This window comes from Pelodiscus sinensis, chromosome 2 (genome assembly GCF_049634645.1).
Source record: "Pelodiscus sinensis isolate JC-2024 chromosome 2, ASM4963464v1, whole genome shotgun sequence".
In the NCBI taxonomy this organism is placed as follows: Eukaryota; Metazoa; Chordata; order Testudines; family Trionychidae; genus Pelodiscus; species Pelodiscus sinensis.
In genome coordinates this window covers 52405275-52693632 of record NC_134712.1, presented here as the reverse complement: position 1 = coordinate 52693632, position 288358 = coordinate 52405275, and the positions used below count along the sequence as shown (strand labels likewise).

Genomic DNA, 288358 nt, shown 5'->3' with positions numbered 1-288358 from the left:
AAACATTATTTCTGATCCCATTAAGATTTTTCCCAACACTAGCCCCAGACCAGTCACTTGAAACAAACTAAAAATAAGTCTGCCCTTTCCCATTCAGTTTTAAAATGATCTTTAATGCCACCCATGAAAGTGCACATTCTTTGCAGTCTATAATAACTTTGTACTGTAGTCAGTATTAAAAAAAAAATGTTTCAGGTTCATTGTGTTATTTCATTGAAAGCAATTCCAAAGTCTGGGAGGGTCCTAATTATAAATTTCTCCCCCATGCTTTGGCCTGAAAGCATTCTCAGAGTTCATAATGACTCCAGATTTGCTATATGTGGCTTGCAATGTACCAGCATAGCACCAAGGAATCTGAAACAGTGAGGTGGTAGAACAATCCAATATAATAGTCCAATAACAAGCATTATTCTTAAAAAATATTATTTCAAAAGTAAACATAAGTATTTAAGAAAATAATAAGAATATTTGTAATAAATTAATTCACACTGTTGTGTTCCATCTCATTAGCAGTATGGAGGCTGGTATATCAGAACCAGTCACATCAGCTTCATACTCCTCTCACTGATACCTCTCAAGGGTACTTGCATGCCTTCAGCTTTATTAAACATTTTCATCATTTTCATTTGACATTGTCATCAATGATCTGGAAATAAAGATAAGATCACTGCTGATAAACATTAACAGATGAAACAAAGATTGGTGGACTGGTATATAATGATGAGGACAGGGCATTCATACCCTGGCTCTCTCTATACCTGTGTCATTTGGCTAAGCTGGGCCCATTCAAACTAAATATGTTTTAATGCAAAGTTATACCTTTAGGACAGTGGTCCACAAAACCACTTGAGAAACCTGCTAACTGGCCGCATTGGTGTGTTTACTTACTGATGACCACAAAGTCTCGTGGTGCCTATTGGATCCATTTCACCGTTTGCAGTCAGGGGAAGTCATGGGAAACAGCAGCCTGGACCACACCACTTCCTATGGCTCCCCTTGGCTGCAAACGGCAAAACGGAGCCAGTGGGAGCTGCGAGGCTCTGTGGCACACTGATGCGGACAGTTAACACGTTTCTCAAAGTGGCTTTGTGGACCATTTTCAGAAACACCGTTTTAGAAGCAGGGAATATATGACATGCCTAAAAAAGAGGGGACTGTCCTCCAGTGACTCTGAAAAGATTTTAGGGAAGGTAACAGACAAGCAACTTAACATCAGCTCCCATTATGATGCTGTGGCAAAAAGGGCTAATGTGATCCAGGGATGTATAAACAGGGGAACTAGTAGTTTTAGGAAGTTTATTTTTTCCCTGTCTGCAGAATTGATGGTGGGACATTTGCTGGAATATTGTATATGGTTCTGATACCCTCGTTTTAGAAAGGACATTGAAAAGATGAAGAGGGTGCATTAAAGAGCCACAATTATTTGAGGTCTGGAGAAAATACCTTATTGTGAGTGATTAAAAGAGCTCAATCTTCTTAGCAAATGAAAAAGAAAACTGAGAGAGAGGTGACTTTACTTAATGTGTAAGTACCTCCACAATGAGGAAATGCCAAGTACCACAAGGCTCTTTAATATTGTGGAGAATGGAATAATGAACATCAAAAGTCGGGGGGCTGAACTTGAACAAATTCAGATGAGAAATGAGGCCTGATTTGTAACAATGAGGGTGAGGAACCACTGGAACAAATTACCAAATAAGATAGGGGAGTCCCCATCTCTGATGTCTTCAAATCAAAACTGAATGCCTTTCTGGGAGATGTTCTTTAGTCAGACCGCTATGCTAATCCCAGAACCTTCAATAAGTGGGAGAAATGTAATGGATTGTGATTTACAGATGAGACTAGATGCTCTAATGATCACTTCTGGCCCTAAACTGTGAATGTATTAACTTGTAGGGGTTGGAATACTCACCAAAAATCCCCTTTGTCTGAAGATAGGTTGTGTATTAAGAGGCAATACTATCTGAAACATTACTGGTGGGTCTGAGGTCTCATTAGCCCCTATTGAAGAAGAGATCAATCCTGAAAGGTATTGAATGTATCAATGGGAAATGAGCATGCTCAGCACATTTCTTAAAAAGCTCAGTACTTTGCAGACAGAGCCCTCCTTATCCATATGCAGAATATGCAGTTGCATAGGGCACCAGAAGGTTTGTGGTACCACTGGGTCTTAATATCCACCCACATGTCTCTTCCTGTCCCTATTCTGTGGCTCTGCTTCCTCCAGAGAGGATCTAGTTAACCTAAAAGTGAAAAAGCCTGACAAACCTATTAGCTGAATTCTAAACCCGTGAAAAAGCCATTCAAGTGTTAATGAAGCCATTTAACAGGCATTTGCCAACCCCTCTCAGTTTCTGAATGTACTGAGTTACTTGGTTTAAAAATTGTTTTACAAATATTTAATTAGTGTATTACTGAAAATTATGAAATCACACCTCTAAAAATCATCGTCCTCCATCAGGCATAGGGACACCAGTTTATAAAGAATTGTGTAAGGCAGGGATGGGCAATAATTTTTAAAAAGGGGCCACTTCAAAATTTTCTGAATTGACCCTGGGCTGCCCCAGAAGGGGTGAGGCCTCAGGTAGATGAGGAAGGGTCAGAAGACTTTTCGTGCTTCTCCCCCCACAGACCCTAAGTCCCTCCACTCCCACCACCTAGAGGGAATTGCCAGCTGTTTTAAAACAGCTGGTGGTTCCCTCTAGGCACCTCATTGGGAGAAGACCTCGTGTGCTGTTCCCATCCCTAGGCCAATCAGGGTCTTTCCACCCCTAGGCCGATCAGAGCGTGAGGTCTATCGCTCCCTGCTCCCTCCCTACCAGAGGCCCATGGCAGCTAGAGAGGAACACCAGTTATTTTAAAATATCTGGCAGTTCCCTCTGATGCCACATGTCCCTGAATGGGAGAGGAGACTTCGCACACTCAATCTGCCCCCAGTTTCAATTGGCTTGGGAGTTGGGGAGTGGCAGAGTGGCTGCAGGTCAGATCCACTGGCTTGGTGGGCCGGCTCCAGCCTGTGGAGTCCCCTTTGGCCACCCCTGGTGTAAGGCCCCATAAATCCTTAGGACATTCTTATCTGCAGGTAAAGAACTCATATTTGTATTCGCTTTTATTATAGGCCCACACATAAACGTAGAGGGAAAGCTTTGTATGTAACAAATATACAGGAACTCTCATTACATGTGCAAACTGAATTTTGTGCACAGGACTTACTTTCCTAAATAGCTGACCGATATGTTTGCATATTTTTACAAGTGATCCTCAGCTTCTTGCTAAATATTTGGCCAATTACATGCAATATATATTATAATCTCGTGCAGTTATCCCCATAGCCAATTTTATGCTTTCTTTGCTGAAAATTAGGTCTGGCATGGATATATTCTAGACAAAGAGTTGGAACGGGGGGAAGGAAGGAAATTATAGAGTAACTAATACTTTAAAAATCTGCACAAGTCTTGAATTTTTTAGAACCACACAGAAAATGCGTCTGGTATGTTCCTTCTGTACACCACTGGAGAAGTGCTTCAGACAACAACCACACAAATGTCAGAAAATAAATAGCAAGTCAAAACTAATTAATAAGCTTTGGACAGAAATGGTGGGTGGATGGGTGGGGTACTTTCTAGTGTTAAAATTTTTTTTACGACAATATGTATATTCTCTCTGTATTGGTACACAATAAAAATTTCATATTCACCCCACTTGTAAAAACTGTTATTTCCCTTATACTGTGAAAGTCGTGCTACCTGAGGCTTTCCCAAGAGGTGTACATTCCAGCTGCGAAGAATATTATTTTGACCTATAGAAGCAACATACACAGTTCTGTGTGGAGAGAATAATCTCTTGCCATTACCATGTTTTATCTTAAATGAGCACTATAAAATTGATGTCCATTTCTGAGCTTTGCAGGACTGATGTTGTACTTTGTCTTTTAACAAACGATCAAATGATTCATTTTTAATCAGGCATAATCATTTATAATATCAAGGCCTCCAGGCCTTACTCTAACTTTACTGAGGTAAAACTCTTGATATCAGTGAGTGTTTTGCCTAAGCAGGGACTAAAAGATTTAGCGCCTTATTGTTAAAAAAATTACTTACAGGGTGATGTAAATGTACTTGTGACTTTACAACAGGGGTGAGGAACCTTTTTTGGGTTGAGGGCCACACACTAGTGAGAAACAAAAAAAAAAGCCATCACTGATATGGCCCCTTATTGAGAAGGAGAAAGACACTCTCTTCATTCCCCTCACACTCAGCTCAAAGTGAAGACTCTCACTGAGGAGGAGATGGTAAGGAGAATGACTAGAAGAATTGTTGGGCGTGTAAGGAAGGACCTGAAGGAAGAGAGAGTGGTGGTTTGGATAAGGAGCAGCAGATTTTTTCTTGTGTATGGTTTATTGTGTGAGAAGTTAGCTCCCCTATGATGCTTTAATAGTAGAGAGCAAGGGAAGGCTGCAAGTGGGAGAAAGACAAGGCACTGTAAAATGAGAGGATTGGAAAGAACACAAGAAATGAGAGTCGGTAGGAGTAAATGAATGCATGAATAGGTAGGCACATGATTTCTAGTAGCTTGTGGACATGAGAACTTCTCAGTGGCAAATCATAATGATAATGAAAGGCACTAGGCAACTTTCTCGCTGGTGGTTTGTGGTCACCTAGTTCAAGACAGTGCTCCTATTGCACTTAATTCTACAAAGTGGAACAGCATCAATGGAAGTGATTGGGACCCATTCCAAATACCCCAAAGCACTCTTCTACAGGTTACAAGATGGAGGCCGCCTCTTCCTCTACCTCTATCTAGAAAAATCCATTTTCAGTCAAACGAAGCATGTTTTATTTGATATGCAAGTGCAACTGACTTTTAGGATTTGCCAATTTTTTTCACAATTTTTGTATTTGGTTTGCCATGGACTGATTTTTTTTTAAATTGCATTTGTGAGTACCCCAAAACCATCAGTTATTCACACAGCTCTGAGGAAAGGGGCCTAGCAATTAGCAGAGAACTATCTTCACCTACCAACCCAGAGCCATTAACTTTTCACAGTCACTCAGGACATTCAGCTTTAGGTTAATTTTTCATTTCTCTAATAGACATGCACAGTGTCTTCTGCACCCATGTGTTTGCACCTTTCAATTACTGCTGCACATTCTGCATATCTGCAAAGCCACTCCCTAACTTTTGGGGGGCTCAGGCCAGATGACGATTATTTTAGTTCCTCTGGTCTTCATTCCATTCATCCTCTGTCCTTCCTCTTGGTTGTAGGATAAAGCTAGGTTGTGGAGAAGGCACCATATCAAGAGTATCTTGACTTTCTTTTCAGGAGCCTATGAGTTACCAGTATGGTGTGGGAACTTGAATCTCATCCTGGTGAATCTGAGGTCACTGTTGCATTTGCGCTTTACCTATCTTCACCACTCTACAATGACAGCAGTATAGGAGGATAAAGAGGGTATCAGGGTGATGAATGAGGCTTCTAATGTTGTTTATTCTATTTTCCTATATACCTACATTAATTGTTGGTGTAAAAAGTACAAACTCCTTTTGGGGACTTTCTTTTCTGCCTGCTTTTAATAACTTTAATAATCTCTGTGTCTGTGTATTATTTGATCTAAAGCAAGGACTGTAATACGCTATGATATGATTACTGTATTAGGAAGTTATGAATGGGATATTTATCATCAATGTGGAAGACTATACATTCCTACATTCTTAATTTACTGGAAAACATTAGGTACAAGCAAAAAATTCTGCTTGTTCATGTAGCTGGAACATACGTAGTATATTTGAAATATAAGTCTAGACATCTTTGCAAACTGCTAAAGAAATGTACAAGTGGAAATATTGTCTTTGGAAACTGTAGAGCCTTTGATTTAAGCTAATCTGAAAACTATCTTGGGGAACAAAGCTGCAATCTGAAATAACAGATGCTAATTTAATTTTTAACCCATTCTAGAAGTTGTGTTTGCTTTAGTACAAATTTAAAAAATGTAATGAGGAAGGAAATGGTTTTAACAGAAGTTTAGAAAACTTTCCCTATTTCAATTGGCACTTAGAACTCCTTTTTTAGGACTAGCCAGATTCTGTTTCCACAACTATGTTCCAATTCTTTTTATAAGGCTCAAAACCTTGATTCTGAAAATAAGAAAAGCCAGATCAAAATATGAAATCTTCTATCACTGGATCTGAGCATTTCAGTTCTTTTATATCACAATCCAGACACATCCTTAGTAAATTCCAATACTAATGTGGAGATCAGCAACATCCCCGCTGACTAGCATTGGCATATATATATTTGCGGCTGACTTGTTCAGCTACAAGGCAGCATTTCTATTTCTCGGAAGCCAGACTGGAAAATACAGGTTGCTAATTTTATGGCAGCTAATAATAAGGTAATACAAATTTTCCAAGTCTAGGATCTAAGGTGTTTTGGCCCTTGGCCTTTTCTATGTTTGAAAATTAGCTTTGCCCAGCAAAATTTTATATGCATATAAAAAGTCCATTTTAAACTGAATGTATCTTTTTCATTAATAAGTAAATACTATTAAAAGAATTAATGCTTATATAGCTACTTCCAAAATGGAAACAAATAGTCCTTTTTAGTGGAAGGTACTCTTTTGAAAGTGACTTATGCAAAACTGTCTAGCACACTATTGACAGTAGCTATCTCTGACTAAAGCAAGGAAAATACACAGGGCATGGTTTTTATTCAAAGAATAGGACTTTGGATTAAGTTGCCCATTTTTTTGTCTACTGTGCCTATCTGATCTGAGCTTGCTGTTTGGATGTATAACCTTTGGCATGCATATGCTAAAGCAAAGAAACCAAATACAGTACCCCAAAGAGAAGGTTTGGCTCTTGCATGATTTATAGACTCTTTACAACTAAACATTCTGGGTCAAAATCCTACTTTAAATTCCACCCGGGGTATGGAGCTACAGTAGAGTTCCTTATAAATTGCATGATTGCATTGCCATACTTCTTGCAGGGCAAGTTCTACATACAGTAGGGCTGGACTTTTGGTGCTGCTGGAAAACCCCCAGGACTCCTGTAGAGTACTAGATACTGAAGACTTCAGTGCTGTATTCCTCTTTGGAAGTGTGATCCTGGCCACACCACTCTTGTTCTAAAGCAGACACTAGGCACAATTGTTCATGTGTGTGCTGTCATTTCTGAGCTATAAATGCTGAATTGGTCATAAGGGTAGCCAAACTCCTGGATTTAACCTCTACAGGACCCTTTGTTTCTAGAAATCAAATTAATATCAGCCACGGACTGGCCAAATTCAAGACATTTCTTCTATTTCTGTATTACTGCAATTGGAAAGTAAAAACCTGGAGAGGAACTGGCCCTTTTACCCCTGTTTACACTAGGGGATAAGTTTGAATTAAGATACGCAACTTTGGCTACGTTAATTGCATACCTTAAGTCGAAGTATCTTAACTCGACTTTTGGCTCTGTTCACGCTGCAGGAAATTTAAAGGGAACACACTCTCCTTTTGACTTCCTTTACTCCTCATAAAAGCAGGACTACTGGCATCAATGGCAGCATCCTCTCAGTTCGAATTTCCATGTCTTCACTAGACCACTAATTCGAACCCTGAAAGATCGACTGTGGCTGCTTCAATCTTACCTGTAGTGTAGACATGGCCTTAATGTGTTTGGTTCAGAAGTGGAAACACATTTTTTTAGATAGTGGAAGAGACTTGGGGAAGAGGCTGACTCTGATAAGGATAAATTAACAGTCCAACATAAGGGAAGGTAGCATTTGAAAAGTATACCTTTTAGAGAGGCAATTCACTGAGAGGAAAAGTCCTTAGACCCCTTTGAGACAAAATTGAAAAGTTAAAAATGTGATTATGGGACACTTAGAGAAGATATAATTGCAAATAAGATAATGGGCAATAGTAGCTCATTCCAATAAAACCATGTTTACTAGCAGAAACACTTCACTTTTTCCAGATTGCAAGGGTGAGAGTTTTATGAGCAACTAGCCTCACAAACTGAAAAAGGTGATCTCAGTGAATGCCTTAAAAAAAGAATTTGGGTCAGGATTCAAGAGCTCAAGGGTAAGGTTCAGCATCGTCTGTCCATACTGAGATGACAGTATTGTAACAAATGTGGCCCAAAAGCACACAAGGCAAAACTGCACAAAGATAATTTTGTAATGCCTGTGAAAAGGCAGAGTAGCTTGCAATGGTTTGCAGAAAAACTGGTGAAAGGCAAAAGAAAATGCAGAGCCAGAGAACTGGGAAAGGAAGAGGAAAATTAAATCCATATGATGTGATAGTGGAGTCAAATGATAAAAACCTATTCATATTGGGGGGATATCCTGAGATGAAACATTTCTAGAACATTATGTCCTATAGATCAGTAGTTCCCAAAGTGTGGTTCATAGACCACTAATGGTCCACAACTATCTTGCAAGTGGGTTGCAGGCTTGGGGCTCCCTCCCAAAGCAGGGAGCTTATGCTGGTGCTCCAGCCCCATGGCCTTCCCCCATGACATTGGAGCACCAGTGGAGGAGGGAGTGAGCTTCACAGGCTGGATCCAGCATGGAGAGGAAAAAAGAGGATCTGTGCCCTGCCGCTCCCCTTCCCCATGAGTGGGGGAATGGCAGTGTAGGAACTACTCACCTGGAGGCTTTTCCTGATGCCCCCATTGGCTGGAATCATGACCAATAGAAGCAGCGGGGGCAGTGCCTTGGAGCGACAGGAGGCACGGAGTCACGTAAGCACCCTCCATCTCACTGATACCCAGCTCTTGCATTCTCATCCCCTCTCGTTTTCCTCTTTCTTTCCCAGTTCTCTGGCTCTGCATTTTCTTTTGCATTTCACCAGTCTTTCTGCAAACCATTGCAAACTACTCTGCCCTTTCACACCGCTCCTGCACCCTCATTTCTGACCAAACCTTGCACCCCTGCCTACACCCCTCCTCCTTTCCAGACACCCCACTCTCAGCCCATTCCTGCACCCAACCTTCCAGCCAGACTCCACATCCCTACCCTGCTCTTGCACTCTAACTCCTGGCCCCACACTTTCATCCCCTCCTGCACCCATTTTGTCATCATGAGTGGTCCACAGAAAGGTCTTCATTGAAAGGATGGGCCACAGTCCAAAAAGTTTAAGAACTACTGCTGTAGATCAAGGAAGCTGTAATATAGATAAGCAATCACAGGACACCATAAGGTGCCAAAATATTGCAGCTGAGATCTAGGAGAAAAGAAACGTATACATGTGTAAGCCTTATAACCCAAAGCTGCAAGGCATTAGGAGCTCTTGGTTTCTATCTGGTGGTGAATATGGGGGGAAGAATGACCAAAGAGCTGTTTCATCTACTTCAGCTGTTTACCCACAATTCCTAAGGGACAGCAATAGAGAGGTAGCCGTGTTAGTCTGATCTTGGTAAAACAAAAGGAAAAAAATATGTAGCACTTTAAAGACTAACAAGATAGTTTATTAGGTGATGAGTTTTCAAAGGCTTCATTTGCATAAGTTTCTATCCAGAATTTCTACCATGACATTTTACAGATTCAGAACTGGTTTGGTTGTGCAACCAAATTGAAAAGTCAAGGGAGAGGAGCACTTTGTGGTAAAGTCTTTGCTCGAAGGTTCTGTGTGCTAGGGTTTCCCCTCCACTGAGGAGCCTGTGGCATTTGGAGGACTCTTTGATGGTATGCAAAACAGAGAAAACTTTTCCTAAAGATGCAGCGTATGGTCTGATAAGTCCCCTGATAGCCAGCATTCTGAATAAAACTGAAATCAGTGTAGCTGGATTAGGTGGTGGAGCATCAGGACAGAAACAGTGATCACCTCCCAACAAATGGACACTCGCCTGCCTGGCTGCATCTCAGGACATGGAGATTGTTTAACCCACTGACACCAAAGTGATCCCTGTTTAGCGAATGGGGAAAGGGAAATGATGTGTTAAAGGGACATTTCCCTACTGGAGATCCCAGAAATTCTGGAATAGAGCTCAATATAGTGGTGCTTCTTCATTTTCAGAAGGGCCCCTCTCTGTTTGAACCCGCCCCTTGTCACTGCTGGCAACACCTAGCAGTTAAATATGTGTCTCTAAAAAGCCTGTCCTAGGGGAATTTCAAACAAATAGCAGCTTTGGGAACAAAGATATTCCATGTGAGTCACATTTCCTTGCACTGCAAAGGAATAGAATGGCTTTTTAAGGACAGGTTATAGCAGTGCAAAAGAGAGTTCTCAAAGCAGGGAAAGTTGAAAATTAAAGTAGGAGACTCAAGTGCTCAAGAAGGATTTAAATGTCACTTGAGCAATTAGCAACACTACAAGACTTTCCTTTTGAAAGCCATGTGGGTTCCAGTATAAAACTAGTACCAAAGACCATGTGCAAGATTCCTTGAAGGATAAAGAAACTGCTGCAGACAAATTGACTGACTTGGAGAGAGTTTCTCTGGTACTAATAAAGAGATTAAAATACTTACTAGTCCTAGAAGGATCAGAGATAAGCATTTGTACATTAGGCTAATGAGGCATTAATGAAGCACTAATCCTGATTTCTAAATTTGAAGACTTCCTTCCAAATGTGAATGCATTAATTGTTTTAACAGATTTAATTTAAAATGGCATTTTTACCAGATTGATCCATCAGTGCCATCTAAAGGGATCCCTACATTTTTGTCCCCTAAAGGTTTGTACAAATGCAAATGCCTGATGTCTGAAGAATCGTCTACAGTAGAAGTGTTCCACCAGGTCATACAGAAGGTTTAATACAGCCAGGACTTAAATTATATCTGTTGATATCAGAGCGAAGTTGAGATTGAAAAAGAACAAGATACAGAAGGAGCTATTGATCTCATTACAGACTCTCTGGGGTCATCACTATTTACCTCTCTCCATTCTAAAAACACAGTTTATTTCTACCCCTTGTTTTGTATCTTGTAACTAGTTAACAATCCAGGAGAAAACCTTCCCTCTGATCCCATGACAGCTTATTTTGCTTAAGAGACTTTGGTGAGGGACCTTGTCAAAGGATTTCTAGAAATCTTAGTACACTATATCCATTGGAACTGTCTTGTTCACGTGCTTATTGAGCCCCTCAAAGAATTTTAGTAGATTGGTGGGGCATGATTTCTCTTTATAAAAACCATGTTAACTCTTCCCCAACAAATTATGTTCATCTTTGTGTCTGACAATTCTGTTCTTTAATATAATTTCAACCACTTTGCCCAACATCACATTATCAATTTTCCAGTCAGTAGGTACAAAAGCTAATTTAAAGGATAGGTTACAAACCAGTTAGTAATTCTGTATTTTTACATTTGAGTTCCTTCAGAACTCTTGGGTGAATGCCATCTGATCCTAGTGACTTATTATTGTTTAGTTTGTCCACTAATGACATTTCAATTTGGGACAATTCCTCAGATTTATCACCTAAAAAGAATGGCTTAGGTTTCAGGATTCCTCTCATGTCTTCAGACGTGAAGACTAATGTGAAGAATTTGTTTGATTTCTCCATAATGGCCTTATTATCCTTGAGTGCTCTTTTAGCATATCAATCATCTAGTGGCCTCACTGGTTTTTTTTATCAGGCTTCCTGCTTTTAATGTACAAAAGACATTTTTCCTTTTACTTTTTGTGGTTTTGGTAGGGATGTTAAATTTAGTTAATCAGCTAATCAACGGATTTTCCATCGACTAGTCAATTAGTCAATAAGTGGAGGAGCCACAGCATGAGCTGGGACAGCTGATTCCCAAGACCAGTCTGTCTTGGCTGAACAACAGATTGCTAGCTGAAGTTTCATGGAAACTGTTTTAGACTCAATTCATTTGTTTATAGAAAAGGCAGGAGTAATAGACAGATATTTGTTAAATAATGTCTTTAAAGACTTGGGGTAAATTCATCCTTGGTAATAAGCCTACTGTGTTAAAAAAGATACATTTATTCTGGATGTAAATCTGTAGATTTCAGCAGATTTACATGCTGGATAAATGTTGTCTTTTTTGTTTCATAAGCAAAATTAACAAAATCCTTTTACTTATGAATACTGAAAGCTTTCATGTTTCTAATTGTAAAAGTTCTCATCTGTGGAAGAAAGCTTAAAGATAGTTTGGTCAATGGAAAACCTCAATCTTTTTTCTACTTGAAGTCATCTGACAATGCATATTCACTGATCATTAAGATTTATATTCCAGAATATCAATATTCCTTACACTTTGGCAACAGAATTTCTGCAGAAAATTGTAGTAAGATATTTGCATGCTTTTTCATTTTAGGATGATTAATATGTTAGCTAGTGTGAACACAGAGTCAGATGTTCATCACATCTACTTTCTGCAGAACAGCTTCTGCCAGAAGCCATCTTTTCTAAGTACCTGCTCCAGATAGATGTGGATGCCCTCAGTTCCCTGCAAGTCCAGTAAAAGGTGCTTGAAACTACCTAGTCTGAAATGTTCATTGCTGTGAAGCGATGCTCAGGAGAAGTCAGCAGGCAATACTTGTCAAAGAGAAAACTTGATGACACAGAGAAGGCAGAACATATCCCAGAAGAAGTTATATTGAGAGGATTCCAGCCCTGTCCTGCACTGCACCCAGGTTCCTCCAGCCATCTGTGAACTGATGGATAGCAATCAGACATAGTTCTGGTCTGTGTAGTAGGAGGTGAGCATCACTTATATGGCTTCCTGGAATCCTGCCTTTCCCAGTGCAGTGGAACCATACTAGTTTTTACACCCAAGAGAGCATCAGCAATTGAAAAGGAAAGGCGATATTTGCACCTATGTTAATTTGGTTGTTTGTGAACCTTAATTTGTATAAATTCAGTTACCGCTATCAAGGAAACTACAATAATACTAGGATTATTTTCCTAGAACATCAATTTATTATTCATTGAGAGAGTGGGTATTACAGTAGCAGTTACACACAACATTGCGTTTCTCATGATAAATGCTCTGGTAGATAATATTGCTTCTGAAGATAAATTTAATAGCATTATGTGAAATGTACCATGTAATTTATATATGTGGTAGAAGCATTGTGACTGGAACATAGAAAACTTTATGATTTACAATAGGAAACTTACGCCAGGCAATGGGCAAGAATTTTATATACATCCCAACTCCACCCTGAAAAGAGTGTGCCACTGAATTGTCTTTCTACTTAGAGTTTTTATGTATAGAACACTTAAAGCAAGGAAAAGAGTTTCCATCAATCTGCTCAGTGGATAAATTTTAATCTTTTCATCAAAACCATGAATTTAGGAGATGTGTAATTACCATTTTAAATTAGAAACCGTGGCAAGCCAGTGTTGACATATGCATGCCATATGAAAAAGTGATTTGTTTAGTTGAAATACTGTAAAATACCAAATGTACAAACATTAACATAGTCATCATACTAAATAAGTAATAGAAGTAGTGATGTCTTAATGGTTTGAATTACAATAGCACTGTACAAACCATTGAAATCAAATAGAAGGCTTTCGATTGACTTAAATGAATGTGAATCAAACCCATAATACATAGAATTGGCAAATCACATTTGTCTAGTTTTGTCTCCTGGAGTGAATGGATCATGATTGTTTAAGATGTATTTTAGTTATGAAAGTGCAATAAAATATGAAACAAAAGCTAAGCAAAAAGAAATCAGTAAACTAGATTGCTTGTTTGTTTTCTCAACCCAAAAATGTAATTTAAAAATAAAACAAAATTAAATATGCCATGCAGCTGAAGAGCACTTATTAACTTTCCAAATAAGGCCTACAGCTTGGGAAGGGGGACACACTGACTATATTACGTGCTAGAAATACATTGTGACATTTTAATTAAGGAAGCAACGTTTAAATTAATGTTGTAATTAAAGAATAACATTACAGAATGAATTAAGTACTGGAGGAGAAAAAGAGAGCATTATACGGGACATGTATCATGTCAAATAAGTCACTGGACCTTTCTAGTAACACTATTATGTACAGTAACGTTTAACATATAATATCTATATAGTTTCTTTATAGTAGAAGGCAACTTCTTCTATAGTCAACACATTTCAGTATTTATTTTATTTCCTTTTATTTGTGCCTGCCCCATTCTCTCCATTTGCTTTCATGACCACTTTTACATCAAATCATTCTTTTTTTAGGTTTCAGTTACTGGCAAGTGCAAGTCACCTTGACATTTTAAAAATGTGCTCCTCAAAGTCTGGAGCAAACTATGCCACCTTATAGTTTTTGCTTTGTACTAATGTCCTTATGTAACCAGCTGTTTGAGGGTAACTGTAAGCAAAGGAAGACTGTGGCCATCTTTTCAGTACTGGGGTTTGTATATACAGAGGTTTGGAATATTCATATCCTAGAAGGAAAATAAAAGTGGTGATATAGTTCCAGACTACAGCATTGAGAGAACCTGTCCTTTCTGGTTGCTATCTGGCCAATCAGCAGCATTATACTAGGACACAAGATAGTAAGTGAGGATGAGAAATCTGCTGGGGAGGGGGCAGGATCAAATGAGACAAAGGGGCTAGTATAGTATTGGAAAGATGGCAGGCTTTTCTCTTTTATTGAATAAGATATTGTGCAGTTGCTCTTTGAAGTATGCAAATCATACTTTTGTTTGGTTTGGAAGTGTCAAGAAAGGAGAGTCAACCAGAACCAGTGATGTTAAGGATTAACTGGGAGATATTACTGTAAGTGACTTAGTCTTGCTACCATACAATTATGTTCAGCTTTGTATGTGAGGGTACGTCTACACAGCAGCATTATTTCAGAGTAACTAACGTTATTCCAAAATAACATAGTGTGCGTCTACACTACAAGCCTTTATTTTGAAATAATGTCGAGCTAGAGAACTTCTTACTCTGACTCATGGTAACCCTCATTTCATGAGGAGTAAGGGAAGTCAAAGAAAGAGTGTTTTCCCTTCGACTTCCTGCTGCGTAGATGGCACCAAAAGCCGAATTAAGCTATTTTGACTTCCGCTATGTACGCAATTGGCATAGCTGAAGTTGCGGAGCTTAATTCAACTTTAGTCCTGCTGTGTAGATGTACCCTGAGAGTTTCTGTCTGAATATTCCCTCTGATTAGAGGGCAACAAAAATCAAGATCACTAAAGTTGTCAAGCATTTGAATTGTATGGTAAAACCTATCCAGGATTTTTTGCTGCAGTGCAGAAGCTAGTTCTTTTGATTTCTCCATAAGAATTTTGTGACAGAAGCCGCAGCAGCCTGTGTCCAAGAGCCACAGTTTTGAGAAGAGATATATGCCTGTCTATGGACATTTTTCTCAAAGATCCAGTTCCGAACATTGAGTCAGATTCTGCTGTCATTTAGATTAGTTCAATTCCTCCTTCATAGCCTTCTGAAAGACTAAATTATCGTAGTTTTGCTGTTCTTTTTTCCTTTTATTTTTGCTGCCCTACATAGAAATGTCTTCAAATTTATATGAAAAAGAGATACTCCAAATTGGACACACTACTCCACACATGATACACTGTATGCCTTTGGCAAAAGCTTTTCCTCTCCTCCCCCCCAACTCTTTATGGGTACTTTGAGGCCTCATATTTTGGAGAATTGGCAACCACTTGGGCGTAAAGCAAATACCACAGCACCTCACGCAGAAAGTAACATTGACTGTCATGCCTCAGATGCTTGCATACACTTTCTCCCCATATATCCTAATTTCTAAGATCCTTGCCTGGTGTCAACTGGTATAGCTCTGTTGATACTAATAGCCTAAGCCAGCTACGGATCTAACCTTATGTTTTGATTTTTATTTTGGGCAGATGTCATGTGAGATATTGATGCAATCCTGAATGCCAGTAGCCATACTGCCTGTACAGTACAGTGTTGTATCCGAGATGTTACGGAGGCATTGTCGAGGATTATCCGGCCCTCTGACTACTACCCCATGCTACTCATCCACGTGGGCACAAATGATACTGCCAGGTGTGACACTGAGCGGATCAAGTGTGACTACAGGGCTTTGGGAGTACGGGTGAAGGAGTTTGGAGCGCAGGTGGTATTCTCTTCTATCCTTCCTGTCAAAGGTAGGGGCCCGGGCAGAGAGAGGTGCATCCTGGAGGTGAATGCCTGGCTGCGACGATGGTGTCACCAGGAGGGATTCGGCTTCCTTGATCACGGGGTGCTCTTCCAGGAAGGACTGCTTGGCGGAGATGGAGTTCACCTTTCCAGGAGCGGGAAGGCCTTGTTTGGACACAGACTGGCTAACCTTGTGAGGAGGGTTTTAAACTAGGTTTGTCGGGGGCAGGTGAGCAAAGCCCACAGGTAAGTGCTGAATGTGCGGGACTGGGAGATGGGTTGGAAATGGGGGGGACTACGGCCTATAATGGCAAGGAGAAAGGAGGGTCAGGGCACAACAGGGAGGCAAGATCAAATCAGTATCTTAGATGCCTATATACAAATGCGAGAAGTATGGGTAATAAGCAGGAAGAACTGGAATTGCTAACCAATAAATACAACTATGATATCATTGGTATTACAGAAACCTGGTGGGATGGGACGCATGATTGGAATATTGGTATGGAAGGGTACGGCTTGCTCAGGAAGGACAGACAGGGAAAAAAGGGAGGAGGGGTTGCCTTGTATATTAAAAATGTACACACTTGGACTGAAGTGGAGATGAACGTAGGAGATAGCTGTGTAGAGAGTCTCTGGGTTAAGCTAAAAGGGGTAAAAAACGAGGGTGATATCATGCTAGGAGTCTACTACAGGCCACCTAGCCAGGTGGAAGAGGTGGATGAGGCCTTTTTTAAACAATTAACAAAACTATCCAAAGCCCAAGATTTGGTGGTGATGGGGGACTTCAACTATCCAGACATATGTTGGGAAACTAACACAGCGAGGCACAGGCTATCCAATAAGTTTCTGCACTGCTTTGGAGACAACTTTCTGTTTCAGAAGGTTGAAAAAGCTACCAGAGGAGAAGCTGTTCTGGATTTGGTTTTAACAAATAGGGAGGAACTAGTTGAGAACTTGAAAGTGGAAGACAGTATAGGGGACAGTGATCACGAAATAATAGAGTTCATGATCTTAAGGAAAGGTAGAAGGGAGACCAGCACAATTGAGGTTATGGATTTCAGGAAGGCATATTTTGATAAGCTCAGAGAACTTGTAGGTAAGGTCCCATGGGAAGCAAGACTGAAGGGAAAAACAACTGAGGAGAGTTGGAAGTATTTCAAAGGGACGTTGTTAAGGGCCCAAAAGCAAACAATTCCGCTGTGTAGGAAAGATAGAAAATATGGCAAAAGACCAGCTTGGCTTAACAAGGAGATCTTGCATGATCTCAAAATAAAAAAGGAGTCATATAAAAAATGGAAACTAGGACAACTAACAAAGGATGAATATAGGCAAGCAACACGGGAATGCAGGGGCAAGATTAGAAAGGCAAAGGCACAAAATGAGATCAAACTAGCTACAGGCATAAAGGGAAACAAGAAGACCTTTTATAAATACATTAAAAGCAAGAGGAAGACCAAGGACAGGGTAGGCCCACTGCTTAGCGAGGAGGGAGAAGCAGTAACAGGGAACTTGGAAATGGCGGAGATGCTCAATGACTTCTTTGTTTCGGTCTTCACCGAGAAGTCTGGAGGTGTGCCTAACGTAGTGAATACAAGCAGAGAGAGGGTAAGTTTAGAAGATAGGATACACAAAGAACAAGTTAAAAATCACTTAGGAAAGTTAGATGTCAGCAAGTCACCAGGTCCTGATGAAATGCATCCCAGGATACTCAAGGAGCTGATAGAGGAGGTATCTGAGCCTTTAGCTATGATCTTTGAAAAATCATGGCAGACAGGGGAGATTCCAGAAGACTGGAAAAGGGCAAATATTGTGCCCATCTATAAAAAGGGGAATAAGAACAACCCAGGAAACTATAGACCGGTCAGTTTAACGTCTGTCCCAGGGAAGATAATGGAGCAGGTAATTAAGGAAATCATATGCAAACACTTGGAAGGTAATAAAGTGATAGGGAATAGCCAGCATGGGTTTGTGAAGAACAAGTCATGCCAAACTAATCTGATAGCTTTCTTTGATAAGATAACGAGCCTTGTGGATAAGGGAGAAGTGGTGGATGTCATATACCTAGACTTTAGTAAGGCATTTGATACGGTCTCGCATGATATTCTTATTGATAAACTAGGCAAATATAACTTAGATAGGGCCACGATAAGATGGGTGCATAATTGGCTGGATAACCGTAGTCAGAGAGTTGTTGTTAATGGTTCTAAATCCTGCTGGAAAGGGATAACAAGTGGAGTTCCTCAAGGGTCTGTTTTGGGACCCGTACTGTTCAATATCTTTATCAATGATGTAGATATTGGGATAGAGAGTACGCTTATTAAGTTTGCAGATGATACCAAACTGGGTGGGGTTGCGACTTCTTTGGAGGATAGGGACATAATTCAAAATGACCTTAGCAAGTTAGAGAAATGGTCAGAGGTAAACAGGATGAGGTTTAATAAAGAGAAATGCAAAGTGCTCCACTTAGGAAGGAACAATCAGTTCCATACATACAAGATGGGAAGCGACTGTCTAGGAAGGAGCATGGCGGAAAGGGATCTAGGGGTCATAGTGGACCACAAGTTGAATATGAGTCAACAGTGTGATGCTGTTGCAAAAAAAGCAAATATGATTCTAGGTTGTATCAACAGGTGTGTTGTAAGCAAAACTCGTGAAGTCATTCTGCCGCTCTATTCTGCACTAGTTAGGCCTCAGCTGGAGTACTGTGTCCAGTTCTGGGCGCCACATTTCAAGAAAGATGTGGAGAAATTGGAAAGGGTACAGAGAAGAGCGACAAGAATGATTAAAGGTCTAGAGAACATGACCTATGAAGCCAGGCTTCATGAACTGGGCTTGTTTAGTTTGGAAAAAAGAAGATTAAGGGGGGACATGATAGCGGTTTTCAAATATCTAAAAGGGTGTCACAAGGAGGAAGGCGAAAATTTGTTCCTCTTGGTTTCTGCGGACAGGACAAGGAGTAATGGGCTTAAAGTGCAGCAGGGGAGGTTTAGATTGGACATTAGGAAAAAATTCCTAACTGTCAGGGTGGTCAAATATTGGAATAAATTGCCAAGGGAGGTGGTGGAATCTCCCTCTCTGGAGATATTTAAGAACAGGTTAGATAGACATCTGTCAGGGATGGTGTAGACGGAGCTTGATCCTGCCTTGAGGGCGGGGGGCTGGACTCGATGACCTCTCGAGGTCCCTTCCAGTCCTATTATTCTATGATTCTATGATTCTATGATATTCCTTTGGTCTTAGGTTTTCCATTTGAAGAGGTAATTTTAGAATTAGTCACCCTACAAAGGAATTACAATTTTTGCTGAGACCCCCACAAACTCGGTTTCCATCACTGTTTTGCGTAGCAGTGGGATTATCATCAGGAATAGCACAGTCTTTCCAGCACTAATTGTCTCAATAGCAGGACTGCAGAATGGCTTAGTCCTATTTTCTGAAGCCATCTTTTGTGATTAAGAAAATGTTATTCTTCTCTGTTATCTGGAATATGATTGATGTGTACATTTATAATTGCATTGATTCTGTACCACTTCTTTAATCGATTTTTTTTGCTTCACTTTATTGTTTGGATAACATCATGGAGTTTTTATTTATTTGGTGCCATAGTTGTACAACAAACTTGTATTGCACAAGCAGTTAGCATTAATAGAGATCAATGGATATGCCAAATAGCATATTGTGCAACAGCAAATGTACAATTCATTATGTTATCCCACAATGGATAAAAATTAACACTAAAATACAGCAAACTATTGGTGTTCTCTGTCAAATGTGAATTTATTCTTATAAAATCATAAGCCAATATTAATTAATTACTCTGTATTCTCCCAAATCTAAATCTGTGCTTTCCTGTGCTACTCCTAGGCAAACAGTCAGCTGTCTGGCTTGGGGTTCTTATTGGATCCACAGGACTAAGTTTGGGAGGGTAGTCAGCATTTATCTAGAGTAATTTACATTAGACATAAAGCTAAGTTATACATACCAGATAAACTCACATATAATGCAAGAAATTTGTGTGTTGTGGAGGAAACATGAGGAGATTTGGTCCAAAGAAAATTCTACCTGCAGAGGGCCTCTCCTGAAAATAGCATTCAGATCTCAGAAAGCTTCAAAAACCCACACAGCTCTGATGCATAGTACAGTTAGACCGTGTCTAGACTTTTTGGTAAAGAGATGTAAATTAGGCACATTGATATCGCAAATGAAGTCAGGATTTAAATATCCCACGTTTCATTTGCATTCTGCCGCTTTTTTTTTTAAACAGGGCTTTTTCAAAAAAAACTCGGCAGTTTAGACAAGGATCTTTTGAAAATAAAACCCTTTTTCGAAAGATCCTGTAAACCTCATTTTTTGAGGAATACAGGATCTTTCGAAAAAGGGTTTTATTTTCAAAAGATCTCTGTCTAAACTGCCGGGTTTTTTTTGAAAAAGCCGTGTTTCAAAAAAAAGTGGCAGCCGCCATTATGCAAATAAAGCACGAGATATTTAAATTCCGGCTTCATTTGCAATATTGACGTGCCTAATTTACATCTCTTTACCGAAAAAGGGATATAGTCTAGACACGGCCTCATATTCTCGGAGGGTCTGTCTAGACTACATGCCTCTGCCGACAGAAGCATGTAAATTAGACATACGGACACAATCAATGAAGCGGGAATTTAAATATCCCCTGCTTCATTAAAATAAAAATGGCCACCACATTGTGCCGGCGCAGCTGTTTGTCGGCACAAAGCGACAGTTAAGACGGGGATCGGTAGGCAAGGAAAACCTTTGCTGACCGATTCCTTATGCCTCGTGCAATGAAGTTTACAGGATCGGTGGGCAAAGGCTTTCCTTGCCGACTGATCCCCATCTTGTCTGTCGCTTTGTGCCAACAAACAGCTGGGCCAGCACAACGCAGCGGCCATTTTTATTCTAATGAAGTGGGGGATATTTAAATCTCCACTTCATTGACTATATTGGTATGTCTAATTTACATGCCTCTGTTGGCAGAGGCATGTAGTCTAGACATAAGCTATATGTGGACTTCCTCCTGGTACATTCTGGTGCATAATCACTGTGAAAAAGCCTGCTCTCTGTGCTCTCTCTCTCTCTCTCTCTCTGCAGATGTATTACATACATGCTCCTGTGTTTGTAGTAATAAAGAAAGGAAGGAAGGAAGAAGTGGAAGGGGAAGGGAGGTGTTAAGATCGCCATCTGTGCTGAACTTGCAAAATGTTTTCAGGAAGTTGAGGGATTTCACTAGGGCCAACAAAACCCATTTGACTAACCAACTCAAGCTTCATTGAATCCAGAGTGCTGGAGGAGTTGCTTTAATGTGTGGAACAACTTACTTACTATGTAAAATGCTTCAGTCTTCTATATTTAGGGTATGGCTGAAGTTGTGCATTAATTTTTTTAATTGATTTATGATGTTGAGTAGTGTTAGGAATGCTGGTGCCAATGTAGGACCCAGGATTGTATTTTACTTGAACCAGTATTTTAAGTTTTATTTGCTTATTTGATAGTATTTGATATATACTTTCTTTTTTAACTAAGAACAAAGACAGAGGTTGTGCACTGCTTTTGCATAAGCCAGATGGGGCTTTAGTATAATAGGAACCCATAAGAGCAGTAAAAGTGTTACTGGACATTGTGGAGTATATGAGTGCGCACTTGAAGATCGCCTCAAACTCCTAGCTCAAGGCAAGGCCAAGCAACCAGTCAAGAGAGGCAAAGGGAAGGGGAAGGGAGAAGGTTAAAAAAAAAGGGTGCATCTACATCTACATCTACATCTACATCTACATCTACATCTATGTTATTTTGAAATAATTTTGAAATAACGGGCGGCTTATTTCAAAATCTGTAATGCTCTTTGCATGCGGAATAACACCCATTTAGAAGGATAGCCATTCCCAAGTTGCCCTGGTGGCCACTCCAGGCCAAATCAGGGAAACTTTTCTGCCCCCCTCCTGGCCCCAGAGCCCTTAAAGGGGCACGGTCTGGCTATAGTTCTCATGCCAGTTGCAAGCCTGCCAGCACCCAGCCAGCAGACCCTGTACCTGGCACGGCATGAGCCAGCCACCCGCTGCCACCCAGCCCTCCGCCTCTTCCCCGGACCAGGCTGCCGGCTCCCAGGACCTCATCGAGGTTTGAGGGGAGGCCTCCAACGTCCACAACCTCCGCACTAGGCACAGGAATGCAGCCATCTAGGGCAGGATAGCTGCCAGCCTGGCCACCAAAGGCCACATGTGAACCCAGGAGCAGGTTTGCATGAAAATCAAGTTGGTCCAGTGAGATCCCCGACCCTGAAGCCTGAGCTTAGAACACAAGAACATAAGAATGGCCGTACTGGGTCAGACCAAAGGTCCATCTAGCCCAGTAGCCTGTCTGCTGACAGCGGCCAACATCAGGTACCCCAGAGGGGATGGACCGAAGACAATGACCAAGCCATTTGTCTCATGCCATCCATCTCCAGCCTTCCACAAACAGAGGCCAGGGACACCGTTCCTACCCCCTGGCTAATAGCACTCCATGGACCCAACCTCCATGAATTTATCTAGCTTCTCTTTAAACTCTGTTATATTTCTAGCCTTCACAGCCTCCTGTGGCAAGGAGTTCCACAGACTGACTATGTGTTGTGTGAAGAAGAACTTTCGCTTATTAGTTTTAAACCTGCTGTCCATTCATTTCATTTGGTGTCCTCTAGTCCTTCTAGTATGGGAACTAATGAAGAACTTTTCTTTATTCACCCTCTCCACACCACTCATGCTTTTATAGACCTCTATCATATTCCCCCTCAGTCTCCTCTTTTCTAAGCTGAAAAGTCCCAGTCTCTTTAGCCTCTCTTCATATGGGACCTGTTCCAAACCCCTAATCATTGTAGTTACCCTTTTTTGAACCCTTTCCAAGGCCAAAATATCTTTTTTGAGGTGAGGAGACCACATCTGTACACAGTACTGAAGATATGGCGTACCATAGTTTTATACTTCCCCTCCACCTTCTTCCCCTTGCTTCCCCCTTCCAGCTCCCTCCTCCCAGGTTTCCCCCTCCCCTCTTCCACCCTCTCTCTTCCCTTCTCCAACTTCCTTTTCCCAGTCTCCCCAGAGGTTAATTCTCTCCCCCCCCCACCGGTTTTGTTAAATAAAGAGAGTTTCTATTTTTGAACACACATGTCCTTCATTTTTTACATCAGGAAGGGGGGCTAGGGAGGGGTAAGTGGAAGGACGTGAGGGAGGAATGGGGCACAAGCCCCCAATGGGGAGGACTGGGGTGGCTCTGCGGGCTCCTCGGGGTGGAAGCTCTCCTGCAGGGCCTCCTGGATCCTGACAGCCTCGCAATTGACCCCCCCCGGATGACAGCCTGCGGCAAGTGCAGCTGGGCTGATGGCCAAGTGCTGTGATGTGCCGAGTGTGGGCACTCAGGGCACTTCAAGTCAGGACTGCTTTGCTGTCCCTCATCGAGGTAGACAAGCAAGCAGGGAACCCTGACGACTGTCTGTCCAGGGTGGGGGCCGGATCCCTTTAAGCACAGCCCTCGGCTAGCTTGAGGCAACAGCCCCACACTCTAAGTCCTAACCTGATGCCCTGCCGGCACTGGTTCCGGCCAGCCTTAACTTCGGTTCAGGGTCCACTCAATGTGGACATGCTATTTCGAATTAGCAAAATGCTAATTCGAATTAGTTTTTAGGTTTAGATGCACTAATTCGAATTAGCGTAGTTCGAATTAACTAATTCGAATTAAGTTAATTCAAATTAGTGCTGTAGGGCTAACTTAGAGCTAAATAACAGCACAGAACACTGAGGGCCAGGACTAATGGCTATAAATAAAGTTTATGGGACTGCAAGAAACTTGGCCACATGCATGATAAGTGGACATCCAGCTAACTAATATCACCCTGGACTAGGGGTGTTGCTGGCCCAGAGTGCTGGACTAGAGAGGTTCAGCCTGTACCATGTCCTACATGTGCTTTATAGTGCATTCTTTGGGATCTATTCTCAGTTGTGTAGATTTGCTAACACTATTAAAAACTGTACACTCCACCCCAGTGATGACTACTTTGTTGTGGGGAGAAGTGCTTCCTGTGTGTCCCTCAATGTCAGACTGTTAGACTCTGTTAGCTATTGGGTTTAAAGTGCTTTGAGATCCTCCAATGTAAGGTGCTTCTGAAGCTTGAGCTGTTTTTCTTCCCTATTTAAACCACCACCACCATGTCCAAAGCCTGCTTACAGCTGATGTCTCCTTGGTAACCTTCCTTCCCAGTTATCTCAGCCTTGTGGGCTTGATGAGTCACCGCCCACCATACCTTTAAGGAAGGCTGATGGCTGCTTTCCTATACTTCTTAGACTGGCACTAGATAATGGCAGACTGAATGTGGCCCTCCCTCTCACTAAGGCAGCAGGAAAATAACCCTTCCCTCTCCTTCTGCAGCAGGTATGGAGAGATCATGGGAATGCAGGAAGCAGAGACAATCGATTCTGTATTTTAACCTTCTTCATGGGCAAAGGGTGATTCCTGGGCTCAGGGAGGCTCATCTCCAACCCAGCATGACCTTTTCTTCCTGTGGCCCTCTGTGTTTCGGTGCTAGAGCCCAGATACACCTTCCCCCATCCCTGGGCCACCCAAGTGCCCTCGGTCCCAGAGCACCAGGTGGGCAATGTAACCCCTTCAAGTCCTGGACCGCCAAGCAGGTGAAATGGCACGGCCGCCTGCACTCAAATGACAAGTGAATGATGGGATCCCCCACCCCTGGAGCCGTCTAGCCCCTGAACACTAGGCAGGCATCACAAGCAGCAGCTCTAGTTGCCTGAAGACCGAGGCTGCCCTCAGCCACAGCTCAGGGTTACAGCCATGGATGAAGGACCACAAAGCACCAGTGGGAAGCAGGAGGGGGGCTGGGTGGATCAGGGGTGGGATAACACAGGGTTGTTTGGCGAGGTAGACCCTCCCCAGGCTTTGATGATCTCCGCCCATGCCCTCTTTCTGTGTACTGCATTCAGTTAGTCTTGAGGTAACATGATCTAGACAAGGTTGAATTAAGTAGTTTGAATTAACTAATTTGAATTAAGTTAGTTCGAATTAGTGCTGTAGTGTAGACATACCCTCAAAGAGGTAAGGCAAGCAGGAGAAGAACCTGAGAAATGGCTGTACATGGGGGTCTCTTTAAACACAGCTCCAGGAAGTAACTCCCTGCCTGAAGTGGTTCCAGAGAGTCTTAAATGCGATTCAGTGTCCAATCAGTGTGGATGCTCTATTTTGAAATTGGTAAGTGCTATTTCAATGTGCTTTTTGTGTATGAACATATTGCAAAATATGATATTCTGGAAAAAAATTCCAAAATAGCTTATTTCGAAATAAGCATTCAGTGTAGGCATACCCTAAAAGACCGGTGAAATATCTGTCTCTGACTTAGCACAACCTCACTCTTTACCCCTCCTACACAGCACAAAAGGCATGGGAATGAAGACTCCAGACCCACCATGGCCATAATTCATAAGGGGCAGGCCTGAGAGTATGGAGTTCAAGTATGATTATGCTTCCTGATGAGAGAGGGAAGGGAAAACACTGGGAAACAGGCTCTGTGGTGTCAGAGTTACGGAACACAGGGTTGGCTGGAAACTAATCTCAAATAAACAGCATATTGTCTGAACTCCAGACTTCTGGTCTGCTCCCTGCCTGCTTGACCAGAACCAGGGGAGAGAGTGAAGGAAAGCCTCTAACAAATAGCACATGAATGTGGAAAATAATGTTCTTTGATGCTTCAGGTGTTTCTTAAGAACCTATTGCTGTGGCTCTATATAGCCGGAGGACTTGGTAAAACAAGGCAAAACTACATTCCAGGTGTATGCAATCTATAACTGATATGTCTATGAAGTCATTAACACAGTAGGGTCTCCAGTTGTGAATGATTCACTCATTTACCATTTGGAAAGTGATAATCCCAGGAAGCAGTGGAGGAGAGGTTTAATGTTATTAGAAGACTCTGTGTAGGAGCACGGTCAGAATATACTACCAGGTGCAGAAAGGTAAGACATGCAGTCATATATCACTTAAGGCCTATGGTCTAGCCCCACTTTTTGGCAGTCTAGTCAAAATTACAGTTAAAGTGGGGAAGTTACTATGTATTTCATTTCATAGTACTTTTGTTGACAATCCTGAAAAGCTAAATACAAAAGGTTAGATTTTGAATCAGGATGAATATCTTGACAAGGGAGTAAGGATGTGTAAGAACCTCTCTTCTCATCCATCAGTCTCACTTGCCACCTTAACCATACATGGGTTAGCAAGACCTGAGGTTTAGGGTTAGGAATTAGTAAAGTGCCACTTCAGTTTACTTCTTCATGGAACAGTTCAGTGGGGAATACATGGAGCTCCTACTACATGCTGACTAGATTTGCTGAGCTAATGTAGTGGAAGAGTAGGGAAGAGACAAGAAAGGGAGGTTAGTAATTTTACTGCTGTGCAAAACGCCCCACCCAAATTACTACCTCTTCTGAGCAAGGCGAAAACTGGAGATGAATGTTACTCAAAGGAGTTTATCTGAGTAACAAGGTCTCCAATGTGAAGCAATTTATGCAGCACCCATTCCTCAAAGTTGTGCTTAAAGTCAAAAGGAGGCCTACAATCTAAAATCTCTGCAATTAATATTGATTGTTTATCTGGAGAAGAAATGCTGGAGATATTCACTCTGTGGATTCTAGCTCAGGTCCCCAAATCCACAAAGTGAAGATAATTTATACAGAAAACAGGTCACTCATGCATACCATAGTAGGGTTTTTATTCAGCACTTACATTTCACTGGTGGCCACTTGTGAGCCTCTATCCTGAAGGAAAGTAAGTATGTTTAAATAGACTAATTATTTTACTGATGTATTTTATATTTGGGTATAAACTGGAAGAAAAACAATTGAGCCAGTCATAGAGTATTATATAAGAATCATGACTGAAAGCATAACAAAGGCACCTCTAAGCCAAAAATAATAATAAAATCCCAGACTGAATTATAAACAGCATCTCATTTCCCTAGTGATGAATGAGGTGCAATAAAACAAATATAGCTCCCTAACAAAACAAGAGGAAGAGCCACTAAACAAACTTTTTGTTTATAAATCTGCCCATTTGTATTGGTTTTGGGAAACAGTTATTTTAAATATACATTGAAATTCAGACATCCCTGAATTGCTAAATCCCTGGATTTGAATTTAAAAGTTTGCTCCATTTTGAAGCTACAAAAAACATGAAGGTTCAGAATGAAGAGTATTCTGTTATGAACTTTTGCCACAAAACCTTTACTTTTTCATTTCTTTTTAAAATCAGTTTATTTTTAAATCATACTTGCATAAACCAAACTCTAACTGAAGATAGCTTTTATTATTGAAGCAAGAGTCTCACCGGTTCATCTGCATTTGGACTTTCTGTTATATGAATTATGAAAGGAGCATTAACAAAAAAGGAAAACATGCTGTCCTCAGTGAGTTCAAATTCTGGAAATCTACCAGGGTTTATAGTTAGAAACTACCTATTACATTCTAAGAAAATAAGAAGCTGAACAGGAAGAGTACTAAGACTAAGATATTAATGTCAGCCTCCTGACAGTAACAGCCCACTGAGAGAGACAGTGAGGTCTAGTGGACTAAGTATGGTACTAGGAGCCAGGAATTCTTAAATTCTAATCCCAGTCTATCACCTACTTGTTGTGTGTCCCTTGGGTAAATTATTTAATTTCTTTCTTTCCAAGTTGCTACATGTATAAAATGGAGGTAATAATTAGAGTCCTGGGATATGCTATGATCTCACTTCTGCACTTGGATCCAAGCACACTGTGGTGCTGAATCCTGAACATTTTTCTTGAAGTATATAATAAAATGACATAAAATCTGATCCTTGGTCAACAAAACTCTTTAAACGCGTGCGCCCATACACACAAATATATATCTAAAATAAATAACATTTCGGTGTTTTGGTTTTCCATTGAGAAACTGAAAAATCTAAGCAAAATGAAAAAAAACTGCAAAAATTTTGTTTAAAAATAGGCCTTTTCACAGAAAAGAAATTAATTGATAGAGAATTTCAGAGTAGCATTAAATGTCAATATGGCAGGGAAAGAAGTAGAGCTCTGATCAGTCCTGCATATTCTGTTCATCCATAGAAATGGTGAGTTTCACTCTTCTGCTGTTAGATTCTGGTTTCTCCCTTTCATTCTATTTCTGTCTAGCCTTCTGCCATCACTAGCAATGGAGAATCCTTCCCAATACTTTTTATTAATAATCATCTACCTCAGTATTTCTTAAACTGTGTTCCGTGGCACACCAGTGTGCCGCGAGGCAGTCGGAGGTGTGTCACGGAGATCAACAGAATTCAAAATGGCTGCCCTTTTATTGAGGGAAAAAAAAACAACTTTCACACGACCTTTTTTTCCTCAATAACTTCCCTCCCACATCCATTTTGTCTCCCTTCCCCTCCCCCCCCCCCCCGCCTTTTTTTTTCTCTCAACAAAAAATCTTTGGTGTCCCTCTTCAAAAAAATTACTGTTTGGTGTTCCTCACTGATCTACCTAAGAGCAATTTTATTACAGACATAGTCTACAGTCTTCTAGGTTGGCTTTACAACAGATAGAAAAGGGGACCTGGTCAATTTTAATCTGATCTGAAAAAAAGAAAAAGCATACTCTCACTGGAAGAAGGACATTTTAGTGATATGCTATTGATCTGCAACATACACTGAAACACCCAAATTAGTCATTTAGGCCAACATTTTCAAAATGGGGTGAACAACAATTTTGAAGAAAAAAAACAGACTGTTTCTCCAGAGGCCTACCTATGTATCTGTGGGTGTGTCTACACTGCACCTTATCTTGGAATAAGATACACAATCTGAGCTACGCAAATTGCATATCTTACTTTGATCTAATCTCGAAATAAACCACTTCTCAGACACATCCCTTAATTTTTGTGGAATGAGGGTTACAGGGATGTTGTTATAGCAAGCCCATTATTTCAAAATCTATTTTGAAATAATGGGCTGGTTCAAAAGATGCAGAATAGCTATTTCAGGAATAGCCTAAATGTTTAACGGTCGGCTCCAACATTGGAGAATACACTGTACTGATCTTATTTTTCTGAGAACTTGCTTTCTAGATTCTTCAGTGAGATTTTGGAACAAGCGAAGAAGAGGCCTGTAACCAAAGAATCCATCCCAGGTGTAGATAAGAACTACTGCAGGCTATGACAGGATCTGGGTATTTTAAACAGGCATTAGCAGGGCTCAAAAATTAGGGCAATCTACTCGCCCATGGCGAGTCGATTTTAGCCCGGCACGACACTAAAATTTTATTTTTACTCAACAAAATTTTTCCCTGTCCTTGGGGTCGCAAATAAAAAAAAGGTTGAACACCACTGCTATAGATGGTCACTAATGTATTCAGTAAAACTGATGTGTTAAGTCTTAATGCAGTAATTGAAGAAAGTCTCTGCAACCTGAGAAATTTCAAAGCCATTTCAAAATGCTCCTGCATGCAGCACTTCATAGGTCTGATCCATCAAGCATCTTTTCCTCCCATTGAATTCAGTGTTTTTCTACAAACAAATGAAAGGGGTGGTCTACCGCAGCAGTACTGTTTATCATTTATGCAACTTCATCAGAAGGTTACAGATTGGATAATTCTGTTTTATTGTCCTTTCTTCGCACAGAATCAGAAGCATTTAGTAACCCCAAGAGCTCTTTGAAAATTGTTTAACCCCCTCCCCCAGGATGTACATCAGTATCGAGAAATACAATATTTTTTGGTGCTTCTTCAAAGTACATTTGCCCCCTTGAGTACTGACCTGTCAGTCATGCATCAGACATACTTCCTACCATTTCAGTGCCAAAATCCATTGCTTTGATACTATTTGCTTGTGGTCATTTCTCATAAACAGAATTCCTACATTAAATACATGGTCAATATTTATGTTGTAAGGTTTCCTACATTCATCCCATAAAGGTAGGAGCAACACAGGGGGTTAACTATCCAGGCCCTTAATTAAATATCAAATCTTTCCAAATCCTTTGCAGCCATCTCCTGCACACCTCTAAATATAACTCTTGATTTGGCATCACAGTCACCAAAATGTTCCAGTTTCAATACTTCTAAACTTCTCTGTCCACTCAAATATCCAAGAAGTGCTGATCTACGGCATATCCATCATCAACACCTTTTGAATGAGAATTAAATGTATTGGCAACAAAATGCATCTGCAGCCTGGTATATCTTGCTGAACAGTAACTCCAATTGCTTTTGTTCTGTAAATCTTCTTTTAAAAATTTTCCTCACAAAGCCAAAGTATGCAAACAAACTTGCTTTTAAAGAACCTGAGTGGTTGATTTGGGTCTACTTTCCCTTACTTGACTTTTTCTGAAAAGTGTCAAAAGAGCATGAAAATGAATGAATGTGTTGTCCAATTTTGGCATCCAGAAACAAGTTTTAGTTCATGTAAAATGGCCCCAGCTATGCTACAGCTTGTAGAATGTAAGGTATATTAACACAAGACTTGTCTCAAAGGTGAAATCTCAAATACAGGTTCAGTAAATCAAGGAGATTCTGTTTTGTATTGTTTTGTTTTAAATGTAGCTGGTGAGTTTCTACTCTTTTGACTAATAAATTTGTATATGGCCCAAACCTCACCTTCAGGACTTGGCTAACATCAACATACCAATGCACAATGTAAATATATTTACAACAAATAGTGTAAATAAATCCGATTATATTTTTATTTGAAAAATATAAATCCCGTTTGTTCAGCTAGGTATTGACTCTTTAGTAGTATATTTTATCAATTGCTTTACAGCAGGGCTGGGCAAAAGGGCCTCTGGGGGCCAGATCCGGCCTGCCAAGCAGGTTGATTTGGCCTGCAGAGGCCCTGCCACTCCTCAACCCTCAGGCCAATCCAGGCCTGGGGGTAGAGGAAACACATGAAGTTTTCTCCGTCCTGCCCCCACCCTGCAAGGAGTGCACAGCACTTAGATGTGCCACGTGCTCCTGGCAGGGCAGGAGGAGACTTCATGGGCTGCCCCGCCCTGTCCCCAAACCCTGATTGGCCTAGGGGCCAAAGGGGAAGCACAGGGAGTCTTCTACCACCAGGGACATGGGCATCTAGGGGAACCACTGCGGGGAGGGGGGCAAAGACTTCACAAGCTCCCCCACTGCCAGACCAATCATGGTCTGTGTGTGGGGAAGCAGAGAAGTATCCTGGCCCCGCCTCATCTGCCTGAAGCCTCGCCCCTCCTGGTGCGGCCTGGGGCCATTCAAAAATTTCTGAAGTGGCCCCTGGTAAAAAATTATTGCCCACCCCTGCTTTACAGTCTACCATGACATTTTTAAATAGGCTGATTTCATGTACCTTTCCAAAATTTCTTAGACTAGCTTGGCATTTGAAGATTTTGTCTCAAAATTTCAAATCTTGTCACAAAGTTAAGTTCTCAAATCCATATTTAGGCACCTAAAGAGATGTAGCCTGTTTTTTCAGAGGAACTGGACAATCAAAGCTCCCACAATAGAATTTGGAAAAATGCTGGAATTATAGGTACTTGTGACATCCATGATACCCAGACCAGTTAACTACTGTGTTACCCTATGGCTTAACAAGAGCGAGAACTTTGCTACTACTAAGCAGTGTCTTAGCTTCCTAACACACCAAACTGTCTGCCTTCCTAGCAAACTCTTCAAGATTCTGCTAGGGTAAACGTTTCCTTGCACTCGAGTCCCCCAGAGACATCTCCCTGAAGTGGCTAGTCCCTCTTGCTGCACACTCACAGAAATGATCCATTTTCCTGCCTCTAAAGAAAAAGATCACACAACAGCCTGTTAGCTAATTTTGATGTAATGGGTCAGACACTAACTGGTATAAATCAGAGGAGAGCTGATGAAGTCAGTTTGCTACACTGACTTATAGAAGCTGAAGATGTGGCTCAGTAAGTGTGCTCATAAGTTATTAAAAGGGTAGCACTGTCTATTATAAAGAGTGGCTGACACTTCCCATTTGTAAGACCCTAGTTTCAATTGCATATAACTCTGCCAGCCTTTAACTATTTGGGCTGAGACTTTCTACGCTGGGTGGTCTGACACAGGCTGAATTTTTGCATGCTTGCAAAATTTCAAATGAAAGTGTTCAGCCCCTTTTGAGAAAAAGGACAGAGAAACTTACATTGTTTTGTCAATGTTAAAGAATTCCAGCAATCTTTCCTTTGAATTACCTTAGCAGTCCTATGTTTTGATGTAGAAACTTGAAATTTGGTAGGCAGGAATATCTGGGATGTGCCACTTGCTGTACCCATGGAAGTTTGCCCAAATTTGGCCAGTTATGAGCCTTTGAAAGTCACAGTTTGCACATGTTCAATAGACTTCATATAGTTTAGCTTTTAAATTCCCTGAAGATTCCATGTATATGTGGAATACTCCAGATCTAGGCCAAGCAGTAATGTGACTGCTCAGGAATGCTGTGGGCTGTGCCAGTTGTGGACCTGAGCAGCTGAACCAAGAGTTGTCTCTCAACAACCTCTCTGCTGGGCCCAGGTAGCATGGAGGAGGATGCTGATTGATTTTAATGCAAAGGACATAACAGGGGAGTAGACTGGGACACAGATTCAGATGGGGAAAAGTAGGACTGGAAGTTGAGGAAAATGAGGGAGATTGGGAGCCAATAGGTGAAGTGGGGAGACTGAGATTGGAGGAAAAGCTGTAAAGGGAGAGTCTAGGCTAGCTGGGCTAGGAGATTAGGATTGAGGACAGCTGAGGAAGGGCATGTGTAGAAAGAAGCGGGGATAATTTTATGAGAAGTTGGGGGTGCAGATAAAAAGTTGAGGCTAGGACAAAGATCTTGAAGAGACACTGAGATTGGGACTAGGAGCCAGTGGGGATGGGGAATATAGGTGGGAGAGGAAGAGGCTGGAAGACAGGTTGGGAGAGAGAGGAGAGAGAGAGAGAGAAATAAGATCATAAGCTGGGAAGAGGGGAACTTGCTGGGCAAAGAGACGGCAGCTGGGAGGAAACTGGGATAGGGAGTCAAGAGGGGTGAGCTTAGAAGTTCTGATATCAATGGTTCCTTTCACAAAACATTACCCTCCTTTGGACTCAAATGTAATAGAACCAGTAAACTAAAGTTCGGGTCCCTACTGATCCTTATCTTGAAATTTTTGTTTCTTAATTTTCCTCCAAAATGCTGTTATATTAGGGCTTTCCCACCATAGTTGTTAGTCTCTTGTTTCCACTTTGCACGGGTGTGAACTTCTATACCAGGTGGAAGGCAACAGAGAATCAGGCCCTGTGCTGAGGTGTTTTTGAGCCCCCAGGCCATGTGATAAGGCTAGGGACTGAGTGACAGCTTTAACATAAAGGATCTTATATTTGTGGGTGATGATAAGAGATTGGGATACACTGCAATTTTGACAACAGTGTCTCCAGAGAAACAATAAAAAGGAAGAAAAAAAAAGTCTCTGTGGATGGCTGACAGTGTTCAAGCACAGATGCTTTTGCCGAGCTTCTGACTAGAGAGCAATGCCTTTGAACTGTAAAACCATAATCAATTCTGCATGTGAAAATCAAGTGAGCAATCTACAGAGTTCCATACTATCAAATTGGCTTCCTATTGACAAAAAATATAGGCTTATTGAAAATAATGTATTAATTATAATTTAGGGTCTCTCTGAATAACTTCCACAACATATAGGCAACTCAGCCCTCAGGAATGTAATGGGAAACAAAGGGAATTGACCATATGCAGAAAAATAATTATGGAATGCAACTGTACCAAAGTAGCCAAACAGCATTGTATTTTACATTCAATTTCTGTAAGATAAGGTCACTTTTTTTCCATTAATCAGGTGCAGACAACTCACTCATTATTGGTAGGAGAACTTCCCATCTCCTTAATAAGGAGCTTATAGGTTTTGAAGTGTTACGGTGGTAATTATAAGATGTAGACAGAAGTGAAAGGGAACGTACATTGTGGAGAAACATACAAAGCTAACTTTGAACTTCAGAGTCCCACAGACAGCAATAAGTGCATTGCCAGCTGGCTTCAGTGCATGTCATATGTAAGGGAAAATATAACTATAAGAAATACATTAATGGCTTGAATACAGACTAACTTCATTGCAAGGTGCATTATCTTTTTGTTACTCATGAGGAAAAATATTATTTTTTATGAACTTAGGCATTTAAAGAAGTTAAAATGTTATCATGCGCATTGCACCCAATTAGTTCAATAATATACTAGCTATATGCATATATTATATTATATTTATATTATAGATATAAAACACCAGTGTAAACATGCAATAGTAGGTACAAGCCATCATAGCTTTCGTAATCTATTAGAATCCTTTTAAGAGTTGAGCAGAAGTGTTGATAATGGTGAACTAGCTGATGTAATTTACTTGGCCTTTGGAGGGTGGAGGGAAGTGTTATAAACTCCTCATACAAGTCTGATAATGATACCAGGGTCATGGGGTGAAAGGCAGAATGATGTCTAAGATTAGAAACAAAGGGGCTACGTCTACACTGGCATGATTTTCCGGAAATGCTTTTAACGGAAAAGTTTTCCATTAAAAGCATTTTCGGAAAAGCGTGTCTAGATTGGCACGGACGCTTTTCCACAAAAGCACTTTTTGCAGAAAAGCGTCCGTGCCGATCTAGGCGCGGATTTGCGCAAAAAAGCCCCGATCGCCATTTTAGCCATCGGGGCTTTTTTGCACAAAACAGTACTGTGCTGTCTACACTGGCCCTCTTGCGCAAATGATTTGCACAAGAGGGCTTTTGCCCGAACGGGAGCAGCACAGTATTTCCACAAGAACACTGATGATCTTACATGAGATCGTCAGTGTTCTTGCGGAAATTCAAGTGGCCAGTGTAGACAGCTGGCAAGTATTTCCGCAAAAGCAGATGATTTTGCAGAAAAACTTGCCAGTCTAGATACAGCCAGGGAGAGAAGACAAAGGGGAGGAATAAATAATCAAATTACAATATGGTGAAATGTTAACGCTGCTGTGCCACAAGATTCTGTACTCAGACTGAGGTTGTTTAATAGATATATTTATTATCTGCAAAATAAGGAGAGCAGCCAGCTAGCAACACCTGTCAATGACCCAAAAGTATTTACATTAGACAAGTCAACATTAATTTAAAGGAACTGTGGAGGGATAAATTTAGGGGAACATATAGCACAAAGGCAGATGGAATTCAGTGTCATTGCTGAGAAATGCATGATTATGCACATTAAAAATAATAATTTGAATTATCATCCATACACCTGGATCCTAATTATCCATAACATTCAGGGGAAAGAACAAGGTTATATTGTGGACAGCTGTATGTACATATGAAAAATCAGGGAGAAAATGCTGAAAATATTCTTATGCCATTCTATAATCAATGGCATGCTTTCACTGTGTTTAATTCTGTCTCTAAAAGAATATAAGAGAAATTGGAGCCCAGAGATGGATGATAAAAACAATGGAAAAACTCAAAAGGCTGGAACTGTTTAGTTTACACAGAAAATAAATGACGCTGGACATAATAGTTAAACACAATAATAAATTGTGTAAGAAAGGTAACAATGGCTCTCTTATAATGCAAGAAGGAAGACATAGTCAGTGAAATATGTAGGAAAAATTTGGAAATAGCTGTTTTATGAAACACATATTTAACTCATGGACCTCATTGTCATATGATTTAATATTGAGGCTAAGAGCTTTGTAAGATTCATAAAAGGAAGAGATAGTTATATAGATAATGAAAGCATTTGAAGTTATATTAGAGAAAATGAAAGTATGAACCTTTAGGCTTCAGAGCATAAGCCAATTGTTAAAGGACAAGGTCAGGAGGAAAGTACTCTTATGAGCTACTCATTCCTGTGCTATAGAGTAAGTCCTTCAGGAAGTGTAGAGAAGCAACATGTCCTGAACTCTTTTTATGTAGTCATTTGTTTCCTGGGAGGTGGTGCATGGTGGGACAACAGTAAGAAGTGCTGATGCCTTAGTTCTGTATATAGCTTCCATTCTTAATAAAGGTTTACAATGAAACCAGACTGCTCATCCATAAGATACTACAATTCCATGATGGTCCATTTTGGGTTATCCTTCACTTTCATCTGAAAGCAACTGATACTAAATTAGATCAGCTTGACTATTTTTCCAGTATGTCAATTCCTGTGTTCTAGCTCATATTTCACACACATACTCACACATGCACTGTCCTATATAAATATGCAGTGTAAATATACATGAATATGGCCTAATTCTTCAAGTGGGGCAGGAACTAATGGGGTGGTGGGCAGACAAGGTGGTATTAAGCCATCACTACGTTTCTCCATATTCTGAGGCAGCCAGAAGTCTGCCTACTTCCTACTGTAAATTTTAGTAGTTTTATGTCTGCTTTAACTTATGCTCTGCTTCTCAAGGTTTCTTATAGGCCTTGGGAAAAAGAGAATTGCCCAAGTACAGGTCACTAGGACTATTCTCTCTTTTCCTCTGGCCAGCCCAAGTAGAGTGAAGGGGATTTTATCTATCTTATCTATCTATCTATCTTTCAATCGGAGTTTAGTAAGTATTAGAGTTAGAGTTGGGAAGCAAGTACAATTGAAACGCAATTGAAGGGGACTAGACTTTTTCATCAACCAAGTAGGCCAGCTATTGATGAGGAGGATTACACTGGCAATGAACAATCTGCAAGCCAAGCAAGAAGTATTTAAAAAAAACCAATCCTATCATATATAACCTCACAGTACCCTAAGGAACAATACTGGACAATGCACAGCCTGGGCCTAATTTACTTAGAATATTGTTTTTGATTAGGATATTGGTCAGGGAAAACTGGTGCATCTGGCCCCCCATAATAAATATTGTTCTTATAGATCAGTGATAATATCAGGCATTGTATATTATCATGGTTTCAAAAAATGCAATAAAAAGTATATTTGAAAGAGTTAATGAGGGAATTCAGAAGTAATATAAGATCACAAGAGTAGCAGGTTAGCCTAGCCAAAGAAAACGGTGGTAAATTGTAACCAGGTGTTTTTATTTCCTGATTCTTGAAGTACTGCAAACTCAGATTTTTGTGCTAGAAAAGACAGTATGTAGCTCCATATGCACAGAGCATTTGTCAGCTTCACCTAGACCTTTCAAGACCAAAGATTTACTACTTTAATCTCACCAAGTATTTTAGTCACATGGGTCAAGTTATATGGAAATAATGTAGCTAGAGAATGAAAGCTGTGGAGACTCAAATGGTCAGATAAATATAACAGGTATTTTGCCTGTTGGTTTGAATGCTATGTAGAGTTGGATCTATATCAAACAGTTTCTGTCACACCAGATAACAAAGTTTTGCTTCAACAATTTGGTCAGAATATGTCAGTATAGCCAGACCTTAGAACCAAGCTATAAGCCCCCCCTCAGATTTCAATTTCAAATCCCCATTTCATTTTTTAAACATAACTTCTGTCTCAAGAGATGCAAGCACAGAAAGATTCCAGAACATAGTTAAGTGTTTCTTTCTTTAGATACATCTAGATGGTCAGGTTATAATAGATTCTATAGAAGTTGAACTTAAGGATGCTTTAGTTTTAATAGTTTTAGTTTAGTGCTGCCCCCCACCCTTGATAACTACAATGAATTCTGATTTTACTGAGAGCATAGTGAGTATTTTTTTTCCTTTGCAATTAGATATAGGCTTCAGTTAAGAACTGGCCTCATGGAAAATTACTTCCCTCCTCAACCATTTTCAGGGCCTGGTTGCTTAAGAAGTTTGTTTCCTGTGATATGGTGTGTCCCCTGTGTCTGACTGGGCCAGGAAAGATTTAAATCTTCTTTCTGAGGCTGATAGGAAAAAATCCATCAAGCTTGATATATTGAATTTGGAAAGGGGAGGCGACAGCTGTGCCTTCTAGGCTATTAGATCGTGAAGACAATGTGTGAGCCTCAGGAACAGGGAATCCATAATGCAGCTGAGGTTTCTAGTGGTGCAAAGATGTGCTTCTGGGAAGGAAGAGAAGAAAATTGTAAAGTCAGAAGGAAGAGAGGGGGAAAGACTTATATTTAGGCATTGTAGGGTAATTAATTCAATGAACATCTTATTCAGCCCTTGGGGTTTTGTACTAAACTGTCAGTTCTTGCCAGCTATGGTGATATGGACACTAGTCCAACTGGAAATGAGCTGGTGCCAACTTTATGCCATCCATTTGATATCTATTAAATGGTAACAATTCTTGGTTGCTAAGAATTTTAGCTTTTCACCCAATAGGAAAAAGCTCTGTATCCATTAATAGCCCTCAGAGCCATTCTGTACCCCATTTTTTGCTATATTCTAAATAATGTATTTTGGCTCACACAAAGACATAAGATAATGTTTAGACAGGCTGTGCTTTAAAAAAAGTTTTGGTTAGAAAAGGAAGGAAAAAAATGAATCCACATACACACCAAAAACCACATGAAAAGAACGTTAAGGTTCTGACAAAGAACAATACAAGCAAAGAATTTCACAATCATGGGTGAAGCTAACCATCTGTTTCCAAGACAGTATCTGTTTTCTCATGTTCAAGAAGCTTCAGTCAGAAATCCTGAACCCTTCATGTAGCAGACACTTTAAATTAAAAAAGATCACGTTAGGGTTAAGAAAGATCATGTTTGGGTTTATGTTCCTGGAACAGTATGTTTAAAAGGTATGTTTGCAAGAAAGGAGGAAACGGAACTATAAATAACTGAAGAGATTCTTCTCTTCTATATCTTTCTTAAGATCATTTCAGAGAGCAGAAAGTTTTGTTCAAATTTAAGGTCAGTTTTTTGTGGAAAATATATGACATCCTTTCTTTTTTTTCAGTTCAGATTTACAGACACCATGAGAAATGTTTTCTACTTAAAGAAGTACAAATGTGATACAACTATGAAAGACATAACATTAAAGCAGCTCCTTCCCCAGGAGTATGTAACCTTATAATTCCGGTAACCTACTAATTCTTCCCAGTGCAAGTTTTCTCCCTTAAAAGAACTTTTTGTACCGCATGCCTTTCTGGAGGTTTCCCTTTAAATTTAGAATAGCCAAGCAGCTGTGATACTAAGGCTATGTCTACACTAGAGAGTTTTTTTTGGAAAAGCAGTCGTTTTTCCAAAAAAACCCTCACGGAGCATCCACACCTCAAGTGCGTTTTTGCGCAAAAAAATCAAAAGAACAGAGGGGGTTTTCCAGTGTAGGTATTCCTCATTCTACAAGGAAGAACGCCTTTTTGCGAAAGAGCTCTTTCTCAAAAAAGGTGTGTGTGGATGAGGAAGAGGGGTTTTTTGTGTAAAAAGAGGAAAGAGGAAAAAGCACAGGTGCCCTGGTGGCCATTCTGAGCATAGCAATCAGAGCTTACTTTCAAGAGAGCATCCATGCAGTCTGAACACTCTCTTTCGCAAAAGCGCATTGCTTTTTCAATGCGCTTTTGCAGTGTGGATGCGCTCTTGTGCAAAAAGTTTTTGCGGAAGATCTCTTCTGACAAAAGCTTCTTGAGCAAGAAGCCTGCAGTCTAGATGTACCCTAAAATGACGATTCTAAAGCCTTCATTGGATGGCCGAGTCTTTGTCTCTTCCATTTAGTATCTATTACTATTTTTCTTTTCTTACTACTGAGGAGATGGTATTTTCTTGATGTGGTGTATTCTAACTGTGATATTCCCTAAACATTGCTGGATACACATTTTAAAAAAAGAGATTTTATGGGATGAATATACACCAGCTAACAGGATTTACTCAATCTATATGAGAAGGCATGTGTGTGATAGCATTACATGCTCAGATAACAGCATCTGAACTTTTCTCAAGGGGATAATTCTCCAAATAAAGCACCAAGTTATCAGCCACGGTGAATTTTAGGTTATTTTCTCCAACTTCTTAACTGTAGAATCCACCTTGATGTAACTGGTGTTCTTTGTAACACAATTAAGATTTTTTTAATTGGTTTCTTAATATCAGAAAGGATATAAGCTCTAGTGCTCCTGTGTATAAGCCAATGCCTAGTAGAATGAGTTTGAAAAAGAATTTCCTGTACTAGCAGTTTATTCCATAGTTGCTCATTGTAGGCTTCCTTGTATCTTTGTGTGAAGCAACTAGCTGTGGCCACTGGTACTGAAATAAAAAAGGACCATAGCATGTTCTTATCTTGTTCCTCATCTGTTGGTTTTTTAAATAAATAAAAAGAAGAAAACTGTATTAAACCTAGTTCTACCAAAATGATACATCTAACTTTGCCCACGTCAACTAATTAATCCTGTGAGAGTTGCTGTATTGCAAATTGCTACCCTGAGGAAGAGAATATAATTGACATTTGCTGACATTCAGAGGGGAAAGTTAATTAACTGTCAAACTTCAGCAGGACTTAAGATATGCCTGCAGCTTGAGCTAGGCTTGGGAGATGTGAATTCTAGCTAGGCTACCTGTATTAAGTCTGACTGAGTTTCTGTGCTAAAAAAACAGGGTAGCTACAGCCCTATGAGACAAAGGAAGGAGCTAGCTGCCGAAGAAGTTGCCTATTATTAGCTGTGTCTACACTACAGAGTTTTTCCAGGATACCGGAAAAACTCTGCCGTGTCCAGGGAATGTGTCTGCTTTTTCGGATCAGTTTCCGAAAAAGCGGGCACGCTCTTTCGGAAGCCCCGTATTCCTCATTTTATGAGGAATAAGGGCTCTTTTGAAAGAGGAGGTTTTTCCCACATTTGGCCCTGTGTAGATGGGCCAAATGTCAGAAAAGCCTCTTCTGAAAAAAGAACTGGAAAAAGGTACACAAATTGTGGTTCGCAATTTGCGTACCTTTTTCCAAAAATAACCTGCAGTGTAGACATAGCCCTTATGGCAGTAGGTACTCTGGGCAGCTAAGTTTCCACGCTCCAACCCCTTGCTCATGCTGCTAAAGCTGCCCTCTCAATTTATAATGTGCTAGCTTGATCAGTTGTATGATCAGTATGTCTCCACCATCTGGGAATCAACTCCTAGCTTCAAGTATAGACATAACTTTATGCTGTTGTGAAAATTTTTGAGGCAAACAAACATCTAGACTGTGTCTACATTGGCATCCCTTTCCGGAAAAGGGATGCTAATGAGACACATTGCAATTGCAAATCTGTGGAGGATTTAAATATCTCCCGCGGCATTTGCATTTACATGGCTGCCGCTTTTTTCCGGCTTGGAGATAAGCAGGGGAAAAGCGCCAAACTAGACGTGATTCTCCGGAAAATAAAGCCTTTTCCGGAGGATCTTTTATTTCTACTTTCAAGTAGGAATAAAAGATCCTCCAGAAAAGGGTTTATTTTCCGGAGAATCACGTCTAGACTGGTGCTTTTCTCCGGCTTATCCCCAAGCCGGAAAAAAGCGGCAGCCATGTAAATGCAAATGCCGCGGGGGATATTTAAATCCCCCGCAGATTTGCAATTGTGATGTGTCTCATTAGCATCCCTTTTCCGGAAAGGGATGCCAATGTAGACGTAGCCCTAGTGTTCTTGATTTCATGACAAATATTTTCATTAGGAAAATATGGCTCACATTTCCTTGTTCATGTCTCTTATCCATACTAGCTCTGGAAGAGGTAGAGAGGTTTTTACCTTTGAGTATACAGAAATCTCCAGTTATTGTCTAAAGCTTGATTTCTTTCCTTAAGGAATGGGAAACAGAACGGCAAAAAGGAATAAGCAACATGAATGGAAGAAGAACAAACATGCTAAGATTCTGAAGTTTCTTAGCCACTATATATTTGAGTGCTTTGATTCTTAGGTTTAGTGGCAGTTGCATGGTTTTAAATCAGGCTTCTTGTTGTGTAACAAGCTCAAACCATGAATAGCATGCCACTGCTACATCAACCACTTTCTCCATTTAGTGAAAGCCAGGGTAAGCAAACTTCACAAAACACACCAAAGCTCTCTTTTTAAAAAGTTTACTTTGGAATACTCCAGCTACTGTGCTAATAGGGATCTTATTTTCAATGCTTAATGGAACAATGGAATGCATTGTAATAAGTAAATGCGATAGCTGCTGATGGAAATTTTAAAGTGGTACACCCCTATTTTAAAATATGGTATGTGCATTCATTCATATAGTACAGTAAGGACAACTCTCGTGAGTTTCTGCATGGGATGAGACAGGAACCAAATTCAGAGATGATATACTGTGTAAGGCAAAGGAAACTTATGGTGTATTAAGCAAGGACAAACCTCCGATGCAAAGTCAAAGTTCAGTTCTTGGCTCCTCATTGCTCTATGGGGGAGTAAGCTGTGTCACCCCTTTTCCTAGTTCAGCTTATTTTCCCCTTCACCATCAAGGACACTTAGCTGTGCTGTCCAGTGTATTTAGGGTGCAAAGCTCCACCTATTCACCACCACTGTCCACTCATTTCCTGCCCATCTATTCAGAGTATTGACCCTGATCATGCCCAATCACCTGTGCTGTGCTGCTATATGGAAGTAACAAGCACAGAAGAGTAAGGGAGCTTCTGATTACTCTCCTGCACAGCCAGGATCGTGATCTGACTCTAAATTGGTGTGAGATGCACCATGAAAAAGAATGTAAGGAGTAATAAAGTAAGAGGTGAATCTACTTTCACATTCTTACAGCCTCTCCTTAGTTCCTTTTCTTTCAACACTCCTCTGTTCTGTCCCCTGGATATGTGAATGATCACATCTTTGGCTCCATTAGCCTCAATGGCATTGGTATGTAAATGGTTTGTGGGTAAGTGGGTTTGAGTCTAAGGGAAGAAGGCAAAGTTATAATATGAGGCACATGTAAGGGCCAAGAAAGCTGTTAATAACTTCAGCTTTAGTCTTCCTTAGACTTGCATCTGAAACTAGCTCTGAGTATTTATTCCGTCTATATTGTGCCACCCACATCATGTTGCTAGATGAAAATCCCTGTATAAAATATTAAGCAATGTGCTAGACTAATGTGGCAGTGAAGGGGTACCTGGTAAATTGGCTCATTCATCTGATTGCTGAACCAAAGGGACCAAATACAGCTTCTGTTCCAAGCCTACAAAAGAAATGAGGCTCTCCTGTATGGAAAATAACCACAGAAATACTGCATTTAATTAGTATGTGGGAGTCTTTTATAGCAAATATTTTGAGAAGGAATAGAAGTTCTCCCTGTCCTCATACAAGCATTTTTTTTCAGTTTCAACTTGTATAACGAATTGTGACTGAAATTATGTGTTTTATGAGGCCAGGCTTTGTTTTACAGATTGTTACTACTGCCATCTGTGGGTGGATATCTTTGAGAAGGCAGGATGTGTTTTTTGGTTGGCTATAGTTTAACTTTAGTTTTGAGGTTTCTTTGCCGTGTTGCATTATTTATTCAGGAGAAAAAGATTAAGATTTTCCACTAGAGTTTTAAATACCTTTTGTTTTTAGAAACAGAGTTATTTTCTGTCATTCTTGTTTTCTGGCATCATGTCGGCCCTCTTCCGTGCTTTGTGCTATGGAGGGTTCTCAATGTTAAATTGCACTCTAATTTTGCTATATACTCTACCACTCAACCGTCATTTTTGCCTTTTCACATTTATATAATTTAAAACTGTGTCCTAGGCTCAATTCTTGGCCTTTTCATTTCTCTTGAGTCCACCTATCTCTGAGGAAACCTTATCTGTTAGCAGTCAGGCTTTTCTTAAAGTATCCAATCAGCTAGGTGGAAGTGGGCAAGTATAACTGTGCTGCGCTATACATAGATCAGTAGAATGGGGGAGAGGGGTTAAGGTAGGAGATGTAAAGGGGTAGAAATGAGTGATAGGAGAATCAGAGGAGAGGTCTGACTGAGAGAGAAGGAGAAGGATGATAATGTGGGTTTCTATCTTGCAAGTTTTTCCGTATGGAAACAAGCTGTGGACACAAGCATGCACCCACTGTAGTGAGGCAGTTTGGCCTCCTTCTGAGCCAGAGGGCTGGGAACTGCTCTCTTTACCCAGCTGGGCAGAGCAAGAACTGCTTCATCCCTCCCACTGGAAGTAGAAAACAGGAACTAGAAGTACAAAAGGCAGAAGGTCCACTCAGCTAGAGCCAGGAGGCCAAGGGAGACAAACATTCCCTGCTCACTCCAGATGACTGACCCTGCAACTGAACCCTGGCCACTGGGGAACTTGTATCTATGGACTTACTGGGACTGCTACTGACCACGGGAAAGGGAGGATGCCCTGTGATTCCAAATATATCCTGAAGGGAGAGGAGGAAGTGGCCCAGGGACAGCTGACTTCAGTCTGGCTGCAACACTGCCCAAAGTACAGTTGGTGTGTTCTAGCTGGATCTCTGCTGACCCAGTGGCAGACTACTCTATTGTAAGAGCAGGGTCCAGTGGAGTAAGTTGGGTCCACTCTCTCTTGTCTCCCCAAATCTGGACTGGTGGCCTCCCCTCACCAGGTCGGGGAGCTTGTATTTGCCATAATGAGGATGCCAGTTCCTGGTACTTGCTCTGTCTCTTTATCAAGAGACCATAGCTAATTGACTCCTAGGTTTGTGCTGTCTCTGCATAAAGAGACCAGAGCCAATTAACTATGGATTTGCTCCACCCCTGACTGAAGTACTTGGATCTAATTGACTCATGTGTTTGCTTTGCCCCTGCTTAAAGGGCCCTGAGATTACTGATGTCTGTGTCCCCTCGGGCCCTAGTCTATGGGCCCAGAGATCATAGACTGTATGGTGTTTGTACAGCCTCTGCTTAAAGGGTGCCGGGGCATAGACAATTGGCTACTCAACCTGTTAAACCAGTCAGCATGCCAACACTTAATGCCAATTCTCCTGGTAGTAGGAGGCATCCCCAATAGTGTAGTGAAGCAGTGTGGACTCCCTCCAACCATCCAACCCAGTAGAGGAGGGATGACTGACACATCACTACACCTATCCAGAGCTGTTTGTTGGATATGGACCACCGAAGGGTATGTTTACACTACTTAGTTCGAACTAACTTTCATAGGCGCTACACTAGTGCTCCGTTAGTTCAAATTTAATTCGAACTAACGGAGCGCTTAGTTCGAACTAGGTAATCCTCATTCCACGAGGATTAAGCCTAGTTCAAACTTACTAGTTCGAATTAAGGGCTCTGTAGACCCTTAATTCGAACTAGTGGGAGGCTAGCCCTTCCCAGCTTGCCCTGGTGGCCACTCTGGCCAACACCAGGGAAACTCGTCTGCCCCCCTCCTGGCCCCAGACCCCTTAAAGGGGCACGGGCTGGCTACGGTGCCCATGCCAGGTGCAAGCCTGCCAGCACCCAGCCAGCAGACCCTGCACCTGGCACGGATCGAGCCACCAACCCGATGCCCCCCAGCTCTCCCCCTCTTCCCGGGACCAGGCTGGCGGCTCCCAGGAGCTTGCCCGGGACCACAAGAGGTGGGCACCCGCCTGGGCTAGTGCGGACATCGTGGACCTCGGCCACGATCTCCGCACTAGGCACAGGAACGTGGCTGGCTAGGGCAGGAGAGCTGCCAGCCTGGCCACCCAGGAGCAGGATTGCATGAAAATCAAGGTGGTCCACTGAGACCCCCAACCCTGAGCCCTGAGCTTACAATGGCCGTCCTGGGTCAGACCAAAGGTCCATCTAGCCCAGTAGCCTGTCTGCCAACAGCGGCCAACACTAGGGACCCGGAGGGGATGGACCGGAGACAGTGACAAAGCCATTTGTCTCGTGCCATCCCTCTCCAGCCTTCCACAAACCTTGGGCAGGGACACCACTCCTACCCCCTGGCTAATACCACTCCATGGACCCAACCTCCATGACTTGATCTCACTTCCCTTTAAACTCTGTTCTAGTTCTAGCCTTCACAGCCTCCTGCAGCAAGGAGTTCCACAGGTTGACTCTGTGCTTTGTGAAGAACAACTTTCTGTTACTAGTTTGAAGCCTGCTACCCCATTCCTTTCCTTTGGTGTCCTCTAGTCCTTCTTTATGGGAACTAATGAAGAACTTTTCTGTATGCACCCTCTCCACCCAACTCCTGCTTTTAGAGACCTCTATCCTGTCCTCCCTCCGTCTCCTCTTTTCTAAGCTGAGAAGTCCCAGTCTCTTTAGCCTCTCTTCATATGGGACCTGTTCCCAACCCCTGATCATTTTAGTTGCCCTCCCCTCACCCAGCCTCTCTCTTCCCCTCTCCCACCTCCTTTTCCCAGTCTCCCCCAGTTTCGTTCAATAAAGACAGATTCCATTTTTGAACACAATTGTCCTTTATTTTGTACATCAAGAAAAGGGGCTAGGGAAGGGTAAGTGGAAGGAGGTGAGGGAGGAATGGGGTACACGCCCCCGATGGGGAGGACTGGGCTGGCTCTGCGGGCTTTTGGGGTGGAAGCTCTCCTGCAGCCCCCCGATTGCCCCCTCTCCACAGATGGCAGCCTGCGGCAAGTGCAGCCGGTCTGATGGCCGAGTGCTGTGATGTGCCCAGAGTGGGTACTCCGGGCACTCCAAGACAGGACTGCTTTGCAAGTGGGGCACCCCTGAGAACTGTCTGTCTGGGGTGGGGGTCGGGACCCTTTAAGCACAGCCCTCGGCTAGCCTGAGACAGCATCTCCACGCTCTAAGTCCTCCTCTGATGCCCTGCTGGCACTGCTTCCGGCCATCCTTAAGCCCGCTTCAGGGTCCACTTAATGTGGACATGCTAGTTCGAATTAGCAAAACACTAATTCGAACTAGTTTTTTAGTCTAGATCCGTTAGTTCGAATTAGCTTAGTTCGAATTAACTAATTCGAACTAAGTTAGTTTGAATTAACGTTGTAGTGTAGACGTACCCGAAGAGAAGGAATAAGTAACTTGTGGAACTCCCTGAATGTAGATCAATCAATCACTGAGTTAACCTTTCTAGAATTAGGACACAAAAATATTTTTGTTATGTTTTCCTATGTACACAGAGCAAAAGATTCTTTCAGTTACAAGTACTTACATTAGAAATAAATAATACTTGAATGGGTATTATTGTGAAAAACAAGCTTTTATATAGTGTTTTTCATCCCTAGATTTTAAATATTTGACAAAGGAAATCAGTATCACTACCACATTTCACAGGCGGAGAAACTGAGGTAAGGAGCTGTGTAGGGATTTGTAAAAAGGTCACCCAGCAGGCTACTGGTAGAGCCAGGAGTAGAACCAAGGTCTGTAGGCTGTTTAGTGCTCTCTTCACTAAGCAACACTGCCTATGTTTAAATGACAGTTCTCACCAAAATCAACGCATAAACATTATATCACAGTGAGCTTAACTTTGTCTTATCAAAATCATCCAAAGCACAGAATTTGGTGGTGATGGGGGACTTCAACTATCCAGACATATGTTGGAAAACTAACACAGCAGGGCACAGCTTTTTTTTATTTCAGAAGGTTGAGAAAGCTACTGGGGGGGAAGCTCTTCTTGATTTGATTTTAACAAATAGGGAGGAACTGGTTGAAAATTTGAAAGTGGAAGGCAGCTTGGGTGAAAATGACCATGAAATCATAGAGTTCATGATTCTAAGGAATGGTAGAAGGGAGAACAGCAAAATAGAGACAATGGATTTCAGGAAGGTAGATTTAATATATTAGAGGCAAGAGGAAAACCAAGGATAGGGTAGGCCCACTGCTCAGTCTAAAATCCCATAACCCTCCCTGGCAGCAAGCAAAGGAAGTCACAGCCAATGTCAAGGAACTATGGTGAGCTGAATGGCAGCAAGTAGACATCCCAAACAAACATCTTGTGTTGGATCCCACCACTGAGCAGAAAGGCTTCGATCTTCCCCAGAGACTGTGGTGTATCCTAAACTGGCTAAGAACAGGTCAGGGCAGGTGTGGTTATCTATTTCATAAGTGGAATTTATTGCCATCTCCACTTCGTGATTGTGACAGTCCACAAACTATGCATCACATTGTTACAGAATGCCCAACATGAAAATTCACTGGATCATTGGAGGATATCCACAATCTAACCAGCGATGCTGTTCACTGGCTGGAGAGCTTGGACGTCCAACTTTGACGAAGAAATATAGCATTGAACGTGACATTCGAAAGAAGAAGACTGCTCATTGAGAAGGGAGAAACAGTAACAGGAAACTTGGAAATGGCAGAGGTGCTTAATGACTTATTTATTTTGGTCTTTATTAAGAAGTCTGATGATGAAGGAATGCCTAACATAGTGAATGCAAGTGGGAAGAGAATAGGTTTAGAAAATAAAATAAAAAAGAACAAGTTTAGAAAAGTTAGATGTCTGCAAGCCACCAGAGCCTGATAATATACATCCTAGAATACTCAAGACACTGATAGAGGAGGTATCTGAGTCTTTAGCTATCATCTTTGAAAAATCGAATTTGAGAGAGATTCCAGAAGACAGAAAAAGGACAAATATAGAAAGGGAAATAAGAACAACTCAGGAAACTAATGGAGCAAGTAATTAAGGAATCCATCTGCAAAGATCTGGAAGATAATAAGGTGATAGATAACAGCCAGCATGGATTTGTAAAGAACAAATCATGTCAAAACAATTTGAAAGCTTTTTTTGATAGGATATCAAGCCTTGTGGATACCACTGGAAGCGGTATTCCTAGACTTTAGTAAAGCATTTGACATGGTCTCACATGACCTTTTCATCAATAAACTAGGGAATGTAACCTAGATGAGGCTACTATAATGTGGATTCATAACTGGCTGGAAAATTGTTCTCAGAGTGTAGTTAACTGTTTACAATCCTGCTGGAAGGGCATAACAAGCGTGGTTCTTCAGGGCTCTGTTTTGGAACTATTTCTGTTCAATATATTCACCACGGCTATGTCTACACTGGCATGATTTTCCGGAAATGCTTTTAATGGAAAAGTTTTCCGTTAAAAGCATTTTCGGAAAAGAGCGTCTAGATTGGCACGGACGCTTTTCCGCAGAAGCACTTTTTGCGTAAAAGCGTCCATGCCAATCTAGACGTGCTTTTGCGCAAAAAAGCCCCAATCGCCATTTTAGCCATCGGGGCTTTTTTGCGCAAAACAGTACTGTGCTGTCTACACTGGCCCTCTCGCACAAATGATTTGCGCAAGAGGGCTTTTGCCCAAACAGGAGCAGCATAGTATTTCCGCAAGAACACTGACGATCTTACATGAGATCGTCAGTGTTCTTGCGGAAATTCAAGTGGCTAGTGTAGATAGCTGGCAAGTTTTTCCGCAAAAGCAGATGATTTTGCGGAAAAACTTGCCAGTCTAGACCCAGCCCACTGGTTTAGATGATGTCATAGGGAGTATGATTATTAAGTATGCAGATGATACCAAGTAGGGAGGCATTGCAAGTGCTTTGGATGATAGAGAAAAAATTCAAAATGATCAGGACAACCTAGAGAAATGGTCTGAGGTAAACCAGATGAAGTCTAATAAAGACAAATCCAAAGTACTCCACTTAGGAAGAAACAATCAGTCTCACACATACAGAATGGGAAGTGATTGTCTAGGAAGGAGTACAGCTGAAAGGGATTTAGTGGTCATAATGGACAACAAGTTAAACATAAAGTCAACAGTGTGACACTGTTGCAAAAAAAGCAAACATGATTCTGAGATGCATTAGCAGGAGCGTTGTGAGCAAGACATGAGAAGTCATTCTTCTGCTTTACTCTGCACTGATTAGAGCTTGGCTGGAGTATTGTGTCCAGTTCTGGGCAACACATTTCAAGAAAGATGTGGAAAAATTGGAGAAGGTCCAGAGAAGAGCAACAAATATGATTATAGCTATGAGAGAAGACTGCAAGAACTAGGCTTGTTTAGTTTAGAAAAGAGAAAACTGAGAGGGGACATGATAGCTGTTTTCAAGTATCTAAAAGGGTATTACAGTAAAACTCCGATAGTCCGGCATCTAACTGTTCGGCACTCCCGATAATCCGGCATCAAAATGCCAAGCGCTCCTGACCAGCTGATTAAAAAGCCTGCTGCTCAGCACACATTCTGGCTGCAACCAGACGGAGCATAAAGTTGGGGGTGGGGGGAGAGTGGGATTGTGTTACAGTATGGAGAAGAGAGTTTTGCTTCAGGGAAGGGGAAAGGGGAGGAGGATCGGGTTACAGCATGGAGGAGAGAGAAGCGAAGAGGAAGGGAGAGGGGAGAAGGAGGGAGATTGTGACCTGGCCAGTTGTTAAGCCGTGCAGCTGTACTGGACCTCCTGATTCTCCAACAAATCTGATAATCCGGCACCACCTAGATCCAAAAGGTGCCGGATTATCGGAAGTCTACTGTACAATGGGGTGGGAGAAAAATGGTTCTCCTTGGCCTCTGAGGATAGTACAAGAAGCAATGGGCTTAATTTGCAGCAAGAGAGGTTTAGGTTGGATGTTAGGAAAAACTTCCTAAGTGTCAGGATGGTTAAATACCGGAATAAATTGCGTAGGGGAGATGTGGAATCTCCTTCACTGAAGATATCTAAGAGCAGATTAGACAAACACCTGCCAGGGATGATCTAGACAGTGGTTGGTGCTTCCAGAAAGGCAGGAGCCTAAACTCAATGATCTCTCTAGGTCCCTTCCAGATCTATTATTCTATGATTATCAAAACTGTAGGTTCATTATATTAGCCTGCATTTTGGTACACTAATACAAACAAAAAAGATCTATGTGCCTCTCTGAATTGAAGGCTGCACAACATTTTTCTTTTTCTTCTCTGCTAAGGAAAGAAAATCCAAAAGCTATGTTGAAGACAAACAATATTATACCGGAGGTTTTATACTAAAAAAAGTCAGGAAATTCACTGCTATTCATTTTCACAGTAGCTATAACTTGGCCAACACTATATATACACTTTATAATGAGAAATAAAAGCTAACATAACATGTAGTAATAAAATATCCTGTACATATGAACAGGAGAAGAGTGGAATTTATGTTCTCGCAGCAATTCTGTTTCCCAACTGTTATGCATTGAAAGTTTCAGCCATCATGTTCATTAATACAGATTTTTACATACAATTGTGTTATATTTCTCCTGTCTGAAAAAAAGATCATCACAACTCAGGGCAGGAATAAAATTATTAGACTACAAACATTTGCCTTTCATTGCCTTATGAATCTCTAAATAGTGCAGTTGAACACTGCATTGGGAATGGTAGAGAGATGCACAGACTAACACAATAAGGCTTTGTGTACACAGCAGTGTTATTTTGGAATATCTGACGTTATTCCAAAATAACATAGTCCACGTCTACACTGCAAGCAGTTATTTTGACATAAAGTCAAAATAATGGCAAGCTGGAGGACTTCTTCCTGTAACCCTCATTTTATGAGGAGTAAGGGAAGTCGGAGAAAGAGTGCTCTAACTCGGACTTCCTGCTGTGTAGACAGCACTAAAAGCCAAAATAAGCTATTTTGACTCAAGCTACGCAATTGACGTAGCTCAAATTGTGCAGATTATTTCAGCTTTAGCCCTGCTGTGTAGACGTGCCTTTACAAACCACCCCCAGAAAGATTCAGATTTGAGGGAATGTCTGTGGCTTGTGTTATATATGTGGTCAGATGAGAAAACAATGGTCCCGTGTAATCTATGAATGTGCTTTTTTTATCTACCTAGCTTGTTACCTTAAGACCTTCACCACAATAGTTTCTGAACATCTCCAAATCATAATGGATTTTAACTTCATAAAATCCTTATGCTGTGTTATCCTTATTTTACAAATGTGGAGTTGAGGCACTGTGTAGCTTGTGATTTGTGTACTTTGATTAAGATCACACAGTATCTGTAGTTGAAGTAAGAAGTGAAAACAGCTCTGTTAAATCCCATCTCAGGTTTCTATCCACTAACTACCCCTTCTGCCATTGACAGTGTAGTGCAGGGTGGGCAAACTTTTTGGCCCAAGGGACACATCTGGTATACCATGAATGTAAGGCTGGGGCATGGGATGAGGAGGGGATCTCAGGGTAGGGGGTGGAGTACAAGATGGGTGCAGAGTGCAAAAAGGCTGTTGGAACTGAAAGTTTTATTCCTTTTATATTTCTTATCTTAGATTTAGTAATGTAGAAATATGAGGTAATATATAATCATATTTAAGATTGCAGTAAGTCAAATTCTTTAGTTAAGTATATATCTCCTATATTTCCTTGTTCTAAAGTTTAGCAAGTAAAGAGACATGATCTCATATTGTGTCTATGTTAATGAGATTAGAAATATCGAAGGCCCGGGCCTTCGATGTGAATTGCTTTGATTTTGCTTTTTCTTAATATAAAACAGTATTGTTTACCTTTGAAGGATTCTGTGTGAGAGACTGTTTGTATGAATGAGATACATGTATGAATGTATGTTTGTATGAATGTGAAGGTCATCGTTAGAACCAGATGGCCAGAGAAAGGGGGTGAGCGAGCGTGGGTGAAGGCCAGAACACGAGGCAACTGTGGCTGCAAAGAAGCCATCTATAACCGTTGATGTGTACCCCCTACTCACAAGAGGATTGGCAGATTGACGAACCTTGAAGCGGAGGGAGCACCCCCCAAAAGATGGTTGGTTACAGGATGAGCCTTGGAAGATGTCTGGGAATAATTGACTTCAACAAGATAATATTCTGGTCACAAGCTGACAGAGAGGACTCCATGGATTTCAACAAGAGAAAAGGATTATCAAAGCAGGGTGCTTTGCTATGGAACTTTGGGTTCGTCTGCCATCACCATCCCTAGAGGAGCATCGGATTGAGACTGACCAAGGCTCCACTCCCCCCTGTGTTTGATGTAGATGGCCACTAGATTGACACAGACTCTGGACTGGTAACTATGACGTCATCTGCCTAGACTATGTATGCTTGATGTTTTGTGTGTGAGTGATTGAAGAGCATATGCAACTGTTGTATTCTCAATAAATGTGACATACTATCTTTTTCCCTATAAAAGATCTTGTGTGCTTCGTTTAAGCAGATAATAAGGGCTCAGAGCTGGGAGTTGGGGTGCAGTAGGGGTTTGGCATGGGGACTTTGGCCAGGAGCCATTTACCTCAGGTAGCTCTTGGTCAGCAGTGCAGTAAGGCTATGCTAGGTTCCCCCTCTACTCTTCGCCCTGGTTCTGTGCTGCTCCTGGAAGCAGCTGGTACATCCAGCAACAGCTCCTGGGGTGAGGAACAGGCAGCTTTGCACACTGCCCTTGCCTGTAGACACTGCCCCCACAGCTTCCATTGGCTACAGCTCCCTATCCCCAGCCAATGGGATCTGTGGGGATGGCGCCTGCTGGTGAGGGCCTGCTGGTCAGGCCTTGGCTCTCTGCCATCTCCCCCCCCCCCAGGGGCTGCAGGAATGTGCAAGCAGCTTCCCTGAGTTGCCTGGGGCCAGAGATGGGGGAGGTTCTGCCTTTGCCTCACTGTGCTGCTGGACTGGTAATCCCAAAGGCTGGAGTAAAAGCCTTGAGAGGCTGGATGTGGCTTGCAGGCTGTAGTTTGCCCATTCCTGATATATTGTGTGTGTGTGGAGGGCAAGACCATAGTTCACCTAACTAGTACTGCTGGTTATGGCCATCCTTACAACCAGGAGATCAAAGAGACACAGCTGGGACAACCTCACGCACAGGAGGCAAAAGCAGATGTGTGAATGTTTGTTGTATCCTTTACTTCCCTTTGCGGAGTTGAACTGGATCCAGCCATGATGTAGCGTCAGTCCAGATTAAAACAAGGACTTGATTCTACACTATCCTGTTAATATTTTCAGATTCTCCTTAGTTTTTCTTATACACAAATTCAAAGCTTAACTAACCTAGGTTATGAATGGTCAGAGAGCTTTCCATTAGCCTAGACCAATTAAGCATACAAATATTCTGACAATTAGTGAGACCATCAGCATAATTTATTAGTTTGTAAAAAACATGAATCCTAACGTTTTGAGAGCAGGGAATTTTACAGTTGAAGTTATAGAGGAATAGGGATGGAAAAGAAAAAATGTAAATTAATAATCACTCATGTATTCATGGCTAAAAAGGAAAAAAATTACAAACCAACAATCTGGAAGATAACAACTGATTTTTAGACAAAGGAAATGCAGTAAATCTAATCTACCTGGATTCAGTAATAGATCTGATACAGTTCCATGTGGGAAATTATTAGTTGAATGGGAGTATATGGGGATTAATGTGAGAATTGGAAGATGGATAAGGAAATGTTTATAGGGAGACTATAGGGGGTCAGACTGAAAGATCAGCTGTCAGGCTGGATGGAGATTATTAGTGGAGTTCCTCAGGGATCAGTCTTGGAACCAATCATAGACCAAATCTACAAGCCAAATACACAGAGAAGGGTTGGAATTACAATTCATCCACAAATTTAATTCTCTAACCTGTGGCCTCAATTGAGATAGGGATGTCTGGGATATTATCAACCAAACAAACAACGAAGGTGCCAACAGTTCTTTGTCTATGTAGATTCTTGTGTTAGTACTCTTCCTCTCTAATTGCTATCCTATGATCCTTATCTGCTTCTTTTAACTATCGAATTTTTAGGTACTTATAGATTACCAGTTTTGTCTGCTTGGTATTCCCTCTGCTTCTTGTTTCCCACCCCTTTAATTTTTTCCCCTTCCTTCTTCTCCTTTCTCCCCTATTTATTTTGGGTCTAGACATCCTAAACTCAAAACTCCGGTCATCTGAAGAAGTGGGCTGTGCCCACGAAAGCTCATGATACCATCTACGTGTTTTGTTAGTCTATAAAGTGCTACCAGACTAATTTTTTTAAGTTTATCCTGTACAGACTAAGTTGGCAACTCCCTGAAGCTTATTTTTTATGACTAACCTTAGATCAGAAAATGGGGGTGTGCCAATAAAATTTATGGACACAAAATTGAGAGGCATAGGCAATATGGAGGAGGACCAGAATATCAGACAAGATTATCTGGATGACCATATAAATTGGACTAATAGCAACTGAATGGGCTCCTACCCCATTTTTCTTGTCAGAAGGGGGTTGCAATCTAATGAAATTTGAAAACCTCTGGATTAAACAAATGCTAGTGAGAAATAGTTCAAGATTATTTGGTCCTGTCTCAGCTCCAGGGGCTGGACATTTCTGATGCATTTCCTTCTCCTCCCAGTAGTTCTCTGAACCTAGTCAAAGACTGGACCTTGCTCCGGTGAAACAATATTTTCTACTGGAAGATGGAGGAGCTGTCTCTTCATTGCCTTTACTTCAGCTAACAACAGGCACTGCCTTTGGAGAAGGTCATACAAATACCCTGCAGTTTGCATCAGCTAATGATGTTAAGGTAAATTACTGAGATGACTAAAAAGAGTGCCCCCAAGAACTGTAGGCCTCAGAGATATTTCTTTAAAGACAGTGGAAAGACTCCCAGTGCTCCATCCCTGCCATCCCCCCATCACCATCCATGGTGTCCCTCTTAGCTGCACCCTTCCCAGCTCCTGGGACACCCTCTTGGGCCTCATCCCCCCTCAGCACCTGCACTGTCCCTGGTCAATGCCCAGGAAGCACCTGTGGTGCTCCCTGGCCACACTCTCTCCACAAGCACCTGCAGTGCTGCTTGGGCCATCCTCCCAGCACCTGAAGTGAACACAGGGCCACTCCTATGAGCCCCCCTACCAAGTTTTAGTCAGGCATGAATAGTAACAGTCATGGACAGGTCACAGGCCATGAATTTTTTTTTTTTTACTGCCTGTGACCAGTCCATGACTTTTACTAAAAATACCTGTGACTAAATCTTAGTCTCAGTGATGCATTGATCAACTGAGCTTTGCCCTATGCAAGCTGCCATGACATACACCCATGTTCTATTGGTAGAAACCCACCTTTATCTACAGATAGTGGAAGCACTGTATCTGGGATCAAAAGCGTCTAATGAAGAATGCTAGCCATTAATACCAAATTCAAAATTTTACAGCAGTCAAATGGATGCCAAATTTATATTATTGTGAAACAATGTTTTAATTTTTTAACATACCTACTACAACCTGTTGTGGAAGGACTTGCCACATTATAATAGTGTGAAGATCATATTGATACTCCGTATTTCCTATGACCAGAGTTATCTGAATCTCCCACAGATAGTCTGACATTTCCAGATGCAAAGTCATCTCTATAGAAAGGCTTTTTTGTTAGAGGAGATGGTCTTTCACTGACTTCTTTTGAGTTTTGCATTTATAGCTATTGAACAAGACAACATCAAATATCTTTTTTGATCTTAGTTCAGTACTACAGGGAGATGTATGTGGGTCATTTCAGCTTTGATATCTTGTATAAAGTACCACCATGTGTTCATTAGCCTTCATGACCTTCTACTCAATCATTCCTGTGGGACAAGAAATATAAAATGGAGAGACAAAATTTCATGCTGTTTTTCAGCAGTTTTAAATTTAGTTTCAGAAGTTTGTACTAGAGCCAGACATTTCACTTTTTTTTTTAAATGGCAAGGACTGAAACTGGCCTGTAGGAGTTGGCTTCATGTGCAATTAGGTGTCTTGTACTCTGGATGCTGTTGAATTCAAGAGACTATTTCTTATTTATGCAAACAAATGGCTTTCTGCACATATTTTGGTTCACCTTGTTGATGAGGATTTGGTATATAAATAAACATCTAATCAAAATTGTTTTGTTTTGGTACAGCGCATGGAACAATAAAGCTGCAAAGGTTGCAACATTTTGGTCAATGAGAAATTGAGCATAATAAAACTGCTCTTTTTTATCATTTTTATATTATTATAGCCAAGCCTGTTGACATGTGGCTGGCAAAGGGGGCAGTTAACTCGGGGCCTAATGATTCAAAAGTGACTGGGGCTTCCAGCTGTTGCCTCCTTTACCACACGAGTGCTGATAAAACCATGGTACACCCACATCTTGAATACTGCATGCAGATGTGGCGGCCTCATCTCAAAAAAGATATATTGTCATTGGGAAAGGTTCAGAAAAGAGGAATAAAAATGACGAGGGTCTTGGAACAGGTCCCTTATGAAGCCTAGTCTGAGAAGCAGGAGATTAAAAAGACTTGGACTTTTCAGCTTAGAAAATAGGAGACTAAGGGGGGATATGGCAGAGGTCATGCCTATACAATCATGGCTGGTATGGAAAAAGTGAATAAGGAAAAGTTATTCAGAAGAATAACAGAAGAATTAGGGGTCACCAAATGAAATTAATAGGCAGCAGGTTTAAAACAAACAAAAGGAAGTTTTTCTTCACTCAGTGCACAGTCAACCTCTAAATTCCTTGTCAGAGGATGCCATGAAGACTAGGACTTTAACAGGGTTCAAAAAAGTGCTAGATAGATTCATGGAGGTTAAGTCCATCAATGGCTATTAGCCAGGATAGGTAGGAATGGAATCCTTAGCCTCTATTTGTCTGGAAATGAGTGACAGGGGAGGGATTACGTGAAGATTACTTGTTGTGTTCCTTCCCTCTGAGGCATCTGGTACTGGCCACTGTTGGCAGACAGATTACTGGGCTAGATGGACTGTTGGTCTGACCCAATATGGCTGTTCTTATGTTCTTATGTGATGTCTGGGGTTCCAGCTCCTTTAAATTGTCATTGGAGCACCATGCAATGCAGTGCAGGCAGCTCTCAGGTCTGGGCTGGGAGTGGGGACCAGCAGTAGCACTGAGGTCTTGTTGCTCCAGCCCTACTCCTTCTACCTGAGGCCCCACCACTTCTGGGAGAGTGGGGCTTGCCCCATCACCACTATGCACATGGGCCCAGCAAATTTGTTGCCCCCACTGATTATAGCCACTGGGCCAGGATTCCTTCTTGCTTACTTTCTGGGAATTCCTCTGGCCAGTTGTGCACTTCTCAGATCAGAGTTACTGTCCCCCAGAGAACTTTGCTCTCAATGAGTATATTGTAGCATATTGTCTTCTCCCTGATTCCTCCTATTCTCTTCTTAGAACACTATGATGCTGCTTTCTTGATATGCCAGCTTTTGTTTTTTATTTTGGACCATTAGTTGTTGAATTATTGGCTATTGATTGGGCACAATTGGTTTGATTGTGTGCTTTTCACACTCTCCACTTTGGGTCCAGCATAATTAGTGCTTTGGCTCAAAGGCAATACATGCTGAATCTTGAAGTACTTGGTCAGGGTGAAATCCTGACCCCCTGAAATCAGGTGGGAGTGCTGCCTTGCCCACAAAGAAGTTTTCTCTAGGAAGAGTGGTGGAAACAGTTTGCCTGGCAGGCACAGCTGGATGAAGGAAGGAGTGTCCAAGGTTGCTGAACTGGAGAATTAGGCAGGACTGAATTTGTTTGAAAGTGTTTGCTTTGGGCAATTGGTAGGTGAGAATGGTTCCTAGAGCAGGGAAATTAGCAGTGGTTTGGGTAAAGCACAAACATAGTCCAGGACAAATCATATCCCACACCATTTCAAAACCAATAGTCTATTCACTGTAACAATGCAGGTTTTTGGAGCTAAAATGAAAAAAGCAGCCATTACTTTAGTAAAAGTCTGAGAGAAAAAAAACCCACTTTCTCAAACAGTACTTGAACACATTTGGCTTTGCCTGGATTTCCAATTAGGCAGTACTCAGCATTGGTTTAACTGCATTTATTGCTCCTACCTCAAATTTTCTACAAAGATAAGGTGGGTGAGCTAATATTTTTATGGGATCAACTTCTGTTGCTGAGAGAGACAAGCTTTTGAGCTACACAGAGTTTGCTATGTTTGTTAAACCAAAGAAAAGCTCCTTGCCATGTTTCTCCAACTTCAGAGCTGAAAGTGAAGTGATCATCTTTACTGAGTATAAAAGAAACTAACAAGAAATGTGTCAGCCATTTTTGTAGGTAATAGTGTATATACTCAAGGTATTGGACACAGTTAAAGGGGAATAGGTCATAATGTCTTCTAAAATAAAGGTACATAAAAAAGGGTACATAGAAAAAGTATCTATAACTTAGTTTAAAAAGTGAAAGAAAACAATGTACACAAACAGCTAGTAAAAATACAATAATTTAAAAAGACAAAATAAAAAAAGAGCACATACATGTAAGTGCAAATGGTATTTACACAACGGCTACGTCTACACTGGCCCCTAAAAACGGAAAAGCGATGCAAATCAGGTAAGTCAGCATAGGGAAATCCGCGGGGGATTTAAATATCCCCCGCGGATTTAAATAAACATGTCCGCTGCTTTTTTTCCGGCTTGGGGGAAAAGCCGGAAAAAAAGCGTCTAGACTGGCGCGATCCTCCGGAAAAGGGCTTTAGTCCGGAGGATCGCGCCAGTCTAGACGCTTTTTTTCCGGCTTTTCCCCAAGCTGGAAAAAAAGCAGCGGACATGTTTATTTAAATCCGCGGGGGATATTTAAATCCCCCACGGATTTCCCTATGCTGACTTACCTGATTTGCATCGCTTTTCCGTTTTTAGGGGCCAGTGTAGACGTAGCCAACATGTATAACCAGTGAAGGGTTATCCATGAGGATAGATAGGGTAATTAATAGAGACAAAAATGGTAAAGGAGAGTCAAATATCTTTTGGCTATATCTGAAATTGGAAGTTCAAATGACAACTTGCTATTCAACTACACTATGGCCATGTCTACACGAGGAAACTATTTCAAAATTACTATTTCAGAATTAGCATTGCTCCTTGTGAAAAGCAGGAGTACAGAGTTCAAATTCTATGGCCTGTTATTTTGAAATAACGGGCTTGGTAGTGTGGATGTATCACTTATAAATTTGAACTTGGGGTGTGTGTTTCATAATAAGGTCATAGTGTAGACCCAGGCTATGTGATTGAGGAAGAAAATTATGCTTATAATTCTTCACTGCCATCCCCAATCAGCAGCAACAAAACAAACAAACAAAAACCTACTGATAGAAAGGTGGACCCATCTGAAAAATCCCTTTTTGTACTGAATGTTTTATTTTGTTTTTAGAAAAATGTGATAAATGAAATGTTTGTGTTCGGGAAACGGATGCAGGAGCCAGGTGAAACACTGACGATCTGTAATGCTAGATTATCCCAGCTGGCACTCAGATCTGAGTTGGATTACTTGGATCATAAAATCTACCTGCAAATTGCACAATATTGTACAAAATGTGATGCTGTGAAGAGGTAGCCAACAGCCAAAGTGAAGAAGCTGGAACAGATGCTGCAAAAACAGAATGAGACTGGAAAGTAAGAGATTGAAAGAGATTTTTAAAAGTCACAGGAACAAACTGATGGATTTACAGAAGGAAGAAGTAAAAATTGTGAAAATCAAATACTAAGTGGAATTTTGGTGGCAAACACAGGCAAAAAAGAAATCAACTTGTCAAAGGAATCCAGATGCACACTGACAATATAACAAAGGAGAGAAGACAAATAGATATTGTCTTCTAGATCTTTTCAGCTAAAAACATCAAAATTCCAGGGAGAAAGCTGATATTAAAAATGTTGTCAAGTCATAGCCATCTGTTAGGAACTTTAAAAAACAGGCTTCCTTTACTTTATTTACAATAGAAGATGCTATGTACATTTCAGCAAGAAGATGACCACGAGGAAGACTGTGAAACCTGACAATGATTTCTTTTTTTGATGACAAAACTTCAGTGGTTTGTTTGTTAGCCTTTGGTGGAGGAATGTATTGATATATCCATATAAGGCTATCTGAACATTGTAACCTGAGAACCACAGAAGTATGGAAAACAGCTGTTGGAATGTGGAGCAAATTGCTGGAATTCTGCCAATAAAAAAGCATCAATATGTTACCACTGTGTGAATGTGCATACTTGGATTTATTTACATAAGACATTACAGAAAGCAAATCTACCCAGATGTTTTTTAAATTATATGCAGTGAAAATGTAACATATTACTGACTTCTGGAAAAAGTGCTAAGTTTTGGGGGGGTTACTATACCTGAAAGACAGGTTGGTTTCCTTAGTTAAGTCTCCTCAAGTGCATAGAATCTTTCCTTAAAAATAAAAGTGTATGTAGGCTTGTTTTAAACAGAACCCATAATATTATTTTTTCATTATTAAGTGTTAATAATATGCTTATGCCTTCACAAGGAATGAAATGAGAAGATTCCCTGTCTCAAAGAGCTCAGTCTGCTGATTGCTCTAAAAATTAGGTTATTGAAGAGATTTTTTGTAATTTCACCTATTCAATATGAGCAGCTCCACTGGGGAAGATTTCATTAAAAACAAATGAGTTGGATATGTCAATATGTGGGTGTCCAAAGGTAGCCCTCAAGATACAGGGTTTTATAGCAAGAGCTATGCTCTGTAATATCACGCTGGTGTATTGATTCTGTACTGGCTTTAAAGGAAGGTGCTACCTACTGAATCACCCTCAGTACCAGTATTTTCCTTGGAGAGCTTCATTCCAAATGTAAGAACCCTATCCAGCTATGGAGAATGGATGCAACCTGAACTCAAAGTAATATGGCTGAAGGCCAAGTTCAAACAAACATATTATGCAACCTACAAAGTTATGGGGCTGGACAGGACCTTGGGAGGTCTCTAGTCCAGCCCCCTTTACTTGTTGGACTAAGTAAACGTAGACTATCCCTGATTAAAATTTTCCAGTGATGATGGATTCTAGAACCTCCCTTGCAAACCTAACACCAGAGCTAAATTATCCTTAGAGTTAAAAAGATTTTCTTGATATCAAACCTAGATCCCTCTTCATCTGGATTAAGCCAACTTCTTCTTCTCCTGTTTTCAACAGACATGGAGAACAATTGACTTCATTTTTCTTTATAACAACCACTAACATATCTGAAAAGATTTCCCCTTAATCTTATTCAAATATTTAATATTTTAACCCTTTCCTGGGAAGTCAGGTATTCTAAATCATTTATCATTTTTCTTGCTCTCTTCTGTACCCCCCAATTTGTGCACATCTTTCTTCAAGTGTGGCGTCCACCAATGGACACAGTGCTGCAGCTGAGGCCTCATCAGTGACAAGTAGAGCATGAGTAGATCATCTTACATAGAATGTTCCAGTTAAAACATCTGAGATTACCAGCCTTTTCAGCAACCGTGTCACATTGTTGACTCATGTTCAATTTGTGACCCACTCTAATTCCCAGATATTTTTCAGCATTGCTACTACCTAGCCAGTTATTCCCCATTTTGTAGCTCTGCATTTGACTTGTCCTTTCTAAATGTAGTATTTTGCACTTATCCTTATTGAATTTCATCTTGCTGATTTCAGACCAATTCTCCAATTTGTCAAGGTTATTTTGAATTCTATTTATGTCCTCTAAAGTGCTTGACATTCTGATGTCATCTGCAAATTTTCTAAGCAAATGGTACACTTCCTTCTCCAAATCATGAATGAAAATATTGAATAGTACATTAATACTACCATTTTCTTTTTTCAGACAGGAGTAGCTCCACAGTGATCACAGCTGTTGTGATTCAATTTCCTGGGAAGTAAGAATGGGTATTCTTGTTGAACTTTTTGTTAAGAGTGAACTCATTGCCTTCATTACTAATAATACCACCATCAGTCTAGACCAGGGGTGGACAAATGCTGGCCTGTGGGCCGGTTCTGATTTGCCAGGGTTAGCTCCTGGTGGTTCTCCGTCACCCCCTCCCCCCACCCCGCTCCACCTCCCCACTGCTATATATACCTGCATGGCCACTGGTTCCAGTGACTGCAGTTGCCATTGGCCACAGATTGCCATTGCCGGCCAATGGGAGTTGTAGGAAGCAGTGTCCCAATCCATGCCACTTCCCGTCATTCTCATTAGCTGGGAATGGCAATCCATGGCCAACAGGAATTGCAATCACTTGTACCTATGGCCGGCAGGTAAATATAGCAGTGGCAGCCCACCAGGAGGTAACCATGGCAAACTGCAGCCATGTTATTTCCCACCTCTGGTCTAGACACTGTGGGCAACTCTCTGAAGCACTGATTTGGGTCAGAGGACTGGGACTATGACATCAGCCTGCATCTCATTTTCCCTATCTGCATATTAAGGATAATGATCCTATCCTCCTCTGGAAAAGCACTTTGAGATCCTCTATTGGTTCCATCACTGTAACATCTGAGTGCCTTCCACATTAAATCAACAGCATCTGAACACTTCTCTCTTTGTAGTATTAATTGACACTGCTACACTTACCAGTGGAGCCCATGTTAAATAAGTACATGAAGTACATTGGTTATTCATGTTATTTTCTCTGTGCTGCTTTGGGCAGCATTAAGCCTTTTTAGTTTTTCCATCATTTTCTCCATGTGCCAGTGTCAGCAGGAACATTGAACCTCTCTTGGCTGATCAACCTGTTTATTTTACTTGCTTCCAAATAGATTTTTTTAAAATATAAAATTAACAAGAAGTGAAGGAAAATAGGGTACAGGTTACTTTCCCCCCCCAAAAAATAACCTACAGTAGGTGCAGTAACTGTGGCATAAATGACCATTTTTCCTTTACTGGAAACTGTTCCAGTCTGTCAATGTGTATTTTTTGGTCTACTCTACATAAGTTACAACCATTATTTTTTACTTCAACAGTAGCATAAGAAACTGTAACTGCTGTGCTATAACTGAATGTACACAGGAATCTACAGAACCAGAAAATATGCAAAACTCCTTCCCTTTTTCTTTTTTTGCTTGTTTGTTTTCCACAGTTTTCAATCTTAAATATATTACATCTAGAACTTCAAAAGCAATTGACCTGCATGGATAATGGCTTCTGAGAATGCCATAATGCTATCTTTTGTTCTTAGCCCCAGTCCTTTTATAAGATTGGTGTTTAACTTTAAGTACTTGAATAGTCCTAGGGTATGTCTAAACTACAGGCTTTTGTCAACAGAGGCTTTGTCGACAGATACTGTCGACAAAGCCTCTGTCGACAAAGAGCGTCTAGACTACAGCCAGATCTGTCGACAAAGCAAGACACTTTTTCGACAGAGTCTAGACGCTCTCTTTTGAAAAAGCAGTGTGGATGCAATAGCACCTTTTGTCGACAGAACTCTGTAAACAAAAGGTGTTATTCCTCATAGAATGAGGTTTACCGCCGTCGACAAAACTGCCGTGTTCTGTCAACTTACTGTTGTCAGAACTCGGCGGTAGTGTAGACGCAGGTATAGTTTTGTCGACAAAAGTTCACTTTTGTCGACAAAACCCTGTAGTCTAGACACACCTCTACTGACTTCAATCCTTAAAATCAAGTTCATGCCTCAGAGCTACAGAACTGAGAGAATAGGTTGAGACCACTGAAATCTATAAAGTAGAGTACGGACAAATGAACATCATAATCCTGTTACATCCCTTGTTCCACAATAACCAAAACACTGTGGCTGTAAAATGCACAGAGTGTATTAGGGGGAAGGAAGGAAGGAAGGAAGGAAGGAAGGAAGGAAGGAAGGAAGGAAGGAAGGAAGGAAACAGTAGTTGCCATAAAAAGGAAGATGAAAGGAAGCATTTTCCTGTTGTGGGAGGTGAGCTAAAATACTGGGGGCGAAAAAGGACTCATTAAGAGAGTCTCTCACATTCTCTAAAGAATATGACAGCAGAACTTGAAAACTGCAGGCTGACCAGGTTGAGATACGAAGTGGGAGCCAATAGTGAAGTGAAAGTGTTCCTTAATTTTTCCCTGGATCATGAGGATTTAAAGAGAGAATCTAATCAAAGCACCTCAGTTTAAATTGCACAAATTTAGGAAAATGTCACATATTGATTTGCCTCCTATTTCTAATTAGGTCAAGTCAACATCCATAAATGTGACAACCAGCCCTTCTTCCACCGCAGAACTCTGGGATGAAATAGTTTGAACCTAACCGTAATCAAGGCAATTTCATTTGCCATGTTCTTATAACAGGGCATTTTCTCTTTGTATAAAGAAACTTAACCAAGAATATGGTCATCCAAGAGAGAGAAAAAAGGCCAGTAATACTGATGGCTCAGTCTTAAACCACTCAGTTGTTCTTTCCAAAAAACAATTGTTCTTTGAAATCAGTTGTTCTTTCCAAAGATTCTCATTAACTTCCATGACAAGAAGGTCCTCAATCCAGAAAATTCTTACAGGAGTCAACTTTTCCAAATGTTTGGGGATGTTTGTCTTTAGGATTTGTAGTAAAAGAGCTAAACATTGAATTTAGGAATTGAATTCCCTGCCAAATCCCCACTGTATAATGATAATGTGCAATGCTATGATAGCCTTACAACACTTTGTTTTTAAGAACCTTTCCACTCACAACTGCAGTATGGTGTTAAGAACTTGTAACACAGACGTGTAAAACCACCAGCCAATGCAAATACTAACTATGACAAGGCACAAGACTGCACTGTATACTGTATCAACCTAATATGTACCCAAAAGTTGATTTCATTATTGAGGAAGAAAATTGCCAATACAGAAAATATATCCATTCTCATGGCAACCTTTGCAGCTTTCTCTCTTACTTCTTTTCCTCCTCCTGCTTCTCAAACTAGGTTTTAAAAAATATATATATGTGAGAGTTGGACATGCATTTTTGTTGTTCCTGCCAGCCTTGTGATTCTCTCCTGACTACCAGGAGAATCAGAACTAATTCAAGAGAATTTCTCACCTCAGTACTACTGACATGGGGGCTTTCTTAATGATTAGGGGCTGGAGCATATGACCTATGAGGAGAGGCTGAGGGATTTGGGTCTGTTTAGTCTGCAGAAGCGAAGAGTGAGGGGGGATTTGATAGCAGCCTTCAACTTCCTGAAGGGAGGTTCCAAAGAGGATGGAGAGAAGCTGTTCTCAGTAGTGACAGATGGCAGAACAAGGAGCAATTGTCTCAAGTTGTGGTAGGAGAGATCCAGGTTGGATATTAGGAAAAACTATTTCACTAGGAGGGTAGTGAAGCACTGGAATGGGTTACCAAGGGAAGTAGTGGAGTCTCCAACCCTAGGGGTGTTTAAGTCTTAGCTTGACAAAGCCCTGGCCGGGTTGATTTAGTTGGGATTGGTCCTGCCTAGAGCAGGGGGCTGGACTTGATGACCTTTTAAGGTCTCTTCCAGCTCGATGATTCTATGATTCTAGAAACTCGTTTATCTCAGAAATGATACCTTATTTGCATAGCTTCCAGAGTTCTTTAACTGCAGAAAAAAAGACTGGACATTTTTTGACTTGTTGTTTGAGCTCCGCAGTAGAAACCCTGAAACAAACCTCCTCCACTTCTCTCAGAAGATTTAAAAAAAAGACTCGGGTTTGAGGATTCTTAGGATACTCCATCTGGCCATAAAGTAGATAAAAGAAACTGACTTCTTTAAAAACATATTTTATTGATGATAATGTAGTACATCAGAAGGTGGCAAATGTGCTATATTTTGACCTTGAGTCTCCTCTTAAGAACATCAGTTCTACACTGGTACCTCCATTGATTCAGCCTGGTGTAAGTCAGAACATCAGGCCCTTAGGTTTGAAAAAAAAAGTCTGAGCATATCATCTTTTTCATATATGATCCTGTTTATTTTACATATTTTAAATTTATTTACAGATTTTTTTTCAAAGAAACTTTCGTTATCTCATTTGCACAATGTTAAAATATTTCTCCACAGCTTGCATTTCAGTTTCAAAGTTGTTTTTCTTTTCTTTTTTTTTTTTTTTTTTTTTAAAAAAAAGCCAATTCAGAAATATTTTCACATGTAACAAATTCTACAAAACTGGAAGTTGCCTTTCAGCTTTGCTATCATGTTTACAAGAAACTCTCTAAAGGGAATGCCTTTTCCTAGAATGTTTGGGGATATTTGTTTTGTTATGAATATATATTACAATATCTTAACTGTTAGGCTATGTCTACAGTGCAGAGCTATTTTAGGATACCAGAAGTATCCGAAATAGCTATTCCACATCTTTTCGTTATTTCAAAATACATCGGGCTCGCTATTTCGATGTGCCTGTAAATGCCATTCCACAAGGATTAAGGGATGTTTCGGAATAGCGCTCTATTTCAAAATTTGGTGCTGTGTAGACAGCACCAAATTTAAAATAAATGCTTCCAAAACTACCTTGAAATAAGCTACGCAATTTGCATAGCTTAAATTGCATAGCTTATTTTGAGATCAGGGTGCTATGTAGATACACCCTTAGGATTTAAATTCATCTTTGAGCAGAGGGCCAGCATTTAAATCCCATGTATACCCTATTTTAAAGATGTGAGATTTAAGAGGTACATGTCAGTAGGCCTTGAATTGGCATCCTAGAAGCAATGGCCCGTTTGAACACTGATTTAAATTAATTATGCCTGAAAGCAAGAGGAAAGAAGTGGAGTAATCTATCTATTTATTAATCACTATTAACTTAATCTATTTTATAAGAAGGAACATTTTTAAAGAGGCCACATGCTACTAAAACAAAGTTTATTGGCTTAGCAATTGATTCAAAGCCCACTGAAGTCAACAGAGAGACTTCAACTAACTCTAATGGACTTTGGATCAGCCCCTAGAGTCCATTTTGGAAAATCTTAGATACAGCTAATGAATGAGGAAAAGTAAATCAAGAAATACAAACATTTTTTATAGCACTGGTGAAACTAATATGATTTATGATTTTAGAGAGATGAGACCCATTCATTTAAAATGTTACTGGATACATATTTGTCCAATTAATTTGCCTGCGCATCTCTCAGAAGTCAGCAAATCACTACACCTGGGCAATATGGTATCATGTAGTTGTCCCCTACCCCTGTCAGAAACATGATGTCAGTTTCTAGTATAGACGAGGCCTTAACTGAGGAGTTAGAGTCATAGAAGTGTGGCCAGAAGGGACCACCAGAACTTCTAGACTGACCTCCTGCATATCATAGGCCACTAAAATCATCCAACTACCTCTACAGCAGCCCAAGAGCCAGAATTAGTCCAAAATATTACAGGAGATTAGACTGCTGTGTGCCACAGGCCAAGAACAGAGAGTTAGACTGGACCACAGAGCTCAGCCAGCTCCATGCCACAGAGCCCAGTCAGGGGTTAGAATTTACCCCATAGCTAGTTCATCTTTGTAAACATCTCATCACTGACAGCTAATTTTTCATTATATCTGAATGAGAGCATTGACTGCACAATACTCGACAAAACAGAATATTTCCAATAAGTGTCTAGCTAGGGGAATTTGGGGCTGTGTCTAGACTACATGCCTCTGTCGGCAGAGGCATGTAGATTAGACACATAGGCAAAGGCAAATGAAGCCGCGATTTAAATGATCGCAGCTTCATTTACATTTATATGGCTGCAGCGCTGAGCCGACAAACAGCTGATTAGCTGTTTGTCGGCTCGCGCGCTAGTCTGGACGTTCCCCCGTCAACATCAAAGCCCTTTGTCGGCAGCCCCGTTATTCCTCGTGGAATGAGGTTTACCGGGGCTGTCGACAAAGGGCTTTGATGTCAACAGGGGGAACGTCCAGACTAGCGCGCGAGCCGACAAACAGCTGATCAGCTGTTTGTCGGCTCAGCGTGGCAGCCATGTAAATGTAAATGAAGCCGCGATCATTTAAATCGCGGCTTCATTTGCCTTTGCTGAACAAACAAATCTACATGCCTCTGCCGACAGAGGCATGTAGTTTGGACGTACCCTGGGTGGACTTAAGTGAATTATATATCTAAATGAGTAATTTCTACCCTGGCAGAAGGATTCCTCATCTTTTGATATTTTAAGGGAACTTCATGAGTTTTAACCTAGAATGAACTTTAAATAGTTGCTGATGACTAATTTAAAACCTTAGGAAGAAAGAATTTTATTTGTGTGTGACATTCTTCTTCCTTTCCCTCATATTTTATTGCTAAGGATAATTGACCTTCCTTATAATTAGACAGAATGTTGCAATATGCAAATATATGAGAGGTCCTTTTCAGATGGAGACATCAAACATTAAGCCCGTCTAACCATGAAGTACAGGTTGACATACACAGGTAAACTACCAACACAGCCTGTCTGTGCAGACTTTTGCTTTGATTCTAATACATGTAGACTCATGGGATAACAGTATGATTTAAAACAGCTGCATATTAGCCAGAATTGGATGACTCATTGCACTTTCACGGAATATCATGTGACGTTTTAAACGAACTTGCTTCAGCCATGTTCATGGACTTACTGATTCTGCCAATTTCAAAGCTCCATACACAAGTATTCATGAATTTTAAATGTGTATATGAAGGTATTTGTACAGGAAGTGCTTTCACGTTCATCCAATCATGAAACAGAAAATAAAAAATATCAGTACAGGTTGTTTTTTAATCCTCTCTATTCAATCCTGAATATTGAGATTTAGAAACAAGGTGAATGAATTGTCTCTGGGATCATACAAGAACCTTGTCATAGCACTGAATGTTTGGAGCAGAGTAGTGCAGACCCAGAAAAGAGTAGTGCAGACCCAGCCACTACATTGTCCTTTTGCTTAATCCAAGAGTCCTGTAATTACAACACTGATAAAGATAAAAATGTTGAGGGGGCGGGTACCCTGAATAGCAGAGGCAACACTCTCAAAGAACCACAGTTATTATGGAAAGTAACCATTTTCCCTCTTTGAAATGGCTTCTGCATAATCATAATTGTGGGAGCCTGGTGAGTACTACTACAAAGCACAGAAAAGTGGATTGAGGAGTTCTAATTAAAAAAGGATCAAAAAATTTCCTTCCCAACATAGGGCTCAGATCTCAATGCCAAACTGAGGGTAGTTACTAAATAAATTGTAACGGAAAATTCAAGGTAGCAGCCCTGCAGATTTCTAGGATGGAAACATCATAATTGCCTTGGTGCTGCTATAGCCTTTCTTTGTAGAACACTTTCTAAGGCCTTGAAATATCAACATATTGCTCACGCATAAACATATATCGATGCACAACCTAGTCCACTAAGATTGTTGAAGTGGCATTCCAGCATGAGCTGTGGATGTTCAGGTCTTTGGAAATTAGGCACTTTCATGTAGGTACCTTAACATGGATTTAGGTATCCAACTTTGAAAAATTTGACCTAAGTCAGTAAAGATATATCAGGTATTATGACAATGAAATTTGTGTAAACATAAAACAATGAGAAAAATGTCATGACACTATATATGTTTATCTAAGGATATAGAACAATGTAATACTGTATTCCTTGAAAAATAGTGTGTGATCATGAAATTAAAGACAAACATCATGTATAGATGTACTGGTTTATGTATGGAACCTTAACTGTTGACTTTTTAACTCTGTGAACCTGACATTCCTTCATATGGACTATAAACAAATACAGATGGCCTTAATCCTGTAGATTGGTATTGGATGTTGGAATGAGTGATTTAGCAAATTTAGACAGCATATTCTTTCAATTAAATGAAAAATGAAAAAAAGTTCCTATGTATTTGCTTTCTATTTAATTATATGATTGATACCCTTGTTAAAATATATTTCAAAATGTTGGGCCCAGTCCACCAGAAAATATCCATGGCCTTCTGTGTCATTTAAACCTTGAAAGACCATGGATGCTGGCTGCAGTGTGTGCCAAAGAGAATGAGCAGGGGAGAAAGAAAGAATTCTTATGGTTGGGATTTGCAGAGGTGTTCTTGGAAAGGAGAAATCTTGTCTCTACCTTGTGCCATGACCCTCAGTCCCCTATTCTGGGTCAGTTAATATCGGTCTATAAGAACTCTGTAGCCTGTCAGTTTGTACAGATGAAATTTCCATGACAAGTCTTAAAAAGGTAAAAGAGAGACATTTTAAGCCTGAACTATTGGCAGATTAATGTAAAGGTCTTTGGATTTTTTAAAGATTTAATTAGCAGAGGATAGTTAAAAAGTGAGTTTCTTGCCATGACCAGTAGAGCCCTGATTCTGTGAGGGTATGTCTACACTACAAAGTTAATTCGAAATAACCTAGGCACACCCACAACCAGGAGGAGTTCCAGAGGCAGCAACTGTGGTTACAGGGATGGCAGGTCCACAGCCAGTTTCACAAGGCATACCGGAGCGGTCGACAAAGGCTTCCTTTGTTGACCGTGCCGCGTCTAGACTGACACGCTGTGCCAGATCAGCTGATCGTTGGCAAAGCGCGGCGGCCATTTTTATTTTAATGAAGCGGGGATTATTTAAATCCCTGCTTCTTTGACTATGCCGAATAAACTAATTTACATGGCTCCATCAACGGAGCCATGTAGTCTAGACATAGCCAGTGTCTCTTCCGTCAGTTTTGTCACTCAGCACTCCTGAAAGTTTATAGATTCATAGATTTTAAGAAGATAAGGCCAGATGTTACAAAGTCATTATGAATTTCCAGTCTGATCCCATGCATAATACAACTCATAGAATTCCACCCAGTAATTCTTGCATCAAGCCCATAACTTCTGGACTGATTTAAGTTTATTAGGGCATGCTTTCCAAATGATTGTTTCAAGGTGCTGTGTTCTTTGGTTATTCTTGAGGTAAATCACTAGCTCTGAAAAAACCCCACCTATCATTCAAGCTTAAGAATTCACATAAAATTTAAAGCAAATACTCTCCTTTATGAAAATATTAAATAATGTTTTTTTGCTGAATGCTCTGCAATAGGTGAGTAATGCAGGTGGCATTTTATGTCCAAATTTTATAATGAGTTAAGTAAGTGTAACAATTTTGGGGGCTATTTAATTTCTTAGGAACTAGGGGTATGTCTAAACTACATGGCTCCGTCAACAGAGCCATGTAGATTTGTTGTTTTGGCAAAGGCAAATGAAGCCGCGATTTAAATGATTGCGGCTTCATTTACATTTACATGGCTGCCGCGCTGAGCTGACAAACAGCTGATCAGCTGTTTGTCCGCTCAGGGCGCTAGTCTGGATGCTCCCCTGCCGACATCAAAGCCCTTTGTCGGCAGCCCCAGTAAACCTCATCCCACGAGGAATAACGGGGCTGCCGACAAAGGGCTTTGATGTCGCCAGGGGAGCATCCAGACTAGTGCGCTGAGCGGACAAACAGCTGATGAGCTGTTTGTCGGCTCAGCGTGGCAGCCATGTAAATTTAAGTGAAGCCACGATCATTTAAATCGCGGCTTCATTTGCCTTTGCCTATGTGTCTAATCTACATGCCTCTGACGACAGAGGCATGTAGTCTAGACACAGCCTAGGTGTTTTTTTGGGGGGAAATCTAATATCTGCACTAAAGAGATTGCAAAAACAATTTTTCAATTGACTTGAACTTTTTTTGTGGGTAAACTAAAACATTAAAACATACAATTTATTTTAATGCATATGTTAGTGGTAAAGGAATTCATCTTAAGAAAAAGGACTTAATTCAGTGTATCTTACAGGTTGAATAATTATTCTGCTGCTGAAATTATTTAGATCTATGGACTAAGAAAAAACTAACTTATAGGATCTTTGATAGGGGGTCATCATCATGTCTCAAGCAGCATCACAACCATGAGATGTGGAATGGATAGATTACTCTTCTACAATATTTGTAAACATGATCCCAGAACGCTTTTGTTCACAGAGATGCTGAGAGAGGCTGCCCAAATGTAATCAGGAACAGAGCCTGTTTTTGTGAAATGTTCAGCCAGTTTGCAAATTTAAGAAATTTGAATAATTGTCTAATATGAACCTTGGAGTTATTTCAGATTTGCCCAGTGCTTGTCCTAAGTTTCCCTGTAAGCTGTGCACTTGGGCAGATGCCCAGGAGAGATTCAAATGCGGTCCAGCTGTTTAGCAGAGTACCCAGTGTCACCCACAGCTGGCAGCATGAGTTTCTATTAGGGGTGCACATCTTCACATGCCTCGGTGCACATACCAAAATTTATTCTGTTCATAGATGGAAAAAAGTTGGAGAGAACATTGCTTATATCTATTATAATCCAAACTAGAATTTCTTTCATTCTTTTTATATACATTAAGTCATAGTATAGGACGGCTCCTTATTTAACTGAGCACCATAAATAGTATATAGTTTAGGTGAAATAAATGGGCCAGACATATTAACATTATTTGGTAACTGTTCAAAATTAGACAAGATTTGGGGTTTGGTACATAGAGATTTCAGCCTGATTTGAAATGTAAAATATTAAATAAGGCTTTTGTAACAAGGAAGTTTTGTTCCCTTTTTTACTTTCTCTTTAGCTGAACAGAATTTTTAAAAGGAAAAACTCCCTCTTTTGGCCATCCTTTTAAATTGCATTGAAGATGGTAATAATGACCTTTGGGGGGGAAGGAGTAGTTAGTTGGTGTTGTTTGGACTCTCGGAGCCTGGTCTGGTCAGAATGACAAAGGCCCAAACATTCCAGGAGATGATGGGGGTGCAGCCATGATACTGAAACTAGCTCCAGTAACCAATTTTTCTCTCTGAAGCATCTTTCTTCCAAGACTCACAAAGGCTGTGTCCAGACTCAAGGGTTTTTTTGAAAATTTGGAAGGTAAACTATCTCAAGTGTAATTCATGAGAGGCTAGTTATAGATCACGTACATAAGAACATAAGAACGGCCGTACTGGGTCAGACCAAAGGTCCATCTAGCCCAGTAGGCTGTCTGCCGACAGTGGCCAGCACCAGGTGCCCCAGAGAGGGTGGACTGAAGACAACAATCAAGCGATTTGTCTCCTGCCATCCCTCTCCAGCCTCTGACAAACAGAGGCCAGGGACACCAATTCTATCCCCCGGCTAATAGCCTTTTATGGACCTAACCTTCATGAATTTATCTAGCTGCTCTTTAAACTCTGCTATAGTCCTACCCTTCACAGCCTCCTCTGGCAAGGAGTTCCACAGCCTGACTACATGCTGTGTGAAGAAGAACTTTCTTTTATTAGTTTTAAACCTGCTACTCATTAACTTCATTTGGTGTCCTCTAGTTCTTCTATTATGGGAACTAATAAATAACTTTTCTTTATTCTCCCTCTCCACACCACTCATGATTTTATATACCTCTATCATATCTTATATATATCATACAATATATCATAGAATATAGCTGGGAGTGATTTACATGCTGGAGGCTGTGTGTTAGCAGATCAGGAGTGGTGGGTCTCACAATGAAGCCATGAAAAAGGCATTCCAGGTTGGAGAATTGAGGGAAGACAGCTGTCCTTCAATCCAGATTAAACCCTGGGTAATGTCACAAATATTCATCCACTTCAGAAACAGGCAAAAGACACAGAATTGCAAAGATATAAAAAATTAATCTTGATGTCTACATGAGGATACATAGCCTCTAAATACTGCCAGTCATTATAGTCCTATCAATACTGAACTAGGAAACCATATTAGCCTCTTCCAGCTAGAATTCTGCTTAGGAATGGTTTACTTGAAATGATATCCTTGGCCAGTGTAGAGCTAAAGAGGTGGTTCCATAAAACAAAATATTCTACTCTCCATTTTGAACTTTGATTTTGTACTTCCATTAGTATCCTGTAATGCATCTGTTCATGCATCTAAAATCCATTAGGATTTGTTCTGAATGTGGGACTTGCATTCCAGTCAATCTATGGAACAGGAGTGAGGAACCTAAGGTTTGTCGTGGTTCCCCCTCAGCATTGTGGAGCCTGCACTGGCGCACTAGCCCTCTCCTCCCTGTTCCACCCTGTGAGACTGGAGCATACAAAATCTACTAGTCTGGGACTGACTGATTTTTCTGTGGGTCAGCAGCCCTGACGCAAAAAAAATTCCCCAAGCCTGCTATAGAAGGACCACAATCTCAAGGCAAAACAGCACCAGAACTGAAATTCATTACAAATGAAGGAAAATATTCACAAAATAAAATGTATTTTCTTGTTGTTTTTGTTCTTTGATATTTATATTGTAGTAGTACCTAGTAGTCAAACAGACCTTGGACCAAGTTGTTCTAAGTGTACTATAAAAATATAGTAAATGGAAGATACTGTCCCAAAGAACTTACGGCTTAAAATATAATACACTGTTATTTGCAGCTTTTAAATATAGGTACAGGATCATCTCCTTTTCATACAAAAATGCCTATATTATATTTTTTAATGTTTTTCTTAAAACTGCATTACTGTACAACTCTTCTCTGCAACTAACAAATAATGCTAAGAAACATGATAGTATACTCGGTAGTTACAAGGCATGTTTTTCAAATAAATCTGAGTACTAAAGCAATTCAGTACCTAGAGTTTTTGTTTTATAAAACTGAACAGATTAAAAGGCAAAAATTCATCTGGAATTTTGCCTGAACAAAAAGAGATTCAAAGTCACTACCTCTGAAAAATAAACAATATTTTAAAATATATTTTTCTCAACCTATGTTGGCTACTAAAAATCAAACAAAAAAGGAATCTTTATTTGGGTATTCATTCAACTTCTCTTGAAAGAAACTGGTGACTTGTATTAGTTGATGTTTTGCTTAAGTTTTGGATGGTTTCCCTGACATCATGCATTACTGCTTAGTCAAAACAAATTACACCTCATACTACTAGTTCAGGTTTGATATATTTTCTGATATAACCATGCATGCTAACCTGTCAAGTAAATTCTACACATTTGCTAGTTTGGCCAATAGGTTATGTATTTTGAATATGATCCATGTATTACCTCATAATTACTATTTCAATGTGATTGCTAAGAAACTCAACAAATATGCACATATGCAACTGTACTATGTGTCCGCTGCTAGTTCATCTGTCATTATAACCTAAGCAGTGGTAACTGACAGCAGCAGTCTCTGAAAAGTGCAAAAATATTTCACAGACAATTTTATATGTTGCCTGCTTTTAGGAGAAAAATATCTTCCCATTTTGTGCATTGGCCTCAGTAGCCTAGTTCATTATGAATACTGCATTATGTGCCATCGCCCCATCCCTCCAACCTGATGTTTGGAATACTTTCATCCAAATTTGGTTGTTGGCTTTTATGTGCAGGCAGTGTGTTGTGTTGGCAGCTGCTACTACAAGAAGTCAGACTAGAATCTGGTGGCCCCTTCTAGCATTATATTTGAGCTCGATGGCTAGTAAAATATATCAGGCTAAATTCCATGCTGAATTGCATCCTCTTGTCTAAAAGCATATAGAAGGTAGCAAAGTGTAAACAATAAGATCTGACCTTTTACTTAGTACGAGAAGTTATTTTTTTCTGTTCAGTAGATCAGTGGATATGGGTTAGGGAATATTCTTGTCCTTGGCTATACCAGTTATTTGCTGCGTAACTTTTGGGGCATATTATCCAAACTGAGATTTTCAAAGCTTCTATGCAACTCCCAGCCTCTTTTATCTGACTTTATAAATATCATCCTTGCAAACTTCTCTGTTCCTCAATTTATTCATCTGCCTGATACATAACCAAAAATATCAGGTAATCCTTAATTTATGTTTATCAAAAAGCTGAGATTTCTCAATAAAAGTGTTAAATAAGGGGTGTGGATAGTAAGGATTATTATATTGATATTCCATTCACATGCTGCTGAAACAAGCAAGGTATATCTACATAGATTAGATTAGGTAGATCTAAAGTAGGGGGAAAAAGCAAAACTACATTTTTGACCTCTACTGAAGAAGCCGCTGGAAGATTTCATAACAGAGTAAGGCTTATTTTTGAACTTTTTAGCTATATTTATCTTATTGTTTTAATAGAAGTGTTACAACAGCAACATTGCTTAATCACTTAATCTGGTCTAATCATAATCTTACAATAAAGATAGCAAACAGGTATTCCCTATTTTTAAATCAAGATGTCGATTCACAAAAGATTCACAAAGCTTACTACAGCTCAATAAAGGTTAAAAGGTGTGTCTGTAGTTTGTGGAGCTAGCCTGAAATATGCAATTTCACCCAAGATGAAACGTTTTGCTGATACACACCAGCTTCAACAATACTTTCATCAGGAAAAGAGAGTCAGAGAGAAAAAATATTTAATATGCTAACTTCATCTTTGAAAGAGGCAGAGTAGGGATTATGAAGCTGGATCTCCCATATCCCAATGCATGCACATATACATATCTATAGCTATATCTATATCCATATAGGTTTAAGTACAAAAGTGGTCATTTCAACATAATTCTGGTTTTGTGATATCATTCAAAGGTATTAGTTTTGGTGCCATGTGTAACTCAAACCAATTTGAAGCTGTGAAAGTTGCTGTGAAACAATATTGTCACATACTCCTGCCAGCACTAGTAGATTTACCCCCTGCTAATTGTTTTTACAAGTTGGCATCTATGGAAAATAAAAACTGGTGCAAAGGAAAGCTTGGATGCTGGATTAAATTTCTACTGAATATTTCCCAGAGCTGAGGTTGAGAAAATGGAGGGGATGAAGTCTGCAGATAAGGCAACACAGGCAGATAGTATGAGGAAAAGGAATTGTCACTGTGTCACAAAGCCTTAGGGAGCTACCTCCAGTTGTGGTGGGGGTAAAGGTGCGTCTACACTACACCATTATTTTGAGATAACTAGCATTATTTCAAAATAACAATGAAAGCTTCTACACAGCCATTCCATTATTTCAAGATAATTTTGAAATAATGGATGGCTTATTCAGGCTTCTGTAAACCTCATTCTACGAAGAATAATACCTATTCTGAAATAGTTACCGGTATTTTAAATAAGGCATGTGTTAGACACTCCACCTCTGCTATTTCAAAATAGTCCCTCACCAGGGCCATTCTAAGTTATTAATTCCCAGTGCCTCCTGGGGCTTTAAATCGAGATAGCACATCTACATTAGGGAAGCCTGCCTCGGGCTAATTTTGAGGCTTCCCTGCAGTGTAGACGTGCTATTTCAAAATAAGCCATTTCTGAATAACGATTCCAGAATAACTTATTTCTAAATAAGCATGCAATGTAGATGTACCCTTAGACACCTCCTCTTGCTCAGGGTTGTGCGTAAAAGCTAAAAGCACAACATAGCACACATTGATTAATAGAATCCAGTTGCGGCAGCAACTCAGGTCATATTTATAAGGGCTACATCAGCCATAGGCTACGTCTAGACTGGCCACAAATTCCGGAAAAGGGATGCAAATCAGGTAAGTCAGCATAGGGAAATCCGCGGGGGATTTAAATATCCCCCACGGATTTAAATAAACATGTCCGCCGCTTTTTTTTCGGCTTGGGGAAAAGCCAGAAAAAAAGCATCTAGACTGGCGCGATCCTCCGGAATAAAGCCCTTTTCCGGAGGACCTCTTATTCTTATTATACTTTCAGGTAGGAATAAGAGATCCTCCGGAAAAGGGCTTTATTCCGGAGGATTGCGCCAGTCTAGACGCTTTTTTTCCGGCTTTTCCCCAAGCCGGAAAAAAAGCGGCAGACATGTTTATTTAAATCCGTGGGGGATATTTAAATACCCCGAGGATTTCCCTATGCTGACTTACCTGATTTGCATCCCTTTTCCGGAATTTGTGGCCAGTCTAGACATAGCCATACTGTATAGCTTTGGAAATAATTCTACTTTCAAACTAAAATTGGCAAGACCATTCTTGAGTTTCAAGGAGATTTTTCTTCTCCAGTTTGAAGGAAATTGGTTAAAAATGTTTGTGAAAGAGATAAGTAAACTTATTAAAATGTTAGCAAGATCCCATCTTTTTTTCAGTGCATCTCTAGCTTGAAAATCTCTGTTCTTAAAACAAAACTTACATTTTATATGAATTTAAAACACTTTGTATACTCCCTGGCAACTATTATTCTAGTGACTGATTTCACTCCCACACAGCCATAGGGCACTCTCACGCTCCAAATGACTGAGCCACTGCTGCTTCCTTGTGCTTCTCCAGTGAAGGAGGCCAGAAGTTGGATGGCTCGTGTAGGCCCTGAAGCAAAGGTTCTGGAATGTGTAAGTGTTAAATAGGGGGTCTGGGTACTCACTACCATGGTGATGGGGGTACAGGTGGGCAGGCACTGTTCCTATTAATTTATAGTCATGCTTTCCTCCTTTCCTGCTTGCTTGGGGTACATAAGAACACAGCTTGTACCAAAGATGTAACTTTTAATGAGTACTCTATAGGCTGTGTCTATATTGGCACCCTTTTCCATAAAAGGGATGCTAATGAGACACTTCGGAATTGCAAATGCCGTGAGGGATTCCTACTTTCAAGTAGGAATAAGGGATCTTCTGGAAAAGGGTTTATTTTCCGCAAGATCCCGTCTAGACTGGCGCTTTTCTCCGGCAAAACCCCAAGCCGGAAAAAAGCGGCAGCCATGTTCATGCAAATGCTGCGGGGGATATTTAAATCCCCTGCAGCATTTTCAATTCCAAAGTGTCTCATTAGCATCCCTTTTACGGAAAAGGGTGCCAATGTAGACACAGCCAAAGTGTTACCAGTGCTATTTTCCTACTTCCCCCCCCCTTATCCTTTCCTGTTCACTCTGAGGTATGTATTCAGGGTCACGTTTCCTTTCCCCATTGTAAATTGCTGAATTAAGGAGATTTGGGATATGAGAACTGCTGACACCTACTAAAAAGCTGTAAACAGTAAACAGGGGCAGGTATAATTATATTCATCATGTGGTTATGATTATGCATTATATGGGTGTTCATGTTACTATATTGGGATTTGAAGGGTGATATAATTGATAAGTGTAGTTACATACTAACTAAGAAAAAAGGTGTACCTGTGGTTAATTTGTTGCCCACTCAGATCCCAAGTCTGAGACTAAACGAGAAACTACAATAAAGGTACCCTTCTACCCCATCTGCCTCTGGATAACCTGTTCTTTTCTAACAAAAAGGCCCTCGTGAGATATGCCTACTTTGTTGCACCTGGAGAGTGATTCAGAGAACAAAACTTTTCTCACTCTGTGCCTTAGATCTAAGGCACTAAGTCCAATGCCAATGAGTTTTTGTGGGAGCTTGGTCTTAAATCTGATCCTCTTTGTTCCCTTCAGAGGTAGTACAGAGTAAATGCTGCTGTGTTGCTTTTCTAGAGGCAGAATCTGGAGTGTATTAATATTTTAAAAAACCAGCACTTCCTAACAGGTAACCGCTATATCTGATATAACCTAATTATTCTGTATAGGATCATAGAATCATAGATCATCTAGTCCAAAGCAGGATCAACCCCAACTAAATCGTCCCAGCCAGGACTTTCTCAAGCTTCTTAGATAACACATGCCAGTGCTTCAGCATCCTCATAGTAAAATAGTTTTTTCCTAATATACAACCTAGACACCCCCCACTGCAACTTGAGATCATTGTTCCTCATTCTATCACCTGTCACCACTGTGAATAGCCTAGCTCCATCCTCTTGAACCCCCTTTCAGGTAGTTGAAGGCTGCTATCAAATCCCCCTCATTCTTCCTTCTAAAGAGTAAGTAAACCCAGATCCCAGTCTCGCCTCATAAGTCAAGTGTCCCAGCCCCCTAATAATGTTTGCTGCCTTCCTCTGGGCTCTTTTCAATTTGTCCACATCCCTCAATCTGTTTGTAATGATGATGTGGTCTCTGTCATCAAATGTTGATTTATTTTTAATGATAGGAACTGCATGTCAGGACTGAACCTTTGGACATATATTTTACAAGGTTGAGACACACAGAGACAGAATGTTATTTTTCCTTTTGTACTGGAAAGGAGAGGAAAAGATGGTCCCTATTTTTGTTAGGCAGTGTCTTTTCTGAGCCTGATGGGGTTTAAAAGGAAATGGGAAAGAAATCGAGGAAAAAGATGGAAAATCATGGAAACCTTGTTCACCACAGTTTGAATCTCTGCAAGTACTGTATAATGAATACAAGTGCTAGGGGGTTGGCTATCTAGAAATCTTCCTACTTCTGAAATGTTCTCACATCAAAGACAAAAATAGTTGGGATTGGTCCTGCTTGATGACCTTCTGAGATCTCTTCCAACCCTATGATTCTATTATTCTATCCACTTGTGAATTCCTTTACACCATTTCAAAATTATACACAAGGTCATTTTGTTTTTACAAGGAAGGTATTAAAGGCTTTACACTACACATTAAAAAATCAGGATTGGTTAGACTCTCACCAAGCTACCCCTTCAATGATGTTAGTGGGCACACTGTACAGCTGTTACTTCTATATCATTTAAGGTAAATACAACATAATCTTAATAAAAAGCAGCAAAACGCTAAGCCCTCCGATGTTAAATGCAATCCCATAAGCCTTTTCACTGTGTGAATCTATTTCTCTGTTATCAGTATTGTGTGTACAATATGCAGCTTACCGTACTTGGTCAGCGCCAGAAGGAATTATGCCAGTGCAGATGTATCAGGAGGTGATAGGCCCTCCCCAGTGGAAGGATTTGTGCCTGCAAGTCATGATCCCTCAACTAATTCCAGGCCATGTAATGAGAGTGTGCATGCTTAACTTGCATTACTGTTAAGCTCCAATCAGGTCAGGAATCCATTGTGCTGTGGAGACATGCAGTAAAAGACAGTCTCAGCTTATAAAAATAATGCGGCACAGTTTGTGTTCTCTGTGTAGCCAGCATCTGTGGGGACTTCTGGGGAATGGAATTCTATGCCCCGTGAGCCTTTCTGCGCTCCCTTGTTCTGTGGTTGCATAGCCTCTTCAGGAGTCAAGCTGTCATTGGGCAGCCACCTTGTACTATTTCCAAACCTCCCTCTCTAGGAGGGATGGTGTGTGGGATGGGGACAGCACTGCATCTGAGTCACAGAAATGCTAAAGGGTGTTAGAAGTATTGGCTTGAAATAATATGTTACTGTTATTGCTAGCATTGATTTAGGCTGTAAGTCATAAGAACGTTTCAAATGCTGTGTGCTTTATGAAACCTTGCTGTGGGGATGGGGAGGAATAATAAAAAATCAAACAGGGACTTAAAGTTAAAAAGTCCTCTGTTTCCCTAAGACTTCAAAGCAGCACAGCACACTTTTTATTGGCCGTGATTTCATTCTTCTCCCTGAATGAATCATGTGGCTTTGAGAACTGAGAGTGCTTTGAATAAAACCATTCTTGGATACATCTGCTTTTTGAGCCATATTGCCCTTAGCTCAGATAAGCATAGAAAATCAGCAGGGGGAAAACAACAGTAGTCTGCCCCAGTGCTAGCGCTGTCTAATTTAACTTCCTGTCTTCAAGTATATATGGCAGGAGAGGGTATCTGAAATCACATCAGAGGGTTATGATTAATTAAATATATACTATTACTAACACACACATTTTATGTTTTGAAAGCATTGTCTGTCAATAATATAGGATTTTGCATCCTGACAAGGCTTCCCATTGCAGTCAGTGAACAGCAAATAACTGCTTCGTGAACTGATTCTGTGTCCCGTTCACACTGTCATGACTGTGTTGGATATAAAGGACCAAGAAGAGTAAAAAATTGATAATAATTACTAAAGGCAACAGATGTGACTTTGCATAAACACAGGCAAGAGATATCATGAGTGAGAACGTGTCATTTTCCATGGTCTCCTTACAGAATGGAGTTACTTAATCATATCTTCTTTTACAATCCCATGCAAATCCTTGTTGTCTCTCTTTTTCTGCTTTCCTCATTGGATACACTTTGAGTAGTTGTATATGTAAGATGTACTTTCTAAAAAATTTTCTCATCATTGTTGTAATGGTTCCCCCACCCTTCCGTGCTTTATGAAGTTTGGCTTATGAATGTAAATATGCATAATTCAAATATGCTTTAGGCAAAATTCCTCATATAACCTATCAATTTTAAAGTTAAATTTGCTGGAACCGTATATCCTATTTAGGGGCATGTATCATTCTTGCATATAAAGTTAGAAATATGAAATATGAAACTATAGTTTTAAATGTGCTAGTGTGAGTGATTACTGGTGCCTCCTCCCTGAAGCCTTAATGACTTGGAGATCAACTTAATGACTTGTAAACAGCTTTGTTTGTCCTGTAAATCTAAGCAGCGATTGGTGCTAGAAAGACATGTGATCACACCACCTGGTACTGGAATTCCATTTTGATCTTGGTATTTTTCCATGGAAGAGAGGATGTAGAACAAAAGGTTCCTGACCTGGGGGAAAGACTACGTAAGCAATAGGAAACTATCAGCCATTTGTCTTCGGCTGGCTTGGAAAACCCTGAAAGGATACAAACGGCTGAGTACCCAGGTCAGGGTAAAAGAGGTTGTTTCTGACCAGAAGATAATGAATTAAATAAAAACAGCTCTTTAGGGTAAGAATTTGCTTGTGATAAGTTTTTTAGTGAATTAGAACTAGCTATGCATTTTCTTTTCATTTTAACTTAGTAACTTTCTTTGATCTGCCTGTTTTCACTTGCAACCACTTAAATCCTACTGTCTGTATTTAATAAAAACACTTCAGTGTGCATATCTCTCTTTCATTGATAAAGAGGGCAAACATCTTCATGAACTTTCTTTATGTAAAACTTTTACACAAAGACAGATTTATTTAGGATCCGTGCTCCCTGCAGACAGAGGCTGGTCGATGCCATCAGACAGGGGCTGCTACCATGGACTAGACTCTATCCACAATAGGCCTAGGCTCGCCATGGACAGAGGCTGCTCCATATGATGTGGAGCAGCCTCTGTCCGCAGGGAGCTCGGACCCCCACAGACAGGGACTGCTGCTACATACCAGCCTCTCTCTATGGTGAGACTGGGCCATCGTGGACAGAGGCTGCTTTGTGGCAACCTCACCTGCCCTCCTCCCCCAAGCTGCTGCCTCTGATAAAGCAATGTTTGAGGGGGGGGAGGGTGTGGGTGGCACCAGCTGGCTCTATCTAGCATCAGCTCCTGCCTGGCCCCTCTCTGTGGGGGGAGGCATACAGGTCTACAGAGCTGGCACATGCAGGGAGCCTGCTTCAAAGCCAGCTCCCCGCGTATATTGGCTCTAGCCTGCCATCCTCACCCTCTGCACTGCTGCCTCTCTATCAGAGGCACCAGCGCGGGGGTGAAAGGAGGCAGGCAGATCTGGTGCTCATGAGAAGCCTGCTTAAAGTCAGCTCCTCACAGGTACTGGCACCTGCTCTCCCTGTCCCTTGCTGCTGCTGAGATAGAGACAGCAAGGGGGAGGGGGGAGAGGTAGTGTGTGTAGTCGACATGATTAACTGATAAGCCCTGCCTTATCGGTTAATTGTATAGTCATCCATTGTATATGTCACACATTGACATCCCTATTAAAATCTAGTCATTTTTTTAATTTAGAGGCTTCTCATAATCTGAGGTCCTACGCTGTAGCTTATTTAGCTTGTGCATACATCGAGCACTGGTTGTGATCAATTGTTCTAAATGTCCACTGAAGGTAGGTCAAGAAATGATCTGCAGTAAGGGAGATTCAGGTTTGATATCAGGAAACACTTTCAAATGCTAACCACCGGAATAGACTCCCAACGCAAGCTGTGGAATCCCCATCAATAGAGGATTTTATCTAGATTTACTTGGTCCACCTTAGCATAGGGGGCTTGACTAGACCTCTCAAGATCCCTCTCAAGATCACTTCCAGGCCCACATTTTTATGATTACATGACTGCAAAGATCTCCAAACAGTAGGAGATTTTATGTGCTGAAGAGCAGAATATGTAAATATGATAGATTAGAGCAAGGATTGAGTGTCAGCATAACCTTTGACTATCCTCCATTATTTTGATTGGTGTAACTGTCACCACCTTCACATTGTTGAAATATATTCTTTGTACACATTATTATCGGGTAGAAGGACAATAATACTGAGTACTCCAAGATACCTGAATTACTGTCTGTGCATTTCACATAGATTTTTGTGGCTATTTGTTTTCATTCTGAATTTCCTGTTCAATGTTGTGCTTTGGCATCTTAGTACATTGAACCCCAGGGTGCCTCCAGGCTATATCCTTAGCCCACTCTGCACAAGAAATTAAATGAAATGAAGAAAATGATTTCTCTCAGCCAGCTTGTGCTATCTTGGAAATGGGATTTCCACTGCCCTGCTGGTATGAGAGATGAAAACAAAAGGTTGACCAATATGAAAGCTAAGGCTTGAATATATTTTCAGTTCAAGTCTTTTCATGTTACAAAATGTTCTTTTAGAATTTTTTCTACCTATTGACTTATCAGAGTAAACAGCCCCTTAGTTAGTAATGCAGAACACATAGTCCTGTTTTGATAAGCTCATCCCCTGTGATTTATGTCATTCAGTTTAACAGTACTGCTAGTCAGACATTTCTGCACCAAAACTTGGGCAGCTCTTGCTAATTTATTGTATACAAAGACTGTTTGGAGCCTTTTGATCATCACGGTAGAAATGAAGTGCAAAGTACAGTGATTTTCAAGACTATATAAAATCTGTCCTGTCAGTATATAGAATAATATTATGCATTGCCAGAATATTCTGGAGATAAAAAATCACAAAGGTGGTGCTCTCAGTCTCATTTGGGAAAAGGAAGAGAATACATGGTTAGTATGCAGCATGCATTTCAATTTCAAATTTCTTAGCACCAGGTTATAAATCAGAGTGTCTTAACTATGAGATGAGTGTTGTGCAGATCTCTGAACTCAAAATGAAATGATTGGTAATGTTATAGAACATCTACTTGTACCAGCTAAAACAATGGAAATTAAGCGTGTGGTTGTCATTAGATAACCCAATGTTATTTAAAGTGAGCATGAATTATCAGGGACAAAAGGACCATTGCTAATACAACCTATTACATCATACTGACTGAAATCATTTGAGATTTCACGGCTGATGGACGATGCTCCTGGGTCACTGCCACTGGGTCACTGCAAATTGTTGCCTTGGAGAGGTGATTAAATGAGGGGGTTTTAGTTTTCTAAGTTAATATGGGAGAAAAATTCTAAAAGGAAAACTTAGAGAAAGTCTTTAAAGCAAAGGAAATCTTCACATTGTTGTTGTAGGAACTAAAGACTCTTTAAGAAAGCATTTTTACTGCATCCTATCCTAATACTGAACTAATACATAGTTCTATACAAACTGTGTGTTATTTCTTTGAGCTTCTAAGCGTTACTGAGCAAAAAAGAAATACAAATCCCTGTAGCTTAACTTTTTTGTTATGAACAACATTTTTTTCTTTCTCTGTCTGTGAAATTGGAAGCAATTATGAGCTGAAGATTAAATGGAATGAAACATAAAAGCAAAGGTGTCAATTTAAAAATAAAAATAAAAGTGGAAACATGGTGAGAGTGACAACAGCAACAATTATTTATCTAACAGATCTCATCTACCTTGCTGAGCTGAAATAGGGTTTTCAGAATCTTTCTGCTAAAAGACAAACTCCCACAATGTATGTTAATTTTAGCAGTCTCCCTTGAAAATCTAGACTTCAAAATCTGGGTCTGCTTGTGTCTTTTAATTTTCTTTGCTTAATATTTGATATTGTTATTCATTATCACACTAGAAGATTTACCTGCTGTTGTTCAGGTCCTTAACTCAAATAAGCTTTGTTTTTATTCATTTAAATAATTGTTCTGGAGTGGAACAAGGGATGAGGGGTTCAATATTCAGGCTGCCCTGCGGAGAGAGGACAACTCCAGCCATTGCTCACCGTGGCAGCTTGGGCACAAGTGAGAAGCGACCATCCATAGCTGCTGCAGCTGCAGTGGGTATAACCGGGGAAGGGGTGCCCGTCCCCCAACTGGGGGACAAACAGATACGCAGATACACAAACAGACAGTATATAGCAGATTGCTGTCCCTTTCTCCATCCTTCCCTCAATCCCCCCCCCCCCTCCCCACACACACACACTGCACTAATGGGATTGTAGCTGTCCTGGTCCCCATCTCTTCCTTCTTGCTAGCCCCCTGTCTCCATTTTGAAGTACAACTGTCCCTCCTGCCAGATCCCTCCCTTTCCATTTTATAAGAAACAATCGAATTCCAAGCACATTCCACTGTTCTATCATAACCAAACCCTGACCTAGCTTTAAGTTATGGTTAAGAGGAAGCTGCATACCAAATTTGGAGATCCTAGCTCTTACAGTTTAGGAAAAGTTCTGTAACAAATGGAATTCAAACAAATGGACAAAGACAGACACACATTTCTAAAATATATAGTAAGGTTCTGCTGCTATATTTACTCAGGCTGAGTAATGCCTTTTTCTATGAATATCCCCACTGAAATCAATGGACTGGATTTATATTGAATATTCATATTCATATTAAACAGGACAAAGTAAGGTGTTCCTCAACGTGTAAAAATCTCATAAGCAAGCCCAGTAAATTACTACTCAGTGTGACTGTGAAGGACAGAATGTGGACTTCTATGAGTAAAATAAGCCAAAAGCAGGATTCTTAGTAGATATTTGGGGATATGGTTAGTCCACCTTTTGTCTCTTGAAGTACACATGCATTTTCATTATACTGAATAATTCCTATTCTCTAAGCAAAATCAGGATCTATTCATGTTTATGTTACCAAAACTGCAAGGATTTAGAAATAATTTCATAAAAAAATAAATTCTAGCATATAATTTGAGATAGGCAAAAGGTGTCAAAGAAAGAATCCTTATCTTTAGAGTATTAGTACTAGCTGAAAAGTTTAAAATCATGGCAAGGACATCTTGGTTTAAGAATCTGAAGTTTCATTCTAACCCTCTAATTCTTGTTTCACAGCAGTTTTAATAAACAGTTTTCTTCTGAATACTGTGCTCTTCTATGCCTGCTGTGAGAGACAATAGACATTTGGGACTGAAATGAACACTAAGCTGCAGGTCAGCTTGTATATGCTGATTCTTAGGATTATAACAAGAACTCTTCCTGAATTTGAGATTGAAATGCCCACTGAGATCTCATAAAGAACTATTTAAAGCCCCCACAATAACTTTGCAACAAAAAGGTCAAATAAGAATTGCAAGCAGAGAAGCTGTTGGAGACCAGTGACAAGATTGAAAGTAAGGAAACTAAAACAAGCCAGAGACAACAAGCATGTTATCAACCTCCCATCCGATCTGAGAGATTTGATAACAGCTGTGAATGTCCTTTGCTTACTATGTAATTCTGTCCCTTAACATCTAGGGATGGTTTACTTATATAAGTATATGACCTTACTTTTATAAGTATATGGACAACTTCAAGGTTCAAGAAAGTGTTCTGTGAATGAAATAAAATTCACTATAGTCTCTCAGATATAAGCATTAGTAACTGCACAAAATGCCGTATGTTAAACAAGCTCAGTTCCCATAAACACCCCAAACACCTAGGTGTTTAGATGAGCTATTCAAGCCTTTATAGAACCTCAATGCATATGATGGGTCTCCCTTTTCACATATATCTGCCCTCCCTTATATGACCAACCCCTTTAGTGTACATTATTTTCTTAGGGTTTGGTGCAGTGAGGCCCACACTTCCCCTGCCTTCAATGCCTTTTCATCTGCATGCAGTCTGAGGCCAAGCTTCCCGTAGTACACTGTATCCACCAAAGATCCCAATATTTTCATTACACTGAAGTTGAGATGTAGCTGATAGAGTCCCAGAAAGGTTAGAACAGACAATGGAATCTCTTTAAGGTAACAGAATTGTTACCCTTAAATTGTGTTTGTTTAGATAGAAACAAGGAATTACTGTGAGGTAATAGTAGGTAACGCAAGAACCTGTGAATACAAAGACACAATGGCTCAAACTACATCTCAGAAGCATATAAAGCAGTGTGAGTACCTTACCCTGCTAATATCAAAGCTTGTTTTACTTGGAGACAAACTAAGAAATGTTCAAATTTGAAGAATCCCAGGAAGCACACACAGCAGAGGAAAGGGGTCTTTTTCTAAATCAAAGGCTGGTCCTGACAGCTCCCAAACTTCTGAACTAATATCACTGTACTCCAGATTCTGTGGTTGTATTTAAGTATCATAGACAGTTAATTCTGTTACAGTCTAGGCCACATAGTAGATTTGGATTTCTTTAATAGTTTCACTTTCCTTTAATAATGATTTTATCTAAAATAGACTAACAAATGTATCGGAGCATAAGCTTTCATGGGCAAAGACCCACTTCATCAGATACATGTAGTGGAAATTTCTACTACATGCATCTGACGAAGTGGGTCTTTGCCCACGAAAGCTTATGCTCCAATATATCTGTTAGTCTATAAGGTGCCACAGGACTCCTTGTTGCTTTTGCAGATCCAGACTAACACAGCTACCCCTCTGGTACTAGAATATATTGGTCTGGCTTTTAGTGCTTCCATTCTGAATCTTTGGTTGCAGATAACTCTATCATTCTAAGTTTATTTTAATAGACACAGTGACAAAACAATTGAGTTGGCCTATAAACTCAAAAGGTCATCAGACGATACTTTGATGTACATACATTACTCAGATTGTGCTATTATTTACTGAAATAAAAGTTCATATAAATTACTTTTAAGGTTTTTTTTTATGATATAGGCATTATTGATGGAGCTGGCTTTCTAACTGTCTGTTCTAAATGTGTGTTCAGTTCATTTTAAATTTCATATTGGGATTATATAAAAATGAATCAAAAAAAGGAAAAATTGACTCTTACTGTCAGTGTCTATATTCCAAAAAGCTTTTTAAAATCAATGGCTTCCAATGCAATGTCTACAACATCCAGTAGGCTATACTCATGGACTGATTTTCCAGCTGACTTACACCCTAAAATAAACATAGATAAGATGCTATTGAGTTTCAAAACAATGGTACAAATTTGTCTACACAGCCTTTCAATGACTAATAATGTATTTATTCCAGAAAATTCTGTTCATATTTGTTGATGACACATATCTCTACCTCCATTTTCTAGAGATAGGCAGAAAGTTAACATACACTCACAATATATTATTAAGGACATTATTGTTGGTATCCAAAGAGAAATCTTTAGACTGGGCAGACAGGCAAATTCTTCCAAGTACGGATTTGAAGTTGTCCTTAGATCTGTCAAATCTCTGGTGGAGCCTCTCTCGGTCTCTTACATCTCCTAATATTTTGCAGGCTGGCTTTGGATGCCTGGGAATGGATCACTCAGGCCTGGAGAATAGAACACAACCCATGGCTCTTATAGCTTTTTCTTTAAGATCCTAATAATGCATTTGTGTAAAGTCTTTTTTAGGTTAAACTTCAAATTTCTGTAGTAACTTTGTTTCCCTCCATGACTGGGGAATCGATGGGTTTGTGGATTATCTCCTTGAGGTTTTAGCCTTCAACAATCAAAATCCAGTTGATGTAGTATCTTTGAGGTATCTTATTTACCTGCTTCTCTGAAAATACCTTTTGATAGGATTCCCATACACATTCCTTGCTCTCTTTGGAGATGATAGGCAGATAGTGGCCTCATATATTCATATCTAAAATGTCGTATTCAGCTGTAGAGGGGACCAAAGGGGCAAAAGATACACTGTAGGTATATCACATGAAGAAAGAGAGAGCAGCCACTCTCTGACCCACCGAAGTGGATTTGGAATGGGCAGCTAGGGGGATGGGAACAGACAGAGCTAAATCAACACCAAAGAGGAGAAGTAATCTGTTACTGGTAAAAATAAGTAGCAAATTGCTTCCTGCACTTCCAGAGCTACAATTGCCCCCTCACATCTGTCCCACTCTTAAGGCAGTGCAGCTGTGCACTGCCCCTTACCCTATATTTTTTGATGCCAGCATTGACTACCACATAGTTTGGGGGCATCAGATATACTTAAAATTTGGGGAACTATTAATTTTTGCTCGTCAAACAACTGAACCAAATTATTCCAGACGACACTGAGGCACTGGCTATTGGTCTCCAAATGAGTGTGGCCTGTCTGTGCATTTCAAAGGGCCAAAAATCTTTGAAAGCTGGGGCAGTTCCAGCCTGTCTCACTCAGTGAATCGAGACAGTCCAACAACATTACATCATCCTGCTGGGTTACACATAGCTATAAGCAGGACCCTGTCTCGCAGAATAGATCTGGTTGCATAGCAGCTTTACATTTCATACATAATTTGAAGAGAAGAACAAAGCTAACCCCAGATTGCACAGTGACTTAAGCCGTTCTCTAATAAAAGAGACAGCAACTCCATGGAGTGTTTTCGTTCGGTAATCAGTGTCAGTCAGTGATACGGATCAGTCAGTACTCTTGCACAGGCAATGCATTTAAAAACTAGGTAAAAGGTTTCAATAACAAAGAGTTTCACAGAGATGTATTATACTGTTCAGCACAGCACCAAGATTCCTTCACAGAAATCAGCATTTATCGTAAGATATGTGCAACCCATCTTTACAGCAGTTTCAGGGTATTGAATGTTTCTGAATCTGACACAGTAGAGGTAATTCTTGTCCCTGTTACATTTAAAGATTACTTTGCTTGAGTTAAGGCCTCAGCTGGACAGCCAACACAGGCTGCCCCAGGGATGGAGCTGGCTCCTGTATTAGGAAGGCAGCATAAGGGACCTGCTGAAGGTAGGCAGGTGGGCCAGGTGCTGGAGTGGTCTAGGGGATAGGGCATGATCATCTGCCCCACAGGGTGGTAGACACAAGCTCCCCCTAACCTCCACTCCTGGCAGCCAACATCAGTTGCCCCAGGGATGGAAACTGGCTCCTGCATTAGGAAGTCAGGATAAGGTACACCCTGAAGGTAGGGAGGTGGAGTGGATTCTGGAGTAGCTTAGGGGATTCACCTAAAAAAAAAAGGAATGTTTTTTCATTCTGAAAGCAAAAGACCAGATGAGGACAAACCTAAACTGATGAAGTTATTACAATTTATCTCCTGTTAATTTTGAATGTATTGCAACTGTGAGTGAACAAAGGAGAAATCTTACTCTTCTTAATGATGATTCTAAACCCCTGTTGCCACAAGACTGCATAGAGCAGGTGTGCCCTCTAGAGAATGCTCCTTCATTAAGTCATATTTTTTCAAGGAAATATAATCCAATTTACTGTAATTTATATTATGCATTCTAGTTATTAGTTCAATAGCAAAATATGAAGGATAATTGATTAAATAAGACTAAGTCATATGAAATGTCTCTGGGACCAGACAAAGCATATACCAGAAGTCATCGCTGTCTGCCCTGAGTATAGCAACAACTGGTGCCTATCAGTTCCAAGCTGGTGGACTGGAAATACAGAAACATCATTAGAGCTTTCACATGTAGAAATCTGCAAGGCTCTGTCTTCCCTATTATTATATTCAACATTAATGTGAAACTGCTGTGGGAGATTGTGAAATGCAAGCAATGCATGATGGCACTCAGCTCTACATTTCCTTCTCATCCAGTAATACAGCATCATTTCAGCTGTCTGAGAGCCTTAGAGAGCTATTGCAGGGACAAGGAACAGTTCGTAGAGGGGGTAAGAACAAAGGTGCTGTTGTCAAGCAAAAGAAAACATTTTGGAGTATTAACCAATACTACTGTGTCAACCTTGATTGAAGGACAGACCTCCCCCCCCAATTTTTAGTTCAGGTCCTTCCAAACTCTTCACTATACCCAAATTGCAAAAGCTGTCAAAAATCCTTCTTCTGTTTAAAGCTAGCCAAAAGACTTACCTCATCTTGTGAGAGTCTGGCCTGGCCACAGATACTAACACTTCTCTGGTCTTCAGGCTTAATGTATGTCTTAAAATGAATGGGGTTTGTCCCTGAAGAGGTTTCAATCACTATACAGGACTGTGGAGTTCCTAGAAAGCAACACCTGTTCACATAAACAAATCAGCACAGTGCTCTAGATCAGTGTTTCCCAAATGGTGTTCTGCAGAACCCTGGGATTCCCCGAAGTGAAAATAAGGGTTTTGCGAGAAAATTCCATTACAATAACATTTTATTATTTAAAAAATAATAATATTTAAGCATTTATGAATTTTATTGAAAACAATTTTCATTTGTGTTTGCCACAATAAGTGTCCCTGTGTAATGTCAGCGTAGCCAGAGAGTGGGGACAATGATGTCACTGCTCAGTGCTGCACATTCAGTCAGTCAATGGTCTGATAGCCTGGTAGTTAAGAATATTTTTCCCTCTTTTAAAAATGTGTTGGGCAAAGCAGTACTGATTATTAATTATATAAAAACTTGACCATTACAATCAAGACTTGCCAGATATGCGAATCCAATTTTTCAGTATTAAACCAAATGTAAAAAGAATTTGCCAAGAAAAGAAGAAAAACCACTCTTTGCATTGAAAACTGCCGATATAATGCATATTAGCTCTAGAGCTTTATTTTTTGTACACATTAAATGTGATTTTTGTTTTTAAATATGTGCAATTAAACTAAATGTTGATCTCATTACCTTATTTAGCATTTGTTTATTATTATCCTTACTTATTTGTGGTCTACTTTTTCAGCTCCATATATAAGACAGTTATTAGGGGTGCTGCAAAGTTTTAAAGGGTTCCGTGGCCAAATAAAATGGGAAACACTGCTCTAGACTGGATTCCCAATGAAAATCAGATTCTTTTGAGTGATTGCACATGTCTATTCCACTGCAGGTGAGTACATGTCCAGTGGATGGTTGTCAGAGATCTTTTTCTCTCAGAGGAACCATAAGTGTGGCTTGAGTGCCATCTACTTTCCTGTCCCATCATGTGAAGGCTTAAAAAGCCTGAAGCACCCCCCTCTTTCCTTGCACCACCTCCAGTTCTTTCTTACCATTTGGAACTGTTTATAGCCTTGTTACTTCAAGGTCTTTCCTCTGCCCTTGTAAAATGTACCCAGTTCTACTTAGAATGGTTTTAGAGGCAGTCTTTTAGTCTATAGTTAAGGGAATAGTAGTTATAAGTCAGTTTTTAGCTCTCAGATGGATTCAGCTTGTGGTACTGGAAACAGTATTGGCCCCCCTTTTTTCCTTCCCAGCACAGCAAAAAGGGCAGAGAGAATGTCTATGTCTCCTCTAAGGGATTTAAACATCTATATACTAGGGATGTCAAATCCCATTTAAAGTGTTAACCAGTTAAACTGGTTAACTGGTTAACCAGGACCCTGAAGAGCATTGCAGTGGCCCCAGCTAAGCTGGAGCAGCAATACAATGGGTAGAAGGCTGCTGCAGCCAGAATGGGCAGGGCCCATCGCCCGCAGGCTGCTTAAGCCCCCCAGCCAGGCTGGAGCATCCCCTCCCCCACCCAGATCCAGCAGATAATCCAAGATATCAGACAAGACAGCTGAGAGTCATCATAATCTAAAGGATTCCAGAGAAATGCTAAATTGCTTGGGAATCTGTATACACCACTGACAAAAAGGAAAAGGTTCCAATCATAGCAGACCCACTGATACCTGGTTTTATGCCTTGATTCCAAGCTCTGTTGAGAAAAGGGGCAAAAATTACAGGAAGTGTCCACCACTTCCCTCCTGTTCTATAAATGCAGATTTTTCCCATCCAGTTATTGCATCCAACCAAGAGTTTTGATGCATAAATCCAATCCAATCTACCAATCCCCAGATTACTATTTACTCCTAACTTCTACCAGGGCTCATAGGAGCATACACTTATGTAGTGTAGCATGACAGACTGCACCTCAAAAGGCTACAAGTCCCTAGTTTAGCTGTAATCCTCATGTTGTTATCACCTAGTCATGGTGATTTGTGTAGCAATGTTAGTCTTTTCCTCCCTTGACTGGTGAACAGACCCTCTGAATGTTTTGTAGGGTTTCTCTTCACTCTCCAAAATCCAAAGCTATTTTTTCTCACAGATATATCCTCCCTCCCTTGGTTGGGGTGCACACATGAGTCATTTCAGACTCAGAGTCTTTGATATTTGCGAGAGACCTGGAGAGCTAGCCATCTTGTGTCTTTGAGCTTCTTTCCACATACTGAGTGAAAAAAAAATCTGCTAGTGTTAACAGTGAACACAGAATCTAGGTTTTATGTAAACAATCAAGAAGAAGTGTGTTCTACACAGTTGTGCCAGGAGATGATTCTCCTTTGGGAGTTCTGCACAATCAACTCCACTCACCTCGAAGCTGCTTACCTTCCAGGGCAAAAAATATGTGGCAGATCAGATGAGCAGGACCAATCATTATGAATGGCTGCTACATCTGGATATGGCCAGGTTCATCTTCTGACAATGGGGAATTCCTCAAGTTTTCAACAAGGATGAAAAGAAAGTTGCAGCCCAGGTTCACTGACAAATTCATTCTTGCTGTTCTGGAAGATCATCCTACTCTAAGCTTTCTTTCTGATTCTATTACTCTCCAGAGTCTTAACCAAGATCAATCAAGACCATGTTCACTTCATACTTACAGCATCAGCATGGCCTCAGCAGGACTGGATCTCAACCCTGTCAGTCAGACCTTCATTGTCTCTCTCACTGGATCCTGAGGTAAATTCCCTACATGGCTGCTTCCTCCACACCAGCCTGTACTCCAATTGACATCATGGATGTCACTAACACCATTAAAAGACTCACTCTAAGGAACATAAAAATGTAAGAATATAAAAACGGCCATCCTGAGTAAGTGGTGCCCCAAAGGGAATGAAGATAACCGGTAATAAACAAGTGATCTATCCCATTACCCATTCCCAGGTTCTGGCAAAACTGAAGCTAGGGACAGCATCCCTGCCCATCCTGTCAAATAGGACAAGCATGAAATATTTCTAAATAGTAGAGAGCTTCAACTCAACATATCTACCTGGGTAAAAAAAAGCCTTTTTCTACCTTGTCTAATAATAAGAAAAACCATAAAGGAGTTTGAAGAACAGCTAGCCAAAAACTCAAAAAGTAATAGCAAAATGTTTTTTTAAGTACATCAGAAGCAGGAAGCCTGCTAAGCATCCAGCGGGGCCCTTGCATGATTGAGATGCTAAAGGAGCACTCAAAGATGATAAAGTCATTTTAGAAAAGCTAAATGAATTCTTTGCTTCAGTCTTCACGGCTGAAGATATTGGGGAGATTCCCAAATTTGAGCCATTCTTTTTAGGAGACAAATCTGAGGAATTGTCCCAGGTTGAGGTGTCATTAGAGGAGGTTTTGGAAGAAATTGATAAACTGAACAGTAACAAGTCACTGGGATCAGATGGCATTCACCCAAGAGTTCTGAAAGTACTCAAATGGGAAATTACGGAACTAACAACTATGGATTGTAGCCTATCCTTTAAATCAACTTCCCTACCTAATGACCGGAAGATAGCAAATGTGAAACCAAGATTTTAAAAGGGTTGTAGAGCTGATCCTGGCAATTATAGACCAGTAAATCTGTGACGGGGGTCACCTCCCTCTGCTCGGTGGGACGTGCCCCCCTGCACTCTGAGTGCAGGGCAGGGGATGCGTTCAGCTGGCGGTCTCGAGCCACTGTGGGCTTGTCGTGCATGCGCGCTAGCGTCCCCACGGCCGGGGTCCTTAGGACCCGGCGGACGCTTGCGCTGCGGAGAAAAAGGCATCTAACCGCACTGGGGAGGGGACCTTGGTGCCTCCAGGGGGCAGTCGGTGTGGGCTGACATTATCCCCAGTTGCCAGCCCACAGGACAGGCAGCTGGCACACGCTGAGGCCATCCCCAAGCACCAGCATGAAAGGATGGCGGCAGATTTAAAAGGGAGGAGAAGCGCGCCCAAACAGGGGGAAGGATCCTGGCTGGGCTAGTAGGCCATGCTTTCCCCCCCTTCCCCAGGTGCCGAGACCACGGGGAGACACCCAAGAGATGCCCAGAGGCCAAGGGGCCAGCGCAGTGTCCTCGGGCAGCAATGAGTGGCAGTTCTCGAGCGAGGGACCCGGGACTGAGTTAGAACTCTGACGGAGCCGGAAAACTCAAATTAGGCAAGCTAGAGAAAGACTAAAAGGCAAGGCAGGGTGTAGTCAGAACCAGACTAGGGGTCCTGGTAGAACCTGCCTTGCTATAGTCAGTACCAGGCAAATTAGTTGAAACTATAGTAAAGAATAAAATTGTGAGACACATGGATGAACATAATTTGTTGGGAGAAAGTCAACATGGTCTCTGTAAAGCGAAATCATGCCTTACTAATCTGCTAGAATTCTTTGAGGGGGTCAACAAACATATGGACAAAAGGGATCCAGTGGATATAGTATACTTAGACTTCCAGAAAGCCTTTGACACAGTCCCTCACCAAAGGCTCTTACGTAAAGTAAGTTATCATGGGTAAGAGGAAAGGTCCTTTCATGGACTGATAATTGATTAAAAGACAGGAAACAAAGGATAGGAATAAATGGCAAGTTTTCCAAGTGGAGAGAGATAACTAGTGGGGTCCCCCAAGGATCTGTACTGGGACCCATCCTATTCAACTTATTCATAAATGATCTAGAGAAAGGGGTAAACACCGAGGTGGCAAAATTTGCAGATGATAACAAACTGCTCAAGATAGTTAAGAACAAAACAGACTGTAAAGAACTTCAAAAAGATATCACCAAATTAAATGGCTGAGCAATGAAATGGAAAATGAAATTTAATGTTGATAAATGTAAAGTAATGCACATTGGAAAAAATAATCCCAGCTAAACATTCAATATGATGGGGACTAATTTAGCGACAACTACTCAAGAGAGAGATCTTGGAGTCATTGTGGATAGTTCTCTGAAAACTTCCACTCAGTGTGCAGTGGCAATCAAAAAAGCAAACAGAATGTTAGGAATCATTAAAAAAGGAATAGATAATAAGACAGAAAATATCTTATTGCTTTTATATAAAACCATGGTATGCCCACATCTTGAATACTGTGTACAGATATAATCTCCTCATCTCAAAAAAAAGATATATTGGCATTGGAAAAGGTTCAGAAAAGGGCAACAAAAATGATTAGGGGTTTGGAACGGGTCCCATATGAAGAGAGATTAAAAAGACTTGGACTTTTCAGTTTAGAAAAGAGGAGACTAAGGGGGAATATGATAGAGGTACAGGCAGTCCCCGGGTTATGTACAAGATAGGGACTATAGGTTTGTTCTTAAGTTGAATCTGTATGTAAGTCGGAACTGGCGTCCAGATTCAGCCGCTGCTGAAACTGATCAGTTTCAACAGTGGCTGAATCTGGACGCCAGTTCTGACTTACATACAGATTCAACTTAAGAACCCCAGGCATCCCCAAGTCAGCTGCTGCTGAAACTGATCAGCGGCTGATTCCAGGAAGCCCCGGGCCGGGGATTCCTGTAGTCAGCCACTGGTCAGTTTCAGCAGCGGCTGACTTGGGGATGCCTGGGGCAGAGCGGCTGGGGTGCTGCTGGGTTGGTCCAGTAGCGCCGCCGCTGGACAAACCCAGCAGCACCCAAGCTGCTCTGCCCCAGGCGTCCTGATTCAGCCGCTGCTGAAACTGACCTGCAGTGGCTGAATCAGGACGCCTGGGGCAGAGCAGCTGGGGTGCTGCCGGGTTGGTCCAGTAGCGCCCAGAGCGGCGCTACGGGACCAACCGGCAGCGCCCCAGCTGCTGTACCACAGGCGCCCGGAGCAAAGCCGCGGAGCACGGGGGCAGCGGGACAGCCCAGATGCACCGTGGCTGTCCTGCTGCCCTCGGACTCCGCGGCTTTGCTCTGCTTTGCTCCCCGTCCCCCTGGTCTGCAGACCAGGGGGACGGGGAGCAAAGCGGCGGAACAAGCGGGCAGCGGGGCTTTGCTCTGCTTTGCTCCCCGTCCCCCTGGTCTGCAGACCAGGAGGACGGGGAGCAAAGCAGAGCAAAGCAGAGCAAAGCCCCGGAGCATGTGGGCAGCGGACAGCCCAGCCGTGTCTGGGCTGCCCGTGTGTTCCGCCGCTTTGCTTCCTCTCCCTGGTCTGCTGGTGACCAGGGAGAGGGCCCCGTTCGTAAGTGCGGATCCAACATAAGTCGGATCCGCGTAACTCGGGGACTGCCTGTATATGAAATCATGACTGGTATGGAAAAAGTAAATAAGGAGAAGTTATTTACTTATTCCCACAAGATAGGAACTAGGGGTCACCAAATGAAATTAATAGGCAGCAGATTTAACACAAACAAAAGGAAGATTTTCTTCACTCAGCGCAACCTCTGGATCTCCTTGCCTGAGGATGTGGTGAAGGCTAGGACCTTAACAGGGCTAGATAGATTCATGGAGATTAGGTCCATCAATGACTATTAGCCAGGATGGGTAGGAATGGTGTCCCTAGTCTCTGTTTCTCTGGAGGTGGGTGACAAGGGAGGGCTCATATGAGTATTACCTGTTGTGTTCCCTCCTTGTGGGGCATCTGGTATTGGCCACTGTCAGCAGACAGGATACTGGGCTGGATGGACCATTGGTCTGAACTAGTGTGGCCGTTCTTGTGTTCTTATGGTCCTGGCAAAAAGGTGTTCTTCCAGCAAATCTCCCGTCTTTCATATGTTGAACTATCTTCTTTACTGAAAACATCTAGGTATAGCAATTGATTGTATTAGGGTTCATTTGGCAGCTCTCTTCATTTGCCATTCATTAGTCAATAGCAGATCTCTTTTATTGAAATGCCATTGCCATCAGTTTTTTAAAGGTGCTGAACAGAATATACTCAGAGATGCAAGAACCTTTACTTCCATGGGATCTCAACGTGATATTAGCAAAGTTAATTGGGTCACCCTCTTACCAACTCGCAACTTATTCTTTACTCCACCTCTTTGCAAAGGTGGCATTTTTATTACAATTATCTAGGTGAGGAGAATGGATAATTTAAAACTTTGATAAGATAGTTTCGATATATGGTCTTCTATAAAGAAAAGACCTACCTTTGACTCACCCAAAGTTCAGGACCAAAATGGTTTTCAACTTTCACTTTCAATGGTTTTGAGTGATATCAAAGCGATATCACTCCACTCTTTAGATGCCAGAACAGGTTAAAATCATTTAGGTCTTCATCATAATTGTGCATTCTGTTGAGAGAGAGAATAAAAAGTTACCTGGAATACTCTCAGAGGATTTTTTTCTGGATCTCTTTTTGCATTAGTTGGTGTTACCAGTTGGGTGATGTCTCTTCATCAGCTATATTGCTAGCCCGTTCAACATTCAGCTTGTATACATTCAGCATCTGCAGCTTCCCTTGCACAAAAATTCCTAGTCTGTACATTTGTGAAGCACCAGTTTGGTTGTCAGAGCACAGATTTGCTTCTCTTTCCACTATCCTACATCAATCAAGGGACAATGCCAGTTTCGGGGGTGATATTCTCCAATCGCTGTTTAAATAGGCACAGGATCCAGATTGATCTATTTCTGAGTCACCTACAGTGGCATGGACATGTGCAATCATTTGAGAAAGAAGAGTTAGTTACCTGCTTTTCTGTAACTTATTCTTTGAGGGGTGTTGCACATGTCCATTCCCTCACCTTTCCTCCTTACCCTCTCTAACTGAATCTATCTAAAAAGAAAGAACTGAAGAAGGTTGGGAGTGGCTCCACCATTTATACGTGAAGTGGTTCAGGGCAGCAGAAAGTGCTAATGGCACTCCAGTGGGTACTACTGAGGGGGAAAAAAATCTCCAACAACTGTTCCCTTGGAATGTATTCAAATACAGAGGAAGGCACATGTGCAAGACATCTCAAAGAACAACAGTTACAGAAAAATAGCTATTTTTCCCAATTCCTCATTTTATTCCTCATGATGTAGGCCTCAAATATCCTAGAGAGGATATATGGGGTAAAAAAATGAATAGATAAAAGCCCACTCAGTCAATAGATAATGCTAGAAACATAGTCAGTTTTATTATGAGCCTAGGAAACAGAGAAAGAAAAAATAAGACATGATATTTTTTCTTCCTTTTTGCAGCTATTACATGTAAATCGCCCAGGAGTAGAAAAAATATATAACTTTTATTTTTTTAAGAAAATATCATAAGAATTGCTCTGATTCCATCCAAAGTGGCAATGAAATCTTTCAATATAACTATTGTGTACCATACTGAGGTAGAAATATGCAGCCAAAGTAGTAGAATTTGTGTTGGTCTTTGTCTCTGCCTGTTCAGTTTTCTGCTGAAGAAAATAATGTAGTAAATTTAGTTTGATTTTAAAAATAGCATGGTCAGAGGTTATATGAAAAAGGGAACTCGCATGTTAGAGGTGCCATCTTTTTTAATCAGATGTCCTGTGAAATTAATGTCACTAAGGACTGGCTTCTTGCTCCTCAGGAATGCATCAGTATTGATATTTTGCTACCATTGGTGACCAGGGTTTTAGCACTTCTTTTTTGAGAGTGCCAGCTGATGAAGCCATCATTTGATATCCACAACCGGGTCAATTTCTTTCACATTATGAGGAAAGATTATGCCTCACATTATGGGGAAAGATTACAGAGAGGATAGTGAAACAATTACAGTTGAATCTTCATGTGCCCTTAACAGCCATTACCCTGGTTTAAGGTGTAGGTTTAAAATGGAACTGAAGCTGTATAATGTTTCCTATACCCACATGGCAATGGACAGAGGCAAAATGTGACTGCTGATGTTTTTAGAGTTATGCAACAGTCTTTGAGCCTTTGTTGATAGACTTGCAGAATTTGGCAGAAATAGATGGGAAGGTTCTTCACTGTATTTTGTTCTTCCTCCATGAGTGATACTTGATGGATGAGTCTGAACTAGCTTAGGTTCACTCTGGATGATTCAGAGAACATATGTGTAAGATACTGTGTGAGAGTATGTACCTTCTGTGAATGTACCTTCTGTTCTAGGGTGTATACAACCTATGTCAGTTCTGCTTGACTCCAGCAGATCAGAGTGAAACTTCAGGTATCAGATTGTGGCAGAGTGTCTCTTTTAATGTATCATTGCTAGAGGGGCTTCATCCATACCTTCTAATATTGACCTGACTACAGTAATCTAGGATTTTATATCCTCAAGACCAGATGACTGCAAAACACACTCTTTGCAGACTATTCATTAACAGTATCTAAACACTTCCACTAGTGCACTATTTAGTGACCTTTCTCTTCAATGGGGACATTCACTATAATTCTAAAATACAAGTGTTCTGGGGTATGCTCTTGGTACTTGTTCATGTCCACGTGCAATTCAAAATGCTGGTTATCAAACTCCCAAGTGGCTGGGTTGCCAATTCATTTCTGATTCTATGTCCCATTGAAGCAGTGAAGGACCACTGGATCACATTCACTGCCTAGCTGGGAGGACTTCTCCAAGGCGGGTGGCACAATATTATCCAGGGAGTAGGACCTAAGCCTCTGCTCCCTCCAGCAGTCTGCCAGGACTCACACTCGGCATGCCCCCAGTGGATGTGATTGGAAAGGCTTTTGAATGTCTTGTAGATCAATTCCTTTGTTAGGATAGGAAATCTGCATGTGTATAAGATGGAATGGAGTTATAAAGCCTTTAATATTACAGATATATTTTGCTGTTTTAGAAATGATCATATGTAATGATGAAAGGCATACTGATGCTTTAAATGGGTTCTCATACATTTTAGTGAATAAATATAAACATTTCCTGCATCGAATAGTCAAGTGAGAAAAAAGAATTCTGCTATATAAAGTGATATTTTGTAAAATTCATTAGATACGACATCCATTACCAGCATTGTTATTTGTAGTTATTCTTCTTTGTTCACTCTCAGCAATTCAGAGCTCTCATGAATGAGTTTTGGAATCCGAGCTAGTCCGTACTCTAGAACCCTAGCATTGTTGTGTTTTCCCATTGATGATTGAAGCTTCCATTGGCCGCAGATTGCCATTCCCAGCAAATGGGAGATGTGGGAAGCGGCTATGAACCAGGAAGCACTCTGCTTCCTGCAGCTCCCATTGATCAGGAACAGCGATCTGCAGCCAACCGGAGCTGCAATCGCCTCTACCTGTGAAGGTACAGGTAAATATAGCAGCAGTGGCCCACCCACTAGTGGCTAACCCTGGGGAACTGGATCTGGCCCACAGGATGATATTTGCCCACCCTGGTTTAGATGGACTGGAAAAATTCAAACCACTTTTACCAAAAAAAACAAGCCCCACTTATCATCCTATGTCAAATATACAGAATAATGAAAAGCAGTTTCTTTTTCTGAGTTCAGCTGCTGTATTTCATAGCAGTAGGGGTGAAGATCATGGATTTCCAGCCACCCACACAGACAAATTAAGTGTATAGGTTGAGTGAGTCATAACAACTACCCAACCTTTCCACTTTAGCTTCCAGTTCATACATATTCTGGTTGCTCTGAAATCTACCCAATATTAAGAAAGGAAAAGAAAAGCAGCTGGATTAAGTTTTAGCATCTTAGAGTGACCTGTTCTTTAAGAGTAAGACATTGTTTCAGCTTAACCAGTTCCTTGAGAAAACCTCTGCCTTTGGCATTGTAAGACTTTCATGAAATAAGATAGGCTATCTCATTAACTCACAGAGGTTTGCGCTTCTACTCTCACGACTTCTATTCAAAGCAAGCATCATTAATCAGCTTTCCATTAATATGTGTGGCTATATCTTGGCAGCAGCATTCAAATTACTCAGTTCTAACAATTTAGAAATATCCTCACCATTGCACTGAATGGTGATTTATCATTACTGAAAAGGGAGTTAATTAGAGCAGAACCATAGGTGTCACAATATAGTCATATCTTAATGAATTTAAAAAATCTACAAAACCATCTACAGAAAAGTTTGATGACAGATTGATATAATTAAACTGACTCTTGCTTTTTCAAACTTTGAGGGGTAGACAGTTCCAGGCAATGTTTCAAAATCAAATCCTGTTTTATAATGCTCTGTACCATAATTACAGTTGAATAATGGAAATCAATACAAAGGCTGAAACAGGAGCTACAGAATGATCTTGGTTGAATCATTCATTAGAGTAATCTTTTATGTAGTAGCCAAATAAAGCAGCACTAAGTGGTCTTTTGTGGATGTTTTCTTAAAAGAGTACCATTAATAGAGCTGCAACCTGGAAGATATTTTCCCAACTGTGATCTGAAATATTGTATTTCTTTTTAAAAACATGTCAATTTCAGACTAAAGCCTACTCTGTAAGATGAATGGAGCTCCCTTAATAAATCATCTATCCTTTCCACTCATGCATAAAATCATTTTTAACATGCATGATAAAAGATAACAGATTATTACACCAAATCAAAAAAAAAAGGAATAATTCATTTCTATAGTTTTCAGGAAATATGTTTCTGTGGGAGTCTTTGTGTCTACTTAATTCCTCTACTGAAAGTTTTATGTAATAAAGTACAGTTTAAGTGAAAGGAAAGTCTGATCCCTGGTAACTTGGCTGTTGCCTTTGACAACTTATCCGACATAGAAAAACATAATGGGTGCCAGTTTGCAACATTACTGAATACTGAAAATAAAGAAGACTGGGGATGGCAAGAGAAGAATAAGAAAATGGTGCAAAGGCATTAAAAGGAAAACAATCTTAAAAACCTTTGCCTAATTACTGCATTATAGCAATTAATATAATGCATGGCCCTATACTGACACCTAGTGTTGGTGGTTAGACTGCAGTGGCACAGTAGAGTGAAATTCTAGACCACATACCTTAGAAAACATCAATGAAATATATCTGGGAAGTCTGACTCAACAATTATCTACAATGGTGTAAGTGAAACTAACAGACATATTGTGGAAAGTTCACAAAGGGCTGGGAGGCAGAATAACAAAGCTCACCAAAAATTATAAAGTGTGGACTGTATAAATAGACTCTAAACCTATGTAAAATTCAGCAAAGCATGTGCTCTCTCCCTCTCTTTCTCATGTAGATCTTAATTTGACTTAACCTATAGTAGTCACCATAAAAAAAGTCAGCATTTACCCACAGGTACTACTCAGAAGCCTTATCCTACTCTCAATGAAACCAACAGCAAAACACTGGCCATCACAGTTATTTTTTTAAATTAGCTTACTTACTTACTTACTGCCCGTTACGCCAATGGCGCATAGGGCAGCAACAAAGTCCTTCCACTTCTGTCGGTCGCAGGCCAACGCGCCTATTGTTCCCCAAGTGTGATGATGGTCTTTTAATTCTTGTTCTACCGTTCGGCACCAGATTGTTTTTGGTCTTCCTCTCTTTCTCTTCCCATCTGGTTTCCAGTGGAGTGCAATTTTCGTAATAGATCCGTCTTCTCTTCGTAACACATGACCTATCCATCGCCAGCGTCTTTTCATAATTATAGTGGCCATGTCTTCTTGTTTACACTGAGACAGTAGATCTTCATTGGAAATTTTATTTGGCCAAAATATACTGATTATTCTTCTAAGATTCTTGGTATGGAATGTAGACAATTTAGTAAGGTCTCGTTGTATCATGCGCCAACATTCTGCTCCATAGAAAAGCACTGGAAGAACACAGCTGTTGTATAGTTTCAGCTTAGTGTGCACGCTGTACTTTGAGGATTTCCAGATGTTATTCATACTGATAAAGGCATTTCGTGCTTTACTCAGTCTATTCTGAATGTCTTGCTTACATTCTTAATTTTTAAATTAGGGGAATATTGAAATATCTCACATACTGCTATGTGATTAATGCAAAGAAACACTTTTTAGTGGTGATCAGTCTTTCTACAGTTCAGCATTTAAAGATATCCAAGCTCCTTTAGTTTATAACTGGATTGCACCTTGTTTTTCAATGCAGAAGTTTGACAATGTCAATCTTAAACATGTAAATCTTTTTTAAAAATACCCTAATCATTTTTCCTCTTTCCGATAAGTCTTTCCTACAGCACCAAAAATACAAAGAGTGGGTACTCATTTCTGACAACAGTACTTGCCTTTTTTTTAACCAAATGCTGACAAGACATACCACATATGTGGAGCTTTAAAAGATCTAAACATCAGGACCTGGCCTAGATGGAATCCAGGCTCCATTGTATGGATTTTTGCCATTGACTTAGATGGAGCCATGATTTCCTATTTTATTTATTTATTAAAGTGCCTTATCTAGTTGAATGATGCTATCTCAAACACCTCCAATACACATTGTGCCAGATTCTATTTTCCTTTTTCTAAGTCTACATCCACTGATTTACCCTGGTGGACTGAGATGGAAATCAGGAATGCTGTTTCATTTGCAAAGAAAGTCATTTGAAGCTACATTATTTCTAGCAAGAAAAATCAAAGGACAGTGCAGGTTGTTTGAAAACTAGGTTTGATGTAGATCATTTTTTGCTTATCACATGACTATAGAGACATTTCTTTGGACAAGCTATTGTTCAAGTAGAATAGGTTTGTTTCCTGTAACCCATAAGTGCTATTCAGAAATACTAGGTATACTAATTGTGTAGTTACTATCCAGGCTGAAATAAGGGAAAATATTGAGTAGTTCTCTTTCAATAACTTATTTACATGGAGAGGGGATTGTGCTGGGGATTTTTTGGAGGGGCGGGGGTGGGGAGAGGAGAGCTGATTGCTTGTAAGTAAGGAATCCGATTTTTGGAACACCAGAAATAAGGTGTTAATCAGTACTGTGAGGTATACAGGTGTACTATTGCATCAGCATAAAGCCTCACTACAGTCAGGGGAGCTGTGGTGGGATGGAGCAGTCAATTTATACAGATCACAAAGCAGAAAAGTAGCTTAAGGTTGTATATGAACATAATGTCATGTAAAAGAATTAAAGGGCTCTCCTACCACCACTGACATAAATTGTAAAGTCCCATAGACTTTAAAGAAGCAAGATGAGACCTTTAAATTGGGTTCTTGAAAGCATTTTGAAAATATTTACCAAAATTGTATAAGAACTAGTGGTGAAATAGCTTACACAAGAAATGATTATTTTACGTTAACCCCCTGAGAAATAAATGTTTGTTGTAGATACAGCCTCTGAAAATTGCTCAAATGTGCAAGGATGTTGGGAGTCTAAAGTGACAAAAGTACAGTACAATAAAGAGGACTTTCAGTCAGTGTCATGCCAAGCAGGAAGTTCCTCATTTTTCACTTCCATTTTCTTTCTATCTAGCTAACTTGAATCTAAACGCTCCAGTTCACATTTACCAGCTCAGCCTGTGTTCTGCTGGGACTCTCAGTATCTCTCTCAAGTGAAAACTCTAGCCACTGTGCAAGGAGCCCAGACACCAAAATATTTCATCTCTGCAGGTAATACATGCTAAAGAGATTAAGTCATACTGTGACTCAAAAGAAACACATAGCCTTTAGCTATGATCTTTGAAAAATCATGGCAGACAGGGGAGATTCCAGAAGACTGGAAAAGGGCAAATATTGTGCCCATCTATAAAAAGGGGAATAAGAACAACCCAGGAAACTATAGACCGGTCAGTTTAACGTCTGTCCCAGGGAAGATAATGGAGCAGGTAATTAAGGAAATCATATGCAAACACTTGGAAGGTAATAAAGTGATAGGGAATAGCCAGCATGGGTTTGTGAGGAACAAGTCATGCCAAACTAATCTGATAGCTTTCTTTGATAAGATAACGAGCCTTGTGGATAAGGGAAAAGCGGTGGATGTCATATACCTAGACTTTAGTAAGGCATTTGATACGGTCTCGCATGATATTCTTATTGATAAACTAGGCAAATATAACTTAGATAGGGCCACGATAAGATGGGTGCATAATTGGCTGGATAACCATAGTCAGAGAGTTGTTGTTAACGGTTCTAAATCCTGCTGGAAAGGGATAACAAGTGGAGTTCCTCAAGGGTCTGTTTTGGGACCCGTACTGTTCAATATCTTCATCAATGATGTAGATATTGGGATAGAGAGTACGCTTATTAAGTTTGCAGATGATACCAAACTGGGTGGGGTTGCGACTTCTTTGGAGGATAGGGACATAATTCAAAATGACCTTAGCAAGTTAGAGAAATGGTCAGAGGTAAACAGGATGAGGTTTAATAAAGAGAAATGCAAAGTGCTCCACTTAGGAAGGAACAATCAGTTCCATACATACAAGATGGGAAGCGACTGTCTAGGAAGGAGCATGGCAGAAAGGGATCTAGGGGTCATAGTGGACCACAAGTTGAATATGAGTCAACAGTGTGATGCTGTTGCAAAAAAAGCAAATATGATTTTAGGTTGTATCAACAGGTGTGTTGTAAGCAAAACTCGTGAAGTCATTCTGCCGCTCTACTCTGCACTAGTTAGGCCTCAGCTGGAGTACTGTGTCCAGTTCTGGGCGCCACAATTCAAGAAAGATGTGGAGAAATTGGAAAGGGTACAGAGAAGAGCGACAAGAATGATTAAAGGTCTAGAGAACATGACCTATGAAGCCAGGCTTCATGAACTGGGCTTGTTTAGTTTGGAAAAAAGAAGATTAAGGGGGGACATGATAGCGGTTTTCAAATATCTAAAAGGGTGTCACAAGGAGGAAGGATAAAATTTGTTCCTCTTGGTTTCTGAGGACAGGACAAGGAGTAATGGGCTTAAAGTGCAGCAGGGGAGGTTTAGATTGGACATTAGGAAAAAATTCCTAACTGTCAGGGTGGTCAAATATTGGAATAAATTGCCAAGGGAGGTGGTGGAATCTCCCTCTCTGGAGATATTTAAGAACAGATTAGATAGACATCTGTCAGGGATGGTGTAGATGGAGCTTGGTCCTGCCTTGAGGGCGGGGGGCTAGACTTGATGACCTCTTGAGGTCCCATCCAGTCCTATTGTTCTATGATTCTATGATTCTATCTCTGTGCAACTTGATTCATGAAAGTGAAAAAAATGCCTTCTGTAGTGTCATTCCTAATTACTTATGACAGCAAACCTGAGTCAACAGTGCTAAATACATTTTACTAGCAGATTTACCCAGCATTATCTGTGTCCTTCAGAGCATGGCAGTGTGGGGGGTGCAGGACTCAGGGCAGGGCTTGTGGGATGTGGGGGAGGGAATGCAGGTGACTGAGGGAGGGGGGTGCAAGAGTGAGGGTTTTGGGTGTAAGAAGGGGCTCAGAGTGGGGGTTCTAGGGCTCAGCCTGTGTTCTGCTGGGCTCTCCAGCTGCCAGAGTTGTTTTCTGTCTCCACATATCTCACCCTCAGCCGCCAGGAATCTTTTCTCTCCCCTCTGCCCTAGTGCTGCAACCGAGGTTTAGGAGGGAGGAAAGGACTTACTTGGTGTACTGACAAGCAAGATGGAGTCCCAGCTCTGTTGATCACTCCCTTGGTGGTGTGGCTGCCCCCAGTGGACACTCTGCAGGATAGCTCTCTCCTGTGGGCTCCTTTCCCCCAGTGGACACTCATATTGCAACCCTCCAACAGCAACCCCTCCCTTTGCATGCTATGGAAAACAGTCCTTTTCCCAGGGCTTCTGGTTGTCCTGGCACAACCAAACCCTAACTTTGCTTTAAGTTCAGAGAAGAGAAAGTTGCATGTCAAATGTGGTGGTCCTAGCTCTTACCATTTAGGAGGAGTTCTTGAACAAATGGACTCATAGAAAGACACATATAGATTCCAGAGGGAATTATGTGCCAAAAAATAAAATATTCTGTGCACAATATTTTAAAATTTGGTAATTTGCATTTGTCAAAATAGCCCAATAGCCTCAATCCAGTTTTAATTATTTTGGTAATGTGTTCAAAATAGCTGTCAACAATACAAACAGCTAAAAGATTCCCGCAGAAGTAAAGAGTTAAAGAAATCCTTATGACAACTCAATTCCACTTGAGAGGTGCTGAAGGGAACTCATTGGGGCCCCCAGAGCCTGAACACCTGCAGTTCCCTCACCAAGCCGAACTACGGGGCACTTCCCAATCCAGACACTTGCATTGTTCCGAGGTTTAATGTTGGGAGCGAGTGTGAACTCTTAATATTTGTGGTGCTTCAATGTTTCTGCATATGAAACAAATTCCAACTTTTTTTCTGTACGTATATTCTGATGATTACAACTTGAGGCATAGGTGGTTCCTTTTCATGATTTTTGTTCTGCTATAGCTGGATGGAGATCTTCTGATGCAATGATTTTTCATTTAAAACACCATTTCATAAAATTTGGATATCCCTACAATTTTATTTATTCACAAGAAAGGTGAATAGAGTACCAGGATAAGGTCAGAATGCTCCACTCACATTGCAACATCTCAACTTTGCCACTTGAAAATAAGTTTAATTCACTTTTTATTTTGCATCATGTAATATTATGCAACAGTTTTCTTTGATTTTTTTATTGAAACAAAACACTTTGATTTAAAATGACCTTTTTTCCTGAATTTTGTTTCACACAAAACTTCAAGGGCTTTTTTGCAACAAAAATAAATTAAACCAAAATTGCAAAATTGCCTGCAAAATGGAAAATCTGGATGCTATTCTTTTTGAGCTATAGCCTTTAAAATAATAATTTATATCTATATATTATATAGATATACTATTCACCTCGTCTGTCCCTACACCAGTCCATTCAATAATTGCCTATTAGTTACCAAATATTAACAAATAAAGCTTCTCAGTCTAAAATAAATATTATGCCCATTTGGCATGTTAGAAATCTGAGGCAGACAGCTACTAAGCCCTACATTTGCAAAACCATCCACTAACTTGTGGGGCTTCCATTTCTGTGTACTCGAGGTGCACAGGTGTGGGCCCTTTGGAAAATGTAGGTCTCTAACGACTAGTTCCAAGTGGCACAGCAAGGGTGAAATTCTGGTGGCATTCAATCACATAGTGCTGCCTGGAAACAAGATCCAGATTTCCTAAATTCTAGTTCCGGGCTTCAGCAATCTGACCTTGATTCTGTAGTTACTTCTGGATAGCTCAGAACTTTAAAAAGCAGTATTTTGCATCTTTCATAAAGACAAGACATCTAATTCCTCGCCTTTCAATAGACATTGTGACACCTTGCTCCTTTTCTCTCCCTAGGGGCTACGTCTAGACTGCTGCTTGTTTTCTGAAAAAGGTAAGCAAATTGCGCTCTGAAATTTGCATAGCTTTTTCTAATTGTTTTTTTGGAAGAAGCTTTTCTGAAATTTAGCCAAATTTCAGAAAAACATAAAATGAGGAAGACAGGGCTTCCGAAAGAGCATGTCTGCTCTTTTGCAAAAAATGTCAGAAGAGCAGACGCGTTCCCTGTATGCAGCAGATTTTTTCTGGGATACATCCACTATCTCAGAAAAACTCCATAGTCTAGACATAGCCCCTGTGGCACACAATTCAGTCTCATGAGGAGTGAAATACCTTGAGCTCAAAGACTTTTGTTAGATCAATGTTCACCTAGATTCCCCTATTATAATGGCCTGTGTTACCCAGAAAGTCAGACTAGACCACCTAATGATCTTCCTGGATTGAAACTGATAGCGCAACTTAGAAAATTTAGCTGGTTCTACCAGCCCAATATGGCAACTTTCTTTATAAAAACTGATGTACAGCTGAATAAGAGTGGGTTTTAATATTAATGATAACAGCAACAAATTCTGAAACTAAACATATCAAGGCAGAGCTACTTGAGTGAATTTAACACATCAAGTTCATACGCTGACAACAGTCTTTGTTTTCTTCATGTGCCTCCACCACTGCCTAATCTCTTTAATCTGCACCACTCTTAAGACTCTTAATGCTAGGGCTTGAGAGAGCTCTCCTAGCTGTCTGTGAATGGCATCCCTTAATTGATAGGGGAAGCTGCTACTGAATGAGATGAGACCCTCTATCTTCACACAGGATCTGGGCATGCTGCCTTCATAATATTCCTACAGCCCTGCCAGCTAGAAAGTAGGCCTGGAAATGCAGATTCTCAAAAGGCAACGAGAAGCCTGAGTAAGCCGCACATACTGGGTTTGGGGGTTTCTCTTGAAGATCACTTGTACTTTATTTTCAATTTATTTGTATAAAACTAGCTTTATAACTAATAACCTTCCTGTTCTTCTGCACAGCCACCTCCCAGGACTTTTTTCCTGTGACCCCAAATGTCTAGAAATCCCTCTGACATATTACTATTTGCTGCCTCCATCTTTTTTTCCTGCAAGTCCTCCTGATTCAGAAAAGCCTTTTTAAGCATGTGGCTAATCCTATCCCTACACTAAATCTCATGTTTAAGACTCATTGTTATCAATAGGACCTGACTATGTTTTTAAAATTAAGTAGGTGCTTACATGCTTTGCTGATATGGATGGATTTAAGCAAGTACTTGAATTCTTTGCTGAACTGAGGCCTTTAAATTAATCCTTTTCAAAAGGACTCTAAACCTATGATTTTTGCAATAGCATGTTAATACGTGTTGAAAACCACAAATGCAAATGGGCCACAGGGGAATCCAAACTTAACCATGGAAAAGTTTCACAATGCAATCATACTGTTTTTATTGTAACCTAACCTTTGCTTATTATACTATCTACATAAATTTTAAGCTTACTAGGTCTGAGATCTTGTCTTCATTGCTGTATTCATTGCATCTAACTAAATGGTGGTGCTATATAAACAAACCTTGTAATTTTCAGCACTTCTCTTCCTTCTTTTGCAATCCTCATTTATTTCCTTGGACCTGCCCTCTATTGCTTGCTGTTGATTTTATTTGTTTTATTGAGTATCCCTTATTTGGCTCTCTGGTATTGAAGGTGACACATTGTGGCTGGTATAAAAAATTCTTGTATGAAAATTAAATGTATAGTATCACTTAGTTGATATTTCTCCCATCTTCATTCATGTATAGATGCCACTGACAAATATAAGTTATATTTGTATATGGCATCCAGGTACGAATAAACTTCTACGCAGTATATCTGTTGCAAGGAAGATGGAAAAATTATGGCTAAAATGGAGTTGATATTTCTCTTCCCAATGCCAGAGTCCTGGTTTTATTATTTTTCCTTTCAAGATATGAAAATGGATTATACAGATAGTGGTTTGTTTGTTTGTTTGTTTGTTTGTTTGTTTGTTTGTTTGTTTGTTTTTAAAAAAAATCTAGAGCCGTTAACCTTGCTTTTACTTCCAAACTACTTATTCTAGAAAAAACTGACTCAGGAAAATTAATTGATAAAAAGTTGACTTGGAATGTACATGAGTTCTCTTAAACAATGAGAAGTCCTGTGGCACCTTATAGACTAACAGTTTTATTGGAGCACAAGCTTTCATGGACAAAGACCCATTTCCTCAGATGCAACTAAGTTCCCGGAGAGAGGCATAAAAATCTTGCACAAAAAGGAAACGTCCACACTGCTTGTTTTTGTGCAAAAACCTCTTGCGCAAAAATGGATCGGAAGAGATTATGCAAATTAAGCATGAGAAAAATTGTAATCTGCGCTTCATTTGCATTGCCTCTTCTGGCAAAACGCATAGTGTAGACATACATAGTCTTAGTGACTGTGTTTTGAAAAGGGAAATTTGACTAAGATTTGTAGAAGCTATCTGTTGTGTTCATTGTACAATAATAGTTAGACTGGATTGTCCTTTGTACCCTAGCTACTAATCATATGAAATAAAAAAAATACTGTCAAGTTGACGGCAGACTGCCTTTAGCTAACTGTATGAACTGCATGCATGAAACAAAGATTGTTAAAGATTTCAGGACAGGACAGTGGCTTAAAGACTGTGGAATTTCTATTGTGAGAAAATAATTAGAAAAATAAAGAGAATATCCAAATTTGATACTTCTGCCACAATCATACTTCCAATACTCCTCCTTTGCCATAACAGATTTACTTGGTTTTCTGAAATGTAAAAATACCCACAAACTTTTTTAAAATGACTATTTTGGGCAGAAAAAGATGAGATTGCATCAGGTATTATGTTGCCCTGGGATATGGAAGTACTTGGCTTCATCATCTTAGAAAATACATGACTCATTAACTTTTTGCATGTAGGAGGACCACAACGCAAAGTAACACATCATTAAGGACAAGATGTACCCAGACACCCGTGTAAGCCCCCAAAATGAAATAATTTACTTTTGGGGGCAGAAAGATGCTGAAACTCCCTTAGCTCCCTCCTGTTTTGCCCAGCACTTTCATGACACATAGTCCTCCTGCTGAGGGTGCCACAATTCTAAGCAATATTTTGCACGCCATACCTCTAAGAAAACATTTATTTCCCCCGAGGTACCATAAGCAAAATACACAGAAAAATCAAACTGTTTTGAGCACTTCTTTGTTTTGAAGAGCTATCTGGAATAAGTAATGTCCTATGCTGTGGGACCCTCTAATTATTTTTTTCACTCAAAAACCACATGCAAACTAGTTGGCTCTTGCTGTCTCTTGTCATCTGATGTTACAAAGCAATCTACATTGTCTGTGAGTTACAGAACCCATACTGACAAAAGAAGTAGTTTCCCTGGTAACAGGGACCACAGGAAAGCTCTCGGAACATCTCCTCCCCAGGAGTTAATTTGTTTCAGATGGGGAAAGGTGATTACTTATGTTGTAAGAAAGAGGAAAAACCGATGAGATATGAAAAGAGGAAATGGTAGGTAAATAAATAAATAAATAAATGGAATAAGCAGTGCTATTTGTTGTAGTTCCACTGTTTTCATTTACATATACAGGCAGTCCCTGGGTTACGTACAAGATAGGGACTGTAGGTTTGTTCTTAAGTTGAATCTGTATGTAAATCGGAACTGGCGTCCAGATTCAGCCGCTGCTGAAACTGATCAGTTTCAACAGCGGCTGAATCTGGATGCCAGTTCTGACTTACATACAGATTCAACTTAAGAACCCCAGGCATCCCCAAGTCAGCTGCTGCTGAAACTGATCAGCGGCTGATTCCAGGAAGCCCGGGGTAGGGGCTTCCTGTAGTCAGCCACTGGTCAGTTTCAGCAGCGGCTGACTTGGGGACACCTGGGGCAGAGCAGCTGGGATGCTGCTGGGTTGGTCCAGTAGCGCCGCCGCTGCTTGGCGCTACTGGACCAACCCAGCAGCACCCAAGCTGCTCTGCCCCAGGCGTCCTGATTCAGCCGCTGCTGAAACTGACCAGCAGTGGCTGAATCAGGATGCCTGGGGCAGAGCAGCTGGGGTGCTGCCAGGTTGGTCCAGTAGTGCCCAGAGCGGCGCTACGGGACCAACCGGCAGAGCCCCAGCTGCTGTACCATAGGTGTCCGGAGCAAAGCCGCGGAGCACGGGGGCAGTGGGACAGCCCAGACGCGCCATGGCTGTCCTGCTGCCCTCGGGCTCCGCGGCTTTGCTCTGCTTTGCTCCCCGTCCCCCTGGTCTGCTGGAGACCAGGGAGACGGGTCTCGTTAGTAACTGCGGATCCGACGTAAGTCGGATCTGCGTAACTCGGGGACTGCCTGTACAGTACTTTATATGTCTATCATGTAGCTGCTGATGTATGTAACACTATAATATTTAAAGAACATCTTAGCAAGCCTCAGTGCCTCTTCATAGTGAAAGGACACTCCCAGGACCCAACCATAAAATGTTGAAAACAGTTTAGAACTAGTGCATAGTTCCAGGACCAGAATGCAATGTGGGTGAATGGCTGAGAAAGAGTAATAAAGATTGGTTAAAAAATCCTTTAACTTTAAAAATAAATTACCAGTAGGGCAATAGTGGTCTGGATTGCACTCAGGAATGTGATAAGTATCGTGAAATTAAAAACTGTAGACATGTCAGTAGTGCACAAATCAAGCTTTGTACACAAATTAAGCTTGTATGATACTTTAGGATCTTTGACATAAGAAGCACTACATAAATATTTATACTGGCTCTTATTATGCTAACCTACCTCAGCTCTAGAGAAATGTAAAAAATACATATTTGCTTTTTTATTTTAACCTTGTTCTAGAACAGAGCTGGGCAAGATGCCTAAGACTTTGATCCAGCCCACGGACTGCATCTGGCTACTTTCTATTTATATCCTGCAGTCCGTGCCATCGAATTTCTAGGTGGTGGCTCAGGCAGTACTATTTAATGTCTCCTGGCTCTCGGTCATGGTGCTATTCTGTTAGGGGCCAGAGCCATGAACCCTTTAAATAGCCACCACAACCAAAATGGCTACCAAGCAATGCGGTAGTGATGGGCCCAGGAGCTACGAGCCCTTTTCTGTGTTTTTAATTCAAAGCCTCAGGCCCCAGACAACTCTGAGGGGAGGCTAGTCCCCAACTCTGCCCCTTCTACTCTAGGCCCAGCCCCTTCTGGGGAGGCGGGGGAAAGTTGGCCCATGACCATGTAGCAAAATTCATTAAGTGGCCCCCCTGCAAAAATGATTGCCCATCCCTGTTCTAGAATCACGAATACAAAGTATTTTGAGCATTGGTCACATTGTAAGATTTTTTTCTCACACTGCTACTAGACTGACTCTTCTGGCCATTTTTCCGAAAAAACTTTATGTTCACACTGCAATTGCGTTTTTTTCGAAAGAAAATAGAAAGAACAGAGGGTTCTTTTATGACTTTGGTAATCCACATTCTACGAGGAGGAAGCCTTTTTGCAAAAGAGCTATTTCACAAAAAGGCATGTCTGGACGGGGAAGAGGATGTTCTTTCGAAAGAAGAGGAAAAAGGAAAAAGCACAGGTACTCTGGTGGCCACTCCATCCATGGTAATCACAGCTTACTAGTAAGATAACGTCCATTTAGCGTGGACGCTATCTTTCAAAAAAGCAGATCACTTTTTTGATGTGCTTTTGCAGTGTGGACACTCTCTTTCAGAAGAAGTTTGCCTGGAAGATCTCTTCTGGAAAAGCTTCTTCTGAAAGCAGCCTGCAGTCTAAACATAGCTTCAGTGAAGCTCTTCCAGAACTGGAAGACAAGGTCTCCTAAATTCTAGTCCTGTCTCTGTGTCTTTGGGCATGTAAATAACATAACAATTATTAAAGCGACGAAGAGTCCTGTGGCACCTTATAGACTAACTGAAGTGTAGGAGCATAAGCTTTCGTGGGCAAAGACCCACTTCGTCAGATGCATGACATGCATCTGACGAAGTGGGTCTTTGCCCACGAAAGCTTATGCTCCTACACTTCAGTTAGTCTATAAGGTGCCACAGGACTCTTCGTCGCTTTTGCAGATTCAGACTAACACGGCTACCCCTCTGAAACATAACAATTATTCTTCATCTTCCCTGTTTGTAAAAACATGGATAATAATAGTTCTTTAAAGCAGAGTAGGAGTTGTGAGGATTGATTTATTAAGGAAGAGCTTTTCTGACAGAGTGCTGTGGGACTATTTTTTGTGATCCCGCTCCCATCCCAGGGTACGTCTACACTACAGCGCTAGTTCGAACTAACTTAGTTCGAATTAGTTAATTCGAACTAAGCTAGTTCAAACTAACGCATCTAGAACTAAAAACTAGTTCGAACTAGCGTTTTGCTAGTTCGAACTAGCAAGTCCACATTGAGTGGACTCTGAACAGGGCTTAAGGATGGCCAGAAGCAGTGCCGGCAGGGCATAAAAGGAGGACTTAGAGCATGGAGATGCTGTCTCAGGCTAGCCGAGGGCTGCGCTTAAAGGGTCCCGACCCCCACCCCGGACACACAGTTCTAAGGGGTGCCCCGCTTGCAAAGAAGTTCTGGCTTGGATTGCCCGGAGTGCCCACACTCAGCACATCACAGCACTCGGCCATCAGCCCGGCTGCACTTGCCGCAGGCTGCAATCGGGGGAGAGGGGGCAATCGGGGGGCTGCAGGAGAGCTTCCACCCCCAGAAGCCCGCAGAGACAGCCCAGTCCTCCCCATCGGGGGCTCGTACCCCATTCCTCCCTCACCTCCTTCCACTTACCCTTCCCTAGCCCCCCTTCTTATTGATGTACAAAATAAAGATAACGTTTCTTCCAACATTGACTCTGTCTTTATTGAACAAAACTGGGGGAGACTGGGAAAAGGAGGTGGGAGAGGGGAAGAGAAAGGCTGGGAGAGGGGAGGGCAACTAACATGATCAGGGGTTGGGAACAGGTCCCAGATGAAGAGAGGCTACAGAGACTGGGACTGTTCAGCTTAGAAAAGAGGAGACGGAGCGGGGACAGGATAGAGGTCTCTAAAAGCAGGGGTTGGGTGGAGAGGGTGCATTCAGAAAAGTTCTTCATGAGTTCCCATAAAGAAGGACTAGAGGACACCAAAGGAAAGGAATGGGTAGCAGGCTTCAAACTAGTAAGAGAAAGTTGTTCTTCTTCACAAAGCAAATAGTTAACCTGCAGAACTCCTTGCCGCAGGAGGCTGTGAAGGCTACAACTAGAACAGAGTTGAAAGGGAAGTGAGATCAAGTCATGGAGGTTGGGTCCATGGAGTGGTATTAGCCAGGGGGTAGGAGTGGTGTCCCTGCCCAAAGTTTGTGGAAGGCTGGAGAGGGATGGCACGAGACAAATGGCTTGGTCACTGTCTTCGGTCCATCCCCTCCAGGGTCCCTAGGGTTGGCCGCTGTCGGCAGACAGGCTACTGGGCTAGATGGACCTTTGGTCTGACCCAGGACGGCCATTGTAAGCTCAGGGCTCAGGGTTGGGGGTCTCAGTGGACCCCCTTGATTTTCATGCACACCTGCTCCTGGGTGGCCAGGCTGGCAGCTCTCCTGCCCTAGACGGCCACTTTCCTGTGCCTAGTGCGGAGATCGTGGACGAGGTCCACGATGTCCGCACTAGCCCAGGAAGGTGCCCGCCTCTTGCGGTCCAGGGCAAGCTCCCGGGAGCCGCCAGCCTGGTCCCGGCAAGAGGGGGTGGGCTGGGGGGCATCGGGTGGGTGGCTCTGTGCCGTGCCAGGTGCAGGGTCTGCCAGCTGGGTGCTGGCAGGCTTGCACCTGGCACGGGCACCGTAGCCAGCCCGTGCCCCTTTAAGGGGTCCGGGGCCGGGAGGGGGGCATAGAGTTTCCCTGGTGTTGGCCAGAGTGGCCACCAGGGAAACCTGGGGAGGGCTAGCCTCCCACTAGTTCGAACTAAAGGGCTACACAGCCCTTAGTTCGAACTAGCTAGTTCGAACTAGGCGTTAGTCCTCGTAAAATGAGGTTTACCTAGTTCGAACTAAGCGCTCCGCTAGTTCGATTCAAATTCGAACTAGCGGAGCGCTAGTGTAGCGCCTATTAAAGTTAGTTCGAACTAACGTCCGTTAGTTCGAACTAACTTTGTAGTGTAGACATACCCCCACTTAGTAATACCCACTCCCACCCATTATTGCTTGCATTTGTAAACTGCTCCAATCCACAAATACTTAGATCCCACAAATCCCACAAGAGAGACATTCTCCCATGCTACTAAAAAATCAGCCAGTTAATATTTATTATATAACAATGGAATTCAGAAATAATTTTCACCATTAAAAATAATAAAATAAATCTTGCTTAAACCATGTAAAAATACTTTAACTCCTGTTATAACTGTCATCAAAGCTTTCTCTCACTTAAATTTACAAATTGATATCTTTACTTAAAATAATTAGTGTTTTCCCATAGATTACCACAGTCTGTTTTTTATTTTTTTACTACAGTCTTGCCTACAACAATGTATATTTCACCTGCTCCCATTATTATGGCTGATGGGACCCATCCTACTTCTGCTACAGAGCTCAATTCTGAAGTATAAGTGTCACGGTCCTGCCTGAGTCCCCATAATGAACAATCATCACAGTGTGTTGAACAGACCCAGCCTTTGTGTTCCCACATGCATTCACACCAGAAAATACTGTTTCCAGTTGTGGGGCACCCAAGACATTGTCTTAGGGTCAGACCTCTTGTCTAGCACTCTTTCTGGAATGATGGATATGACACTCTGTCAAGGCTGTTCCTCGCTCTGGCACTCTGAGGTCTCATCTAGATTATGCTAAAGTGTTGAAAGAGGATATGCAAATTCAGTGGGAATTTACATGTCTTCTTTTGATCTCACTTTTGAAAGCAGAGATTTTGAAAGTGAAAGTAGTTTGGATGTGGCTTTTTCGGTGAACCCCTTCCTTTTTCAAAAAGCTGTGTAAACCTCATTTCGAAGTGAGATCAGAAGAAGATGTGCAAATTCCCATGGAATTCGCATATCCTCTTTCGACACTTTAGTGTAGTCTAGATGAGCCCTGAGTGCAGAAGGTAGGGACCTACAAAAGACCTTGAAAATACCTTCCCTCTATAAGCTTCCGCTTAAAAGCTTCCCAAGATCACAGGTTTCCTGGCCTTAGGAGTTAGGCTGCCATCTCCAAGTGAAAAACCCCTTTCATCTTGATTCATAGAATACTAAGACTGGAAGGGACCTCGAGAGGTCATCAAGTCCAGTCCCCTGCCCTCATGGCAGGACCAAATACTGTCTAGATCATCCCTGACAGACATTTATCTAACCTACTCTTAAATATCTCTAGAGATGGAAATTCCACAACCTCCCTGGGCAATTTATTCCAGTTTGACTACCCTGACAGTTAGAAACTTTTTCCTAATGTCCAACCTAAACCTCCCTTGCTGCAGTTTAAGCCCATTGCTTCTTGTTCTATCCTCAGAGGCCAAGATGAACAAGTTTTCTCCCACCTCCTTATGACACCCTTTTAGATACCTGAAAACTGCTATCATGTCCCCCCTCAATCTTCTCTTTTCTAAACTAAACAAACCCAATTCTTTCAGCCTTCCTTCATAGGTCATGTTCTCTAGACCTTTAATCATTCTTGTTGCTCTTCTCTGGACCCTCTCCAATTTCTCCACATCTTTCTTGAAATGCGGTGCCCAGAACTAGACACAATATTCCAACTGAGGCCTAACCAGCACAGATTAGAGTGCAAGAATGACTTCTCGTGTCTTGCTCCCAACGCACCTGTTAATGCATCCCAGAATCATGTTTGCTTTCTTTCCAACAGCATCACACTGCTGACTCATATTCAGTTTGTGGTCCGCTATATCCCTAGTCCCTTTCTGCCGTACTCCTTCCTAGATAGTAGCTTCCTATTCTGTATGTGTGAAACTGATTGTTCCTTCCTAAGTGGAGCACTTTACATTTGTCTTTATTAAACTTCATCCTGTTTACCTCAGACCATTTCTCTAATTTGTCCAGATCATTTTGAATTATGACCCTATCCTCCAGAGCAGTCACAACCCCTCGCAGCTTCGTATCATCGGAAAACTTAATAAGCGTACTTTCTATGCCAATATCTAAATCGTTGATGAAGATATTGAACAGAGCCGGTCCCAAAACAGACCCCAGCAGAACCCCACTGGTTATACCTTTCCAGCAGGATTGTGAACCATTCATAACTACTCTCTGAGTATGGTTATCCAGCCTGTTATGCACCCACCTTATAGTAGCCCCATCTACGTTGTATTTGCCTAATTTATTGATAAGAATATCATGCGAGACCGTATCAAACACCTGACTAAAGTCTAGGTATACCACATCCACCGCTTCTCCCTTATCCAGAAGACTCGTTATCCTATCAAAGAAAGCTATCAGATTGGTTTGACATGATTTGTTCTTTACAAATTCATTCTGGCTGTTCCCTATCAACTTTCCATCTTCCAAGTGTTTACAGATGGTTTCCTTAATTACTTGCTCCATTATCTTCCCTGGCACAGAAGTTAAACTAACTGGTCTGTAGTTTCCTGAGTTGTTCTTGCTTCCCTTTTTATAGATGGGCACTATATTTTTCCTTTTCCAGTCTTCTGGAATCTCTCCTGTCTCCCATGGTTTTCCAAAGTTGATAGCTAGAGGCTCAGATACCTCATCTATCAGCTCCTTGAATATTCTAGGATACATTCTAGGATTGTAGGAAGAAGGTCTTGGAATTTCTTCCAAGGTCTTCTAGCACAAGAGAAAACAAACTGTAATGTCTAATAGCTGACCTTCCAGTCTTAGGCATGCATACACAGACTTCCTATTACCTTCCAGGGCACAAGAATCAAATCATTGCCTTAAAATATTATTTTATTAAACAAAACAAAAAGATATACTTGATAATTCATACTTGGTTGCTAGGTGTTTTAAAGCAACTGAGAAAAGAGCAATTTAAAAACACAGAGAAAAGTAGAGTATGGGGGAGAGGGAGCAAATGGACTTAGCACAGAAAAGTTTAACCAAACAACAAAACAAAGAAAATAATCTAATTGCATCTAAATAGACATTTCCCTATCTACTGATAATCCATGCTTCAAGGTCCAGTCCATTTCCATACGCAGTATTCTTTGTAGACATGGTAGTTTTTCCTGGCTCAATTCATCTTGTTCTCTCAACTCCTAGCTTAAAACTCACACAAAGAAGAACAGCAGGCAGGTATATCTTCCAATTAAAATCTCAACACCTTCCCCCATTGGCTTTCCTGGCTCTCTACCAATACCCCCAGCCTACCCAAGTTTAACCCTTTAGTCACTGAATGCTGGGATGTTCAGAAAAGGCCAGCACTCCTCCTATCCATCACACACTCTATCTTCTGTAGGCCCCAAAGCTTATGAGGAGACCTCCCAAGCCTCTGTGGCTGCTTTTTCATGCCCTCCCCAATTCACACATGATTAGAGCGTCTCTGGTTAAACAGTTTAGTGTTTCAGGCACCTTTGTGCCTTGCTTTACCTGTCTTTCTAAAGCAGACTATGAAAAGTCACAAGGAGATCTCACAAAACTGAGTGACTAAGCAACAAAAAAGCAGATAATGGTGATAATCGCAGATAATGTTGATTAATGCACATTAGAAAGCATACTATAAAAACAAAATCAGGGGGGTAAAGTAGCTATTAACACTCAACAAAGATCTTGGAGTCATTATGGATAGATCTCTGAAAATATCTGATCAATGTGCAACCACAGCTAAAAAAAAATCTGAATGCTAGGAAATTTTAAAAATGCCCCAAATTTAAAAAAAATTAAAATAATGGATTGCTGTTTGCATATTTATTCACTAGTTACATGAGAGTGAAGATGGAAAATACATAACTAAACTACATAACTAAAAATGCAATAAATAGTATAACAGCTTGAATTTATAACATAACTGAAACAATTATTCATATGCAAGTACTCAGCCTTTGCCGTAACTGTGCCAACATTAAAATTAACCAGAGTTTGACCATTGCCATCAATGACAGCAGAGTTAAGTCAATATCGTGCACCTTTGAAAATTCACCTTTAATTTGTAAATATTTAAGCTGTATAGCTGGTTTATTATATTTTACTCAATCTACATTTCTTTTAAACAGTGCAGTCACGCTCTGTAGCACTGACATCACTCTTTCCAAATAAATTAATATGAATGAAACGCTATGACCTTTGATTCAATTAAAATTTCAACTGATAACACTATGCCTCTCTGTTTCTCTTGGGTTTAAGTAGGTTAAACTGTGAAACCTCTGTAAACAGATGATTCAGATGTGCACCATATGTAAAAACCCTTTTAAATAAACTAAGTAGAGTCATGGTCACACACTTAAGGATAACACAACCCTTAAACATCAGATGGACAAAGCAAGCTTTTAGCTTTAGTTACAAATGTAGCTATAGCAACAAATACAAAATGAAGTTGAGAGTTGAACTAGCATAAAAGTCCTGCATGGGCTTCAAAGACATAAGAAATGGTTTGCCTTAATCATCTTAGAAGACATGAGAAGAATTATAAAGGAACTTAATTTTGTTAAATGCAAGTGATGATTTTTGGCTCTATAATTTATTATTTATACTTTGATATTAGTATTTATATTTTATCAAAAAAATCATACCTTAAGTATCTTCCCATTTACATGCAGAATATACACAGGACTTGATGGTTTGCTTAAGTATATTTCACATACAGACTTTCAAAGACCTGACTAAACCCATACAGTTGTCTTTACCAGCAGTAATACTGTAGGATGATAAAATTAGTAAATATTAAATCACACTAAAATATCCTGTTACAATATGAAATCAAATGTAACATTCTAATTGGAACATTTACAGGAAGCATATCACAGCAAGAAACCTGGTTCATGGCAGGAAAGATATTTGCTGCTGACATCCCACACCACAGAAATTGGAAAAGTAGGTGGCTGGTGGCTTCCTGGAAAGTGTTTCTTCTGCTTTAAGGAGTGGGAATGGTCCGAAGGCACCTTGAATCAAGTCTTATTTGACTATCAAGAGAAGATGGCAATTAAATCTATGATAAACACTGCAAAATAATAAAACCACAAATATTTCAGATTAGCTACCCTCCTAAAACCTGAACATCTCTAGAGACCAGTTTTTTTTTTTTTTTAAAGTACAGGTTGGACTCCTCTGGTCCAACACCCGGGACCTGACTGGTCCCGAACAAGGGAATTTGCTAGACCAGGGGAGGTCCCCTGCTACTGACTTACCAGCTCCCCTCCCCTCCCTGCTGCCAACCTCAGCTACCCCTTCTCCCCCTCCTCCCCATGCTGGGCTGCCGCGTCCCTAGCCTTGGACCTGTTACTGGGGCTGCCATAACCCTGGCTACGATACTGGGGTTCCGGCTCCAGTCCAGCCCCAGCCCTACTGTGCTCTGAGCCGCCAGCCCTCTTGCCACTGGAGCTTCCAGACAGGACTCTCTGGTCTAGTAACATCCGTTGATGTTGCCGGACCAGAGAGTCCCAGTTTTGGGAGGTTCAACCTGAAGTTTCCCCTCCACCAGAATGCAAAGCTAGATTGTGATCTCAGTTACATGACCACAAATCTAAAGTGTTTCTGACTCAGGTCACCCCAGATTTACACCCATGTAAATGAAATCAGAATTTGGCTCTTAATATGCAAGTTTCAAATAGTGGGCTAAAATGAAAACTATCCTGCAACCTGAAATATGACAGGCACCACTGGGTGCCTCCTACAATGCTTAGGTCTGTCTTCAGTGTCGTGGAATGAAGCTTGCAAAATGTAGACCCAGATCCAACAGTTACTCACATGATTTTATCTGTATACGAGTAGCTTTGTTGTCTTCAGTTAGAATAGTCAGATTAGCACGGATTCGTTTATTTGGACCCATTAATTTGGACAGGAAAATCCCCTTCATATGTCATGACAACACAGATGTGAACTCACTGTCGTTACACCATTGTGGTGCATTGTCGTGAGGCAGTGATTTATTATCTCATTTTATTCTATTTTTTAAAGACAAAGAGTCAGCCTGAAACGGCTATTTTCTTTTGGGTTTCAGTTAAGCAATTATTGTAGTTTTGTTCTTAAAATGAAATTGACTGTAACACAGTAGGCACTCAGTACTATAGTAATGACAGTTGAAAACAATTAAAGTGGCCCAGGTTTATTAATAGCTAGGAAGCAATTTGTTTTCTAAACTAGATGCCTTAGTCATACCATAGAAACTTAATACATGATAGCTGTTATGGCATATAGTTTATAACAGCAGTAATCACTGATCATTAATTCTCTTAATAAAACTGGCTTCATTTGACTGCTCACCTGCAGCTTTTCAAAGATTATATTAATTATTACAACCAGGAGAGCTTTATAACTTCTTATTCCATAAGAAAAGTAAAAGGAATAGGTTTTTTAATTGGAAGAATATTTTAATTCAGGTATTAGTGTGAAAAATGGCCTTAAACTAGACTAAGCCACAGTTCTGTTTTTCAAGACATTTGGGTATTGAACTTATTATAACTTCATGAAACACTCCACAATGGGAGCCAATAAAAACAACCCTCCACCATTTTTCTAACATTACCTAAGCAATGTTGTAGTTATATGTCTTGGCATTATTTTATTTTATAGGGTATGCAATGCAAATACTTTACTTTCTTGTTATCACAGAAACTATATTTCATCTGTTAACTCGCCTGTAACTACATTGTACTGTCATGATTCTTCAAATAACTTGATCATTAGCAGATACCATCAAAATCTATAGAGAATTCTGGTTAATGTCTATAAGGATTACTTTTTCTTTCTCGTCTCTCCTCCATAAACTTCCAGTCCAGTCTATCCAGAAACCAGTGGCTAAAATCACATCTCTCATCTATACAAGGACTATGTCCTGGATTCACTTAAACCTCAAACTTAAGTGGCTAAGCCCCAGTTTTAGTTTACCCTTTGATTCACAGAATTCCTGCTGAACTATCTGAAGTGCTGGGATAGGTGGATCTAGGCATATTCTAAAATAAAGATCTGCCCCTGTAATTCAGAGGAATGAGTCATTAATCCTAGGCTACATGTGGTAAGTAGGCACAACAGAGGAGAAAACATAATGGGAGTGAGATCAAAGGCTGAAAATCAGGGGACACCAAGCAAAAGCCCCAATCAGAGCCCACTGTCCCTCTCTGCTGAAAGCTGTAAGTGCCTAGATCAGTGGCCACCAACTACTAGATTGGGATCTACTGGTAGATCTTGGAGCCTCTGACAGGTGAGCCGCTCAATGGTTTGGCTAAGAAGCTGTCAAGTGTCGGCACGTGAGCTGCCCCTTCCCCACACTACTGCACATCTCCTACCTTTTGCCTTGGAGCTGCCCCTCCCCCCTGGGAGCCTCCTGCTTTCTATGCAGGGCAGGAGAGGGAAAGGAGGATGCTGATATCAAGGGGCCTCCTCTTCCACTCTGTATCCTTTCTCCACAGAGCAGAGAGGGGGCACAACAGGACTGGGGATGGAGTTTCCTGGCTGCTTTAGGGAGTGGTGCAGGGCCAAGGCAGGGGTGAGCCTGCCTTAGCCCCATTGCACCACCACCCAGGAGCCACCAGAAGTGCCCAGCTGGGGCCCACATCCCAAACTTCTACCACAGTCTTGAACCCCCTCCTGCATTCTAAGTCCCTTTCCCAGTCCCGAGCATCCCTGCATCCAAACGCAGTCCCAGAACCTGCACCTAGAACCCCCTCCTACATCCCAACTGCCTGCCCCAAGAGCAGCTGAGAGCCTCTCTCACACTCCAGATCCCTTAATCCAAGTCCAGAGCCTGTACCCCAACCCTCTGTCCCAGCCTGATGAGTGAGGCTGGGCAAGAGAAGGAGGATAGAGTGATCAGGGGCAGGGCCTTGGAGAAGGGGCAGGAATGACGTGGGACAAGGGTATTGATATTTGAGGTAGATCTTGGATTGCACTTAAATTCCAAAAGTGATCTTGTGCTTAAAAAGGTTGGAGACCCCTGGCCTAGACTAAACTCCTAAATTTTTGTAAATTGCTTATGTTTGCAGTGCTTATGTTATGCAGTGCTTATGTTTCTGCCTCTGGGCACAAGCACTGCTGCCTCACTCCAGGTCTCCAGCAACTCTGTCTCCTGCCTAATCCCCAGAACAATGCATGAATCAGTGAAAGATAGGTGCTTTCCACCCAACTTGTGGAGGAAGTGGGACGGATCAGAAAGTATGCTGAGAGACCATCTACCAGATTAGGCCCTTTGGTTCACACAAAACAACTGAGGGGTGGGGAAAGGAGACAGCAGGCCTCCATCAGAACTTTTAGCCTAAACATTTGGGTATTCACTTGGGATTTACAGGACCTCTGGCTCAACTCCCACCTTTCTAATGAGTGCTCTAGCTACTAGGCTATGGAAAATTTTGATGGGGGACTCCTTCACTCTTTCATGTTCAAGCTGTTCCATTGTGGGCCAGAGAGAGCACAATCCTGAGAATGATTCTGTAGGCTGGTGATTTGAGCACTCACTTAGGGCCAATCCCTCTACTCCATAACTTATTACCATGATTTATCCACAGTGGAACATCTTCAGCATGAGAGACTGAGGAAATCCCCAAAAGCGACGAGGACTACTGTGGCACCTTATAAACTAACTGAAGTGTAGGAGCATAAGCTTTCGTGGGCAAAGACCCACTTCGTCAGATGATACTTGAGGAAATCCCATATCTCTGTGCAGTTGTTTCACCACTGCATCCTCATCACCTTTGCATCAGTGGCATTCTGTTGTTGTCATATAGTTGGCATGCATTCAAGCACCAGGACTACCTGCTGTTCCCATGCAAAGATGCTGTTGGCTCCTGAATGCACAAACAAAATGGCTTCCTTCACACAGCATGAACTTGCACATACAGTGAACGCAAGATCATGGTATACTGAGGATGGCATTTTGTGTGCAATGGTACAGTTGCAAGCCTGACTAAATATCTCTGGGCAAGGTAGTGGCTTGCAGAATCTTTTCACCTTCCATAGAGCCATCTGCCCCTAGAACTAGCCCTGTGTGCCATTTTGCTTCTCTTCATTCAGTGACCTCCTTAAAACTCACATCAGGAAATCAATTAGTGCTAATCCACATCAGTAAAAATCCAGTCATCCAGCCAAATAAAAACTAGCATACTTTGATAGATCTTTCTGGTGGATATTCTAGAACATTTTGGCATTGATTGATCTTGTCTGCATGTTTAGACTGTAAGCTCTTCGTGTCTCCTTTTTGTTTATTCTATCAGAAGCACAGCATTGGCATCTAACAAATAAGAATAATAAACTATATTTTGCCAAGTTTGAGCTGGCAGTGTGCTTTCTGAGGATATATGCCATGTGCAACAGCATACTTTTTCCTTGAATAAGGATTATTTTTTAGAAATATTCTCACTTTAAATTGCTAAAACTTCTGTGTTTGTGTTTATTAACAAAACAATTCTGTCTTTGACTGAAGCTGTTAAAACAATATACTTAGCCTGACCCTCACCTCAGATAGCTGGCCTACAAGACTACAAATCAGAACTTTTGTTCTATTTTCCAGGAAAGTCATGGTTGGATTACTGCAGCAATCTTGAGCTGGGATTGATTGAACCATAAACAAAGTCCAGAGACATCAGTGTTAAAGATATAGCCATTTTTCAACTATGTCATTACAATAATACTAACTAAAGGCCAAATTCTTCTCTTTTAATAAACACACAGATTACTTGGGCAAAGGGATCAATCATATTAGGAAAGTTAAGTACATGTGTAAGGCTTTGCAGAACTGGGGCCTAAGATGGTGCTGTATTTTATGGTCCATAGTAACTTTTCAGAGTTCTACTTGCCCCCCACAAATTCTCTTTTCCCTAAGTTTTTACAAAAGAGAACTCCAGAAAGTGTCTTTCCCATTTCCACCACCTTTTCTGTAAGATATAAAACCAAGTTGCAGCAATTCTACAAGAAATCTCTGAAATACACATAGGAAGCTATTGCTCCCATATTGCATTGAGAAGCAAATTTCCATATTGATCCTATCAGAGGTACTATGCCAGGCATTCATCCCCATTTTCTTTTCCAGAACAAGATCTCCCATAGAGTCTTCTGACGGCAACTCGCAAGAATCTTCTTGAGATCCTGAAAAATCTAATTATCCAGGCTACCAGCCAGAGAATCCAACTGCTGGGAGTTGTTAGGAGAATTTTCTGATGCTTCTGAAACCATATTTAAGAAGTGTGGCAATGGGAAGAAAAAAGAAATGGAAAAGTGCCATGATTGTCTTGCTAAGAGTTTTGTCAATGTTGTCTTTAGTTGAAGCAGTCTCTGTACTACATGTAGGCAAATACTGACACAAATCAGCTCAATGAAACAGAACATGAGCTGGCCCATTTTTATAATACCTAATTGTACCTAAGTCCTGTGAATACAACACAGCTGGCATAAGTACTTTTGGAATAAAGAAATGAGGAGAATGATGGTGGAGATTTGTGGGTTGATGAGGTGAAGGGTAAAGTTTAGCTTTGCTTTTTCAAATAATTCCCTAGTCTATGCAGTGGCCCAGCAGTATTCCTTTTCTAAATATTTTATGTAACAATAATTAACAGCAATTTAACAGGAGGCCTGCAGCTTTCAACCCCTGTGATTGTCTTGGCAATGCAGCTCATTTTACAATGCTGGTTTTAATAAAACTGAATCCCTCAGAATTACTCGTAAGGAACTCATTAGGCCTCCATGCTGTTTTTGGGACAGGACTTTCTAGCTACAAAATAGTCTTTTTTGATCATCAAAACTTTTTTAAACTGCCAAATTGTGTCTCATCTTATACGTATTTCCATGATTTGAAAATACATTTCTACATGTTACAGCAATGAACTCTGTTTATTCAAGAAGTTTGTGAGGTTGTTAAATGAAACACTGAAATAGTGGGTAGAACAATTATAGCATGGGCCATTCTGAAGCTCACTGCTGAAAACAGAGTCTCCCAATCATTTCAGTCTGTTCTGGATCAGAATCTTAACCACTGAAACACTTGGCTCTTAAATCTACAACTACAGGGGTGTGGAGCAATATAAAAGCTAACTTTGCAAAATGTGAGTTGATTGAGTGATATTGTAATAAAGTCTCAGAGGGGTAGCCATGTTAGTCTGTAACTTTAAAAACAATGAGTAGTCCTGTGGCAACTTAGAGACAAACAAAAATATATATAGTATCATCAGCTTTCATAGGCAAAACCCATTAATGAAGTAGCTTTCATGAGCAAAACCTATTAATCAGTAACTATTCACTGATATTGTAATGTGATTAATTTTATGGAGGGTAGAGAATTCTTTAGTGTGATCTGTTTATAATAGGGGGTGGAGTGAGCCTTTATAGAACTGTATCCAAAAGTTTAGATGGTCATGTGCGATGTCATTGGATTTTAATATAAATATGCACAACATCGTTGCGCCCACTGTTGTGTGTTTCCCCCAAAGTCATACAAAGTTGGTAAAGAGAGATGTCTATTGAAAACTTATGCTTTGCTGATTCTGGTAATAGTACTCATATGCCTATATGATTTTTGTATGTGAAATTATGAGTACTCGCTATATACTTGTATTTCAAATATTTGTTTGTGGGAGATATCCACGGGTGTCATCCACTTATTGTGAAAGGGTGGCCACTCAAGTGAATAGCAATACTACATTGACAATGGACCTTAAGTGTTGCCTATACACATCTGAGGAATTTTGTTGTAAACCTGCAAAATGCAGGTTGGACATCTCTTACCCAGTAACCTCAGGACCAAGCAGGGAATTTGTCGGACGAAAGAATGTTCCCTACCACAGCCCTCAGCCGCCAGCTCTTCCAGCTGAGGAGAGAAGGAGAAGAGCTAACCCCGCTGCCACTGCCCCAGTTGGACTGACTGCTATACTCCAGCAGCCCTTGCTGCCACGAGTCGCTAGGGTCTGGCTTTGGCCCTGGCTGGGCTGCTGGGGCTGCCAAGGGCTTGGGCTCTGATCCCAAACCCATGGCAGCCTATGAGTTCTGTCCTGACTTTCACAGGCTGTCTGGGGCTCTGGTCTTGGCCCCATGCTGCCACAGGCTGTCGCCAGCCTGATCCTGCACTGCTGGGGATTTCCCTGACCCATTTCCAGTGCCGTAGGCTGCCTGGGGCTGCTACTGGCTCCAGTCCCACTGCTGTGGGCTGCTGGGGCCTGCCACCAGCCCCAGCCCCTGCCTTTCCCTACTGCTTCTGCCTAGCCCCTCCTGGATTGCCCTCCTGCCATGAGGCTACTGTGGTTCTCTCATCTAGGAACATCCATGGTCCTTCTGAACCACAGATGTTGTCAGATCAGAGAATTCTGATTTGAGGAGGCACTACTTGCAGCAAGTAAGCATGTCCACTGAGAATTGAATCATTCATGGACTGATGATTTTCTCATGTGACAAGCTCCATTTTGGGAGGTACTTTCACACAGCAAGAACAATGGATTTCCCGCCACACGGGCAAGATTATAAAAAGGGTCATAGAGGTTCCTCCAGCTCATCATTTCAGAAGCATCTTTGCTAGGAATTGAGCCTGGAAAGACTGATGATTTATCCTAACAAAGGCTGTACTCCATAGACTTTTAAAATAGCAGTTTATTCCATCTCTACTAAAAGTCTGCACCAGGAACCTTGTAAATGGTGTATGTAATTTTGTTTCCTTTAACAAGTTTACTCTCAACCTTTTCTTTCTTATATTAATAAACCTTTAGATTTTAGTTTCTAAAGGACTGGCACAGTGTGCTTTTTTGGGTTAGATCTAAGGTATAAATTAACCTGGGAATGTGACTGGTCTTTTTGAATTGGAAGAACCTGTTCGGATTTTGTGAGATTGTTTTTCATAACCTCCCATCTATGTAAGGTGTGGTACTAGTTGTGGTACAGGAAAAGCTGGAGTGTCTAAGGGTATGTCTACACTACAGCACTAATTGGAACTAACTTAGTTCAAATTAGTTAATTCGAACTAAGCTAATTTGAATTAGCACAACTAGACTTAAAAACTAGTTCAAATTAGCATTTTGCTAATTCGAACTAGCATGTCCACACTGAGTGGACCCTGAACCAAGGTTAAGAATGGCCGGAAGCAGTGCCGGCAGGGCATCAGATTAGGACTTAGAGCGTGGAGCTGCTGTCTCAGGCTAGCTGAGGGCTGTGCTTAAAGGGACCCGAGCCCCACCCCGGACACACAGTTCTCAGGGGTTCCCCGCTTGCAAAGCAGTCCTGGCTTGGAGTGCCCTGAGTGCCCATACTCGGCACATCACAGCGCTTGGCCATCAGCCCGGCTGCACTTGCCGCAGGCTGCCATCCAGAGGGGGGTCAATCAAGGGGCTTCAGGAGAGCTTCCACCCCGAGGAGCCCACAGAGCCACCGCAGTCCTCTCCATTGGGGGCTCGTACCCCATTCCTCCCTCACCTCCTTCCAGTTACCCCTCCCTAGTCTCCCTCTTTCTGATGTACAAAATAAAGGACACTTGTGTTCAAAAATAGAAACTCTCTTTATTGAACAAAACTCAGGGAGACTGGGAAAAGGAGGTGGGAGAGGGGAAGAGAGGGGAGGGCAACTACAATGACCAGGGATTTGGAACAGGTCCCATATGAAGAGAGGCTAAAGAGACTGGGACTTTTCAGCTTAGAAAAGAGGAGACTGAGGGGGGATATGATAGAAGTCTATAAAAGCATGAGTGGTGTGGAGAGGGTGCATAAAGAAAAGTTCTTCATTAGATCCCATAATAGAAGGACTAGAGGACACCAAATGAAATGAATGGGTAGCAGGCTTCAAACTAATAACAGAAAGTTATTGCTGCAGGAGGCTGTGAAGACTAGAACTATAACAGAGTTTAAAGAGAAGTTAGATAAATTCATGGAGGTTGGGTCCATGGAGTGCTATTAGCCAGGGGGTAGAAATGGTGTCCCTGGCCTCTGTTTGTGGAAGGCTGGAGATAGATGGCAGGAGACAAATGGCTTGGTCACTGTCTTCGGTCCATCCCTTCCAGGGTCCCTAGTGTTGGCCACTGTCGGCAGATAGGCTACTGGGCTAGATGGACCTTTGGTCTGACCCAGTACGGCCATTCTAAACTCAGGGCTCAGGGTCGGGGGTCTCACTGGACCACCCTGATTTTCATGCAAACCTGCTCCTGGGTGGCCAGGCTGGCAGCTATCCTGCCCTAGACGGCCACTTTCCTGTGCCCAGTGTGGAGGTCGTGGATGAGGTCCATGATCTCTGCACTAGACCAGGTGGGCGCCCACCTCTTGCAGATCTGGGCAGGCTCCCGGGAGCCGCCAGCCTGGTCCCAGGAAGAGGCAGAGGGCTGGGTGGCAGCGGGTGGTTGGTTCGTGCCGTGCCAGGTACAGGGTCTGCTGGCTGGGTGCTGGCAGGCTTGCACCTAGCACTGGCACCGTAGCCAGACCGTGCCCCTTTAAGGGCTCCGGGGCCGGAAGTGGGGCAGACAAGTTTCCCTGGTGTTGCCCAGAGTGGCCACCAGGGAAAGCTGGAGAGGGCTAGCCTCCCACTAGTTCGAATTAAGTGGCTACACAGCCCTTAATTCGAACTAGGCAGAATGAGGTTTACCTAGTTCGAATTAAGCGCTCCACTAGTTCGAATTAAGTTCGAACTAGCGGTTTGCCTGTGTAGCGCCTATCAAAGTTAATTCGAACTAACGTCTGTTAGTTCGAATTAACTTTGTAGTGTAGACATACTCTAAGAGGGTTGCTTGTGTGACTTCTTGCTGGCCACTGTGGCAGCTGAAGAGCTCTTTGTGACTGGTTGGTGCCTTATAGTGGAGGACCCCCCAGTCTTGGGCTGTATGTAGCCCCGTTTCTAAGTAATTTGCCATATTTGATCCCTCAGTGGTGCCCCCAGAAACCATTATATTATACTAGTGAAAGCATGGCAGTGGCTAAGGACATCATTGCCATGTTGAAAGAGAGCATGGAAAAGAGAGATGCAGAGGCAGCCCATGGATGCTATCCTCAGCCAGAATGCCCTCCTGCAAAAACATGTTCCTGCAAGCAAATAAATCCTGTAATTTGGGGCCCACACATATCTTTCAGCTCCTGAACTGTGCTGGCTACTGCAACCAACAACAACCCCTAACCACATTCACCTAGCAGTGTCTCCCACTCACCTATCAGATCCAGGCTTTAGGCACTGAGGACACAAGGCGTACAGCTAGTTCGGATTAGAAGCCTAATCCGAACTAGCTAGTCCGTGCCGCGTGTAGCCGCGCGGCACGGGGTCCGAACTAGCTGGCATTTAAAAATGGCACCGGCCGGCTTCCTGCATATGAAGCCCGGGAAATTCAAATCCTGGGCTTCATTTGCAACTGCGGATGACTACATTACCCCCGCTAGTTCGAACTAGCGGGGTAGTGTAGACATACCCTAGGCTCTTGCCATTTTGATGCCGGACTATCAGGAGTGCCGGACTATTGGATGCCGGACTATTGGAGTTTTACTGTAATAAGAAAAATAAGTCCGTTTAACTATTGTGCCAGGAAAGATAGTGAAGCAGGTGATTAAGGAATTCATCTGCAAACACCTGGAAGATAATAAGGTGATAGGGAACACTCAGCATAGATTTGTAAAGAACAAATCATGTCAAACCAATCTAATAGCTTTCTTTGATAGGATAACAAGTCTTGCGGATATGGGAGAAGCGGTGGACTTGGTATACCTAGATTTAGAATCATGTAGAATCATAGGACTGGAAGGAACCTCGAGAGATCATCAAGTCCAGTCCCCTGCCCACATGGCAGGACCAAATACTGTCTAGATCATCTCTGACAGACATTTATCTAACCTACTCTTAAATATCTCTAGAGATGGAAATTCCACAACCTCCCTGGGCAATTTATTCCAGTTTGACTACCCTGACAGTCCAACCTAACCCTCCCTTGCTGCAGTTTAAGCCCATTGCTTCTTGTTCTATCCTCAGAGGCCAAGATGAACAAGTTTTCTCCCACCTCCTTATGACACCCTTTTAGATACCTAAAAATGGCTATCATGTCCATTTATTAAACTTCATCCTGTTTACCTCAGACCATTTCTCCAATTTGTCCAGATCATTTTGAATTATGACCCTATCTTCCAGAGCAGTCACAACCCCTCCCAGCTTGGTATTACTGGAAAACTTAATAAGCGTACTTTCTATGCCAATATCTAAATCGTTGATGAAGATATTGAACAGAGCTGGTCCCAAAACAGACCCCTGCAGAACGCCACTTGTTATACCTTTCCAGCAGGATTGTGAGCCATTCATATGTACTCTCTAAGTATGGTTATCCAGCCAGTTATGCACCATCTACGTTGTATTTGCCTAGTTTATTGATAAGAATATCATGCGAGATCGTATCAAACACCTGACTAAAGTCTAGGTATACCACACCACCGCTTCTCCCTTATCCACAAGACTCGTTATCCTATCAAAGAAAGTTATCAGATTGGTTTGACATGATTTGTTCTTTACAAATCCATTCTGACTGTTCCCTATCACCTTTCCACCTTCCAAGTGTTTACAGATTATTTCCTTAATTACTTGCTCCATTATCTTCCCTGGCTCAGAAGTCAAACTAACTTGTCTGTAGTTTCCTGGGTTGTTCTTGTTTCCCTTTTTATAGATGGGCACTATATTTTCCCTTTTCCAGTCTTCCGGAATTTCTCCTGTCTCCCATGATTTTCCAAAGATGATAGCTAGGGGCTCAGATGCATCCTAGAAGGAGCTGATAGAGGAGGTATCTCATCAGGCCCTGGTGACTTGCAGGCATCTAACTTTTCTAGGTAATTTTTAATTTGTTCTTTTTTTATTTTATCTTCTAAGCCTACCCTCTTCCCACTAGCATGCACTATGTTAGGCATTCCTTCAGACTTCTAGGTGAAGTCTGAAACAAAGAACTCATTAAGCATCTCTGCCATTTCCAAGTTTCCTATTACTGTTTTTCCCTCCTCACTGGCCAGTGGACCTACCCTGTCCTTGGTCTTCTTCTTGATTCTAATGTATTTATAAAAAGTCTTCTTGTTTCCCTTTATTCCTGTAGCTAGTTTGAGCTCATTTTTGCCTTTGCGTTTCTAATCTTACCCCTGCATTCCTGTGTTGTTTGCCTATATTCATCCTTTGTAATTTGTCCTACTTTCCATTTTTTATATGATTCCTTTTTTATTTTTAGATCATGCAAGATCTAGTGGTTAAGCCAAGGTGGTCTTTTGCCATATTTTCTATCTTTCTGAGACAACGGAATAGCTTGCTTTGGGCCCTTAATAATGTCCCTTTGAAAAACTCCCTACTCTCCTCAATTGTTTTTCCCCTCAGTCTTGATTCCCATGGGACATTACCTATCAGCTCTCTGAGCTTACCAAAATCTGCCTTCCTGAAATCCATTGTCTCTATTTTGCTGTTGTCCCTTCTACCCTGCCTTAGAATTGTGAACTCTATGATTTCATGATCAATTTCACCCAAGCTGCCTTCCACTTTCAAATTCTCAACCAGTTCCTCCCTATTTGTTAGGATCAAATCTAAAATAGCTTCCTTCCCCCCCCCCTCCCCCCGGTAGCTTTTTCAAGCTTCTGAAAGAAAAAGTTGTCACCAATGCAGTCCAAGAACTTACTGGGTAGTCTGTGTCCTGCTGTGTTATTTTCCCAACATATGTCTGGATAGTTGAAGTCCCTCATCACCACCAAATTTTGGGCTTTGGATGGTATTGTTAGTTGTTTAAAAAAAGCCTCATCCATTTCTTCCACCTGGGTTGGTGACCTGTAGTAGACTCCTAGCATGACATCACCCTTGTTTTTAACCCCTTTTAGCCTAACCCAGAGACTCTCAACATTTCCATCTCCTATGTCCATCTCCACCTCACTCCAAGTGTGTTCATTTTTAATATATAAGGCAACACCTCCTCCCTTTTTTCTCTGTCTATCCTTCCTGAGCAGGCTGTACCCTTCCATACAAACATTCCAATATGTGTATGTACAGGGGTGTCCCTGCCGGCCCCGTTTCGGGGTCCTCTGCCCACACCCCACATGGGCTTGATTCCTACTCGGTGTTCAGTCTTCCCGCTTTCACGGGGGTAAATTCGGGCGGTCGGCCGTGCCTTATGTCGCCGCACGGCCGGCCCCTAGCTCAAACGTTTCTCCCCCCCCGTGGGAGGGGGAGGGAAAGGGGGGCCCGGGCCCGCCCTCACTCACGGGCCCCAGCCCAGGGCCCTAAGGACACGGAGATATTTAGCTCCGGTCCGGCTGACGGGGCTCCATGCCGAAACGCGTCAGCCCGCCAGCTCCAATGAGCTCTGCCCTGGGCCACTTCCTTCCCCTCCTCAGGTGCCCTTCCGCCCCCTCCTCGGGGCGGTCACCTTGGGCTCGTCCGTCGGGCTGGTGGTCGGGCGTCCGTACGCCCGCGCCTTGCGCTGGGCCGGCTCCCCAGCCTAGAGGACTGTCGTGGCCGGGCTCAAGAAAGGGGGGTGGTTTCTCCTGACCTCCGCCCCTTTGGCAATCAGCCTGCTCGCGGCCGCCGCCCAACTCCTCTCTCCCCCCCTTGAGCGGAAGGGAGTCCATTTTAAATTCCCTGCCAGGCGCACGCCTCCCCCTACGTCACCGGGAGGGCGTTCCCCCTAACGCCCGTCCGGTTTCCCCATTGGCCGGCTCCCCTGTCAATCAAGGCGGGGAAATGCCGCCCCCGCTATCTCAGCGCCGTCGGACACGGCGTTACCGCTTCGGGGGGGGGGGGTCAGCTTTCCCTGTCCCAGCGCGGCTCGCGTGCATGCCGCGCAGCCTCGGCAGGGCCCCCCCTTTACCCCCAGCAATGCCTGCTCGGCGGCGCCCCAGGGACGGGCGGGGGCCGCCTCGTCACAGTGTATTATCCCACCAAGTTTCTGTGATGCCAACAATGTCATAATTGTACTTATTTATTAGCACTTCCAGTTCTTCCTGATTATTACCCATACTTCTTGTATTTGTATATAGGCATCTAAGATACTGATTTGACCTTGCCTCCCAGTTTTGCCCTGACCCTCCTTTCTCTCTGCCATTATAGTCCACGCTCCCTCCCATTTCCAACCCATCTCCCAGGTCTCCATGTTCTCCACTTACCCATGGGCTTTGCTCACCTGTCTCCGCTGAACCTAATTTAAAGCCCTCCTCACTAGATTAGCCAGTCTGTGTCCAAATAGGATCTTCCCCCTCCTCGAAAGGTGGACACCATCTCTGTCTAGCAGTCCTTCCTGGAATAGCATCCTGTGGTCGAGGAAGCCAAAGCCCTCCTGGTGACGCTATCTTCACAGCCAGGCTTTTACCTCCAGGATGCACCTCTCTCTGCCTTGGCCCCTACCTTCAACAGGAAGGATCGAAGAGAATACCACCTGCAATCCAAACACCTTCACCCATACTCCCAAAGCCCTGTAGTCACTCTTGATCCGCTCAGTATCACAGTATCATTTGTGCCCACATGGATGAGTAGCATGGGGTAGCAGTCAGAGGGCAGGATAATCCTTGACAATGCCTCCGTAACATCTCGGATATGGGCCCCTGGCAGACAGCATACCTCCTGAGATGAAATGTCAGGGTGACAGATGGGCATCTCCGTCCCCCTCAGAAGAGAGTCTCCGACCACTACTACCCTACGTTTCCTATTCACAGTGGTGGCAGCAGACCTCCCAGCCTTGGGGGTACAAGGCTTCTCCTCCTCTTTTGTAGAGGGTGATTTCTTATCTCCTGTATAAAGAAGAGCATAACGGTTTCCTAGTACCACGGCAGGAGGGTTCGGAGCAAGGTTGAAGTAGTGCCTGCTGCCAGAAGTAACCAGTTGCCAGTGTCCACCCTGAGCCGTCTTCTCCTTTAGTAAGGTATTTGATAATGTCTTGTATTTGAAACTGTATCTCAATAAATTAGGCAAATACAACTTAGATGGGGCTACTATAAGGTGGGTGCTTTGGAGGATAGGGTCATAATTCAAAATGATCTGGACAAACTGGAGAAATGGTCTGAGGTAAATAGGATGACGTTTTAAAAGGACAAATGCAAAATACTCCACTTAGGAAGGAACAATCAGTTTCACACATGCAAAATGGGAAGTGGCTATCTAGGAAGGAGTATTGCAGAAAGGGATCCAGGGGTCATAGCAGACCTCAAGCTAAATATGAGTCAACAATGTGACACTGTTGCAAAAAACGCAAACATGATTCTGGAATGAATTAACAAGAATGTTGTGAGCAAGACACGAGAAGTCATTCTTCCACTCTACTCTGTGCTGATTAGGCCTCGATTGATTCTGGGTACCATATTTCAAGAAAGATGTGAAGAAATTGGAGAAGGTTCAGAGAACAGCAACAAAAATGATTAAAGGTTTAGAAAACATGACTTATGAAGCAAGGCTGAAGGAATTGGGCTTGTTTAGTTTGGAAAAGAGAAGTCTGAGAGAGGACATGGTGGCAGTTTTCAGGTATCTAAAAGGGTGTCACAAGAAGGAGGGCGGGAAATTGTTCTCCTTGGCCTCTGAGAATAGGACAAGAAGCAATGGGCTTAAATTGCAGCAACAGAGGGTTAGGTTGGACATTAGGAAAAACTTCCTAACTGTCAGGGTGATTAACGCTGGAATAAATTGCCTAAGGTAGTTGTGGAATCTCCATCACTGGAGATATTTAAGAGCAGATTAGACATACATCTATCAGGGTGTGTCTAAACTATATGGCTCCGTCGATGGCTTAAATTTAAATGGGTGCCACGCTGAGCCGACAAACAGCTGATCAGCTGTTTGTTGGCTCAGCGTGCTAGTCTGGACGCTCCCGCGCTGACCTGAAAGCCCTTTATTGACCTCCCCGTTATGCCTCGTAGAATGAGGTTTACTGGGGAGGTCGTTAAAGGACTTTCATGTCAACAGGGGAGCGTCCAGACTGCCCCGATCTGCCGACAAACAGCTGATCGGCAGAGCGGGGCAGCCATTTAAATTTAAATGAAGCCACGATTATTTGCCGAACAAACAAATCTACATGGGTCCGTCGACGGAGCCATGTAGTCTAAACATACCCTCAGGGATGAGCTAGACCGTGCTTTGTCCTGCCATGAGGACAGGAGACTGGACTTGGTGATCTCTGGAGGTCCCTCCCAGTTCTAGTAGTGTATGATTCTATGAAATAATTATTTTGGTACAAGAAGAGTCAGCAGAAAGGTGTAAACTCAACTGTAAATTTATGTCTTACCCTCCCACCAAAATTGGCATATTTGAAATGTTATTTTGGTTGCAGTTTGAGTTCTGTTTGCACTGTTTTGCTCATTAAAATCTTGTATATAATTATTTTATAGAGTTATTTTATAGATTGGTGGCATGGAGCAGGTATACCCCAACACCATTATGGGATGTTACAGACCTATGGCCAACTGCAAATAACTGCTTTTCTCCTTAGGCTGGTATGACCTAATGGTCAGAGTCAGAGGGGCTGTCCTTAGATTCTGAGCAATGTGATCTAGTGGCTTATGTCTTTGAGGAGGCCATCAACTCAGGGCAATTTGGCGTAATGATCAGAGTCAAAGACCCTGTCCTTAGATTCACAGCAGCCAGGCCTAGTGGCCTACATATACATAGTGCCCCTTCAGCACCAGATGATATGGCCTACTGGTCAGAGTCAGTAGGCTCACCCTACAGCAACAGACAATAAGACTTAGTGTTTATCATGGTTAGCCATGAAACTTAAAATATGAGCAATAGACATTTACAAGGCTGTTCACGTTCCCTGTGGGACATCTTGCTGGCTGCTAGAACCTTTGAGCTAGTAATACCTTCCTTCTTTCCACCCGTTGTCCATCTTGCCTATTTACAGTGTAAACTCTTTGGGTATGTCTAAACTAAATGGTTCCGTCGACGGAGCCATATAGATTTGTTGTTTTGGCAAAGGGAAACGAAGCCGCGATTTAAATGATCGCGGCTTCATTTAAATTTACATGGCTGCCGCGCTGAGCCGACAAACAGCTGATCAGCTGTCTGTCCACTCAGCGCGCTAATCTAGACACTCCCCTGCCGACATCAAAGCCCTTTGTCGGCAGCCCCGGTAAACCTCATCCCACGAGGAATAACGGGGCTGCCGACAAAGGGCTTTGATGTCGGCAGGAGAGCGTCCAGACTAGCGCGCTGAGCGGACAAACAGCTGATCAGCTGTTTGTTGGCTCAGCGTGGCAGCCAGGTAAATTTAAATGAAGCCGCGATCATTTAAATCGCGGCTTCATTTCCCTTTGCCTATGAGTCTAATCTACATGCCTCTGACGACAGAGGCATGTAGTCTAGACACAGCCTTTGAGACAGGGATTTTGATCTTGGCCAGGACCTACAGGCAGTGTTGTAAAACAAATACATTGCTAAAAAGAAAATAATTAAACTAAAGTTCTCAACTAGTCAAAATTGCCATATTCAAAATGAGTCCTGTATGTCAGATAAAGCCAAGATGAATGACTGAATTGTAAACCCAGCTGATTCCCTATGTTATCAAGAACACCCTCAGCCGCAAACAATTCAACAACAGAACATAATGGTCCATTACTTTTATTCACTATCTCTATCTATAACTATTGTTTATCTCAAATCTTAAACTTTTATTATTGACATCTTTTTAGACTTTTGCCAGCTCAGCATTTCTCAGCATAATTATTGGTTGTGCAATTGGAATGTTAACATGCAGTATTTCTGTGTAATTGTATTATATGCTTTACCTCAGAGCTCCCTTTTCAGCTGCTAAATTGAACTATAACCCTCTGTGGTACTGTTTGTGGGAAATTCCATATGTTTTTTAAAAGATTTTTTTACCTAGATTCCTTAATGTTTTCCTAAACAGGCTTTTCCAGACTTTACCTGGAGGCCTGTTAGGCAAAACACACAGGAAAGCAAGGCAAATTACATTGCAAAGTTTTGTTTGCTGAAGTGAGAGATCCTACAATATGGAGAAAAAGCAACTCTGTCAAAAAGTTGCCACTATACAGTATAGCCATAGACATCTACTTACTGTACACCAACCTGTATAAATGGCAACCACAATGAGATGGAAATAAGTAGTTTGTTTGAAGTGAGAAATGTCCTTGAGAATTATTTACTTCATAACTGTGAGTGCAGAAGAATGATCAGAAGCAGGGCGTAGTTTGCAATTTATAGGTTTCTGTTTCTCATCCTGAAATTGGTTTTTCTTTAGGGTTTTGACAAAAATAACTCTAAGACCACATGTAAAATTCATCTATAGCAAACCCCTCATCAGGCAGTGGTTTCACCTCTGTTTGCAGTCACCTTTGTCATTTAAAAAAAGTGATAGATTTCTTTCTCAAAGTCTCATTGAATACTTCCATGAATATGTAATTGTATAAAAGTGAAAAAAATGCAAGTCTCTGATCTTGGCTTACTTGAGGATTTTTTTTAAAGACTCATTTGACCTTTTGTTGGCATGTCAGCTAATTAGATTTAGGTATTGAAACTCCCAAGAGTTCTAATTATGGCTTATATGTATATTCTTCAATTTATTAAAAAAACATGCTTTATAGCAGCATCCGTATATATTTATTTGCATGTCTATCAAAATGTGATTTGAATAATCTAACTTTTAAAGAATAGCTTTAATTTTTCTGATGTATATAGATGTTTCATAAATATTCACTACTATTATTCACTGTTGACAAGCATTTCTTGAACAGTCTGGGCAAGAATAATTTACATTCATTTTTTGAAGTAGCTGGAACTGATAACTAGACTGCTCAAGAACATCCAGAAATATGAAATATGATCCTTTAAAAAATAACTGAGCTGATTGCCCCATGTGTGACATATGTGGAGGACAATGAGATTACAGACTTGAGACAGTAATGAGAAAGGCTTATGTTTGCTATTCCTCGTTCACATTGCAAACTTGTCATGAAAATGGATTACCTGCAGTTCTGTGCTATTTTCAATTTTTGCCTTGTCATGATAATAAGACATCAGAAGTTTAATGTGCAGTATAGCCTGTGAAATACAATAGTATATAAAGATGTGTGGATATTAAAATACTTGCTGCTGCAATCTTTTTCCTTATACCCAGGTACTCACCAACCTGTCAAATCAACATCGCTGGCACTATTACCTACTCCATTTTTGTTTCTGGGAATTACATTACGGCTCTGAAAGAGATATATACATCTTCTTCCAAAAGGTGAGAAGTAAAAAATATTATGAGCTGTGGACTATCTCTAAGTCTGGATTTACCCAAACCTTCACAGTGTACCCCCTTCATACCAAATTAGAAATCATGTACTACTTCGCATTTGCAATAGTCTGTTTAAGTGGTATGGCCATTGCTCTCCTTTATTAATGTAGACCTTCATCTTGCAAGGTGCTGAGTGCCTCTTAAAAGATTATGAGTGTCTGTAACTTCCGTTGACCTCAAAAAAGCTGTCAGTACCCTGACTGGGCCTTTATACTTTTGCTAACTTGTAAGGACAAAGTATGTATTATTCAGATAACTGAAACATAGAATATTGAAGATATTGAAGGTAAACATTCAAAAGAGATGTCGCTCATGGCATCATCCTATTGTCAGTCTTTTCTGTCTTTAAATTCAGGAGTTAGTTCATTCCTCTAACGATAAAGGTAGTTCCTTACAAAAAAGTGCTTTGTCCAATATAATTAAATAGCCACTGAAATGGCGCTTCCATAACTTCACCTGGGAAACTATTCCACTTCTTACTGATCTCACTTGCAGGAGGTATTTCCTGATGGGAACAGAATTTTTCAAAAATAAGAACACAAACGTAGGTTTCTAAATCCGTATTCAGCCACCTACCGGTGAAATTATCAAAAGTTCCTAAGGGCTAGATTTGTAAAAGTATTTCAGCATTTATCGATGCAGATAGGCCTAGATGGATTAAAAAAAACACCTAAGTCTATCATCCCATCAACTTCAATGGGAGTTAGGTGCCAATGCACTTTTGAAAATTCCACTACAAGGTTGAAACAAAAAACAGGACTATGTAGCACTTTAAAGACTAACAAGATGGTTTAATAGGTGATGAACTTTCGTGGGCAAGACCCACTTCCTCAGAACTCTTAGTTATCTGGAACCCTTAGGACCTGATCAGTCCCGAACCAGGGAATTTGCCAGACCAGAGAATGTTCCCTGACCCAGCTCCCAGCCATAAATTCTGCCAGCTGAGGGAGGGGAAGAAGAGGCGGGGAACTACCACTAGCCCTTGCTGGTCTGCCTGCTGGGTTGCTGACCCCACTGCTGATACCTTTGCCACACTGCCTGCCAGGCTCTAGAAGCCCACGCTGCTGCGGGTTGCCAGGGGATGGCTCTGGCCCCAATTGAGCTGCCAGGGAATGCTGGGGGCTGCTAAGGGCTTGGGCTTCAGTCAAAGCCCAGTGGCAGCCTGCAGCTCTGGTCCCGCTTCCATGGTCTGTCCAGGACTCTCTCCTCAGCCCTGTGTTGCAATGGGCTGTTGCCAGCCCAATCCTGCACCGCCTGGGACTGACCCTGGTCCAGTTCTGCAAGCTATCAGGAGCTCCCAGGGACAGCTGGAAGCTGCTGCCAGCTCCCAGCCCCACTGCTGCAGGCTGCTGGGGGGGGGGGGGGGAGGAGGAGCCTGCCACAAGCCCCAGCTCCTGCCCATCTTGCTGCTTCAGCCTGTCCCATCCTGTGTGCTAGGGACATCTATGGTCCTGCCAGATTACAGATGTTGCCGGACCAGAGAATTCTGATTTTGCGAGGTGAAACTTGTAGGTGCCTATCTGCATCAATAGAGATCTAAATACCACTAAAAATTGGCCTAAAATATTTCTGAGCACAAGTGTCATTGAAATAATTGAGGTATAAGGCCCAGATTTTGAAAGGTACCAAATGATCCGGATATGTGCCTAACAGACTTTTCCAAAGTGTCTAGAAGGGCATTAGATGCAACACTGATTTCAGATGCATTTGGGCATCTAACTTCCGAAAATCCCACTAGACACTTTTCTTCATATTTAGATGCCTAAATATCTTTAAAAATCTGGCTCACTGAAACTATTCAATATGCATAAAATGAGCAGGACTGAGCCTGAAAATTATAATTAAAGACTAATTAGTGAATAATTACTTCTGTTAAGTCTCTGTAGTTGCATACAGTATGCCAGTCATTCATTAGTAACTGCCCGTATCTAAAATATTTGTATTTCAGTGATCCACTACATTACTTTATACAAACTTTTCATATATGAAACCCACAAATAATCATTTCTATCAATGAAGCACACAGACATACACAAAGTAAGCTGAAAGAATATTGAATTTGATATTAAGTCCTCCATAAATCAAGAAACGTAGTTACATTTTCCCAAACTGCCCCTAATTGACATTATTGTTCCAGATTACATAGAACATAGTATGTAAGATCAAACACCACTTCTCAAATTTCTCAACTCTTCTATTTATGTGTGTGTGCACATGTTTGAGTAAGGTCCTTATTATTGTTTAGCGTATTTTGTTTGTGTTCAGTATTACTAAGGCTTGCGAATTGCTGTGCTGAAGTTTCTGTGGCATGGAGGATTGTAAGCTTTGTTACAATACCCTGGCTTTGTCCTGGTTACTGGGCATGTAGGACCCGACACTTTGGATTTTTCCCATTAGTTTCCACAGGATGAGGATTGGACCCATAACTAGTATTAGTAATATGTGTGTTTGTGTCTTCAGACAAGATTATAGTCATGGATTTTGGTCTGAGTTCCTTAACTCAAAATTAACCCTACTGAGAAACTTCAAAATTTCCAAAACTTATTTTTCTCTGATTTATGAATAAGCCTAAGAAATGTCAGGCCTAAGAAAGCTTTTGTGTGAAAGTTAAACACAAAGTAGGTGCAGAATTCGTGTTAACAGTGTTAAATATCTCAAAACCTTACTTATGCAGCCCGAACTATTGCATCAGAATGTAAGCATGTGTGTAATGTTTCTAAAATGTGTAATTAGATGAGATGTGTCTCCAATCTATAGTTACATTTACAGTAGAATATTTGTTCAAGCTAGTTGTTGAAATACATCTGTTTTGATTTCTTGGTAAAGGAGAGGAAGGGCAAGAAGCTCCAGCATGTGTTTACCATGGCATAGATTCAAGATAAGCCTTGAAATTACTTTTTGGTGTACAAACAGTGTGGTTTCCCCATCAAAAGATTATTTGTTATAAAAGGGCTCTATCTGGTAAAACATTGGGAACATTCACTTTTTAATTAGAGCAGCCAAGCTTCAGACCAGGTCAAAGTTATGGCATTTTATGATGCTTCTTTTCCTGATTATAAAAGAAACAACAAGTGCAGCAGAACCAATTTCATCCCATGAGGATTCCCTACAGCTCAGTTACCCCATGAAAAAATAAACCACCAACTGTAACACTGAGTGCGCTTTCTTAATGTCTTGAGGACTTGTTTAAGCCCTGTGGAGCAGAAGGTTAGCTCACAGTCATTTTCTCCTTGTTGCCACTCAGGGGGTTAGCATTTAAAAAATGTTTCATTAATTTCCTCTCCTCCTAAATATACATCTATATTGTAATTCCATATTGGAGTTTATTTGCATTTGGTTTTTATTAGTTAAGTAAGGATATGTTAAATGTCAGTTTAGATACCTTTTTTCTATGTCCTCAAGGGAACATTAGTTTTCTTCCTACTGAACATTATTAGAAATTCTAGTAGGACATTGTTTGATTTCAGCTTGTTAGGTTAAATTAATCATAAGATGATTAACTTTAAAAACTATATTTAAGACCATACAACCTAGTACATAATCATATGAGACACTTGAAATATTTAATATAATTGAATTCAGTCTTTGTAAAAAAAAGAACTTCAAATTAAAACCAATTTATATTGTCAGTTGCTGGAAAAGCTGATTACATTATACAGGCTGCTTAATGTGATAATGAATAATGAAACCAGTTAGGAATGTCTTTAATTTTGAGCTAAAATTACCATAGTGCATCCATGATCTTGGTATGGAGTTAATGTTCTAAGATGTCTTCCAGGAGAGAGATTACGAGCATGGTATGAACATTTGTTCATGCCATAAAACTATCTCTCATCATCAAAACATGCTATATTCCAGCACATTTTTCTTTCTCCATATTAGGATATTTGTAAGAACTATTTCTAATAGATTTAATATGGGATATAGTAGATAATACTCAGTTCCAATATATAACTGTGTAATTCTTACCACATCTCCACTCAGCACAACAGGTATTACAGTTCCTGAGAGAAATTTCCTAATATGATATTATTTATGGTTACCCTGAAGACTTGTTAATCATAATCTAAAATATGACAAAAACAAGAAAAAGCCCATATGGCCATCTAGTGTTTACTGCGAGAAATACAGCTCAGCAATTTCTTTTCACTAATATTTAGCATTTATGTCCCCCCTTTGGGGTCCTCTATTTTACATATATATATTTATTGTATTTTTAAAATTTTTGTAAGCCGCCTCAAATATTTTAAGTAGAGAGGTGGGTTAAAAATACTTTAAATAAATAAATGTGATGGTGATTTTATAGCCTTTCTCTAATTGTGAAAGTATTTAATGGTGCCTGATATTTCTAACATCTTAATTGTAACACTGAAATTCATATAAAACAGGTTTATTTAAGAACTTCAGTGATTTCTATTCTTATTAATTGCATCTCTGTCTAGACTTTCAGATCACACTCACCATTATGTTATTGAAATGCTTTTGAAATATGGATATTGCTACATTACAGCAGAGATTTTCAAATGAACTTAAGGGGCTTAGGCTACATTAAAAATCCATCCTACATTTTCATATTTCCAATATTTATTATTTAGGCCCAAAATCTTCTTGATTCATTCATACGTAAGGTCCCACTGAAGATAATAGCACTTATTATCACAACTGATGTGTTGAAATATATGCCTGCAAACAATTTTCAAATGAATTCAATGTGACAAGTTCAGGTTCTGCCACACAGAAAAAAAGGAATGGATCATGCTCCCCATACAGCCAATGAGAGCTTTGCCATTGACTTCAGAGGAAGCAGGAACAGGGCAGAGTTACCACATTGCTTATTTTTTTGAAATCTTGAGATTGTAATTAGGTCAGTGCAAATATGTTTAAACACAATAAGAGTTGATCTATGTCCTCCCCTGAAACTTAAGCCAGATCTTTTCTGAAGATTCAAAAATGTTTAGTTAAATTCCCCCACCCCATTATTATTTTCATTATTATATGTATGTTTTCCTCTCCCTTCCCAGTTAAAGACAAAAAGCAGTTCTGATGAGAGGACAGCACCTCTTGTGGCATTTCAGTACTGACTAAAAACAAAAAGAGCAGACATTTCACAAGAGAGTGTGCTTTTAAAACATGTGATGATGCCAATAGCCTCAGAGAAGTTATGGGTGCTCATCAGAACTGAACCTCTAAACTTACTGCAGTTTAGCCAGAATCACATTTGTCCCTATATGCAGTTTTGCCAATGAGTTCATTCACTTGTTGTTTTTTACTTAAATATTATTCTGTCCGCCATTGCTATGCACCCACTTTGTGCTCCTAATGACCTATATATTCCATGCTGACTAGCTAGAGTGTCAGGATGTTTATGAACTCAAGGTTTGAATGGGAGAGTTTCTAACATAAAATGAAATTATAGCTGATATAGGGCTGCCAAACAAACTCAGACATCTCCTAGGTCTTCATAAAATAGTGTAGAAAACATACACTGGTCTATTGTCACTTCACCGGGTATGTCCACACAGCTTGCAGAGAGGTTGTGCCAGCTGATTTGGGTGCATGGGGCTCTGTTTGTAGGGTTATTTCATTGCTCTATAAATTTCCAGGCTCAGGCTGGAGCCCTGGCTGCAGGATTTTATCAGGCCATTGAGTCCCAGAGTTGGGCCTGAGCCTGGATGTCTACTCAGCAATGAAATAAACCCACAGTCCAAGCCCAAGACATCTGTCATGGGCCAGCCATGGGTGTCTAATTTCTGCGTAGTCATACCCTCTGGTTTCCTCTATGTTGTTAGTTAGATGACACTCTCAGCAGTGGTTAGATTTAAAAGAAAGAGGAGATAACTCATGAGAATACCTTGGAGGAAATCAGAATGACAGATATGGAAATTTCCTGCAATATCCTGAACAAACCTTATTGAATTAAATTAAACCTTATTGAATCAAGAGTAAGTATCGTAGGAATTCACTGAATTAAGGATAAATATGTGTGTATTATTATGGAATTGTATGTAATAACTCTAGGGAGAAGACCTGACTAATATAAACTCTAGGAAGTATTATCAACTTTAAATGACTATTTTAAGCAAAGTGAACTTTCTAAAGTAAAGTGGGGATGAAGAGGGGACCTTTTGTCTGCTGATCACCTGTTACATGAGGGTAGATCAACTCCCTTCCCTTTCCACACCACTTGTATAAAGAAGGAACTCTTAGCTCCTTCAGAAGTGGGAGTTTTGTAGCAGTTATGTACTTGTAACCACTCACAAATCTCTTGGTGAAATCTGAAGGACTGTTCACCTGCCAAAGCCCTTTTTGGAGTTGTTTGATCTCTGGTAAGCGTGTCTGGGCACAGCGTGTCTGGGTGTCCGCTCAGGGGCGTGTCTGGGCACAGCTGAGGGCGTCCGCTTAGGGCGAATTGATCAAATACGGGGCTCCTTACAGCCCCCAGACTGGTGACCTCTCCAAACAGGCCACAAACCAGTCCCACAGAGTGCTTCAGCAGGCTGCCTGAAGCCTCACGAGCAAAACCCCTCCGACACCCCAGCAATATCCGTGCCCCAGATGGCCCCGGGTCTCATACACAGGTGGGGGGGTCCTAGCACCCAATCCCACCTACCCCGAACAAGTTCTGTCCGGTTCCAAGAAACCAGCCACAGATCCCTGGTCAATTTACCCTCTGGATCTTACCCACAAATCACGCTGGGCCAATCCTTTAGAATCTATATCTAAAGGTTTATTATCACAAGAAAGAAAAGCGTGAGAGTAAGGTTGTTAAAGATTAGTACGTTACATGCACCGAATCTCCCAGTCCTCGATGCAGGCTCTAGCAGAGATGTTACAGCTGCTGGTTTAAAAGTTCTTGTTGCACATCCTAGCATCAGGATGGGTTCACAGGTCTTCCGGGCTCTTCGATCCCTGCAATGCTGCCTCTGGGATGAAGTGCTGAGCTGAGAACAAAATGGCATCGACCACATGGCCTCTTTATACCTCCTTCCTGGCCTCTTCTTGTATGCAGCAGGTCACCTTGTCCTCAGCCTCTCTCTGCTGGCCGCTCTTAGATGTCCGCCCTCATGCTTTAGGTGTGTCCTTGCCCCATTGAGAGCCATTGTCCCACAGGGCCTCACTAATTAGCATGTCCACAGGACCAGGCTCTGCCCAATGCTCAGCCACATGCAGAGAAATATTCAGTATCCACACAGACTACAGATTCCTAACTACACATACAGACATTATACAACCACATAAATAGCTTACATAGGATTATCAGATAATAAGCTTCTATTCAGCACCCCACATGGCCCCCTTTCATACCATTTTCTGGGGCCAACACCCCCACCTATGGGTGCAGCAGTGATCTGGCTGCTCCCCTCAAGATCCAGTAATGTGACATAAGCTTATTAGAATGCCTCAGGTTCTTTATTATTTTAATACAATGTCTCTGAAATGCTTTACCTTAAGAATAAAAGTGCTTGCTTACAAGGGACTGTGCTAACTTATAACTGTAGGTAATTATGCTGTATAGTGCCTCTGAGGAGAAGGCAAGACAGGACAGCTTAGAATGTCTTTTTTGCTGGGGAATATCACAGCATCAAAGGGGAACTAAGCAGCCTAGAGATAACATGATTAGGAGGGAGAGTGACACGTCTCTGACCAAGAGAGGTAACAGCTGCAGGGCAGAAAGCCTCAGAGTAATGCCCTTGTTGGACCACCGGGGAAAATGCAGGTAGCATAGTAAAATTTATTTCAGTAGATTGACCTCACTGGATGTATTTGATGTCTGGAGTACTAATACTGACTTTATACTCTGGAGCTGGGGAGCTTTGCAGGATGTGATCAATTATCTGTATTGAAAAGTGACTTGAGGCAGAGCTAGAGGTAGAACAATGGTCTGATCTTCACAAGGCAGGTTACCTTTGATGGAAAAGTGGGTATAAGAAACTGAATAATATTGGAAAGGACTTTCTTTACAGAGACTTTATCCCTCACCCAAAAGGAGGCATGGCACAAAGTGCTGGAAACCCTCAATTGGGCCACCACTTTGGTCACTAAAGAACCATTATTCTGCCAGGGTGGAGCTGACAGGGCTTGACTAGAGGATTAGAATGGGCTGGGGCAGGACTAAGGAGCAAATTAAGAAAGGAGGTATAAGAAGTAAGGTGACCTTATTTCCCAAAGGGAAAACAGAACGCCATGTGGAGCTTGCCCAAATTAACCCTGCCACAGCCAGAGCTGCTTGTACAATCCTCCCCTGCATATAGGAGCTAGCCCAAGTGGCTCACCTGAACCCCCTCACACACTTGGGGCTGGCCTTAAGGGACCTCCCCTCCCTTGTCTGAGCCACTTGGTGTCATGGCCTGTCTAAGCCCTGCCATGTAAGGCTGGTGCTGCCGCTTTGCCTTCATTCATGAACATTCTTCTGTGCCTCACTAGCAGGGCATGTCCCATATTTTTTGGCAAAACTAGGCATTGCTCAAAAAATTGACTACTCAGAACACTAGAACAGAGGTTTAAAAGTGGATTGTCCCAGCTAAAATGGGATGTATGGTGACCCTGCAAAGGAAGGAAGTTCAGGAGAGGAAGGAAGGCTAGCAGAGCCAAAGTCAACACAGATCTCCGGATGGAGAAAGTTCTTCCCTTTTCTCTCCTGAATCTGTACATAATTATGGTATATGGCTCAATAAGGTGATGGGAAGAGCCAAGGTAAAAAAATACTGAGTATGTAAGCAACTAGTTGAGTAGTCAACTACCCAATAAGCCTAGGCCTAGGTTTATAGGGTAGCCAAGTCACCGCTTCTCTACTTACTTCCCAGCTCCCCCTTGCTGCCTCTGTATCAGAGGCAGAAAGCGGGGGGAAGCAGGACCTGTTCTGGGGAAAGCCAGCCAGGTTCCAGACCTACCCCCACTGCAGCTCTGCCCAGCTCCTACTACATTTTAACTGCAGTTCCTGGACCCCGACCCCACTTATCGACTAATCATGTAGTCGATACAAATTATATCAACTAACAATTAGTCAATTACCTGCTTCTTAACATCCTTAGCACTGGGATGTCTAATAAGTGAAAGTCTTTGAGTCTGTGTAGACAGAGAAGAAGACTGTGGTAGGATATCACCCTGTCACAAGGAGATTACAGCAAAAGAAAGAAAACCTGAGGTTTTCAAAGCCATTCAGGGGGGATTAGGCACACATCTTTTAGTTGATTTAGTGAAGAATATGTGTCTAAATCTTCTAAACAGCTTTGAAAATGTTAATGCCTGTTCCCATCATTTAACTATGTACTCTCAAAACATTTCAAAATATCCTGTATCAGCCATAGGAGAATGCATGCTAACAATCCACAGGCAGACCATAAGGTATATCTTTTCTAAAATGATCATGAGGGGAATATTATAAATGCTTGTTGATTTAAACCTGCTCCTTTTCAAGTCTGCAACAGTTTGGTCTGGTTTTAACATGCATTGAAATAGGAGGGGGTACCTTCCTTGTACCAGTAAAAGCAAAGGAAGATGTACAGAGGAGCACTTTACCCAAAGCAAAGGGAGAAGGGAAAGTGTTGCATTACCCTCCACCCCCATTTACTCTGGCCATTACTTCAATGGAATAAGGATCAGGCCCTACAGTAGCTAACAGGGTATATCACACACATAAAAATCACAGTAGGACAAGAAATCCCCTTGCGCTTCTAACATTTTCCTGCAATCATATCTGAAGAAGGAAGTACTCTATAAAGATTTATGTTTTGTAGAATATCTTTTGGGATAGCTATCTTAGGTACAGGTTGAACCTCTCTGATCCGGGACTCTCTGGGTGTGTCTAAACTACACCCCTCTGCCAACAGAGGGATGTAGATTAGGTAATTGCTATTGCAAATGAAGTGGGGATTTAAATATCCTGCACTTCATTTGAATAGAAATGGCCGCCACTTTTTGCCATGGCGGCACTTTGCTGGCAAAAAGCGACAGTCTAGACGGGGATCAGTCGACAAGGAAAGCCTTTTCCGACCAATTCTGTAAACCTTGTTGCACGAAGCAACAAGGTCCTTGTTGACCGATCCCTTGTTGATCCTTGTTGACCGATCCCTGTTTAGACTGCCGCTTTTTGCTGGCAAAGTGCCATGGCGGCAAAAAGCAGTGGCCATTTTTATTCAAATGAACTGTGGGATATTTAAATCCCCGCTTCATTTACAATAGCGATGTGCCTAATCTACTTCCCTCTGTCTCATAGGACCACGGATGTTGCTGGACCAGCGACCCCTAGGACCAGAGAGCTCTGACAGAGGCCTGGAGCTCTGGGGAAGCCTTGGGACTATGGAGTGCTGGCAACCCTGGGGCTGGCTGTAGAACTCCAGTGGCCCAGGGAAGAAGAGCCTGGTGGCCTATGGCTGGCACTGACGCTTGGGTGGCTCCAGAGAGGTTGAACCCTGGCAGCCCAGGGTAGCTGAGCCACCAGGGTTCAGCTACTCTGGGGAAGGGGAGCCCCAGAGCACTGGGGCCCTGGTAGCTCTGGGGCAGTGGAGCCCCAGCAACTCCAGAGCAGTGGAGCCCCAGCAGCCCTGGGGCAGTGGAGTCTGGCAGCCTTGGGACAGTGGAGACCTAGGAGCCCTACAGCTGGCCAAGAAGCTGGGAGCCGAGTGGCCCGGAGGTGGGGAGGAGCCTGGCAGAGGGGCCAACCTCCCCTGGTCCAACAGCTCCCTCCTTCGGAACCGGTCAAGTCCAAGGATGCAGGACTGCGGAGATCCACTAGTGTTTGTATGGGTCCTCTGTTACCATTGTGTCCAAACACTCTGGTGACAGAAGGAAGCACTATTATCTCCTACTTGCTGTGGGGGCGGGGAATTGAGGCACAGATATACTTGCCCAAGGACAGATGGCAAATCTGTGATAAAGAAAGAATTTAAACTCAAGTCTCTTGAGTCATCGACTGAACCATCCTTCCTCCACTAGATCTGCTTTGACTCCATTAGTGCTATACCTTGGTGAAAACACACACACATGAAAATGTACTCTTAATATTAATAACATTATTTTTAAAACATCTATTTTAACCATTCACTGAGTAGTTTTTCTCCACCACAGCAACAATGACTGTTTCTGGATCTTGCTACTAGGTCAGTGGTCTCTCATTATATCATATTTACCAACGGCTAATTGTTTCAAGTATATCCAGGTACTTCTGAACAGGCAGTAGTTAAACAACACTTGTATGGATTAGGGGATTGGACATGGGATACAGACCTTTTCACCTCTGGGTTTATGGTTCAAGTGTCACTACTAATTGCTAATTGACTATAAATACATCATAACAAAGATGTCAGTGCTGCTTCTGTGTCTCACTGAAGGAAAATGGACTGTAAACTTCATTTCCAGTTCTCTGAGACAGAGTTGGGTGAATAGTTTGGAGAGGTGTGTGCTACTACTGCTGTCCCTAGTCTATAGCTAGAGATCTTCAGTTTCCAGGGCTGTCAATCCATCACCTTTCTGGAGCATTAAGTTGACTTTAAAAAAATGATTTTTAACAGAAAAGGATGTTATTGCTTACATTGATGTCACTGAAAAGGTGTTACCACTTTCAGTGATGCTAATGTGAAGGTACAGGAGAGATGTGAGTTAATTGCATAGTTACCATTCTAGTATTGATTTATGCTCTACTGACATTTACAGAGAAATAAAATAGAGTTTATATTATGCATTTTCTATAGCAAAATTTAAGATATGAAAATGAATGCTGACTGTGTCACTTTTCCTTGTCAAAGCTATTGTATATAAAGAGATGATGTTAGGAAAATGTGGATTTTCTCTTCCTGTAGTTAATTCTACTTGAATCCACCAAATGAATCTATATTTAATGCTACTTTTTGGGGGAAGAGAGATGGAGAGTGACTTATCTGATTAATTGGTCAATTCTCTCCAATAGTTAATGGCTTTCTGATGTGTCCTGACGCTGTGGCTATGGTCATCATTTTAATTTAGACTCACAAGAGCTCTTATGGATTTATTTCAAATTTTGTTACTCATGTTCTCTATTATTAAAAAATCAATCGTCTGAGGCAGCAGAGGATGCATGAATGATATAGAAATACTAGTCAAAAGGTATTTACTCACATCATAAATACAATTCTTTCCAAACTATAAAAACAATTTGTCTTTCCTTCATAGTTGTTCTTTACATTCCAATCTGATCACTAAGTTGTAGGTCTCTTTTGTTTACTTCTTAGGACACGAGGCCTTCCAAAAATAGAAAACTCCTTGAAAGACATAATCCAAAGCAAATGTCACTGGGTCACATCTGAGGTTTGGCTTTAGTGGCATGGAAGTCAGCTACAGTTAATGGGTCACATGCTTCACTTTTCCATTCCCTACATTACACAAGACTATATGGAGTGTGGATCCAAGAGATGATTCTGTGTTACTCACATTTCTGAGTGGGAAGCAGTGGAAGGGAGGAATGGATTTAATTTCTTACTGCAACTTTCTATCATTAGAGTCAAGCAGGATAACAGATGAAGAATCTGGCATTGCATTCCATTCCAGTGGGTATAAACACAGGTTCACTGAACAATAGGTCTCTAAAGGTCTCAATTTCAGGCCCCCAGAAAAGATATTTCTGGGTTTATTTCCACATGTAGCGCTCCCCCCCCCCCCCCCCCAACCTCAGCCCCAAGTTCTTACCTACATTCCTGGACTAAACCTGAGGTGCAGACCATCCACCTGGGAAAGTGTTCCCCATCACTCTAGTAGAGAAAGAGATAACACAATCCAATGACTAGAAGTCGATGCTGAGCAAATTCAAAGGGTACATAATATGTAAATTATTAACAGTGAGGGTAAATAACCATTGGGAACAATTTCCCCAAAAGTCAGATGGGTAGGTCAAGATTGGATGTTTTCATAAAAGATGAGCTCTGAAAGTTATTTGGGGAAAGTTCTATAACCAATGTTATGCAGGAGGTCAGACTGGTTGATCACAATGATCCCTTCTGGCCTTAGAATCGATGACTGTATGTGATACCATCATGTGACCACCAAGGTAGAGGACCTCTGGAACCTACTGGTTAATCCAACCCTTTCTAGCTGAGGTAATTATATGACCTCAATGATATTATCTGAGCACCTGATGTAATTTATCCTTCCAACATCCTTCAGCACTATTGGGACACTTGTATCCCCATTTTGCTAGGTATAGAAACTGACTCTATCTTACCAGTGTTTGAAAAGCAGTGCCCTTGCATTAGTCCCCCCAGCCCTGAATCTTGCCAGCCTTTGAAATATGCATTTTTCATCATAACACAAGAAACTTAATTATGTACCAAAATGAATACTGTTCTTTCAGCAGTAACCTAGACATATCAGCACATCACATATCCTTTTTGAAAAGAAAATACACAGTTAGACATGTACACACTGCTATACATTGATCACCCTCAAATGCAAGTCCACTAAGATATAATGGTGGCAGTGCACACACCACAGAAGCTGTTCTTTCCCAAGGTTACTTTTGTTTGCTACTGCTTACCACCTCTATCCCACTGTGGTGCTCTGGTGGGTGGGGGGGCAACAGGAAAAGGTTTCACTATAGCAAGGATAGGCTCTGCCGATAGGAAGCAGCAGTGAAAGATTGAGCCTTTCCCTACTGCTTCTTTACCAGAGTCTTTTTTCCTGCCAGAGACCTTACCTGCATTAGGAAAGGACCCTAGGGCTATATCTACATTGCAACACTATGTCGGGATACCAAAGTATCCCAAAATAGCTATCCCATGTCTTAACAGCAAGCCTGTTATTGTAGGCTCACTATTCCGATGACCCTATAAACCTCATTCCACGAGAAGTAAGGGACATTTCAGAATAGCGGGTTATTTTGAAATTTGGTGCTGTGTAGACAGCACCAAATTTTGAAATTAGTTATTTCCAAATAAGATCAAAATAAGATATGCAATTTGCATAGCTCAAATTGCGTATCCTATTTCGAACTACTGTACAGTGTAGTGTGATGCAGCCTAGATGTGAACATAAGAACATAAGAACAAAGGTCCATCTAGCCCAGCACCTGTATGCCGGCAGTGGCCAATACCAGATGCTCCAGAGGGAGGAATCACAACAGGTAATCCTCATGTGGTCCCTCCCCTGTCATCCACCTCCAGGGAAAGAGAGACTACCCATTCTGGCTAATAGCCATTGACGGACCTAACCTCCACAAATCTAGATAGCTCTTTTTTGAACCCTGTTAAAGTTCTAGCTTTCACTGCATTCTCTGGCAAGGAGTTCCACAAGTTGACTGTGTGCTGAGTGAAGAAAAACTTCCTTTTGTTTGGTTTAAACCAGTTGCCTATTAATTTCATTTGGTGACCCCTAGTGCTTGTATTGTGGGAATAAGTAAATAACTTTTCCTTATTCACTTTTTCCACACCAGTCATGATTTTATAGACCTCTATCATATCCCCCCTTAGTCTCCTCTTTTCTAAACTGAAAAGTCCAAGTCTTTTTAAACTCTCTTCATATGGGACCCATTCCAAACCCCTAATCATTTTTGTTGACTTTTCTGAACCTTGTGGGAAAAGATGGGGAGCTGGCAGAGCCTTGCACTGTAGCAAGGCCAGGCTCTGGCAGGGAGATGCAGCAGGAAAAGATTAAGCCTTTTCACACTGCTTTCTTTGCTACCTCCACCCTTTTAGAACCTTTGCCTGCAGTCAGAGTCTTTTCCTACCGAAAGGCAATAGAACACCACACAAGTAAAAATAGCTGTGTAGATAGGAGACATATCTTGGGCAATGAGAGAGCTTTGTAGGTTATACACTCATGTACATACCCAGACCCTTCAAGCATGTCTTCACTCTACTTGACGAAGTGAAGCCACATTGTCTTTCATGCTCTGTATGCCACACTAAAGAGGCTAAACAAGTATTTGCACTACACGGTGCTGAAGTAAGCATTCAGTGTAGACATCGCCATTATAGATAGTTGCTCTTTCAGAATTCAGTGGCTTCAGCAATAAGAAAATGGTATGTCCACTAGAAGGTTCCAAAGCTAATTAAAAGGATACTACTCAGCTGCTATGTACTGCACACAGCTGTATAAAATACACCTTAAGTTTATATTGACTTCCTTGGATGAAACAACAATATCAACTTAGTATGTCTAAATATTATTCATAGTTGTTTTTATTTGAAGAATTGCTTTCACAATAGTCCCTCTTGATATAAAATTATTTGGATACTTTATAGTATTATTCCAAAGAACACTTTTCCTAGACTATGTTTGCAGTTAATTAACATTCAGTCCCAGTGAAGACCATTGCTGACACTCAGGCCTGATCCGTACTGAATAACTGAACTCTTTGTAATTGAACAGGTTGCACTGAAAACAGTTTAATTACAATCAGTTAGTGCATCTACACCTTTATGCTGAGTTAGTCTGTTTTGTAGCACATCCACGCTAGTATTGTCCAAAACTATTTAACTTGTAAAGCATGTCCCACAGTTCCCAGATCATGTCCCAGAAGCAGTGCATTCTGAGAAACTTCATAATGCACTGTGAGACAGTGCTGCAGAAGACAAACTTAACAGTTTCAACTTGTTGCATCCACACTGGCATTAAAATAGTTGCAATGAACCAATTAAGCTCTGATTGAATGATAGTCTGCTTTAACGGGTTATCAGACCACTTGCATCATTTTTGTATGCTCACCCAAAATCTTTTACAGAAAATGTTGGGTCTTTTGTCAGTTTGATTTTTGTAGTGTAGATCATGCTCCACTGTCAACACAGTAATTTTCTTAGGCATGTTTGTATTTCATAAGGAACCATACCTAATTTAGCTAGTGAGATGGAACCAGTTTAAGCACAAATAGTTCCGTGTATGCATACTATGACTGATATTTTCTCTTCTACAATGTTTCAAGTTTGCCATGCTTCTATGTTACTGCAGTTTTGTTTTATTTTCTGTTTCAATTATTTTGTCCTCTTGATACCTATTCCATAGTTCCCAGCCCAAATTTTAGGACCTGTAGATCCTGGGAGGTTTGAAAAGCAACAAGTGCTGAGTAGGACAATAGGGGGAAGAAGGAAATTAGCTAAAGCATTTCAGTCTGAATCATTTCAGTTCAATTCACACTGAACAAACTAGTATTTATCTTTAAAAAAGACTAATCCACTAGATATCTGGCATACCTGTAAACTTGTTGGATTACTTTTGTGTGTTAACATAAGGTATTTTAGTTTTCTGTAAGGACCAAATGATTCTTAGAACACTACCTTCTCAAATGTACACAAAGCTGCTAGTCCTTAGGTTGGCTAAACAATACATAGTCTGTGGCAGATGACATTACCAGCATTTCAAAAAAATGAAATACCAAAATGTTTGAAATAAGAGTAAGTGTACAGTTGTGTGTTATTTTGCAACTTGAAATCTATATTTTGATTTAGTATTGTAGATTTTATTGTTCACACAGCTGTATAAAATACACCTTAAGTTTATATTGACTTCCTTGGATGAAACAACAATATCAACTTAGTATGTCTAAATATTATTCATAGTTGTTTTTATTTGAAGAATTGCTTCCACAATAGTCCCTCTTGATATAAAATTATTTGGAAACTTTATAGTATTATTCCAAAGAACAGTATTTTGCCTCTTGGGGCATAACAATAAAAAAAGTGGGGGATATATTCTCCATGCAAGCACTTCACTGTTAGTAATATTCAGGATAGTTATGGGAAACTATACCTGCGACACCATTATTTGCAACTATCTGAAGTCACACTTTTGGGGGGAAGGAATTGATGGGATTACTGACATGGCTGAAGTTAGTTATAAGCTTTCAGAATTGATGGATTTTTAATATTCTATTTATGACTGTATCTAAATGACCAATAATCAGTTTCCTTCTGCAGCCCTGCCCTGAGAATGGTGTAACATTGTTACACTAGGGCTGTGTTTTGTTTTGTTTTCTTTTCTTTTTCTAACTATTTTAAGTGCTATTACAGGAAGTTACAAGTATCCAGTGGTTCTGTGACATTGTATTTATACTGCATAGCATTCATACACACCCTGACTGTAAATTTATCTATAAATAAATACTGAGTGTAACTTCCTAAATTTCTATCTCTATCTGTATCTATCTCTAATGACAGATCCCTTCTGCCTTTCTGCTCTCCTGCTATCCTATGGATAAAACTATGAACTGGGGCTTCTTCCAATTTGTTTTAGATCCTAGAATGAAATAAAAACTGTGTCGACATTGGCAAGATATGCTAAGAATGTACCCTCTTAAGCAGGTATTTAGCTTCTCCTTAGGTAAAATACTAACGGCGTGAGCGCCTGCAAGGGAATATAGAATGATATCAGGGGAGCTTGAGGAAGCTGGCATATCGTTTTCTCTTGTGCCCACTAGATGGCATGTATAGGTTTCCGAATACCTTAAAGTATGCGTGCTCTGGTACATTTGATTCTTTGTCACACTTTAACTAACTGCTCGGCATTGAAGCGGAGTTAATTAACTGTCTTGTGACAATTACAACTTTCAAAGTTCAGAACGTTAGAAAATGGAGTAGGTGAGAAGGGAATGGCTGGTTTCCCCTTCGCAGCTGCTGCTAATGCCGGAAAATAGGCATTCTAACTTCATATTAAAAATACGAATACCAATTATCATAAGAAACAGCCGCGAGACTGTTTTGTTTCGGTGTTAGTACAGTAAACTCTTGTAATCTGACGGTATTAGCATAATCTTCAAAAATGCATTTACAATCTCCAGGGTCCTTTCTTGTGAGACTCTTAAGAACAAAATTGTTCTAGTATTGTCGTATCCTTTGGGAAGTCTGTCTTTAAGGTTTGAGGGGTTCAGAACCGGGTCCTGTTTTTGTAGAGGTGCAATTTCTGTATTAAAAGGGGGGCAAGCACGCGCTGAAGATTTGAATAGTCAGTTACTACACACGGCTTGTTTATTAAACGAAAAAGGGGGGGGGGATATAATTCACGTTGAAGTTTCCTTTCCCTCAAATTTGATTTAATGCTCTAACTTGAATGTGAAATATTCTGGGGACTGGAATTGATTTCGAATTATTTGATTCTCTTAGCCTGAAATCTATGACTCCATTGTGTGGCTGTCCGGGGCTCTGGAAATGAACAACCCAAACCCCAGGTTGCAGAAGTGTTCATTGCAGAGAAGGGTGTGTTCTGCAAATACAAACAGCACCCACAGATAGTTGCCAAGGGCACCTAATACATCTTTGCATTACACCTTGAACCAGTCTGCTCCTATCACCTGGATTTTATTGCACGTACCATAAATGATTGTAAAGCCTGCAAATCTTTCATGGACCGTGGCAATTAATAAGTAAGGGACCTTTGCAGAAAACAGCGTTTCTAATGTAGTACTTGAACACAGCTCAAAGCGGTTTAGGGGCTGCATAATCTTCCGATTTATAGTCTAAAAGGTTTACCTCATTTGCACACACAGCCTAGATTTAATTATTTTCTGGGTAAGAAAACACAAAAAGGCTTGTATCAGGATATCAGGTGCTTTGGAATCAGCAAAACTGAACGCCCAAACGAACCTACTAGGTTAGACAAGGTTTTCTATTTATGGTTTCAGTAACTAAACAAAAACAGTTGTCTCTTTGAACCGGTTTGGTCCTGAACATTTCCTGTATTGCACTTTTCCAGCCAGCGGCAATCCGTGACCTAGGTGGCTGCGGTTCTTTGTCGCCCGTTTACACAGCGCTTTGGGCTCCTTTCGCAGCTCTTGCATGCTAACAAATAGTAGGGGCTCCTGTGACGACTTCCAAGGTTTTGCATGAGAAGCTCGTACGTGGGGCATACACAGTGGCCAGCCCCGAGGAATGATTTCCAAGGGATGGCTCGGTAACAGGAAAAAACAGCCCGGGGGGAGGAAAGATCGGTGCACCGACAATCCTTCACCTGCAGATCCTGGAGTTAAAACAAAGGAGACTGCTAAGCACAGCACCCACACAAAGGCTAGTCGGGTCAGGGGCAGACCGATAGGGGAGCGTCCTGCTCGCCTGCCGCCTTTCTGATGAGCCCAGGAAGCTCCCCTGGCGGTGGGGGAGCGCTTGTGTGGGCAGGAAAAGAAAGGATCGTTTTCAAACGGTGGATGGCAGCCGCCCTGTGGAGGGGCGATCAGCTGGTGATGGACAGAGGCTGCCGGGGAGCTGCGCAGGATTCCCGGCTCGCCTACAGGTGTCCACACCTAGAGCCCCCAGCAACAGGGCGTTTGGGGCATTCGCCAAGTTCGCGCGGTGGGGCTCTGCTGCGAGGAGTCCGACCTGGGAATAGTCGTTAGCTTCTGTACCACAGCGAAGGGCTCCTGGGGCTTTGCCCCGTATCTTCAGTCCGACCCCCCAGCCGTGTGAGAGACACTGGGGGAGGGGAGCGATCATGGTTTCCACTGGAGAGGACAGATCTAGCGGGCCACGTCGTGCCAGCATCACTTTCATTTTCCTATTGTTACCACAATTGCCCTCCCCACGCACTCTTCTCCAAAATCGACATAAGTACAAGACGCAGGTGTCTGGCCTTTGACAGTCTAGAACAGCTCCGATTTCCAGGCGCTTTTGCGAGCCCAGTGATTTTCTTTTGAAAGTGACACGTGAACATAGCTTATAAAACTCAGCAGCGTGGACAGCAAGACTAACGTCAAGATGCCCCCTTCTCCGTACAGCTTCTTTAGGAACTGGTAACGAAAATGGGCAGAAAACCATAAAACTGCTCTAAGAAGAAACTAAAGTGGAAAAGAAAATCATGAGTGACATTAAGTTGAAATCAAACGTGGCCTTGCGTGTCCAAAATATTTACTACGCACAAATATTCACATCATATCAAAAACATACCATCTTGTGTTCTACAAGACATTTAGTTTTGTTACAACGTAGCAGACACTCCTCCTCCGCACGAGAGAGTAATTACTGCCGAAGTTTGTATCCTCTGAAATGTTTCGATTCACTTACAACTTCGGAACAAGTATTAAGTCAATTTGCGTCTCTTTATGTGATAAAATTAGCCTCTGATGAGAGGACAGAAAACAAATTATGCCCACTCGCTCTATTCAAATAAGTGACCATTATTAGCTGGCACCAAAAGACTGGCTTAGTTTATCAGATGTCAGTAGCAAATACCTCGCAAAAGGGACACCTGCCTTTGCAAATTACCACAAACTACATTTAAGCCATCAGCACCTTCGTTTATTTCATTGTTAACATTACCCTGACATTCAGAAGCCCTAGCATTTTGTCTGCGGAAGGACATGGACTGCATACGCCATCCTAAAATCTTCCAGACTGAGTTTTATTGGCCTTTTAAAAATACCCTTTAAAATGGCTTTTAAGTTCTTAGGAGCTATTTACAGCTTCCTTGCCGCATATCTGGATAATTATTTGTTTTTAACAATGTTTCCTAACTAATAAAATTGTCATGTAAAGTCCAAACGCATTCAAAGTAAACGTGGAATGCCACTAATATTTTGAGTCAGGATTTTCATGCAGAATGATATAAATGAACAATTAGTAATCAGAACGAGATAAAAAGGCGTGTCGCGATCCAAACAGTGAGAAAATAGAGCAAACTTGCCGATTTCCTCAGTAGGTAAACTAATGATCCTTGATCGCATTAAAATATTAGAGAAGGAGAAGGGAAGTAACCGTATTTTCACTCTTTTGCTTGAAACTGTGTTTTCGCTGTTGTGATACAGTGCCATTAAATCGCTGGTGTGTTCATATCTAATGTGATGGGAAACAGAAGTGCTAAAAAAATACAAGGTAAAGGAACGCCCTGAGTTTTCCTCTGTTTGGAAGATCTCTTCCTTCCCTCTCTCCCCCACTCCAGGAACTCAATAAGACCTCTTTCTTGCCCGGTATCAACTTGTCAAACCCCGTTTTCAGTCGCACCAGTTCCAAATAACGATATAGTAAATCTCTGATATTTTGCATCAAGATTTTTATGTGTATCTTCTGGATGTCAACGCGGCCGTAATACACGTGCTTGAAAGAAGAATTTGTTTCCAGTACAGGCTAGCCGTTAATTATTATTTGAAATCTACAAATTTGCAATCTCGCAGAACAATGAGTGTTGTTATTTAATGACTACTTCCTTGTGTTGTAACCTCTCCCAGGGCAAGCAATAGTTCTATCTAACTAGGACCCTTGGAACAGAGATATTTTCATTATAATACTTTACTGTTGTCCAAGTTCCTTTTTTAATAATCCAGTTTGTTCGAAAAAGGATGCATTCCAAAAGCGATTCAATCAAATATAGAGAAGTAACCCGAGAGAACTTCTAATTCAAGAGAGAAAGATCCAGGTCTTTGATCTACAGGTTATTCTTACGGCAGAACCATGGGCGGGGGGGAGGGGAGGGAGTGTAAGAAGATTAAATGACTATGCACGGGGTTAGTAACATCTTTGACTTATTCTGATTGTTTTCGACGGTCACACTATTATTTAGGAGTTTGGATCTGCGAGCGTTTGTCTGCTCTATAAAAATCACATCGGTGGCTTCAAAAAGCACCGTAGAGAGCATTGTAGAGAGAACCTTCAGCTGATGTCTTGGGCCCCAGTGATAAAACAAACTATGAATGTTCAAACTATGAACGCCAGGGTTGCTAGGCAGAATTTTTTTAAAAAGTATTTATTTCCGTGCAAACAAACATTTCAGGGAGCAAATATCTCGAAAGGACTGATAAGTTATTTGCGCGTTGGGCTACATCACCCTTTCTCTTCACTGAGGTCCTCGAGGCAGCACCTTTGCCAAAAGGGGAAAAACTTCAATTTCCCATATGGAAATGATGAAAGTGACAGCTGCGATCCATCCCTCTTCTACATGCTGGGCATGCTGCTGCCCCACCTGTCCCGGCTCTCCAGTTTAGAGGGATCCCGAAGCCACGGTGAGGAGTCCTGCTCTGCCTTTGCCCTGCCAGCTCAGCAGCAGAAAGCTGGTTTAGCACCCCTTTCGGCACTGCTGCACTGATCTGAGTGATTGGCTGCTGAGCGTGTGCGGAGGGGCAAAGACTCGCCTTCGAGTCTCGAGGATGGCCTTTAAACCTAGTCACCTAATCGCTTTCTCGCCCACAACGTGGCTAGCTGGCGTGGCGGGAGTTTTAGCTGAGCCAGTGGGATGAATGGCTGAGGTGTGTGTGGAGAAACGTTCTCTCAAAACAATAGAGCCACTAACCCCACACCAAGCCTGCAGGGCTACCCCTAGCTCCAGAGAGGCAAGCCGAAGCTAAGCAGGTGCACTGCCGGCATGCGAGCAGGGAGACTGGCCCTGCTGCTGGGGAGTTTGGTGCAGTGCTTCTAGCTTCGCTCTTGGCTTCCTGGTCAGCCGCAGTACCAGGGCCCGGCAAAGCTGCTTCCCCCTCAGGCGCCGGGGCTGAAGCGGCCCCGCCCGCGGAAAGGGCCCGGGCCGTGGGAGCAGCCGAGCCAGCAGGAGCCGCTTTCAGTTTTCCTTGAGGCTGCTGGTTACTGTTTAACATCCCCACCCACGTTTCAGTTTGTTTAGTAAATCGATCTGATGCTCGGGCTCAGCCTGGTGCCCTGTCGCCATTGAGCAAAGTTACTATTCCCCCGCTGGCGCGTATGCTAAAGGCTTTGCCAGCGACCCCAAGCCAGCTCCCGCTGCCCGAGCAGGACGGGGGGGCGAGGCCGGCTGGACAAGGGGCCCCGTGGTGGTCGGGGGGCGGGAAATGCTGCTGCTGCTGCCGCCGCCGCCCTGACTTCTTGCCGAGCTGCGCCCCGAGAGGCGAAGGAGCGGCTCTGCCCAGCAGGTAAGTTTCACTTGTGCACAGGGGCGCGCGGAGCGCCCCTCCCCCGCTGGCGCCGCGTCCCTTGCCTCGCGCAGGGCAGCCGGGTTCCCAGCCGCGCGCCCCGGGAGCCGCCGCTGGTTGGACGCGGAGCCAAGAGCAAACGCAAAAGAAAAAAAAAAGTGGGTCTGGCGGCGCGAGGGAGAACAATGGTTTCCGGAGGCGGCGGGTCACGTGCCTCTAGGCTAGCTGCAGAAATCCATGTTGGTAGGGTGCCGCCGCCGCAGGTATGCGGGGGTTGGGCCGCAGCAGGCCCATGGGGCCTTTTAGCAAAAAAGCAGAAAGCAGTGCTCCGGGATAGTGCTAGAACGGCCAAGGTATTTCCCAGACTCTACCATAGCGTTGCTCGGATAGCAAGAGGTGGGCAGTTGTATTAGTATAAAGGAAATGTGTTACCTGTCTGATTTCCTGGCAGTAACCTCGTGACCACACATGAAGTGGGCTGGTTTGTTATTGTAGGGTTGGTGATCACAAAGGCACTTGGGAATTATGTACAGCCTTTTCAGAGCATGCTAAAACACACCCATTCTTTTTAAACGGTAAAGCCATTATAGTGTGGAGCCCAGGGAAAGCAAAGAATTATCTGGAGTGCACATACAGACAGATGGTAGATCACATTTTAAGGCCTACCAGGGCTTGCACTCTAAATGACAGATGAACCTGTCTGGGGTCTATTGAAAATAGGTTCAAATATTTTTTTCAATATATACTTTGCAGTAAATATAACACCATTCTTCCAAAACTTAACCTGCCCCCCAAATAGTCTAGTAGCACCTTAAAGACTAACAGAACATGTAGATGTATCATGAGCTTTTGTGGGTAAAACCCACTTCTTCAGATGACTGGAGAAGCTCTGGAATCTCTTGAATTTAGGACTTACTTAAAAGTCACTAGAGAAAAATATAAAGCACTAAATAATCCTATATTACTTAAAAGTACTATTTTGGATCTTATGTAACATGACCAAAAGTAATCTGTAATATTCAATTATAGCCAGATGTTGACAGAATATTATGAACAAGATATAGTTGATTTTTCTTTTTTAATGATGAGAGAAAATATTGAAAACCTTTCAAATGGTCTTTTGTAACTTAGTCCTTACTTCCCATCATTTCTTTGTCTCTGAAGGCTTGAAAGGAAAAAAAAATTAAAAGGGCTATTCCTTGTCTGGTACTCAGTTTCCTGACCCCTCTCTTCCTCTTTCACTGTCTTCCACATACAAAAAAGCAGGTGTTAGACAAGCTCATAATACAGTTGTGTTAACTTCCATTTGAGCAACTCATACAAAGCATATAAAGTTTCTTCTACTGGCGCATTAGCACAAAGGATAACTTTACATAACATGTATTTTTAATAAGAAAATGGACATTCTGGGCCAAATTCTGCTCTCAGTTATGCAGGTATAAATTCATAGTAACTAATAGACCCAAATCACTATTTTGCTTTGCTACCATTCTTTGTGCTATAAAGCCATTTTCCTAACTATACACTTAGGCATAGGAGGAATCTCCAGGTAATGGGAGTTTGCAGTATAGCAGCTCGGTGCTACCCTCCCAAAGTGACCACCGGTAAACAGAGTATGTATATGACCTGGTAATCCCTAATTACTTGACTTGTCCCTTATAGATGCTCAAAGCCAGACATAAATTAGATCAGCCCCCAGGTTGCTCTGATTTGTACTGAGGGTTAATCCAGATACTGACCAGGCGCATGGTGAGGATGCCTCAAGGTTGTGTAAGGACATCTTTACCGCCCACGCTTCCTCAGATCCTATACCTATCACATCCATATCTACCAAATCATACTTGATTTCAGTTGAGTTGCAGTGCATTTGCACCAGTAGGAATGAGAATTTGGATGTCAGTTTGCTTGAAATAACTTGTTCAGCATTTTGGTGAGAATATTCGTTTAGCTATAAAGCATACAACTACTTTAATCTTCTACTGACTTTGCATATATGAGCCTGATCCCATAATGGTTTGAGTACACTCAGCTCCCATTGCCTCTTTCAGGAGCCACTCAGATTTTTCCTGAAAAAGAGTGGTTCAATACATATTTTGAAGATACATAATCATATAGCCAGCATTATATGTCCCAGTAAAATCAAACTTTTTTTAAGACATCCAAAAATTATTAATACAATACCTGGCATTTTTATATAATACCTTCTGCAAAAAGGTTGTTCCGGCTGAAGGATTTCTGAGTACTCAGTAAAATATGAAAAAATCGATTATATCAAGAATAAGTATAGTATGCAGATAGTTGAGTTAAGAATCAATCACTGGTATTATATTGTCATTCTGAGCCAAATAAATTTTGCTTCGAACCTCTTTAAAGTAAAATGGACAACTGCACTCCATTTCTTAATTTCCGTACCTGTGCTCCAGACTGTATATTCCATACCCTTTTTCCCCCTCTTTCACTCTCTGCCCATAGTACCGTACAGTAATGTAACTATTTCTGGCAAAGCAGCCTGTGGATCAGCTATTTGATACCTTAGTGGTTAGGCTATTCAGGGATCACACAACCTTAATTTTCTATAGTAATAAGGGCACTCTGCTAGCTAGATTTTACAGCTTATAAGGTTTTAAAGATTTTAATTTCTTTTCACTTGTTATTCAGTTGAGTAACTCAGCTGTATGGAAAGCCATCTTTTACTTTGTAAGTTAAAAAACAGGTGAAGAGATCCTCTTTATAGTAATGTTAAGGAGGGAAGTGTAGGCAAAGTTGTATATACTGTATCTTACACCACACTGCCTCATGTTGCTGTCCAATAGATAGCATTTGATGGCTACATTGTTCCACTGTTTATATGGACATTATTAGAAGATAAAGTTTGGTATTATTTTTGGTAAATTATCACTTCATATCATAGATAGTGATTTTTTTACATCTGTTATAAGAAATCATTCCATAAGCAAATAGTATTTGTAACATAAGTTATATTAACTGAAGTACACACATTACACAGAACCTGTTTTACTTTTTTAAATTATCCTGTATTTGTGTAAAGTCGGAAAGATTTGCATCAAAACCAGAAAGTGTGCTTAACAAGCAGCACATTTGATACATAAGAGATATTTTAATGCATCCTTTGATTCAATTATTTTTTCATTTTAAAATTTCAATTACAAACTCTTAAAAATTGGCTTGAAATAGTGTCTAGAATGTTATAGCTGAAATCTATCAAACTGAAAGGCTACATTTTCAAACCTTTTTCAATTGTCAATTTAAGTTAGTTGAAAATGAAAGGTCTTGGTTTCAGGATTGGGCCATTGAAACACAAGCATGCTGTTTTCATTTTGTAGCATGGCAATCTCCTGCCACATATGTATTTTTAAAAGGTTCATTCATAATTCTCCCTTCACACTTCTATTGGAAATGACAGAATTCATTATTTTGAGCTCCAGAACTATTTTTCTGCATTTCGGATGATGAATTTTATGAGATTTAGTCTACAAGATGACATGGCAGCCCACAGTCTCAGGGCTAGATCCTTCCCTCTGTGGCACACCTTTGGGAAGGATCTAGAGAGTCTTAATCCTGATCCTCTTATCCCTTTTACCTCCTCATGAAGTAACAGGGCAGGATTGCTATCTGGTATAGTACTCGGGTTTGGTAATTCACTAGAGCTTACTAACAAGCTAACAGAGGCATCAGCATCCACTAACCAGTGGTGTTTTCTGAATACTCAACCAAATATTCCTTAATCCATAGCTTTCCTGGCCAATGGGATTCCAGCAGCACAAGGCACCTGCAAATAACTTTGCTCCTACTATCTATTTCTACCCAGACAAAATTTGTCTCCAAACTTGTTTTAATTGAGAAGTCTTTATTTATATTACGAAACAGGCTCCTAAATATTTTACTGTGAGTGTGAAAATACCTGCCCAAACAAAGTGATGGATAGGGGAGGGAAAGCAGACTTATTCTTCTAAGTTCCACCCACAAAATAAGCTGTGCCCAAATGAGTTGCCAAAGTGAGATACTGCTCACCGCAGAATCATAGTGCAGTCTCAGAATATGATTGTGTAGCCCCTTGCTCTACCAGGACCTCCTCAGCTTGCTCTTTTTTGGTGGGGTTGAATACAATGTTCCTTCTAATCTTTTCATCACTGAGTAGAATAATTTTATGTGCAAAATGTGCAAATGTGCACCACCAGTAGAAACAAAAAATCTAGCTCTGCTAATCAACTGGACAGTATTTGAATCTCTCCTGAGTTGCTGCACAAGTGCACAGTGTACAGGGAAACACTGATTGAATATATTCATTGACTTGGCTAGGCTCCTTGGCCTTGGCTCATTCTTGTCTCGTTTTAGTGCCACTGCTTCCCCCTCCCCTAAGTCATCACTCCATAAACTGCAGATCTCTGATCCTCCCTCTACTTTTTTACATGATATTGGATTATCTGTTTCTGAGCTCTGCCAAAACTGCCGTCTAGATGGACAGGGTCAACAAAGGAACACAGTATTCAAGTCTTTCTGATAAGCTTTTTGGTATGTCAGTATTGGTTGGTGTATATCTGCTGTTGTATTTCTTATGTGAAATATACCAAACTGTCAGCTGCATAGGGAGATTAAAGTCCTCTAGTTCAAAGAACAGGTAAAATGCGGTAGAGCAACAGTACAGATTTGCCTGCTTTACCTCAACACCAGCCTACTTCATTGTAGATCCGAAGGACTGAGGAATTCATGCCCATTGGATCATTGGCCTCTTCACTAAGGCTGCCGACAAGTATGGCATTTGTTTTTTGTGATGTGGTGATTTATATGTTTTTATACTGATTTCATCAATTCATTCCATACAGACTGCCAAACATGAATTAGATGTCAGACATTAATTTCGCTATCTCCCTGGGCTAGATTTGAACTGGCAACCTAGCAACAATCACATACACTATTTACTGCCCCATTTTAGTACTGCCATCGTTTTGCATGATTTCATAAAATCTCTTAATGGAAATGGTCTTCCTTTTTGGAAGAAAGTCTCAGAGGGGTAGCTGTGTTGGTATGTAGCTTTAAAAACAAGGAGCAGTCCTGTGGAACTTTAGAAACTAATACATTTGGTCAGACAGACACAAAGTGATTCTGTTAGATTGATTTGATACCTTTTGGATTGGCTACCGGTTGAGTAATTTTATATGATGTTTGTTCAGTTGCCCTTCAGTCTGCACTTTTGAGCATGTCACCAGGAAAATTGAATTAATAATCTTTATGTTTGAATCTTTATGTTTTGAAAATACACGGATTATTTTTTCTTGTTGGACAGACATTGCTGGGAGCTGATGCCGTGTAATATGTATGCATGTTTTCTCTGTTGCTGGTACCAGTTATTAGTTTCTGTTTTGGATGGTTAGATCCCAAAATACATTGGATTTTTTACATAACAAACTATATTTTTAAGAAGTTTTCAATATCTTCCAAGTCTCTTGCCGCAGCTCACTTTAACATTTTCAGACTCTTCTGTTGTTGTTTCTGACTTTCATATATTTTCCTGTTATTCTTGCTCTTTGCTTTGAGCTTCAGTGAGTTTCTGTATTAATATTAAACAAATAACTTTAAGAAGTGGTTTAGGTGAACATGCATACACACTTTTTAGTCCCAAATAGATATGTACTGCCAGAACTTGTTCTGCCATAAATTCTAACCAGGGCACAACATTTAATAATAAATAATTTTGGTTGTGACATTGCTGGTGACAAAAGAAATAATAATAAGAAAGAGATATAATCAGCTTCAGAATCAGATTCTGCTTATTTTTTTTAAGAATCTTGTAGATAAATAGTCCCAGTACAAAGGTGTTCTGTAAGAATCAAATCGATACAAAGAAAGTCTAGTCATTATATCAAAAGGAAAAAGAATGCACACAAAAACAGAACAGAAGGTCCTTTAGAATTCACATAGAAGATGAGACACATCAGAGATTACTGGAAAAATGGGGTAGAGGTGGGAGGGTTAAGGGTGCAATGAAGGATTTATTGATGTGAAAATTTGCAATCCCATTTGTTTGTTCTATCTAGCTTCTGAACTGAAAAATGGTATTTTGGAGTGGGTCTCCAAAAAGATCTACTCTCAAATTATTTACAACATATTTAAAACAAATTGATTTGATAGGCTGCTATCTTTTATCAATTCATTAATATTATATAACATTGAATATAGTAGCACTATAAGGAATAAAGCCACTATCCTCGCCCCCAGGGAATAATCTAATCTAGATTAGGCACAGGGGTTGATGATACTCAGCACTTGAAATGATTGGGCCCTGTTAGGAGGATGAGTTCCCTACAGAACCAAAGGATTTTTGTTTGGTTTGGGTTTTTTTTAGTGGTTGATTTCTTTGATAAATCATAGTGTTTGTGGAGAAAATGGCAAATTGGCAACCTTGAAGAATGAGAACCTCTATTTGTAAAGTAGATATAGCATGGGCAGGAACAGTGCAGGCTTCTTCATACTGCTCTAAACTGTGTCTCAATCTTTAGGTGGAAGGGCTGAGAAGATAATTCAATCTTTATGCCTTCATTCCTTCTTCACCCTGCTGTAACTGCCAACAGCAGATAATGTAACAGTGCATTTTATGATTTGGATACTTGTCCATGAAAAACTTGACTGAGATCAGCAACTCAATTTCAATTTTGAACAATATGTCAGTTAATGGTAACATCTGAGAACAAGCAATTCTACTCTAGTAATTTTTTTTTCAATAGGAAGGCAATAAAGTCCCCTTTAAAAAATTGAAGAAATATGGGAAACTTTAAATCAGTACGTTTATAGCCCAAGGACAAGAGCCATTAAGTGGGTTACTATAAGCAAGAAGCAGCTGAAAAAGGAATTCAAATTTTCACAAAAATTTCACCATGAGTTTTGTAGGTATAAAATTTAATAACAGGTTTTTTATCTTATTTTATTGTAATAGGTAAAGTAATTTATTTCCTAAGATGCATTTGAAGTTGAAAAAATAAGCTAAAAAATGAAATACTCTGCCAGTACCCTGGCAAAGACCACTATAAGTATGTATGGCACCACACAAAGTCTAAGAATGTAGCAGAATCCTTGGCAGGAAGAACATGAGCACAGCTCATATTGGTTCAGAGAATAATATTAACCTACTGCTGCAAATAGTTTTAACCCTTGGCTCTCTACGCCTTTAGAGGCTTCACATTTTAGGTTAGACTCATTATTTCCCACCCAGGCAGTAGATGATCAAGATACATCATATAGCAACTGTAGCCAAGGTAGTGTCTAATTGTTAAAACTCTGCTGTACTGGGAAGTATGAAAGGGGCAGAAGGGCTCATAACATAAAGGTGATTCAGCAATCAGTGAAGACCATGTAGCTAAATGGACATGGAAAGGCTGTTGTTCATTTGGTACCAACAGGCCAAAGAAGACCTGGAAAAGTGGCTTTGCTCTGAAGAGTGACTGTAAAAATGGTGTTTTCTTATTCTATAACAGTGATGTCTGTGGTTAATCAAGGTAATAGCTTTTATATTTTATCATCAGTCTGTGGAAAAAGTCATCTCCAGCTGTGATTGATGGGAACCCACACCTCTAGGTCTGACCTAGCAATTGAATAATAAAGAGCCCGAAAGCACAGTGGTGTAGTGCACTTTTATATACAGAATAGATTAATGCCTATCCCACAACTACAGTTCATTTGACTGTGGATTAACACAGTAGCACCATTATCATCACCTAGCCTAGATCAAGAACCTGACCTAATCTGTGGTCCTTCAGTGCATACACTCAATGTAATCCTTTCTTCTGTTCTTTTCAAACTTCTGAATACTTCCTTGTATTCTGAAACACATTCTGATACAGATTTTCATTTTTTCCCATTTTAATGTCAGATTTTTAAACTGTTATCTACTGACAGCATGACATATGTACAGGGTAAGCACGAGATTCAGGATGCTCAGAGCTAGTGTACATGCATGTTTATTGTTTGTATCTTATAGACCAAGACTACGTCTACACTGGTGTGATCTTGCGCAAAAACTCTTTAGCGCAAGAGTTGTGTTAAAGTAGTTGTGCAAGTGAGCGTCTATACTGGCATGTGCTTTTGCGCAAGAGATGTGCTTTTGCACAAGAGCATCCTTGCCAGTGTAGACGCTCTCTTGAGCAAGAAAGCTCTGATGGCCATTTTAACCATAGGGCTTTCTTGCGCAAGAAATTCATGTTGCCGGTCTACACTGGCTTTTTAGCAAGAACAGTTGCACAAAAGGGCTTATTCCTGAACAGGAGCATCAGAGTTCTGGCGGAAGAAGCCCTGATTTCATACATTAGAACGTCAGTTTACTTGCACAAGAACACGCCGCCAGTGCAGACAGGTAGCAAGTTTTTGCACAAGAGCAGCTGCTTTTGCACAAGATTGCACCAGTGTAGACGCAGCCCAATAGTCTAGGCTTCCGGAGACTGCTTTGCATATATACACAGACTAATAAATTATTGTCAAGTATCAGAGGGGTAGTCGTGTTAGTCTGAATCTGCAAAAGCGGCGAGGAGTCCTGTGGCATCTTATAGACTAACTGAAGTGTAGGAGCATAAGCTTTCGAAGACCCACTTCGTCAGATGCATGTAATAAATTATTGTAATACATATATCTATGGCAATGTGTCCTCCGCTTCTCCTGCTTCCCTGGTGCTCTGGGGGGTCAGGAGCCATGAGCTGTTCATTCTCCTCTCTCCCCGCACCTCCAGCCCTGTCACACACGCCCTACGCTGAGACCCCACAGCCCCAGCCTGCTTACTCATACCGCCCCAACCTGAGACCCTCCCCCTGTCACTCCAAGCCTTCTCACTCACTTCTTTCACTGAGACCTTGCACCCTCAGCCTGCTCCTGCACCTTCCCCTGCTCTTGCACCCTCCACCTGGCCAGAAACCTACCCCCAGCCTGGCCCTCTCCCCTTCCCTCTGGCCAGATACCCTGTCCCCAGCCTGTTCCTACACTCTCCCCCTGACCAGACACCTTTCTCCAGAGAGGGGGGTTGGCAAGAATAGTGAGCAGGGTGTGCAGCCTCCTAGTAATCCATTAAAAACCCTATTTTTGTTTACCCAACTGATTTTTATTTCTAAGAATGAATCTTTACCAAAATGACAACAGAGACAATACAAATTTCATATTTTGGGACTCTTAAATTGGGATTTAAAATAAATAAATTGACCGAGCTGGTAGGATAATCTGATACGTGGTAACATACCTCTCCAATTTTTCTAATATCCAGGGTCTTAATTTATTTTAATCCTGAAATTATCAGTGTTCTACCTAAATTATCTATCTCATACTTTCATTGTTGATAATAATTTACATCAACAATAAAGAACATTAAATTGAGGTTCTAGACAGATTTACTGAAGGAACAAATCCTATGGAATTTTAAGTTTCCCCCTTGGATAATGATTTGTGTTTCCTCATTTTGGTTCTTTGTCACACATAGCATCCCACATTTGGATCTTGTTACACTTGAGAAATATTCAGACAGTGTTGAGCTTTAATGTGATGTTAACTCTTGATTTTTCTAAAAATATTTTTCCATTGACTGACAGCTTCAATCATTCCCTAATAGTCTTGCCATAGTTCACTCAAGCAGTATGTATGTGACACTCACTTTAGGAACTGGTATTAAGAAATAGGTAAGACATAACAAGGTAGGATATTTTTGTGTGGCATAATCTGGTCATGGATAGGTATTTTTGAGCAGTCAGTCTTCATGGCTGCTAGGGAAAGTAGCAACTTGTTTATGTGTTAGCAGCAGAATGAGAAACTGCATGATGTCATGTTGTTCCTATTCGGACAGAAGCATGCTGCTATCAGCAGTACTAGAACTACTGCTAAGTGATCACCTAAGAGAGGGAACGGAAGGTATCGAGGCAGAATGCTAGAGGAGAATTCTTTCCACGTTTTGTCTTGTAGTTCCAGTTACAACCTCATTCACTTTGAAGGCAAGATCTGTTCCAGCCTATACGTTTGTTGTAATCTGTCCATAACTGACTGGGCCGGCATAGGTCTGTGAAACCAGCAGTACAGAATTAAGCTGGCTAAGCACAAGTGCATGCGTTGTACCATTTTCAAGGGTATAGCAAGGGACCACCTTGGCCCACTCTTGTCAATAAATTCTTCCTTGGTTGACACAGTATGGGTATGTCTACACTTGCACCGTCTTTTGAAAGAGGGATGCAAATGAAGACATTCGAAATTGCAAATGAAGCTGGGATTTAAATATCCCGCACTTCATTTGCATATTTGCGTTATGGCGCTATTTCAAAATGATGCTATTTCGAAATGATGCTATTTCGAAATAACAGACGCTGTTAAGACGCGGTTATTTCAAGAGAAAACCCTTCTCTTGAAATAAGGGTTATTTCTCATACAATGAGGTTTACCAGTTATTTCGAGAGAAGGGTTTTCTCTTGAAATAACCACATCTTAATAGTGTCTGTTATTTCTAAATAGCGCTATTTCAAAATAGCACCATAACATGAATATGCAAATGAAGTGTGGGATATTTAAATTCCGGGTTCATTTGCAATTTTGAATGTCTTCGTTTGCATCCCTCTCTCGAAAGAGAATGTAAGTGTAGACATACCCTATGTGTGGGATAGCGTGAGGGGACCCAAGGAGGCCAGTAGTAGAAAAGCATAGGAAACAAACAGGGAATTAGAGAGAAATCATATCAAAGAGACTGGAGCAAGCCCGTGGAGGGCTTAAAAATCAGGAAGACCTTTTTAACCTGGATCTTGGATCGAAGAGGGAGCCAGTGGAATCATTTTAGGATGGCAGTAATGTGAGAATGATGCTTTGCACATGTGAGAGGTTGAGCAACAGCAATCTGAGACCTTGAATTTGGAGGCCACAGAAATACAAAAATCAGGGTGACTGGAGATGAAGGCAGAAATAGATTTAAGGCAATTGATGTTCAAGTGTGAAAGCAGAAGTCAAGCAGAGATGTGGGAAGAAAAGAAAAGGCCAAGTATGGCACTAACAATATAGAGCAGTGGTCTCTAACTATTTAAGTGCAAGATCCATTTTTTAATTTAAGCGCGATCCAGGATCTACCTGAAACCCAAATAACCTTGCCCCACCTCCTTTCCCACCCTTTTTCCAGTGCCTCTGCCCCACTCCTTCTTCAAGGCCCTGCCCTGCTCACTCCATCCTCTTTTCCTCCCCCATGCTCATACACTTTCACCAGACTGGGGCAGGGGGTTCAGGGACAGGGATTTGTAGGCTCTGGTCTTGGGCTGAGGGGTTTTGAATGTGGGAGGGGAAAAATTGGGACGGGGGACACTTAGCGTGCATATTCCAAATGAAAATAGAAACAAATGAAAAAAATCTATAGAGTACAGAGATGGAAGTGTGCATTTGTGTTGAAGTGTGCATTCTGCTAAGTCTCCTGGCCCTAATTCTCCACTGAGTTACACTTGTGGAGTTACATCAATGTAAACTGGTATAGGAGTAGAAAATATCAACTGTAGAATACTGTCATTTTCCGTTGTGATCCAGTATGAGCTTAGAAAAACTTAACAGAAATAACCTTATTAATAAAACCCTTCAGTTGTGGAAAAATTAAGAATTTCATTCTAAGTACTATACTTTGAGATGAGTTTTTCAGAGTGAAAATATTCTGCCATTATAACTCTGTCAGAGACCTCTGTTTTTGACTAGTTAAAAACAATTTGTTTTCCTTTGTAAAAACATCTGTGTCAAGCTAAAATGTGTTGCTGTTGTTAATATTTATCATCCTGTAAGGATCACTGAACCTGATTCTTCACTCTGTTACACGATTTGATCCTGACAGAAGTCCACTGTTTTCAATGGAGAGATGCAAATATAAAACAGTAAGTCAGTGTGAGGAGTTAGGCCCATCATTTGGAAGTAACTTCTAATCAGTGAGCAAAGCAGCTTGCTGCCTTCCAAAACTGAGGGAGGGAGGGAGGGAGAGAGAGAGAGAGAGAGAGAGAGAGAGAGAGCGCCGTATTTCACTTGTATTTTTGCTGTTCTTTTCAGTATTGTCAGACATTTCTTTTTTGTTCTGTCTGCATGTAAGACATTTCTTACTTGCTTATCCACACAGACCTCTGTTCTGTTTATTTGTTGAAATAAAGTCCTGTTCAATCAGTTATGTGATACGAAAATGTTAATCTGATTTTTATACATTGTTTCAGATGAAGGGTACCAATAATTTTGTCTACAGCTGTATATATAATTTGTACATTAGAAATAATTCAGTAGATTTAATTTAGAAAAATAAATAAAATCAGAAGGATTCACTCAGTATTCTGTTAATGAGATGTATATGCCAGTCTTGTAGATACAAGTCTTTTAATCTGGGGATGAACGTTTGACAAGGATAGCTGGAGTGACTTTCCAGTATTCAGCTATTTATAGTATTTTGTTTTCATTGCAGTCATCACAGAAAATCCAGGTTCACAGAGCTATGTGAAATGGAACAGGAGCAAAGTTTTGACAGTGAATTCAGTCAGTTGTGGGTATTCACTTTTGATTTTGAGACAGAAAATAGGTAGAATCAGTTAATGAAGTGGTAACTTCAGAACTTCATCACTTGACAGTTCCAGGAACATGTCCTCCAGTGAGGGTGATAGAGAGGCCTCAGTTTCTAGAGAAGAGAATGGATCATAAAACCATTGCTTCCCTTTCTGTGTATCAGACAAATCCTGATTAGAAATAGTCCTTGAAAACTTTTGGAGAGTTGATTTTAGATGGGATTCTCCCATTTTGTTCATTAGACACAATCCATGTTTATACTGTCATCAGTAGTCAGAAATGCAAAAGAGGGGAACATGTTGTAACAATTGTCCAGTCTTGGAGGTTTTTTTTTTTAAAGGCCATAATGTTTTTAGCCAATACAAAGACACTGACATATTTTCCCTGAATAGAGGATTGAGCTGATTGAAGTGATCAAATATATCTGCCAAATGTGCAGATTTGGTGAGCCATTGTGAGTCCTGATAGTAAGCTCCCAAAGGAGATTACTTTTGAGGCAGAAAGGCTTCCAGTTCATATTGCTCTTCATAAACTTGGTTTAATACTTTGCCATGGGATACTCATCACACTTGAGCATGTAATGGTAAGGGGCAGTGTTTGGGTTCCATTTCTTCATACTTTGTAGTAAAGATGTGAGTACTCAGTCCACATGCTTTCACAAAATTACCATTTTAACCACTATACAGAGGACATCACTAAGCTCTGAAGACAATTTCTTGGATGCCAAGATCTCTTGATGAATGAAGCAATGTTCCATCACTCTTGCCACTACACCTGAATGTCTGCCTGTCATTGTGGCCACTCTGTGAGTGCACATTTCAGTGCAGCAGTCCCACTGAAATCCATGTCCTGTCAGATACTTTTTAGGACCTGGAGGATTTCAGCACCTTTTGCGTTTTCTGACAGTTTTTCACAATAGAGTAGATCTTCATGAAATGTGCTTTCATAGGCATAGCACACATACACAAGAAACTCTGCATTTGTAAAGTCCACTGATTCATCCAAATAAATGGCAAACCAACTTGACGCTCTCACTCTTTCTGTCAGCTTCGCTTCCCTATCTTCTGAATATCTGTGGTTTGGTGTGTGAGAGTATTATTTGGCAGTGAAATGCAACTCACTTTTTTGGCAGCTGCATTACCCAAGTTTTTGCAATGGGCATAATTACTGAAGGCATGATCATCGTGATTTGCATTTAGCTATGTGTAGGGTCAGGAGATACGATGTTTTAACCTGCCTTCATTTGATGTTGTCTGTAGTAGGTTGTTGTTTTCTTCACTTTATCACACTTCCACTGAAATAATTCCACAGGTTTTAAATTTGATGCTTGGTGTCCAATCATTTTTGAAAGTTTGCATCATTGCTGAGAGTCATGCCACACACAGTATAAAGGGCATATCTACACTTACAAGAAGATCGACGCCCCAGTGGTCGCAAAGAGTCTATCTTCAAAGTATCGTAGAGTGCTTGCAAAAAAAAGAAAGAGCATTCTTACATCAGCATGAATGCATGTCCTCCGGAATGGTGAGTGAAGCATGATGGGACATATGAATCTTTACTGCATCTGGCATGTAAATATCTTGCCATGTCGAGTACACGAGTGCCATGCAAATGTCTGTTCTCACTTTCATATGACATTGTAAACATAAAGAAGGCAACATTATATCCCCTAAATGTAAACAAATGTGTTTGTCGGAATGATTGGTTGAAGAAGAGGTGGGACCTAGTGGAGTTGTAAACTGTAAAGTTTTACATTGTTTTATTTTTTGAGTGCAGTTATTTTTGTACATAATTCTACATTTGTAAGTTTGGCTTTTATGATAAAGATATAAAACTACAATACCTGTATTAGGTGAATTGAAAAATACTATTTCATGGTTTTTTAAAAAGTATAAGTATGTATAATAAAAAATAAATATAAAGTGAGGACTCTACACTTAGTATTCTGTGCTGTAATTGAAATCAATATATTTGAAAATGTAGAAAACAATCAAAAGTGTTTAAATAGCATTCTATTATTGTTTAACAATATAATTAATAATGCAATTCATCACAGTTTTTTAACTGCACAGTTAATTGTAAGTGTTTGACTGCCCTATTTATATTAATATGTCAGGGAATTTCTGGGATAGACAAAGAGATCCATGGACCAGTTGTTGAGAAACACTACTGTAGAGTCAGGGTGACTTGAACTTTTCAGTACGCTTTACTTAATGGTAGGCACAACTGTCGGAATAAATGTTTGCTAATTGTAATGTGGCATTTAATGGATCCTTTGCTCAAAATTTCTTAAGCAATGACACACATCCAGTACATAAAAGTGTTTGGCACGTAAGTGTTTTACAGCTCCCATAAGATTCTCTTTAAAGAAAACCCACATGAGCAAGTCCTGTCAAGCTTTTTATTGACAGTCCCTTTTCTGGTTACTGGATGTTTTTGTGTCTTATATGCTTTATAATTAACAAAACTAAGGCTAGTACAATGAGGGCCTGGACTCTCAATGTTACCACGATACAAATAATTACCTCTAATGATAATTCTAGTTCAATGTCAATGTTTTTGCCAAGTGAGCAAAAGGATGCTTCTTCACCCATTCAAATTAAAAGGACATGTGCTAAGTTCATCCTAGCTGGAAATTGTTGTTTGTAGTTTTCATGGCAAGTAGCATTGTTCAACTGTGCCAAGTTGCAACTAACATTGACACCGTACTATTCCTCAGAAGGTCTGATTTTGATTAATGCTCTCCCACTCAGCAGTAGCAGAGATGGAATAACCCTCCTCTAACTCTCAGTATTGGTTGTGGTCTACTGTCTCATTTGTGATTTTCTCTTTTTCATTTTGTTTGAAATTGAATTTGAGAGTGATCTTTGTTCTGGACGGTAACTTATGGCAGTTGGTTGGAGAGATGAGATTTCACTGAATCATCGAACTAATACACAAACAGAAAATATGTGAAAATTGAAATGGCAAGGTAGAGTGGCTTGGTTGTTGAGGTAGATAAAATAGGTTCTCAGGGAAATGAGGTTGGGATTCTTTTTCTGAACTAGCTTTAGCCTGAAGTGCAATATAGAAAGCATAAACAACATAAAACTTGATGAAAATAGAAATAAATGTCACTTTTTTTTCATTATTTTGTGTTTAAGGATCTGCAGCCCAGTGACAACCCCCCCCCCCAAAATTAGTGTCCAGTGTGTGTACAAAAAACTAGTGTCCAGTGCGTGTCTGCATAATGTCTTTTTCCTTTACTTTATTTACTATGGGACTTTGCCATCAAAAAAAGTTGTTGATGTTGGTATGTAAAGAAAAATTAAGACTGCACTGAGAAAGCAGTGTTTTTTGCCAGTTTTTTTTTAATAAGAATAATAGTGTATTTATGTTTCTTCCTTTACTCTTTGGAATAACAGGCAAGTTGTGACTGATCTTAGCAATGGAAAGTACCTCTTCGTGACTAGAAGAATAAAATCAGGTTGGAGTAAACATTGCTGTACTCCAGCAATGACACAAACATACCATATTGAGCTACAATAGCCAGAATGGCTGACACAGCTTTCTCATCTCAAAATTAGCTTTCTCTCCACACTTGTCTCAAAATTAGCTTTCTTCCCACACACCAACATGACTGGGAGCTGGGGAATGACTGAGTCATCAGCATGGGATTAACTTCAGTGCAGCTTCATCCTTCTCTTGCTCAGGTATTCAGGGAGAAGCTGTAAATGTGATGGATTGGGGGAGGAGGGCAGAGGGAGAATATCTTTAGGAAGTTTAGGCTTAGCATCACGCTCTCAAGATAGGCCTGAATCGTACAGTGGGGAATATTGCTTCAGGGCATTATCCACGGCCCTCTGAACTCAGTGGAAAGATTCTCATTGACTTTGGGTTTAGGATTAGATCCATAAAATTTAATCTTTGAGAGAAAAGACCTTATTAATGGTAAGCATAATCTTTAGTGGGTGATGCTTACCCGTTATGGTTAACTGGTGGGGGCTGGAGCAGTCCCTCACTCACTGTGCACCGGGGGTTGCTCCAGCCTCTGGGGCCTGTCACAGGGAGGGGGCACTCCAACCCAGTCAGAGCAGCCCCCATGCATGGCAGACCTGGCCTTGATGTGCCACTGGCAGAGGTGTGCCAGCCTGGCCGGAACAGCCCCCGCCTGTGGTGTGTGTGTGGGGGGCTGTTCCAGCCCAGTTGTGGCAAGCAAGAGGGCTGCTCCAGGATAGTCAGGCCCCGCTGCCCACCACCATTTAATATGTTAACTGATTAAACATAAGGTTTAACCGGTTAACTAATTAAATGGGATTTTATATCCCTAGTGGGCAGGGTGCTGCTCTTGCCTGATGGGGCCTACTACGTGGGAGGGGCCCTCCAGTATGGCCGGAGCAACCCCCATCGGCAGTGGGCCCAGTCCAGCGAGAGCAGCACACTGTGGGAGGGGGCACTCTAATCCACCTGTCCCTGTTTAAGCAGTTAGCCAGTTAACTGATTAAATGTGATTTTACATTCCTAATTGATGGCAACTGTTTTTCTACTAATTTATTCCAATGATTTGCATCCAAAATGAGATGCACTTTTTGTTTTCATTCTGTTTAACTTTTAAATTCACTTGAGTTTCCTCATTCAGTTCCATACGTTACCGTGTCTTCAAAACCACATTGGGCCAGATTCTCTTCATTTTTCCCATCACTGCTCAGCTAACGCTTGAAACTGTCCAGTTGAGAATTGTTCCAGTATTCAAGAACATTCCAGTGGTATAAAACCCAATGAAGCTGCACAAATAGGGGTTGTTCTGGGACATGGCAGAATGCAGTGTCAGTTCACAACTGGAATATGGTCCTTTGGGGACTATAACCTGCTGTTGCAAATTAGATCAGTCTACAGGTTTGTGATGGGCCCCCTCTTTAACTTTAGTGGCATGCTTACCGGGGTAACCAGTTAACTGGAGGGCTGGGTCAGTGGCAGCAGCCTCCCCTCCCTACCCCCGCATTTATGCCCAGCACGCAGGACCCCAGTAGTGGTGGGGCTGGCCATAAGAACAGCCATACTGGGTCAGACCAAAGGTCCATCTAGCCCAATATCCTGTCTTCCGACAGTGGCCAATGCCAGATGCCCCAGAGGGAGTGAATGGAACAGGTAATCATCAAGTGATCCCTCCCCTGACACCCATTCCCAGCTTCTGACAAAGAGAGGCCAGGAACACCCATTACAACTCAGCCTACCCATTGGTTAGCTGGAGCAGTAACTTCCTCCTCTCCCTTCCCCTCCAATCCGTATGTGGTGCGGCGCGTCCAGGTAGGGCTGAAGCAGCTTCCCAGCCATCATGGTTTAGTTGCTGATTCCCATCATTCTGTCACAGGTGGCTTTAACTTACACACAGTACTTAATTAGTCTAGGACATGTCAGGGCTGAACCCCGGCATCCCTCGGCTTGGCAGTTCATAGGCCCAGCACTTCTGAGCTTGATGTATTAGTAAGTAAAAATATTGCTGGAGTCCTAACACCTCATTCATTACAAATTAAGCACTGCTTACATTGGGTCAGTTGGAGAATCAGTAATTCGACTCGATTGCTGCTTTCTCCTTCCATTCATACACCAAAGAGAACTTTCAGCAGCCCAGAATGGGACTGTTACTATTCTTTATTTATTTGTATTGCACTGGTATCTAGAGGTGCCTACCCAAAATCAGTGTTCTGTACACCTAGGCTATGTCTACATTGGCAGCTTCTTGCACAAGAACTCTTTTGCGGAAGAGTTCTTGTGCAAAAACTCTTCCAGAAGAGAGCATCTACACTAGCATGTGCATTTGCGCAAAAGATGTGCTTTTGCGCAAGAGCATCCATGCCAGTGTAGACACTCTCTTGCTCAAGAAAGCTCTGATGGTCATTTTAACCATAGGGCTTTCTTGCGCAAGAAATTCATGTTGCCTGTCTACACTGGCCTCTTGCGCAAGAACAGTTGCGCAAAAGAACTTATTCCTGAGCGGAAGCATCAGAAGCACTGTTTTCATACATTAGAACGTCAGTGTACTTGCGCAAGAACTCAAGGCCAGTGTAGACAGGCAGCAAGTTTTTGCTTGCGCAAGATCGCACCAATATAGACATAACCCTAGTGCAGTGGTGGCAGCATGTGGCTCACAAAGAAAAGTATTGCAGCTTCTGATGGAACTGGGATGGAACCCGGAACCGTTCAGGTCAGCCGCTCTCATGGTCGGGCCGCTATGAGCTGCATGCATGCTCATGGCCCCCAGTGTGCTGCGTCATATCCTTCATGTGCAGGCCCAGTCGCACAGAGCATCCAAACCTGCACGTGCTAGCAGCTGGCTGCTGAACACAGGCAGTGGCAGCAGCGAGGGCTCCTGGTGTGGCTGCAGTGCCAACGGCGGCTCCAGCTCTGGGACCTGGGCATTAGGATAGTGGGGGAGGGGAATTGGGTTAGAGCAAGGGGTAGGTGCCTGGCTTTGGAAAGGGGAGGGGAAAGAAGAGGAGAGGAGAGGGATTGGGTGTGGGCATGGTGTCCCAGAGGTTGGGGAGGGAGGGGGATTAGGTTAGAGCGGGGAGGGGGAGGTGTCTGGCTCTGTGAAAGGGGAGGAGAGGGAGATTGAGTTGGGGGGGGATGGGTGCATGGAGGGAGATGCGCAGCTGTAGTGGCAGTGGCAGCTCCGGGACCCAAGAATTTAGTTAGAGCAGGGGGAAGGGAGATTGGGTTAGAGCAGGGGGGCGGTGCTTAGTTCTAGTCTGGGAAACGGGAGGGAAGGGGGATTGGGTTGATGGGGATGTGTGTGCATGGCATCCCAGCCAGCATGTCTCAAGACTGACTGCTCAGCGCACATACCCCAGCGCCTGTAGAGAGACGCGCGTGGCTGTAGCGGCGGCTCTGTCTGTGGGACCCAGGAATTAGGTTAGAGTGAGGGGTGGGGTGGGGGCAGTGTCTGGCTCTGGGGAAGGGGATTGGGTTGGGGGAGTGTGTGCCTGGCTCTCGGGAAGGAGGGGGATAGGGTTGGGTGTGTGTGCCTAGCTCTGGGGAAGGGGATTGTGTTGGGGGGGGTGCCTGGCTCTAGGGAAGGGGAGGGGTATTGGCTTAGAGCAGAGGGGTGCCTGGGGAAGGGGAGAGGAAGAGCAGCCAGTGCACTTCCTGAGTCCTGGGATCCCTAAGTACTGGTCCCAGCTGTCTCTGGCTCCTCCCCACGCCCAGATCCTCCTCCCCACCAGCACCCTGCCCCAGCACCCGGTCCCCTGCCTTCACCAGCACAGTTGGGGCCACATTAGTGAGGCTTGGAAGTTTTTGGAGTGGTTATTTTTTTGCATCTCACTTGTGTGGCCCCAACTGACTTTTCTGTGAGTCAGTGACCCCTGTCTCAAAACAGGTTCCCCGCCCTTCTCATAAATAAAGACAGTGCTGAAACATTTTGTGTTTGACATAATATTTTATTTAAAAATGAAGCCTGGCTAACAAGCCCCCATTTGGGGCCAGGCCCCTATCTGGCTGCAGCATCATAAGACTCCTGCACCCCCCCCAGGTCACAAAACTGAGGCTATCATACATTGGAAACTCCTGTCCTGAGTCTCTCACATCCCCAAACTCCTGTATCTCCACATCCTCAGTCTTCTGCCACAACACTTCTGCACCATCCACACACTGCAAATCTGTGTCCTGAGCCCATCATACTCCCAGCTCCTCTGCCCTGAGCCCCTCATGTGCCCCAGCCAAAACTCCTACACCCTCACAGCCACAAGCCTGCGGCTTGCTCAGCACCTCAACCCTCCACCTGACCCCAACACTCTCCAGTCTGGAGCCTCCTCCCCGAGCCAGCATCCTCTTCTCTACTTCTTCCTGCACACAAATTCCCTCCCAGAGCTTGCACCTTTCACCCCTTCCCAGTGCTTTTATGTGATGGTATGCCCTGGGAACATGCTTCAGCATACACACACACACACACACCAACTGCACACTACACTGGAACACATGGGCTGTGTCTAGACTGGCCAGTTTTTCCGGAAAATCAGCCGCTTTTCCAGAAAAACTTGCCAGCTGTCTACACTGGCCGCCTGAATTTCCGCAAAAGCACTGACTTCCTACTGTAAGAAATCAGTGCTTTTTGCGGAAATACTATGCTGCTCCCGTTCGGGCAAAGGTCCCTTTTGCGCAAAACTTTTGTGCAAAAGGGCCAGTGTTGACAGCTGAGATTTGTTTTGCGCAAAAAAGCCCCGATCGCAAAAAAGGCCATGCCAGTCTAGACGCAGCCATGTGGTATCATTTAATACAATTGTATACAGGCAGTCCCCGACTTACGCGGATCCGACTTATGTTGGATCCGCACTTACGAACGGGGCTTTTCTCGCCCCGGAGCTCGCGGGCGGCGGGACCACCCAGAGCGCAGCGGTCCCACCACCGCGTCCTCCGGGGTGAGAAAAGCTGCTCCGGGTTTCTCGGGTGTACTGGGGGGGACTCCCCAGCACAGCAGGGAGACCCGAGCAAAGCCGCAGAGGCAGGGGACCCCGCCGCCTGTGCGGCTTTGCTCCGGGGCAAAGGAGCAAAGCCACATGGGCAGCGGGGTCCCGCCACCTGTGCGGCTTTGCTCGGGTCTCCCTGCTGTGCTGGGGGGGACTCCCCCCCCAGCACAGCAGGGAGACAGGAGCAAAGCCGCAGAGGCGGCGGGACCTCTGCACCTCCGCGGCTTTGCTCGGGTCTCCCTGGTCTGCTGGGGGGGGGGAGGAGGGGGCGCAGCTTGTGCGCCCCCCCCCCCCCCAGCAGACCAGGCTTTTGTTGCGGGACGCCTGGGGTAGAGCAGCTGGGGTGCTGCTGGGTTGGGCCTGCGGGGACCTACCCGGCAGTGCCCCAGCTGTTCTGTCCCAGGAGTCCAGATTCAGCCGCTGTTGAAACTGATCAGCGGCTGATTCCAGGAAGCCGGGGGCAGAGCAACTCTGCCTAGGGCTTCCTGTAGTTAGCCGCTGATCAGTTTCAGCAGCGGCTGAATCTGGAGCCAGTTCTGACTTTCATACAAATTCAACTTAAGAACAAACCTATAGTCCCTATCTTGTACGTAACCCGGGGACTGCCTGTACTATATTTGATAGGAACCACATCCTGAAATAAATATTTTCTGAACCCTTTCTTCTGGCCTTCAAACAAACTCTCAGACTCACCAAGATCATCATGAGAAGTGATGAATAGGACACACTAACTCCAAAGCAGCACCAGACCCTGCGAGAACAACAGATGCAAAATCTGCTAACATATTTCCATTGCTACAATAATCAATACCCTCCACCTTTCAAGTTCCATGGGTCACAGAGGCCACATCTATACTTAGTACAAGATCAACCCTCTGGAGGCTGATCATCTAGCATTCCATTTAGTGGGTCTAGTATAGACCCGTAAATTGAACGCTGAGGGCAGTTTCCATTTGTGTTTGGTATGCCTCTTTTGTGAAGAGTACGGGAAGTCAACAGGAGTATTTGACCCCATGTGGATGCCTCCAAGGCTTGGCTTAAGGTAAGGCAACTCCAGCTATGCATTTTGCATAGATGGAGTCGTATACCTTAAGCTGATCTTCCTGGTCTAATATAGACCAGATCACACATACCACAACAGATAATGTACTCATCCAGTGCGTCAAATGTCCCAATAACAACTGTAGGTGAAACCAATCACTGTGCTCTTAAATGTATTCACAGAGGAAAATGATTAAAGACAAAAACACTCTATGACCCATAATTGAACAGTTTTTACAAATGATCACTTTCTGTTTGACCTCCTACTTTTCATCTTCAACGATGAAACCTAATTTTCATGTATACTAAAAACCATGGACTTTAGAGATACACTAGTTTATGGTGGTCTTAATTTCCCACTTCATTTTAAGTAGTCTCCTACAACATATATGAATCCTTTTCATTTTACAATCTGTCCCACCTTGTATTTAGCTTGAAAAGATGAGCTCTATGATGCTTGAAAGCTTGTCCCTCCTACCAATAGATGTTGATCAAATAGAAGACATTACTTCACCCACAGCAACAGTATTTCAGAATAACTAGTGTTATTTTGAAATAACTTAGTCCATGTCTACACAGCAGATAGTTATTTTGAAATAATGTCAAAATACTGTCAAGTTGGAGGACTTCTTAATCTGGCTCCTGCAACCCTCATTATATGAGGAGTAAGGGAAGTTGGAGAAAGAGTAGTCTATTTCAAAATAAATGCTGTTAGCCGCTCCCAATTTCTAAATAAGCTATTTCAAAATAAGCTACGTAATTGACGTAGCTCAATTTGCATAGCTTATTTCGAGTTAAACCCTGCTGTGTAGACACACAACTTTAACTCTTGTTGTTAAGAAAGACAGCCAAGTTATTCATTGAAAATCATATAACAGAAGTTAATTAGTGACCATGGGTATCACAATTGGATGATGAGGCATGTTTATTATGAGTGAAAGTAGTGATCATTATAGAAGATTTATAACTTGATTAGGGCAGTATTTTTATTAAGCAGTTAGTGAAACACTTTCTTATTGTTATCCTATACAAACATCAGAGTCACAGACAGCTCAGATAAATTCTGTGAGTCTTTCTACTGTTAAGTTGTGCTGTCAAATACAAATGACTCTAGTTCAGGTTTGATCATTGTTTGTCTCTCAGTATTTTGGTAGCAAATGGTCAATCAACCATAACAATTAACTATAAACTTAGGTTGTCTTTATAAAAATGCACTGTTTTTATTAGACATGACAACATTTTGAAAGAAGAGTTAAAATACTCTATAGGTGGATAATTTTCTTTACAACTTTCTCTTAAAAGATGTATTTTTTGGTATTGAAGTAGCCCTCACTTTTCTGCCCATTATTCAGACATACAGGAAGACACACACTCTGTCCCCAAAAGCCTTTAATATGATGAATGTTTCTCTCTTTTTTTCAACTGACTTTTGAAACTGATTTCTACAATTAGATTGTCTTCATTCTTATCAAAACAGCGGGGCTTTCCAATGTCAGGATACTTGTGTGGGTGGAGACTTCTCAGAAGAATAAAGGACTTATCAGTGTTTGCTTAGGATCTATTACGTTCTCAGCCATAAAAGTAGCAATGTTGTCTGTAGCACTCATAAATCTTCAGCCAGTCAAGGCTACTGTCTCTTTCTCATGCAATCTTGAATATAAAAATATTAAAAAATTAATTGATTACAAAATAGTTTTAATCTCAAAATAAATCACTTACCCTCTATCCATTTAAAAAAAAATATTATCATTCAGCTTTCAAGATTGTTATGAAACTTACCAGTCCTGAGAGAAAATCTACCTGTGCACCGTACCTTAATATTGAAACCTGTGATATTGTTATGGTGTGCATTCACCAGATGGCACTATTACATAATGACTTACAGGTTCTTTTTCTTGGGGTGCAAGCAGCGTTAAGTCTTTGTATTGTTGTTAGATTTGTGATGCTTGCTCCATTTAGGGAAGTTGTTGCAAACAAGAAGGTAGTTGGAACTCTGCCTTAATCTTGCCACCTAGTCAATTTTTGGAACAGTTCCTGAGAATTCACCTTTGTTGTTGGGGCTGCAGTTCCTGAAAGAGGGACTGCCTCTGTTACATTACTGCAGTATATGTATAAATAAATCAAATTATGCCAAAAATACCTAGATACCATGTAACTAATTTCTCCTGTAACAGGAAACCAGCCTGGAAAACCTTGAAATCTGCTGTAGCTCAGCAAAGAGCCTAGAATCATAGATATGTAGTGCTGAATGGGATGCGAAGAGGTCATCTAGTCTATCTCTCTGATACTGAGGCAGGCCCATGTATACCTAGACAGTTTCTAACAGGTATTTGTCTAATGCGTTCTTAAAAATCTCAAGTAACAGGAATTCCACAAAGTCACTTGATAAGTTGCTCTAGTAATTAATTAACCTTGTCATTAGAAAGTTTTTTCCTGATACTGAACCTAAATCTTCTTGCTGCGGATTAAATTGGTTGTATCTAGACCTACCTTCAGTAGACATGGAGAACAATTGATCACCATGATCTTTAGAACAGCCCTTAACATAGCTGAGGTCTGTTATCAAGTTCCCCTTCAATTTTGTTCTCTCAAGATTAATCATACCTAGGTTTTTTTAAGCTTTCCTCACAAGTAAGGTTTTCTAAACCTTTTATCATTTTTGTTGCTTTCCTTTGGATTTTCTCCATTTATTAAAGTTTGGTTCCCTAAAGTAGATAAAATATTCCATCTGAAGCCTTTCCAGTGTTGAATAGAGTGGGATAGTTAACCCTATGTCTGACAGTGACATGCCTGTTAATTCATGCCTGAGAATGTTAGCCTATTTCTGAGTTCTTATGTATTTCGTTCCTGTTGCAACACTCTTTTACACAGTAGTGTCACACTGCTGACTCATATTCAATTTGTGATCCCCGTGACCCTTTTCAGCAGTACTAATGCCTAGCTAGTTAGTCCTCATTTTCTATTTATGCATTTCATTTTTCCTTCCTCCATGCAGTACTTTGCACTTGTTTTTGTTGAATTTCATTTGTTGATTTCAGACCAGATCTCCAAATTATCAAGGTCCTTCAGAATTCTATTTCTATGTTTAAAAGTGCTTTCAACCCCCAAAAGAAATAAAGAAAAAAATCTAAAATGAAAATGCCTTTGCGAAGGACATGAAAGGCCATGTCCAGCAGTTTCTGTTTCACTATCATTACATACATCTAACTGGTTTATACAGGAAACAAAAAAGTCTTCAGTGTGACGCCAGACAATTTTTAAGCTTTAGGTATGAAATTACTTCTTTATGTTTTCAAAGCACAAGACCTGAAGTTCTTCCAACTGCCTTTCTTTTATCTGCAAAAATAGAAAAGTGAAATTACTCATACCATTTCAACAGAGCAGCTACAAACAGATTAAGTATCAGAGGGGTAGCCGTGTTAGTCTGAATTTGCAAAAGTGGCGAGGAGTCCTGTGGCACCTTATAAACTAACTGAAGTGTTGGAGCATAAGCTTTCGTGGGCAAAGACCCACTTCATCAGATGCATGCACCTGACGAAGTGGGTCTTTGCCCACGAAAGCTTATGCTCCAACACTTAGTCCATAAGGTGCCACAGGACTCCTTGCCACTTTTGCAAACAGATTAGTGAAACACGGAAGCCCCACGAGGGAAGCCTAAATTTGTGATCCAAACATCCTGATAAAAGGTGATTATATGGCCATTTTTTGCTTCCAAAAGAGTTTGTTGTGCAGTGGCTTATTTGACTGCTGAGGTGGATTCACAGCCTGGATGTTCATGTTCTCCATTATGAGTGATTGGGAGTGTGCTATTTCCCTCACTGCAGGAACATTCTGACAGCGTTCAAGAATCAGAGAGCCAGTGTTTTCCCTGACCCTCAATAGGACTGTTCCTTCTGAGGCTGTGAGACATACAGCGTCAGTAAAGAGGGTGTAACTTATTGTTTAGTGTGTTGTCAGCTATTCTGTTTGGAAGCAGGACACATGTTATGAGAGTATTAGGTCAATTTTCTCACTCTAGTTCTGTTTTAAGTTCCTGGTATAACCCACTGGTCTGTGTGTTTTCATGTACCCTTCTGTGCCAGTTCATGATGGAAGATAGATCTCTCTAGCTAAAACATCCTCTCCTTATGCTTTCGGTTCTGTAGGTCACTGGTTCAGTCCTTGGTGGTGGCCAAAATGGCAGACCTCAGGATGACAGAATTCTTTTGTAACTATGTCAAGATTGCCTTTAGCTTAAGAAGCTTCTTAGATGTTAGCACTAAGGTTTTTGTTCTGTTGCCCATACATCTCTGAAGTGGAGACCTAATAAAACAGTTGTTTTGCAATAATCTATGTGTATAAAGGTGTCTTAGTCATGCCAGTTCCTTTTTTTTATCAAGTGCTTTGCTATTTTTACTGACTTTTTTTTTTAAGCTAACTCATTTGCTCATGCATAGCATGTGGTGTGCTTCAATTTCTATATAAAAGTGAATTGCTAAAGTGTGGGCCATTATGTACTGTTAAAGCATTTGGAATTCCATTGTGAACGAATGGCCATTGCTACTTGATATTCTGTACAATAACTCAATTTAAAAGAAATTTGAGCCTTAGTCCAGTAAGAATTTTTTTTCCTGTTTAATTCAAATAGGTCTACTCTGAACCAGGCTTGGACTAACAGGGATCCTTTTGGATTCCCTTTCTTATATTTATTGTGGATTTATTAATTGGATACATTACCTTTGAAAGAAACATCAACACTTGACCAGGGAAAGATGACTCTTGCTCTTTTCATAGGGCATATTTACATTAGATATTTTTATATCCAGTTGTTTGTATCGCGTTGTAAAGGCTAAAGTGGAGGCTTCCCAAATGTTTGTTCCACAATGCAGACATTGATTTTTTTATAGTACACTGAGCCACAAAGATTTTCAACACCAGCTTTTACAAATGTGTTATCCGCTTTCAGTTAATAAACATTTCTTGTCAAATTTTGGGTAGCATTTGAGTCAAATTTATGTTAAATTTCACTATTTTTATTTTATATTATATTAGAAGATTTTCCCAGTGTTGCTCAGGTCCTTACCTCAAAAAAGCTTTGTTTTTCTTCATTTAAATTATTGTTCTGGGGTGGGGTTTGGATTCAGGGGTTCAGTATGTTGGCTAGGGATGTAAGCAACTAGTTGACTACCCAATAAGCAAAAGCTTATCGGATAGTTGACAAACTAGTTGACTAGTCGCTTCCCCCCCACTTGCTGCCTCTATCAGAAAGAGGCAGCAATGGGGGGGGGGAGAACAGAGGATGCTGGGAGAAACTGTCTTAAAAGTTGGTTCCCCCCAGCTCCAGCTCCATGGGAGGGGGCAAGGGCACAGCAGTGGCATTCCACCTTCGAATTGAAATGCCGCATGGAGCCTGGGGCCAGCGGGGAGTCCCCTGCTGACCCTGGGCTCCATGTAGTACTTCCACTTTGAAATGTACAAGAGCCCTTCTGGGGCTTTTGTGCATTTGAAAGCAGAAATGGCCTTATCAACTAATGGAATAGTTGATGGAAAACCATCAACTATTCGATTAATTGATTCATCTAATTTTAACATCCACATTTAATGTTGGCTGCCCCAGGGAAAAGGGACAACAGCCATCTCTCACCACAGTTTGGGGCCAGTCCACAGCTGCTTCCAGTGGGCACAACCAGGGGAGGGATATACCCCAGTTTGGGGACAGACAGACATCTAGACAGACACACAAACAGACAAACTCTCTGAAATATATAGTAAGCTGTCCCTTTCTCCACCCCTGCTAGCCCAATGGGGTTATAGCTGTCCTAGTTGCCATCTCTGGCCCCTTGCTGCCCCCCTCTGGTCATTCTACATTATAACTGTCCCTTCTGCTGGATCCCTCCCTTTCCTCTTTATGGGAAACAATCAAATTCCAGGTGCATCTCATTGTCCTGGCATTACCATACCCTTGCCTTGCTTTAAGTTATGATAAGAGGAAGCTGCATACCGAATTTGGTGGTCCTAGAGCTTACTGTTTAGGAGGAGTTGTTGAACAAATGGACTCACAAATAGACAGATGGGCACACAGACAGACACTGACAGGTGCACAAACTCTCTCAAATATATACAAGATTTCACTCTCTGTAGGTGCAGTGAAAGAGTGTCCTGTTAAAGATGCTCCTAACCAGGATTGAATTTCAGACACAAAGAGTATTAATTTTCTAAATACTAGTCAATGCTTTGCATGGTGGCTTCCAAAAGTTTATGGTCTACTTTTATCATGGTCAGTGGCTGCCAATAAAAATATTAATGAAATCATTCACAACTTAAAATTATGGTCAGTGTTTCTTCCTTAATTCTAGACACAGTTCCATTAAGCAATGGCAATGCTACTTTGCTGACCAATTAAATTAGTATATTAAAAATTCACTGAACACTGAATAACTTTCCCGAATTCACGCTTACCTGCATACTTGTATGCACAGAGAGTCCAGAAGTTAACATATATAACCAGGGCTCGACAAATTATGGAAAACCCTACTTGCCAGACAAAAAAGGGACTCACCACCCTCCCCCCCAAAAACGTGGTTTTTTTTAATGGCATAAATTCATAATAAGAATAAGAACAGTAATTACTAATACTTTCTTAATAAATATCACCCAAGTTATTAATAAATATCTTATAAACTTCTACCTTTTCCCTCTGCTGCCATGTCTCCTCCTCTTGCTCCATCAGCTCCCCTGGTGCCTGCTGCCCACAAACCCCTCACCCTCCTCTGCTGTCCTGACTCCTGCTCTTCTCACTGCCCTTAGCCTTCCTGAGACCTGCCCCCCTCCACCAGCCCTTCTCTCCCTCCTGTGCCCACTCTTCCAGTAGCCCCACTCTGATCATGTGAGCTACCCCTCCTCATCCCCTTTCCTAACACCTCCCTCTACACACCTGCCCTGCCTCTCTCCTCTGATGCTGGTCCCTCCCCTGCAGGTGTCTGCCCTTCTGCTTCACCCCCAGAATCTCCTGGCACCTGCACCCTCCTGGTTCCTCCCCCTTCCCTCACTGCCCCTGCCCTCTTTGCCCTCTTTTACCCTGAAACCCACCCCCTCTCAGCACCCTCTGCCCCCCATTTCCCTCATGCCCCTGTGACCTCACACATGCCTTGCTCCATCCCCACCTTCCTCATGCCCACCCCTTATTTCAAGCCTTCTCCTAGCACATCCCCCTCCTTACCCTCTCCTCTCGTAGCATTACCCTGTTCCCCCTCCCATTGACACCTCCCCTCCTGTCCTTTTCCTCATTGTCTGCACTTGATCCCCTAGGATTTGTCTCTTCTGCACCCCTGTCCCTTGGTACCTTCCCCTTTCTTCTTCTTCTTCTTCTGACCCTCTTCCTTCCCCTCAGCACAAGCCCCTTCCCCATATTTTTCCTCTCCCCTCCCCACAGCCCAGCCCAGCTGCTCCCTCTCCATATGTGTGTGTGTGTGTGTGTGTGTTACATCCGAGTCTTCAACTGCTGGGACACAAGGTCCTGTCGCAGCGGGCAGCCTAAGGAGACTGACGGGTAGCCCGAGGAGTTAAACGTCCGTGTCTTTAAGTGCTAGGATTGGGATCCCTTCGCAGCGAGCAGCCAACAGGCTGACAGACGCTCCAGAGTTTACAGGGAGAGCTTATTACATCTCAGATTTTTACTGCTAGGATACAGGATCCCTTCGCAGTAGGCAGCCTAGGGAAGGCTGAGAGATGCCCCTATGGATCTGTCCTCTGGAAGCAGCATGATCCAAATGCTTAGGTCTGCCTGTATCTGTCCCTTATGACCGGCTGGAGTTCTTTTAAATTGTGCTTGGTTCTGTTACAGCAACTGAAGGAGCCAGGTTGAAACTTAAACAGTTACAGGTTTATTAAAGAAGCTTATAAATCGTATGGTTACAATGGCTATTGCTCTATTTCTTAACTGCTAGCAAATACAAATCTTAAATGGTTACAGAGGAAAAAGGGAGATAGAAAATAATGGTACCAAGTGACAGCTTTATCTTTAAAGAGCTCTATTCTATGCATGCACTAAAACAAAAGGACACATACAGGTACAATTTTTACCCCCTTCAGCGTTGCTCGGTCCCAGCGTGTCAGGCCAGGATCAGTCCCTCAATTCCTCGGAAAGACGAAATACGAGGTGGGCGTCCCCATGGACCTTGGGAGGCAATGCACCTAACCCGACCAGCAGGAAAAGGTTGGATTGGCACTCAAAGGGAGTGTACTGCTGGACCCATCTTTGTACTCATGGGGGTCACATATTTCTCTCTCTTATCTGTGATGCCAAATGATGCTGGTCCGTCTTTGTGACACCAGATCTTACAAAGGAGTTGTGAACTTAATTTACATTTGTAAGAGAGAGATAACTAAATTGGGAGTACTGGGCATTCTTTTCTCAGTGGGAGATTCCTCTCCCAGGGACGACTGTGTGTGATCGTATCAATATAGGTGCCAGCCAGGGCACTTCTCGCAGCCTCGAGGTCAGCTTATTGCCTTGATCGCTCTTTCTCGTATCTATGTTTTCAGCTTACCCAGGGTCTGATGAGCCAGCATATCTGGGCCTCGTGTCGAGGCTTCAAAGACTAGGCTGATTTTATTGATCCTTTTCTGCCCTGTATGCAGGCACCTCAGAGGGGCAAACAAGATGGATGTGACAGAGGGGTGGCCTGTCTGGCTACGGGGCGGGGAACAGGGATCATGGGGAGCAGAGTGCGGGGTGCAAGGGTGGCGCAAAGCCAGAGGGAGAGCAGGGGATCCAGAGTGCAGGGGTGGCGTGGGGAATGGGCGGCGGGAGCCAGATGGGGCGTGGGGCAGGCGCAGCGACCTGGGTGGTCGGCAGGGAGCGGTCTTTCGCCGATGAGGGGCTCGGGCTGTGGCAGGACTGGAGCTGGCGGGACGGGGCCTGGCTCCGCAACGTGCCGCAGCCAGCTGCCGGGGACACACAGCCAGAGTCGAGCTGCAGCAGCCCTTTAAAATCATCCGGGCCATGTCACGTCAGCGTCCTGGCGTCTGCCAGCGCTCTGCTTCCTCATGCCACAGCTGCACGCAGGCAGCCCGGCGCTGAGAATCGCTCCGGTTCCCCCTCCCCGGCAGCGCTCTGCTCCTCTGCTGGCTGGCGGAATGGATGGGGCCGTGCCGCCCGTAGTGCGGGCTTTGGCCAGCCCATTACAACGGCCCACTGGGCCAGTCCACCCCTGCACTCACCAGCTGGCAAAATCTACTCGCTACGGGCGAGCGGGCAAGTGTATTTGTTGAGCCCTGTATGTAATAGAAGTACAATATATAAAATTATGGACATCATACTTTCCCATTTATACTGATAAACATTATGTTCTTTTAAAAATGAATTATGAATCATGCTTTAAATTCTGTTCATAAAATATTCCAAGCCCAAATTTTACAACTGCATGTATTAAAAATAAATCATCTTACTATACACTATAAGCACACATTCTTATATATATTTCATTAATATTGTTTTTACACCCATCTAAATGTGTAGCATATGTAAATAGGTAACTTCAAATTATTCACAAAATTTACGGAGTATTTATGTGAATACATCTGTCTACCCAAGAATTTGGTACCAATATTTGCTGTTAAGCTTAGCAGTGGTACATGTTGCTAACATTTCATTTTAACTGTGAACAGTTTTAACAGGGAAAATATGTAGGGAAACATAAAGCTACTGTGTATGTATGCATATTGTAATTTTTTAAAAGAATGCCTTTATGGTAGTGAGCTCGGAAATTAAATCTATTTCATTTTTGTTGTCAGTCAAATTTCATTCCTGTTATTAACATTACGAATAAATAGTGTGAATATTTAAATTTAAGGTGCTTTTTAATTAGGTTTTCTTGCAGTGATTCAATTCCATTATTTTCCCTTCATCCTGGTTCTCCTCATTGCTGCTTAGCCAATTTATCCTGATTTTTCCTGAGTCTAGAATTAGGGAGGGATAAAAGTGACAGATTTACACACGATTCCACATTGTGTCTGCACCTCCTGAAACACATAGCACGGAATCTGGCTTATTCTCATGCTGCATGTGGTGACTGGGAGTGGAGAATATTAAAGAAAACTAGATCATTATTTTGGATCGAACACACACACTTGATTGTGATTTTTATTACAAAAGAGTGCAAGTTATACAATAAATCAACTGAGTATACACAAGGGATATCCACCAAAAGAACATTGATTTTGGCTAGCCCAGTGTTTCTGAAACCTTTGAAACCTGAGTTTCAGTACAATAAAATCAATCAGACAGTGCCCCTTCAATTCTCATTCTATCTTTGATTCTCTCCTCCTTTGGAGCATAGTGCCTCCTTGGGTGGCATGCCAAATTATGCACAACACTTTGGGTTCCTTATAAATGACATATTCAGCTTATGTGGGGATAGGTTTATTATTTGTTTTTTGTTTGTTTATTTAAAACACAATAACATACTCCAGGTAAGGTTGGTTGGAAAACTTCAATATTTGGAGGAAAAATGGATTTGATTTTTTTGCAGAATAGTTTTTGACCAGCTCTGCAATATGTTGTCTCTACTATGGAACCACATGATTTCCCAAAGTATTAATTCACAGTTTATAGTGCATCACTGCATACCTATTAAAAGGAGAAATACATGTTAACCAAGAAGATAATTAATCTCTTCTGAACAATTGTTAGGTTCCAGTTTGTCTATTGCATTCAGTACATACAGAGTGACACATTTTGAAAGAGACAGGAATGTTTAGAGAGCTTTTAGAAAAGAAATCAAAAACTCTGAGAAGGTCTTAACTCTGACCTTTTAGGAAAGGATAGAAGAACATGGAAGATGAAAAAGAGACAAGAAAGGGTTAATTATGCTCTTTAGTCAGTAAGCCAAGAACTATTAATAATTTGCTTAAAATATAGTGGGGAAATGTAAGTTAAAAATTAAAAAAGGTTAACATTGGAAAACTCCAAAGCCAGAATATCACAAGAAATTTTCAAGCATCTCTAGAATTAATATTTATCCGGAATGCTTTGGGAAAGATTAAATAAAATCTTGTCATGTATTCCAGGATGGATCGGGTGATCCAACAGTTGGTTTGTCTAGCACAGGAATAGTATGAAACTATAGGCCTAAAACTTGGTACCAGTGAAGAAACCATTTAATTTTAAAGCCATCCATAGTAGGTCTGGGTGAGCTATGTGTAGTGAATATATTATTTGATTACTTTGGAACTCTTACGTGTTGAGTCACATATTCAGCCTTTCTTTTTGGTTTAGTATTTGCTCAGCTCTTGAACTGGTCAAGATCTGTTTAAGTATATGAAGTAGTATATATTGACAGAGTTACATGCTACTCAACATGAGATAGGGTAGCAGAAGCAGCTTCTTAAAACAGTTTCATAGCCACCAGTGTCTTCTCTAGGTTTTTTTCAGATCATCCAGCCCAACTATAGGACTTTGAAAAGGTTCCTAAATCTCAGGGAAATATAGTCATGCTAGAAGCCTAGGTAGAGGAAATTACATAAAGAAGCTACCATATGTGTGAGCTGAAAATTGTGGAACACAGGCTCTGCTTTGGAACATATCCTTGAAAGGTTTGGCCACAGAGAATCTATGAGGAGGTATTGGAAAAGATGTGGGAAAAGGGAGACAAAAGTTTTGTGCGTGGTCATTCTTTTTCAGGAACAGATGCAAGAGAAGGCCTGAATTTAATTGGATTCCCAAAATATTGTTATATTTGTTGTTATTGATAGTATTTTGTATTGCAGTAGAACCTTTAGGCCCCAATTGTGCTAGGTCCTTATCACGGTTTCTGTTACAAAGAGCTTAAAATCTGTAAAGACACAAGATCAACCAAAGGTCCTGGAAAAGGCATATAACATGTAAGTTGAGTGACTGTGTGGTGATTTGACTTTCATGTTTGCTATAAGTTTATTATTATTGGGGTTTTGTAAGGTATAAACTGAAGGACAAGCAGATGGATTATGAATAGGGCAGGAAAGAAAGGAAGAAAGAAGTAGGGAAGGAAAGAGGGGATCATTAAGGGAAAGTGGGGTGAGGTTGAAGTGAAATGAATCATAGAACTGGAAGAGACCTCAGAAGGTCAAGTCCAGCCCCCTGCTCTAGGCAGGACCAATTCCAACTAAATCAACCCGGCCAGGGCTTTGTCAAGCCGAGACTTAAACACCTCTAGGGATGGAGACTCCACTACTTCCCTAGGCAACCCATTCCAGGGCTTCACCACCCTCCTAGTGAAATAGTTTTTCCTAATATCCAACCTGGACCTCTCCCACCACAACTTGAGACCATTGCTCCTTGTTCTGCCATCTGTCACTACTGAGAACAGCCTCTCTCCATCCTCTTTGGAACCTCCCTTCAGGAAGTTGAAGGCTGCTATCAAATCCCCCCTCACTCTTCGCTTCTGCAGACTAAACAGACCCAATTCCCTCAGCCTCTCCTCATAAATCATTTTGGTTGCCCTCCGCTGGACCCTCTCCAATGCGTCCACATCCTTTTTGTAGTGGGGGGCCCAGAACTGGACACAATACTCCAGATGCGGCCTCACCAAAGCCGAATAAAGGGGAATGATGACATCTCTGGATCTGCTGGCAATGCTCCTCTTAATGCAACCTAATATGCCATTAGCCTTCTTGGCTACAAGGGCACACTGTTGACTCATATCTAGCTTCTCATCCACTGTAACCCCCAGGTCCTTTTCTGCAGAACTACTACTTAACTGGTTGGTCCCCAGCTTGTAACTATGCTTGGGATTCTTCCGTCCCAAGTGCAGGACTCTACACTTGTCCTTGTTGAACCTCATGAAATTTCTTCAAAAGCGACGAGGAGTCCTGTGGCACCTTATAGACTAACTGAAGTGTAGGAGCATAAGCTTTCGTGGGCAAAGACCCACTTCGTCAGATGCATGTAGTGGAAATTTCCAGAGGCAGGAATAAATATGCAGGCCAGGATCAGGCTGGAGATGACGAGGTGGATCCAATCAAGGAGGATGACACCCACTTCTAGCAGCTGATCTGGAGGTGTGAATTCCAAGAGAGCAGAAGCTGCTTTTGTAGTTAGCAAGCCATTCACAGTCTTTGTTTAATCCAGAGTTGATTGTGTCAAACTTAAAGATGAACTGTAGCTCAGCAGTTTCTCTTTGAAGTCTGGTCCTGAAGTTTTTTTGCTGCAGGATGGCTACTTTTAGATCTGCAATTGTGTGTCCAGGAAGATTGAAGTGTTCCCCTACATGTTTTTGTATGTTGCCATTCCTAATATCAGATTTGTGTCCATTGATTCTTTTACGTAGGGACTGTCCTGTTTGGCCGATGTATATAGCAGTGGGGCATTGTTGGCACATGATGGCATATATTACGTTGGTGGATGTGCAGGAGAATGTACCAGTGACAGTATGGCTGATCTGGTTAGGTCCTGTGATGGTGTTGCTGGTGTATATATGTGGGTGCCACAGGACTCCTCGTCGCTTTTGCAGATTCAGACTAACACGGCTACCCCTCTGATACATGAAATTTCTTGTGGCCCAATCTTCCAATTTGTCTAAGTCATTCTGTACCCTATCTCTGCCCTTAAGCGTATCTACCTCTCCCCCCATCTTAGTGTCATCCACAAACTTGCTGAGGGTGCAATCCATCCCCTCATCCAGATCATTAATAAAGATATTGAACAAAACCGGTCCTAGAACTGAACCTTGGGGCACTCCGCTAGAAACCGACCGCCATCCTGACATCGAGCCATTGATCACTACCCGCTGGGCCCAGCCTTCTAGCCATCTTTCTGTCCATCTTACCGTCCATTTATCCAATCGACAATCTTTTAACTTGCTGGCAAGAATATTGTGGGAGACCGTATCAAAAGCCTTGCTAAAGTCAAGGTATATAACATCCACTGACTTCCCCATGTCCACCGAGTCAGTTACCTCATCATAGAAGCTAATCAGATTGGTCAGGCATGACTTGCCCTTTGTGAATCCATGCTGACTATTCCTAATCACTTTCCTCTCATCCAAGTGCCTCAATATGGATTCCTTAAGGATCCCTTCCATGATTTTTCCAGGAACCGAGGTAAGACTGACCGGCCTATAGTTCCCTGGATCATCTTTCTTCCCTTTTTTGAAGATGGGCACTACATTTGCCTTTTTCCAGTCATCCGGGATTTCTCCCGATCTCCACGACTTTTCAAAGATAATAGCCAAAGGCTCCACAATGACATTTGCCAACTCCCTCAGTACTCTCGGATGCACTAAGTCCGGACCCATGGATTTATGTACGTTTAGCTTTTCTAAATATTTCCTAACCTGTTCTTTACCCACCACGGGCTGTCCATCTTCATCCCATCTTGCGTCACTTGGCGCAGAAGTCCAGGAGCCGACCTTGTCCGTGAATACAGAGGCAAAGAAAGCATTGAGTACTTCAGCTTTCCCCACATCATCTGTCACTAGGTTACCTCCTTCATCCATTAGGGGCCGCACACCCTTTCTGATCACCTTCTTCTTGTTAACATGCCTGTAGAAATCTTTCTTGTTATCCTTCACATCCTTAGCCAGTCGCAATTCCATTTGCGCTATCGCCTTCCTGATAACCCCCCGGCATTCTCGAGCTATACCTTTAAACTCCTCCCTGGTCATTTGTCCAAGTTTCCACTCTTTGTGAGCTTCCTTTTTGTGCTTTAGTTCACCAAGGATTTCCCCTGTAAGCCAGTCCGGTCTCCTACCATGTTTGTTTCTCTTGCTACGCGTCGGGATGGTTTCTTTCTGTGCCTTCAATAAGGCTTCTTTAAAATACTGCCAGCTGTCCTGGACTCCTTTCCCCTTCATGTTAACATCCCAGGGGATTTTGCCCATCAGATCTCGGAGGGAGTCAAAATCTGCTTTTTTGAAGTCCAAGGTGTGTATTTTACTACTCTCTTTTCTTCCTTTGGTCAGGATCCTGAAATCTACCATCTCATGATCACTGCTTCCCAGGTTGTCACCCACCTCCACTTCCCCTATTAGTTCCTCCCTGTTTGTGAGCAGAAGGTCAAGCTGCGCACGGCCCCTGGTCAGATCCTTCAGCACCTGTGTCAAGAAGTTTTCTATCATGAGTAATACAGGCAAAGAAAGACGCATTATGGAGAAAGAGGAACTAAGTTAATTGCAACTGATATGGGAAAAAGTCTCAGAGGAGTAGCCACAGGGCTGGCCCACAACATTTTGACACCTGAGGCGGGGAGCTCAAGTGACACCCCCATGCCCCATCGTTTGGGCCAAAACTTTGAAAGTTCTCTTGTGCCCTCCCTCCTCCAGCACAGCACTCCACCATCTCTGTGCATCTAGAGTAGAGAGAATACATATGCACCAGCAGCAGACAATTTTCTATACTCTGGGTCCTAATGGCGTTCCCCTTCCCCCCCACAGTCTGGCACCTAAGGCGGCCACCTCAGTTCGCCTCATGGTAGGGCCGGCCCTGAGTAGCCATGTTAGTCTGTAACTTTAAAAACAATGAGCAGTCCAGTGGCACCAACCAAGACTGAAAACAGAACCTAGAAACATTCAAACTGGAATAAGGTACAAGTGTTTAGCTGTGAGGGTAATTAATTATCAGAGCAGCTCACCAAAGGTTGTAGATTTTTGGTAGATTCTCTGTCACTTGTAATCTTTAAATAGGGTTGCCAGGTATCCGGTTTTGAATTGGACAGTCTAGTATTTGAGCTTTCTGTTCGGGAAACAAATTGAGAAAATATAAATGTCCGGTATTTTCTAAATAAGATGTAATGTAGGCTACGTCTAGACTGCATGCCTCTGTCGCCAGAGGCATGTAGATTAGGCTACCAGGCATAGGAAAATGAAGCGGCGATTTAAATAATCACCGCTTCATTTAAATTTACATGGCTGCCGCGCTGAGCCGATCAGCTGTTTGTCGGCTCAGCGTGGTAGTCTGGACGAGCGGGTGTCGACATCAAAGGCATTTGTCGACCACCCAGGTATGCCTCCTGAGGCTCAGCGCAGCAGCCATGTAAATTTAAATGAAGCGGCGATTATTTAAATCGCTGCTTCATTTTCCTATGCCTGGTAGCTTAATCTATATGCCTCTGGCGACAGAGGCATGTAGTCTAGACGTAGCCGTAAACTGTGATGTAATGTCAAGTGTGTTCGGTATTTTTGTTGAAACCAATCTTTAAATCAAGATTGGAGTTTTTTCTAAAAGCTATCCTGTAGAACCACCACAAGTTAATTGGCTCAACAGAGGAATTATTAGTGGGCAAATTTTATGGCCTGTTTTATGCAGGAGGTCAGACTAGATTATCATAATGATCCCTTCTGGTCTTAAAATGTATTATTCTAGAATATCAATGTCTGATGAATTGCTAAGAAAGAACTGGAAAGAAAAAACTTTAATTTAAAATGTTTTAGTGGATATTATGAACAGTGAAATGAAGGTGAAGAAATTGAACCTAAATAGTTAATACCTGAATATGGCCCTTTAAATCAGAAAGCAATGGATATTATGTTAATGATAGATTTTGGAACAACATTGCAGTGAACATAATAGTACCCACCATTTTTGTTTAAAATTTTAATTTGACTGTCCTTAAACCCATACTGTCTGAACTTGCAAGCCCTTCCTCACACAAGTAGAGGCAGTAAGGATTTTCCATACAGAACTATCTATGTCTCCTTTATTTCCTTCTGATCTCTTAGGGTATGTCTACACAGCAAAGTTATTTTGGAATAACAGCCATTATTCCAAAATATGCGAGTGTCTACACAGCCATTCCGTTATTTGAAAATTATTTCAAAATAACGGGTGGCTTATTCAGAAATCTGTAAACTTCAGTCTATGAAGAATAATGCCTATTCCGAAATAACTATTTCGGAATAGTTATGTGTAGATGCTCCACTGCTATTTCGAAATAGCCCCTCACTAGGGCCATTCTACGTTATTCCTACCCAGGGCCTCCAGCACATCTACATTAGGAAAGCTTGCCTAGGACTAATTTTGAGGCTTCCCTGTAGTGTAGATGTGCTATTTTGAAATAAACTATTTTGGAATAACTATTCCGAAATAGCTTATTTCAAAATTGATGTGCAGTGTAGACATAGACTCAAGGTACAGCTATACTGCACCCTTAGCTCAAAATAAACTATGCAATTTGAGCTATGCAAATTGTGTATCTTATATCAAGTGTATTTTGAAATAGCTTATTTCGTAATTTGGCGCACACTGCAAAATTTTGAAATAAACCGCTATTCCAAAATGTCCCTTAATCCTCATGGAACAAGGTTTACAGGGACATCAGAATAGCACACCTGTTATTTCTAAAGATATTTTTAAATAACAGACATGTTGTTGAGATGCAGAATAGCTATTTTGGGATACCAGGAGTATCCTGAAATAGAGCCTCAGTGTAGACAAACCCTTAGCGGAAAATTGAGTTATTTGAATCACAAGTTGTAGCTCTGAATCAGGACAGCAATTTGTTTTTCCCTTCTCGAGATATTTTCACAGTTGAATTCAAGTTTCAAGCAAAAGTAGTGGGTCCTGTCTGTTATGTTCACTGTGATGTTATTCCAAAATCTGTCATTAATATATCCTCCTATAAATGAGTTGTCCCATTTGCCTGATTTGCATGAATAAGAGTTTGAAGTATTTGGCCTCTAATGACATTGGAAGTCCTAGCAAAAACATGGGAATCTGGCAGCGGGGAAATATTAGCAGTGATGTTGAGCCCTAGGTATCACCAGGTACGAAGGTCTCCGTCATTAAGAACCACAGCTAAATAAACAAGCAGGAATATTATCACTTTATTGCTCTTCACTCATTTTATGCCCTTTTATTGCTCTACTAATGGCGATAGGATTAGGTGTGTAAGAGAGTTCTCAAAGTGTACACACCAAATAGGCATGTAAAAATTTCATGCTTCCCACAGAGTTTCTAACTTCTCCTAACCACAGATGATGGAGAGACTAATTTACCTTGCATTTGATGAGAGGGGTGTGGGAAGGGGGCCCAGAGGGACTGAAAGAGCAAATCCATTTCTGAGTTTTATCTTCATTTTGGTACAGCTGATGATTTTTATGTGACTTTATAGTGGCTCCAGTGGGAGAGACTGTGTTATTACAACTATTACTTTTTTTCTCCACGATTACCCAAATGGCACATGCTCTAATTATGAAAATATGCAGCAAGAATTAACTTTATATCTTAACTCTTAAATAAAACCTTTTTCATCTCTAATATGGCTGAAATCAATCTGGGGTATTGGTGTAATAGGTTCACTTCTGAGGACTGAGAGCACTAAGGGGCTAATAATTTTACCACTTTCTATTTTGCATGCTGTACAGTTTAGCAGATCAATAAGAATATAATGTCTCAGTGTTCCTATAGTTCAGACTATCTGTTCCTGACTGAAGTCCTGTTGTACCTAAAAAAAGAGGAGCTATTTTTGTCCCTAGTTACCAGATGCTGTTTTCTTTGGTGTCATCGACTTCCAAGGGGGAGAGAACGCTGAATGGCGCATAAGATTTCTAGTGAAATGAAGTGTTTTTAATACATAAGCAAGGGTGTTGTGATAGCTGAACTTAGAGGATTGTTATTATCAGGGAAGCCTGAAACTGACTTATTCTGATTTGGCTATTAATAGAAAGTATGATGGCTGTTTCAGTATGTAAAATTGAATGAATTATTCAGAAATTTAGAAGTGATCTGTGTGTTCTTTATTCAGAACCTCCTGATAAATACACAGCACTACTACTTCAAAATGTTTTCTCCATATAGGACTAAGTTATAATACCTTTGCTCATGTGGAATATTAATTTATATCAGTAACAGTCCCATCGAAGCAAGTGGGACTATACAAACTTGAAAAGTACTACTCAGAGGTATCACAAACTGGCCCTTCCTCCTTGAAAAGAAGGGAAATGGTTTTATCTAAATTAATAACTTTATACATTTCAAAACCCTCTGTACATAATTTAAATTACACCTTTCCTTTTTTTGCTTACAACTACAAATCCTGTTTCAGAATGTAGATTACCCAGCATCTCAAGCATTAGAGTCTTCAAAAGAACAGAAGCTCTTCCATATTCCTTTTGTGTCAACTGTTCTGTGAATTTAAAAATGTTTTGCTTCTTCTCCACTACATTTATTCCTTCCAGATAGTATTTCAAGGCATGGCAGAAATTCTATATCTTTTTTTTTCACAAGTGGAAGAAAATCTGACAATACTGTGGGATGACTTAACCATTTTCTTTACATTTCTCTATTAATAATCTTCTGCAGTGCTTTTATAACTTGATAACAGAGTGGAAATGCTTCATTCTTAGCATCTATAATCCAAATGAAATAGCTGGATTTTACATTATCAGCATAGTTGGTCTGTCTAGCATGGACAAATTGTCATTTAGCATTTGTTACCCTAATTAGCTACCAGTATTACTTTTCAAGATGGGCCTTCGAAAACTGTACCTGCCCTCCAGAAGCAGTGTATACTGAACAGAATCTAGTGTCTTCTCCCATTTTTTTCTTGACTATATGAACCCTGATTGTTTGCTGTAGAGCTTCAGTAATCTACTTGCTTACTAGAAGCTAGATGATTTACCACCATTCCTGCCATGGACCTACATAAGGCTCTCTTCTTGAAAATAATGAACATTTTGGCTATGGCTATACTGTAGCCTTCTTCCGGAAAAGCTTATGCAAATGAAGCACAGCGTGGAATATCACCGTGCTTCATTGGCATAATTAATTAGCAGCTGCTTTTGCGCAAGCGGCTTTTGCACAAAAATGAGATGTGTAGATGGCTCCTTTTTGCACAAAACCCCCCTCGTGCACATAAGCCATTCTTCCTGAAAAAAATGAGGAAAAATGGCTATTGCACAAGAGGGGGGTTTTGCTCAAAAAGGAGCCGTCTACACAGCTTCTTTTTGCACAAAAGCCTCTTGCACAAAAGTGGCTAGTAATTAATTATGCAAATAAAGTGTGGCAATTTTCCACGCTGCGCTTCATTTGCATAAGCTTTTCCGGAAGAAGGCTATAGTGTAGCCGTATCCTTCATATGAAAGTGGGAGTCAGGATATCATAGAATTCTAGAACTGGAAGGGACCTCAAGAGGTCATCAAATCCAGTCCCCTGCTCTCTCAGCAGGACCAAGCATTGTCTAGTTTATCCCTGACAGGTGTCTGTCTAATCTTCTCTTAAATATCTCCAGTGATGGAGATTCCACAACCTCCCTAGGCAATTTATTCCTGTGTTTAACCACCTTGACAGTTAGGAAGTTTTTCCTACTGTCCAACTTAAACCTTCCTTGCTGCAGTCTAAGCCCATTGCTTCTTGTCCTATCATCAGAGGACAAGGAGAACAATTTTTTCCCCTCCTCTTTATAACACCCTTTTAGATACAGGCAGTCCCCAGGTTACGTGGATCCGACTTACGTCGGATGCCTACTTAAGACAGGGTGAGGGAATCCCGAACTAGCTGCGCCGCCCCCCAGCAGACCGCCAAGACGCGCCGCGATGGTTGCGCCGCGGCGGTCCCGCCGCCCGTGTCCTCCGCAGCGAGAAAAGCTGCTCCGCGTCTCCCTGGTGTCCTGGGAGGGGGGGCCCAGAAGACCAGGGAGACGCGGAGCAAAGCCACGGAGGATGCGGGCGGCGGGACCGCGGCGTGTCTCGGTGGTCCCGCTGCCCGCGTCTTCCGCGGCGAGAAAAGCCGCTCCGCCTCTCCCTGGTCTGCTGGGGGGGGGGGGGGAGCAGCTAATGCGCCCTCCCCCGTCCCCCTAGCAGACCAGGCTTTTCTTGCCACTGGTCAGTTTCAGCAGCGGCTGAATCAGGACGCCTGGGGTAGAGCAGCTCGGGGGCTGCCGGGTTGGTCCCACAGCGCCAAGGTGTGGCACTGCGGGGACCTACCCGGCAGCGCCCCAGCTGCTCTGTCCCAGGCGTCCAGATTCAGCCACTGTTGAAACTGATCAGCGGCTGATTCCAGGAAGCCCAGGGCAGAGCAGCTCTTCCTCAGGCTTCCTGTAGTCAGCCGCTGGTCAGTTTCAGCAGCGGCTGAATCGGGGACACCTGGGGTACAATATGTACCAGTTCCGACTTACATACAAATTCAACTTAAGAACAAACCTATAGTCCCTATCTTGTACGTAACCCGGGGACTGCTTGTACTTGAAAACTCCTATCATGTCCCCTCTCAGTCTTCTGTTTTCTAAACGAACCAAGCTCAATTCCTTCAGCCTTGCCTCATAGTCCATGTTTTTTAGACCTTTAATAATTTTTGTTGCTGTTCTCTGGACCTTCTCCAATTTATCCACATCTTTCTTGAAATGTGGTGCCCCAAACAGGACACAGTGCTCCAATTGAGGCCTAATCAGTGCAGAGTAGAGCAGAAAAATGACTTCTCGTGTGTTGCTCTCAACTTTCCTGTTAATGCATCCCAGAATCATGTTTGCTTTTTTTGCAGCAGTGTCACGCTGTTGACTCATGTTTAACTTGTCCACTGTGACCCCTAGATCCCTTTCAGTAGTACTCCTTCCTAGATAATCACTTCCCATTCTGTATATATGAAACTGATTGTTCCTTCCTAAGTAGAGTACCTTGCATTTGTCCTCATTAAACTTCATCCTGTTTACCTCAGACCATTTCTCCAGTTTGTCCAGATCATTTTGAATTTTGACCCTATCCTCCAAAGCACTTGCAACACCTCCCAGCTTGGTGAGGCTGACCATGTGTTTCTGAAAGCCAGGAATGTCCCTGTGTAAAATCTTGTTCCATTTTCTCAGTTTGACCAAGTTTTTTTTGAAAGCCCTTTGAGAAGCTTTGTGAAGGTGCTGCTGGCTCTTTCAGCTGGTGAGACTGGAAACAGATTGGCTGAAGGAATATGAACTCAATTACTGTCTCCCAACTATGTTGTAGGTTGCCAGACAAGGGTTCCCAGTGAACCATCTGCTCCCTTAGCATTAATCCTTTCTTCCTCCTGCTGTCAAATTCTTTGCTAATCTGCACAGAAAGTTCAACCCGAAACCCGGAAGTGACTGCTTCTTCTCCAAAATTCAATCTTCATTATTTATTGAGCTTTATTTAAGTTGTTGCTATGGCATTTGCAATCATGAATTGCATTGCACTTGATCTTTCTGTAAGGACCAGTTATGAGACTTGCTGAGTGCCTGATATAATGGAGGGTGAGTGATTAGAATCTTGTAGGTGCGGTGCCCTAAATATCCATTTATTGACATCGACAGCTCTACCCGCAGTTATGCTGGCAGTATGTTTCTCTTAAGTATTTTGTTTGAAACATGCCACCTTCTGTCCACATAAGCATGTAACTTGGTATAACAACTGTCTATTATTCTTTAACTTTGTACAACATTCTTTGGACTTGTTGCAGTTTGCTTTTTCTTTTGAGGTGGCTCTGAAGAGGAGGAAATGATTAAAGCAGGAAGTGTGGCTGGTATATATTTTATTTGTAGTTCTAATAAGTGATTTTCTGAAGTTGAATTTACAAGGAGAATGTACTCCACTGAAGTGCACATTGCTTAACTGAAGAATCTGCTAACGATGCATAAGAGTAATGCAGCCCCAATCTAAACTCATTAGATAACATGTCTTGCTACATGGATTAATTACATCTCAGCTACAATAACAGCATCATTTTGGTTAATTGCAATTCAAACTGAGGTCACAATGCTGCCACTTAGTGAGTCATTTTCGATTAATTGGAATATTCACAAAAGATTTTGTTCACTGACTTTTTAAAATCAGTTTTCAACTTACACAAAACATGGAAATTATCACTGGGATGTTTAAAAATAAAATCATGGCTGTGACATAAACCTAATCCCTGTTATATTAAGATCATACAGCATCTGACAGACATGCAAATCTAGTGAGTATATGGTTGCCAGATGGTTGAAACAAAAATACCGAACGTTCCTCCCTCCCTGCTTCTCCCCCCCCCCAAAAAAAACACCAAGAAAAAATTCTGTTGAAGGGGGGCTAGAGGGGGGGAGACCAAAGTTGTTGAACAAAAAACATTTTTTAAATAAAAAAATAAAACAGCATTAAAACACTATGTCCCCTTTAAGAGTGAGTGCAGGGATAGGAACAGGGGAGCGGTTGAGCACTAAGACCCAGGCTTCCCCTTGGTCGGCAGCCATTTTGTGCTGGCAGCCTTGCGGAACCAGGTAAGCATGGGAGCTGGGGTCGGAGGGCTGGGGCTGTTGGGAGCCGGGGGGGGGGGGAGAGGCAGGAGGCCAGGTGCTGAGTGTTTGTAGGGTTGCCAGGTGCCCGGCATTTTCGTCTCCTGGCCAGGGAAAAAATCAGAAAATACCGGACATTTTAGGTGTCTGGTATTCTCTGAATTTTTTACCGGACAGGAGGCGAAAATACCAGACTGTCCCGGTGAATACTGGACACCTGGCAACCCTAAGTGAGTGCACAGCCATTCAGTCCTTATCAGTGAATATCTTTGGGTAACTCCCATCATATTTCCAAGTGGACAAAATACGTATCCCTGCCTTTTCACTCTCCTTTATTGATGTTTCATGCATCTATCCTTACATCCCTGTAAGTTTCTCCATCACACATCCTAAGTTGTTATCATACTAGAAGACTAACTTGGTGTTGCTTGGGTCCTTTGGAGCAGGGGGCTGGTGTGTGTCTGTGTGTGTAGGAATGAGGGCAGGAAACTGGGAATGTGGAGGGGGGCAAGGCAGGAGCCTGTAGTGTGAGGGGTGAGAGAGTGAGGGTTGGAGAGCAGGGAGGGTCCCATCTAGCCGGGCTTTCTCTCCCTTCCCCAGACAGTGGGGCCTTCACTCTGCCATGAGCCCCCACAAATGCATGGGCCTTCTCTCCTCCCCCAGCCCACTTGGCCGGCATGGGACTATGCTCTTCTCTCAGCCCCCAAGGATAACATGGGCCTTCTGTATCTCCCATAGCCTCCCCTTTGGCTGACAGATGCTTTCTATCTCACCTCCAGCTCCCCTCCTTGCCCTGGCTGCCAGGGGCCATCTCTCTCCCCACAACCATCTCCTGGCTACAAGAGACCTTCTGTTCTCCCCTGCCTTCCTAGCTACAAGGGGCCTTCTATCTTTCCCCAGCGCTTCCCCTCCCCCCAGCTGCCAAGGCCTTCTATCCCCACCCTGATACTCCTGACCAGGAGTCTTCTATCTGCCCCCAGTCCCCTCTGGCTACCAGGGGCCTTCTGTCTGACTCCCAGCACTCCTGTCCAGCAGGAGCCTTCTGTCTCCCTTTAGCCCTCTTCCACCTGGCCAGGACCTTCCTCACACCCCTCCAATGGCCGGGAGAGGAGGGATTTTGGACAGGGGAGTTATTTACTTGGTCTAGTGGCAGGCAAAATGGGGGAGCTCAAGTCCTGTTTGCCCCTCCTTGGTTGTGTAGCTGCCCCCCGCACCAGTGATCTCTCTGCAGTATAACTCTCCCCTGCAGACTTGCTGTTCCTGGTGGCCACTTTGAGTGTTACACCCTCCTCTTTATGCCCTTCCCTTTCCATGTTATGGAAAAGAGTCCCGTTCGCAGCACTTTCATTTTCTTAATGCAGCCAAACTCTGACCTTGCTTTAAATGAGGATAAGAGGAAGCAACATACCAAATTTGGTGGTCCTAGCTCTTAGGGTTTAGGAGGAATTCTTGAACAAATAGACTCACAGATAGATGCACAAATCTCTATTCTGACCCTATGTCTTATAAGTGCTGGTCATTTTACTAATTTAACTTTCTTTCCCTCCATCTCCTTCCACCCCCTCCCCCCCCAATCTACCAAGTTCCAAGGCCTTATTTCTTGCTCCTCCCTTTTGGTCTCTATATTCTTCCATCTGTGTGTTATTCTGTCTGTATTCTCTTGTGTTGTTTTTGGTTTGTTCCCCCCCCCCCCCCCTTTCCTTTTGTGAGGTCACTCAAGGCTTATTTCCATTCAGAACCCCATTCTCCACTCACTCTCATTTTTTCCATCTCATATTTTTTTTGTTCCATCCCTGCCCTTATTTTCATGCAGGCCTCCTCTCCACATCCTTAGCTTGATCCATGTCTTCTCTCATTGTAATTCCTCTGATGAAGGCTGGCATACAGGACTAAAGAACCTCCTCTCACTGAGCTGGGAGCCATTTTTACTCTTGAGTTCTTTTAGCTACAGCTGCAAACTTTGCAAGTTTCTGCTGTAGCTGGAAGTAGATATAACTTCCAATTCCAGTTGATCAGTTAAGAGATGGCTGAAAGGCTTGAGTTGGAGGGTAAGTTCTCATGGCTGTGTGAAGGTTTTGTGGAAGATGAAAACTATCTGAGATCCAGAACAGTCTATCCAAAGCAGGACCATCCTGATAACTTACATGACTTATGTACATATGCTTCAAAAATGTTCACAAATAGCCAATTGGAGCAATAGTCAGCGTAGGTTAGAATAACATGATTTTTAGACACAAAATAGTATCCTATGAAAGAGGTAAGATATTTGTAAGTAATATATCATCTATACCCACAGTGCCATACTTAAGCAGAAACATTCTACATTTATCACATTTTCACTCTTTAATACAAATCCAATATATTATCAAACGCCTATTTGCTACCATGAACACTTAATCCAGCTGGACAAAGAAACTTTACATTTGTGGATTCCAAGTGGGCGACCACCAACTTTTGGGTTCATCTAACAGATAATAGGTGCCTGGAACTCCAAAAGAGACTACTTGAACACTGTTGTCTGTCACTGTTTTTGTAATAAAACATTAGTGTGGACTAACCAGTGTTTCTCAACCAGTGGTACGAGCACCCTTAGGGGTACTCAAGAGAAGTCAACACAACTGAAATTTGGAGAAAACTGAATTTTTGTTTTAAGTTTTACAGCATTTTATTATTTTTGTACTTTTTACACCCAAAAATTGTATCACCCACCCGGCTACAACTAAGTTGTTTAAACAAATGTGTTGCAATGATAGAAAAAAGATTTGTGTGTCTGAAACTGTAGGTACAGGGGGTACTTATATTTTTTTTAAAGGGGTACTTTATAAAAAAAAAAAGGTTAAGAAACACTGGACTAACCCACCCTAATAGTGATCCTCCTTCATCTTCCTGGGCTCAGTGATCTCAGTTTTATTGCACTCAGGCTCTACTGACTAAGTAAACAAATTAGTTTTACTGTTCTTGCTGATTAGACTTTTCTTTTCTTTTCTTTTCTTTTCTTTTCTTTTCTTTTCTTTTCTTTTCTTTTCTTTTCTTTTCTTTTCTTTTCTTTTCTTTTCTTTTCTTTTCTTTTCTTTTCTTTTCTTTTCTTTTCTTTTCAACACATTTTTTTTCCAAAGTAGGATATTCTACAATCCCCTCAAAACAGATCTGGGGTATTTAAATGTCCATGTATTCACAGAAATGAATACCCTTGATGTGACATGTTGCAATGGGTACTTGCTCAAATGTCAGGTTAAAGCTGGGTTTTGTTATTCAGAGGAAATCGTAATTTTTAGTTAGAATTAGTTAAGGTAGCTAGAGAATATAGCTTAAAACAGCCACTTCTCATGAATTAACTGGCCTCTATCAAAGATATATTACTCATACACTTTAAAACCTACTCAGGTTTTTAAAAAGCTATTTTCAAAAGCTACCAAAATGTCGGGTGCTGCAGTTTTTGGCTATCCAGCCAAAGGCACTTTAAATTAGCTAGGCCTGTTTCCTCCCCCACCTCCTTTGACAAAGGTGGAAGGTACATATAACAGAAAACCTTTATTTTCTAGATGAAAACTATTCTTTTTTAAATACAGCTTTAACTGACCACATTTCAATCTGAATATATCCCATAACATTATTACTACTGATGTGCATCACCTTCCGGCTCTTGGGTTTTTAGTACATTTATTTCTAGTCTGATGTCCCTCTCTGATTTTATTACAAATCACTAGACAGAATGTCCACAGTTGGTTGAATTGAAGAATCATGTTTATTAGGTAAACTCTTTCCTCAAAGCTCCAGTATTTTGGAGCAAGTGTCTTTAGGTAATGTGTATGTTTGTCAGCACTTAGGAAATATTCAAGGAAAGCAGAGGAAGGATGATCCAGTCAGTAGGGCAGTAGTCTGGTACTCAGGAGACAAGGCTTCATATTAGGGATGTTAAGGACTAGTCGACTATCCGATAAGCAAATGCTTATTGGATAGCTGACAGGATAGTCCACTAGTCACTTTCCCCTCCCCTTGCTACTTCTATCAGATAGAGGCAGCAAGGGGGGGGAGGGGATGAAAGGGGTACTTCAAAGCGGCAGTGCAGCATATCTGATCCCTGGTTCCATGCGACGCTGCCCCATTGAAACACTGCAGCACCATTTCAAAGGGGCAATGCTGCCCTATCGACTAATCGAATACTTGATGCAAAAATGCATTGACTATTCAATTAGTGAATTACATGATACTTATCATCCTTATTTTATAGGAAGCCTAATCCGAACTACCTACTCCGTGCCGCGTGTAACCGCGGGCACGGAGTCCGAACTAGCGGGGATTTAAAAATGGCGGCGCCTGGCAAGATGCAAATGAAACCCGGGAAATTCAAATCCCGGGCTTCATTTGCAACTTCGGTTGCCTACATTAACCACCCTAGTTCAAACTAGGGTGCTAGTGTAGACATACCCTTATAGACTAACAGATTTATTGTAGCATAAGCTTTCGTGGTCAAATGCATCTGACGTCAGAATGTATCTGACGAAGTGGGTCTTTGCCCATGAAAGCTTATGCTTCAGTAAATCTGTTAGTCTATAAGGTGCCACTGGACTTCTTATGTTTATGCAGAATAAAGATTGTGAGTCTCTCAAATATTATTGGGGCCACAATAGTATGTTTGATGGAGTCTGATCAAAGGGATATTGATGCCAACATCTGGATATGTCCGTTTCTGTTCAAAACATCACACCAGATAAAAAGGTGACATGTCCCATTTAGGGGAGAATTGACCTCTTTGCGTTCATCATTTGCTATTTAAGCATGACTATGCAGATAGTAACTCAGTGATCAGCACTATTTTGGTTCTTTTATTGTGGCACTGAAGCTTTGACAAGTTTTCCCTGAGTAGATTTTCTCTGCTCCACTGTTCTCACCACAGTTTCCACGTCAGTGAAGTTCCCAGGCTTGCAGCTCAGTGTGAGATTTCTCAGCCAGTGATTTATTAGTCTGTGATGTGGGTCATCTTAATTTTCTAACACCCCCTAGCAACATTTAAAGAGAAACTTTTGCTGATTTTGAACTAACTGAAATGAACAATAATGCTGTTTTCTGGGGTCAGCTAAATTTAAATGCATATTTAGATTTCTAAATATTTACAATGTAAGATTTGAGCATTATAGGTTCTGTACTTTCTAGGGGAATGCTTAACATCCATTAAAGTTAATAGGATTTCTCTGAACATTCAAGAGGATATAGATTTGCTGAGGTTACATGTCTGATGAAAATGAAAATTACTTCATAACATATTTATTAGCTCTGGGTAAATAATGTAGTACATTTTCAATTAACATTAATAAGTTTTGATCTGGTATTTTTGGGCCAGATATATGATTTTTGAACATTTTGGGTTGGCAACAGTGCATTCACTTCTTAGAGAACACAGCAATGTTTTAAGAGACAGATTTTTTCAAAAGGATGAGCGGACTGAAAACTTTGTTTTTACATTCTTTTGAAAATCAGGCCACTAAATTACATGCCTAAATTGGGAAATGAGCTCTTTTGAAAATCTGGATGCTTATTTAGGATGCTTACATGGGTGGTTTTGAAATAGGATTGCCAGATGGTTTCAACAAAAATACCGGACACACTTGACATTACATTACAATCTACATTACATCTTATTTAAAAAATACTGGACATTTATATTTTCTCTTTTATATTTTCTCAATTTGTTTCCTGAACAGAAAGCTCAAATACTGGACTGTCCGGTTCAAAACCAGACATTTGGCAACCCTATTTTGAAAAACTGCCCCTAACCATTCACGAAATTTATGTTTGGATTCCACCCTGCTTTCATGTTCTTTCTTTGTTCAAGTGGCTAATTTTAATTTTCTGTTACATTTTACAGTACTTTCACCTTTAACTTGCAGTCTGAGTAATATTGTAAGTTTCTCATTATTGATCTTACTAATAAAAGTATGAGATGCTACCCAGATAAGGACAAGCTCTGAAATGATTGAAAACTACACTTCAGTTAGTCTTTCTAAGAGTTAAGTAGTCAGTGATGAGATTAAATATTTTAAGCAAGAATGTGATGAGTAAGTTTAGGCACTAGTTAAAATTTAAAAATTTTAAGCCGAATAACTGGAATTAATGGATCTTATTGACTACTCAGTGATTTAAGCTGAAAGTCCTAGAAGACTCTGAGTTATATAGTTACTAACTTTAAATAGAATTCTATTGAATTTATTTTGGAGCATTACTTCAAACAGATTTTCACTCATTCTGAGACCTTAGAACTTGATATGATTAATTTACAACATAGGAAAGATAGCTTCTAGAGAGTCTAGTAAACCACCTTTTCCTCATTTCAACTTTTTAGATCTGTTTTGTTTTGTAGCGCAATAGCAAGTTGTTTTACATATCCGGGGGGGAGGGATAGAAAACATGTCCAATTATGATATTACATTGTTTTTCTCAAGGTAAATGTGGATAAGAAACATATAAACATTATCTAGCCATCTATATAAAACTTTGTTTATGAGCTAGTATGAGTAAAAGCTGCTGAGAACCCTACTAATTACTTAGGTATTCTTAAACTAGGATATTTTATCTTGCTTATAAATACCATGAGCAGTTATTTTTAATCTTACTCTTGAACTCTCCCCTTATTTCAGTCTACTCTCCAGAGTGAGTCTCTGATTAATTTTTTCAATGTGTATCAGAAAAGAATAAGTTACTTGATCTAAGCAAATAATTAACAAACTCACCAATCACATGTCATTTAACTATAACTCAGCAAATTTGTCCCAGGCTAACTGCAAAATTATATCACACAAAAACTCCAAGGCTGTTTCCTGACAAAAAATACTTCATGGATTGCATAAAACAATAGAAAAGGCCAGGCATTTTAATATTAGATACCCAGGCACAAATACTTGTTGTCTATTGCCATATGTAAAGGGAAATGCAATCAAGTTCCTGTAAGCATTGCTTCCCTCCAATCTATATTTATATAGATTGGACTCAACCGATAGGGTAGCAAATTTATGATTGATCAGAATACACATGAGAATGAAGACTCAAGATAGAATGAGGTGAGAGAGTGCAGCTATACTAATGTTAATCACTACTGGGATGGGAGTGGGGAAATCAATTGGGTCTAGGACAAGGTTAACCTGTTTCAGGTGAGACAGCCACCAGGAGAGGATGGACAGCCAAATCCCCTTAGCCATGCACAGGGTTAGCTCACTGCTGAATCTAAGGGTCTTTCCCAGTGTGCACAAAGGAAAATGTAGATATAATTGAGGGGTATGTGCACCTTCCTTCTGCCTCCCAATCCAGAGGCATGTCACGTTATTGGATTGTGAGGGGAGCAGCCGGGTCACTACTGCACCCTTGGGGGGGTTGTTGGTCTCAAAAGTAGTATAAAGGGAGCCATGCGAGATGTTGAATAGAAACTTACTGTCTGCTAATTTTATATATGCTATTCATGTAAATGTATAATGTCTGCGTGTGAAGTTATAAGTATGTATTTTGTGCGAGTATTAAATATTTCTCTGTCTGTGGTTGAGCAATGAGCAGAGCTCAGCCTATGGACATGCTAATTAGCGAGGCTCTGTGCGACAATAGCACTCAGTGGGCCAAGGACACACCTCGGGAATGAGGAATGACACTAAGGGCTACCAGCAGGGAACACAGGGATAGGCCGCTGGCCAGGTGACCTGCTGCAGCCAAGAAGAGACCAGGAAGGAGGTATAAATTTGCCATGTTGTCATCTTCATCTTGTACTCAGCTCAGCCCTTCATCCCAGAGGCAGCAGTGCAGGGATCAAAGAGCCGGAAAGAACTGTGGACCCATTCTGACCTAGGATGCGCAACAAGGACTTTTAAGCCAGCAGCTATAATATCTCTGCTAGAGCCTGCATCGAGAACTGGGAGATTCGATGCACGTAATGTATGATACTTTAGCAACCTCACTCTCATGCTTTTCTTTATTGTAGTAATAAACCTTTAGATGGTAGATTCTAAAGGATTGGCTCAGCGTGATTTGTGGGTAAGATCCTGAGGGTAAATTGACCAGGGATCTGTGGCTGGTTTCTTGGAATCGGACAGAACTTGTTCGGGGAAGGTGAGATTGGATTCTAGACCCCCTCACCTGTGTATGAGGCCCGGGGCCATCTGGGGCGTGGACATTGCTGGAGTGTCGAAGGGGTTTTGCTCGTGAGGTTTCAGGCAGGCAGCTGAAGCGCTCTGTGGTACTGGTTTGTGGCCTGTTTGGAAAGGTCTCCAGTCTGGGTATATGGTGTGACTGTGACATGGCAAATGTTTTTAACCCAGCTAATGTTGTAACCCAGCCCCAAAGTATGTATGGGGTTTGTGAGGGGGTACAGGTAACTCTGGGAAGTTTTCTGAGGCTAGTCAATCTTATTGTAACCGAAAGAAAAGTGTCTCTAAATGTTTGCCTGTGACAGATAGCCGTGAATCTGTGAGTGAGGCTTCTAAGGGCCTGTCTAGTGCCTCAAAGCTGAGGCTGAAATCAACCACTCCTACCTGCTGTGATGACAGGCTACAAATTGTAACAGTAGCAATATCTTTGTTTACCCTGATGCTTGCCCTCTTCTGCCAGGTGTTTACTTTTGTTCCGGTTTTAATACCATTCAGTTCCCAAATATTGCTATCCTTTATGTCTTATTAAGCCTGGACTCAGTGAGCCTGAGTGACAGGGAAACACACACACAGAATCAATCTCATCCAGAGGGGAAATTTTTTCCTGATTCCCATAAAAAGTTATCTGGCAAGCCCTTCAGCACACTAGGAAACCCAGTCCTAAAATCCATTACCATTTATTGGGCAGAATAAAGTGTGCGGAGTGTGTGTGGGTGATGGGGGGAAGAGAGGAGAAGCTGCAAGTGCCTGAAAAATCAGCCAGAATACCTGAGATGGTCTTAAGCACAGGGTGAAAGTGTAGGGAGTGAATTATCTGAGTCACCTCTTCCAGATTGGCCTGTGAGGAGAAGACTTCTGTCATGCCCCCTTATTTTTTCCACATATGGACTTCAAGAGTGGGATGGATAGGAGGCTGTCATCAGATAGCCATGTCCACCTTCCTTCCAAGAAGAACCCATGGGTGGCCATGGCCAGGACTGTCTTGCCAAATCCTGATCCTCCCCCTCTACTGGAATGGGGGTACGGGTATTCCCAGGCAAAAATTTCTCAGTCTTAATACTCCCTCATATTCCCTTCTTGGCACAAACTTAAAACATTAATCTTTCATTGAATGCTGATTGCTGTGGGCAAGTGTTCTAAAGAGATGTCACTGTGGCGAGAGAGAGTGTGTGTGTTCGTGTTCGTTCCCCAGCAACTTCTCTTCCACATTGGACAATGCCTGAATTTCTTTAGAACACTTGACAACTGCTTGACTAGGGCTTCTCAAACTTCCGTGCACAATCCTGGAAAGCCCAAACCCTAAGCCCTGCCTCCATGGGGGAAGAGGGTGCCAAAGCTTGAGGGCTTCAAACCTGGGCAGTGGGTTTTGCTTTTGGCTTCAGCTCCAAATCCCAGCAAGTGTAACACCAATGCTGGTGACCCCATTAAAATGGGATCATAACTAAGGATGTGAAAGGTTAACTGGTTAACCGGTAATGTAACGGGCAGGAGGCTGTTCCAGCCCTGCAGCGGCCCCATCAAACCAGAGGCTGCTCTTGCTCACAATAGCCTTTGTCTGCAGTGGACCCTGGCACCCCACAGGCAGGGGCTGCTCCCTCTGTCCGCAGGAAGCCTGGGCACCCTACAGGCAGGGGCTGCTCTGGCGTCCAGGCATTGGCTAAGGTGAGCCCAGATGGGCACTGGGAGCTGGAAGCCGGTGACAGCCCCTACATGGGGCTGAGAGCAGGCAGCCACTTGCAGAGCAGGGCTGGGAGGTGGGAGCGCTAGAGGCTGCTCCAGCAAAGCTGGTGCAGACTCCAGGGTAGATCCCATTTAGTTGGTTAACTGGTTATATGTTAGGTCAACCTAACATTTTAATTGATTATCCAGGATTTTACATTCCTAGTCATGACCTTTTTGGGGGTCCTACCCAACAGGTTAAGAACTGCTGTGCGAAACTATAGAGTGTATCAGGTTCACTCTTTACAGTTGATTGAGTTCAATTAAGGGTTGGTGAAGGTAGGAGAGCATGCAGATCAGTGAATCAGCGGCAGCAAAAAGGGTTGATCTGCATAACTTTGGTCTCCATAGAACTTTGGGTGATTAGGGATCTGAAATGGTTAACTGATAAACATAATGGTAAGCATGAGGCTTACTGGTATGCTTACCATTGAGCTGCCCATGCTGGTGAACTCCGGCAAACTCTGGCAGCAGCCAGCCACGCCAGGCTGGAGCAACTACAGAGGGACTGGGCAATGGGATCTTACAGCTGCCACCATGGTGGGGCCAAGTGGCAGGCTCTAAATTAAAAGAGTAAATCATTTTAACATCTGCTAGCATTTAAATGGCTCATTGTTTTAACATTCCTACTTATGATGAAAACCAAAACCAGTGAATAATAATGAATCAAACTTTAAAAATAAACCAGTAAGATAGTTGCAAAAAAAGGTCATGCAGTCCAAAATATGGCTTGCGCTTTCAAGTTGTTGCTTAACATACTTTCTATATGTGCATGTGTTGATATTATATACTGCTGTTGCAAAATACTAGGTCAGTCACAAACAGTAATAAGCTAATCAACAGTTAGATAGAAAATGCTTAAAACTTTTATACTTTCTGAATATGTTGTATGTATCCAGATCTGGCTGGAAAACCCTGTAGAGCATATTCTTTTAATGTCTTCTTAACGACACATAGGACTAGGCCCTCATGTAGGATCAGTTGAAAATTAATGGTTATTGTGTGGCTAAATCTCATAGTCAGTCTTGAAAAATCTCATAGAGCCTACATATATTACCATTCCCTGAGTGTAGTTGACAACATTTTCCTGACTACCAACCAAATTACAGGCAGTCCCCGACTCATGTGGATCCGACTTATGTCGGATCCGCACTTACGAACGGGGCTTTCTCGCCCCGGAGCTCGCAGGCAGCGGTCCCGCCACCTTGACCTCTGGAGCGAGAAAAGCTGCTCCCGGTGCCCCGGTCTGCTGGGGACCATCTCCAGCAGACCAGGGGCACCGGGAGCAAAGCCGCAGCAGCGGCGGGTTTCCGCGCTTCTGAGGCTTTGCTCTGGCAAACCCTCAGAGGCGCGGGACCGCGCTGCGGCTGCGGCTGCGGCTGCGGCTTTGCTCCCGGTGTCCCTGGTCTGCTGGAGACGGTCTCCAGCAGACCAGGGGCACCAGGAGCAAAGCCGCAGCCGCGGCGCGGTCCCGCGCCTCTGAGGTTTTGCCAGAGCAAAGCCTCAGAAGTGCGGGAACCCGCCACGGCTGCGGCTTTGCTCCCGGTGCCCCTGGTCTGCTGGGGACCGTCTCCAGCAGACCAGGGACACCGGGAGCAAAGCCGCAGCGGCGGCGGGGTCCCGCACCTCTGAGGCTTTGCCAGAGCAAAGCCTCAGAGGCGCGGCACCCCGCTGCCACTGCAGCTTTGCTCCCCGTGTCCCTGGTCTGCTGGGGGGGGAGGAGGGGGCGCAGCTAGTGTTGTGGACCCTGGGGAGAGCAGCTGGGGCGCTGCCGGTTGGTCCCGCATCCCCGCTCTGGGCACTACTGGACCAACCCGGCAGCACCCCAGCTGCTCTGCCCCAGGCATCCTGATTGAGCCGCTGCTGGTCAGAGTTGCTCTGCCCCGGGCTTCTGGAATCAGCCGCTGATCAGTTTCAGCAGCAGCTGACTTGGGGACGCTTGGGGTTCTTAAGTTGAATCTGTATGTAAGTCAGAACTGGCGGTCAGTTTCAGCAGCGGCTGAATCTGGATGCCAGTTCCAACTTACATACAGATTCAACTTAAGAACAAACCTACAGTCCCTATCTTGTACGTAACCCGGGGACTGCCTGTAGTGCTCAATAGGGCATGTCAGCAGCCTTCAAAGAGTTAACAAAATGTGACTTAATAGAGGTCATACCGATTCTTTGGTTTCCATATATTTTTATTAATGACTGTGGAGGTTACAGTTGAAAGGTCTCAAAAATGGATTTTTTATTAAGTCAAAGGTAGAAAGGCAAAGACAGTTTTGGTGTCCAGCTAAGAAACATGTATCTTTAGTCTGTCCCAGTTACTCCAAAATAAAAAAGCTCATCTTCCTGCACTATAAGTGGTTTATTTTTGTCATGTGATACAATAGAGCTTTATATAATGAATTGCCAGTTCTGATTAAAATAAGAGTAATTTAAACACAAAAGTCTGTTGTTTGCAGAATGCTTGAAAGTGCTCTAAGCATCTAAAAATGTATGTAATGGAAACAGGCTCAGTGTAAATTTATTCCCCCCAAAGATTTGTACTTATGTTTCTCCTGGCATGGTTGCTTCACTAATCTTACTGCGTAGACTAATAAGTGAGCTGTGAAAATATTTCATTAAATTCAGTGACTAGCTCTTTGGTGTTTTTTTGTTTTTAAACTCTACACTCATAACTTTTAGGACAAACTCACAATGAAGATACAACATGAAATGGCTCTGTTGCTGTATGTTCTCTGGTACTATAAAGAGAATCTTGCATTGGATTTCCTACCTGAGATTAGTTTAGTGGGAGCAGTTCTGTATTTAATCCTATGGTTCACAAATTGCTCTGCAAATTCCTTAACCAGCTCAGAAGTCAGTCTTATCTTTGTTTGTTTCTGGGAACATTTATTTTTGCAGATTGTTTAGTGTTGCAGATTTTCAGCAATGTTTCAGAACTGAGAGAATCCTGTAAACATATTCCTACTACAGTAAAACTCCAATTGTCCGGCATCTAGTGGTCCAGCTCTCCTGATAGTCCGGCACCAACTGGAAACCGGAAGTGCTCTGGCCAGCCAGACAATTGGAGCTGCTCTACTCCCCGCTTCCCCAAGTCAGCCGCTGGTCAGTTTCAGCAGCGGTGGACTTGGGGAAGCCCTGGGGCAGAGCACCACAGCTGCTCAGGTGATCGGCGGTGCTGCGGGACCAACCTGGCAGCACCCCAGCTGCTCTGCCCCCGGCTTCCCCAATCCACCGCTGCTGAAACTTGACCAGCGGCTGACTTGGGGAAGCTGGGGGCAGAGCACCCCAGCTGCTCTATCCCCGGCTTCCCCAAGTCCTCTGCTGCTGAAACTGACCAGCGGCAGGCTTGGGGAAACCAGGCGCAGAGCAGCTGGGGTGCTGCCGGGTTGGTCCCTCAGCGCCGCTCTCTCCCACGCTGCGCAGTTCCCTGCCAACCCCCACTCCCCCAGACCCCTCATAGCCCCCCTTCCGGTACTCTGGCATATCTGATAATCCGGCAACCCCTGGGTCCTAAAGGTGCCGGATTATCGGAAGTTTACTGTGCAATACAGAAGTCCTTACAGTAGTTTCACGCACAAGGAAAAAAATATTTTGCACAAATCAAGTAATTTAATACTGTAATTTACTGCTCATTCAAGACCTAAGAGTCAGCTTTTGAAATCTGAATTATTAATTACAAAACAGGTTGTAGTTTTCTATCAATCTGAGTGTTCCGACATCCAACACTAATATGTGGTACAGATTAATAATATTCCACCCAATCTTTTCCCCACTAATTAATGCTCTAATAATTAGGGATGGACCCGAGACACAAATTTGGATTTTAGTCACCCATGTTCAGAAATAGCATCTATGATCTTGGTTCAACACATGATAAATGTGGGGCCCATTACAAAATGTGGCCAGGAATTGGGGGGTCGTAGTCTTCCTGTGCCTTCGGAGCTGGTTGACATTGGCATCTAGAGATATTTATGACAGCTGTTGTTATCATAAATGTGAACTGGATTCCAAAATGGCTAACTAATTTTTTCACTATTTTATTATAAAATGATACCATATTGTGATGAGTATGTTTGGGGTATAAGTCCTGAGGCCAGGTTTCAGGTTAATAAATGATCTGAATGACCCCACACTTACGGTTTCATTCTATAATGAACTTAAAAATGAGGCAGAGATTCCTATTTTCCTTTAAAATAGGTAGCCCTACTGGTATGGGATTTTACACATTGTTAATTTGTATACCTGAATGTGTTTGTTTGGCACATGCAAGATGCTTTGCCTTGATGGAAACATCATTCCTAAACATCATAATTAGTACTGAAGTTCTGGCAAAGTGGCACTGTGACATCCATGATGAAGGTCCTGTGCCATATCCATTTATTGCAAACCACAGAGCAAGAAGGAAGCTGTGTGTGGTCCATGGGAGAATTGGTCAGGAGTTATAGAGTCTTTTACTGCTATGTCATATCTCTTGTTATAGGCCAGGTCCTTTATCACCAAAGGACATTATCTCCTTTGCTGCTTCCCTAGGAAAAGGAGTTGGTGATTGAATTGAATTATTGAATCCAGTTCCTAGTGGGCAAGTATTTAGATTACCAACCTTGCTGTTTGACTGGTGTTAACTAGCACCCTGTTGTTAACTAGCACTCAGGGTCAACAACTAAGTCAACCTGTGGAACTCCTTGCCTGAGGAGGTTGTGAAGGCTAGGACTATAACAGGGTTTAAAAGAGAACAACATAAATTCATGGAGGTTAAATCCATCAATGGCTATTAGCCAGGATGGGTAAGGAATGGTGTCCCTAGCCTTTGTCAGAGAGTGGAGGTGGATGGTAGGAGAGAGATAGCTTGATCGTTACCTGTTCGGTTCACTTCCTCTGGGGCACCTGGCATTGGCCACTGTCTGCAGACAGGATACTAAGCTGGATGGACCTTTGTTCTGACCCAGTATGGCCGTTCTTATGTTGTCTTTCATCTGAGGGGCAAATAATTGCATGGACAAGAACACCAGACTACTCTCTCCCACCTCTGATTGGCTATCCCTTCATGACAGTACTGAGACACACTGGCAGGATGAGGCAATTTGCACTGCTGCTTTCAGTACAATAATTGTTAGGCAGATAAAAAGGGGCACTGAGTATCTGCTATCGTTCACTGATTAACATAATTGTAGAACAAGCTTTATGGTCCCACTTGCCTGGCTACACAAGATGTGCATATAGTTGCTCATAGCGCTGGAGGGAAAGCAGCTATGAAGAATCGCAGTGTCCTGCCTCTCACACCCATGGGTGGACTGGAGAAGGACAGAGCAAAGCATCCATCCCCACCAACATGGTGGGCAACAGAGCTCTGCTGCAGCATTGCCAGACATAATGCATCGGGTGTAGCTCCAGCGCAGTTTATTCCCACCTCACAGCAGCAGAGCCCAGTTGGGGGGAGATTGTGACTCATTGCCTCTGACTTAAGGCAAATGCTTAAATCACAAGCTGCCTCTAAAACTGACACTATTTTAGTGCCCTAACATTGTCAATCTGGAATAAGCATACACAAGGCTATAATCATACATACACTTTTCTAACTGCTGCTTTTAAAGACATGCTGTCACTATCAATGGTGCTTTGATTTGTTCTTCTGGAACACGCTTATGGAAATAACCTTGATTTTATTAGCGTGTGTTCTATTTTACACCATGATTAGAAAGCATGATTAAATCTAATAGAGGCAGGACAATTAACAGGCTCAATAGTCCTACAGATAAGATAGGATTGCTTTCTGCTAGAGCCTGTTATCAGTTGACAATGAGTTCAGATTTTTTTTTGAGTTGCACCTATTCCTCTTCCTTCAAATGTACTCAGAATTTTTTTTTAATTTCATTGTTTACTCTGGTTTAAAAAATCACTTATCTCAAGGGAGCATTTTTTAGCCTGGCTAGTCAAGTCATTTTTAAACTTCTACTTAGCTGAGGCTAGTATTGCCCTGCTGTCAAAGGCACATGGCTTGGTTGAGAATGTGAAAGAGCGTCTCAGGCTGTAAGTTGCAAGGTCATACAGAATTTGAAAAACAATGCAGATGTTCTAATAATGTAAAAAGTATATCCCTGGCTTGGTTCTGAATGCTAGTAAACTGTATAAATCTTGAACTGACGGCGGGTTGAAGGTTGCAGTCTGTCATCTGGAACTACCCTCAGTGCCTATGGTTTCAGGTCCATAGTGGATCTAGCCAACACAGTGATTACCTTTTCTCATTTTTTGTACTCATAATTTTAGATTGTATTAATTGTGACAAAATCTAGTCATTTTCTATGGCTGAAAAATTGACTACTCGACTATTAAAAAAACTTTAAAAACTTCTTTGAAGGTGTATAATATGAATCCGTTTTCATTGTTTTGATATAATATTTGGGATGACATCATGGTCAGATTTTGCCATTGTTTCTGACAATGAGTAATACCATTCTCTGCTAGTAGCCCCATTAGGATTAATCTTCCCCCCCCCCAATTCAGAAGGGCTACTTTCATAGTAAGGAGCTCATCCTAAAAACACTTTTACTTAATCTTTGACATGTAAGTAATTCCATTGTGTAAGTTTGAAGCTTAAGATTTTACTCAATGTGAAAATGGAATCTTACCCCATAATTGCAACCATATATACTACACTAATTTTTCTACACATTGTCACTTACCAGCAAATGACAATGTAGCATCCATTATAAATTCCTCTCCTTAATCAGGCAAATCTCCAAGAATCACACCCAGATTAGCTGATGACATTAGTCAAATTACTAGAAACAAGGTAGAATTAATGCCAGCTTGCACTGATCTTATGTTTGAATTTATGAATCCAGAGTGGGAGGATAGTTTACCCTAAATTATATCTTGACTGTAAAGATCATGTCTCTTCTAAAATCCCTAAATCCACATTTGTGTCAAATTTCATGAAAATACAGCTTAATTTATTGTGATTTATATCAACAAAAGCATAAAAAGGACATTATCGCTACATCGACACTGCAGTGCTTTTGAGCTTTTCCACGTCTTTTGAACACACCTGTTATTTCAAAATATAACGGACTTGGTATTTCAGTGTCCCTGTACACCTCATTCCACAAGGAGTAAGAGATATTTTGGAATAGCGATTTTATGATTTTTATGATTAATAGAGTCTATGTGTCTATGATTTATTTCGAAATAAGTGCTGTGTAGACAGTGCCAAATTTTGAAATAAGCTATTTCGAAAAATACAAAATAAGCTAAGCAATTTGCATAGCTCAAATTGAGTAGCTTATTTTGTGCTACGGGTGCAGTGTAGATGCACCCTATAAAAATAATTGCCTGGCTTTGGGCTGTATTTTTTATATAAAAGGAATCTATTTAAATGGGGATTTGAATGTCATTAATACAAAGGATCAAGTGCTTCCTGCTCCTTTGTAGTCAGTGAAGGCTCTGATGTATCAGAACTGATGCAGTTCTACTGAGGAATGGATGGAGGGTGCAGAAGGCAAGATTTGGTCACTTCATATACCTTTCAGCTGGTAAAACTCTGTTTAGGAAAAGTTACCTCTGTCCCATCCCATCAGGTGGATTGTGGGGAAAAAAGTAAGGATAAAAGGAACAGGATCTTCAGGTATAGAGAGCTGATAGTTCTCGTTGAAAAAGGTAAATGTACCATTTGGATGTGCAGTCCTGAGGCTTCAATAACAGATATCATGTTGGATAATGTTATGTTTCAGTGCAAAATAATGCATATTGGAAAACATAATCTCAATTACGAACCGCAGCGAGCCCCACTCACCAGCTGCGCTGTCCGGCGATCTGCGCATGCACAGATCGTTCCGCGCATGCACAGATCGCCCGAACCCAGCACTTCCGGATCGCCCGAACCCACCTACTTGCCGTGGGTGAGTAGATTGTATTATTTGTCGAGTCCTGATTATGCATATAAAACAATAGGGCCTAAATTAGCTGTTACCACTCTAGAAAGAGATCTTGGAGTCATTGTGGAGAGATCTCTGAAAACATCCACTCAGTGTGCAGTGGCAGTCAAAAAAAAGCTAGCAAACTATTGGAAATAAATAGCCAAGGTATAAAATAATCAGGCAGAAGATATTATATTGCCTCTCTATAAATCCATGGTATGCCTACATCTTGAATCCTGCATGCACAAATGGTTTCTCTCCATCTCAAAAAAAGATGTATCAGTATTGGAAAAGATACAGAAAAGAGCAACAGACCTCTCGTCTGACCCAATATAACTGTTCTTATGACCACTGCCAGCTGACAGAAGTGGAAGAGTAGGATTCTTTCCCCTTCCCACTTTAAAGTTAAGCATTTACCTATGTCTTTCTAAGCTTGGAGTTCTGAGCATGTAAATTAGCTGTATAAAATTATTTTATTACCAAAACCTTGCTTTCCGTTGTATTCTTTTTTTTTATTCTTGGGCAATTTAAAATGTTATATGGAAAAAGCTAGTGGCAATTTATAGAAATATCACATCTTTATTCAAATTTCTCTCAGAAATTTACGTGTCAAAACTGAAAAATAATTTTAGTTAATCAAACCTTTATGTACTATTTAAAGTAACACGTTTATTTTACCAGGCAGTTTGGTGAATAATTAGATTATTAGCAATTACCCCACTGCATATATGTAACGACTGAAAATCTCTTTCAAACTGAAAAGCTTAGAAAACATCATAGGATTGTAGTGCGTGATAGAAACACTTCACAAAATGTTGCTAAATAAATGTGGTAGTTCAGCTAAAGATTTCACCCCTCCAAATCATTCAAGAAAATGCTATATCTGCTTTTTAAAAGTTGAGCTGTGTTGAAAAAGTAAATATGGTTAAAGGCAGAAAACCATATACCACATAATAAATGTAGAACAGTTCCCTTAGGATCTAATTTTTAAAGCTATTTAAGCACCTGAAGCTACAGCTACAAAGTTTCAATGCAAGCAAGGCGCCTAAGTGTTTTTGAAAATCCCAGTAGGAACCCATCTTTGCTTTTATGCACCTCAATACCTTTTAAAAATCTGATCTTTAGGGAGAAAAGATCATTCATGTTTCTCAACACAAAACATTTTTATGCCTGGGATCCCAATCCCCAGAATTTGGAAGCATTCCCAGATGTAATATTCTACTCTTCTGGTGTGTGGTGTGCAGAATATCATAATGATTCTGGAGCAAATCAAATAAAAGGCACAATTTTGTATATATTGCCTGATATTCTGCTTTCTGGATAGATGCAGTGAAGTTTTGTTTTGATTATGCTCAAAAGGTCTCATTCAAGAGCCACCAAAGTAAATAGGCATCCTCTGACTTCAGCAGGATTTGGATTTGGCACCAACAGATTACATGCAGGCAGTCCCCAGGTTACACGGATCCGACTTATGTCGGATCCGTACTTACGAACCGGGCTTTTCTTGCCCTGGAGGACGCGGGCGGCGGGACCGCCCAGACGCACCGCGGTCCCGCCGCCCGCGTCCTCCGGGACGAGAAAAGCTGCTCCGCTTCTCCCTGGTCTACTGGGGGGTCCCCAGAAGACCAGGGAGATGCGGAGCAAAGCTGTGGAGGACTCGGGCGGCGGGACCGTGGAACGTCTCCCTGGTCTGCTGGGGGGGGGGGGGTGCAGATAGTGCACCCCCCCCCAGCAGACCAGGCTTTTCTCAAGGATGCCTGGGGCAGAGCAGCTGGGGCGCTGCCGGTTGGTCAGTTTCAGATTCAGCGGCTGAATCAGGACGCCTGGGGCAGAGCAGCTGGGGTGCTGCTGGGTTGGTCCAGTAGCACCGAGGTCAGCAGCAGCTGAATCTGGACGCCAGTTCCGACTTATGTACAAATTCAACTTAAGAACAAACCTACAGTCCCTATCTTGTATGTAACCTGGGGACTGCCTGTATTGCAATTGGATTGGCCCAGTAATGGTGTGTAATGCATGGCACTCACTCACTGCAGAATGGTTTTGGGTTGAGGAGCTGGATGTCTAGAAATTAGATACTATCAGCTTTTGGGAATCAAGGGCCAACTGTTTTTGTACTGTCTCATCCATGGCAGGTCACTGGTCTGAAAAGAGCCACATACAACCTATCTAAAAGAGAAGTTGTTTCAGGGCATAATCCAACCACTAACTGTTAGTTGGGGAGGGAGAATTTTCCACTGTGGGCAAATTATTCCATAATTTTCCACAGAGGGGTTCTTGTGTCTTCCTAAAGCATCTGGCTGGCGCTGGCTATCTTCTGAACCAGGCAAATAGATTATGAAAATACCATATCAAATAACTAGACACAAATTTCTGACATAGTAATGGGGTCAGTTGTTTCCACTACACTGTATCACTTTTCCTGCCCATATCTGAGAAAATACAAATCTCTCAGCAAGCTCCAAGATCCATATAACAAGATGAAGAAGAGGAAGTAAGGGACTTGCATGATGCACGTCTGCCAAATAATGTCCATCTCTAGGGGATCCCTTATGAAAATGGGTTCAAGAGGCACCTAGCTCTGTAGAATATCATAGCAGTATAGTTCCTATAGAGCTGTGCTAGCTGAGATCCAGACAGGAGGATTCATGGATTCCTTGGCTAGAAGGGATAATTGTGACCCTCTAGTCTAACCTACTGTATAGCACAGGCTGCAGGACTTCCCCATAATAATTGCTAGAGCAGATCTTTTGAAAAACAACCAACCTTATTTTAAAAAATTGCTATTTGAGAATCTGCCATAACCCTTGGTAAATTGTTCCAGTGGTTAATGCCCTGACTGTTAAAATGTAGATTTTATTTCCACTCTGAATTGTCTAGTCTCAACTTCTAGGCATTGGCTTGTGTTATACCTTTGTCTGGAATAGGAGTCATAGAGGCATTAAGGAAGCACAGGGCTCTGAGTGGATGGACTAGTGCCTTTGGCGTATCCATAAGATTGTGGGGTTTGATGGATGAGTTTTGGAAATTTTCTTCTCAAAGTTCTCTTTCTTTGCTTATTGTCATCCCACTGTGGATGGTGATGTCCTCTTCCCTATTCCTATCTGTTGCTTTTAAGGAGTTGTTTGGTGGCTACTTTTGCTAGATCAGCCACCGCTAAATAACTTTTCTTCCAAATAAAAGGAGAGAGATCTTGCTGCTGAAGTGTCTCTGGCATCAGGTCGTGATATTGCAGGAAAATTCATGTCTGACACTCTGGGTAGCCCCTTTAGCCTCTTTCTGTCTGAGTGTTCCATGGCTTCACCCTCTGGCCAGGTCATCATAAGATTCAGCCCCCTGCCGGGATAATAAACTCCAACTGTAAGTCCAAATAAATTTCTAAATGAATAATTCTTCTGCCCATCTTGGACTACACTGAAATTCTCTGCTTCTTCTTGGCGTCTACTCATGGGCCCTATAGGATGTTCCCCCTATGCTGATTCGTGCCAGCAAGATTTTTCCTACTACTTCCCCTCCTTGGGGACTCTGCCAGTTGGGTTACCTCCCTTAGACTGAGTTCCCAGTTTTGTTTAATAAGTCCTCTCCCTGATTTCACATAGCTGGGTCATCATTAAAATTAAGTGTTCATTACAGTCAGTCAGGGATAGCTCTCCGATGGTAGGCAAAGCTGAGCTTGACTTGCTTTAAAAGGCCAACCTGTGATAGATACTGTGTAACCAGTTATTACATGTAGCTAATTAAACACAAGCTAGTTAGTTTTACAGTTCTCTGTGGGTAATCTTTAATGTAATTGCATTGTACAAAGAATAGGTTCCCATAATTAACTCCTTCCATAAACGGAATCCTGTAAAACAGTATTTAAAATCATCTTGTTATGGACCAAATTCTGCTGCCTTCCTTCCTCTCTGCAAAGTCTGAAAAAAGTGGATTTACATCAGGTTTCAGAAGAAGGAAGCTTCCCTTTAACATAGTGGCTTGGTGGAACACATCTGTGCAGCCAGTTCATGACCATTAGTGCAGAACATTGGTTGTGGTAGTAGCTAGGAATTCAGGGATGGAGTCTTCCTACATGAAGAATCCCTGTGGTTCTGTGTGTGGTTAGGGCTTTCCATACTTACAAGGCTGTGTAGTAGGGGTCCAGGCAGTGGGCAGCATTTGGCACTCTGTTATTAAAATGAGCAGAATCATCTGTTGGACACCCTTTTCAATTTCCTCAAGAATGCAAGCCAATATGACTCCTGATAAGACGAGTCTATGGAACATTCCAAGATTATCACAAGAATTGCCTTGGAGTACCATAAAAGAAAAAAGATATAGGCAGAATATGGCATGCAGAAGCAGTTTTACAGCTCCTCCCATCACTGCACTTAGGTGACACGGTTTACAGTTAACTTTGGATTATCAATCACTGATTGCCAGCAAAAGAGAGTAGATCTCATCATACCACATTTGTACTCCTGAGTAGCTTTCTTTTACTGTTTTCTTATTCAATGATGAGGCTGTCAGAACCAATACTGGAAATGGACATGGTAAACTACAGTGAAGTCTTAGATCCAACATATACTACCTTGGAGTTTGAAACTATGCAGATTCTGTATAATGGCAATGGTGAGTTCTCATCCATTCAGTAATGCAAAATCAAGCTATGAGTTAACAGGAAAAAGTAAAACTGAATAATACTGTAAGATGCTAGTTAAATATTTTATTAATAGAGCATTTGGGAGGGTTATGGCTACAAATCTGTTCTTTTACACTTCATCACTAAATCTAAGTTAATAACATGATAACTTTTTTATGATAAAGAAAATAAAATACCAGTTATGTGTAATAAAGCAAGTGAGCTACACTGTCATCAGTCAATTAATCAAAGGAAGAAAACGATGCTTTCTGCAGTTGTTTTATTTACTGTAAAACAAATGAATAACTAGTATTGACAATTTGGGCATGAAGGTATATTTTGTACATTTAAAATGACAGATAGAACAAAACTATCTGGAGGTTTAGGAAATTGTACTGATTATGGAGAAAATGGTCTTGCTCTTGCTGTCTAGTTTCCAATTGATGGACTCATATTTTATTTGTATAATGTAATCTAGTCTTTGCGGAATATATATATGTGAACCAGAGAGAGTTTTTAATCACATTGACTCTCTACAGGCTAATGTTTAGCTGGGAGAGGCGCTTGGTATTTGATGAGTGTAACATTTTAACTTGGGTTAAAATGGTTTATTATATGGGTTGTTACACTATGGGGTTTTGTGATTTTCAATTCATAAAAATATTACCTCAAAGAGGTAGAATGCTGTATTTATCATAACTGAATATTCTACCACAAATATATAGGAAATGTTAGTCTTTGAGAGTGAATATTTTAACTTAAAGCAATGAATTTAACGTTTAGTATGCAAATTCAGGATAGGGAAAGTATATTTAGTACTAGCTTGACAATTATTTTTATCTACCCTAAAACTATTGATCTATTGCTGCTGTTTGTAGTTTGCTTTTTAAAAGGCAGAGCAAATATTTCAGCATTTGTGGAAAAGTTCATTTTGTATTTGTATTTTTTCCATATAATCTCTTTGGTAAGAAAAATGTTCATTCTGCATATCTCACAATGTACAATACACAGTTTAAGTAGGCCTGTATGAGTGTGTCTTGAAAATTTTGTTTCGATTTCTGACATTATTTTTCAGCCAGACTAGTGAACAGAAATGTAGATTTACTTATTGAGTCTTCCTAGAACTAAGAAAGAATTATGAGGCTTTAAACAGTGCTAACTTGAATTTAAGAGGTTTCTCCACTTATTTCATTTAACAAGGCGGATTTCCTTGGTAGTGAGTTATTTTTGCTTAAAATAACTTACAGACTTGTTAAAGAGATACACACATGAGAGAAGGAAAATTAGGGAAGTTTATATTGATAATGCAGATGGTGAATTATTCAATTAAAATGATTAGTTGGCAAATCTTCAGAATAAGTGACTATGAAAGGATGGTCTTGTGGTTAATATGCTGATGGACACTAAGGAGATCTAATTTTAATTTGCAGTTCTGTGGTATATTTCCTTTTCAAACATAAGCAAGTATCTTAATGAAAGCTGGTCAGAGAAGTTTCACCAGAACCACATTCAGTTGGAATATGCACTTCTGTCAACATTGAAATGCTTCACTAGACTGAGTTGATTTCACGAGAATATTATTTCAGGTGAAGACAAGAGAGGGGGAAAGGAAGTTCTGATACAAAGTAGAAACTTCTTGTTTCAACATTTTTTAAATAAAATATTTCAGTTTTTTACTTTAAAATGACTTCATTTAGAATTTTCAAAAATTTGCATTATTCTTTGTAATACAAGATAGAAAGTCAAAATTGATATGCAATATTTTGATTTTGTCTAAATTAAATGTTTTGATTGATCCGGAATGATTTTTTTAAAATTTTGCTTTGGAGAGAATGTTGACATTTTTGTTTTTCATTCAAATGCAGAACAAAGTCAAATTCTGGGTGTTTGTCTGTTTACAGAACAGGGTCTGTATTTTACCAGATATCTATGCAATATGTAACACAATGGGGCTTCAGTCTCAGTTTGAGTAGATGTTCCTGTAATGTAAACAATTAATATTAATAATAATAGCTTCTGTAACTATTTATGATATGTGATTGGATATTGATATCCCATAGCAATGTTTTTTCTTCTTGATTGAATGACTGAAAATAAAGACAGGAGAATCTTCTTTTTGTATAACCACAACATATACAGAGAACAGCAATTTTGCCGATAATTATCTGAACAAAAACTTCTCACAAATAGCAAATAAAAGGAGAATAAATTTGGTAAAACCATATGGCTTTCTGAATTCAACTGAACACAGGCAAGTTCTCTATTTGTGGTTTTCAGCTGTCTCAAATTATTAGTCAACTTCAGGTGGCATGCCTGTGTGCAAATAATGTTTACAGTAAGCTTGCATGAAACTCTTCCTGTATGGAAATAACATTATGCTGCTAACCCTCTCCGCTAATTTTTCGTTAAATTTAATTCAGAGCTTTTTTTAAAAAAATTCTGGTGCCAATAATAACTAAGATTCTTATCAAGAAAACAGTGATGATAATCAACTATTGCCATATATGGATTAATTTATGGATGTTTTACCAGCTGATTGAAAAATGTTGCTTTGTACCAGTGTCCCTCTTAATGATTTCTGGCAGCCTGAATATTTAAATAGTTACACACAAATAGAAAGTTAAATATTTCATGTACACTTTAACTTTCAAATCACTTCTTTGAATCTGCAATAGTTCGCACAAAATGCGTTTCTTGTGATGAGCATCATAAATTCTGATACCAGATGTGATGGATTTGGAAATATTCATTAGAATAATGACCAGATATAATTAGACATGCTGTCTTTGTATGATCATTAAATGGTAAATGCTAATTCAAAGAGAAAAAGCCAGTCACATTTCCATGTGAGTGTAAATTAGTCATGGTGTTGTATTCATTTAAGGTTTTAACCATAACTACATATGTTGTTCTTGTCCCTCATTAGACAGTTCTTCAGCAGAACCACTCAACATGAACAGTGCGGACAGTGGAGTCGGTGGTCTTTGTGCAATATGTGGAGATAGAGCAACTGGCAAACATTATGGTGCCTCCAGTTGCGATGGGTGCAAGGGCTTCTTTAGACGCAGCATACGGAAGAGTCATGTCTATACCTGCAGGTATTTGAAATGTTCAGAATGAGGAACTTAATTTATTAAGCTGGTAGCAGATCATTTTCAGATATAATTTATATACAGAATATTTTCATTCTTTTTCAAACAATAAACAATACAGTGGACAAATCATATGATTGTTGGTTTGTTAATGTTATTGGGAAAAATCACTTTCCTACAGATCACTGAAAAGAATTGTTGATACCTAATACACTCACTCCTTTCAAACATAATACATAAAAATTAATGTTTACCAATATCTCTTGAGGGAAGTCTTACTCATTGCAATAAAACTGTTCGTTACATCTAAATAATATATAAGCAAAGCAATAAAATACATATTACAAGGTATTTAGTAAGAATTAAGATAATTACCTTTAAGATAATATCTTTTAGAATGGCCTACCTTGATTCTCTGTAAGAGGCAGGTTTTAGCATTACTTTTTGGTATTGACTGTTTCAGTTACCAGCCAGAGTTGAAATACACTGAGATGGATTACAGCAAGATTGATCTTTCAAAGTCATTGGTGCTAGACTAATGTGCACAGCTAAGAAACTCTGTCACCTTTTTTTGTATGTGAATATATAGAACATTTTCCCCAAAATATTTTGCTGGGTTTGTGATAAGTAGCATTTTGGAGATTTCTCACTAAACATTTGTTTTTCTTATGATAAAAGACAGTTTCTGAAAAGTGGTTAAGATTCATAAACCCTAATGTGAAGACCATACAAGAGATGGTTTCTCTCTGACCCCTGGTCTACACTAGGAGATAAATTCAAATTAAGATATGCGACTTCAGCTATGTTAATTGTGTAGCTTAGGTAAAAGTATTTTAACGCAAATTTTGGCACCATCCATACCTTGGAAAGTCAAAGTCCCTTTGACTTCCCTTACTCTTTGTGGAAGCAGGACTATGAGTATCGATGGGAGCACTCTCTCAGTTCAAATTAGCGTGTCTTCACTAGACCTGCTAATTCAAACCCTGGAAGATCGACTCCGGCTGATTTGATCTTATCTGTAGTGTAGACATGGCCTAAGTAGCTTTGTGCTTCTAGAAATGGTATTTTACTGTTTTTGTAATCCCAAATTACCTTTCCAAAATTTTTGTATACTAATAAGGAGATATCTCGTGACCTCCACCTGGGCTGTTGTCTACACAATACGTAGTTGAACTGCACCATTCAGAGTCTTTTTGCCCTGTCCTGCAGAACATCAGACTCAAAGAACATTTGCTTCCAGGCCCTTCACTGTCTTTTTGTTTCCTGTTCTAGACATAGTTCCCCAGTGTTCTTTTTTAAAGGTCTGTCAGATCTTTACTATTGATTGTCCTCTGGCACTTTCTTTCCGATAGTCAACAAGATACCCTCTCCAAGGTGTACAGATCTCTGCTTCTCTTACTATCGTTTGGTCTTAGTCCTCTGTATCAACATATTGTATCCTAAGGCTTCTGGCATAAATTATGGTGTTTTTTAAATGTAAACCAAATGTTGACTATTAAATATTATTATTTATAAGTACAAAATATTTGTGATGATGAAAAAGCTAGTGATATCTTGCCTGTCACAAGAAATTATTCTAGCCAATGAACATGTGGAAAACATTTTTCAAGACTGAATTAAAGAAAAAGATCAGTGAAGGCTGCTAGTTGTCATTGTTTTGACAGCCCATAATAATTATTGTCCCTATTGATAATCAGGATGGTACTATATTAATGCTCTAATATATTTACTCTTTCTTGCATCTGATAGATTCAACCGACAATGTGTTGTTGACAAGGACAAGAGGAATCAATGCAGATACTGTCGTTTAAAAAAGTGTTTTCGAGCAGGAATGAAAAAAGAAGGTAATAGATTGATTTATTACTTAACATACAAAGAAAAATAAACATTTAATTTAAACAAGTGCTAAAACAGTATAAAACTAAAAGAATGTAACAACTCAATTGTGTTAGTTTCCAAGGTGCTGCAATACCATTTGTTGATTTTTAAGTTTTTTCAGTTACAGATTAACATGTCTACCCCTTTGAGTCAATGAATAGTGTAATGTGTAGTTGCCTTTGTAACCCACACACCTGGGCTGTGACTAGACTGGCAAGTTTTTCTGCAAAAGCAAGTGCTTTTGCGGAAAAACTTGCCAGCTCTCTACACTGGCCGTTTGAATTTCCGCAAGAACACTGACGATCTCATGTAAGAAATCAGTGCTTCTTGCGGAAATACTATGCAGCTCCCATTCGGGCAAAAGTCCTTTTGCGCAAAAGCTCTTGCGCAAAAGGGCCAGTGTAGACAGCTCAGATTTGTTTTGCACAAAAAAGCCCCGATTGCGAAAATGGCATTCGGGGCTTTTTTGCACAAAAGCGCGTCTAGACTGGCCACGGATGCTTTTGCGCAAAAGTATCTGTGCCAATCTAGATGCTCTTTTCCGCAAATGCTTTTAACGGAAAAGCTTTTCCTTTAAAAGCATTTGCGGAAAATCATGCCAGTCTAGATGTAGTTCACTGTCCCACGCAATGGCACCTAGACCACAGCAACAGCTAAGAACAAGAGACCACTACAGCATGGGCTGAGAGGCAGTTGGCTTTTAGTTCAAAGGATAAAGGCGCCAATATTAAGCTCCAGAGGTCCTAGATTCAAATCCACCCAGTGGCGGTTATACCTTCACAAAGGAAGAGTGATTTTACTATTCTGTACTTTATCTAATTTTTGAAGTTGGTAGTTTTGAAGCTATAATATTTTGTGCCTATAGCATATTAACAGATTCAGAGCTGAGTGCAGATTGAATGTATCTGTATAGTATGTGAATCCTAACTCCAAGTCCAAATACTTTAAACAGTGTGAAAATCTGAACTCATACCTCAGTTTGGAATCCATGAATCCGGAATGTTCAGATTTGGAACTTTTGTTCTACCCATCATAAAGACATGTAATTTGTGTCCAGGGTTTTGGTTGATGTCTACCTCAAGTAATAATTTTCAATGTCAATTTGCTAACTCTTTTAGTTTTAAAGTTGGAAGTGCATATATCAGAATAAGGGATGTGTGGGTGTTTGCGCGTGTGTGCATGCAAGTCTGTGTATAAAGTTGTTGGGTTTTGAATTCAGTATGATGACGACAAAGTTTTGTAATTGTTAAGCTATCCAATGAGAGATAGATAAAGTTTGTGAAATTCAAACAATTTACTTACTGCTACAAAATGTTGCTGAAGTTTTTCACATTATTTTTCACATTTCAAAGTTGGTTGCTTGTTATTGCTCATACAAGTCAGGTGATACAGATTGTAGGTTTTGTGTCTACCCAATGTGGTCAAGGGGACTGACAGAAACTCGTTGAGACTCATCTTAGGTGGGGTGGCTGCAGTTTCTGTGCTTTTACTGAATCAGTGAGATAACAAAGTACTGGCAGAAGCAGCAGCAGTAAGTAGTCTGTGCACAGTGAGTAGTCTGTGCTACTCTCTCTGTAGTTGGAGTGCAGGATTGTCCTTTACAGGAAATCCAGAAACTGATGGGATACAGTGACCCAGTATGGCAGTTTCCAAACTGGAGCGGTGAAAGGTTCTTCTCTTAAAGTGGGGGTAGCTGACAACTGCAAGAAGACAACACTAGCAAGAAAAAAATACTAGTTTGGAGAATTGTGGGAGAGTCTTATCTCCAGTGCTATTTGGGGATAGATCGTTTTGAGGGGACAAAAGTACATGATTTTGTTGGGATCCTGTGCATATTTAAATAAGCAGTTAAAATGGAGCCCTTTGTGGTTTCCTCATTATGTTTGTTGTAGTGAAACTGTTTTACAATCTCTTTGGGTATGTTTTTTATCTATAATAAGGCCAGTTTACAGAACAATTCTGTAACTTTACTGTAGTGAAGTGGGTTTACAGAGTGTTTCTACAAGTAGCTTACTGGTTTATTGTGTGGTCCTATATGTAACTTGGCTTTGCTAATGGTAAAATTATTTGTAGGAGAGGATTAAAGTATATTTTCTTCTTCTAGTCACATGGCCAAATTTTGCTTATTTACAATCATAAATCTAAAATAACTCCATTAAGGCTGTGGAGTTGCTTTACATTAACACTGGTATAAGGGCACAGAACTTGGCCTCTAACATTCAGACCATTAAAATCAATAATGCTTTGAATACACCAAGGAATTCTTGTGAATAAATGTTGAATTGTCTGCTGTGGCCCTCAACACTTTTCAAAAGCAGAATTTCAAGGACATTCAAACCTCATGAAATTAATAGACAAAAAGGCACATAAGCTTTTTCACCAATTTTACACCAACATTTTTTCTAATAGAACATATGGGCCCTGGTTCTCCACTACACTGGAGCTATGCTGATTCAGAGCTGCCCAACCTCTGCCTCAATCAGAATAGGAATCCTCTTCTAAATGAATTAATATTGTATTTAATAACCTACTTTCTGAAATACTAAGTGAATGGGCATTGTGTTTCTCCAGTTCAAAAAAAATTGTCATAGTTCTTGTTTCATCTCTACATGAGGGTTTAAAACTTAGTGTTTAACTCTACATGACATTTCTTATTATGACCCTAATAAGAGACCCATCAGTAAATGTCCTTGGCAAAAAAGCTAGTGTACCTCTGAAACAGAGTATGTTCATTCATCATATAAACTACAGCATACTATGCAGCATAGAGGAGAATTTTTTACTGAAGCCTTTCATGCTGCAACTGAACCAGTGTCATGCAGATTTTTTTTTTCTCCTCAAAATAATAAACACATCACTGGAAATAAAACAGCTACTCTTAAAAGATGATGAGATTCCTAGTGTAATAAAGAAAGATGTTCACCAGCACAATGCTTGTTTTCTCCTTGGCCTAACCTTGGATACAACAGAGGTTTTAAGAACTCTGATGGATAGTTTTATTTATCCTCTACCTCATGAATTAAAAAGTAAGCTTCATTACTTAATAAACCCCGTCTGTGCTTATTAAGGTTCCTTATCCAAGGACTTTAATGCTACCTTTCCTGGGTCTCTTGAGACACAACTCACCTGCTTGGAATATTTTTGCTTAGTTAATGTTCTATAAACTGGCAGGAATTGAACGTCCCTAAAGAGAAGCACAATATTACAGGTTCAAAATTACCTTACAAATGGATTCAAATTCATTATTCACTTTTGTTTCAGTGTTTCTCATAGGAAAGCATGGGCAGAGGTATCCAAATTTCTATGATCCAGACATTGCCAGTGACTGTTCTGTATCCCTTGACCTATCACAACAGGACTGGGTGCTCTGTATCATAAGGCTTCATTAATTAAGGATGGAGGAGAGGCAAGCAAATCAAATTAAAGTAGGGATGTTAAATATCGGTTAATTCTTATCAGTTATTCGACTATTCTATAGTCCCTGGGGGCAGGGCCTGCAGCCAATGCGCTCAGGCCCCACTCCCAAGGAGCTCCTTGCCACTCTGCACTGCTGCCGCTGCATCATAGGCATCACTGTGGGGTGCCAGGTGGTAGCTGGTCCACTAGGGGATCCAGTTTAAAAATCAGCTCCCCTTGTGGACCGGCTGCTTGTTGCTCTTGCTGTTCCCTCTGATACAGAGGCAGCAGCGCAGGGTGGCAGCAGCCGCTGTCCTGAGGTGGGGTGAGTTCCTGGACCTGGCACTAGCTGGAACTGAGCTTGGCTGCCTGGCCACCTGGCTCCTAATACACATTAAATGCAGAGCCACAGCAGGAGTAGGTCCTAGACCCAGCCCAAGACAGGGCTGAGCGGTGCTGCTGGTCAGCCTGCTAAAAAATTTACTGGCAAGGGGGTGGGGGGGGGGGGGGAAGGAATGTGTGTAGTCTATAGCATTAACTGACAAGCTTTTGCTTCTTGGTTAATCAACTATACTATCACATCCCTATTACAGAGTATTGTAGATTTCAAAGTAGAAAGTATGCAGATCTACTATAATGAAGCCAATCATAAAAGTGTTCCCTAACAACAATTAGAAATTAATTTTAGTGATATGTTGTTATATGAATAAGAGATGTAAAACATTTCGGCTGTGTCTACACTGGCATGAATTTCCGGAAATGCTTAAAACGGAATACTATTCCGTTTTCAGTTTTTCCAGAAAAGGAGTGTCTACATTGGCAGTCTGCTTTTCCGGAAAAGCCCTTTTTCCGGAAAAGCATCTGTGGCCAATGTAGACGCGCTTTTCCGGAAAAGAGCCCCGATCGCCATTTTCGCGATCGGGGCTTTTTTCCAGAAAAGACTACTGGGCTGTCTACACTGGCCCTTTTCCGGAACAGTGTTCCGGAATAAGGACTTATGCCCAAGTGGGAGCAGAATAGTTTTTCCGGAATAGTGGCTGATTTTGTACAGTAGAGCATCGTTGCTTTTCCGGAAATTCAAGGGCCAGTGTAGACAGCTCGCAGCTTATTCCGGAAAAGTGGCTGATTTTCCGGAATAAGTGGCCCAGAGTAGACACAGCCTTCCTGTCACTCTTTCTCCTGACACTCTCAGAGCTGAAACATCAAGGTCCTCTTTGGATGTTATGCCTTGTGATTCATCTAGTTATATAACAGCCCTCTGAAATTCTATTCAACAACACTGCCTACAAGCAAATAAATGACATGATTATTCTTTTTTAGCTGTACAAAATGAACGGGACAGGATAAGTACAAGAAGGAGCACATATGATGGCAGCAACATTCCCTCTATTAACACGTTGTCACAAGCTGAGGCTCTTTCCCGGCAGGTACAGTGATACACCATGAAGTTATTTAACACCCTTTTAGTTAAATATTTCCTATTTCTCATTGTATGAAAGATAATTATTGAGATTACCAATATTCTATCTGCTTCCAAAAATGCAATCCAGTTGCTTCTTCCTAATGTAAAAATTAATAATAAAGAACATGGTTCTATTTCTGATGGTAAAGCCAGTAAAGAAGGTCACTTAAGAAAATTCATCTTGTGTTAGGTACAATATGTCCTACTTTTCTTCCTTATATTGCTTTATTTCTACTTACTTTCAAATTAAGTTCTGTCTCAAGCAGTTACTGGCCTCTGTCTGGTCCTTGAGGCTGGCATTTTCAGTGGAGGTTAATGGAGCTAAATGAAAATGTCCAACATCCAATAAATTTCAATGGGTGCCTAACTCCCTTAGGTAGACTTCCTTGGACGTCCCAATTTTAGTGTTTATTTTTTATAAACTCTAATAAGGTTAACCAAAGGAATCCAAATGCTGAACCTATGCACATCCTGCTTGTAAACTCTTTTGGTCTAGTTTGAACTATATTTTTCTGGTTTCTTTTTTATTTAATCACCGTTGAGCAAAACAGTATCCATTGCTTTCGTGTAACTTAAATAGACCATAATAATTGATTTTGCACTGCCTTACATATTAGTAACTTACTCGGAAAGCATCTACTACCATCTTCACTTCATGATTCCATGCTGTTTTATACTGAGTGATGCATCCCCAGAACTTTTATAATATCCTTGGTCAGCAGCTTTTGTAGGATGGAACTCTCTGTAAGAAACATCCATAAGATGTAAAATTTCTTCTTTGTTCTCTACTGAAATTAATGAGATTAGCCATTTAATACCAGTAGGCTGGACCTACCTGCAGGAATCAATGAAAAAGCTCTTCAAAGTTATTTGCACTTTTTAGAATGCTACGATTTAAGTAACTTTTAGCCTGGCCAGGTGCACTGTTGTTTTCTTATTGTACAAATTAATTCATATTTCATATTTCAAAATGAGGTTTATAAACAAACAAATATTTCACATTGGGCTCACACTTAGAGGGCCTTGGGATAGGCACCTTAAAAATTCACAGGCAGACAAATAAGCAAAGCTAAATATTTGAAGACAATGCTTCTTTCTTTGTTAGATGTTGAGCTGAATAATTACAGCCAGGCTTGAAGCATCTATTTAAGCAACCCCAAACTCAGGGAAAAGATTTCATATTCATTGAACACATACCTCAGAATTGCACCTTTCTCCATAATGTCCTGAACAACAGCTCTAAATCCAAATATCCTTCATTTTGGAAATCTTGGATCCAAATTTTGCAGCTTATGCTCATCTGTATTTGTGACAAACTTCCAACTATATCAACCTAACTTTCAGTTTGAGCTCTAACTTTTAGCTCCCATCCTAGGCTGGTTTACAGCATATGCTGGCTTCCAGTAATTTTTGCATCAAGTTCGTAACTTCTCGTTGAGCTATAGCATATCATTTATAAAGACTCCCATTCTTGATTGAAAGGGTTAGTGTAACGGTATACTATGTCCCTTAATAAATAATTCTGACCATTAATTATTCTAACTTAAAAAATTGCCCCTTATTTCTAGTCTGAATTTGTCTAGCTTCAACCTCCAAATATTAGGTCTTGTTAATGGCTTTTTCTGCTAGATTAAAAAGCCATCTTCTGCTGGAAGTCTCTTTCCCGTTCCTGTATTTGCAGTGCATGATCAAAACACATATTTATCTTCTTTTGGACAAATTACATAGATAATGGTTCTTAAATGTTTCACTATAAAGCATGTTTTCTAGACTTTGAAACCTTCTTGTGGGTCTTTTCTGAACACCTTTCTAGTTTTGCAACATCATCTTTGAACTGAGGACCCCAGAATTGGACTCATTATTCCATTAGTGGTCTCACTAAGGCCATAAGCAGAGGTTACACTATCTATCCATTCCTAATTGATTTTCCCGATAATGCACCCAAAGATTGCGTTCACTCACTCAGCTAAGCATAAGACTGGGAGCTGATGTTCAGTTGGTTACCTATGGTTTATTTTTAAGCATTTTTTCCATTTTTATTTATTTACAAGTGAAGGAAATTGTGGGGGAGTCAGATCATGGGAGGCTTGAACAATAATTAATGACAGTAGACATTCAGTTTAAAAAAGATAGAGCTTTACAACTGTTAAAAATCCAGATAGTCATCATCAAACTCTAATACAGTAAGTTCACAAGTAGTTTTTTTCTAATTTTGATTATCTGTAAATTTAATTTTTTATCTATAAAAATATTTTTTCATTGATTTGAGTGCATGGGGAAATAAAATGTTACCAACATTAATACATGAAAATCTAATCTTTATATGCTTATAGTTATCTATCACTACACCTTAGTCATATTCACTTTCATTATATTTCAGGATACCAAGTCTGTGAATTCGACAACATAATGAGATTTCACCATGGGTTTTTGATAGCTGTAGTGTTAGAGATCCAAACCCTTTATGCCTTCCTTAATAGTGAAACTACACTGCCCCAACCTCCAAAGGGGGAGATTAGCTTAAAATTCTGTTGCCTTGTTCTTGTGCAGGTTTTTTTTAGCATGATGAATAGCATAGGTGTAAGTGAGAAGTTTTTCCTAGGTTCAGCCCTACTTTTGTCTTCAGTTATCTTGCCTCTATTGCTTAATAGCAAGCTTGGTATTATTCCTTTCTTTAGAAAGTCATTAAGGATTTCATGATTTGGCTCAGCGATCATATAAAAGCTCTCTAGCGCCAGACCCAGAAAGATTCCGCGCTCTCTCTCTCTCTCTCTTTCACAGAACACTGTGCACTGCAGGTGGTCATATATAGACTCCTATTAGTACATTTTCTAAAACATCCCAGCTTCAATCCATACTGGTTCTCATCATTATAGTCTTTCTGCTTTAGGCATTTAAAAAGCCTATTTCACCTTCTAGAGTTAATGAAACTTATTTTGTCACTGAGAATACGTATTTCCCTTTTATCTTTGTGTGCCTATAACAATTATAACAATCAATTTCTTTCTAAAGTGAGGCAAATGTCATTTATTTCAAAGGCAAAAAATAATTAAAATTAAAAACATTACAATTAATAATCATCTTATGGCAAGAGAAGATGTAAAATATAATAAGAATTCCACTTTCAACGTAAAATACACCATACTAATATCAATAAGAGATTAAAGTTATCATTTACATGCATATTGGTGCATTTTTTATATGCACAGAGTTTTCAAGTAATATACATGCTTAAATATAGTTCTAGCCAGTGGAAACTTAATACAAAATATCTAATACTAACAGTTTTTTTTCCCCCTCAACATGACTAGATCCCCATCTCAAGTCCTGGTGCTAGTACTGACATAAATGTTAAGAAAATTGCCAGTATTAGCGATGTCTGTGAATCTATGAAGCAGCAGCTCTTGGTCCTTGTGGAGTGGGCTAAATATATTCCAGCCTTCTGTGAACTACCATTGGACGATCAGGTATAAAGCAAATGAATGGGAGAATAATGATTATTCCCTTCCTGTTACAGTCATAAGGAAATATTGTATAACAATTAATGTCTGTCCTATATGCTAGATCTTAGCTTTGAAGCAGATCTTGAAACATCACACAAAGAGATAGTAGAGGTTGAAGAGAAAAGGTTGGGAGAAAAGGTGCAGATCTTCAAACTGCAATTTCAGAAACAATATGTTGCAACTTTCATGTTCTGTTGGAACCAGAAACTTTAAAGGCATGCCTAACTTAATAATAACAGTTAAAAAAAAACATCCAAACTCCTTCAAATCTTTCAGAATATTTGGTTCACGTTCAGCCACAACTATCTGTGAAGACGGAGGTGGCTTGTTATTTAATTTGAACCAAATTCCTTATCCTTGTAAGAAATATAAGTATTACAATCTTGAGCAGAAATCAAAACTATATTGATGCCAACCCATAGAAAAGAATTTGCTGTTGAATATAATATAATAAAAGATGAAAAATTGCATTTGTAATGTGCTTATGTAAATTTTATTCTAAAGTGCTTGAGATCTCTTTAGGAACAAAATATCATCACCTTGGTGCAGTACCAGATATCTGTTAGCTTTGAGCGAGATATCTAAAATTATGGTCCTCATGTTATAATATACATTACTAGGGGTGTGTACTGGAATTTAAATGTGACTGCTTTTGGAGGGTCATGCTACACACATACATATTGTACACATTAATGTCAACTCACACACATATATCATATGTATAGATATAATAAGCAGTAGGCTCAAGAAAAATCCATGTGCCTTGGAGCCATCTGAATAAATGTATCCAGAAGTACTTGGCTGCAGTGGGGCACAGGGCTCCTCCGGCCCTGGGCTGCAGCAGAATGATGGAACCTCTCCAGCCCCATGCCAAAGGAGCGCTGTCTCTCTCCTGCATGCCTGGGGCTGCAGAAGCTGTCAGCTCCCGCCATGGCCCCAGGGCTAGAGAGGCTGGCTCTCCTCTCTTCAGCCCCAGGACCAGAGGAGCTCTCTCTGCTTGCTTCAGCCATGGGGCCTGAAGAGTCCTGTGCCCCTGCCAATTATTGGTGCTTGCCCTCTTCTCCCTATGTATGTCTTTGGACATTTCTGTCACCAAGAAGCTAGCTGGGAGGTTAACTCACAGCTACGAGTGTAATGATTTTGGTCTTTAAATTGTAGTTCTCCTCTGAAAATGACACTATAAGAATGTCATTGTGGAATTCTCTTCAATGTCAAATAGTCTCTGTTTGTAGTAAAAGACATAAGGAGTTGTCAGCACTGTAAACCAGCCTTATGTCTGAGAGTGAAGCTGGGGACATTCCTTCTCCTGCATCTTTCCAGTAAGAAAGGTGCTGTAGGCCAAAGAATGCCCTTTCAGCGAGATCTGCAGAGATACTGGGATTTTACAAATGTAACAAAGAGAATGTAGTAAACAATTCCATTGATGATCGAGAAGGAGGAATGAAATCAAATCAGTCTCTTTGTTGATTGGCACTGTAGGAGCCACAAGAGTAAGGAGCAATAAAACTTGCTTTCATCACTTAAGCAGATAGGATGGAACAAGAAACCCAACAGACCTGCTGACTAAGAACATACCAACTTTACACTTTTCAGAGTACAAGTGCACTTTAGAGGGTCACTAGCCATTAATTTTATGTTTAAAATTTGACCTATAGTACTTAGAATATGAGAAGAGAAATATTCCTCAAATTCGAAGGAAAAGCTGATACTTTGTTGCTGAGAAGTAACCAATGGTTGCTATTTTTGCATGATAACTTCTTTCTAATTGGCAAATAAGCATTTTCTTATCAAATAAAAGCTTCCTTGTTTTGTACAGATTTTTCCTGAACTCTGAGTCAATCTGGTGTACAAACAACAGGGTAAACAAAAAATAGTGTGTTAACTCTACTAAGGCTGAGATTCTGCCTTAGCTTTCTATTTTGGTTTCTCAGTTCCCTTAGCTGGCTTTGAAAATCCCAGCATAAAAATCAAAAGAGAAAAATTCATATTTGCATGATGGAAACAAAACAAACCTCCAAGAAAAGAGGTTTTATTGACAAGCTTCTAAGAGGACATTATAAATAATGGAATGTAAATTCAAAATGTACTGTAAAATGATAAACCTAGTGAGCAAATTGTTTAACTGCTTTCCTGGTATGAATCAGGTTTCTTCTTTATTGACTATCATAAAGAGATAATCATGTTCCATATATTTTGCAAGGATACCATTTCCTGTATTTCATATTGAAATAGGCCTGTTGGACAGCAAAATGGAGTATTTCTCCGATATGCGTATGTTCATTTTATTTTCAGTTTTGTGCATGATGTTTTTTTCTTTTATTTCACTTCTTAGAAGAAAGGTATTTGTAGCAAAATAGATTTTATTACCTGGTTACTCGCTGTCTTCTGAAAGTTGATAGGTCGGTCTGGTATGGCACTAGGAAAATTTATTATTTTCCATCCATCTCCCACCCCCAAAAATCATATCCCCAAAGTCTGGCTTTGTGTGGGAAAGAGACTTCTCAAGTATCTTTGTGTTTTATTGGATCAGGATGAACAAAATATGGTACTTGATATTGCAAAATTCACTATAATGGGTTGTAACCTTCTATCCACTGGTTCCTTCCATGTTGACTTAAAATCAAAGAACAAGCTTTATGTGAAAGTAACTGGGAACAATGACATGCACATAAATGTACCCAGTGAGAAACGTTTGCAATATAATTAGCAAAATCATATTCTATTCAGAATTGAGGTTGTACGTGTTGTTAGAAAGTTACACAGTTTAACTCAAGCACTTTTAAATACTAAAGTATCATTATAAAATGGAACTTAAAAATTACTAGTAGTATTTTGTTTGAAATTGCAAGTGACAGCATGTTGATGCCTGCTTTACCCGATTCATCTTGCCCAGGCAGATAATCACATGTATGTGTTGATGTTATAACACATTCTGTTATTTTCTGTGATTTCCTCTGTTTAAGGTTGCCTTGCTAAGAGCGCATGCTGGGGAACAGCTCTTGCTTGGAGCAGCAAAAAGGTCCATGGTGTATAAGGACATTTTACTTTTAGGTAAAGATATATTTTGTTTTAATTAATAATAACCGTGTTCACTAATCAACCTTGTTCACTAAACAGTGCCATAATTTAACTGGTACAATTGCGACAGCACAATGAGGGCAGGGCTCTCCACTGATTCTAAATACTGTCCTGATGGCATTCCTAAACACTGTACTGATGGTTTGTCTACTATACTGTGATGTGCCAGGTCTCAGAAAAAGCAGACAGACAATCCCTTACAAATTAAAAAAGGCTGCATCATTACTGACACCATAAACCAGGGATAAGGAACCTATGGTCTGGAGGGCTGGTTCTGGACCCAGCTTGCCTGGATCTGTCCCCTGAGACTTTGAGCCCTTCCACAACACAGGGAATCCATGCTGATGCTCCAGCCCTGCACCACATTCTCACGGGGTTGGAGTGCCAGCGCGGGCTTCTCACTATCAGGTGGGGGAAGTCCTGAGCCTCATGGGCTGGATTCAGGCAAGCCGGGGCATGAGCCAAAGGCTCTGCTTGAGGTGGGGGAAGGAATTGGCTATATGCACTGCCGCTCCCCCTCCCTCCTGCTGTGGAAATGGCATCACAGCAAAGTGCTACTTGGAGGCTTTTCCCATGCCACTTTGACTGGCTGTAATCATGAACAATAGGAGCAGCAGGGGGCGGTGACTGGGAGTGGTGGGGGACATGGAGCCATGTGCGTCCCCAGGGAGCTGTGCTAGGTAAGAACTCCCCATCACTTGGACTCTGCACCCACTCCTGTACCCCTCCTCCTGCCCAGACCCCTCGCTCCCAGGCCATTCCTGCATCCTACCTCCCTCCAAGCCCTCCCACCCCCAACCCAGTCTTGCAGCCTCCTTCCCTCCCTCCCAAACCCCACACTCCAAGCCTGTCAGTGGATTTTTTGTTTTGTTTGTTCCTTGCCAAACAGGTCTACTAATTTTAGTTCTCTGTGTGGATAACACCATTGACCCTGTCACAATCAACCATCAGACTCCATTTGTGCCAGTACATTGGCTTTCTTGCAAGGTACTTTCTGGGTGTCATTGGACGGAAACACCTAAGCAAGCTGAGCATCTACAGTGTGTAGGGTCTAGGGACAGTCCATCAGCCTTTCTTTATCCACTTTGAGATGCCACGTCCGGGGACATTCCGCTGCCTGCTATGTCTGTCTATCTGTGGTCCAATCTGATTCACACTGAGTATTACTGTACTAACCCAGCCTCCAGAGAGTAGAGCGTGCTTGCTTTGGAGATGCTACTCACATTAGAGGCCCCTTCCTTCCTGTTCCTGGTCCAATCATTTTCCTGAATGCAGTTTAACTGGAATAAACTGCCTAAATAAGTGTATAAGTGCCTCACTGTGTCCATTAAATTACTAAAAATAAAAGTATTTGCTGTATTCATGGGACATTTTGGAAATGAGCAGATCTAGTGTAAATGAAAATGGTAGTTAGCATGATGAAGGTAAGTATATGCCACACAAATGAACAATTTACTTCCTGCTCTCCCCCCCCCCCCCCCCACGCTACTCTGAGCTCTCTGAGAAGGACTTCTGATTAGCTGATGAGTCATTGATTTAGTGGGAAATTATTATCAGCTTTTATTCTTGACAGTGACTGCCCTGCACTGAAAACAGGGGGAGGGCGTTGTTCAGGCTATCTGGAAGAAGTTGTTCTGTGGGGGGGGGGGGGGGAGGATGGTCACAAACTGCTGCAAAAAAGGTGGGTGGCAATCAGCTTTGCAGCACTGGCCCATCCTCTGGAATGTAAGGGTGGAAGGCTTTATAAGTGCAAGTCCTGGCATGGGAAACTCCAGGCAAAGTAAAGATGTGAGGATTGGGGCTCTGTAGTTGTAATAGCTGGGGGAGAGCCTGCCTTACCCTTCCTACAAAAATGGATTTGCTGGAGGGACCCACATGGAAAAGAGGGGGAGCAGGTAGAAGTCCCACAGGTAATTACAGAATAAATGGGAGGTGAAAGGATTATCTGCACTGCACACTGTTATCTACTGTGTAAACCCAGATATCTAATAATATGGCTGCGGCCTGCTTAAACCCATATCAAGTGTCTCCTGTCCTTCTTTCCAATTGTTGGACAAAACTCTTGCCCTTGTATGTTATTCTCCTGGGTCATTTTTGGCCAGTTACATTAAGGTGGATTGCAAATGTAGGCAGCTTCTTTGTCCCTGCTAAAAGCAAACGGAGAGTTTCTCCTTTCCCTTGCTTAGGGGAAGCTTTCTCTAGTTCCTCTTGGCTGGGAAGTTGAGGACTTATCAGGCAAGAAGTAAATGGAAGAAGATGTTGCTTGGATAGGAAGTTTCTGGGTTTTGTCCCTACTAGATGTAGCAGAAGCACATGCTTCTGGGTAAGGAGTGCTTCCACCACCCCTCTCTGAAGAAAGATTTGTCCCTCTACTGATGAATTTTGGCAGTCTAGCCCAGAATATGACACTTGTTAGGGAGAGAAGGTTTTGTAATAGGTTCACCCATTTCATTCTCTCTACTTACTCCAAATTTTCTGCCTGGAAAGTCTCTGAAGAATTTTCTGCTTGGGTGAAATGATGGATAGAAATATCATTCTTACAAAAGCTAAATGAATATCTAAAATATTTTAATCAACAAAATGGATCTGTTATTCCTTTAAATCGGTATGTACTGCATATTATCCCATATCAATACAACATAAGCATCTGCTACTAGATTATGTCATTCAAAAGCTTTCTCGCATTTTGTATCTTGGCAAATATTTATTCCTATTAACTTCAGTGGGAGTTCACCTATTCATTTTTCTACCATTAGAAGCTCAATAGCATCTATGGTGACTGAGACAATTCAAGATTGTAAATTCTTCAGAACAGAGACTGTATCTGTTTTCAGTGTTTATATAGGACTTTGCACGTGGGACAGACATGGTCCATGACTGGCATTCCCAAGGGTTACAGTCAGACACATATATAATAGTAACAGTCTTTTAGAAAGTTTCATGTTGTTCCTCTCTTTCTGTTAGAAAGATTTAGAATTCTAAACCAAATACATTAGAAGTGGGGACTTAGAATTATTTAAATTCACTGTAAAAAATGTGAGGGCCATGTTTTTAAAGTGGCCTCTTTCTAGCCTCTAAAACAGCACACCGAATTTTCCATAATTAATGGTCTTTACCAAATCTAATGTGTCAAATGTACTTGTGGGCCCAAGCTATACAGTTAGATGGCTCTGGATAACTCCCCAGTTTGTACATATAAATAGGCCTGCAGACACAGTAATCAGTAACTTTACACTTATGAGACTACTTACATGCCTAAGTAGTTACAGGCTCAGGACTGTATTTTGCACATATGCTTTTCTTTTAAAGAAACTTAGTTTTTCAGGAGGGAATTTTTATATTAAAAATTCAACCTGCGAAAATCTGACTATGCAAAATTAAAAATGGTGGATAAACATATAGTTCACTTTGATTTATAAATTTAAATCTTTGAGTAACATCAGTCCATGTTCTGGTATGTTTTTTTCCTCAAGGTAACAATTGCATCATCCATCGCAACAGTTCTGAAGTTGAGATCAGCCGAGTGGCAAATCGGATTCTAGATGAGCTAGTCCGACCATTCCAAGAAATCCAAATAGATGACAATGAATATGCTTGCTTGAAAGCAATTGTGTTTTTTGATCCAGGTATATTTTACAAAACGTCTTTCAGATTTACTATTTGAATACACTGAAATTCACCTTTGGTGATGTAGCATTCATTAACAAGCTACATATTTTAACAAAGAATTTTTCACTAAAAGAATATGCTCTGTCATGAAGTTTTTCTTTTTTCTTTTTCAAGATGCAAAGGGATTGAGTGACCCATTAAAGATTAAGAACATGAGGTTTCAAGTCCAAATCAGTTTAGAAGATTACATTAATGACCGTCAGTATGACTCCAGGGGGAGGTTTGGAGAACTTCTGCTTCTACTACCTACACTTCAGAGCATCACTTGGCAAATGATTGAGCAAATACAGTTGGTCAAACTGTTTGGAATGGTTAAAATTGACAGCTTGCTTCAGGAAATGTTACTAGGGGGTAATGCACCATTCTTTTTCTATGATCTTTCACCTAAACAACTTGTTACGCTCTTTAGAAAATATATCCTCTCCTCCTCCTGCCTCCCATGCTTACTCCCAGAGACTAGATCAGAACTAATTTAGCCCAGGACTGGGAGGAGCATAAAAGTGAGTTTAAGTCATGATAATGTGGCTAATTGTCCTGTCCCCCAACTTTACATCTACTGTATGCTTCTCAGCCATAGCTGAGTATCTGGACATAAAATTCCCCAAAGAGTCAGACAGTGGAATTCTTTTAGTATTGAAAAGACAAAATCCATTGTTAATGCAACTCAAGCAGTGAAAACAAATGTCATGCTTATTATGTTGAAGTCTTGTTAAATTGTTTAATGAATACTCAAAAGGCAGTTATTCAAATTGCCAAACAAAATATTTGTTTTACGGGTATGTAATTATTGCTCTATAAATCACTAGGAGCAACATTTTCATTCAAATGATATGTGCTCTTGTAATTTTTGCAGGTACATCTAATGATGTCAGTCATCTTCATCATCCAGTACATCCTCATTTAGCCCAGGATCCGTTAACTGGACAAACTATTCTGATAAGTTCAATGTCTACTCCTGTACATACAGAACCGATCTGTAAGCAATTGCACTATTTTTCTAGCCTAACATCTGACTTAGGTTTAGTTAACATAAAATGGTGACCTGTCAAAGCCAGTGTACAAATGTATTGACATAGTCATGTACTTAAAAAAAAAATATGGAAATAACCTCCTGAGCAGTACATTCTAATTTGAGTTTAAGTTAAAACATATGACACTGATTTGATATTATCATTGGTTACAAATGTGAATTTTTTAAAAGTGAACAATATGTACAGATTCTGATACTTAAAAAATGAATATTTATCTTTAGCAGCTAAAGAAGATACTGTTTTTAGGGTTATAAATTAATCACAGTTAACTCATGCAGTTAACTCATCTTAATTGTGATTTAAAAATTGATCATCATTATTTAGTTTTAATTGCACTGCTACACAATAGAGTACCAATTGAAATGTATTAAATATTTTGCATGTTTTTCTACATTCCCAAATATAATAATTGTTACAACATGAATACAAAATGCACAGTGCTTACTTTATATTATAATTTTAATACAAATATTTGCACTGTAAAATGATAAAAAAGAGTATTTTTCCATTCACCTATTTACAAAGGTAGATATTTTTTTCTACAGAACTGCACTCAAATAAAATAATATAAAACTTTAGTGCTTACAAGTCCTCTCGGTCCTCCTTTTTCAGCCAACCTCTAAGACGAACAAGTTTGTTTACATTTATGGGAGATAATGCTTTCCACTTCTTATTTACATTGTTGCCTGAAAGCAAGGTATTTTCGTTCCAGATATACTACACATTCATATGTTCCTTTGTGCTTCAGCTACCATTCCAAAGGACATGCTTTCAAGCTGATGACAATCGTTGTTAAATTTGTGAATGAACTCATGGGACAGAATTGTATGTCTCCTGCTCTGTTTTACTAACATTTTGCCATATATTTCATGTTATAGCAGTCTCAGATGCTGACCCAGCATATGTTGTTCATTTTAAGAACACTTTCATTGCAGATTTTCCAAAATGCAAAGATACCAATATGAGCTTTCTAAACATAACTACAGCACTCAACCCACAGTTTAGGAATCTGAAGTGCCTTCCACAATCTGAGAGGGATGAGGTGTGGAACATGCTTTCAGAAGTCTTAAAAAAGCAACACTCCAATGTGAAAACTATAGACCTGAACAACCAACAAATAAAAATCAACTTTCTGCTGGTGCTGTCTGACTCAGACAATGAAAATGAACATGCGTCTTTCTGTTCTGCTTTGGTTATTATCAAGCAGATCCCATCATCAGCATGGACACATGTCCTTTGATATGGTGCTTAAAACATGAATGGGCCTACTTCAGGTGACATTGTAAATAAGAAGCAGGAAGCATTATCTGCTGCAAACAACTTGTTTTTCTGAATGATTGCCTGAAGAAGAGGTAGGACTGACTGGACTTGTAGACTGTAAAGTTTTACATTGTTTTATTTTTTAGTGCAGTTTTTTGGTACAAAATTCTACATTTGTAAGTTCATCTCTCCTGACAAAGAGATTGAACTACAATACCTATATTAGGTGACTTGAAAAATACTGTTTCATTTCTTTTTTACAGAGCAAGTATTTGTATTAAAAATAATTAATTAAGTGAGCACTGTATACTTTATATTCTATGCTATAATTAAAATCAATATATTTGAAAATGTAGAAAATACCCAAAAATATTTACATAAATGGTATTCTATTATTGTTTAATAGAATCATTAATTGCATAATTACTCCCAATTAATGTTTTAATCATGCAGTTAATTACAATTATTTTTAATCCTTTTACAGACCTAGTAGCATGTATATCATAAATATCTGTTTAGATTGGCCAAGAACATAATAATACATCATTTTCTTTTAATTCTTTTTCAGCAACTCCTGAAACCCCGTTACCTTCACCTCCACAAGGCTCTGGACAAGAATACAAAATGTCTACAAACCAGGCTACAGTCATAACACAGCAATCCATTTTAAAACAAAAACCATTGTGATACAGTTTGGATTTTGTTGTTGTTGTTTTTATTTCCTTTTACATGCACTGTGTATATTGTTAAGAAACCTCGATGGTGCAAACCTCAGGATAGCAAATTAGGCCATACCTTTGACCCAAGCAAGTCAGGGGCTGTTCTTATAATTCTTCTGTTCCAAAACTCAGAAAGCTAGATACACTATTATAAATGACAGATTTTCCATAAACTTGTGGATAGTAGTAGTCTTACAACATATGTGTATTTTGGTAATGTCTTTGGGCCATTAATTTGAACAGGCTCAGTTTTTATTTCCCATTTGTAGTTGTTATCTTAATATTGTTTGTTTTAGATCTGTAAGTAATTTCTTCATTGAAATATCGATTGGAACTAATTGTGCTCATTTAGCTATTAATGGTATAACTTAACATTGGTTAACACAAGCCAAGAGTTCATAAATAATAAAAGAATAGGTTGTTAAATAAAACAGGAGTATTACATTTTGAGTGAAAATGCTTAATGGAAAGGGGGTTTGGTTCATTAAAATAAATCCTAATGTGGGGATACCATGGTGGTGAAGTATGATTATACCACTAGAGTTAAAAGGTGTTGAATGATAGCTGTCATGTTTATCTATCAGTTTATGTGAATATGGTAAAATGAGAGAACATGCAACATGCAGCTGTGTGCTAAAAATGAAACATGGGTACAGGGAATGACTTTGATCATGCACACACACTGTGTTTGCTCACAGTTGGAATGTGTTATGATGATCTATTTACTGACTCAGAGAGAGGTTTTCATGCTATGCTTTCATTCATGAATTATTGACATCACAGGAAAATTGCTACTTCACACAGTCTGTTCATAAGAGGAATGATTTTCCCTTTAATGGAGACTTTCTCCCCAAAAGCTGTTAAAAAGTGCCAAATAATGTGGTTTGTTGGATTATTTTAATGAAATAACATATGGGAGTCAGAGAGTCAGCAAAGAGATGTGACCTGGCCCAAATACCTTGGTTTGTTATAACATCATAAATTCATACAATCATCATGGAGCAGCAACTCCCTGATGGTTAAAATGGTATGAGAGTCAACTGTAAGAACTTTTCATCCTTTTTTACAAAAAAACAGAGACAACACAATGTAAAACAATTAGAAAAACTTTGAGTGATGATTTTTAAACTCAGAATGCTTTAATGAGATGCACATGTCACCATGTATTATGTGTGTTCCTCTAGGGTATTCTGCCGTAGTTGTATTTGTAGTTAAATCTGCATACAGTAGCTCTTAATGTTCACCTTTTGCTTTTTAAAAAGTGTTTTCCTTTTTATTGGTTATTTTGCATTTTTTATGAATAAGCATATGTTGCATTGCTTTGCAGAGAAATAATGTGTCTCTCTCATCTCCTTTATGTTATGTATGATTCACTTCTTGATGGTCTTGATTGTACTCCTTTGATGCTCAACGGAGGTTTGCAATTCATTTCAGTGGAAGCAGGGTTGTGTCCCTTTTACAGCTATGGAATGATAGGCTCCAACTCTGCGGTACTCTGGGGCTGGATCATCTCCCGGCAGCCTCATGCCTCCCCATGCTGCCCCAGCACCTCCGACCTGCCAGTGATCAGATGATTAGTCACATATAGGAGAGGGAGGAGCAGGAATAGTTGGGGTGGGGACAGAACAGGGACAGGAAGAAGTAAGGTGGGGTGGGGAAAGGAGTAGAGTAAGGGTGGGGCTTAGGGTAAAGCAGGAGCCCAGCATCCCTGGGGAAATCACAAAGGCAGTGCCTCTGTAAGGGACTGAGTCTTTTTTGAAAATAATTTAGATGCTGATAGGTGCTGAGAACATTCAACTAACATATAAGGGCCTGTCTACACTATGCAGAAGGTTGATGCTGCTGCAGTTAATCTTCCAGGGTTCGAATTTCTGGGTCTAGTGAAGACCCATTAATTGAAATTGAGAAGGCCCTCCCCCCCTTCCTCCCATCAGCACCAGTAGTCCTGTTTCTCACAAGGAGTAAGGATAGTCTACAGGAGTGTCTGCTCCCATCGACCTCCTGCTGTGTGGACAGTGCGAAAACACAATTTAAGAAAAGTCAACTCCAACTACATAATTAACATACCTAGCATTGCGTATCTTAAATCGACTTTCCCCTTTAGAGTAGACCGGGACTAAGTGACTATACCTATTTCTACTCTCCCTGAAGTCTATGGCAAAGCCCCATTGACTTCAATAGGAACAGGTTCAGGCCTACTGACTTCAATGCACCAAATATTTCATGATTGAGGTCTCACCGTTTTTGGGTTCATTCTATATTTTTCCCGGGTACGCTTTGTGAATGCCTCTATAACTGATACAGAGCACAGCTTAATGTGTTTGGTTATGACACTGTATTTTAGATAGAGAATGTATAACAGATTGTTTTCACAAACTGCCAGTATGTACTGTATAAAAACATATACTGGATATTTTATCTTACTCAAGGATGTTATCTATTTTATAGAGTACATTGCATTTTTTTTCAAATAAGGAAAACACTACTGTAATTTATTGGGATATGCTGATTTATTTTATAAATGTGACATTATTTTTTTAAACTTAATTATGCAAAAATCAAAAATGATTAGCTTTGTTAAACCTTAAATTATATTAAAAAAATAAAATCTCCTATATGTCTGAACTGTGACACCATGTTTGTATGTCGAGCATTCAGGATTAAAATCGTTGCTGGAAATATTTCACATGGACTGTTTTTCATCAATGCTCAATAAAGAGATATATAAACTACGTGTATGTCAAATCTTCCCTGGGGTAACTTTTTGACTATTTACATAATTGCATGAAAACGCTGGTGTCATTTTATATTGTTTGTCATATAAATAAATACAAAAAGTTAACAAATCTGCATCTTCACTATATTAAAATTACATGAGAAATATATGATAGCAATACATTATTTGCCTCTGCTCTACCATTGCTTTAGTACTATATAGCAGTAGTTTTCAGTTTTAGATCCTGATCCAGAAAATCATTCAAGCACATGCTTAGATCCATCTCTATTGAGGAAAGCACTTAAAGCATACACTGAAAGTTAAGCATTGGTTGAATATTGTATATGTAAGGAACTACCATTCTTGGATATGGCAATTTCCTGAATCATGGGCTTTGTGATTCTGTAGATTTAAAATGATTTAAACACTTTAATTCAGTTGGGGCTCGTCTACACTGGCCCCTTTACCGGAAGGGGCATGTAAATTTCATGAGTCGTCGTAGGGAAATCCGCGGGGGTGAAATTACAGAATTCATAAAGAAATCAGTTAGGTAGATTACAAAAGACTAAATTAGATAGGGTACAGGCAGTCCCCGGATTACGTACAAGATAGGGACTGTAGGTTTGTTCTTAAGTTGAATCTGTATGTAAGTCGGAACTGGCGTCCAGATTCAGCCGCTGCTGAAACTGACCGCCAGTTCTGACTTACATACAGATTCAACTTAAGAACCCCAAGTCCCCAAGTCAGCTGCTGCTGAAACTGATCAGCGGCTGATTCCAGGAAGCCCGGGGGAGAGCAACTGTGCCTCAGGCTTCCTGTAGTCAGCGCTGGTCAGTTTCAGCAGCGGCTGACTTGGGGACACCTGGGGCAGAGCAGCTGGGGTGCTGCTGGGTTGCTCCAGTAGCGCCGCTCCTCAGCGCTACTGGACCAACCCAGCAGCACCCCAGCTGCTCTGCCACAGGCGTCCTGATTCAGCCACTGCTGAAACTGACCAGCAGCGGCAGAATCAGGACGCCTGGGGCAGAGCAGCTGGGGTGCTGCCGGGTTGGTCCAGTAGTGCCCAGAGCGGCGCTGCGGGACCAACCGGCAGCGCCCCAGCTGCTCTGCCCCAGGGTCCACAACAAAAGCCTGATCTGCTGGGGGGGGGGCACACTAGCTGCGCCCCCCCCCCAGCAGACCAGGGACACGGGGAGCAAAGCCGCAGCAGCGGGGTGCCACGCCTCTGAGGCTTTGCTCTGGCACGGGACCGCCGCCGCTGCGGCTTTGCTCCCGGTGCCCCTGGTCTGCTGGAGACGGTCCCCAGCAGACCAGGGGCACCGGGAGCAGCTTTTCTCGCCCCGGAGGTCGAGGTGGCGGACCGCTGCCTGCGAGCTCCGGGGCGAGAAAGCCCCGTTCGTAAGTGCGGATCCGATGTAAGTTGGATCCGCGTAAGTCGGGGACTGCCTATACTGTACCCGTAGTGTTCAATATGAGTAAAAGATTTTTCAAATTACAAACAAAAATGTAGTACCGGTACTTTAAATCCGTAAATGGATCATTAGTCAAATAAAATGTTGCTGTGAAAAATGTAGCCACATCTAGCAGTGATCCTGTAACTAGGCAGGGTAGAAAAATTTACCCAGGAGAATTTTTATTAGAAGTTTAATTTACATCCTGTGCTTTTCACAGAAATAAACTCGTAAATGTGCATACTGGAGCCATTAGTAAAATGGAAGTGGTGCAGTTCTGCAGCATAGGGGAAACAAGATACTAGGAGCATGTGCAGGGAATTTAGACACTCCCTACCCCTCTATGTCAGATCTGTATTTCAAGACATGTCTCCCTTTTTCGTATTGCCATGAGGGATCATTTGTAAGGTGAATATGAGTGACGGCTGGATTAGATATACCCTTAAAGGACCATGAATGCCTCTGCTCTGTCCACCTGGGAAATGAGCTGATGCAGCATTGGGAACCATCAGAGAATGACAGTTCAGTCCCATCTCCTCAGACAAGCAAATAATTTTCATGGTGGAAGTAGTGAGAGGAGTCATTTTGGAAGATAGGAAAGTGAAGCAACATCTCTCTGGCTCTGAGGGGAGATGGGAAGCTGTACGAGTCTAGCCTTAGTATAAAAAGGTCTGAGTAAGGGAATGTTCACTTTGAAAACAGGGTCCAAAAGAAAGGAAAAGTTGCTTGAAAAGGGAGTTTTGAATGTAAGTCTTTGGAGAACCCAATTAGTAGCTAGAGGTAGCCAAGCGCCCAGTAGGTGCTCCAGAAGGTTTGGTGGGTCCAAAGAGTGCAGCTTCACTCAAGGGGCTGTTGCCCCACTTTCTGTAGTCATGATTATATGAGAATATTATCTTCTTTTTTTTAAAAAAAAGTAAGTTTCTAGCATTCATGACAATTGTTGTTCTATCCTAAAAAAGCTATTTGCTGTTTTTTAATTTTGTTTCATGTAACCCCTTTATTAGAACTACCCCGTATTCTCTCCAGACTGAGTGTAAATGGATCTGTTTATTTTATGACACCTGCAGATGAGCTACCAGCACTTATCAATTTCTTGCAACTCTGCTCACACAGTCTGAGGCTCAGGGCTAAAACTGGCTTGATTACAATAGCTGGAAAAATCTTCAGGGTAAGGTAAGAGAGGATGGCAATTAATATGCTATTATGCAATTTTAGCTGTTATTTCTTATATTTGCTGCTGGACACTGTCTATAGCAGGAGTGGGCAAAAGGGCCTCCACGGGTTGGATCCGGCCCACCAAGCAAGTTGATCCGGCCTGTGGAGGCCCTGCTGCTCCCTCCGCCCCCAGACCAATCACGGGAGCGCGTGAAGTCGCCTCCTGCCCTTGCAAGGGGCTCGGCACTTAAAGTCAACCTCCAGCTGCTGCTTAGCTGGTGGTTGATTCTAAGCACAGCATTCCCTTGCAAGGTGAGGGAAGGGAGCGAGAGACTTCATGCTTTGATTGACCTGGGGGCAGCAGGAGGGAGCACAGGAAATCTCCTCCCACCTCCAGAGGCATAGGGTACCTCAAGGGAACCACCAGCTGTTCTGAACAGCTGACGGTTCTCTCTGGGGGTGGGGGAGGGCAAAGACTTTGCCTGTTCCCCTACCCCCAGACCAATCAGGGTCTGTTGATGAGAGCACAGAAATGTCCTGTTCTTGCCCCTTGCACTTGAGGCCCCATCCCTTCTGGAGTGGCCTGGGGCCACTTCAAAAATTTCTGAAGTGGCCTCCAGTCAAAAATTATTGCCCACCCCTGAGCTACAGCGTTTATTACAGTTTTGGGAGCATGGTAGCAGTTATCAGGTAGGTAGTCATGTTGCAAGGACTACTATCACCTTCCCAGTGTGAAGCCCGTGTATACAGGTCTGATGGTGGAAATGGATTTTTACCCTTATATATAATTCAGCTTTGCAAGTGAAATAAGTATAGTCCTTCTAGAGAACTCTTTTGTTTTAAAACCTAAAATGAATGCTTCTTGTAGTTCATTGAATTTATAAATGTAGATGCTAAAATATTGAATAAAAATATTATCTGTGGTTCAGTTCCTCAGCAGATGTAAATCGACGTCTGACCCTATAAAATCACATTATTAAATAGAGTTTTGATCCATTAGTACTGTGCAATTTTATTATCAAATGGCTTATAGTTTTAATTTATGAAGGTGAAATTTGATTATGTCAAGGTTAAGTGAAACACTGCCACAATGATGTCGTTAAAAGGCAAACAAGGATAACTACAACCCATCACCGTTCTTGTCTGACGTTGTGTTAAAAAATATTACTAAGGTTTATATTGGTGCCATGTGTATTACAGGTCAATCCACGGAATACACAAACCAATGCACCACTTTAAACTTCATTATTTCATGGCACATTAAGTTACGCTACAACAGGAGCAAGAGACAAAGCTGTGCCCTATCTCCAATATAATTTGCTTTATGGGTAGAACCCATTGACAGTTATTTGTTGACCTTTAAAATAGAATGTCAAGCTGCTTTAATATTTTTTAGTTTAAGATGTTTAGGGATTCAAGTGAGAATGTTCAGTGAGTCACCCCCACTGTCCTATGTGGCAACTGGACTAAGTGGAGTCCGACTCTGGCTGTAAGAAAGGAGAATATCTAGTGGGAGTAAAATGCCTGCTCTGACATTTTATCATTGCTAGTGAGTGGCTAACTCACCCCAAGAATTGCTTACATAGGTTTGCTTTCTTCTTCTTAGCTGCAGAACTCAACCATTGGGGGAGTGCAGCACCTATTCTGCAAGTTTCCTATAAACAGGTCTCATCTGCAAATTAGACATTCATTTTCTTAAAAGAGAGGGAGGGGGAAGTACTTTTGAGGGGGCAAAACTAGTGTGGAAAGATATACAATTCATGAGGGCTGTGTCTACACTGGCCCCTTCTTCGGAAGAGGCATGCTAATTTCTAACTTTGGAATAGGGAAATCCGCGGGGGATTTAAATATCCCCCGCGGGATTTAAATAAACATGGCCGCCGCTTTTTTTCTGGCTTGGGGAAAAGCCGGAAAAGAGCGTCCAGACTGGTGCGATCCTCCGGAATAAAGCCCTTTTCCGGAGGATCTCTTATTACTACATGAAGGAGGAATAAGAGATCCTCCGGAAAAGGGCTTTATTCCGGAGGATCGCGCCAGTCTGGACACTCTTTTCCGGCTTTTCCCCAAGCCGGAAAAAAAGCGGTGGCCATGTTTATTTAAATCCCGCGGGGGATATTTAAATCCCCCGCGGATTTCCCTATTCCAAAGTTAGAAATTAGCATGCCTCTTCCGAAGAAGGGGCCAGTCTAGACGTAGCCGAGGGGTTAAATTAAATTCTTAAGCAAGAATAGGGAAAAGAAGTAACAATCCTTTTATCCCTGCATGTACAGTAGAGGAAGAAGTGCCCCAGGAGTTATGCCTGTGTAATGTGTAGGGGGTGAACATCGCATGTCAAGGGAAATTGGTCTGTTGGATGGGACTATCGGTATGCTGACTTACACATTTGGGTCTCACCTCCTGCAAAGTGCTGAGCACTCTGAATCTGATCCAATAGGGCACTTAAGCACATGCTTAACTTCAAGAACTTGAGTAGTCCCATCAACGTCTTTGTTGGACTGGATCAAAGTCAGATTATTCGCCTACTTGCAGAACTGAATTACTGACTACCTACACAGTTGAAGAATCCATGCATAAATTGTTCGCTTCTCAAAATAAACAAAAATCAGCATAATATATCACCATTCGTTGTAGCTGTCCAATCTGAGCTGGTGATATGCTGGTGATATTCCACTATCATCATTGTGATGGGGGCGTCAGCCCCACAATGGGCATTCTGGGGTCAACAGAGCCAAAGGGAGGGTGTATAGGAGGCAGAAGGGCTAACAGGAGCAACTAGTCAGGGCCAGGAAGGCCCATATAAGAAGAACTGCAATGCAGAGCATCTGCAGTCACCCCTTGGAGTTTGAGAAAGGAGAAAGGCAGCAGGCACTTAGGACAGAGCAGTGCTGCAGGAAGAGACCCAGGGGGCTAAAGGCAGTTCTGGGTGGGCTGCAAGGAGCTGCAGGCTGAGGCCCTGAAACAAGGGCAAAAAGGTTGTTTGGGTCCTGGAGAAGTGGCCCAGGAAAAGGTACTGATAGGTTGGAGGGGACACAGCACATGGCTGGCTGCTATCTAGAGGGTCCTTGGGCCAGGAGCCAGAGTAGTGAGCAGGCCCAGGTTCCTCACCTTTCACTTTGCCCCTGAGGAATTAACTAGATAATTGGCTGCAGAAGCCATAGAGAGAAGTGGCTGGACAACAGACTGTGAAACTTTCCACTGAGAGGGGGGGAACATGGAGTGCGGCACAGCTGGAGGGCCGTGTCATGAAGAGGATCCATAGTCCTACCAGTGATGTGGGTCTCTGTAGCAGAAGGGGCAGTGGCAAGAGGCATCAGAACGAGGCAAACCAGTAAACCAAGCTAATTCCCAGGAGAGCCAGCAGGAGGAGCTGCAGTTGTGAGTCACAGTCACCATGACCTCTTAACAGTTGCTTCAGAATTTAGCCCTTTGATGTTTCCTTAATTTCTACCCAGTTTTGGCTTTTTCTCATTGTACAACCTATGCTAAATATATAGACTATTTATATAAAAAAGCAAGGCTGTGCAGTGATGCGTCAATAGCTGTAGGTTACAAGAAGGAATATTTTGAGAATAAGTTTTCCATGCATGATAACAGTGAGTAATACAGAGTACTGGGAAAATCTGCACAATAGTTTTGATGCATTCACTATCTCTATGGTATTGACATATCACGAATGTGAGAAACTCTAGCTCTGTGGCTTATGTGATTTGATTGGCAGTAACATACAGAGCCTTTGAACCCCAGGTTGCCATTCACCATTTCCAATATAGAATGGGTTAGTGGTGGCCAAAAGTTGTTGTTTTTATCTTCTGTGACATGCTGTCAGTTCTGTTTTTAATGAATAGTTATCATGCACCAATAAAAACTGACACTGATATGACATCCTTTCAGTGGGGCCTAGGCCTGAAGGTAGAATGAAAACTGAACTCATCGAGGTGGGGAGTTCTATGGGCCTGTAGTGACCATGCTCCAGCAATATTCAGAGCACAGGGGCCTGACTACACCACTGTTCAGGGCCAGGTCTCTGTAGCTGCCCTGGCTGCCAACCCCATAAGCCTCCTCTGGAGTAGCCTTGTCTCTGCCTTGGGCAGTGGGCGGCTTTCCTGCCATTTCATGATGCACTCCCTTGCCAGCTGCTGCCATTGCTGGTTATAACAAAGGAGGAACACTAGTGGCAGGCTCATGTGGCTCCTGTGCCCACTGAGGGAGGAAGAGAGGAGGTGTACACGTGATGGCAGACCTCAGTGCCCACCAGGAGGCAACTTCAATTCCAAGCCCCAGTTGTTGAGGCCCAGACTCCAAAAAGTCTGGACCTGAGCAGCTGGGGCTTAGGTGAGTGTCATGGCACTCTGCCCTCCCCATTGCCTGCAGTCCTGCCCCACGGTGCAAAAGGATCAACCCCATCCCCTACACCAAGTGTGGCTATGGTGAGGGGGCAGCAGCAGGGGAAGAGGCACACATGTGATGGTAGCTCCCTTCTCAGCACCCACCGGAGGGGGCTTCCTGGACCTGAGCGGGACCCCAGAGCACGTGCAGTGGTGTGGGATGAGTGTGCTGCTATGGAGGAAAGGGGTGTGCCTCTCCCAGAGCTTGCGGCTGTCAGTGGGGAGAGGACTGGGCTAGTCTTCCTCTAATCCAGCCCTGGGGCAGCATGCCTGCTCCACCCCAGAACCTGCATTCTCAGCCAGAGCCCTCACCCCTGTAGCCTCACACTGTCCCAGCCCTAAGCCCCCTTCTGCACTATAACCTCTTCATCCCTGGCCCCACCGTGCCATGCTCACCCCTGCACCTTCTTGCCTGAGCAATGAGTCCCTCCCACATGCCAAACTCCTCAGCTCCAGTCCCTCCCTGGAGTCCTCACCGCACCACCGGAGCCCTCATCCTGCTTTCGCCTCAACCCTCTGTGTTATCCTGAGTCCCCTCCCACACTCTAAACCCCTCGGTCCCATCCCATGAATTTTGATAAATGCACCAATACGGAGGTGTTTTGTCCCACATCACCTCTATATTGGTGTACATAAGAACATTCATTTCACAAAAGCTGATAATCTTAGTTAAATAATTTTTCTTAATCTAGTGATATTGTGCAAACTGTTAAATGCTTGATGTTTTCAATCTATTTTCACATTATTTTAAATATATAAGGTTACAATGCAGGTGTGGGAGGCGGAGGGGGGAATTGGGCACCACCAAAAATTATACAAACCCTTGGACCGCATACCTTGGGTATAATCCCTCTCAAAACAGGCCACGCTAGTGGGAACTTTGCATTACCACTACTTTTGCTGTGCCTGGTTTATGGCTAAGTACTTTGTTCTCAAGACATGCTCCCTGGGACAGGAGGGCCCGCTGCTGAAAGCCCTGCACACAGTGAGGCTGGTGGTAGCAGGGACAGAACCTCAGTAGCTTGGCGGCAGTAGCGGGGCCATGGTAGTGGGGCAGAGGCAGCCTGGCAACCCAGCTGGGGCTGAGGCAGCCCATGTGTGCTGGCCTGGCAGCGGGGTTGTACTGTGGTAGCCCAAGAGGGGCTGTATGCAGCTCAGCAGTGGGGACAGAGCCATAGCAGCGTGGCTGGTAGCATGGCCGGGCCGTAGCAGCCTAGCAGGGGAAGCCTGTCTGGGGCCGTGGCAGTAGAGCCAGGACTGTGGCAACTCAGCTGAGGCTGCAGCAGGTTGGCAGCCCCAGAAGGGCTAGTGCTGCAGCAGTGGGGCCAGGCTGCATGCTACCATGCTGGCAGTGGGGCTGGAGCAGCAGTTATGGCAGCGGGGCTAGGGCAGTGTCAGCAGTGGGCCAAAGGATCCAGCGGCAGGGAAGGGGCAGCAGGCTGAGGGGACTGGTAGCAGGAAACCTTCCCTAGTCCAACAAATTCCATCATCCAGGACCGCTCAGGTCCCAAGGGTGCTGGACCCAGTGAGGTCCAACCTCTAGTGTATAAATCATTGAAAATAATAAGTTGATATAACTAATTGCCTAAAATATAAACCTGTCTCTGAACTGTAGTTACTTCATTCAGGATTTGGTTCACAGGAAAGAGGCTTTGATATTACAATGTTCTGGGGTTTTTTGCATAGTGGTGGGTGGGGCAATTGTTGTTATTAAACATAACAAACATTCAAAACATGCCCATTTTTCCCCTCTGCAAATGCCAAATGACAATATTTGAAAGAAAGGAATTTCTATTTACATTTTTTAAAAATTTCCACCAATAATGGTAAAACGAGTGGCGATTTAACAAATAAAATTTCAACAAGCTACCTGCCAGTGTCCTTCTCAGTCCCACAGGTTTAATCATACTTCCACTGCAGTCATGGCTGACACGGTATTGATTTCAATGGCAGCAGCATCAGTGAGTTAAATCATACCAGAAGAGCTCAATTCTACAAGGTACTCAGTGCTACTATGAAGCAATGATTCTTTCAACAACCCTAAAAATCAGGCAACAGTTGGAAGCACCCAGTAGGATTGGTTAGAACTGTCCTCAGTCTGACTTGCTGATGTAATCAGCTAGTTACATCTACAGCTGCATACACAGAGGAGAAAACAGCTAAATACAAAACTTAACAATCAAGCAGACAAAAAAAATTATAAATAAATAAATTTAAAAATTTATTTCAAATACATGACATTATGTTCACTGGGGCCAGGATTTCATTCTTAGAGCAGTCTTATTGCAAGTCCCATTTCAAACTCTAGTAACAACATGCCACATTGGATTTGCACCAGCTTGCTTTAAACATTCCAATTATACTTGCTTTGCCAGTTTACAAATTCTATTTACAAAAGACCATTGTAAGTATTTTAATGATATTAACAAGAATAGTTTCACTTCCCTAGTTTAGGAAAAACTACCTAACTGTAAGAACAGCAGGAAAATGAAACAGACTTCTTCAGGAGATTGTGGAAGTATCTTCACGGGAGGTAGGTTAGCCATTTGTCTCAGATGGTTTAGACACAACAAATATTTAATCTCAGCAGGGAGTAGACTAGATGACCCTTGTGATCCTTTATAATCCTGTGATAGAATCTTAGAATTGTAGAAGGGACCTCAAGAGGTCTTCTAGTTCAGTCTCCTGCACCCACGGCAGAACTAGATGTTTTCTAGATCATTCCTGGTAGGTGTTTGTCTAACCTGCTCTTAAACATCTCCAATGATCTCTAGGCACTTTATTCCTATGCTTAACTACACTAACAATTATGAAGTTTTTCCTAATGTTCAACCTAAACTGCCCTTCATTGCATAGTTCTAACTAAGATGGCAGTGTAGACATACCCTTCCAGACTAAACAAACCCAGTTTTTCAGTCTTCTCTCATAGTCATGTTTTCTAGATCTTTAATCATTTTTGTTGCTCTTCTCTGGACTTTCTCCAATTTGCCTACATCTTTCCTGAATTTTGGTGACCAGAACTCAACACAGTACATCAGTTGAGGCCTAATCAGCACAGAGTAGAGTGGAAGAATTACTTCTTGCTAACAATACTCTTGCTAATACATCCCGGAATTATGTTCACTTTTTTTTTTCAACAGTGTTACACTACTGACTCATGTTTAGCTTGTGATCCACCATGGCCTCCAGATCGTTTCAACAGATCCCTTTCCCTTCTTAGGCAGTTATTTCCAAATTTGTATATGTGCAACTGTTTGTTTCTGCCTAAGTGGAGTATTTTTCATTTGTCCTTATTGAATTTCGTTCCATTTATCTCAGACCATTTCTTCAGGTCAGACGTTTTGAATTTTGATCCTATCCTCTAAAGCACTTGCAAACTCCACCGAGCTTCTTCAAAATTTATAAGTGTACTCTCTATGCCATTTTCTAAATCACTGAAGATACTGAGCCAGAACTGATCCTTGTGGGGCCACACTTTATGTGCCCTTCTAGTTTGACAGTGAACTCCTGTTAACTACTGTCTAGGAATGGTTTTCCAACCAGTTATGCAGCTACTTTATAGTAGTTCTATTTAGGCTGTATTTCCCTAATTTGTTCATGAGAAGGTTATGCAAGACAGTATCAAAAGCCTTATAAAAGATATCTATATGATTCTATATTCTTGGTGGCATTAGGCTTAAAAAACTGTGACACTAAGCATTGACATAAAAATCTGTGCAGGACAGATCCTCTAGTACAGCTAATACAAGTTAGGGTTAGGGGGGAATACAATGATACCCAAGCACTTTCCTGATCCATCAGGCGTAGGTTAAAGCAAACTACCTAGCTAAACAGATAGAGCTTTCTACAAATGCAAGATGACTCCCAACAGTATATTATCAGGTGATTTATTCAATCTGCTTTCAAATTATTAGTGTATTAATTGAGTTTCAACAACTTGTCAGGAGAAATATAATTTGACCTCCATGTCAGGGAATACAACCTCATGTAGTTTTCTGCATAATTGTCAGGAATACTAACAAGAAACTAGTGACTCCAAAATAGGTTCATCTGTGCTGAAGTAAACAGGTAAATAGAGCACTGTAGTTGGTCTTTTCAAGTGTTAGAACTAAGAGATGCCGCTGGGCACCAATGCAAATAAGCAGAAATCAGGACTTAGCACAATCTATTCTGGTAACAATGCTCGTCAGTGGGATGCATGTTCAAATGCCCTGGCTCATGCTAGTAATGAAAAAGTAGCAGGGGGAAAAACTATATAGTCTTCTTCACAATGATTTACTAAAACCAAAAATGCCTTAAAGACGAGGTAACAAAGCAACATCGAAGTGATTTAAAGGGGCACTGTGAAAGCTTGTAGGACTTTATAAAATCAGCTCACTAGTTGGTCTATTTTTCTATTGCCCATACTGATATTCTTACTAGAAGTATTCATCCTTCCCTACTGCTGATTTTGCTGCAGATGAGAAAAACATTTTTATTCCAAGTCTTAATTAAACTGGGCACTTGCATTTTTAAAAAGATATTTCTCTGATTTATAGTGTGGACTAGCCTATTAAGGGAGTTGGCATCAGGAAATACCCTGTGTCTAATTATCCACTTCCCATGTTTAAGTCTAGACTGGTGATTGGGTCAGATGATAAAACATCACATAATAGTACACTGGAGGCCAGGCTTCCTGTAAGAAGGAGTCTGTCATGGCACTTAGGTGATAAGGGATGCATCTCTAGGGGGAAGGAAGAACCTGCTACAGTGAGAAAGATGGGTAATAGTAACTGAATAGAACTGCTAAGAGATTCTCTGCAGTGGGCTAAGGAAGAAGACCTAAGAAACAGTCCAAGAGGGGTTGCAAAGGGCTGTGGGGGGACGGAGAAGAGTCTTTCCAGAGAAGCTCAGGGTCTGGAGTAGGACTAGATAAATTTCCCAGCTCAGAAGCAGCTGAGGGTTTGCACTGAAAGTCCAGATACAAGAGTAACTGGGAACTTTGGGACTGAGAAATCTTGATGATTGGGAAGTTTGGAGAAGGAATAATTTTTGGAAATCATGAGCTGGAGTTGAAGATCTAAAAATGTATTGTTGCACATTTCCTTGAATGGGGAGGAGAGTATATGGCTTATCTGGGCTAATTCATTTCGTTAGAAAGGTTAACAGAATTGTATATTTAATGAGTGCTTGTGATAACATCGTAATGAACACCTGTAATTAATATTAATTGATAATGTGCCTGTATAAGATAAGATAAGTATACGTCATCATAGACATTGCTGAGTCATCATGACTGTCAACTGACTGGTGTACATTTCAAATTTCAGCTGTAAATGAATATTCATGAGTCTAGTCTGTTGGCTCAATGAATATTCATAAGGAGAACGTTATGTCATGAATAAGTAATTAATATGTTTTAAACTTATGCTAATGTGCATCTTGTACCAACCAATCAATTTAAAGTAAAGCCCTCATGCATATGTATGAGGCTAGTCCATAAAAGCCTGTGACACACCCGTTGACGTTGTCACGTCGGGTTGTCGGGATAGGCTTAGGATAGACTAGGCTGCATGAGAGGTGTGATTGGATGTGTTATTGTCCCACAATGAGAGATTAGCTTGGATGAGATAGGATAAGTTAAGGGTTAGACCAAGCGGAAGACTCGTGTCTTTCCATTTAGGTTTAGTTAGTTCAGTGTTAGTTAGATTAGTTATTGTAGTCGAGTTTGTCCGTCAGGCCATGTCGGTAACCGCTTATCAGCCGTCATCGAGTCTGTACGGCGGGTGTGTTGGGAGATAGTTTAGGGTTTTAGTTTAGGATAAGTTTAAGGCATAGCAGTTCAGGGTTTAGCTTCCATCGTCTTCTCCAGCTGCCCCCCCCCTCCGAAGAGCAGGAAGATGCAAACACCGCGGAAGGCAATCGTCGCTCTCTATTCCAGTTCTTCGTGGGACTCCTGGCAGTTCCTCTCCTGAGGCTCGGAAGAGGTCGCCAGCACCACATCAATCGTCCCTAGCGCCGAGGACTCTGGTAAACCCCCTACTGTTTGTGGTGATTAATTTTTGTTGATTATTTGAGATAAGATAATATAGTCTTGTGGTTTTAAAATCTATCTAAACTGTTAAGTTTTCATTGACGCGCCATGTCCAGAGGTAAAGAACACTCAAATGGTGAGAGATAAGTATTTGGAGTCGCCCTTGTAATCTTCGTAGTTTTAATTAGGCTAATTGGCATTTTAAATTAATACATTCACGTTACTTTGTGTAACATTTAATTGAACTGGAAGTTGCCCATAAAAGAATGGGAGATTGAAGTCTGGAAGAGGGGAAATCGAGGCCCAGAGCACCACATTCTCAGGTAATCTAGTCATATCTGGCAATAAGCATTTGAAGAGTGAAGAAGTTACCTGCAGGCCAGATTATGCCCCAAATTCTGTGCACTAAGGAAACTCCCTGAAAGTGGATCTCCTCAGCATGTCTATCCCTCATTTTTGGCTCCACTCTAGAGCTTAGCAGGACAGAAAATATCCATTAGCACCAAGCCCCCAGAAGAGTTAATTCAGCCCTGGGGGTACACCCTGATCCTTGGCCACTCAGCCCCCCCCCCCCATGGGGCTGATGCTTGCGAGGAGTGTCTGTTTTTTCTTGCTTCTCAGTTGGAGGACACATCTGTGAGGGTTTTTTTCCCCCTTCCTGCGTCTCAGTTGGAGGCCAGGTGAGTAACGGTTATGGGTTTTTTCCTTTTCACATATATGTACTCCACAATTCATTTTCTGTGGATTGTAAAAAAAAAAAAAAAAAGGCTCTCCACCTCTGATACACAGAGATTGTTGGTAGGTTTTCCCAATTTGAGGCTGTGTTCCCTTTTTGCCTCAAAAACTCTTCTTGTTTCATACACTGACTTCATTCTTGTGAGTGGGGAAGTATTGCCTATTAAAGGTGTCCAAAGAGGTAATTGGTGATCCTAGAAATTCTGGGAGGGGACTCGAGTCAAAGCTGATTGTTACTTTTAAGAAGGATTCTGAGCTAACTGAAGCTGGCCTTTGCTACAGCCAGAAACTCCTGGTAGACAATTTACATTTACATTTGAGGGCTTGTTCCGGATAGTCTGGGTTAGTACCTGTTGCAAGCCTATTTTGAGTAAACTATTAATTTGAGAAAGCAATGTATTTTGGAAAAATGCAATGTTCATAATTAGTGAACAAATTGCTTATAGCCCCAAAGAAATAAATGCTTTTCGTAACACGGATGCCTGAGGCATACTATGAGGGCTCAAGCAAAACTGCTTTGTGAATAGCGGTGGAATGCCCGAGCAGAGGCAAGGCATGGCAGCTTGTGTTTGGGAGAAAGAATGATGCCTGTGCAGAATTATAGGACCTGCCAGTTGCAACAAAACTGCCCAAGTGAAATAGTGAAAATGAACTAGTGGTGTGAGGTGGCTTGTGGGAACTGCAAGCCCATATTTGAGTCAAACGATGAGTTCTGGAAAAGCTATCAGCCTTTCTAGTGAAAAGGGGAAATTCTATGGCTGGTTACTTCCTAATCTGCCATTTCCTCCCATCAGGGCTGTGTTGCTTTATATTGGCTAGGGCCCTGTCCATCATTAGAGAAGACTCTACAGCCCCATCCTAAATCAGACTCCTATTGAAAGCTAAGGTGTAGTATCTCAGGGTGAGGTCACAACACCTGGTGAAGCTGGGTTTGAATCATGATTAGAATATGAAATAGCTCTGTTTCATACACATGCTATGTGCTCGCAAGCAGGGAAGTATTGCCTACTAAGGGTATCACAGGGGGATGGGGAGGAACTGGAGATAGAGGCATTTATTAGTCTTAAGAGGATACACATGCTATTTGTTAACCACCTGGCAGAAGGGTTACAGATGCTAGGAGTAATCCAGGCCAATTAACATTACTAGGCAAATTGGATGAAACAATTATTAATAACAGAATTATAAATCATCGACATGAGCATTGTATTACAAGGATAAATTAGCATAGCTTCTGTAAAAAGAAATCATGCCTCACTAACGACCCTACTTAACAGAACACTTAAGTATGTGCTTCAGAGACATTTAAACATATGCTTAAGTGCTCTGCTGAACTGGGGCCTAATCTAGTGGAATGCTCTTGAGCATGTCAACAAAGTCGTGGTTCGAAGGTGATTGGCTCTCATAATTTGTTTGGACTTTAAAAACCCTTTGTCCAAATCCTTTACTAATCTACAAATATAACTAAGTCACCAGGTCAGGCTAGAGCCAGAGAGTAGACACTGGCTAAGGCTATGTCTAGACTGCAGGCTTCTTTTGGAAGAAGCTTTTCCAGAAGAGATCTTCCGAAAAAACTTCTTCCAAAAGAGAGCGTCCACACTGCCAAAGTGCATAGAAAAAGTGATCTGTTTTGTCGAAAGAGAGTGTCTAGACTGATTGGATGCGATCTCACATAAAAGGCCACCCAGAACCACTTCAGGCAGGACTTTAGTTCATCAGTTTGTTTCTGAGTGCTGCTGCCGGAGCCTAGCACAGATGCGCTTAAAGAGACGCCCTCTCCCCCCCCGACAGCCATTTCTCTGCTTCTGCTGCATGCTTACCTACATCTTCGAGGGACAGCAAAGCTCTTGCAGTGTGTGCTGTGGTTGCTCAGCTTTTTTGGATGTCACAGCTTTTTCCTTTGTGCCATGGAGCTGGAGCTGTCCCTGGGCATGCGATGGCCCCACACAGCCATGCTGCCGTTTCTGCAGCACTTTGTGTTGGCTGCCTTCCTGGTCCTGACTGAGCCTTTCCTGGAGCTCATTCTGGGGACCTTCTCCCTGGGTGCAGGAGCAACACCCTCACCACTACAACCCTCAGTGAAGAAGCATTTCTGGAGGCTGGACACCAGTTCCAACTGGTGGGACTTGCTGGTCATGGAGTGGTGGGACGACCAGCAATGGCTCCAAAATTTCCGCATGTGGAAGGCCACCTTTTTGGAGCTGTGTTCCTAGCTCACCCCTGCCCTCTGATGATGCAACACCCACCTGCAGCCTGCCATCCCCCTAGAGAAGCAGCTTGCCATCACCGTATGGAAGCTCGCCACCCCAGAGAGGTGGGCAACCAGTTGGGCATGGGGAAGTCCAGTCAGGGCCCTCCTTATGGTGGTAAGGTACTCTCAGGCTGCAATCCCTGCCCCGGTGGGGGGGGGGAACAGTCCTGGAAAAGGGGGACTCCCGGGAAACAGGGGTTGGGAAGTGTGGGGGTGAAGTGGGGGTGGGGCGGAAGCCCCATCTCCAGGGTATTGTGCCATCCTACCCTCACACAGCCCAGCTGCTGGGGGGGGGGGGGCGGGGCAGACCTCATAGGGGGAGGCTCCTTGGGTGTTTGAGGGGGGAAGGAAAGGGGAGGAGGGCGGCCTCCCAAGGACTCAGATCCTCCCCCCTCTCTTTTTCTGTTTTGTGGATTTGTTTGTGTCCTTCTGCAGGTTGTGAGGGCCATCAACTCCATCCTGCTGCACAGGGTAATCTGCCTGGGAGACCTGGACACGATCATGGCCAGATTTGCTGCCCTGGCGTTCCTGAGCTGTGGTGGAGTGATTGATGTGACCCATATCTCAATTCGTGCACCTCAACATTGAATGGCCAAATACATAAATCACAGGAGCTACTTTTCTATGGGGCTGCATGCTCTGGTCAACCACCATGGACAGTTCATGGGCATTTTTGTCAGGTGGTTGGACAGGGGACACAATGCCCAGATTTTTTGAAACTCAAGCCTCTGTGGGAAGCCGGAGGTGGGCACATTCCTCCCCCTCTGGGACTTTGCAGTTGGGGACGTGCAGATGCCACTGTGCATCCTGGGGGATGCAGCCTACCCCCTGATTCTGTGGCTAATGAAGCCTTATACCTGCCACCTGGGCCCCAGCAGGGACCAATTTAATGCCTACCTCAACAGGGCCAGGATCCAGGTGGAGTGTCCCTTTGGCCCCTCAAGGCATGGGTCAGGTGCCTCCTGACCCACCTGGACATGGGGGAGCACAACATCCCCGAGGTGGTGTCAGGATGTTGTGTCCTCCACAACATTGTGGAGAGGAAGGGGGAGGCCTTCTTGCCGGGGTGAGGGGACAAATGCTGGCTGTGAGGGGAGACCCTTCAAACAGCTGCAGACAGCTGCCATCTGACAGATCCATCAGGCCAGGGTGCACATCCGGGAAGCCCTGAGGGAGAGTTTCTCTCAAGGACCCCAGTTACTCTCCCCCGAAGACTGTCCAGAGGCAGTTCTGGCTCCATATATGGCAAGCTGAGGTGTCCAGAAGGGCAACCGCAGCAGGCAGAAAAAATGGCTTTGCTGTGCCCTGAGAAGATAGGCAAAGAGAAAAAGCCTGAGACCTTGCTGTACAGGGGGGGTCCCTTTAAGCAAGAGCCTCAGATAGCCTCAAGCATCATTCAAACAAAGTAATTGTTGACCTGATGACCTGCCTGAACTGGTTCCGATGGCCTTAAATGCGTGTTAACATCCAATCAGTGTGGACACTCTATTTCAAAATAGCTAAGCTCTATTTTGATACATATTTTGTGTGTAGGTGCGCTATTTTGAAATAAGCTATTTTTGAAGATATCTTCCAGAATAGCTTATTCCAAAATAAATGTTTTGTGTAGATGTAGCCTAACAGATGAAACTCTGATTAGAACAGTATCATGAACTCAATTTACATGAAACCATTGTCTCTGAAGTAGTTCTAATGCCCCCCTCCAGACCATCAATAATCTTGATATAGAATTTTCTATAAATTAGTTTGAAAAGTCGATCAAGGACCTCAGCACCAGGAGAAGCAGCAGGAAAAGATGGCATTTCAGTTGAAGTTCTAAACAATGACTGACTCTGCTTAAACATCTGCACAATGTCACAATGTCATACATGCCTGCTGGAGGGATGGAAGGGTACCATGAGACATGAAGGACATCATAACTTCTCTCCGTCATGTTGCTTGCGAGGCATTCAGATATCTCATTCTCAAAGACTTATTCTTATTGAATGTGTGCATCCAGAGAATCCGTTCAACTTCTATGCCAGTAAATTAACTATTGATGTGGATTTTAAACTAAAGCATCTACAGGAAAAGAGTCAAGAGCAAGGAAAATCTCTCTACTTGGTCTTCATGGATCCCACCAAGGCTTTTGGCCTGGTCAAAAGAATTGGCTTTTTCTAAGTGTTAGAAAGAACTGTGTACTCCACAAGTCTACCTCCTTTCTGTGATGGCATGGAAGCTACCGTCCAGGGGTGTCACATATGTATGTGTATTGGCACCCACACTCTGCCACTTCTTTGATGCTAGATGAGAAAGCATGATGATGTACATCTCCAAATGTTATCAGATTGCTTTTTGCTCTCAGATGTGCAAAAGTGAAGAGTCAAAGCACGCTTGGTTTTCTGAGACAGTAGCGCTATGTAAAATATATAAATATTCTGTTTGTTGGAAAGTGATAGTGACACAAAGAAGAGGTTCTTCAGCAACTTTACAAGAGCTTGACACTATATTGTGATAAATTTGGAATAACCAAAGGTGTGTTGACTATACCTGAATTTTCAAGCGTAAATATAATAGAGGAAGTTGTGCACCAGTTTGGTCATCTATGATCAACCGTATTGGATATCTTGTCTGTACATCAGTGGTCCTCAGACTTTTTGATCACACCTCCTTCTGGCTGGGGTGCGTAAGTGGCCCAGGCTAAAGGAGCTGTCAGTACCTTTCTCTGTCAGAACCCTTGCTGGGTGCTCATCCATGCTCCAGTTCTTTGTACAGTAACGGGCACATTTTAGTGTTGATGCTATTGTGTTTCAAGATGAATGGCTGCCATATCCTCCACCCCTCCAGCCAAACCCAAAGAACACAGCAAGTACTCTGAACCTCTCGAAATAAAGGTGACTGTCTTAAGTAGACCACTCCCAAGGAGAGGCAGACAAAATCAGAAGATGTTTCTGAAAATGTAGCATCCAGTGTCTTGGCCAAGGCCATGCCAGTGATTTAGTGTTTATATAAAGCAGCAGTAAATACCAACACTTTTACTGTTCCATGATTGAAACAATGATGATGTTCAGACATTTCATACACAAATATTTCAGCATTAAATAACTGATTTTCCTTATATTCCTGACAAATAACTATTCATTATATTTATTTTGTGGATTAAAAAATTGAGGTACATTTTATGGTAAATCGGGCCAACATTCATATCTTCACATCTTAATGAAACAATGGCACATTCTGTGTCCTGCCAAGGACTGCACATTATGTGATATCTATTACCTTTGGCATGCTAGCCTGCTACTACTTTAAAGGTAATGGAACACAGTAAAAGGAGGGTGTTGTTGATTTGATTCAATATTTCTTACTCCCAGGATTAGACCTGGGATAACTATCTGCGAATTTTTTTGGAAGTTGCCCGAAGTAGTTAATGTGGGCAGGATCATTATATCCAGTATATAGGTCATCAGGAATTTTTGGAGGATTATTTTAAACCTGATCACTGCCTAATAAGAAACCCTACATTCCAGGAAAGCTACATAAAGCTATCTTTGGAATGCTGCTTCTAAACAAGTTGGTAGGGTTTGGGTTTTTTTATTCAAGAAAGGCTCAGTGGCATGGGAACATTTTTAAGATTGGGAGCAGGAGGGTGCTGAAATCTAGCCTACTTACCCAAGTACACACATAGACATATACACACACCTGACTCAACTGAAGCCAAGAGGAAAGCCCTGGCATGCAGGGCTGGCACCTATGCCCCTTGGCAGTGAGGTGCTAGCAGCAACGCCCCTTGGCATGCAGAGTGGCAGATGGGAACCAAGTGCAGGGTCAGCAGCAGAGCCCCAGCGTGTGGGGTCAGCAACAAAGCCCCCAGCATGTGGAATGGTAGCGAGGAGCCCAGGGATGCTGCAGCCCCCCCTCTGTACCTGTAGTTCTCAAGCCTATTCGGTGAAGCTGTAGGAACTAAGCACACTTCATACAATAGGCCTCACACAAATAAGGATTAAAGAACCAGATGGGGGGGGGGGGGGGGAGGGGTATGAACTTATTCAACATGATACACTACCAGTGAGAATGCTCTTTTATTTACATGTTTTCATGGGTGGTGGAGATCAAAGGCCAGGACAAACTAAACCTTCCCTAATCCAGGCCTTGGCCCCACCCATACTCTGCCCTGATTTCCCGCCTTCACTCCTTCTCTCCCTGGAAGTCAAGCAGGGGCTAAGTTCCAGTGGGCAGCCTGGAGCTCAGGGCTTAGGCTGGCAGGCAGGGGGTGGCCAAGGGCAGCTCAGGGGGTGAGCCATTAGGGGCTCCTCCACCCAGGTGTACTGGGGCTCTCTCTCTCTGGGGGAGGCCTTGGGTATATGGGATGGGGCCAGAGGACTAGCCTCCTCAAAGGGAAGGCTTACCTGCTCACAATTTTTATTTTATTAAAAGGATAAGAAACTATATAAAGCGGTAATGAAATCCAGAGCCTTTCATTTCTGGGTCACTGGTTTGAACCTTGCCTAAGTTGTTAGTGACCAAACTTCATCACTTCAGATTGCTATCTGATATGTGAAATGAGTTAGTGATGGTCTCAGTCCAATTCTGTCTAGGTACTTGTAGCTCACCACAAGTTCTGTATTCACATCTTAAAACCCAGGTGGCAAAATCTAACATCCTTGTTTGCAGGATCAGTAAAGAACAAGGACTGAATGAACATAGTGTTTTTCTCACCCATAAAAGCAATCAGGGTCATAGCTGAGGTGTATTGTACAGTGAAAACTTTCTGACTTTTTTCCACGTATTGCAAAGGTTCTGATTTCTAGTGCTCTCTGGTACCTTTCATGAACATTAGTCATTCTTCATTCTTAAATTGTGAAAGAAAAGATGTTTGCTGCTCCTAAAGGGGTAGTTTTGGAGAGCTTCCATTGGCACCTAGACTAATAGACACATATGATGCTTATTGGGCAGACTTACTATTTTCCCTTTTGGGTGGGATTTTATTTTCTGTAACGTGATAAACCCTTTATTGAAGAATGACCCATATAGCAACAGAGACTAATCTGCAACATTTTATAAAATATGCATATTGATTTTAACAAATGCAAGCTTTTCAGATAAAAACCTCTTTGAACTGTATTCGGTGTACCAAAAACTAACTTTCCTGACTTTGATCATAAAAGGCGCAGAAGATCTTGTCAGAGATGAAATGCAGCAGTGAAGAGAAGTGAAAAATGAATGAAGTGACATAGAACTAGTTGAGCTTTGTTATCCTGGCTGTACTACACTGAAAACAAGCACTTCTTGCTAATGTAATGGAACAGTTCAACAATTTTCAGGCACAAAGACTTCTTGGGGGAAAATTCAATACGTAAGTTAAGAATACCAAACAGTAATCAGGCCTTGGGGAAGCAACAGTATTGAAACACAACTTTTTTGACAGTTTTGAGTGTAGCTCTGGTGGTCTGTTTCAAAATCTGTCAAAAAGATGATAACTGGACTTTGGAGTCTAGTTTGATTCTTAAGCCAAATAATCTGGCTGCCTCTTTGGTATTAGTGCCTTTAGCAATTTAGAAAACTCTGCTTTTTTAAACGAAAGAGATGTTAAAGTAGAAATATGACTTTGGTTAATGTGGATTAACTAATTTTATGTTTTATCACATCCTTACTGAAACTAAAATTGATTGAACTTGACTCCCTATAGCAATGAACAAGCATCAGCCAATTTTTGCAACCATACTGATGTGAAAATTAGCAAATCTCATTCCTATCAATTGATGTTCATTAGGGGTTCTTTTAAACCATAAAACCCCGCCTCCACCAACCATAATTCAAAAATAAAACAAGTAATTTGGTGCTCCTCCTCCCCCCAGCATACAAATGAAATATAACATATAAATGAAATCATGTTTAAGACACCAATGGACTGTAACAGACTAAGGAAAGATGCTGTGGTCAATAGTATCAAATGCACAGCCAAACAGCTTAGCACAATATAAAATATTGTCATCTGATGTGCCTCATTCTTGCTTTAAAACCCATGTGAGAATTTCAAGGGGGATGGAAACTACAAATTGCCCCATCAGCAAATGTCTTCATTCAGAGATCAATGTTTTCTTCACCCTCCTACAAGCTCAGCCCCCCTTCCCCAATACCATGGATATCCTGAAGTCCATCAGCTCTCAGAGCTACCTGCAAAATTTCTGCAACTCTTCTCAGTACACGGCAGTAGAGCTCCACTGAAGTCATGCTGCCTCAGGGATGTCCCAAGGAAGGGGTTGATTCCGAGATGGGGAGGGAAGGACTCAAGGAAAGGTAATTAAGTCTTGGGATAGGAGCTAGCTAAGAAAAAAGGTAAGATAGTCTGGAGTTAGCTATCTGCTAATTCTTTTGCTATTCCTGGATTTCTAGGTAGAAGTATTAGCCAAGCATATTCTTTTTCCATATTCATTTTGGAGTAACGCTGTGTTCTTTCGGTTTAAATGTAAGTCACTACTGCCATCAGTCTGTTGTCACCAGTGGGTAAGGATTGCTACAGGGCTCTCTACATAGGATTGCTACCCTTGAAGGCCATTCAGAAACATCAGCTAGTGCAGAATGCAATTGCCAGTGAGCCAGTTACACCTATTATCCCTAGAAGTCAGATTAGTTTCCAGATGTATTTTTAAAGTGTCGACATTTCAAAAATCAGATAACTTTGCTACTTGATAGTTACCTATCACATCATTTAGTGCACATAAACACAGAAAGTCAAGGACATAAATGTTGCACTGCCCACATAATAATAAACCATGTTTCTTTTCACATATAAATAAATGTGGATTTCATCATAACACAGCAACCTCATCTCTGACCCGCTTGTTGTTGCTGGGTTTGACTGTATTATTTTTGTTAGCTTGACTTTGTTATTTAAAATGTTTCTTTTAAGGGACACTGTTAAATGGGAAATATGTTATTTAATATATGTATCAGCACCACACAGCACCCTTCCTCCAAAATTACAGGCCTCGACTGTCTGAGCTTAAAGCAGATATCTGTTAGCTATCTAAAAATATCCCTAACATTCTTTCTAAGAAAAAAACAACAAAAGGTCTGGTAGCACTTTATAGACTAACAAAACATGTAGATGGTATCATGAGCTTTCATGGGCACAGTCCACTTCTTCAGATGACGGGAGTTATGAGTTTGGGATGTGAACACCCAAAATAAATAGGAGAGAGGAAGAGGGGGAGGGAGACAGGGCATCAGTAAGCAATCACTAGAGACCAACACTCTTGTGTTAGCGTTCTCTCTCACACACATACATATTTTATTTTATTTTATTTTATTCATTTACCTGTTAAGAACATATGAATATTTCTCTCATGGGAGCTAGGTGCCCTGACCACTGATTTAAAAAATTGAGGATAAAAATAATTAACAAACCACAAGAGCAGCGCATTTCTGGCTAAAAAGTTGATAGAAAAGGAACTATTTTGATCCATGGTAGGGAGCTGAGAAAAGAAGCTCTTACCATGGCTTAGGAAAGCTTCAGGGATTCTGGGAAACACTTGCATATGCACTTAGCTTTAAGCATGTATTTAAAGCACACTGAAGTCAATGCTGCTCCCATGGGGCCTAATCCAAAATCCACTGAAGTCCATGCAAAAGCTCCTGCTGCTTTAAATGGGATTGAGAAGAATCTTAAAGCTAATCATGAAATAAATATTTTCCTGAATCAGGGCCAGGAATCATTCTTGCCAGAAGTTCTCTGTCTTACATACCATGGGCTTTATGCAGCTTCTCTGAAGTCAGTGAGTATGTCTATACAGCAAAGAAAAACCTAAAACAGGCTCATGCCAACTGACTCACAGTATGTCTATACTGGAAGGCTATTTCGGGATACCAGAGGTATCCCAAAATAGCTACCCCACGTCCAAGGAATGTGTCCGTTATTTCGAAATAATTTTTAAAATAACCGATGCACTATTTTGGCATCCCCGTAAACCTCATTCCACAAAGAATAAGAGATGTCTCGAAATAAGGCGTTATTTTGAAATTTGGTGCCATGTAGACGCACCAATTTTTGAAATAGCCTATTTCAAAATAAAATCAATATAAGATACGTAATTTGCATAGCACAAATTGCGTATCTTATTTCGATTGCAGAGTGCAGTATAGACGTACCCTTAGTTTGCTGTGGGGTTTTTGCATTCCTGTGTAAACTTCTGGGCTCAGTCTGTAATCTAGGCTCTAAAATGATTTTTTTTTCTGCCCACCACATTTCTAGAGGATCTAGACCTCCAACACAAGCCTAAGCCCAAGGCATAAGTGAAGCACTGTTGAACAGTTTCCCCCCATACCTGGGTGGATAAAGGAACTCTGGAAAAAAATTAAATATGACTCAGCACAAGATAAATAAATAAATAAATTCAGCACAAGAACATTGCTAATCTCCATGTCTCTGGTAATTAAAAGGTAATGCATACTCTTAATATTGTGGCAAGAGAATATTTTTACATCTGTATTGTCATAAAGCATTTTCACACTTGCAATCAAATAAAAGTTTATATGCAAGGTATTATGGAGATAAAATAAAAAGATTGTTACTGATACAGTCCTGCAGATCGATACATGGAATGTCTCGGCAGAACAACTTTCATTTTAATCATATTATATTCATGATTCCCTTTCCCCTTGTCTCTTCTCTACTTTTTAATTCACTTTGTTGCTTTCGCTTCATCACATGAGACTTTATTTTCAAAATAAGCCATTTGTGTGGTACCTTTTCAAATGCCTTTGGAAAATTTAAATACATAATGCAGCTACATTCCCTTTATCTGTCATGCTAGCAATATCTTCAAAAAGTCTAGTGTATTTGTAAAGCAAGAGCAACTCTTCTAGAATCCTTTCTGCATCTTGTTAACTAATCCCCTTGTCACCACCTCACTTTCACTTTCTTCTATCACAAATTAATCCATCAACAATCTTGTAATTCGAATGATCTGGATTCTCTCTTTTTCATGAAGTGGCATTAACTTGTATTTCAGTGGTAAGCAGGCTGCATACTTCTCACTGAACAAAACATAATCAAATCTTAATTCTCCAGGGTTTTTCAAGTTACTGTGCAATGCCTTCCGGGGTGTTTAAAAGCCGAAACTGAGGTAAAAATAAGTACAGTCTAGGTAGCTGACCCAAAGCCCCTTGTAGTCCATGGAAAGGTTCCCATTGCCTTTATTGAATATTTGATCAGACTTTATCACCAGACACCTTTCCTCCTCCATTGTTGCTGAAGGGTATCGAGTTACTAGAAGAGGACCTAACATATGAGTAGGAGGGGGCAGTGTTGAAAAAAGCATAGGAGAGAGAGGTCAGCCTCTTAAACTGTGCCCAGAAAGTCATTGAGAGTATGATGGCTGCCCTCCCCATACAGACCCCAAAACAAAAATAGCTGAGGGGATCTGGGGGACTTATTGGTGAAGACTCATAAGAGGAATGTGGTGATAAACGCAAACTGGAAAGTGCTTATATCAGAGGACTGGTATGAGAGCAGAGGCCTAGGCTAAGGTTGTGGTCAAAATTTTGCTTATATAAAGCACAGTCAAGTTGTGAGAAAGAGGCAGTGAAGAATCTGTCTAGAACAGAACTGATATGATAAAAATACACATTCCTAAGAGGTACTGGGCACCAAGTACTCATGCAAACACATCCCAAAAGGGTGATACCAAAATTCCAATACCCAGTGTCCCGAAAGATAACAGGAACATGCTCACCCATCCTAAAATAGTGTGGGTGGCACTCTGATATGTCAGAGGGGCAATACACGATTTGTTTGTTTCAGGGTATAAAAAGATATCTCAGAGGGAGAGTCTTTGACTGGTCTAAGGGATAATGGAAAGTCCCACCATTAACTGAGATAGTTCATTGCAATGGGCATACATACGGACTAAGCAGTCAATCTACAGATCTCATCTTCTATGACGCCGCTGGTGAATGACTAAATCAATCCTTGATCAGCAAATCTGACTACAGCTGTCACATAAAAATCTGCCCTCTGTAGATGTTGTATGCATATATTAGCATACCTGTAACCAGTGACAATGATGGCAATAATCCTGGGCATGTACATTGGTTTGGAATTGAGTCTGTGATTATTGGGCAGTTCAATTGAGAGCTGATGTGCCAACAGCACACAGAGAACACACATGCACACACACACACAAAAATTTAATATCATCTATCAATACTACTAAAAGGTAGAATCAATACAAACCAAAACCACTAGCTTTTGCACAGCTATAGTCAGGCACCATTGTCTAATTGATCAAGAAAGGAAATAAACAAAGAAGATGGAAACAATAACATAAAGAAGTGTTTTTATATGGGGTAAGCACATTTCTTGGGTGGCTCAAGTCACTAGACTTTTGGCTTCATCTAATACAGCTAAAGCAGATGAATATTTAGTATCACCAGGCAGCTGGCCATGGGGTATTGCACATAGAAAGTAGTCTTTATTCTCTGTTGTCGTGCATCCTGTTCAGACATTTACACAATTGCACACTGATTTGGTAGCATTTTACACTCATCTTGCATCTATTTTCCATTGCTGTAAGTGCTCACACAAAGGCTACGTCTACACTGGCACCCTTTCCCGGAAATGCTTAAAACGGAACAGTTTTTCCGTTAAAAGTATTTCCGGAAAAGCGCGTCTACATTGGCAGGATGCTTTTCTGGAAAAGCACTGATGATTTTACAGTGGGTCGTCAGTGCTTTTCCAGAAATTCAAGGGGCCAGTGTAGACAGCTGGCAAGTTATACCGGAAAAGCGGCTGATTTTCCAGAATAAGTGGCCAGTGTAGACACAGCCAAAGTGTAAGGCAACAGAAAAACAGGGCCAAAGAGATTAGGTAGAAGGAGCAATTTTAGCAGCAAGTATGCCACGACTGGAATAAAAAAAGAGAAAATATGTATTAAAGTAAAGAGTTCATAGTCATAAATTTGGGAAAGCACACTAACAGAACATATATGCAAATAGAATACAATATTGCAGTCCCACCCCCTGCACAGTTCTGGTAACTTTGATTGTTGTCACTCTGTTTTCCCACTGTGGGTGGGAACGTTCCATGGGCAATATACCTTTAACCACACCACCTCACTTATCCACCAAACCTCACTTGTGGGTTGAGCCAGTGAATAGGAGCAATCTCAAGGTCAGATTCACAATGGCATTTAGGTGCCTAACTGTCTCAGTATGCACCTCAATCCATCATTTAGGCATCATTGCATTCTCTGAACTGTCATACAGTTGCCACTCCAGGCAAAAGCTGCCTACGTTCTGATGTTGCCCCACACAGCTAATGAGCTACTTGGATGTCTAGAATAAGCATTGGCAGCGCAGCAGTAGGTGGCTGCAAATAAACAGCCCAGGTGGCTGTGAAACTACTCTTGGTCGTGAGGCCCAGTGACCTGGTGGTGAAGCTGCTAATGTAGGAGATGTAGGTTTGAATCTTCATTCTGTCTGATTTAGCACAGGAATTTAATACCCAGGCCCAACAATGGAAGGGAAAAAGGGGATAAATGCCTAGGGCCCTGAGCAATTTAAAAAGGCTTATGGGTCCTTGGCCACAGCTTCCAGCAGTGCAGTAGAACTAATGCAGGCTCCTTGAAGTGACTGGCACCAACTCAGTAGCACCCGGCGGAGGTCTCTGTGTGCTATCCTTGCCCTCAGTGCCGACTCTGCAGCTCCCATTGGACAAGAACTATCGCCAATGGGAGCTGCGGGGACTGTACCTATAGATAGCATCACATCCAGGAGCCGCTGCCAGAGGAGTATGGTGAATGTTTTTAAAGTAGCCCAAGGTAAGTGCCCACCTCCTCACCCTCTGCTGCATCCTCACCCCAGCCCCTAGCCAGCAATCAAGCTCCCTTTGAGAGCCTGCATGCTCTACCTCTTCCCCCACCAAATCCCCTGTCCCAGCCTTGAGCACTCACCCCCTACCAAATTCCTTTTCAGATCCTGACCTTTTCCCTACTCCAACAACCAACCCCCCAATTCCAGCTTGGTAAAAGTGAACGAGTGTGGGGGCGAGCAAGCCACAGAGGGAGGGAAGAGGGAGAGAGGAGGGTCAGGCCTCAGGGAAGGGGCAGGGCAAAGGGGAGGAGCAAGGATCTTTGGGTTTGTGTGATTAGACAGTTGGCAACCCTACCAGGCAAGCATGTGGAAGCTCTGGCCATGCCAGAAGAGCACACGTACCAGCACAGCTGCTAGCGCAATTGCATTTGTTCAGGTGTGGCTTGTGTCTGCATGGGAGTACATTGACTGTTCTGCCGTGGGGTTGGAACTACAGTTGGCAGGCTTCTTGGTACCCTTAACACCAAGCTATTGGCTATTTTGAGGAGTCTCTTGCTTGGCTTAGCTTGTTGGAGCTGTTCCTCTTTGTATAAGTAATTAAATAATCCTGGGGTGCTAGGGAGATTAGCTGTATAGCACAGTGCTTAGGGCCTTCACCTCAGAGACCTGGGTTCAAGTCTCTGCTCCAACTGAGGCAGAGCAGAGATTTGAATCTAGGTCTCCCATATACCATGAGTTCTTTGGCTGACAGCATGTGTCTCTTGTGGCATGAGCTGGCTACCCTGGCTTGTTTGCCTAGCTCCAGGAGAAGCAGCATAGCTAAGTACCTCCCTCTTGCCCAAAAATCAAGTGGCTAAGGCCTCACTCAATGAGAGTTAGGTACCTAATTTTTTTGTGAATTTGTACCTAAGCTCCACCCTTTGACTTTGCATTTCACTCCTGGCTAGTGTAGGTGGGTCTCTGCTTAGCTTGATAGCTTCTGAGAATGCCTTTCTTAGGAACCTCATTCTCTCCATACAATCCATGGGGAGTCTGAGTGCAATTAGGCATCCAGGTTGGAATGCCTAAATACCTTTTGGAATCCAGCCCTTGACCACCCTGGGGCTCAGTTTTCCCATTTGCAAAGTGGGAATAGTCATATTGACCCATTTTGTAGAGCACTTCCAGAAATCTGACTATAAAGTGCTATTTGAGTGCAAAAGACTATTAATTATTACAACTAGGTTGTAGACACTGCAGGGCCCAACTCCAAAAATGTGTTTGGGCACAGAATGAGATTTGTAGCGACAGAATTGGCACAGAGAGGCTACACAGTCACAGCAAGCCCCAACTGTTTATTATTGTTATTCATGTTATTTTTCTGCTTTTATAGCTTTGTTTTTTATTTCAAACACTAGGCATTGGATGCAAAGGCAATTATTGCCCCTGCATGGAAGTTGTGCTTTTTTCATTTCCATCTCTTTTATTCTGGCAATTGAATTCTCATTGCTGACCCATCTTCTTTCTTATCCCTATAGGATATAGGCTTTTTCATTTCTCTCCCTTGCTCCACTCTATTGATTAGGTAATTTGCAACTCTCCCCTTACTGCCATTTCCAAACCTTCCCTCTGTCTAGCCTCCAAACTCTGCCAGAAAAGCATTTGATGGATATAATCTTCTCCCAAAGATTATTTCTGTATTTAAATATTAATAATTAAATGCATGAGATACAGAATTTGTTAACAAAATCCCCATAGGATATAGTTTCAGGTATAATACAAAGTTTATTATTATTTTAAAACTACATGGGATAAAAGCAGGGTTTGAGAAGCAAAAAATAAGCAAATACGATAAACTGAGAGATGTACACAGGCCAACTGATAATAATGGTCTTCTGAAGAAATCAGACCATTAATAAAAGCATCCTGGAAATAATACCCCCACCCCACCCCTTTTATGTAAGGAAACAAGTTAACTAAAATCCCTCTGACAGAGTCCTAGGAATCTAATTCTAATCTTATTTGCACCAGCTTCACACTGATGTTACTCAATTGATTTCACTAGAGTGAGTCTGGATTTGAATAGTGATTTGAGAACAGGGCCCAGCCCTTAAAGCCTAAAGAGCATTTACCTTGTGTTCACTTTCACTTTAG

General features: G+C 41.5%; 1 protein-coding gene and 2 long non-coding RNA genes across 6 annotated transcripts; 2 read left to right on the top strand and 1 right to left on the bottom strand.

Moving 5' to 3' along the window:
* Positions 1–89249: 89249 nt before the first annotated feature.
* LOC106732589 (uncharacterized) lies at positions 89250–165579 on the bottom strand. Of its 2 annotated transcripts, none has more exons than XR_001368830.3 (6): positions 165524–165579; positions 154993–155054; positions 99111–99254; positions 98576–98763; positions 92022–92166; positions 89250–89864 (listed from the first exon to the last, which is right to left on the bottom strand). It is a non-coding gene; the product is annotated as an uncharacterized LOC106732589 (long non-coding RNA). The 2 variants fall into 2 exon arrangements; XR_003090923.2 differs by having other exon boundaries at positions 89250–89529.
* LOC142826713 (uncharacterized) lies at positions 102080–129157 on the top strand. Its single transcript, XR_012900921.1, has 4 exons — positions 102080–102178; positions 106266–106402; positions 110100–110136; positions 128191–129157. It is a non-coding gene; the product is annotated as an uncharacterized LOC142826713 (long non-coding RNA).
* On the top strand, positions 163693–258464 carry HNF4G (hepatocyte nuclear factor 4 gamma). Of its 3 annotated transcripts, none has more exons than XM_075920496.1 (10): positions 163693–165091; positions 235571–235742; positions 237486–237580; positions 242331–242437; positions 245784–245939; positions 248939–249026; positions 252527–252679; positions 252837–253073; positions 253576–253698; positions 255582–258464. In XM_075920496.1, exons 2-10 carry the CDS (start codon positions 235597–235599, stop codon positions 255698–255700), a joined length of 1224 nt encoding a protein of 407 aa, XP_075776611.1. In that variant the 5' UTR covers positions 163693–165091; positions 235571–235596; the 3' UTR covers positions 255701–258464. The 3 variants fall into 3 exon arrangements, with proteins under 3 accessions (XP_075776611.1, XP_075776612.1, XP_006131616.2); XM_075920497.1 differs by lacking the exon at positions 163693–165091 and adding an exon at positions 165168–165354; XM_006131554.4 differs by lacking the exon at positions 163693–165091 and adding an exon at positions 232431–232634.
* The last annotated feature ends 29894 nt before the right edge of the window (positions 258465–288358 follow it).

What these genes read in the sequence shown, in the direction of transcription:
- HNF4G (XM_006131554.4), top strand. Translation starts at nt 232,517, where the DNA reads ATGATGAGGCTGTCAGAACCAATACTGGAAATGGACATGGTAAACTAC. An exon ending in GATTCTGTATAATGGCAATG is followed by an intron (nt 232,635 to 235,570) that starts GTGAGTTCTCAT and finishes GTCCCTCATTAG; the next exon opens with ACAGTTCTTCAGCAGAACCA. An exon ending in TAAGGACATTTTACTTTTAG is followed by an intron (nt 249,027 to 252,526) that starts GTAAAGATATAT and finishes TTTTTCCTCAAG; the next exon opens with GTAACAATTGCATCATCCAT.